Source organism: Vulpes lagopus, chromosome 13, assembly GCF_018345385.1.
Source record: "Vulpes lagopus strain Blue_001 chromosome 13, ASM1834538v1, whole genome shotgun sequence".
Taxonomy (NCBI): Eukaryota; Metazoa; Chordata; class Mammalia; order Carnivora; family Canidae; genus Vulpes; species Vulpes lagopus.
Genome location: NC_054836.1, coordinates 2,648,444 through 2,936,801, shown reverse-complemented (window position 1 = coordinate 2,936,801; position 288,358 = coordinate 2,648,444). Strand labels below are relative to the sequence as shown.

The following is a 288,358-nucleotide window of genomic DNA, read 5'->3' as shown; positions in this document are numbered from 1 at the left end:
GGGATGGAAGAAGAAAACCAAGTTGCACACCTCCTCGTAAACACCCCATCTGCATCCTAACTACCCTAGAGGCTCATTGCCATCACCACTATTGCCAGGGTTCTATAGTCCAAGGTACCCCTATTTCTAAAATTCATCCTTGGTGTCACCTCAGTCAAGGAGCCAACTGGAGTATTGGTGAAGATGCTCTGTGGAGAGAGCTGGTGCTATGTGACACATGCTTTTCTACATGTACCATCATTCTCTCAGAGATTTAGGAGCTAACTTGGCCAGTATTAGATATCAGTCTATATAACCAATTATCTTTTATAGTAATATACACAAGACCCAGGAATTGACTCCCAAACTCTAGCATGTGCATTCTGGCTGGAAAGCTGTCTGTGGTTCTAGATGTCACCCTTGGCTTCTGTGCATTCAAAACATTGAGGATACAGTCTGAAATTCCCCCATCTTCTATATTCCCCAATCCCTTCAGGAGTTCTGGCCCTTGAGTGGGTGCGCTTGAGGGTGGCAGGTAAACACCAGGTGGGCTCTGAGGACTTCCCATGGAAGGACAGAATGGGTCATTGGCTGTGGTTTGCTCTGCCTCAGGGCCAGTGTCAGTCAGCCCCATGCACACCTCCCTCCTCCTCTCTCCTCTGCTCATGGCCTGTGACATCACTGGCTGCTCCCAGAAGGCTGCCCTCTGCTTCTGAGCACGGGCTCTCTGTAGCTCTGGACCCCCTGGCAGGACTGAAGCAGGAGCAGAGTGGAGGCTGTTACTAGGACCAGACCACCATCATCACCCCTGGAGCCTGCAGGGGTCTCAGGAGTCCAGCATAGGAGACTGAGATCATCCTACTGAAGCACCCACCTCCTTACCTCCACACAGGTAGCTCACCTGCAGGCTCATTGTCTGCTCTGCCTCCCATGCTGTCTCCATGTCTTTCTGTGGCCAAAACCAACTTCCCTCCTCTGTCTTTGCAGCCTTGCACTCTCCTGCCCCTCCAACTCCCTACCCTGCTTTCCCATCTTGTGAGAACCAGCTCTTTTATCAGACAAGTTATGAATGTTGGGGAGGAGTGGGGTGGCTGTTGGGAATGGAGTTTCTGTTTGTGAATTTTACATTTGGACCTGACTGAGGTTTGGATGTTGAACCCAAGTCCCCATTCCTCCTCTGAGTTCTGGTCACTTAGAGGGGACATAGTCATAGCAAAGTTTTGGCTGATATCCTGAGCTCACATCCCCTGCCCTGGCAGAGCCCTTTCTATTTCCAGCTTGACTCTCTTCTCTTTTGATGGCAATTACACAAACATGAAGCAGGGGTAGGGGGCAGAGAAATAACCCCAGGAATAGAAGCTGGAAATTTTGGCTTCCAATGAGGGACTGGCTTCTAAACCTCCTTGAGTTTTACTCCCTGGGTGGCCCCCTGATTTGTGGGAACCCCAATCTGTGCCTCAGCTTTCTTTTTGGAAAGATCTCTGCCTTCTATCCTGGCTTTCTGGAAAGGTGAGAGCTTGAAGGGGGAACATGTCTCTACCTCCTTGGAGAGGAGTGAGTAAAAGCGAATTCAGCCACTGAGTTAAAAGCAACTCCAGATTCCATATTCTGTGGGTTCCTTGTTTCACCTGTGCTGGTCTCCTCTTCCTGGCTGCTCTGTAATCTCTTGGGGGGCAAAAACCTTGTTCCTTCTCTTTTCACTCCCTTCATCCTGAACAACCAGCAATATACAAATGGTTAATACTTTATTCAGAAAAGAACTGCAGATTAGTGAGCTGAGCCAAGATGGCATAGTTATTACAGGAAAGGTCTCTTCATGAGCTATTTTCTGGGGTGACCTCCAGCCCTACCAGGTTTGCAGGTGAGAAAGGAGGTGGTTTCTACTCCTGTTACTCCCTGATAAAAGCAAGAAAGGCAAGGTGGCCCATGATCTGCAACCTTTGCTAGTCAGACTCTCTTGTGCTCACAAGGTATTGTGCGGTAGCATGCTGCTCACTCCTGCCCCTCACTCTCTTCCTTCAACATGTCTTTCCTAAGTGTTAGTTCAATGAGTGATCCCAGACAATTGGTCTCTGAGAGTGAAGCTACTTCACTGCAAGATCTAGAACTCTCCAGAGTTAATAGGAACCAACAACCCCAGCAGGTTGGAAGATGTCAAGAGATGTTTCTTCCAAGAGAAACCTGGAATTCATGCTTGTTCATCTTTACTTCCAGTGTGTGGGACCAGAGCCTCAATGACCAGGGGTGGAGCTGAGCCCCCATGTTTCCTCAGAGCTTCCTGGAGAGTATAAAAGAAAAAAATCAGGAGCAAGACCCTTCCATGAAGTGCTCTGAGGAAAGCTCTGTGGTTGGTGGTTTGGAGAAACTAAGCTTGGGAGCTGCCTGATAGTGAAGGCAGTCTTGAACCTAGTCTCTAGCCTCAGACCAGAGCAAATGAGATCTTTAGTCACTGATGCCCCCTTCTGGCTGGGCAGAATATTATAGATTTTTGGGTTTTGACCCAATTGAATCTGAACTTAGGAGGCCCAAGTATATCACCCAGGGCTGAGAAGGCTTTTGAGGGGTCAGAGACAACAGGCGCCGACTTGTAAAAGGGAAAGCCTGAACATTTGTAAGCATAATCCTATTCTATTTCCCTGACCTCTTATGATGGCAAGTATGAGAAATGAGAGCCTTCCTACCCTCTCTCCCACCCTTATAGGATATCCAGAGAGATCTAGTCCTCTGCTGGACTGGTGATATGTTAGTTCATCACTGAAGGGTATAAGTAGAGAGAATTTGAATTTTCTCAGCCAACCTGCTTGCAAATTTGAGAAACCTGACCCTCTATCACAAAACACTACAACCCAAGACCACCATGAGCCAGAGACTTCACCCAAATAATTGCAATCATTGCAGACCCAACCCCAAGACCAAAGAAGGAGCTCCTCGGAGGAATTCCTTTCTCTAGTCTTCCCAGTCCCTGCCCTTCTGTGAAGAGGGTTGGCCGGGAACATGCCGCAGGATGGTAAGACACCTGGGAGAAGTGGGAAAAACAGGTTGGCTTAAGGAGGGAGGAAATACCTCAGGGCCCTGCTTCCCTCCACCACTTTCCGTGCCCTTGGCTGGTGTTCTGGGGGAGCCTCATCCAGTCATTTCCTTCCTGCTCCACCTTGCTTCCCTTAGATCACAGGGGTCAGTGTAAGTGGCCTCAAAGCAAAGGTTCACCCATGAGCCACCTCCCAAAGAAAGTGGGAGCTGGGGAGTTTCAGGGGAGGACTTTCTCTGTGATGGGAAGCCAGACCAGAGCAGCCTGAGTAACCCTCCCCAAGAGAGTCCTCCATGCCACAGGTGGGCTGGGGAGAGGGGAGATGTGTGGATGCCTCCTTCTTATGCCCAGGGATCAGCAGTGTGAATCAGCTGGGGGGCCTTTTTGTGAATGGCCGGCCCCTGCCCCTGGACACCCGGCAGCAGATTGTGCGGCTAGCAGTCAGCGGGATGCGGCCCTGTGACATCTCACGGAGCCTTAAGGTAGTATGGTTTACCCGGTGATGGGGACAAGAAGCAGGGACAAAACACCCTCCTAAGGCAAGTGTGAGGCTGTTGCAGACTCGGAGGGCTTTGGGGTCTTGGGCTACTTCCTAGGAGACCCTCTTGGGGTCCGGGGTAGGGATCTTTAGGCTCTCAAAGGTGTCGCTGAATTCTCAACTCTGCAGCCTGGGGCATTAGGTCTCACTTTGCCTTGTAGCCTCCTTCTGCCCCAGGGACGCTCACCCTCTGCCCATCATGCCATCATCTGTCCCTGCTTCTCACCCGACCCAGGTATCTAATGGCTGTGTGAGCAAGATCCTAGCACGTTACTACCGCACAGGTGTCTTGGAGCCCAAGGGGATTGGGGGAAGCAAGCCACGTCTGGCCACACCCCCTGTGGTGGCTCGAATTGCCCAGCTAAAGGGTGAGTGTCCTGCCCTCTTTGCTTGGGAGATCCAACGCCAGCTCTGTGCTGAAGGACTCTGCACCCAGGACAAGACTCCCAGTGTAAGTGCTCTCTCCTGCCTGCACCAGGGCTGGCAACCTGGCCATCTGGGGAGAAGACCCCTTCTTATTTGGCAATGAGACCATCCCAGGCTGGGGAGGCAAGGCTGATGGGCTTTCTTTTGAAAAGTGGGGTCGTGGGACAAGAGAGTAAAAGCAAGCATGGGAAGAGAGGAGGCTACCCTGGGAATGATGTGTGGGCCTAGAGAGAGGTGAGAAAGGTTATTGGGGAAATATCCTCAGGATGTAACCCTGGGTCTGCGCACCGTCTTCCCACTCAATACACACGCCAACACCCCCAGGTCTCCTCCATCAATCGAGTCCTGCGGGCACTACAGGAGGACCAGAGACTGCCCTGGGCACAGCTCAGATCTCCAGGTGGGTCTTGGCACTGCTCCCAGGGATGATCCGAACAAATGTAAGAATATTACAGTTTGCAAAGCCCTTTCTTGTTCTCTCTTGGATCACCCTCACAAAAAAGACAATAAGGAGGGCCCGGCAGGGAGTATTGTTCTCTCCTGGTAGAAGAAAATTGAAGCTCAGAGAAGGGAAGTGACTTACCCAAGGCTACCAGCTAGTCGTTGGCAGGTCCTGGAACAGGACTCAGGCCCCTTGGCCCTCAGATTCACAGGATCTACTGAGGAAGAGGAAGGACTGGACCTTCCATGCCCTCCCTCTGCCTCGAGAACAGCTTCTCAGAGCACCCTTCAGGTTCTGTGGGATCATGCAACCTGGACCAACCTTGCTGCTATTTCCCCAAACACCAAGCATGCACCCAACCATGGCATTGGGTGTGCCTCCCCCTAAGTGCCCCTGCAGTAACCTCCAAGGAGCTGTGAATGTCCTGCTAGCATGGCTCTGCTCTTATACCCATACTGTCCCCTGTCCACAGCCCCAGGGGCTTGGGAACCCCATGGGATGAGAAGAATGATTATCACAAACAACCATAAGCCATTGTCCGCCTTTACAGCTGTTTTAACTCCAGTTCCTCACACGCCCCATAGTGGCTCTGAGACTCCCCGGGGTCCCCACCCAGGGACTGGCCACCGGAATCGGACTATCTTCTCCCCAGGCCAAGCTGAGGCGCTGGAGAAAGGTGCCAGGGCTGGGGCAGACAGTGGGTGAGAGGGTGCTTGGTGTGACCCATGGAGGCAAAGCCCTGTGGCCTGTGGGCAAGGCTGAGAAGCAGAGGCTGTAGGTGGCCCTGCCCTGGGGAGGAGGGTAGTGTGGGGTTGTGGCCGGTGCAAGGAGCCTGAGGGGAAGACCCAGGCCTTGTTCCTCTCTGCATGCCCTCACTGTGCAAGCCTCGATCTCTGCAGAGTTCCAGCGTGGCCAGTATCCTGATTCGGTGGCCCGTGGGAAGCTGGCTGCTGCGACCTCTCTGCCTGAGGACACGGTGAGGGTGAGTGAGCTCTGCCACACACGGGGCACAAACTACAAGAATCCAGAGTCTGTATGGAGAAGGCTTTGAGTTCTGGTGAGGTGGAGAAGGGGGCCAGAAGGTGGAAACAGATCTGTGTAGCCGAAATCAGACACAAGACCCTCCTTGTTCTCCTTCTGCTAGTTGCTCTCCTCTCCTCCCCACTCCAAGCCTTTGAAGTGAGGAAGAGGACAGAGAACAAAGGCCAGAGCAGGGAGGGAGGATGTCAGGTCTGAGGACAGGGCTGTGCTCTGGGTCTAGACCAGGAACATGTGATGAGAGCAGTAGGGGCCAGGCAGTGGGGAGCACAGCCAGGTCCACTGTCTCTGCCCTCCTTCAGGTCTGGTTTTCCAACCGAAGAGCCAAATGGCGCCGACAAGAGAAGCTCAAGTGGGAGAGGCAGATTTCAGGTGATTTCTCTGCACATCTGTCCTTTCATCCATCCACTCACCTACCCACCAATCCTTGCATGTATCCATGCACTTACCTATGCATCTATCCACCCACTCGTCCATCCATCCATCCATCCATCCATCCATCCATCCATCCACCAAACATTTACTCGGTATCTTCCATGTGCAAGGCCATGTTAGATGCTTGGCATTCAGAGTCTCTGTTCTTCAGACCTACACTGTTCCCAGTTTACCATCTCTGAGATTTAGTCCTTCTTTCCCCGTTTCCCAAGGCTCTGCCTTAGAGAGGAGGCTGTTTAGGGTCATAGCATCCCTCTCCTCTCATCCCTGCCAAAAGTTGCTGGCTTTCTTAGGACCTCCCAGCTACTCCCCACTATTCCCCACTCCCTAGACCCATTACTCCTTCTGAGTGGATCTGCTCTCACCTTGTAGGTGCTTCCCAGGATCTGACTCTCCCGAGTGCCTCCCCAGGGACCACCTTTGCACAGGTATCCAGGAAGAGAGGGGTGTTTGTTAACTGGGGAGACAAGAACTCACTGCTTCTGCCATTCCCAGTGAGCCTGAGCTAGAATTCCTGACTGCTTCAGGTTCCTACACTGCACACTTTAGAAAAGCCCCATCCTCATAGTCTACCCTGTGAATGCTGCCCTCCTGAGTGGTACAGGATACAGCCAGAGGCAGGGGGCTGCCTTAGAACCCCAGGTCTGCTGAACAGGAGCCATCACTGACACCTGGGGGTCTCTTACTTTTTCTAGCAGTCCCCTGGCAGTGTGCCCACAGCAGTCCCACCTGCCCTGGAATCCTTGGGTCCCTCCTGCTATCAGTTGTACTGGGAGACATCACCAGACAGGTGTCTGAGGGACACTCCACCCCAAGCCTCTCTCAAGCCGTGCTGGGGTAAGAATCCACAGGCCAGGCCTCACTCCTGCACAGTGTGGGGAGGGCTTACTCTATGACCTACAAGAAGGCATGGATCTTCAGTCGGGGTCATCGAGAAATCTTGACACAGCTTTCTTCTTTCCTTGCATGACTTACAAGGTTGGACACTAGAACCCCCTGGCCCTGAGTCTCTAGCATCACTGAGAGCCTTAGCAGGAAGAGGGGATGGGATTGGGACTTGAGTATATATGTCCTCAGGGGAGAGAACTGAGGTCTGTCCCTCTTCCCACCAGTGACTTTGAGGGCTGGGGTGACAGCAACAAATGCAAACTCAGCCTCTTTTTGTCCCTGTAGGTTACCTGCCTCCTGCAGCCGAGATCCCTGGATTCAGTACTGCTCTGCCACCCTTGCCCTTCCTTCCATTGCCTCCATTACCAGTCTTGGTGCCCCTTAGACCTCACTCTGGCCCAGCCCCCCACCCCTGCAAAGCCTGGCACGAGGGAGGAGGGCCAGGCTGGGAAGGAGACAGGGTGAGGAGGACCTAATCCTGCCCAAGCAGATTATTGCTGCCTCCTCCTTCCTGTGACTCTTTTTCATCTGTGGACCTGGCTGGGCTCCGCCTCACTGCCTCTCCAATGCAGCACCGGGGCTGGAGAAACTGTGCCCACCCACTACTCACGCTGACCTTAAATGGCTCCTAGTTGGCAAGAATAAAAGCATTTTTTAAATTAGCAGTAGTTCCTGTTAGTGTTTTTCCCATGAACATTCATACTCCCACCCCTATGTTTAAGAAAGTTTGCTCTATCTACCTATCATCTTTATCTTCCTATCTCCCTATCTTCTAATCCATCTAATCTATGTATTTATCTATGATCTATTTATACATGTAATTATGTATGTATGCTTCTAATTATCATCTATTTAATGTATCTATGTCTATGTAACTATCCAATCTGTCTAATCTATATATTTACCTGTGTATATATCTACATATGTATGTATGTAGATATGATCTATAACAGTGTTTGGGTACTCATGCACCCATATGCACATGCACCCACACACCCATACACTGATCATGGCATGTCACCCCTAAGTCCCCAACAGACATTCCCCTAAAATAAGGAACTTTTCTTAGATAACTACAACATCTAAAAAAAATTTACAATAATTCCTTTATCTAAGAAAATACACATTACTTCCTTAATTGCATATGTACTTTTTGCAAAGCAGCACAGCAGAAATGCCATTATTCATACTCTGCTTGTCCACATGCTCCTGGGGCATGTTTGCTTGGTTCTTCTTGGCAGTAAGTTCCAAATCTTCTCAATTCTGTCTCCCTTCAGAGAAATCTCTAGGCTCCTCCTGGGAAGCCTCGGTATGTAGTGAAAGAGAAGAATACAGGGAAAAGAGGGTGAAGAAAGGGATATTTTGAATGGGGGATGGGCTCATCCCTCCCAATTTTTGCCCTTTTGATGGGCTGGGGATAGAATGATGATGATGTGAAGCAGGATAAAAGGAGTGGGGGCAAGTTTGTTTTCTCCCATCTGGGAGGGGTACTCATCCAGAAGTTATCAAAAACTCTAGTGCTGTGCTCTTCAGTAAATAGCCACCAATCACATTGGATATTTAAATGTAATTAAAATTAAGTATAATGAACAATTCAGCTCCTCATTCACACTAGCCACATATGGAATGGCCAATAGTCACAGGTGTCCCATGGCTACTGTATCAAAGAATAAACATTATAGAACATTTCTATCAGCACTGAAGGTTCTATGGGACAGTATAGCTCTAGAATGAAATTCCAAGAGTGGTGGAGTACACCCTACCCCTGCCCTGCTGACAGACTGCCCAGGAAAATGAGTGAAGTTTTGTGGGATGACAATCTGCACAGCACAATCTAAGAACAAGCCATTCACTTAGCAATGGGACTCATGTCAGCCATGGAGGGAGCTGCCAGCTGAGGCTCCAGGGCCAAATACAGTCAAATGGAGGATAAATGGCCACTTGTGGGGAATGGGAGATAAGAGACTATGTGTAGGGTATGTGTGCACATGTGTGTATTTCTGTGCATATGCAAGCTCATGCATCTAAATTTGTACATGCATTTATGGAATGCCGAGGAAGAGAAGAATCTCTTAATCTTTAATCTACATTAAATGACCTCTAAGGTCCTACCTCTCTGAAGGGTGTTGTGTATTCCACTCCATATCTTTGGCCTGTTCTCAACTTTCTCTTGGAAAGAGATGCCCTGGTCTCTAGTGTTCTTTAGCCTCACTTGCTAGATTAAAATTTTTACAGAATTATTTTATATCTCTTGAGGAGAAACATACTTACAAAAACCTGAGGTCATTTTCTCTATGAAAATGGAATCTCTCTCATGTTGTGATATTAGCTTCTTTTCTCAATAGATTTAAAAACCAGGCACTCATTATAGTATGATGCAATTTCCCAAAAGTAGGGGTCAGGCATCACTGTTGGTATTTGAGAACATTTTAGGAGGCATATAGACACTGCCTTAAATAACATTTAGTCAGAAATGAGGAAATTATTCCCCTTTTGACTCCTTTTCAATTCTGATTGTATTGATGAGAAAACTTTCACTTTGATTCTATTTTTTAGTGCCTCTGTAACAGTTGTTAATCTTTCTTGTAACAGAGGGAAAGGGAACCTCAGGTTCTGAGCCTTGGGCAGGGGAGGGAAATCTAACTAGAATTTGATAACATCACTTTGTTTTCATTGTATTTATTTTTAAGTCGCTTTCTATTTATGGCAAGTGATTTCTCATTTTCCATTTTATGATAGTGATTAGAATATTCCTTTCCAATTAAAAGTACTTAAGAGTCTATGTCAATAAAGACATTGATAGAACAGATAGTAGATAGATGAAGGCCAAAGTTATAAAGACAGTACAAGAATGATGGTCATTGTGGAAGCTCTGTTTTGATGGAAAGAGTAATGGACATTATAGTCCATTCTAAACAAAGAATTGAATCAGAACTCCCAGTCATGGGACTTTGGGCAAATCACTTCAGGTCCCTATAAAAAAAGGTGGGCAGTGATAGGGATAGTACTCATCTTGCCCAACTGATGAGATCAAAGGTAAGGATAAAGCAGGATATTTGGTAAACTTCAAAGGGGTGGTGATCAGGAGGGGGGCCTTATAGCCATAAGGTGTGTCATTACAATGACCCTGTGCCCATAGGACTCATAATACTTCATTCTTTCAAAACCAAAAGGACATCTAATTATTTCTGGATTCTGAGTCCTTCAGGGCAAAACTGGCTCCTTATGGGATTACTGGAAAAATTCTGTTGGTCCTGGCAGGGATGGGGAAGATGAATGGAAGAACTGGTTACCATTTGGTCTTGCCTCTTTTGGATAGAACTTGGGAGTGGCCTGAGGCCTCTGTCTACCCACATCAAGACCTCTATTCCGTACTGAAGAGCACAGCACACAGGGGTCTTGGGGGTGGCCTTTTGAGATGTATTGTTGCCCGAAACAGGTGTTTTGCTAAACTGGGTAGGGAAAGTTGTGTAACAGATATTCTCATGGATCTTGACTTTGAGGTTCCTGTTGTGTTTAGTGCAGTAGTTTCTCCTGGAAGATTTGGATTTCCATAGGTGGCATCCCATTGGCCTGAGAAGGTAAGGGGAAATAGAAACTTTCAGTAAATCATTTGCTCATCTTGGGCTTTTAGGAAAAATCTGGTAAGATCATCTGGGAAAAGATAGAATAAAGTGATTTGCTCCATTCTTTTTTTTTTTTTTTTTAAAGTTGGATCCACACCCAGCATGGAGCCCAACACAGGGCTCAAACTTATGACCCTAAAATGAAGACCTGAGCTGAGATCAAGAGTCAGACGCTTAGCCAACTGAGCCACCCAGGTGCCCTGTTTTGCCGTGCTTGATGAAGGATTACACAGATGTATGTGAAGTTAATTTATAGGAAAAGGTAGTACAAATTCTTTTTCTAATCAAATTAATGGTGTAAAAAATACCATCAGAGTTCAAAGGGGTACTATAGTCAAGAGATAAGATTTACTAAGAATTCAATCGGATCAGGAAAGACTTCTGATAGACTACAGTGTATTAAGGCACCAGGCTGTTTACTACACATCTTGTAATCATTATCTCACATTACACAACAATCCTATGAGATAGATACTGTATTCCCATTTCATCAACAAGGAACAGGCTTTTGAGAGGTTCATTTTTCCAAAGTCAAACAACAAGTTTAAGTTTAACTGATAAAAAATCTAATAAGAATCCAGTTCAATATCCAAGAATGAGCTCTAACCACTATGATACATTGTCTACTAGAATGTCAGGCCTGGAAGGAGCCTGAGAAATTTAGTTCAATTGAAACCCTTCATGAAACAGATAAGAAAACAAGCCCAGTGGGATTTCATTTGATTTTTTCCAGTTTGGCCATAGTAAAGGGTTTGTGTAGAATACCAGTAGAAAATGCGGGAAAGGAGTGAACATATATATTGAGGGTCTACATCTTGATTCATAGTTACTTAACCTTCATACCACCCTATGAAGTAGATATTGCTCCCATTTTACAGATAAGGAAATAAAGCCCAGAAATGTTAAAGCAAATTCCCTGAGGTTCCAAGATATCAAAACCAAAGCTCTTCTTCCTATAACATCCTTATGATTTTCCAAGCCAGGGAAGCGAGGTCAACTATGAAGAAATACAGCTAAGAGCAATGAGGTATCCTAAAGTGTTGTGAATAGGGAATGATGAATTAGAGACAGCACTTTAGGAAAGTGAACTTGGTGTGGAGAAGAGATTGGATGGGATGGATCTGGAGTCAGGAAGTGCTGCTGAGGAGTCCTTATATTGCAGTAGAGGCTTTGGGTGAAAAACCTGGATCTACACAGTAGCAAAGGTAGTTAAGAAGGAACAAGCACTAGGGATGCCTGGGTGGCTCAGCTGTTGGACGTTTGCCTTTGGCTCAGGTATGATCCCAGTCAGGGGGTCTAGTCCTGCATCGGGCTCCCCACAGGGAGCCTGCTTCTCCCTCTGCCTGTGTCTCTGCCTCTCTCTCTGAATCTCTTATGAATAAATAAATAAAAATAAAAAAGATTTAAGAAAGAACAAGCACTCAAGAGGCATTAAGGAAGTACCCAAGAATTTCCAGGGTTCAGTGAAGTCATTGGAATGAAAAGGAGGAAAGAGAGATGGTGCTGAAGTCTTTTTTTTTTTTTTTTTTTTTTGGTGCTGAAGAGCATTTGGGAGGACAGCAATGCCCTAGATGGCCTTGGGGAACTTAGGAAGAATCATCTTTGGAGGGGAGGGTGAGGAGGCTGATTTTGAGGGGATGGCAGGACAAAGTCAAGTCAGCTGTGAATCAGGAAGTTGGAAAGAGAAGAGGTTAAAGATCAGGACAAGGGTCAGAGTTGCAGATGAATATTTGGAAGCCATCAGCACTCCAGGGATTCAGGGGTGTAGGAGCAGAAAGTGCATAGGATAGAAAGCATACCCTCAAAGTTATCTGTCTTCCCTAAAAATGGGGCAAAACTCTGCGTCTTAACAAAGAGAGATAAACACATGAGTACCCCTGATTCTGTCCCCTGCAAGCTTGCCTGCACTCACGTGTCAGTGTGGCACAATAGTGAGAGACCTAGATCTGATTTCCCCTCCTTTCTCCAGCAAGTCTGCGTTTAGAAGCCCTGAGAGGAAAGGCACAGATTTGGAATAAATGTCCTGAGTTGATCAAGCTGTGGGACAGAAGTCAGTCCACTGGTGTGTTTTTGTCTCATTCTCCCCCACATCCTTTCTTTTCTTGCCCCTCAGCTCCTGCTCTTCCACCTCCAGGTCCTTACCCACTTAATCTTACCTAAAACTCCCAGATACACTCTTTGGTAATCTCTTCGCTGTCTGCCAACAGGGTGCCACTTCGGTCGGATCGCATGTAGAAGCCATTGGGTGCCAGCACTGTGAGCAAGTTGCTTCCATGAAGCTCTATACAGAAGTTGAGAGCAAACTTTCCCCAAGGGCGAAAGGTACCAAAGGATGTTATTGACCAGAAGGATCCACCCTGTGCTGGGGAGGGAAGGGTGAAGGATGAAGCCCTTCAGTGGGTGTAGCCTGAGGAGGCTCCTGAGAAGCATGCCACCCCTCCCTGACTACCCTTCCCTGCTTGTGTTGGCAGGTGCCTCTATGAAAATGCAGGAGGGCTTGGTTTTGTTCTGCCAACCCATTCTGGGGGACTTGAAGTGTGAAAACAAACAGAAACTCCGTTTCTGATGAGTAGGCTCTGAGCAGCAGGTCCTGAAGTCTGAGTTGGGGGTAAGGCAGGACTAGACTGTGAACCCAGGGATGAAAAAGAGGAGCTCCTCACCCTGGAAGTGGTAGATGCCCTGGCGGCAAGGCAGCAGGTGAATGCAGTCGGGCTGATCCATATTGCACTTCATTAGGTCGTGTTCTGATGAGGTGCCCACATACCCATAACGACCTCGCAATACAAGGAAGCGACGGTTAGCTAATCGAATCCCAAATTCCTCATTTGGGCCTGAAAGAAATAGAATGGAGTTATCTGGATGAGCAACTTCTAGATGCTTTCCCAAATAGAAGCAGGAAAAGGGACACTAATTGCAGAGTGTTGTCAACATTTTAAGAATTAGTGAATGCCTACTATGTGCCAGATCTTAGGCTAGGCGATTATGGAATGTTTATGAAAGCACTTAGTACAGTGTGGAGCCCGAGATTTTAATCGTCTTTCTTCCTGCAAGATGTGTGAATCTGTTTAATTTTCATGATAATCCGGTGAGGCAGGCAGGTTGGATATCACCTCCATTGATAATGGAACCAGTGAAACTGAGGTTCAAAGGAGTGTTTGCTCAAAGGAGTGATGACAAAAATTCAGTGACACAGCAAATATACAGACCTAAATCTTCTGGTCCCAACTTCAGCGCTCTATTATATCCCAGCTCCCCCTTAAAGCATCTCTGACTTGGAATAACCCGGTGAAGGGGCTGTTCTACTCACCTGGAATGGTGGCATTGGCCATCAACAGGCCATTGTCCACAATGCCTAAGAAGCGTCCATTAGGAGACTGCAGGACGATCTTGCCACAATTCCAGTGCACGCGGAAGAAGGTGTCAGACTCCATTGGGTGTCCATTAGCCACCACTGTCCTGTGGCGCCTCTGGAGAAATTATAGGGAGCAGAGAAGAGAACAAGGACAAAATCTCAGCTTTCTTCCCATCATCTTTATTTCTAGACCCTTTCCTACATCTCACCCACTAGCCTTCTTCATTCTCCCAGGGCATGCTTTATGCTTTCACATTGTTTTTGGAAAACATATTATGACCTCAGCTCTCCCACTTCCCCAGTCTTTGCTATATCCCAGAGTCCATTATCAAAAAAGGACTAGGATATCCACATGGAGAGAAATAAACCTTGGCCTACACTCCAAAATCATTTCAAAATTAATCATACACATAAAAATGAAAATGTCTAAAAGAAAACATAGGAGAAATTCTTTGCAATGTTGGAGCAGTCAATGATTTATTAGGACAACAAAACCAGGGGGTCCCTGGGTGGCACTGTGGTTTGGCGCCTACCTTCAGCCCAGGGCATGATCCTGGGATCCAGGATCAAGTCCCAAATCGGGCTCCCTGCATGGAGCCTGCTTCTCCCTCTGCCTGTGTCTCTGCCTCTCTCTCTCTCTCTCTCGTGAATAAATAAATAAAAATCTAAAAAAAAAAAAAAAAAAAAGGACAACACAACCACTACTCTTTCATAAAGTGGAGAGATTGAACTTCATCAAAATTAATAACTTGCTGCTCAAAAGACACTATTAAGCAAATGAAAAGGCAAGCCACCGACTGGGAGGAAACACTTATAATACATACATTTGGCAAAGAACTTGACTTTAGAACATAGAAAGAACTCTTACAACTCAGTAATAAGATAAGCAACCCAATGACAAATGGGCAAAAGATATGAAGAGACACCTCGTGGAGAAGATACACAAATGGCCAATAAGCACATGAAAAGATACTCAACATTATGAATTATAAGGGAGATGCAAATTAAAGCCACAGTAAGATGCCACTACACATCCATTAGGTTGGCTGAAATTAAAAACACAGACAATACCCAGTGTTTATGAGGATGTGGAGCAATTAGAGCTCTCATACATTATTGGCAAGAATGTAAAATAGTATACTCACTTCAGAAAACGATTTAACATTTTCTTAAAAATATAAACATGGGGTGCCTCGGTGGCTCAGTCAGCTGAGTGTCTGCCTTTGGCTCAGGTCATGATCCTAGGATCCTGGGATGGAGCCTTGAGCCTTGTGTGGGTTCTCTCTCCTTCTGTTCCTCCCCCCCAATCATGCTCTCTTTCTCTCTCCCTGTCTCTAGCATGGTCTCTCTCAAATAAATAGAATCTTTAAAAAGAATAAAAATATAGATACACATTTATCACATAACCCAGTATTTCTACCCCTATGTATTTGCCTAAGATAACCAAAAATATAGGCCCACAAAAAAACTTGTACATAAATGTTCCTAGCAACTTTATTCACAGTAGCCCAAACCAGAAATGACTCAAGTGTTCAACAAGCAAATGGAGAAACAAATTATGTTTGTGTTGGTGAGTAGTAGTATGGAACACTACTCAGCAGTAGAAAACAAACCACTGATACGTGGATCATGAATGAATTTCAAAAACATTATGCTGATGAAAGGAAGAGTACATACTGTAATATGATGTGATTCCATTTATACGGAATTCTAGAGCAGGCAACTCTAATCTATAGTGACAGAACATGTAACAGCGGTGGAGAGGAGGGCAAGGAGAAAGGGGAACTGATTACAAAGAGGCAAGAGGAAATTTTGTGGTGATGGAAATATTCTCCAACTTGTGATTGGGGCATGCATAGATGTGAACATTGATCAAAACTTATTGGGCAGCCCCGGTGGCCCAGTGGTTTAGCGCTGCCTTCAGCCCGGGGTGTGATCCTGGAGACCCCGGACGAGTCCCATGTCAGGCTCTCTGCATGGAGCCTGCTTTTCCCTCTGCCTGTGTCTCTGCCTCTCTCTTTCTCTCTGTGTCTGTCATGAATAAATAAATAAAATCTTTAAAAAACTGATTGAATTGTACGCTTAAATGAGTGTACTTTATACAAATTGTGCCTCAATAAAGTTGCATTTTTCTTTTTTTAAAAGAGGCCCCATTGGATGAAACAGGGTCCATTGGTTGAAAATTGACAAGGGCCTCTACAGTTCACCTCAGCATCTGCTCACCTGCCTTAAAGAAGGAGAAAGTATGTCTAGAATGGGAGCGCTCAGGTATTAAGGGTTCTCTTGCTCAGAAGGCAAAGGTCTCACCTGGGCTAGGTAGCAGCCATTGGCTGCACGAAGCTGCAAGGTGGAGCTCTCATCATCACATTCAAACTGGAACAAGGACATTGGGGTTACGTGCTCAGAGGCAGCATATATCTCAACATCTGAAGGGAAAGAACATGTCAGAAGAAGCCAGACTCTGGCCTCACCCTCAGTCTCAGTTCCTCCTCCACACTTCATGGCTGGGTTCCCTGTTTTCCCTCCTCAGCCTTCTCTGCCTTCTGTTGGACCGTAGGAGCCTGGAGAAGACCCAGGCGACTTTTCCCTGAAGCCCATGCCCTGCCTTATCACCCTGCTCCATGGCCTAAGAGATCCTGCTGGGACCCCAGGATCTTCCTTCTTGGGAGGTTCAAAAATCCTTACTGATCTTGAGCACATTTTTCTCTTTTCAGCAGCCAGCTCTCCCTCCCTCCACAGCTGTTTTGAACCCAGCACTTGCCATAAATGATGGAGAGGAACTTCCGAGTCTTTGACCTGAGGCTGACCCACGTCGGACAGCGCTGTAGGATGAACCACTCCTCGCCCCTGTGGGGATTGGAGCCCAGGCCCAGGAGCAGGCGTGCACCCTGTGGGTACAACATGCCTCCTTCTCCATCGCTTAGTGCCACAAGCCCTCCAGGCCGTACCTGCATGTGAAAAGCTGTCTGTGTTGAGGGTTGGGGGACCAGCCGGTCTAAGTGGGACAAAAAGAAGTGTGTTGAGGTCTCCAGGTGGTAGCATCCATCTTGGAAATGCAACAAGAAGCCACATTCCTCTAGGCAGGGAACAGGTGCATCCACCCAGACGCGGCCCACAGTGGGGTCAGCCCGGGCGTAGCAGTGGTTGACAGGGCTGTAAAGGATCACATGGACATGTAGGGCTGGCCGGGGGGTCCACATGTGGTAAGCTGAAAGCACCCTGGAGTTGCAGAACACATCCTCACCATCAGACTCCAGATAACGACCACTAATTATGCATTGGAGAGTCCACTTGCCATTGCGGTGGAAACGCAGTAGGAAGCATCCATGGTGACTGGTCCTTGGCCGGCCATAGCACAGACTGCCATCTGCCTCACACAGGAGGTAGAGGCCTTGCAAGCTCCTCAGTCGTACTACAGCCTGGGTGTCGTGCTCATTGCTCACCAAGATCTCCCAGGTCTGGAGGCATTGGGAGGGAGAAGAAAATGTACTACAGCCAAATGACTAGGCCAGGGAGTCCTACCACCATTACTCCTGGCCTAATCCTAGAACCTTCATGGGGACCAACCACCTTCCCTTCCACATCGGCCTCCATGTTGACTGTCAGCTCTCCCGCTCTCTCATCCAACAGTAATCGAAAGATTTCGGGAGGTCTCTACTACTGGAATCAGAGTACTACTCAAGATCCCAGGAGAAGTTCTAAATGCCTACCTCTTCTAGCTAACCAAAGGTAAACCTTTTTCTCTCTTACTCGGTGGCTTCCTTCAATACCTAATTTTCTAATTAGTGCTCTGGTTTAAGTTTTACTTTTCTCTTCCTCACTGTTGTCCCTGGATAGCACACTAGCTAACACTCCCATCCCCAGAGCCCACCTCCCCAGCGTGGCAGGAGAAAATCAAGATCTCTTACAGGTGGGCCCAGGGTCCAGGGATAAGGATGGGAACACACACAGTTGAGATGCAATTGTCTGGCTCAGCTGTGATCAACCCTGTTGTAAACGAGAGCCTTGCTGCTACCTCACTCTGTAGTGCCATTGTGGGGTTGCTTACATCTCTCCCTAAAATGAAGAGCTTCACTCTCTTAGGGCTTTAGAGTTCCCCATTCCTAAACCACAACCAGAACAGTATCACCAGCCCTACAGTCCCTCCACCCATACATCTTGCTCTGGACTTCCACAATTCTGCCTTCCAGCCTGGGCTCTTGACCTCTACTCATTGTGATGACACAACCACCCAGTGTTGGGGCAGAGGGAAGAAAGCAGCCGGAGAAGACAAGGGCTGAGCCTTTGCCCCTCAGAACAGGTTTAGAGAGGAGGAGACAGAGAGAAGGAGACCTGTGAGCAAAATCCTGGGGTAGGAGGGTCTCAGCCTAGTAGTGACAAAGGCTAGGAAAATGATTAGGTTGAAAGTGTACCCCAGGCACCACACACTCACACACATATGAAAGAAAGAGAGAGAGAATGTGAAAGAGCAAGCTTAGCCACTGGGAAAAACAACTCCAGTACAGGTTTGCTTTGTTACCTGTCTCCGGCCCAAACCCTTTGCAGTAGCAGTGACCGTATTCTTATAAGCCTCAGAAGTGAGGTAGGATCCTGCCCAGCTGATGAGCCCAACCCTCAGCTCCTCAGGGTTGGGTCTTCGTGTCCACTCCACCTCATCCATGGGGCCGGCACCACAGGTGATGACTCTGTCCGGCCCTGCCTTCCCCCCAGTGGTGCGGTTCCACAGGCCATAGGGCCTGGAATCAGGCCTGTAGTACCCACCAGAAGAAGTTCCCGGAGAGAATTTCTCAGGCAGAGGCTGGCCTAGGGCCCAGCACCTCTGTGACCCGGGAGCATTGTGACTGTGAAGGCTGCCTCTTATGCACAGTGAGGAAAGGGCACTGGCCTGGCAATGTCAATTCACAGCCCAGAGGAAGTAGGTCTAGGGCTTCTGGCGTTAACCTCCCCACGCAACTCCAGACACCAAGGTAGGCTGAGCTGAGACTGGGAATCAGAATTTTGGCCTGTGCTGGCGCTCACCTGTGACTATAGGCAAACATCGTCTTCACTTGTTTCCCATTTTAATCACAGGATAAAAACCAGCCTCTTTCCTCCCTAGGAAGTAACTTCTGCTTGGCTCCCTTGGGACTCAAGTGTTTTTTTAAAGTTCAAGATATCCAGGAAAAATCTATTAACTTTTACAGCCCTTGGGAGAATGAGGCCAAAATGTCTCAGAAGGTACTTTTCAGGAAATGTGAGGAAACCCTAGATAGATAACCAGCAAGGATCAAATTACTCATATTCATCAGAAAGGGCTAGCTCAGAGCAGGGGAAGGAAAATGTTCTAGATGGGAAGAGCACTGGGCATCTCCCTCAGAATCCCCAGCTGCACTGCTGCTGGGCACATGGCTAGTGCACCCTTTCCCTCAAAGGGTCCCTGTTGGCCAACAGCCTCTGGGACTCACTTCTTACAAAGCTCATGGAGAAAATCAGTCCAGAACCTAGAGAAATTGACATGAAAGGAGAAAGGCAAGAAGAAATAATGGTGGCGATGGTAGGTTTTAAGCTTTGCTGGGATTCAAAGAATGGATAGTGTGAACCACACTTGGACAATAGCCCACCCTCCTGGTTCCATACATACATTTTCCTAGTCCTCCGTGGTGGGGGGTGTGGTAGTACAGGGCAGGGGTGTCTTCCCAGGTAGGAGGTCCAGTGCACAGTGAGGAGCTTTCACCCCCAAGGATTAAAAGGGTCCTATCAATGTTTTATAAAATAAGGCTAAGAGACTACTAGTGACACAATCACCAGTGTAATTTTAAAGATTCAGATTCTTGGGCTTCAGACCAGTCCTTATGAATCATATTTCTTGAAGTACACCTCAGGACCGTATTTTTAATAAATATTCCCCCCCCCCCCCCCGTATTAATGTTCACAGTAATCATTAAGAACCACTGCTCTAAGTAGCTAGGAGAGAGAGACGAACAGGATGTATGGGATTTACAGATTCACGAAGGTAGAGCCTGTTTACTCTCAATAAAGGTCCCCTGGAATTGGGGAGGGAATGTGGTACCTGAGGTACTTGTACCCTTGAGAATAATGAGGGTGAAGCTGAGCTACATGAAGGCAGCAGTGTGTCCGCAGGCACGCTGGTGGGAGGGTTGGCGCCGCAGCCTTAGCTGCTTTGAGTCTCCCCCATATCATATTGTCTCTTTGTACCCAACAACACCCACCCCCCATTCTAGGCTACAGACAACACTGTGTAGAAACCACAGTAAATTTATTACTCAATATCCATCATAGCACCACCCGGAGCCCTCACCTCCCCTCCTCACCTGGCCCCAAGGGTACACCCAAAATGGAAAAAACAAAAGTAAACCCAGATCCCTGCTCCTCCTCTGGAAGAAAGGGCCTCAGCCCTAGAAGTCCCTTCCACGGTCCGAGCAGGCAGGAGAGCAGACCCCTCCGTGCCCGGAGAGTGAGACTCCAGGCTCAGATGACAGAGACAACATGCAGGCAGGAGCAGGAGCAGAGGCCTGTGTCTGTGGGAGAGGAGTGGGAGGGAAGGGCACCGCCTGAGGAGTCCGGGAATCTGGTTGTCCCGGGGATGCACGCGGGAGCTTCTGGGCAGCAGGGGCCGGCCCCTGGTTGGTTAGCGCTTTGACAGCTCATGGGACAGCCAGTCGAGCCCATCATACAGGCCTGTGCCTTGGGTGGCACAGGTGGCCTGAACGTACCACTGTGGGGGGGGGGGGGAAAGGAAAGAATGATCAGCAGCAAGGAAGAAAAGGGGATGCCCTGACTTCCTGCCCCAGCCTGTGGCTCCCTTGGGAGAGGCAGCACTCTCACCGTGCGGCTGCGCAAATGCTGCAGCCCCAGCTTGTCGGTCAGCTCGCTCACAGGCATGGCGTTGGGCATGTCCTGCTTGTTGGCAAACACCAGCAGCACCGCATCCCGCAGCTCATCCTCCTGCAGCTGAGGGAGGTGAAGGGGATGGAGTCTGGAGTCCTAGCGGAGTCTCCAGGCTTCCTCTTCCCCGCTGTGTAGGGGAGCACCCTTTTCTACCTCCTACCAGATTTGTGGGAAAAAAAAAAGTAATACTGCATAGTCTACTGCTGAACACAAGACAGAGTCATAAATCAGCTTGGAGTCATTTGGACTTATATCCAAAAAGACCCTTTTTCTAATGACTTGCCCTAGTCAAAATGACATTTCCAAATGGGAAAACAAGAATGTAAGATGATATTTCTCTCCACCACACATAATTCCTCCTTTCCCCACCAACTTCTCAGATATGAAGACATGAAAATTCAAGGAAAAAGTCAGTCATATGCCTTTCACCCAACTCAAATTCAAAACAGGGTGAGATACTCCTTGTGTCTGCATCCACAAAGGGAGACACTCAAAGCCTGTAAGCTATTTCCTGACTTTCATGTTAGCACAGAGACCTCAGATATCTGTCTCCAACAAGGGCTCAGCAACCAGGGCTCTGGGTGCTCACCATCTTCTGGAGTTCATCAGCAGATTCCTGGACCCGCTCTCGGTCATTACTGTCCACTACGAAGATGAGGCCCTGGGTGGGAAGGAAGAAAAGACAAGCAATCACTCTCACCTGGGACATAGCCTAGTCTGGCTGGCTCTTTCTCTCTTTTCCCCATCTTTGCTCTAAACCTTCTCATCTAGTAAATTTTCACTAAGGTTCTGCAAACATGCTGGCACAAACTGGTGACACCCTGCGAAGGATACACTCTGCCCTCAGGCAAGCAGTGTAGCTAGAAGAAGTGCAAGGGAACAGGGAAAGATGAGACCAGAGCTAAATGAGGCAGCATGAGTGCACCCAGCTGGCTCAGTCAGTAGAGCATACAACTCTTGATCTCCGAGTTGTGAGTTCAAGGCCCACATTGGGTGAAAGCTTACTTTAAAAATAAATAAATAAACGAGGCCACATGGCCTCAGAACCCTGCTTCTCAGGAGAAGCATAAGGTGGCTAAGTCTCAGAAGACTATGGCCATTTGTGAAGGATGAGTAGAAGCAAGCCTACAAATGAGAACAGAAGGAGGTTAAGGTTTTTTTTTTTTTTTTCCTAGCTTGGGGGCCTAGCCTATGCCAACATCTTGGTTTGGAGCTCTAACACCTTTTCTCCGGGGTTGGGGAGCCCCACCCCACCTGAGTGTTCTGGAAGTAGTGCCGCCACAGAGGCCGAATCTTGTCCTGGCCTCCCACGTCCCAGACTGTGAAACAAATGTTCTTGTATTCTACTGTTTCCACATTGAAGCCTGGAGATAATGGGAAAAAAAATATGAGAACAAAGTCCTGAAAGAAAGGAACTCATTAAATCTGGGTGGATTCATCAGAGACACATAAAACCAGAAGGCAACGACGAAGTCCCATGGGAACAGAACCGCAGAGCACCGGCAGTCCACAGACCAGGCGGGGCTAGGTCACATTCACCCTGCCTCGGCACCATCCAGCAACTAAAGGTAACTGTGACCCACTTCTCAGGTGGCAGTGTCTGGTGTCAGGGTCAGCTCACTGCACGGAGATAAGGGCCTCAGGCAGAATGGGGAGCAGCCCCTGAGGCGGCCTCCCATCAGCCTCCCGCTCCTCCCCGCCTCGCCTCAGAACTCACCTATGGTGGGGATGGTGGTGACAATCTCCCCCAACTTCAGTTTGTACAGAATTGTGGTCTTGCCAGCTGCATCCAAGCCAACTGCAACGGAGAGGGGCATAGGGATGGAGACGGGAGCGAGGGAGCCCTCTAGAGATCAGGGAAGGGGAGAGGCCAGGACAGCTGATGGAGACTGGGGCGGAGAGCCCTAGCGCCTGCAGGTGCGCGCTGTTCTCCACCTTCGAGGCCTTGAGAGCAGTCTGGGTGGTGAGCACCAACTCGTGCCCCGAAGCGGGCGAGAGGCGGGAGAGGGGTGGGGGTAAGGGGTCTAGGAGGAGGGCTGCGCTCCTTTTAAAAGTCGTCTCCAAGGGCGGAATCCTCCCGTCTTACCAGCCTGGCTGGGGCGGAGGGAGCTTCACCCCACCCAGGCCCGCAGCTCCCGGGCTCAGGCCCCGGGGTCGGCGCTGCAGATCGCGACCCGCCCGAGAGCAGTGACCGCAGGGGGGTTAGGCGGCGGGTGACTCGGGTTCAGAGACCCGGCTGAGCTGGGCTCGGAGGGACGCGGGGGCGGGAGGGCTGCGCGGGGGCCGACGCTCCGGTCCGGGCCGCGCGCTTGATCTGCCTCACCCATGAGGATCCGCATCTGCTTCTTCCCGAAGATCCGCGAAAAGAGCGCGGACACGGTGAGGCCCATGGCGGGGCCCGGGGGAGGGGTGCGGGCACGGACGCGGGGTGCGGGCTGGAACCGGCCGGCCGCTGGGGGATGGGGCGCAGCAGCAGGAGGAGGAGGCTCCGCCGCCGCCTCCGCGCGTCCCGGCCCGCCCTACGTCATCGCGGGCCCGCCCCCGGCCGGGCCCCGCCCCCGCCCCGCCCCTTCCCCGCCCCCAGGCTCCCGCTCGGGCTGAATCGGAAGCTCAGCGAGTCTCCGCAAGCTCGCCGCGTCCCGCGCAGGCTTAAAGAGGGGAAGGGTCTAGGTTTCCCCTTTTCTCGAGGGCCGGCAGATCTGTGGCTGCTTCGCCGGCAGCCCGAGCGGGGCCGAGGAAAGTTTACAATGCTCCCCAATCCTCCGCTTAAGTGGCCGGCCTCTTGGGCTTTGGTTTGTCGCGTCCAGCCCACCCTGCTTTCTGGTTTAGCTCTAGCGAACTAGCATCATCCACTGTATGCACCGCCCTCCTAGGGGAGCGGAAGCTCTGTGAACGCGTCGTAGTCTGCTTTGGCCCCTCAGCGCCCAGAGAGGGGCTTTGAGCGTTGCAGGTAGTTCAAGTGACTGTAGAATCTCGAGAGGAGTGAGAAAGAGAGGTGGTGGAAAAAGGGTGTCCAAGCGCTAGCTGGCCTTCTTGGTTTTGCAATCAGCAGAACCTACTCCTGCATGCTGGACAACAACGCCTTTGCCTCGATGGCCCCGGGCACAATGCTTTTCAGTAGATCCAGGCAGCTTTTCTGAAGCTTCTTCACTTTGCCAGAGACCTGGGAACCCGGATTTTTAATGCACACCTATCCAGGAATTTATGAAACTCTTGTGGCTTTAGGCTCAAAGTGCTTCGTAAGTAATTTTCCCACTCAGCAACCAAGGGGGAAATAGCAAAACAGGAATTAATTTAAATTGTGTCTATGGTTGAGACTGGGTCAGTGCCAGGCACCTAATATATGCTTAATAAATACAGTACTTGCTGGTTTGAATGGACTAATAGGCTGCTCAGTGGAGCAAGGACAAGCAATTTGAAACTGGATTGCCAGTAGGCTTCTAGGATCAGTTGCTTAGGGACTGGACATGGTGAGGGGAGCTGAGAGCCAGAGAACCTTTATTCATTCAGTCACTCAACAAATATTGAATGCCTACTATGGACCATTGTTCCAGGTCTCAGTCAAATCTCAGTTCTGTCCCCACCCACCCCCTCTTTTGGAGGGTTTAGCTTCAATCCTCACAACTCATTTATTTTCTACAGAAGGAGACTAATATCTGCCCTATCTAATGAGGTTATGGTGAAGATTAAAATGATAATATATCTGTATGTCTGTATGGTGCAGCTGGATGTTATCTGGGCCACTAAGAAACTAATTAGGTCTGAATAGACCTCCAGGGTCTGCCCCATCCTGACCTGAAAAGTCTGTAAAGAGAACAGACTTTGGGCACTAGGTATGAGTGAGTCCATGACTTTCCTTTACTCTTCAGCCATAGACTTGCATTCCTAAGAAGGCTTTTTACAAGGTTGAAGAGTGCATTTAAAAGAATCTCTCGATATAATAACTAGTGACCGAGTCAGGTCAGTTCTACAGCTTTTTAGCTCTTTTAATTAGCTTCTTCCTTTGCCCTATTGTCATTGCCCTATTTCATTACCATATCCTCTTCCTTAGGACAAAAATGGTGTCCTTACCAGTCGGCTGCCCCTTGGTATCTTCAACCTGTCATGCAAGTCTGGATGATGCCACTCAAGATTAAAATTGTTTAGTGTCTTCTTAACACCCAAGATAAAATCGAAAGGCCTTAATTTGTCTCCACCTATTGTGCCAGCCCCATCTGTTGCCACCTCCTTCACATACCCTAAGTTACTGCCATGAAATGATTCTCAATGCTTCCTGGGTAAACCAGCCTCTCTGATGCTGTAGGAGTCTGTTGCAATCTTTCCCCTCTACCAGGAATGCTTGTTTCCCTCATCTTTAGTTAGATGGACAATTGCTACTCATGCTTCAAATCCCTGAGTATTTTCCCTGAGAACATTCTCTGCCTCCCCTAGACAGGCCGCCCTCCTCTTCACTTCCATGTCACTTTGAAAATCCCCATACATACTGGTATCAGAGCAGGAGTTGTGTTTGTAACACTAGATAGAAGAAGCTCCTTGAGGACAGGACCTTATCTCTTCATAGTGGTCACCTGGAGCAGCACTTGGTGAGAGTTAGACACATATAGGTAGAATTCCTAGTTGTGTGACCTTGGGCATGTTATTTAACCTGTGTCTCATGTTTCCATCCACTGAGCAGAATAACTCCAAGGGCTTAATATCAAAACTCTCGTGAAGGTCCTGGAATACAGTTGGCACATACGATGAGGGTCATGGCCATAGGGTGCTCTCTACAGATATTTGTTGAATCAACTCAGCAGAACTCAGGAAAGGTGCTAATAATTTTTTTAAAAGATTTTTAAAATTTACTTATTCATGAGAGACACACGGGGCGGGGGGGGGGGGGGGGAGAGGCAGAGACACAGGCAGAGGGAGAAGTAGGCTCCATGCAGGGAGCCCGACGTGGGACTCGATTCCCAGACCCCAGCATCACGTCCTGGGCTGAAGGCGGCGCTAAACCGCTGAGCCACCCGGGCTGCCCAATGTGCTGATAATTTTTATACTATATACCTAATAGGTGCCAAAACTGTCCTATCAAGGCTTACAGTTTTCGTGGTCTAAATGGGAGTCTTACTTGTTGATCTTTAGCGACAGAGCTAAATGTGGGGAAGCGTCGCTCATCCGGGTGTTTGAGGCGGACCCAGTGTGACGCTGCGCACTGTTCCTCGCTCATCGGAGCCCGAGGGTAGGCTCAGGCGCCCCCACCATAGCACTGTCACTCCGGAATCCCGGGCTTGGTGGTCCTGCGCTCGCAGCCGCACTGAGTTCGGAACAGGTCGCCTCCCACCCACCACGCGCCCACTGGGGGCGGGCCCAGTTGCGTCACGTGTCGTCACTTCCAGCGGACCCGGAAGCGCCGTTCTCTGGCAACTGCAGTTAGGAAGTGGGGATGGGATTACGCTCGGTTTAAACTCTTGGCCGGCCGTGGGCTGAGGGCCGGCCGGGACTGCTGTGGCCTGGGCGAGCGCGGAGCGTGGAGCGGCTTCTGGGACAGTACAGGCGACCTCCGGCCGTGTGCTCCTGGCGCCCGCGTCGCCCCGCCTCTAAGATAGGACCCGCCCCCGCCCTCGGTGCCTGGGACCCCGCGGGCGCTTCTGCCCGGCTGCCCAGCGCTCTGCATCCGGTCTCCGACAGCGGGGAGGAGCCGGTGTGCGGCTTCGGGGACAGTTCTGTCCCTGTCGTTTACCGCCCCCGCCAAGGTCTCCGCGGGCCTCTTCTGACTGACGTCGAGCAACCCGTTCTGAACATGGAGAAGTTTGGCATGAATTTCGGGGGCGGACCGAGCAAGAAGGACCTGCTGGAGACCATTGAGACGCAGAAGAAGCAGCTCCTGCAGTACCAGGCACGTCTCAAGGATGTGGTCCGCGCCTATAAAAGTCTACTGAAAGAGAAGGAGGCTCTAGAGGCCAGCATTAAGGTGCTGTCGGTATCCCACGAGGCGGATGTGGGCCTCACAGGTGTCCAGCCTCCAGGCCTCTCTTTCCCTGACTCTGCGGATGACCGATGCTCCACTCACAGCGAAGATAGCACTGGGACAGCCACGAGCTTGGATACTGCGGCCAGTCTCACCAGCACCAAGGGTGAGTTTGGGGTAGAGGATGACAGGCTGGCCCGTGGCCTACCACCTCCAAAGTCCGAAGAAGCCAGCGGATCAGAGAGTGGCGTTAGCAGTAGCAGTGGAGATGGAGCATCTGGGGGTGGAGAAGTGGACAAACGGCTGCACCAGCTGAAGACTCAGTTGGCTACTTTGACCAGCTCTTTGGCTACAGTCACCCAGGAGAAGTCTCGCATGGAAGCTTCTTACCTGGCTGACAAGAAGAAGATGAAACAGGACTTAGAGGATACCAGTAAAAAGGCAGAGGAGGAGAGGGGCCGTCTGGAGGGAGAATTGAAGGGGCTGCAGGAGCAGATAGCAGAAACCAAAGCCCGACTTATCACCCAGCAGCATGATCGGGCCCAAGAGCAGAGTGACCATGCTGTGATGCTTCGTGAGCTCCAGAAACTGCTGCAGGAGGAGAGGACTCAGCGCCAGGACTTGGAGCTTCGGCTGGAAGAGACCCGAGAGGTCCTGGCGGGGCGGGCATATGCAGCCGGTCAGATGGAAGGGTTTGAACTGCAGACCAAGCAGCTGACCCGTGAGGTGGAGGACTTGAAAGGTGAGCTACAAGCTCTTCGAGAAGAGAAGAATCGGCCAGACCCTCGGCTGCAGGAGCTTCAGGAAGAGGCCGCTTGCCTTAAGAGCCATTTCCAGGCTCAGTTGCAGCAGGAAATGAGAAAGGTAATTATTGTCATGTCCTTGAAACATTAGTCATTTAGCCTGAAGTGGAAAACATTAGGGTTTTTTCTCCTTTGGTAATTAGAATTAAGTGGCTGCACTGTCGATTTTTGATGCTATTCAGAATGTTGCACTGGGAAATATGGGAAATCCTGGAAAATCTGTTCCGTGGGGTGTTGACAGTATCCACAGAATGCACTTCCAACAGGATGTGGACTCTATTAGTGTAAGGCTGGTTTGGAGCCAGACGCCTCTGAACTTCTGGGCAGTGGCATCTTACCAGCTGTGCTCTGTGGAGCAGTAGAGTGGCAGCTGCGCGGTGAAAGGAGTGTGTATGCCTACGGGTATATGTATTATTTAGGTAGTGGTATATGCCTGGGGGATCAGGAGGTGCAAAAGGAATCTTCTCAGAAGTACCCTCTTATAATTGCTTCTCAACAGTTTGCCTGTTCAGGAAAGATGTGCTATTTTACAGTGCTCCTTTCAGTGTGGAGAGAGATCCAACTGAGTTGTGAACTTCTGAGAATATTGGGAGAGGAAAAGAATGTCATGTGATTTCTTAGTAGGATTTGGGGAAACAAAGATAATACGCTTCGTATGGGAGCCTTGTTTATGGTAGAAGAAAGTGGAAGCACTAAAGCAGAACAACAGCAGATTTACAGAGGTTCTTAATATTGTTTGGTATAACGTATCTCTGGGAGCAGAACCCAAACAGGTTATAGGAACTTTCGTTAGTATCCAGATCAATAGAAAAATCCCCAGTTTCCATTCTTTTTAGGTCATCCCAATCCCATGACCCTTTTGCTCCCCTCTCCTGCTTTCTCAGTTTGCTATAGGCGTTTGTGGCTTTTTGGGGATGCATTTCCATCTGTTCCTTTGTTTTACAGACAGCCCTTGCAGAAGATCAACTGCGGCAGCAATCTGAGGTAGAAGAGCAGAGAGTGGCGGCCCTGGAGAATCAAATATCTGAGGTGTCTGAACTACTGGGCACCTATGAGAAAGCCAAGCAGAAGGACCAGCTGGCCATCCAGAAGCTAAAGGAGCGCATTCTGCAGCTGGATCTGGAGAACAAGACACTGGCTCTGGCAGCCTCCAGCCGGTCCCCTCTAGACAGCCATGGAGAAGAGTCCAGTCTGGATGTCAATGTCCTGAAGGATAAGATGGAGAAGCTGAAGAGGTTGCTGCAGGTGGCAGCCAGGAAAAGCCAGGTGACCCTGGATGTGGAGAAGCTCTGTGACCTGGAGATCATGCCCAGCTCAGAGGCTGCTGATGGGGAGAAGGCTTCCGTGCTCTACTACCAACAGGAGCTGAAGCAGCTAAAGGAGGAGTTTGAGAGGTACAAGATGAGGGCCCAGGTGGTCCTCAAGAGCAAGAACACCAAAGACGGTAATCTGGCCAAGGAGCTGGAGGAGGCCCAGGAACAGCTTGCAGAACTGAAGGAGAAGTATATCTCATTGCGGCTGTCCTGCGAGGAGCTCGAGTGCCAGCACCAGCAGGAGGCTGAGGACTGGAAGCAGGAGCTGGCCCGGCTGCAGCATCTCCACCGGCAGGAGCTAGAGCGGAGCCAGCTGGACTTCAGGGACCGCACGCTGAAACTCGAAGAAGAGCTGCACAAGCAGCGGGATCGGGCCCTGGCTGTGCTGGCTGAGAAGGACTTGGAGCTGGAGCAGCTGCGCTCTGCAGCCTTGTCCTCTGGGCTGCCAGGGCGCAGAAGCCCCGTGGGGGCTGGAGGGCCAGGAGAGCTTGCCGATGTGTCTGCCCCAGATAGCCTGACGCAGGCACTGCAGCTGGCTGCAGCCAATGAGCCCACGTTCTTCCTGTATGCGGAGCAGCTGGCCCGCAAGGAGGTGGAGATCACATCACTGAGGAAGCAGAAACACAGGCTGGAGGTGGAGGTGCATCAGCTGCAGGATCGGCTGCTGGAGGAGGGGGAGCGGCACCGTGAGCGGGTTGGAGCCCTACAGAGCCACATTGAGAAGAATATCAGGGACCAGAGCAGGGAGGGAGCCAACCTGGAGTACCTCAAAAACATCATCTACCGCTTCCTGACCCTGCCTGACACCCTGGGCCGCCGGCAGACGCTCACAGCCATCCTGACCATCTTGCATTTCAGTCCTGAGGAGAAACAAGTGATCATGCGGCTTCCAACCGGTGGTAGCTGGTGGCCTTCTGGCAAGAGATGATACCCTTTTCGCCAACTCCCAACATTACTGTGCCTCCTGTGTGGGAAGGGACAGACTCTGTTTCTACTGCCTCTTCTATTACATTATCAATTTTTTTCTTCACTGTGTTGAACTGGGAGAGTCTTTAATGTGGGGTGGAATTTTCTGCCAAACGCCATTAAAGCCACATTGTCCTTGGGCCCTAGAGATACTGGAAATGTCCCCAAGATTTCCTCGGGTGGTGTGCTTGTGAGGGGGACAGGGTGGCGAGATGAAGACTGGGAGGTGCCAAAGTTGAGGAAGTGGTGGGAATCTTTTAAAATAAGACTTTCTGTTTTAGTATTATGCTCCTAGCCCAGAACCAGGAGTAAATGTGACTCCAAAGGGAGTTCAGTTATTTCTAAACCCCCACAAGGACCAGCTGTTTACTCCCCATCTCATCATAGTCCGAGTCTGGTCCACTGCTGCCCCAATTTTCTGGGGACATAAATCCAGGCTGGAGAGAGGGACCAAGAAGTTTGAAATAGTGACAGATTGTCTGCTGTTGTCCACAGATTCTTCCATTCTGGAACTGGGAAGCTTGGTCTAGTTGGGGCTAGGTATGGCCTGGTCGGTCTGGACAAAACACACCACTGTGTCCATCCTATAGAAGGCCCTGAGCACCACGTCCGTCTTAGGCATTTCCTGAGTAACCTGCTTTTCGCCCTGGATAGGGTTATCGGAGGCCTCTTGCATTTGACCTTGCCTTCACCTATCTGCCTCAGGATGGCCTGAGACTGTGAGTGAATGATTTTGCTAGCTTTCCTCTGTGTTGAACTTCCATTAAGAAAAAAAATCCTGGCTTCTTATAGAGAGGGGACTGATTGGGAAACTGATCCTGTCTGGATACAGAGAATTACCTCAGAGATTTACAGCCTCCTCACCATCCCCCCCGCCCCTCAGCTGTTTCTGCGGCTTTGTAGGGACAGAGAAGAGGAGGAAGATTTGCTGATTGCAGAAGATTGCTGTGACCCTCCCAAGAGAGTGGTGGAAGTTCAGGAGGAGCTGGGGTGCTAGCTGACCCGTGAATAGCATTCTAGCTAAATCTCCAGTCCCTGCAAGCCAGGGTATTCATGGGTTGCTGTCACCAGGGTGTTTTGCCAACTCTTTTAGGGGGTAATAGAGTTTCAGTACACAATCCTCGTCTTCCCCACATGTGTTACTACAAATTTTCCTCCTTTCTGGTTTTTTTTTTTTTAATTTTTTAATTTTTATTTTTTTATGTTTGGTCTTGTGAAAGTAGATTTGATCTGCGCATAAAGAAAGGGGACCTCAGGCAATCTGGAAAGAAGGGACTCAAGTAAGTTGGGTTGAGACAGTATCAGTTCCTCTATTCTATCCTTTCCCTCATCTGCTCTTCCTGGCATAGAGATCTTTGGACCCTAAAGACCAGTGCTTTACCACTGACTGGATTAACATGTATCTTTCTGTTACTTCATCATAGAAGTCTGATTTGTGTAGGTTTGGGATAGCAGAAGACTTTGCTTACATGTTCTAATTGGGAGACTGGGTACCTTGGACTGTCTACAAACAGCAGACTTAATGAAGCAGATGTGATGTGTTCAAATGATAACAGATCATGGAATCATTAAATCTGAACAACCTGACCTCTGTGCTTTCTTAATGAGATGCACACATACATACACACGCATACACACAGAATGTGAATATAAATGGTGAATAAAAAGGATGGAGATAATATATTAATCCATGAGTTTGAGGGGCACCTGGGTGGCTCAGTGGGTTAAACATCTGACTTTAGCTCAAGTTGTGATCTCAGGATCTTGAGGTTGGAGCTCTGCATCCGGCTCTGTGCTCAGTGGGGAGTTTGCTTGTTCCTCTGCTCTGCCCCCTTCCCCTTGCTCATGCTCTCTCCCTGTCTCTCTTAAGTAAATTTTTTTTAAAGCTTTTATTTATTTATTCATGAGAAACACAGAGACACAGGGAGAGGGAGAAGCAGGCTTCTTGCAGGGAGCCCAATGTGGGACTCCATCCTAGGACCCTGGAATCATGCCCTGAGCCACCCAGGTGTCCCAAGTAAATAAAATCTTAAAAAGAAATCCATGAGCTTGAATCTAGAGAGGAATGTCTCAATGCTTTACCTCAATTACAAAACAAATTTTTCAGCCTGGAATTACGTGTGTGTGTTTGTGCTACAAGACTGTAAATAAACAGCTACACTAGAAAAAGCTTTCTCCTAGGTTTGGTGAATGGGCTTGAAACTTCAGTAATTGCTGCTTGAAACTTTAGAAATAATCAGTGTATTGAATGCTTTATTATGCTTCAAATCATGGTTCACAGTATCCTGGAAAAATTTCTGAGTATTTCAAACTAAACTAAAATCATAATCATCATTTAATTGTCTTAATTAACCCGATCCCCTCAAATGTAGCATATATTTTTATTGTTATTTCTAGGTGGTTTTGGACAGCACAGAAAGATCCATAGTCATAGCTGTTTTCCTAGGACTAATCAATCATTCCTATGCTTTTTATTTTTGAGAAGACACCACAGGGGCAAAGAAGCAAGTCAAGTTCTGATAAATAATTGTTAAAGTACTGATATTTATAAGCCCATGACTACTCCCTACTGAAGTGGAAAAGGCATGGTCCCTTCCTACCTTTCAGAAGAACACAAGTTCTTTGTCTCCCCACATTTTCCTCCCAAATATGTTTTCCAGTTGCCTGACTGGTTTTCCAGTGCTACTACATACTCTGAGAAAGGAAAGGGAGAGAGAGGAAAAGAATTGGGATCAGATACAGTCAGAGAAAAATAAGTTTTCCCCTGGCCTTGGTTCCAGAATATTGGACAGTACATGAGGTGTGTCACTAAAGGAATGAGACAACCTTATTTATTACCACACAAATTGGGAGGATTGCTGAGAACAGATGCAGGGAGAAGGGAGCAGGAAGGCAAGTTGATTATTCTAAGGGCTCTCAGCTTTCCTCCTCCTCTCTCCTCTCTTGTTGGGGATCTCCTCTCTGGGGAGCAGATAGCCATATAATTATGCCCCAGATGTAAATCCCCATCTGTTACCCAGAACTCTAGGGCTCTTGGCCTTGTCTTGAGAAGCTGCCACTACAGGGTTGTGTTTGGTAACTTGCCAAGTGTACTAGCACCATGTCAAGCCATTCACACCCATTATATCATTTACTCCACATACATGTTGCTATCCTCCCATTTTTACAGATGAAGAGAGGGTGGTTGAGATGTTAAATTTGCCCAAGGTCACATAACTGGAAATGTCTGAAACAGGTTTGGCTACCCAACACCTGCTCAATCTGGGTGTCCTTTCTTAGGACTTGTGAGGGTCAGGGCCTATCTCCACAGGTGACTTCAGGGATGGAGAGATGGATTGCTAGGTTGAACTGGGTTGGTTCAAATGGGGAGAAGGTCTCCAGCCATAAATTGCAGTCAAGCAATGTTGCTATGCTGTAGAGTTAAACAGGCGACATTGGTTCCTTCTAAAGAGCCCTAAAGCTGTCCTCTCCCCCAGGTTCTGGATGACCGCTAATTTTTAGGACTTGGATCACTAACAAAACAAAAGGAGGGCTGGGTATCAACTATTGCTGTTGTGGTTCAACTATGACCTCTAGTAAGGAGGGAAAACAGCTTGGGGAATTAAAAATAGAACACTAATGAATGGGTCACTAATCTTCAGTTCCTTTTATTTCCTCCCCCTCTGTCTTTCCATGCTTCTCTAGGCAGCCTGGTTACCCCAGGTTGATGGTTTTGGAGCAAGGAACTAGGTTCACACATTCTGGGTTGAAATCTCAATCCAATCTCCTGTCAGTTCTGTGACCTTAACAAATTAATATTACTTAAGTTTCTTATAATGGGGGTAATACCACCTATTTCAGGGTTCTGTCCTCATCTTAAAGAAAAACTAAGTATATAAAGAACCAGCCCAGTACCCAAAACAAAGTCGGTGCCAAACCATGTTTGAGTATACGGCCCCCCCCACCCCCGCCACCCAGAGTGTTTAGGTGGCAGAATGGAGGTTAGACTGAGCTCTCTGGATTTAAGTCCAGTGTTTCTTAGCCACAAATCTTGCTGTAAGCAAAAGTAGAAATAACAATGGCCTTTTGGGGTAGTCCGGGTGGCTCAGTGGTTTAGCCCCACCTTCAGCCTAGGGCCTGATCCTGGAGACCCGGGATTCGAGTCCCACGTCAGGCTCCCTGCATGGAGCCTGCTTCTCCCTCTGCCTGTGTCTCTGCCTCTCTCTCTCTCTCTCTCTCTCTGTTTCTCATGAATAAATAAAATCTTAAAAAAAAAACAAAACCAAAAAATAATGGCCTTTTGTGGAGTGCCTGCTAGGAAGCAGACTGCTCACATTTCCCCTACATTATTTTATTTACTTATCATACCAATCTTGTGAAGTGTATCTGTTTTGCAAAGGAGGACATGGAGGCTTGGCAAAATGAGACGAATTGCCAAAGGCCCAGGGCTGGTAATGGCAGAATCGGAATGTAAATATGTTTATCTGAGGCCGTGCTGTCCCCTGTCAAAATATTTTGGAGGTTAGTATTTACAGTAGGGTCCCTTGTCTTTATCTTAATTCAGCAGCTATCAGGTCTCTGAAAATACAGCTTCAGTCTAGACAGTATCACAGACCCTTCCCGGGGCATCCTATCCTGGCAGCTTGCATACTCCACTGGCCTATCTGCCCAGCATGTGGCTTTAGTCAGCTGAGTTGCGATTGGAAGGCGTCTGGAGGCCAAGCTTGTTCATGTTGGGTTTGCAGGCCTTCTCTGGGTCACCTGGTCAGTTTCCATTTCCCGAAACTGGGATCCTCCACACCATTCTCTCTACCTCAAGGTCCTTCCCCCAATGCCATCCCAACCTGGATGCTCCTGCCCTTTCATGCTTGGCTGGATGTCACTTCCTCCATGCTGATTTCTCTGATACTTAGCCATGTGCAGTGCTTCCTTCTCTGAGGTCCTTTGCAATTTTTTTCATACTGACCTTGGGCAGAGTGATTTCCTATACTTTATTATTATTTTTTTTAGAGAGGGAGTTGTGGCGGGGGTGCAGAGGGTGAGGGAGAGAGGAGGGCTCCCTAGCAGGCCCTGCACTGAGTGCGGAGTCCTAGGCAGGCTCGATCTCATGACCTGAGCAAAAACCAAGAGTTGGACGCTTAACTGACTATGCTGCCGGGTGCCCCTCTTGTACTTTTATTTTTAAACTTACTTCTCTGAGTCTTTGACTAGCCTGTAAATTCCTCAATGTCATGCCCCATGCCTTATTCATCTTTGTACTATTAGGACTTCTCATTCCTGGCACTTACTGAGTGCTTAATACAGAGCTGACTGGATGGAAAAGAGGCTGAAAATACCAGTCTCATAGGATTCTATAACCTCGTCCACCATCTGCATTCCAATTTGTCAATTAACCCAATAATATTCTTCATAGAATTTTTCTTCATCTTGTAAAGGATCTTGTTAAGGATCACATATTGCATTTAATTGCTTTATCTCTTTAGTCTTCTTTAATCTAGGATAGTTCCTCACCTTTTCATTATCTTTTACAACAGAGGCATTTTTAGATAATACAGCTCCCTGCCTCCCCTTAATAGAAATTTCTTTATGATTCGATGGCTGGTTATACATTCCCTGCCAGCATATTATACAAGTGATGTGATCTCAGAATATCACATCTAGAGGCAAATTGTATCCATTTGTCCTTCATTGATGATATTGATTGTGGTGCTCACACAGATATCTGATTTCTTCACTATGTAGTTAATATTTTCTGCCTTGCTACCAACAAGCAATCTATGGGGAGATGCTTTAAGTCCCTGTGGATATCCTGCTCCTCATCAAAGCTTCCCTTCTAAATTTAGTATCAACCAATGATAATCCAATCATTACTCTATTGGCTGTGATGGTTGCAAAATGGTTTTCAACTCTAGCATTTATCTTTTGGTCTTTGATATTTTCTAAGCAAGAGCCTTGCCTTCTCCGTTGCTTATTTAACAGTTTATTTATCTATTTATTATTAGTATGAACTGATGGATTCCTATTTTTCCACAGTTTATAATTCACTATTTTACTTAATTATTTTAACTCAAATTTCCTCAGATTTGGTCAAAGTCCCTTCAAACTGCCATATTCTTGTGTCATTCCCCCATCATTTCTGGCAAAAAATGTGTTTCTGGTTCATCTTCTGAGTTCTATACCCCAGTCATGAAATCAATTATTTCTCTGGGGGTCCTTGGTTCCTACTAGAGAAGACTGGTATTAGAAACCAATATCTGGGAGTGATGGAAGTTCATTGTTACTGGGGTATCTTTGCTTTTAGGTCCTCAAGGTAGGCAGACTTGGGAAATGTATGTATATAATGTATATACATAGATACATGTACACATGTGGCTATACACATATGCAATACACACTTTATACATCATGAGCTCACACTGATATCTCTAATTCCGATCCATTTCCACACAGTGTTTTTGCATTATCCATCCATTCCATATTTGTGTTTCTTCTACAGCAAGAACCCTAAGATGGATCCTGTAATGTTTCATTAATATTATATGTTTCATTGACATTTAGAAAACAGGCAGAGTGAAATAAGCACAAGGAGACAGACAAGAACAACCAGAAAAGGAGGAGAAAGCCAGTGGAGGGATGTCAGAGAATTCAAGGTAGACTGAGTTTCATTATGGAAATATGGAAAACAGTGGCTGAGCTAAACAGCGGAATACATGTGAATGTTAAAAAGCCATTTCAAATCCTGTTGGAAAGTCATTTAAAACCTGACAGGGCTGAGGGCACCTGGATGGTGCAGTCAGTTGAGCATCTGACTCATGCTTTCGGCTCAGGTCATGATCTCTGGGTCATGGGATTGAGCCCTGCAACAGGCTCCATGTTCAGTGCAGAATCTGCCTGAGACCCTTTCCCTCTCCCTCTGCCTTTGTGCTCACCATCTCTCTCTCTCTCTTTCTCTCTGTCTCTCTCCCTCTCTCAAATAAATCTTTGTTAAAAAACATAAAATTAAAAATTTAAAATCAAGGTGTCCACAGGGCTCTATTCCATTCTGGAGGCTGGAGGGAGGAGCCATTTCCTTGCCTCTTCCAGCTTCTAGAGGCTGTCTGCGTTTTTTCCCATGGTCCCCTTCCTCCATTTTCAAAACCAGAGATGTGACATTGCTGTGTACCTTTCTCCCAGAGTCACATCTTCCTCTAACTCTTCAGCCTCCCTTCTTCCACTCTTACAGACCCCATGATTACATTAGGTCATTGGGATAATCCAGGATCATCTCTCTATTTTAATTCCCCTTTACCATGTAACCTAACAGGTTCTAGAAATTAGGACATGAACATCTGTGGTGGACATTATTCTGCCTACCACAGTATATATTTGGTAAATATTTTACCTGGAGAGAATTTTAGCGAGCAGAAATGGAAAATGAAAATTCTCTCTAACTTCTTGGTAATAAAAGCTTCCAGTACTACTGGAATATTCCTAGCGATATACTTTTTCATGGGAAACCAGCAACACCTAGTGTTTCTTCAAATAAATTTCAACAGAAAACATAAAGTGTTCTATAATTAAAAAGATAGAAGGTACAGCTCAGTTCCTGATGGCAGAGGAAGGAAATTCTCACCATTCATAGTGGAAGAAGACTGATGATTCTCTCTTCTATCTGTTCTCTCTCTCTCTCTCTTTTTTTTTTTTTGACATAATGTTTTCAAGGTTCATCCATAGCTCTTCTATCTGTTCTTTAGACCTAGTTGTGGCCCCCATATCCATGCATATATCCAGAGGTATTTAAATTAATTCTGCTTGGGCATGACACAATAATGGGCTCTGTGACAGAAGAAGAAAGATAAGAACATGATTTCCATTTTCAAATTGCCTTCAGTCTTATTGAGCAGACAAGACACACTGTGGGAATTAAAGCATATATATGTACCCATTTATAAAATACTAGAGATTTAATGGCCAAGGATACCAGTTATAATGAAGCTTAGTTGTGCATATATCAAAACCCAAAAGAACACTGGCTTCAATAGCAGAGAAATTCATTTATTGTTCTTGTGAAAGAGTTTGTGTAGTCATTGGAAGCCCTTCAAAAAGTTAAACATAGAGTTATATAGGACTCATAAGTTACACTCCAAAGTTTATATCCAAGAGAATTGAAAACACACTTCCATACAAAAATTTGTATATTAACGTCTCTTAATACAGATAATAGCCACAAAGTGGAAACAACCCAAATGCCTGCCGTCTGATGAATGGATAAGCAAAATGTCATATAATCCACACAATGGAATATTATTCAACCATAAAAAGGAAGGAAGTACTGATACACACTACAGCATGGAAGAACTTGAAAAACATTATGCTAAGTGAAAGAAGTCAGACACAACGGCCACATGTTGCATGATTCCATGTGTATGAAATGTCCAGGACACATACATTTATAGAGACAGAGAGTAGATTAGTCATTGCTAGGGGCTGGGGAGCAGGAAGGGAAGAATGGAAGTGACAGCTAAGCACAAGGTTTATGTTGGAGGTGATGGTCTGGAATTACCAGTAATGGTTGAACAGCTTTGTGCATATGCTAAAAACTCCATCAGCTGTTGAATTGTACACTTTAAGTGGGTAAATTGTTTTATATGTGAATTGTATCTCAATAAAGTTACTAAAAGCAGCTAGGAGGGCTAGGGAGGCAAAATGAGTGATGAATAATTAGAGGACATGGAGAAGAGATTGGAAAAGTTTCTCCCATTAGTTGTTTGCTCCCCACACCCCCAGTTCCTTCTCTAGGCCTCAGGGTGGTTGACCCTTTCTTTCCCATGTGTTAGATCTCCTTCCTACAATATCCTAGGAGGATATTGACTATGAGAGGCTGACCTGGCCCTCGCCAGGGAGAGAGATGGCTTTTCTGGGCCCTATGGAGATAAAATAGAGAATGTGCTGATGGACACAGAATGGAATAGGGTTCACACTCCCTATCCTGATGGTGTCCCCATGTGGGAGGCACTTCTGGTTCAAGGGAATATATGTCCTTGAGAGTCCTTGGCCCTGATGGCACAGGGGAGGAGCTCTGTGAGCCTGATAGATCACTGTTGGCCACTATGTGACTGACTGGAGGAGGATGAATCTTAAGGATACCTGTGTCCCTAATCTCCACGGGGGAATGTGAACTAGCAGTGCCTGTCTGCACACCCTGGCTGACCCTGCTTTGGGCCCTCAGGCCATTTGTCCTCCCTCCAGTCCCCAGTGATAGAGAGTTCCTCATTAACACATATTTTGGAATCCTCTTCACAGCCCTGTGGCTTTATTCTTGATCTGTCTCTTATTTCTCTTCTTGTGCTGTACAAACCAAGTATTCCTCCTGCCAGCTTGCTTGCTTGCTTGCTTTTTCTCTTTTGGAGTTGTCACACACAAAGAAACTTTCATTTGTAGCAAATAAGGAGGTCACAGGGAATAACTGCCAAAGCCATGACTCCTCAAGTACTATTTCTGACATCACTGTAAGAGTTATCTCACTTGTTCTAATAGGCCTTTGTCAACAGTGCAGATTGGATTAGACTTCATGTGTTACCTTGAGTGACTCATGTCTGTCCCTATGACCTTTCTCCCTATATTCATAGATCCCAGGAGTCTAGGTAGTGTGGAGATGGATAGAGATTAGCCTGAGATGGAGGAACTATTGTAAAAGATAGAGTCCCAATGGTCACAGCCAGAAGTGCAAGGAGACATGATGACTAAAAGCAGCATGGTATCCAGGATGGGACCCTAGGAAAGAAAAATGACATTAGGTAAAAACTAGAAAATAGGAATCAAGTATAGACCTTGGTTAATAATCATGTATTGATACTGCTTTATTAATTGGGATGAATATGCCATAATGTAAGATGTTCATCATAGGGAAAACTGAGTTTGAGGTATGTGGAAACTCTCTATATTGTCTTTGAAAATTCTCTGTAAATCTAAAATTATTCTAAAATTAAGACTTCATTAAATCATACCCAAATATAATGTCCCCATTCCCATCAGAGAATTTAGCTCTGCATTGGCCAGACTATTTTAAAGAATGTCATCCTTCTCTATTATTTATTTATTAAAAGATTTATTATTATGTTTAAGTAATCTCAACATCCAATGTGGGGCTCAAACTCACAACCCTGAGTCAAGAGTCATATACTCCACCGACTGAACCAGCCAGGTGCCCCCCATCTGACTTCTTTAAATGCTAGTTATCGATACCACTTGAATCATCAGTGTAGCCTGGAAAAGATCCATTTACCTGTGTATAAAAGACAGGACTTTAAAGTCCTGGGTGAATGGATAGGAAGATGAGAACACTGGAGCAGAAGTGCACATTCTGGTCCTAGAGGGGATGAGGCCTTGAAGGACGAGTGACTGTTGTAATCCTGAGCCATGTCCGAATGGCTGTTAGGAAAGGACTGACCCATGAGAACACATCTCAGGGAGTTCAGGTAAGTTTTGCATCCACAGCAGAGCCAAAGGTCAGGAGCTGAAAGTGTTGCCAGGCTTTGTGCCAAACTTGTGAGTTTAGTGTGAGAATGAGCAAAGGTTGGGGTGTGTAAGCCATGTAACTGGGTCATTCAGAAGTGAGTTCAGGTTCCAAGATCTCTGACTGGGGGCACAATGGGTCAGCATACTTCTTATGACAAGCTGTTAGAGGTAGACAGCCTGGCCAACCAGATGCCTCTGTCCACCTCCCTGGGGGATGCTGCTGAGGAAAAAGAGGGATTGAAGAGGTAGAGGAAGGGGAGAGAAATGACTTGGCAGGCTGTCCTACCCCTCAAGTGGTGACTGGTTTTCTTAGGCAGGTGCTTACCTATTTAGTGTAATGGGCTGAATAGTATCTCTTGAATTCACATCTATTTGGAGCCTTAGTAGGTGACCGTAACTGGAAATAGGGTCTTTGCAGGTATAATTACTTAAGATGAGGTCATACAGGATTCAAGTGGACCCTAATCCAATGAATTTTGTCCTTACAACAAGAAGAGACACGCAGATGGGAGAAGGCCATGTACAGTTGGAGACAGAATATGGAATGATGTACCCATAAGCCAGGGAACACTAAGGATTGCTAGGAGCCATCAGAAGGCAGGAAGAGGGACGATGGCCCTGCTGACACTTGATTTGGGACTTGTGGATTCCAGAATTGAAAGAGAATACCTTTCTGTTTTAGGCGACCTAGCTTGTGGTTCTCTGTTCTGGCGGCCTAAGGAAATCCACACATCTGATGGGGATGGTGCTGGGAGGGTGTATAGCACCAGCTACGCTTGGTGGGCCTCAAACTGGGGTGATTCCTGGTCCCTGGCAGGCCAGAAGCCTGAAGCTGGAGCCTTATAATTGTGAGCCCCAACATGATCCAAAAATTTATGAGTAATTAGTATAGATGATAATATAGGTTACCCCCACCTTCTACTCCCCACAGTGAAGTCTTGCCTACATGGGATTTCCTTGTGAAATCTTTGTCCCATTATCTGAAAGAACCAAAAGGTGTAAATTCCTCCTAAAAACTTTGCCCAGTGGTTCCATGGGATATGCCCACATTTTCTTCTCTAGGGGTTACCCATCCCACACCTTCATGCAGAAATTTTTCAGATCCTTCATGCCTCTCTTTTCAGATCCTAGATCTGCTTGATCATTGTGACCTCTGACCACATGATGGTCATAGTGTGGCCACAGTCTCGGACACTATGAACCATCCGTTTCCCAAACTTCTCTCCTAGAAAGCAACACCTCTTTTTTCTTTCTCCTCTGACTTCCTCTCTTCTTATCTCTGTGACTTAATTACCTCCCCCACTTGCTTGAAAATGTTGTAGTTCATTTGAGTTCTGTATTTGATCTTCTGTCATCACTCTACAACTCTCTTGGGGGACCATCCAATTTCCTAAGTCTGATTGCCCCCACCACATGACCCCTAAACCTGTGCTCCAGTTCAGGACTCTTCCTTGAGCTCCAGCTTCATAGGTCAATGCAAGGTTTCCCTATGGTGGGTACCAGCCACTTGTGAATCAGGGTGTTTCTAAGCACTGGATTGATGTGTGTCTTCCCTCAGCTAGAGCCACAGACCCGCCCTCTATTGAAATAAAGAAGTCATAAAGAGTTTTCGTGAAGATTTAAAAGATAAATATTGAACAAGTTTGAAGGAAGTAAAACTCATGCAAAGTAAAATTCCTACATGTGTTGAGTGTAGGAATGACGCAATCAGTAGATTGTCAAAGCTTGTCCATGCTAACTTTTATTATGATAGAAGGTGGTTTAAGGGCACAAAAATACACATTTAAGGAAATCATAGGCTAAAGTATAATGTGTTTAATAGCTCCTTCCAGCCACCTTAGTGGCTTTCCAGATCTTAGCCCTGACTTAGAGGCTACTCTTCATGGTCACCTGGTGTTGTCCTCAGACCAGGCTGAGCCCTTCAGAATCTCCTAAGTGGAGAGAAAAGCACTCTTCCGCTGTCTTTAATCTCCTTTATGCATGAAGCTCTGCCCTTCTTCTCTATAATGATGTCCTTTTGCCCTTGCTCTTGGCATACCTCAGCAGGGTGATGAGCCTCGAACCTCCTGTGTGAGTCATGGTCCCGAGCTTTGTCTGTACTCCCTCGTGGCTCACTTTAACTGCCTCGGGTCAGAGTCTAGGCCAGCAAATACCTCCATGAAATCACAGGAAAGATCAAAAGTCTGCAATGGTCCAATGGCCATTAAAAAAAAACACACACACACACACAAAAACTTAAAGTGTCTGTGGGTCCAGAAGTACACTGGGGAGATGGGATGAGAATCCACATAATAAAGTTTATTTTTATTTTTATTTTTATTTTTTTTAAGTTTATTTTTAAACATGGTGTGAAGTCATCCAAGTCCATCACTAAGGATGCTAACATGCTGGAATGTGTGGATGAAGATGCTTGGGTGGATAATGCTGGCCGTTTCCCTTGGTGTATTCATGCACAGTTTGTTTTTGAGACATCCAGTAATGATTAGAAGTGTGCCCCTAAGTAGCTCTGGGCTCAGCTCTGGCACTCATGGCTTAATTAGGTGGATTTTGACTCATCATTATTTAGTTGCCCATTTTTTCTTAGCAGAGTGCTTTCCTTGTTTTATGCAATTAGAAGGAGGAAGCTCACAAAAGTCATCACATTACGGAAGAGATATGACAGAAAAGATCATTAATTCTATCTTACTGTACAAATCCCAGCAGTAATTAGGGACTTGCACAAACAGGACCGCTTACATTATTTAGTTGACAATTGCTAATAACAACTCCAGCTGTGTGGTAGTGCACTTTATTCTTCATAAAAGCAAAAGCGATTAGTTCGCCATATAATCTAATCATCGGAAAAATGTAATTCCCATGGCAACATCTGTTATTACTGCCTTGTAAAAGGGCAGGCAGGATTTTGACATATGAAATTGTATCGCAGCCTGAAAACCAAAGTAAGTGTTTCCTCCACTAGAGGACTGGTCCCCATGCTGTTTGGGGGAGTTCTCCCCTGGGCAGCAGGCAGTGTGGACGGAGTGGGGCAGAACCGATTCTCAGCAATTTCTTACTTTTTCATTACCTGGGTGAATTCGAGGAAGAAATGCTGCAGAAGCCAATTCTTTTGGGAGAAGAGTGGTTTCAGAAAGATGATTGAAGTTCACGTGAGAGATTTGGAGGGGATTTTTAAACTACAATCAGTGAACAATTCAACTTAATATGTACTGGGTTCTTTGGTGTGAGGGACTGTGGGCCAGACGCTAATTACAAAGGCAGTGAGACACTGCATCTGGTGTCAAGGAGCCTCTTTCTAACCTCAAGCTTAGTGACTGTTTCCAGCTTTCCCCGGCACTTGGTCACCTGCTAGAATTTGGGCGTGGTCATGTCCCTTGCTTTGACCTACAGGAACTCTTGCATGATTCCACCATTTCCCTGTCTCCCTCCCAAAAAGTGGCTAGTGAGTTTTCTCTTTAACAGTATCAAATCTAGCCCACCCTATTACAGAAGGTCAGACCTCCTGCCACACCTGCTGGTGGATAATCACTGAGAGGACAGATACAAAGACACCTTGGTTGGCATGTAATAGGCCTTGGTGAAAGTATTTTTCCTCCCCCTTTTCCCTTTTAAAATCTCATGAAAAATGAGAATCCTTATTCCTCAAAAGAGAGCTGGATTTACATATATTTTTACTACACCAATGTCTAGAAATGTTTCTATGAGAGATTCCTTCATTTGAGGTTGGAGTAATGGCCCACATGATTTTACAGTCACAATATGTTATAGAGACTGCTAATTGTCTCCCTGTATTTATTATCCTCTTCCAGCTCTTAGAAAGAACATCTCAATAACTAAGTGGGTACATTGTGCCTCAAGCTCAAAGACATTTGCTAAGGTCCCTGCAGCTAGGCAAGCCCACGTGACTATTATACAAGGAGACGCTCCCCACAAAATGGCGTTGGGGGAGGAAGTACCCTGTCCTTTTCTTTGCTTCATTCTGCTGCCTGGGATGGCTATGCAGTGGCTGAAGCTCTAGCCGCCCTCTCAGACAACGAGGAGGAGGGACCTGCGCTAGAGATGGTGGAGAGTGGGCTGGAACGCACCTTGGGTCCTTGGTCACTCAGTGGAGTGTCAAAAAAGTCATGCATTGTCTACTTCTAGATTTCTTCTAGATGAAAGAAAGATAAATTTCGTATTTACTTAAGCCACTGTTTTAAAATTTTTAACTAATATATTCATTTTAAAACTGTGGTAAAAAAGAAAAATAAATTTCCCATCCTAACCATTTTTAAGTATACATTTCAGTAATGTTAACTATATTTGTGCAAACTGCTGTCGTTTTGGGTTTTGTTTCTATGAAGTCAAAGCTAATTCTAACTAAAACACAGTAGAAGCTCTTTGAACTGACCTCCAATTAATGACCTTGTGAAATTAAGGGTCCTGACTAGGGGCACCTGGGTGGCTCAGTTGGTTAAGTATCTGCCTTCCACTCAGGTCATGATCCCAGGGTCTTGGGATCAAGCCCCATACTGGGCTCCCTGCTTGGTGTGGAAGCCTGCTTCTCCATTTCCCGGCTGCTGCTTCTTGCTCTCTCTTCCTCTCAAATAAATAAAATCTTTAAAAAAGGGAGGGGGGGGGTCCACTTCCTCAGTGATGTGTGCTAGTTGCCCATCATATAAATGTTCCTGCCTACTAAACTATATATTCTAGAACGGTCGTTCTCAAACTTGCCTGTGCTAAGAATCACCTGGAGAATTTAAGATTGTGATTATAAGTTTGGGATGGAGCCTAGGAATTTTGCATTTCTAAGGGGCTCCCAGAAGACATTGCTGCTGTCTGGGGATACTCTTTGAGGCTGATCTGAGGACACCGCAGCCTTCTGTCACTGTAGGCTGAGCTGAATGTTATATTTATCTATATCTTGAAACCTGTATATATATACTGTATTTCTGATTGTCTTTACAATTGTAAGAGTGTAAATTTGTTTATACTTAATGTACTTGTGATTGTAATTTAATGAAATATCACATCAACCCACAAAAGAGTAGTTGAAAAAAGGACTCTTACTATGAAATTAAACTGAATGTCTTTGCAAGGACTTCATATAGGTACTCACTAGAATAGTTTATGTGCTGCCAAAACCAGCACTGGTCCTCACTAAAATAATGTTCAGTTTGGTGGGGCAACTGTTAAAGGCCAGAAAAAAAAAATCTATAAAAATTTAAAGGAATTATGCATTCAGGTTGCTTGAACAGAGTTTTTAAATAACTGTTTTACTTTAAATAAATCAAGGCTGGGGGATCCCTGGGTGGCGCAGCGGTTTGGCGCCTGCCTTTGGCCCAGGGCGCGATCCTGGAGACCCGGGATCGAATCCCACGTCGGGCTCCCGCTGCATGGAGCCTGCTTCTCCCTCTGCCTGTGTCTCTGCCTCTCTCTCTATCTCTCTGTGACTATCATAAATAAATAAAAATTAAAAAAAATTAAAAAAAATTAAAAAAAAATAAATCAAGGCTATAAGATGTAAATGATGTGCTTTGGTTGTGATTTAGTCAATAAAGTTAAAATAGAACTTCAATCTGTGGATCCGGGCTTGAAAAAAACCCAAAAGCCTCTGGAGAAGTAGCAAACAAATGCATGCTTAAACATTTTAAATCAAAATAACATTTTAAATTAAAACTAAATGTTTAAATTAAAATAAAATATTTAAAGTACATTCCCTGCTTCCTTCCTTTTTCAGTTAGCTGCTTGTCTTACACTGGGTTACCCGGAATGCGGAATGCAGAGCCGGTGGAAATGGCTCCTGTGCTATTGCTGTAATCAGGAATACAACCCAGGCAGGATGAAGGAAAGGGGAGTGAGGCAAGGAATGAGGGGTGCTTGTATGAAAAGTGCTAGTACGAGCTGGCCTGCACTTGCAAGCAATGAGGGATTTCTTGATCTCATACGACTACTTTCTGAGAAGCTATGTAAGTGGCTGCTTTTCAGGGCAGTATATCTAGGGTAAAGAGGGAGAAGAGTTTACTTGCTGCCTCCCCTCTTCCATTAGTTAAAAGTTTGCTCTGTGCAGTGCTGATTTGTTTACACCCCCTGTGTAGGCACCCATGGGCACTAGGGCTGGTTTCCTGGGCAGGCAACCCATATAGGACCCTGAGCTCAGGAGGGGCTGACTTCTGGGTTTAACGTTCCGTAGCTGCTGTCTTGAAATTCTTAATAATTTTATCTCTGAATGTGTGTTTTGTAAGAGAAGTCTGAGGGATAGTGAAGCACATGTGTGGGGGCTTGGAGTTTCTGTTCATGGTGTGTTCAGTCTCTCCTCTTTTCCCTGCTATCCCGATGGGTTCTCAGCAGCCTGCTTCCCACCCCCACCAATGTCCTCTGCTCCCCCACCTCCACCCACCATTACACTTTCTATTAGCCTGAATGTTTCAGGGTGATGAGGTACATGTGAGATAGTGGAGTCCATGGGCATGTGTCCCTTGTTACACTTTCTCTTCTCCCTAGTGGTTTCCTTGGTCCAAGGCAATGTTCCATGTGATATGTCCAACCCTACCATGGTAGCTTGGATGAGGCTGTGGATAAAGCATGGGTCAATTGTACAATCACTATGGTGGGCAAGAAAGAAAGGTCAACTCATGTCTGTAAAACAAGTCACCCTGTCCATCTGGTTGGTGAGAGCTTTGTCTGAGAGGGTCACTTCCTGTGGACATTTACATGGGACCCAAAGATCTAAACACTTAGTGTCAACTTCCATAGATCATTCACATACTTCTTCCCCAGACCTTCTTATTCCCCAAAGTCCAAGCTTGTTCCTTTCAGGACTTGACCAAATAGGCCATTCTTTGCCACTGTTCAGGAATCTATGTGTATCTGTACTTTAGGCCATCCCAGATTGGAATGGGTGACCATGTGCAATGCTCAGAAGTCTGCCTACAGGGAGAAGTTCCCTTCATCACAGTTCTTTTATGTCTGTTCCTCACTAATTTTTATTAGTCTTTTATTTTATTAAAATCTTTTTTGCCTTTTTTTTTGCTTTATTTTGGTTTTGTACCAATATATTATTATTGACCCATCTATGAACCAGGCTTGAGTTCTTTCTCTCTCTGTTAATTGGTATTAAAGAATCCTCCGTGCGTCTATGGGAGTGAGTTGAGGAAGATATTGATGCCATTGAGACAAGTGAATGGGAATCTGGATGACCTGTGCACGTAATTTACTCAGACCTCATTTTCCATCATTTAGTGGATTGCTGTACTTGCCTGACCTCATGATTCAGTGAGAAGCTGACCTCATGATTCGGTGAATCTAATCATATACAGTGAATGGGCAATTCTCATACTTATCTGCATAGCCAGTTGGTATCCCAAGGTCAATCAATCTCTACTAGGACCCAGTGGCACACCAGGAGCTGGTTTCTTTTTTGGGGATTTATTTATTTATTTATTTATTTATTTATTTATTTATTTATTTATTTATGAGAGACAGAGAGAGAGAGAGAGGCAGAGGCATAGGCAGAGGGAGAAGCAGGCTCCATGCAGGGACTCTGGACTCAATCTTGGGACTGCGTAATCACGCCCTGAGCCAAAGGCAGACTTGAGCTCAACCATTGAGCCACCCAGGTGCCCTAGGAGCTGTTTTTCAAATGGAAATTAGTTCTTGGCCATAGATGATGTGGCTTTGCTCTCTAACCTTAGTATTTTGTGCTATCTCTACCACTGAAGCTTTCTGAGACTCCACACAGTATTCTTATCCATCACCGCTTCCTCTAGCACCGCCAGATCTGCTGAGTGATAAGGTGGCAGAGCAGCTGCACCTCCACCTGGACTCTTCCGTTCTGAATGTAATCCCAGGAGAACAATGAGGGGAAAAGGGTAATGAAGCAAGAGAGGAGAGGAGAGTGAATAAATACAAGCATGCACTAATCAACTGGCCTCCACTTGGATCTGAGAATGACTGATTTCTGGGGGTGCCTGGTTGGTTCAGTCAGTGGAGTGTGCAACTCTTGATCTTGGGGTTGTGAGTTTGAGCCCCACATTGGGTGTAGAGATTCCTTAAAAATAAAATCTTAAAAAGAATGACTGATTTCTCAATCTTTTTTTTTTAAATATTTTTTTAAAGATTTTTTTTTTTTATTCTTTATTTGACAGAGAGAGAGAGAGAGAGAGAGAGAGAGAGAGAGAGAGATTGAAGGTAAGCAGGGGGAGCAGCAGAGGGAGCTACTGGGCAGGGAGCCTGTTGTGGGGTGGGATCCCAGGACTCTGGGATCATGACCCAAGCTGAAGGCAGATGCTTAACCGACTGAGCCACCTGGGCGCCCCTGGTTTCTCAATCTCGTGAGGTCATTCATTGACAGGCTTTTTTTTTTTTTTTAATAAATTAATTTTTTATTGGTGTTCAATTTACCAACATACAGAATAACACCCAGTGCTCATCCCGTCAAGTGTCCCCCTCAGTGCCCGTCACCCATCACCCCAACCCCCCGCCCTCCTCCCCTTCCACCACCCCTAGTTCCTTTCCCAGAGTTAGGAGTCTTTATGTTCTGTCTCCCTTTCTGATATTTCCCACACATTTCTTCTCCCTTCCCTTATATTCCCTTTCACTATTATTTATATTCCCCAAATGAATGAGAACATACACTGCTTGTCCATCTCCGATTGACTTAGTTCACTCAGCATAATACCCTCCAGTTCCATCCACGTTGGAGCAAATGGTGGGTATTTGTCGTTTCTAATGGCTGAGGAATATTCCATTGTATACATAAACCACATCTTCTTTATCCATTCATCTTTCGATGGACACCGAGGCTCCTTCCACAGTTTGGCTATTGTGGACATTGCTGCCAGAAACATCGGGGTGCAGGTGTCCCAGCGTTTCATTGCATTTGAATCTTTGGGGTAAATCCCCAACAGTGCAATTGCTGGGTGGTAAGGCAGGTCTATTTTTAACTCTTTGAGGAACCTCCACACAGTTTTCCAGAGTGGCTGCACCAGTTCACATTCCCACCAACAGTGTAAGAGGGTTCCCTTTTCTCCACATCCTCTCCAACATTTGTGGTTTCCTGCCTTGTTAATTTTCCCCCATTCTCACTGGTGTGAGGTGGTATCTCATTATGGTTTTGATTTGTATTTCCCTGATGGCAAGTGATGCGGAGCATTTTCTCATGTGCATGTTGGCCATGTCTATGTCTTCCTCTGTGAGATTTCTGTTCATGTCTTTTGCCCATTTCATGATCGGATTGTTTGTTTCTTTGATGTTGAGTTTAAGAAGTTCTTTATAGATCTTGGAAACTAGCCCTTTATCTGATACGTCATTTGCAAATATCTTCTCCCATTCTGTAGGTTGTCTTTTAGTTTTGTTGACTGTATCCTTTGCTGTGCAAAAGCTTCTTATCTTGATGAAGTCCCAATAGTTCATTTTTGCTTTTGTTTCTTTTGCCTTCGTGGATGTATCTTGCAAGAAGTTACTGTGGCTGAGTTCAAAAAGGGTGTTGCGTGTGTTCTCCTCTAGGATTTTGATGGAATCTTGTCTCACATTTAGATCTTTCATCCATTTTGAGTTTATCTTTGTGTATGGTGAAAGAGAGTGGTCCAGTTTCATTCTTCTGCATGTGGATGTCCATTTTTCCCAGCACCATTAATTGAAGAGACTGTCTTTTTGCCAGTGGATAGTCTTTCCTGCTTTGTCGAATATTAGTTGACCATAAAGTTGAGGGTCCACTTCTGGGTTCTCTATTCTGTTCCATTGATCTATGTGTCTGTTTTTGTGCCAGTACCACACTGTCTTGATGACCACAGCTTTGTAGTACAACCTGAAATCTGGCATTGTGATGCCCCCAGCTATGGTTTTCTTTTTTAAAATTCCCCTGGCTATTCGGGGTCTTTTCTGATTCCACACAAATCTTAAAATAATTTGTTCTAACTCTCTGAAGAAAGTCCATGGTATTTTGATAGGGATTGCATTAAACGTGTAAATTGCCCTGGGTAACATTGACATTTTCACAATATTAATTCTGCCAATCCATGAGCATGGAATATTTTTCCATCTCTTTGTTTTTCTGACAGGCTTTGATGTATTTTATTTTCAGGTCAGTTCATAAAGTCTAGTGGAAGGAAGAATTTATCTGTCAGCTGCCATTTTGCCTCAGTCAAAGACCTACCCCAGGGGGCATTAGTTTCCTCACACTTCCCAATTGCACATATGTGGGCAATATATACATGTATATGTGGGTGGGCAGGTCTGCCTCACCAATGGGAGGTCCTCCGGAAAAACCTGGAGGTCTATGTGAGAGATGTAGGGTGTGGGCACAAAGGCAGATTGTGGCAGCTGGGTCCAGAACAAGGGATTCTGGATTCAGTTGAAACCAAGAGCCCTGTAGCCCTGTGAAAGGAATGTTAATTAACCAACTACAAATACGAAGTGAATTGGGTTGGAGGGCTTCTGCTACATTTATCTGTGAGATGAAGGGTCTTAATCAGAATTATTGACTATGATTGTCATTGACCCTATCCCAGTGATTTACAGATCTCATCAGATCCCTGAACTTTCCCTGCAGCTCCAATATCATGGGCCCAACTGCCACATACACATTTAATAGGTCATTTCAAACTTAACATTGCCATACCAGAACTCTTAATTCCTCCCACCCCATGAGACTTGCTCAATTCTCCCATCTGGAAGTTATACTCGTTCCTCTCTTTCCCTTGGTGTCCTCTCCTTGACTCATGCCCATTTGCTCCAGTAACAAGTCTTCCAAGACATGTCTTGGAAATGCTTACTTCACCACTACTTTCAGTTGAAGCCACTTTTACCTTTACTTGTATTATTGAAATAACCTCCCTTCTATACTTGCTCCACCTAGAATCCATTCTTCCCAGAGCAGAAGTACTTTCTAAAAATGGAAGGTAGATCATGTCACTACCCTGCTTAAAACTCTCTGATATGTTTCCTCCTATAATTAGCATAAAATCCAATCACGTAAGTTGTCTGGCTTGCACCTATCTCTCTGACTTTATCTCACACCACTCCCTCCACCATTGCATTCTAGCCACACTGGCTTTCTTTCTGTCTCTAGCTCTTCTCTCTGCCCACAGTGCTCTCCTCCCTAGGTCTTCTGAAGAGTCCACTGCTGCAGGGTAGCCTACCCGGTTCCTGTCCCAACACCCTATACTAATCTTATTTTTGATTGTTTGTGGTCTCTTCTTGGCCCCCATTTGAATGTGAGTTCCATGAGAGCAGAGCACTTACTCTTTTTCACTCTTGTATTTATTGAACCTAGAATAGTGCTTGATGCAAATTGCATGGTCAATAAATATTTCTTGAATGAATGCATGGATATGGAAATATTTATAACTAAGCCAAGAGTTCCCCTTTATAAATATAAAAAGTTTAGGAGATATATTTGTCAAATAATTTTAAAAAAATAGCATCCTGTTTTTCATTTGACTGAAGAAAACATAGAAACTGTTTTTAGAAGACTAACAGCTTGGGCCCCATGGACAGATAGGTCAAGTAGGCTTCCCTGTGGAGGATTCAGACTAGAAATCAGTTGTAGCAGCCAATTGCCAGAAACTTTGTGGCTAATTTCAAAGGAACCTGGTTGCAGTTAATTTTTAATTTCTGGGATGACCAGAGCCTCTAGAAGGCTAAGAGGAAAAATGTCAAGCCCAGGGATGCCTGGGTGGCTCAGTGGTTGAGCATCTGCCTTTGGCTCAGGTTGTTATCCCGGAGTCCTGGAATCAAGTCCAGCATCAGGCTCCCTGCAGGGACCCTGCCTCTCCTCTGCCTATGTCTCTGCCTCTCTGTGTCTCTCATGAATGAATGAATGAATGAATGAATGAATAATGAATAAATAAATAAATAAATAAATAAATAAAATATTTTTAAAAGCCCCAAAGTCCAACCTGTGGTAGTGAGGCTATTCTGTTACATAGAAAACGTAGGATATGAGAAACGCATTTGTATTACTGTGGTCTGGATTCTCCAGAGGAATGTTCTCATCACTCTTTGATGTTATTTTTGGGATGGCCCTTGGAAATCATCTAGTTTAGTCTTATTTTATGAATGAGGAAAGGAAGATCTGGAGAGGGAAAATGACTAAGCCAAGGTCATTCTGTTAGTCGGGGCAGAGCCAGAACCAGAATTCAAATCTCCTAACAGAGCCTTGATAGAGATTTTTACAATATACCATGGCACCTGTTCCTTCACTCGCTGGTCCCCCCCCCACCTCAAAATAAAATAAAATGCCTCAAAGAATTTGCCTTAAAAAATGTCTTTGTGAGTCCTGATGGGATCACCTTGGGTGTCTGAATGCTGGCAGTGGTGATAACAAGGAAGGTGCTGATATTCCTTTCTTATTTTGCTTGGAATATTCTTGACTCATCATCAAACAAGGGAGTAATTGTGTTTTCAGATAGGGCTCCAGTGAGACTACAGGGAGTCAGTCACAGGAAACATTTCCCTGCAACTGTTAGCAGTCTGCTGAAATTCACTAGAAAGAAATTACCCTGGGTGTGTTTTCTCCCCGTGACTCAATTGGTCTCATGGTGAATGGACAGATGCAGTTGTCTTTGCTGGCAGGTTTTGGTTTGCAGAATTTCAGGAAGTTTATCCAGGTCTCAAAAAACCAGAACGGTTTTTCTCTGTACTGTGTTGCTGTAGTTAAAAGTTAGGACCATCATGGCAAGATCTGGGGGAATGTTTTCCTTTACCGAAAACAACTGGATTCTATATTCTCTTTCCCGCATAGTGTTCACCATTTACTTCTTCCTCTGTTTTCCTGATGGGAGGCCCAGTAGCATCCAATATGGGGTTTTCCATCCATATCTGTTTCCTTTAGACAATTCTCGGGACGATGAGGATTTGGTTGTTGGGGGTGGCGAGCCCCTACGAGCCAGCTGAATAACTTACCAGCCCTGTGCATTTCTGGCTAAGCATGCGGCCAAGAAGTTCAGGACTGGTGTTTTGGGGCTAAGCGTGCCCTTTCTGACCGTTCTGTGAGATGTGATTACAGCAGCACGGTGTCCTTTTGTTTCCAGGGTGGGTTTGGGGAAGAGCAGACAACTCGGGACTTTTGGGCTCGTCCGTCCCCGGAGGAGAAGCTTGAGCCGCAACAAGCGGCCGGAGTCCTCCGGGTTCCTTCCTCCCTCCTGCCAAGGGCTTGGACGAGCCTGCCTGCAGCTGCCCGCGTTCTCGGCCGTCTCCGGGCTCGGCGCGGCCCCCGGAGCAGCGGCGCGTCCTGCTGCGCACGGCCGTCGCCCTCCCTCGGGGCCGCCGGCTCCCTCCCCAGGAGAATGTTCCCCGCGCACAAAAGCCGCGGCTGAAGGGCACAGCCTGGGCGGGGAGGGACGGAGCCCGCCGGCCGCCGCGCCGCCGCACCTGCTCCGGCCGACGCGGACGCTGCTCGCCCTGCCTAGGAAGCCATGGAGCGGCCTTAGAGACCCCAGCTCCAGCTGGGCTCGCGCAGCTTTCTGCCCCACCTCCAGACCCCCAGGTGAGACTAAAACGAGAAGCGCCAGGCCCTCGACTGCCGCCGGCGCCGTCAGCCCGCCTGCAGGAACGCGCTGGCAGCGGGCGTCCTAGCCCGGAATTCGGCCTGACTGAATCCTTAAGCTGTTTTGTTTAGTGGAAAGAAATGTTGTCATCACCGTTTCCTTTTGTTTTCCAGCCATTTCTTTTCTTGCGGGAACTCAAAAACATTTCCTCTGGGGATGGGGCGAGAACAGTCGGATAGGGACGTTTGCAGGTGCAGAGCCCTCGGGCTTCCTGCGCGTTCGCGCCTTCAGGGACGCCTGCGCCGACCCAGGTCCCCGGCAAGGCGTCCGGCGGCCTCCTGAGAATGGTGGCGGAGGGCCAAGGGTGCAAATGGGATGCTGCCGTTTGTGGGGGTCTGTTTCAGCATTTATATTTAAATATCTTTCCCTCGAAGAATTTTTAATTGGAGATTTCGCCCTGAGGTGCTCCAATAAATCAGAGAAGGAGCCAAACCTAGTTATTTCGCTTCGTAACCAACCTTTATTTCAGGGCTTTCTTTCCCCTGCGGTTCTTGCCCCGAAGCGATCTGTAAAGCGAACCCACTCTGATACAGTTTGAAAAGTGCATTTTGTACTTGGCTCTTTCTTTGATCGAATTAATCTGGGCTTTTTTGTAGTTCTAAATGAGGCCTATGGGCTGACAATGTAGCTGTTTAAAGGGGATTTTAGGGGATAATAGCCAATGCAAATAGTGCCATGAGAATGGCAACTTGCTTTTGCACTTTCAATCACATAATAACAGCAAAGAAAGCTTTTAAAATGAATTGAAATTTTGTGGCATGCCATCTGGGATTATTTGGGGAAACAGTTCTGAATACTGCAGTTGGGCAAAAGAATGGTGGTACGGTCTGCTCTTAAGCTGACATGTTTCAGATGGCAGCCTTATGCTAACTGGTGCAAAGTTGGCTAGCATTTTTTTTTATTTTATTATTTTCTTTCTCTCGGATTATCTGCAAAAATTCTCTTTGATTGCTGGTATTTGGGTCTGAAAAACTTTTCCATTGTTGAAGAATTCAATTCAACCCCTTGCAGCTGCTGATCCCCTCATTGTTCCACTCGTTATGTGTACGCGTCTCAGATGAATGTAGCCAAGCCTTTTAGTGCCTTAATAGGTGTCTACATAAAGGTCATTTATTCTGCCGTACTTGTTTTAACAAAAGTTTATACACAAACAACAACCACAGCTAAAACATTCACATTAATCAATTTCCTCCCGATGCAGAATGCAAAAACTGCCTCAGGCCATGGCCCAGGCATGAAAAATGTTTTCTGCATATGATGTTGTAAAGCAGAAAGTAGTTTAAGTAATTTCATCAAGCGCAAAGCATAATTATTTCAGCACAGTTTCTAGCTGAGAGCACCCATTCTGTGCTTCTCTGCATGTGTAGCTGTGGTCAGGTTACACTGAGGGCAGAGAGGTGTTTTGGATGGAGTGAGTTGAGGCTTTAGCCTTTCCCTTAATGTTCACCCCGCTTTGGAGGCTGTTCTCCGTGAACTTCTGCTCTTGTCTCTGCAGGGAAGGACACGTAGGTGATATTAGAATCTGGAGAAAGTTGCATAAAGGTATCTGGAATTTGCATAATTAATTAATTAACTTCCTTGCAGGTGTAAGTCCTCCTGCTATGCAAAGGAAAAAAACCACAGCCACTTCTTTCCATCTGCTTTTAGAATGAAGGAAATGAAAATAATCGCTTCCCACCACAAGGGCTGGTGAGGATACCCGTGGGCTAACTAATTTCTAGACAGAGCATTTCAGGGGAGGGTTCCTAAGAGATCTTGGTACTTGGGGAGGGGGGGATTGCCCAGCACAGTGGACGTCATGTGGGAAATACAGAACTCTGGCCACGTGGGGGAGGGAGCAAGGAGGCCCACCCACCCTGCTTCCCTGAGCAAACTGAAGCTCCCGAGGAGCTGGCCTCAGCAGGGTAATTCAGAGAGGGGGCCACATTCTTTGATCTATCTCAGGATGATACTTGATAACTGATCAGGGCCCTAAATTCACCCAGATCCTTCAGGAGGCAAATATAAACCCTCTAGAGCATCTACAGTCTGTCCTCCCCTGCTGTGTCAGTTTACCTGCTCCAGGTTTAGACTTGGTGAGTTAAGGATTCAGGTCCTTAGATGCTTTGGGGATTTTGTGAAGGTCAAAAAGCTCTGAGATTTGGCCTCAGGGTGGGTTCCACCCCTTCCTCCACCCTCCTCCTGCGGTCTCTTCCTTTCACACACTCTCCCAGGGGCTGAGCACAGCTAGCTGATTCTTCCCCACTGGGACTTCTCAGTCTTTTGGGTTAGACAGGGCTTCTTGCACTTTAAGGAGCTGCAGAGGACCTGGGGTCTTCTTTAAATGCACGTTGTGATTCTGTTTCTCTGGGATGGGGCCTGAAAATCTGCATTTCTAATGAGCTCCCTGGTGCTGCTGATGCGGGGGGTGGGGGGGTAAGAGGGGTCTGAATTTTTAACTCACATAGAGATGAGGTACAGCTCTCACTGTCCCACAGCCAAATTATCCATCTGTAAAGTGGTGGGGATGAAAATGTCCATCGAGGCAACCTGGGGCTTCTTGGCTTTTCAACTCCAGTAACTTTTCAGGAGATTGGGAAAGACGGGGACAGTCTAGTTTTGGGGAGGCTTATCCTTCCGTTGATCTTGCACTTCATTTTATCTTCCAGTTCCAAGCGGGAGAGACAAAGTAAATGATATTTGGTACTAGTCTTTTATCATTTCTATATTATTCGCTCATTTAACAAACTTATTAAATGTTTTTGGATGCCTATTATATGCAGGCACTGTGGGGGTGCTGTGGGTACAGTGGTGGCAAATAGCTCTCATCCGTGTCCACCAGCAGTTTGTACTCCTGCAGGCTGCAGCAGAGGGACAGTCTCACACTAGCTGCACTTTGGAATCACTTCGGGAGTTTTTAATAGATGCCTGAGCCCCACTCCCACTTGGAGAGAGGCACATTTAACTGATCTGGGATGGGGCTCAGTCATTAGTTTTGAAGTGCTTTTCAGGGGAATCTAGTGCAGCCGAGACTGAGCATCCTTGGCCCAAAGTGTCTCTGCCAGCTTGCCTTTCCAGAACATGAGCCCATTGTAGGAGAGAGGACAGGGCAGAGTTACCATGTGTTCCCTTCAGCTACTCATGTGTCAGTGATATAACATCCTGATTCTAAGTCCTAGGACATCTCTCTGACATGAGCCCCTCCACTGCTCAGCTAACACTGCTTTAGTGCAAAAGAGGGGCAAGACTCCATTGGTTCCAGTTTGGGTGAGCAACTGACCCGGTTTGTCTAAGACTGAGGGGTTTCTCAGGATGTGGACTTTGGGTGCTAAAGCCAGGAAAGTCCTGGACAAACCTGGATGAGTTGGTGGTCATCTTAATGACTACTACTGTGGGGTTCTCAAGCTTGACACAAAAAGCATGATTCATAGAAGGAAAAATTGATAAATTGGACCTCACTAAATGAAAACCTTTTGCTTTGTGAAAGACTATGGAAGATGATGAGATAAGCTACAGACTGGGAGAAAATATTTGCAAACCGCATGTTTGATAAAAGACTAGCATCTAGAATATATAAATAATTTTTAAGACTCAATAAGAAAAACCAAACAGTACAATTAGAAAATGGGCAAAATGCATGGGCAGACATTTCATTGAAGAGGATATACAGATGGCAAATAAGCACATGAAAAGATGTTCAACATCACTATTCATTAGAGATATGCAAATTTAACCACAATGAGATATTACTATATGCCTATGAGAATGGCTATAAGGAAAAATAATGACACCACTGAATGCTGGTGAGGATATGGATAAAATGGATCACTCTTTTTTTTATTTTAAAGATTTTATTTATTTGAGGCAGAGAGAACACGAGTGGGGTTGAGAGAGAGGGGCTGGGGGAGAGGGAGTAGCAGACTCTGTGCTGAACAGGAGCCTGATATGGGGCTTGATCCCAGGACCCTGAGATGATGACCTGAGCCAAAGGCAGATGCTTAACTGATGGAGCCACCCAGGCACCCATAAAATGAATCACCCTTATGTCATGTAAAATGGCACAGTACCCTGGAAGACAGTTTGGAAATTTCTTATAGAGTGAAACATACAACTACCATATATCCAAGCAATTGCACCCTTGAACATTTATCCCAGACAAATGAAAACTTATGTTTACACAACAAACTGTACACAAATGTTAATTAAAGCTTTATTTGCAATTGCTAAATGCTCATAATAATGATTGGATCATGAAGTGCTTTCTTTTTTTAAAAAAATATTTCATTTATTTATTCATGAGAGACCCAATGAGAGAGGCAAAGACACAAGCAGAGGGGGATGCAGGCTCTCCGCAGGGTGCCCGATGTGGGACTCAATCCCTGGACTGTGGGATCATGCCCTGACCTGAAGGCAGATACTCGACCACTGAACCACCCAGGCACCCCCATGAAGTGCCTTCTGACTTGTCAAAACTGCTTTTTAAATATTATTGTTATGGGTAGACTCTACTGTATCACAATTTTCTACAATGTGGTAATGCATGAATATGGCATCTTTTAATTAATGTTTGCTGATCCAGGCCATGTTCTTTCTTTCTTTTTTTTTTTTTTTTAAATTTTTATTTATTTATGATAGTCACAGAGAGAGAGAGAGAGAGGCAGAGACATAGGCAGAGGGAGAAGCAGGCTCCATGCACCGGGAGCCTGATGTGGAATTCGATCCCGGGTCTCCAGGATCGCGCCCTGGGCCAAAGACAAGCGCCAAACCGCTGCGCCACCCAGGGATCCCTGGGCCATGTTCTTTCTAAGAGTTGAAGGTACCTGGACTCTCCGCAGGGAGCCCGATGTGGGACTCAATCCCAGGACTGTGGGATCATGCCCTGACCTGAAGGCAGATACTCGACCACTGAACCACCACCCAGGCATCCCCATGAAGTGCCTTCTGACTTGTCAAAACGGCTTTATAAATATTATTGTTATGGGTAGACTCTACTGTATCACAATTTTCTACAATGTGGTAATGCATGAATATGGCATCTTTTAATTAATGTTTGCTGATCCAGGCCATGTTCTTTCTAAGAGTTGAAGGTACCTGGACAAAAGAGAACTCATGAATACCCCCTTACATTGCTAATGGAAGGGCTCATCTGTTGGTTCAGGAAATCAGGTTGGATTTTTGGGGCCCAAGGATCCAGAAGTGCCAGGCCAAGGGGCTCACTTGAGTCTTTCATGCTAAAATGGTACCCTACTGGAGCCCCCACCTCTACTCTAGTACCATAGATGTAGTAACAATTGACTCCTATGCAGTACTTCCCATGTACCAGACACTGTTTGGAGTATTTTACTCTCGTTAACTCGTTTAATTCACCTTTCAAGCCTATGAGATAGGTGCTATTTCTAGTCCCATTTTACTGATAAGAAAACTGAGGCACAGAAAAGTTAAACTGCCCAAGGTCACGCAGCTTAGCAGAATCAAGGTATAAATTCAGTTCATCTGGCTCTGGAGTTCATTTCCTTTCAAAAAAAGTATGCAAATGCATAGGTTTTGTATAGGTCATCTATTTGAATGCCAAATATTTCTATTTTAATATGCCTCAGATTTTGTAGAATTTATTTTGGTTCCCTTTTCTGAATCAATTTCTCTATTAAGTGCCTATATCACATACGTGCAATATTCCAGTTTGTCAAAATGGTAACCCATGGTAGGTTGCATTAATTGTGGAGTCTCACAAATGGCAACACAAGACTAAAATGGAATAATGTTATTCTAAATGTCATTGTGCATGTCAGCTGTCTTGATGAGACCTGCATAATTTAACAGTTACCGGTACTATGGAATAATTTGTTGGATGGTATCATTTTCATTTATTTAAAATTATGATTCAGGATAACGTGTCATTTGTTTGTGTTCATGGATTGCCATTTTCCCCATGGACACCATTGAAGAAGGACGAGCTTGCTGTAGAAACCCTAGTAAGTTTTAAATGATTATCTGAAGTGTGTGTCTGCTCCCCTCTTCTCCCATGTTGGCTGAGGGGCTGACCTGTAAACACTAGTATGCTCTTTACTATATGTTCACAGACTTGGAGGGATTTGAATGGCTCTAGATTTAATCACAGGCTGCTGTTTCTTAATGTAGCACGTGTTCCTTTAAAAATGAAATGAGACCATGTTGCAGCTAAGTGTAAGGGATTTTTCTTGTAGGAGTTTGTTGTCAGTACTAAGGCTCTCCTTTAGTATTACTTTCTCGATTTTTTGAGAAAACTCAGAGGGTCACTTCTATGATTCCCCCCTTTCCTCACTCTCAACTCAGACTGCTGGGCTAGCTCAGTAGGAGAGATAATGTTTGGTAATTAACTTTTAGATAAATTGCTGCTTGAGGGAAAGGGAAAGTACCTGGAGAGCTGGAAGTCAGTCCATCAAAGCAGTCAGAGGAGACATCCCTATAATTTTGTCATTTTGCAAATGATGTCATTTTGCTTGACAGTCTAAGAAATAGCATTCCAAGCATGCAGGCATCCAAATGAGGAGGAAGAAACCCCATGCCATTGTCAAAGTGTCTTCTCTCTGACTCAGAATGTAAGGGACAGAGAGAACAGTGTCACTACAGCTTAACATAGACTTATACTTGCACATCTATCAGTTGTGTAACCCTCCAGAACAATCTGCAGTATAAGAAAGTCATGGCCCTGGATCTAGCCAGATTATGGAAACTACTTTCTCTGAGTAATCAGGCAACTGGCATAAGACGGAAAAAAGCATCAAGTATACAACATTGTAATGTTAGTGCTTGTACAGAATGACAAGAGGACTTCAGCTGTTTCTTACTATTTAATGCTCTATGTCAAGTTGACTTAAGTCATATTGTATGTTTGTTACTATTTTTCCTCTTTAGTTTTCATTTGATTAGTTCCTTAGAATTACAGTTTATAATTATGCATGCTAAAAATGACAAGTTTTATATTCTTCTGTTGACTAAACAACTCTTGCTATACATTCCATCTTTTTTGGCTCATACTTCACTGAATTATGACAACCTTCTCAACTGTTTGAAGTGGAGTCACTGTTTTTACTACATATACTACATAAGTTGTAATTCCATTGGATATCTAAGAGACTTTGAGAACTGGAAGGAGCCTTTGAGCCAAAAACAGCTGCATTTGCAAAGTGCTTAGTCCTGTCAAGGATCCCAATAAATGTATATTGTTTCATTCTCAATAGTCTGTGAGGTGAGTGTAAATAACCCCCCTTTTTTACAGTGAGGACGAATGAGGCCTGGTAAGGTTAAATACCATGAGCCAAGTCTCCCATCTGGTAGAGCTGGGAGTAAAATAGTAGCTGCCCTGACTCTAGTTAGTGTGTGCTGGGAATGAATGTCCAGGTGCTAACTCGGGGGGGTGAATGCCTTAGAAAAACGGAGGTCAGGAGAAGTTAATTCACCTAAAGTGACATCAACAAATAACTGATTTTCTGAATTGACTAAAGAAAAAAAGGAGGAAGGCCAGTTGAAGACACTGGTGTCCTCGAATGGAATTCTATCCCTTCTAGGTCTTAGACACTTCCCCATCTCCACATCCTGTCCTTCACTGATGACCACACAAAGCACATTCTGTCAGTAAGCACTCTGTCAACAGCTGGTTGAGATATAATTTATATATCATAATATTCATCCTTTTAAAATATATAATTCAGTGGTTTTTTTAGTATGTTCACAGAGTTGTGGGACCATCACCAACCACTGGCAACCACTGATCTACTTTTGTCTCTATGGATTTGCCTATTCACATAAATAAATGGAATAATTCAATATGTGGCCTTTTTTGTCTGGCTTCTTTCACTTAGCATAATGCTTTCAAAGTTCATCCATGTAGTAGTATGAATACATTGCCTTTTAATGGATGAAAAATATTCCATTGCGTGAATATACTACATTTTGTGTATTCATTTATCAATCAGTGGATATTTGTGTCATTCTACTTTTTTTTAAAGTATTTTATTTATTTATTCATGAGAGACACAGAGAGACAGAGACATAGGCAGAGGGAGAAGCAATCTCCCTGCAGGGAGCCCGCCGATGTGGGACTTGATCCTAGGATCCCCGGATCATGCTCTGAGCTGAAGGCAGACACTGAACCACTGAGCCACCCACGCATCCCTATGTTATTCTACTTTTTAGTTATTGTGAATAATGCTGCTATGAACAATCATGTATAAGTTTTTGTGTGGATGTATGTTTTATTTTAAGAAATATTTATTTACTTGAGACCGATTGAGCATTTGTGTGAATGGGGGGAGGGGCAGAAGGAGAGGGAATCTCAAGCACTCTCCTGTGAATGTGAAGCCCCACACAAGGCTTGATCTCATGACCCTGAGATCATGACCTGAGCTGAAATCAAGAGTCCCTTGCTCACCCAACTGAGCTACCCAGGTGCCCTGTTGGATGTATGTTCTCATATTTAGGGGCCATGCTTAAGAGTGGAATTGCTGGGTCATATGGTAACTCTGTGTTTAAATTTTTTTTTTTAAGATTTTATTTATCCATTCATGAGACACAGAGAGAGGCAGAGACACAGGCAAAGGGAGAAGCAGGCTCCATGCAAGGAGGACCCCAGAATCACTCTCTGAGTAGAAGACAGGTGCTCAACCACTGAGCCACCCAGGTGTCCCTCTATGTTTAAATTTTTGGGAAACTGCCAAACTGTTTTCCAAAGTGGCTGCCCTAGTTTACATTCCAACCATTACTGTTTGAGAGCTCCAGTTTTTCCACATCTTGCCCATACTTGGTATTGTCTATCTTTTCCATTATAGCCAACCTAGTGGGTTGTGAAGTGGGTGTGAAGTGATATCTCATGATGGTTTTGGTTTGTATTCCCTTAATGATTAATGGTATTAAACATCTTTTCATGTGCTTATTGACTATTGTATATCATCTTTGGGCAAATAGCTATTCATATCCTTTGCCCATTTTTAATTGGGTTGAGTGTTAAGAGTTCTTTGTATACCCTGGATTGTAGACCCTTATCAGATATATAATTTGCAAATATTTCTCCCATTCTGTTGGTTACCTTTTTGCCTTTTTAAAAAAATTTTTTTTATTCATGAGAGGCACAGAGAGAGAGGCAGAAACATAGGCAGAGGGAGAGGCAGACTTCCCCTGGGGAGCCTGATATGGAACTTGATCCCAGGACTCGAGGACCAGGACCTGAGCCAAAGGCAGATGCTCAACCACTGAGCCACCCAGGTGTCCCTCTTTTTGCTTTCTTGATGGTGTTCTCCAAAGCACAAAGTTTTTAATATTGATGAAGTCTAATTTACCTGTTTCTTATGTCACTTACACTTTTTTGTCATACATAAGAAAGCATTTCCCAATCCAGGGTCACAAAGATTTAATCCTCTTATTTCCTTCTAAGTGAAATACATAGTTTTAATTCTTATTAATTATAGTAAGAACTAAAATCTTAGGTTTATAATCCATTTTGATTTTTTAAATACACAGTATGGGGTAATAAATATTTTTAATGCAAGTTTATGGGAGTTAGTGGTTGGCAGATACTACTTTGATTATTAAATTGGTGTATATTAGAACAGTATAGCCCATTACTTAAAATTATGTTAATCTATTAATGTGATTGTGAAGAAATATTAGAATTTTGGCTTTATTTTATTTTTTAAAGATTCTATTTATTTATTCATGAGAGATACACAGTGAGAGGCAGAGACACAAGCAGAGGGAGAAGCAGGCTCCATGCAGGGAGCCCGACGTGGGACTCGATCCCGGGACCCCAGGATGAGACCCTGGGCTGAAGGCAGTGCTAAACCGCTGAGCCACCCGGGCTGCCCAGAATTTTGGCTTTAAATTTAAACAATTTTAAATTTCTAGCCCTGCCTTTTCTAACTTTAATTTTCTTAAGACTAATAATAGTAAAATGTTCTATGATTTTTTGATATATATCTATTAAGTCACTATACTGGGGATGGGAAATCATTTTCTATTAAGGGACTTCTGCTAACAGAAATAAAAAAGCAATTCGTGAGCCACAGGAGTAAAACATAACTTTAATTATTATTATAAAGAAAGTAATAAGATTTTAAAAAGTCTACGAATCTGGTTCTTGCATTAGGAACAAGCAACTAAAAGTACTATGTAAACACTTAGGAATTAAGTGTTTAAGCACCCTATATAGTTCCATATGTTGGCTAACTGCTGAGAAGAGAAAAAAAATAGATAGGATTGGGAAGGAAGGATCAGGCAAAATGAATTCAGGAGAGAGAATAGTCAGGAAAGCCGCACGCAGATGGCTAGTGTGGCCTGGCAGCTCAGACGGGATGTGGGCAATGTGGCAAAAATTTTTGTGCTGTTAAAAATACAAAGGCAAATAGAATAAAAGAGGAAAGAAAGAGACTGCAGTAAACAGAAATTTATCACAGCACTGAAGAGAAAAGCAGGTTTCTGGAAGTAATAAGCATTTTGGGAGACTGGGATTAAGTCATTTAAAGGGAAAGTTTCTCTTTATTCAATCAAAAGCATAATGACAGATACCTGATTTGGTACTCTCACCTGGGCAGGAGGACATGCAGTTAGGAGCCCATCCAACTTCACAACCATGTCTTTTATCTGGTCAGGGTCTCTTCTGTTTCACAGCTAGACCTAGTGCAGAAAATGGAATTTCTTCTAGTGAGTTCACAGGCGTTGTTGTTGTATATTATTCTGTTTTTTTAAAGATTTATTTATTTATTTATTTATTTATTCATGAGAGAGAGAGAGAGAGAGAGAGAGAGAGGCAGAGACACAGGCAGAGGGAGAAGCAGGCTCCATGCAGGAAGCCCGACGTGGGACTTGATCCCGGGTCTCCAGGATCAGGCCCTGGGCTGAAGGCAGCGCTAAAACACTGAGCCACCCCGGCTGCCTATTATTCTGTTTTTTAAATATATCTCATGCAGCCTTAGCACACCAGGCACCTATTAGGATCATGTATAAAAGACTCTTTTTTTTTTCTTTCAAGGAACTCATAGCTACAATGCAGGTCAGTAGGCAAAAGAATCTCAGTCTTTAAAACATTAAATATGTAATGTTATTATGGCAAACTTTAGCTTAGATTATGAGCTACTAGAATTTAGTTGTACTGGATTGACATAAGCTCCAGGCTCTGTACCTTGATAAAAAGGTCTGAAGTGATTAAAACAAAATGTTGATAAATAGCCAACAATGTAAGACTCAATTAGTGTGTGACAAGTTTTTAATTTAAGAATATTACATGCTTTTGTATCAAGTCCTTCAATAATATTAATTTTCAAGAACATTAAATTCTGTCTAGTGTACTGAAGCTGGTAATTATAATGCATAAAAATAGCTGAATAACCAGGGTAGTGCCAATTACTCTGTCACTCATAAGTAATCAATTATTTTTGTGCAGCATCTTATATATGATGGCTGCACACAAAGTGATAATGTACAGCTCATAAATGAAAAATAATTCTTCAAATGCATGGTAAGGCACACCTGAAAGCCTTAGCAGATTTACTTACAAGCTAGGTTATGTCTCTTGGAAGGGTCTAAATTGCATGGTGTGAAGGGATTTTGGTCCCGGGCTGGCCTGTGTGTCCACATTCTCGGAATGTTGGACACAGAGTTTCCACATGCTTCAGATGACTCAAGTCATCTGCTGAAGGCATGTCAGACATTGATGTATGGACTCTCTGATGAGTGGAGCATATGACGTGGGTGGATTGCAGTGGTGATAATGGTGTCTGTGTGGAGACCAAGTCTTTCTTCTCCAAGATTTGCCCCTAACTTCCCAGCAGCCACCCTGTGAAGATAGGAGCATCTTCTCTGAGGCCGATCACTCCTGGCTCTTCTTGGGCTGTGTTCTGGCTGACTCACCAGACCCCTTGCCTTTTGGAAGGCCTCAGGAGTGAGCCTTTCAGATGTCTCAAGGAGAGCTCCCTTCCTCAGTTATGGACTCTTTTGAGAAAGGAAGCTCAGGAAGATGTTGGTAAAATTCAGAAACAGCAAGAAAACCTCTTGATAGGTTGTTGTTAGAATTAAATGAGATGTTTGACAGAGCATTTACTGTGTGTGTCAGGCACTGGTTTAATAGACACCAAATTATAATTTTACTATGAGTGGTTATTAATGATAACTATACATTGGAACTAATTGCCTGTTCCGTACTCTAACAATCTATTTTCCCTTTATGAAAAACTGTTGTCATGAAGGAGGTAATGGAAAGATACTTTTCTTTGTAAAGGCTGTGTTTCATCTTAGATTTATATGTAATTTATTAAAGTCCCTCTAATTCAAATATATGAAAAAAAAGTTTGGACCCAGAGGCATCTGGAAGATGCTAGGTAAGGTGTTATTTAAAGCAAATTATTGGGGGATCCCTGGGTGCCGCAGCGGTTTGGCGCCTGCCTTTGGCCCAGGGCGCGATCCTGGAGACCCGGGATCGAATCCCACATCGGGCTCCCGGTGCATGGAGCCTGCTTCTCCCTCTGCCTGTGTCTCTCTGCCTCTCTCTCTCTCTGTGACTATCATAAATAAAAAAAAATAAATAAAATAAAAAAAAAATAAAGCAAATTATTGGGTTTAGTGGGTGGCATTTATTGAGCAATTGCTGAGAAGCTCTCTGAAGAGCGAACCTCAATTCTTCCCTCAGGAGTGTGTAATGTGGCACAGGACATGGGGCAGATACATTCCAGACACAAAGGATTAATTGCAAATGCAAGAGGAGGTCTAGGACAAGGAGAGTAATACCGTGGGGTAGCTAAATATTAGAATAATAGACGTACATGAAGTTAGAGAAAAATTCACAGAAGCTGAGCTATAAGCAACTTGAGAGGGAAGGGGAAGGAATGAGAGCAGATGGATCGTGAGGACTGGAAGGAGGGCTCAAGTGGACCCTTGGTGAGTGAGTGAGTGTGTGTGTGTGTGTGTGTGTGTGTGTGTGAGAGAGAGAGAGAGAGAGAGAGAGAGAGAAAGAGGATAAGAGGGAGGGGGCATGAGGTAATAGAAACCAAGAGAGGAGAGTATGAACTGGGGAGAAATTGGGCAGAATGGATCCTAGTGGTTTTTACTGCATACCAGGCGCTGTGCGGCCTGGCGGGATCCACTGAACAGGCAGAGCTGGCCCTGCCTCCATGGCGCTTGTGTGCTAGAGGCACGTGCAGACAGGACTGAAGGCACAGATCCACCGAGTCACCTGTCATAACCTGGGGGAGCAGTGATGGTGCCCTGAACTAGGGAGTGTCGGAGTGTGCTTCGGGAGCTGCAGCAGACAAGCCCAGAACTCTCCATGGCTATGGCTCCACACAACAAGTTTGTTTCACGCTGTGTCACAGCCCAAAATGGGTATTCCTGGTAGACAGCGTTCTAAGTGCTCATTCAGAGACCTAGGTTCCTCTATCACATGGTGCCATCATCCTCTAAGACCCAAGAGTCCACCCTGTTCAGATGGTAAATGAGGAAAGAGCCTTGGAGATGTACATCTGCTTTCTAAGTGCTAAGTGGTACAAGTCACATCAGCTTATATTCCATGGGCAAAACTAACCATATGTTCTCTTCCCCATGCCAGACACTATGGGCTTAGAAAATATACTTTCTGTCTGGACAGCTGTTTCCTTGTGACAATTCCATGCTATAGAAAAGGAGGACAAATCTTAGGTGGTAGACCATGGTCTCTGCTACAGTTGGGTTGGTGAGACATGAATGAAATAAAGAATAGCCCAGGAGCTGGTATCAACAGATGAATTAATCAAGCTTCTGTGGTTGATAGGTATGATATCTGAGGGACAGATAGAGTTGTGGATGCCTCCCAGGCTTTTGGCATGGCAAAGTTAATAATCTCTCTATTTATGGAAATAAGGAACAGAGGAGAGGGAGACAGTTTGTGGAGGAGGGAGGAAAGAATAGGAGTTTGGTTTTAGATATGGAGAGTTTCAGGCACCCCAGGGGGATAGCCAAGTGAAGATGACCAATTGTGGATTATGTGGATTACGCGGGTCTGGAGTTTAGGGAGAGGTCTAGGCTGGAGAAGGGAAGTGGGAGTCATCATACCATAGATGGTCCATGTCATGGAGGGGAAAGAGCATTCTGTTGTCTCTGTCTGGGCGAGAGGCAGTGGATGGGGGTCAGGCCTCCTGCTAAGGGAAGGGATATGGAATGTTGTGGGAGAGAATAAAGGGGAGCCAGCCACAAGACCACATCCAGTTGCAGTTAAGGGGCTGGGAGGATAGTGCTGCACTTGGTAAAAATGGGGAAGTTGGAATGGGGTGTTGATTCAGAAGGCAGGACAACAGCTCAGTTTCTATGGTAAAGTTATAGATATTGATTAATATTGATAAAACACAGCATTAAATAAAGGACTTGGGAGATAATCTCTCTTATTCTAAGTCTTTGAAACCTCAGGGGACACAGAAGAGGAAAGTTCAAGGTGTTCTTATCCTATGGGATATTAAACCATGTGCTTACAGAGTGCCATAGACACTATGCATTAGAAGGCCTCCAGAGGCCTGGAGAGGGAGTCTTTGTGGATCCTCAGAATGAGCAAAGGAAGAAAAAGAGAAGTGAGTGTAGGATCTGGAGAAGAGAAAAACACAAAGGAGAATGGGGTCAAGAAAGGAGAGAATAGCAGGCTGAATAGCAGGAAGCATTTGTATGGGGGACATGCTAATGTGTCAATAAGCATGTTTGTGTAATCTTCCTCATAATGTACATTTCAAAATAGTATCAGTAAAATGACAGTTCTCATTTATGCAGCTTGTATTTGTATGAATGTGGGTATTGCATCCACTAATGTGTGATTTGTTTCAGAAGAGAATTAAAATAGCATTAAAGTCTTATTTCATGAGAGAGTTGAAGGCTGATATGAGAAACTATGAACACAAGTTTGCAATCTATTAAGAATGAAGGACATAACATACCTTAAATAGTCCAGGGCTGTTATGAGATTTAGTTTAAAAGGGAGTTGTCCTGCAGCTGCCGAGCAAGGAGGGACCAGAAGATCCAGTGCACTTGTAGCCAACAGATGTCAGTGTTGTGATGTGATGCAGGGTTTTTGGAGTCTTCTCTCCTGCAGTACTTAAGGCTTTGATTTAGTGTATGAATATTGTCAGCTTCTCCCCCTTAAAAAAATGCAATGAAAGCTTTTCTATCTATGGAGAACTGCTTCTACACCTGTTTATCTGACCATGAGAATGGACAAGGGCTGATGTCATTTCAATGTAACTGCAACAAACTGTAAGATGATAGCACTGGGGTGCTATCTGATAATGAATGTCTTAGAATAGACAGGGAAATAGTCAGTGGTAAGGAATACATTGGCTAAATGTATTTTATTTTGACACAGTGGCTGGCTCTAAAGGGGGCCACATTAATTCTTTCATCAGGCTCCATTGTAGCCTCTGAAACATTATGTTCATTTAAAAGATGCAACAGCTGTATAGTATGCTTAGTACTTCTTATGGCATGTTTAGGTGTCATGGAGGCTAGGGCCTAGTGGTTTTGAGGGGTGTCAGCAACCCTGAGAGGACGGAGTGGGGTAAACAGTCAATTCCTACTTTTTCTTTGGAGAGCCTGCTGTGGTGACCAAAAGCACTTGCTGTTTGAGGCTGAAAAGAGCTATGTGTCTCACCAGCCTGCTGGTTTTTAGACCACTACCCAAAGTGGTAGCTTGGATATCAAACTTTTAGATTGAATGGGATGAGCTTGCAGACTGAATTCTTTGGGGCCTACTCTGACTTCTTTTTTCTCTGTGGATGGGGCTGACAATGTAAGCACCTGTCTGGTGAAAGTGCAGATAACGGAATGACATAGGGGTCAAGGTCAAGGAGAGAGAAGCTGTACTTCCAACACTGCAGCTGGCTGGCCATCCTGTATTCTCAAGTCTATTAGGGAATTTGATCCTCTTTGTTGCCTGGCTTCCCAGATATGACCAACTGGTCTTTTGAACAACATTGTATCTGAAACAAAAGAAACCTTGACTGTTGTACTGGAGAAAATAATCCTGATTTCCAGGACTCAGTTTATCTAGTTACAGTGTAGGGATGATACTGAATTCTCAGCAGTTGGAAAATGTGACATTGTAGTTTCTAATAATAAATATAGTATATTTGGTCTTTTTTAAAATAGGTCTTTTTTTTTTTTTTTTTAAGATTTTATTTATTTATTCATGAGAGACAGAGAGGGGCAGAGACACAGGCAGAGGGAGAAGTAGGCTCCCTGGGTGGGGAGTCGGATGCAGGACTTGGGACTCCATGCGGGACTGGATCCCTAGACCCAAGTTCATGCTTTGAGTTGAAGGCAGACATTCAAATGCTGAGTTACCCAGGCATCCCTTTTGGAAAGCTTCTAAGATTGGGGTTGCCAGGGCAGCTAACTGTGTGATTAGCTGGTTGGAACTTCCTGTCCCTCTTGGCCTCTGGGGAAGGGAAGGTTGCTGGAGATTGAGTTCTATCAGTGAGAATATGTAATGAAGCCTCCATAAAAACCAAAAGGAGAGGTTCAGGGAGCTCCTAGGTTGATGAACTTGGGGAGATTGAGGATGGTGGCATGCTTGGAGAGGGCATGGAAGCTCTGTGCCTTTCCCCCCATACCTTGCCCCAGGCATCTCTTCCATCTGGCTATTCCTGAGTTTTATCCTTTTATAGTAAGTTGGTAGTCTAGTGAGTAAATAGGTTTCCTGAGTTCTGTGAGCCACTCTAGAAAATTAATCAAACTTAAGGCAGGGTCTTGGGAACCTCAGATTTATAGCCAATTGTTCAGAAGTACAGTGACAATCTGAATTTGTGATTTGGATCTGAAATACAAGGAGGGGGTTGTGGGAACCACCAATCTGTAGTGGGTTGGTCAGAAACCAGATGACAACCTGGGCTTGCTACTGGTGTGTGAAGTTGGGAGAGGGGTGTCTTATGTCCAAAATCTGTGGAATCTGGTGCTATCTAGGCATAGATAGTGCTGGAATTGAGTTGAATTCATGGACATCCAGTTGGTGTCCCAAGAATTGCTTGGTGATGTGGAGGACCCCTCCCCTACCGGGCCCCTCACCACATTGCATTTGGGTTCAGGAACATGAAAGAGAAAGATTTGCATATGGGAGTGACTATAAAATTGCTTCAATTAGTAGGAGGATTCAAACTTAAGAGTGTAAGGAAACTGATTCCATTAGCACACAAGATGGATGCGAATGACATCATAGTGCCTTCTGAGATAATTGGATATGGCACCTTTTCACTGTATCATCCTTACTGTTCATAGCTGAAGCTAATTAGAAACCAGAAATATGGCAGCTGGATGCTGAAGATAGATCTTTAATTTATAATTGCACATATTTGGCATGAGGAGGTGTGCTCAGATAATACTAGGAAGGCTAGTGGCTCACCATAAGTTGTGGAAGAAGTGCCCAAATGCTGATTATGACTCAGAAAGCCAAAACCAGGGGACACAAAGTCAAGAGAGCTCAGATTGGATCCCAAGGGTCAAAGGCCAGCTGTAAGTGGCAAAGTTATCAAATTTGCCCTATTCCCTTTTGAGCATAGCTAGCAATTGGGATAGGGTTGTCTTTTGAAGAAGATATGGAGGAATCAAGGTCTGCATATCATGAAAATGGGAGGTAGATTGGGAAAAGAACTAATAACCTTTTTGCTCTTGGGTTTTTAAGTGTCATAGGCAGGTTTGCATCACAGTTGATGGTTGCATGGCTGCCTGAGCACCAGTCAATGAATTGAACTTGTAAATGTTTTGTTGATCTAAACGATGGATTATTGTTTGGGTGAAAAGTGGTGGTGGTGGTGGTGGTGGTGGTGGTGGTGGTGGTGGTGGTGGTGGTGTGTGTGGCAGAGGTGGCCAGGAATTCCAGCTGAAGGGAATAGAGTAAAGGGGGGCTTCTGAAAGTGATCTGTGTGAGAGAAGGCAGAGGGCAGGTTGTCTAGCCTGGCAAGGTACATGAAAGGACATAACAGAAGACAACATTCAAGAGGTACTTTGGGTTCAGATATCAGCCTTAAAATTTATGCTAGGGAATCTAGGCTTGGCCACAGGTGGTGGGAAGTCATTTCCAGCTGGGGAATGATGATAGGTCTTTGGAGAAAGGTAATCTGGGCTGTAGAGGCCTGATTCTAAGGAGAGGGGAGGGTTCGTGTTTGAAAGGAGCAGGTCATGTAAGTGATAATGCAACAGCCAAAACTTGAGCAGTGGCAACTAGATAGCAAAGAACAGTGAGATGACTTTAGGGTAAAATTAGGTTGGATTAAGAAGTTTAAAAACCCTAAGCACTGACAAGCTAATGACATCCCTCCTAGCCCTCATACATTATTTACAATAAAAACAGCACTGAATTGTAAAATACACATAAAATCCAATAAATTTCTGATTTTGCCTATAATAATACTTTGATATTTTTATAAAAAGATCAAATATCCACTCCTTTCAATTTTTTAAAAAATATTTATTTGAGAGAGAGCATAAGCAGGGGTGGGGGGAGAGGCAGAGGCAGAGGGAGAAGCAGACTCTCTGCTGAGCATGGAGCCCCATGTGGGGCTCCTTCCCAGGACTCTGAGATCATGACCTGAGCCAAAGGCAGATGCTTAACTGGCTGAGCCACCCAGGAGTGGCTCAAATTTTGTTTTCATGCTATGGGAGACTTTGCTTCATTGTTATCCTAAGAAGGTACTTAAAATTCCTGTAGGGTTATCTAGTCATGGAGAAAGTGGATAGTATTTGGAAACCGATTGGAAATAGGAGATAATAGAAATAGAGTGGAGTTTCTGGCTTTGTCAATAGGGAGGAGAGAGAAGCCATTCACAAAAGACATAGGGTGGGTCCTGGGTGTATAGCACTGGTAAGGTGCTAGAGGGAGAACATAGCATTAAGACCTTGCCCCCCAATCTTGCTGAACATAAGAGTCATTCAAGTTGCTGACATAGTCAATTATAAAATTTATTGACTCATAATATTACAAAAAATTCACTCCCTTTTATTTTTACCTTCAAAGTTGCATTCTTTAAAGGATTTTACTTATTTATTCATGTGAGACACACGGAGAGAGGCAGAGATATAGACAGAGGGAGAAGCAGGCTCACTGGGGGAGCCCGAGGTGGTACTCAATCCCAGGACCCTGGGATCACGACCTGAACCAAAAGCAGATACACAACCACTGAGCCACCCAGGTGTCCCTAAAGTTGCATTCTTTTAAAATCCAGAATATATAAAGAACTCAATGAAAAATAACCCAATTGAAAAATAGGCAAAATGCTTGAATAAACATTTCTCCAAAGATGACATATAGATGGCCAACATGCATGAAAAGATGCACTAATCAGAAAAGAAATACAAATACCATGATGAGATATCACCTCATACTCATTAATATGGCTACTCTCAAAAATCCAGAAAATAACAAGTTTTGGTGAACATGTGCACTGTTGGCGGAATTGTAAAATGGTGCAACCACTATGGAAAACAGTAACAGTTCCTCAAAAAATTTAGTATGGAACAACCACAAGATCCAGCAATCTCACTTTTGTGTATTTATCCAAAAGAATTTAAAGAAGAAAAAAAAGAATTTAAGGCATAGGATCTCAGAGATATGTGTTTGCATGCCCATGTTTATAGAGGCATTGTACATAATGGCCAAGAGGTAGAAGCAATCCAAGTGTTCATCCGTGGATGAATGGATAAAGAAAATATATATATATATAATGGAATATTATTCAGCCTTAAAAAGGAACAACATGGATGAAACTTGAGGACATTATGCTTTGTGAAATAAACCAGTCACAAAAAAACAAATACTTTGTGATTTCACTTATGATGTATCTAAGGTAGTCAAACTCATAGAAAAAGTAGAATGGTGGTTGCCAGGGACTGCGGAGGAGGGAAATGGGGGTTGTTTTTTTAATGGGTATAGAGTTCTAGTTTTGCAAGATGAAAAGTTCTGGATATCTGTTGCATAAAAGTGTGAATATGGTTAACACCTCTTACCTGTTGCACACTTAAAAATGATTAAAATGGTAAATTTTATGTTACATTTTTTTTCAAAGACTTTGTTTACTTATTCATGAGAGACACACAGAGAGAGGCAGAAACATAAGCAGAGGGAGAAGCAGGCTCCCTGCAAGGAGCCTGATGCGGAACTTGATCCCGGATCCCAGGATCACGCCCTGAGTTGAAGGCAGATGCTGAACCACTGAGCCTCCCAGGCGTCCCATGTTACATATTTTTTTTACCACAGTTTCTTAAAGCTACAACTTTTTGCCTTTTCTGTTATTACATACCTAAACCATCTCTTCTAAAGTTCTAAAAAAATTAAGCTACCAACAAAACATGGAAACACAATCTGTTACTATTTAGAGATACCCTGAATTCAATTTAATCAAAGAGATTAGTTTGTGTTCTAGGACTCTGGGAGCATGGGCATAGAGAGAAAGGGAGAGAGTAAAGTAACTTTTTAGTACAGAGCATGAAGAGATTTCCAGGAATAAGTCATTTAGTGGGCAACAAGAGGTCCCACTCATGTCATCACAAGGATGGGTGTTCCCTTGTCTTGGCATGGCCTTCATTCTACAGTTCCTCCTGTTAGGTTTGTGGGTCCCATCTGTGTGCAGTCATGGTCTATACCCTGATGGTGATAAAATAGTGGGAATAATGATATGTACTAGAATAATAGGTAATATTTATCGAGTGTTTTCTCTGTATAAGATTTTGTGTCCTCTCTTTTTTTTTTTAAGATTTTATTTGAGAGAGAGAGCAGGAGCAGGAGGAGGGGCAGAGACTGAGGAAGAAGAAGGCTCCCTGCTCAGCAGGGAGCCCCATGATGTGGGGCTCAATCCCAGGATTCTGGGACCATGAACTGAGCCAAAGGCGGATGTTAAACGACTGAGCCACCCAGGTGCCCTAAGATTCTGTGTCCAGTCTTTATATGCATTTATGAACTCATTTCATTGTCACGATGACCCTTTCGGTAAGGATTAGTTTTTGGTCCATTTCTCAGTGGAGGAACCTAAGTCATGGAGAACTTAAGCACACATAAATCATAAATAATGAAACTTGGGTTTGAGACCCAGATAACTGAATTTTAGAGCCTGAGGCCTTAACTACCATTCTACTTGTGGCAGCAGATATGAAGGGCTTAGTAGAATTGGGCATGTAGAAATGTATAAATGGCAAAAATAAAAAGCAAATATTTAGAGTATTGAATCATATCTGACTTAAGGATAGTTTTCCTCTATGACTAAAAAATTTATATCAGTATGGAACCATTTGTAATAATTACAAGAATAGTTCTATTAAAATGCTAATCGTATTTGTTTATATGAGGGACATAAAATGCCTGTTAAAGAGGAAGATATTACTTTAGTATGCTGATAGTAATACATGCCTTTTTAAATTGACAATTTATTAATATAATGGTAGATTCACACACAGTTGCAAGAAATAATGCAGAGTGGTACACCTGGGTGGCTCAGCTGGTTAAGGGTCTGCCTTCAGCACAGGTCATGCTTCTCTTTCTGCCCCTCCCCACAATGGGTACACACTCTCCTTTCTCTCAAGTAAATAAATAAAATCTTAAAAAGAAAAAAAAAGGAAGAATGCAGAGAAATCCCATATACCATTTACTCACTTTCTCCCAATGGTAGCATCTTATAAAAATATAGTACAGTATCACAACCTAGATATTGACATTGGTGTAATTCACTCTTCTCATTCAGATTGTTCCCATTTTATTTGTACTTATCTGTGTGTGTGTGTGTGTGTGTGTGTGTGTTTGGTTCTAAACAGTTTTATCACATGTGTAGGTTTGTATATTTACCACTACAATCAAGACCCTGAACACTTCCATCATGAGGATCCTTATGTGTCCCTTTCATAAGCACACCTTTCCTTCTCCCCTCCTGCCATACCTTCTGTCCCTGATCTGTTTCCCATTTCTATAATTTTCTCATTTTATGAATGACAAATGGAATCACATAGTTTGTAGCCTTTTGGGACTGGATCTTTCACCCAGCATAATTCCCTTGAGATTCTTCCAAATAGTTTCATGTATCAATGATTCATCCCTTTGTATTGCTGAGTCGTATTCCGTGGTATGGATGTACTATTGCTTGTTTAACCTACTTGTTGAAGGACATCAGGGCCGTCTTGGTTAGTGACTATTACAAATTCAGGTGCTATGATTATTTCTGTACACGCTTCTGTGTGAATGTAAGTTTTCCATTTCTCTGGCATAAACACCCAAGAGACAATTATGATGTCACTGATAGTGGTGTGTTTTATGAGACTACTTGTATTAATTTTCTATGGTGGCTGCAAACTTAGTGGCCTAAAATTTATTCAGATGTCTGAAATGAGGGGCACCTGGGTGGCTCAGTGGTTGAGCGTCTGCCTTTGGCTCAGGTCATGATCCCGGGGTCCTGGGATTGAGTCCTGCATCAGGTTCCTTGCAGGGAGCCTGCTTCTCCCTCTGCCTATGTCTCTGCTTCTCTCTCTCTCTGTGTCTCTCATGAATAAATAAATAGAATCTTAAAAAAATAAAAAGAAGTGTAAAATGAGTCTTACTCAATTGACAGGGCAGATTCCTCCTGGATTTTCCAGAGGAGAATCTATTCCTCGCCTCCACCAGTTCCTCCATGTTTACAGCCAGCTTTGTAGCACCTTATCTTCTCTCTGACACCTGTCTTCATCTTCTAGGAAGACTGGTGATATTACATTACACCCACAGATAATCCAGGATAGTCTCACCTCAAGATTTTGATCTAATCACATCTGAAAAGTCTCTTTTGCCGTGTAAGGTGATGTTTTCAAGGTTCTGACGATTGGGCCATGGACACCTTTTGGGGGCCATCAGTTAGCCAGCCATGCTGCCAAAATATCTTCCACAATGACTGCTGTTTTGCCTTCCCACCAGTAATGTAGGAGTGATTCATTTTTCTGCATCCTTATCAGCATTTGATGTTGCCAGTGTTTTTCATTTTAGCCATTCTGATAAGTGCATAGTGATATTTCATTGTGGTTGGTTTTCATTTTTCTTTCCTTGATGGCTAATGATGTTGAACACCTATTCATGTACTTATTTGCCACCTGTATAGCCTTTTCATTCAAATATCTGTTCATATCTTTTGCCCATTTTCTAATGGATTGTTCACTTTTTTTTAACTGTTGAAATCAGAGAATTCTTTTTTTTAAAAATTTTTTTTTTAAATTTATTTATGATAGTCACACACAGAGAGAGAGAGAGAGGCAGAGACACAGGCAGAGGGAGAAGCAGGCTCCATGCACCGGGAGCCCGACGTGGGATTCGATCCCGGGTCTCCAGGATCGCGCCCTGGGCCAAAGGCAGGCGCCAAACCGCTGCGCCACCCAGGGATCCCTGAAATCAGAGAATTCTTTATAGCTTTTCGATCTTAGTCTTTTGTCAGACATGTGGTTTGTAAATACTTTTCCTGTTTGTAGCTTGCTTTTCATCCTCTTCACACAGTCTTTTATAAAACAAAAGCCCTCAATCTGATCAGGTCCAATTTATTGAGTTTTCCTTTTATGGATTATGCTTTTTGTGTCAAGTCTAAGAACTTTTTGCCTATCCTAAGACCCAAAGTTTTCCCTTATTTTCTTGTTTCTAAAAGTTTTAAAGCTTTATGTTTAGATTTAAATCCAAGATCCCTTTTGAGTTAATTTGTTTAGAAGGAGTAAATGCTTTCAATGGAAAAAAATTGGATGGTATGAGCTGATTTTAGACTCTTTTGGCTCCTGAAGATTATATTCATGGTGTCACTTGTTTAGTAAGACTGTCAATTGGTGCCAAAATAGACATCTTCTTTGCAGATAAACTGTGTGGGTTTTAATAGCAAAGTAAAATGTTTCTGATTCCCTTGGGCATAGTCCTGGACTCTTTTTCATGTTAACATCAGAAGAAAAAAAAAAAAAAGAAGAAGCTCCTAACTTAAATAAAAAAAAAAAAAAGACATTAACTCAGAATAGAATTAAATTGGGGCTTCAAGAAAAAAAAATACCTGACTTTATGTTCTTTTCTGAAGAAAAATAATGAAAAAAGATTCTATGACATCTTTCTTGCTCAATTTATTTGTTGTGGGCTTGAGTAATTTTAAGTGATGCCGTATTTGAAAAGAGCTCTGTGAACTGGTTTAACGTTCTCAGTACTGGTTGTTTCATTACCTATCCTAGTTTCAGAAGCATGAAGTGACTTTTTTAGTATTAAGCATCTAATTAAGTTCCACATTATATTTTTGGACTATAACTGGAGGGTATTGCTAAGGCAAGTCAGAGTGAATTTTGGAAAGGAATTAAGGGAGAGATTTGTAGAAGGTAAAACTCAACATTTTGAAGGATATGACAAAAACATAAGGATTATGAGTATTATTGCTGACTATTAATAAGAGACCCATGGAGGGTTTTTCCCTCTACCCTCAGTTATATTATAAAGAAGAAAATGTAAACTTGTATCTTCCTCTGAAATATTCAGAAGTGTTCACTCTCATCAGTTTAGATAAATTTTTGTTCTGGTAATTTTATATTACAAATTTCATGATGGACTTCATACTCTGCATACGAAAGGAACAAATTCAATAGAATATAATGTATGTACTTTGAGTTTCCAAAAGTCAGTATGGAAAGTGAAGTGGCTTTTGTAATAAATATAGCAATTGGATTGGTAGATATAATTATGGAGTGTGTCTGTCCCTGCCCCTTGAAGATTGATTCCATTGAAATCGATGAAATTACATGCATGGATCAAAGATAGGATGTTGATTAATTTTCACATGCCAACTTAAATCAGCCCACGAACTAGTTGCTACATGTGCTAGAAGAGTAACTTTAAAATATATAATCAGATCTTTATATGCTTTTGCAAAAATTATTAGTTTTAAAGACTATATCTTATAAATGTTATTTTGTTGTCAAAAATACGATAAAACAATATGAATGTTATTGCTGCACATGTATCTTGGAAATGATGAATGCATAATTTCAAGGACCCTTTGGTGATGTATCTAGTCTCCACAATTGTAGCTTGATTGTAGATCATCAAATGAAGGGAATAAGTCTCCAAAAATAAAGATGGCAGTATTATAATTAGTTTTTCTTCTTTTGAAGCAAAGAAGTGCATATTCTTTTTTTTAGCTAGGGGTGGGGGTGGTGGGAGGGTCATAGAGAATGGGGAATAGAGAATCTTTAAGCAGGCTCCATGCCCAGCAAGAACCTGACTCAGGGCTCATCTCACAACCCTAAGGTCATGACCTGAGCCAAAATCAAGTCAGTTGCCCAACCAGCTGGGGCACCTCGGTGCCCCCAGAAGTGAATATTCTAATGGAAGGTGGAAAACTCAGGTCTTCTTGGGCTAACAGCATAGTTTTCTCCATCTACTTGGACTCAACATGTATGCTTGTTCTTTTTTCTCAGCATCTGAGTGGCCATGGACATGTCACGTGACATGCATGTCCCTCCCTCATGTGACAGCTCCCTAAAGCTGTGTGACCAGATCACAGCTTCTAAAATATCCTATTCAAGACTTAGGTCTAGAATTAAAGAGGCTCAGTGTAAAAATATCATGTGTCAGGCTAATTACTCGACCAGCTCCCTGCTTTTTGTCTTTTTGAATTACTTGATCATGTTTTCTGACCTTGCCTCATTCTCTTTGGCTTATGGACAATTCTCTGATAGCTATACCCTTATTTAATTTTTGTATAGCTTATGCAAACATTGGTATGAGTGAAGTGGGGCTTCATTCCTCCCCAATGACAAATGCTCACTTTTTCCTGCAAGGGCCCCTCCTGTAGCCCGTACACTTTCATGGCTTTATTTGGCCATATGATTGAGGACTGAGTTTGCCTTCCCCAGTCCCTCCATGCAGAAGTAATAGTTCCTTTCTGTGAATTTCCTCAGCACTCTGTCTGATTCTTAGAGAATTTCTAACTCTTTACCTTAAAATAATTACCTGTGCACCAGTCATATCTCTCAATTGACTGGGAGCCTCTGGAGGGTTCAGGTTGTGTCATAGACACTTTCATTTTTGTGGTTTCACATGGTATCTGGTCGGGGCCTGGAGCAGACCCAGCACAGGATAACAGCAGACAGGTAGTGTCAAAGTTTTCCATGTAATCTGAAGTCAGAATGAAGCATATGATGATATTTAGCTAAGTCATATATGTTGAGACATTTAATGACAAAGATTTGTTGATCTGGATTATAGCTTTCAGATTAGTGGGTTTGGTGTCCCTATGACCAAATTTTCCACATTGTATCTTCAAAAGGAGAAAGTGGCTAACTCTTCTCTTTTTGTTCCTTGTTTTTATCTCCTAGGACATGAAGCATGCTTATGCATGCACTTCTTGTTAATCACTACTTTGTGACTAATCATCAGGGGCCTTAAATTTAGGAGAAAATATGTAAAATTCATGACCTGAATTTGTTTTTAGGGAGCTACTGAAGTATTTTCCTGAAAAAAAGAAAATCACAGTCCTAATCTTTTTATTATTAATAGTAGGTTATCCTTAAAATCAGCATTTATACAGTGAGCATGAAGAAACAACATAGATATTTCTATAGAGGTATTATCTTACATAAATGAATGCCTCTAGTTTTCATGCAGGAGTACTGTATATATGCAAAGTACAATTATTATTATGTTTTTAATTATTATTAAAAGTGGGTCTATAAAGCCAGGAAGATATATGTTTTCCAAGAAAACAGGAAACAAATTTGGTTTTACTAGTCATACCTAGTGGAAAGTCATTAATTTTCTTCCGAGAATAAAAGAGAATTGCAAGTGGGTGTTTAAAAAATGCATTAAAATGGCAATGTGCACATAATTTAAATGAGCCAAGAGATGCTAATTATTCTGGCATGTGTTCAGTTACTTTTGTACTATTTCTTCTCTAAAGTAAATAAGAAAAATCCTCTTAATTGTCAAAAATAGCTTTTAGTAGAGGTTGCTTTTTAATTTTTTTTCTGTTCTTTTTGTACAGTTTGCATATTTAAGAGCTAGTCACAAAGTGTGATTATTTAGAATTTTTTTAAAAAAAGAATGTACTATTACTTATATTTTTTCAGCTCTTAAAATCAAATTAAAGAGCTAATTAAGCTATTCATTTACTAGAGCGGAAAATAATTATGCAATGTGTATCTGGAGGAATAAACGGCCTCATGTGCATCCAAATGAGGTAAAAGTGGGTTGAGACATAGTCATGTAACAGTGTACATGGAGCATGTTGCATAATAAAGAAGGCAGGTCCTTTACTGTAGTATACTTGATCATTATTTTCCAGAAATGACATTGATTTGTGGGTGTGTCTACACTATTCTTCACAGCTCAGGACCTTCAGTGTATGACTGAATACTGCAGCCTTATTTTTAAGGTACTTTATCATACATTTACATAATCTAAATGAATTAATTAATATTATTAGAACATGCTTCTGCTTTCTCCAGTTTGGTAAACTAAATGCTCAGCTAATTCCTGAACAAAACATACTTATTGATTAGTAACAGAATGTTGGACCAAAATTCTTCCCCGAGTTTTTTTTTTTTAAGATTTATTTATTTTAGAGAGAGAGAGAGAGAGAGAAAGAGAGAGCACGTGTGTGTGTGTGTGTGTGTGTGTGTGTGTGTGTTGGGGGGGAGGGGACAGAAGGCCAGAGAGAGAAACAGATTCTGCAGAGCTCGGACCCTGAAGCAGGGCTCGATCTCACAATCCTGAGATCACGACTTAAGCTGAAACCAAGAGTCAACCACTCAAATAACTAAGCTACCCAGGGAGATACTTCCTTCTTTATCTCAGGTCCAGTGAGAATTTCCATGGGACCATCTGGAGAGCTTTGATATGTGTGGGCTGGAATCTGATTCTGGTGTCAGAAATCTAGAGGGCAAGAGAAGGGCTGACCAACCACCCTGTGGCAGACTTTGGGAGGGATTGACTTTGAGGATGTTTTTTGTTTTTTGTTTTTTGTTTTTCAAATGCTGTCTCATTATTCAGAGACTAGATGTGGGCACTTGGATGAAAAAGCCAGTGTGGTTTCTCTTAGGGCCTGCCATTTGCAATGAGTGAGAAGATATCAGAAGATGGAGGCTGGTTAAATACTACTGTATACAAAAACAAAGGGGGAATTATGAATGATCATTCAGGTTATAAAGGCATGTGTTTGGGGCTGCACATTATGAGAGAAAGATATCCACTGATAGTAAGCTCTGCAGAGCTCATTAACCCTCAACTGAGGATATTGGTTCAAGTAAGAATGTTTGCCCCATGTCTCTTTGCCATCCTCCTACTTTGACCCTGATGATATCAAACATCAGCTTGGGAGAGAAGAGGAAGAAAGAGAAGAGAAGCACAAGGCAGTGAATTAGGGAAGAAGCCAATCAGCCTCTCTCATTGTAGCTTTTCAGCTTGAAGTAGAAGCGAGCTGGGAGAGGAGGCGATTTATGCTAAATCAAGCCCAGAGTTATAATTATTATACAGAATTGGACATCCTAGTTTCTGAATCATGACTGTCTTTCTTCCAGGCTTAGGGAAACATTACCTCTGCTAAAAAAAGCCTAATGGAACAGTGGGAGGCAAAAATAAAGTGTTTTGATTACATTATGATATACATGTGATTGAGTAACATGATTTCAAATGCAGTGCTGTTTGTAGAAAATGAGGGAAATATCTAACAGTGTAAAAAAAAAAGAATAGTTTGTTGAGATTTGAGTAGCAGATGCAGTGAGCAGTAAGCAAAGGCAATCAGGAGACTAAGCTTTGTGCCCAATGAAAGGTGAATGAATAGAACATGAGACTTCTATTTTATTTTATTTTATTTTATTTTATTTTATTTTTTTTTTTTGAGACTTCTATTTTAGTTCAGACCTGGAAGGGAGATAAGGCAGCTTTAGGTCTAGTGTTCCCTGGCCCCTAACAGAAGCAAAGGAAAACCTGCTCTGGAGGAAGGCAACCTCCATTGGCCCTCAGGATTCCTATAGATTAATATCTACTGAATATAAACTCACAGTCAAAGATCACCAAAATGACAGAAGAAAAAGCCTCTGTCTCACCATGAGAAGAGTCAGGAGAAACAATAAACAAAGGATTTCAGGTTTCAGAATTATCAGATATAAAGTATCCTATGATCATGTATGAAATGTTTGAAGAAATAACCTGGTATCAGGCAGCCTGTGTGGCTCAGCGGTTTAGCGCCGCCTTCAGCCCAGGGCATGATCCTGGAGACCTTGGATCGAGTCCCACGTCAGGCTCCCTGCATGGAGCCTGCTCCTCCCTCTGCCTGTGTCTCTGCCTCTCTCTCTGTGTCTCTCATGAATAAATAAATAAAATCTTAAAAAACAAAACAAAACAAAACAAAAAAAAGAAATAACCTGGTATCTCATAGAAATGAGAAAGCAATAAGGAACTATTCAAAATAACCAGGAAGATTTAAAAGGAAACCCAATATAAATTTCAAAATGGGAAAACATAATTGTTAAAATTTGAGTTGTTAAAATTTGAATTGTTGTGCGGCCCCGGTGGCTCAGTGGTTTAGCGCGGCCTTCAGCCCAGGGCCTGGTCCTGGAGACCCTGGATGGAGTCCCACATCGGGCTCCCTGCATGGAGCCTGCTTCTCCCTCTGCCTGTGCCTGTGTCTCTGCCTCTCTTTTTCTCTGTCTCTCTTGAATAAATAAATAAAATCTTTAAAAATTTTTTTGAATTGTTAAAAGGAGTTGGTTAAATGGCAAATTGAACAATGGAATAGAGAATCATTGATGGATGGATTGAAGGAAAATACCCAGAATGCAACGTAGGCAAGGGGATGGAAATTATGACAATTTATCTCCAACAGATCCCTAATAAATTAACTCCTAAAGCAAACATTTTGGTCTCAAAATTCCTTTGCATTCTGAAAAATTATTGAGGACTCCAAAGAGCTTTTGTATATGTGGGTTTTTACCCTATTAGAAGTTAAACCTGAAATTTAAAAAAATTATTAATTTATTAAAACAAACCCATTTGCCTGGGTGGCTCTGTGGGTTAAACATCTGACTCTTGATTTTAGTTCAGAACATGTTCTCAGGGTTGTGAGATGGAGCCTCACTTTCAGCTCCCTGCTGGGCATGGTGCATGCTTAAGATTCTCTCTCCCTCTCTCTTCCCTTCTGCCCCTCCCCACTCCCTCTCTAAAAACCAAAAAAAGACAAAAACCCCCAAACATTTGATGTTAGCATAAATGACATATTTTAAGAAGAAATAACTTATTTTTACACACAAAAACATCAGTGAGAAATTGTTTTACATTTTTGGCAATCTCTTTATTGTTTGGATAAATAGAAAAGAGCTAGATCCTCATACCTGCTTCTGCATTCATTCTGTTGTTGTATGTTGTTTTGGTTGAAATGTATGAAGAAAATCTGTCCTCATGCAGATGTGTAGCTAGAAAAGGGAGAAGTATTTTAAATATAGCCTTTTCAAATAATGGTGGATAGTATTCTTGGTACTACACAAAAACTCAACAAATGGTAGTTTCCTAATGGTTAGTTGCAATGTGGAATTTGAAAGCCATATCATAAAACTTTTTGCGTTTTGTTTCATTAAAGTTTATTTGCTTATCTTAAACTTTAAATGGATCTTTTACCTATGTATGAGTTTTGTGACATCATAGGCTGGTGATTTGGGAAACGTTGATAATGCAGGTCTTCTAAACATTGATATAAAAATCACATTCATTAACATCATCATTGATCTTGTTAGAAAAGCCCATGAACTGAGAAGCTGTCAAGTCCATGGCAGGAAATATAAATTTTCTAAAATTCTAATTTTCCTTGAAAACTTGAATTCTGTCATTGGCAACAAATTCTGTCAGTTGTTTTCCTTGAAATAACGGGCTCAGTTCATTCAATTTTAAGAAAATGTCTGCCAATTATCCAAGTCTGAATAGCCATAGTTCATCTGTCAGTCATTCTTTTAAGTAAAGATGGTGTTCCATGAAAAAACTGGTTACGTCAGCTTGCAACTCAATCACACAAGTGTTTTCCTTGAGACAACCATCATACTTCAGTATTCAGCAGAAGTGTTTTTTGTTCTTCCCATTTGGTTACAGAGAATATTAAAAAGACATTGTGTAGGGGCCAAGATTTAATAAAATTAATATGTTCTTTTCTGCTTCACCAAGCATACTGTTAAGTGAACTAGCATTTCAGAAAACTTGCTAAGAGCGGGTGACAGAGAACGATTCCTATGCATAGTTTGGTTCACTGCCTTGATTCATGCTAAGGTACCCGCAACTTTTACCCACCATTGCTTTTGCACCGTGAAGGCATGTGTCAACATAGTGAATAAGATAAATAATACCTTAGTTTTATTTTGAAAGTAGTTTGACCTTTTAGACGCCTCCTAAGAGAGTCTCAGAACTCTTTTAAGTCTATAAAGCACATTTTGAGACTACTATTCTAAAGGAATGAGAAAAATGTCTCCAGAAGTAAAGTCTGAAATAGAAGAAGATCTAGTGAACAAACTGGTAATCTAACAAATCTTATGTGTATAAAATAATAATATCTTATTTGTGGGGATTAAAACATTAGAGTTAAATTATACAGGATAGTGGCATGTAAATTGGGAAGGGAATTCAGGAGTCAGGGCTCTAGAATTGAGTAACTTTAGAATTTAACTTAAATATGAAGGAAAGTTTTAGGAATGGAGAATGTCCAATTAAACATTATAAATTGAATGCTTGCATTTATTTTCACTCCCTTCCCCAAATCACAAGTATGATAATAAATGGATATTTAAAAAAAATTTTTTTCTAAGATTTTTATGAGCAGGAGGAGAGGTAGAGGGAGAAACAAACTCCAAGCTGAGTGTGGAGCCTGACACAGGACTCAGTCTCAAGACCCTGAGAACATGACCTGAGCCCAAATCAAGAGTTGAACACTTAACCAACTGAGCCACCCAGATGCCCCTAGGTTTCTGTCTTTTAAAAATATCCATTTAGGGGTGCGTGGGTGGCTCAGTTGGTTAAGTATCCGACTGGATTTTGGCTCAGGTCATGTCCTCAGGGTCATGAGATTGAGTCCTGTGTTGGGCTCCTTGAAGAGCGAGTTTAAGATGTTTCTCTTTCCCTATGCCCCTCCCCCACAAAAACAGAAGCCTATCAGAACAAGTGAGGAGACAATAGCAGCCAAATTGAGGAAGCTCATTTAGAAAAGCAGGTGGATGAATGATAATTGTCTCAGATGGCCTGGGAAAGCTGACTTACAAGCTTATGTGGTATCAGCAGAAACAATGAAAAATTATATAGATTCCTAAGAACTTCAGATTTAGAATTACCAGATGCTGAATATAAATTAATTATATACAAAATTGCTTAAAGAAATAGCATATGTACTCTCATAAAAAGGAAAGCAACAGGACACTCTCTGAAATGCAATGTATACCTGGAAGAAATAAATGGCATCATATGCATCCAGATGGAGAAAGCTGCAGAGCAACTGGTTGAGGACTCCTCTAATGGTTTAGGTGTCATTAAGCAGCTCCTGGAAGTGGAGCGATGATGTGGCTACAAAGGGAGGAGTGGTGGAAAGATTTTCTATGAAGTGGCTAGCCCCCCTACCCTAAAGATTTCCTATGGATGGGATGAGTCATGATTTCTGGGCTGGTGAGGGGCAGGCACAGTTGGGAGCGCAGTATAGTTAAGCTTTAAATACTGAAGTGTAGGTTCTGAATGTGTGTGCGAGGCAGCAGCGCCTATCTAAAACTCAAATAACTATGTTGTGTGCGTTGAGGGATGATGTTTGTGCATATATGCTAGGTTACAAAAGGATATGGAGTATGTGTGAAAGTATGTCAAGCCTTTACTTTCCTGAGTGGGAAGGCAAGATATAATGCCTGAAACAGAAAAATCAAGAAGTAATAATATAAGCATGTTATGTAGAGATAGGGACATAGATAGCACGAGAATCCGTTAAAATATTGAGAGTACTTACCTCTAGGGGTTAGGATATGAGGCTGCATTTGACTCAAAAACTATTTGACTTTGGGGTGCCTGGGTAACTTGGTCGGTTAAGTGTCTGCCTATAGCTCAGGTCATAGATCCCAGGGTCCTGGGATGGAGCCTTGCTGCAGGCTCCGTGCTTGGGGGTGGGGAGAGGTTGGCTTCTCCCTCTCCCTCTGTCCTCCATCCCTGCTCACGTGTGCTCTCTCTCTCTCAACTAAGTGGATACAATCTTAAAAAAAAAAAAAACCAGAAAAACCCTATTTGACTCTAAGCTATGTCCACATGTATCTTTGATTAAAATAAGAACAAAAATTTAAAATTATAAAGGTAACTACTAAAAGAATAGAAATAGATTCTATAATTTCAAACTCATCAGAAGGAAAAAACAGGAAAAGTAATCTAAATAAGTAGTTAAAATCTTCCCACAAAAAATACCAGGCCCAGATATTTTTACCAAACTTTAATGAATAAATTATTTCTGTTTTATACTAATGCTTCTAGGATATAGAAAAAGAGACAATACCTCCCTACTCATTCTGTGAAACTTGCATAAAGTTAACACCCAGATCTGGCAAGGACAGTACAAAAAGGAAAATTATTGGCCAGTCTCATTCCTGAACATTGGTGGAAAAAATTCTAGACTAAATATTAGCAAGCCAAAATCCAGCAGTATATAAAAAAGATAATGCATTGTGATTATATTGGGCTTCCTCTAGGAATGCAAGGGTAGTTTAATATTCAAGTATTTATAAGCACTATTCTGTATATCAAGAGATTAAATGAGAAAAAAATAAATCCAATAGATGCAGAAATTATTTTTAAATATTTTATTTATTTATTTATTCATTAGAGATACAGAGAGATGCAGAGACACAGGCAAAGGGAGGAGAAGCAGGTTCCATGCAGGAATCCAATGTGGGACTTGATCCTGGAACTCCAGGATCATGTCCTGAGCGGAAGGTGGATGCTCAACTGCTGAGCCACCCAGGCGTCCCGATGCAGAAATTATTTTGACAAATTCAAAATCTGTTTATGATTTTTTAAAAAAGATTTTATTTATTTATTCATGAAAGACACAGAGAGAGAGAGAGGCAGAGACATAGACTCCATGCAGGAAGCCTGATGTGAGACTCGATCCTGGGACTCCGGGATCACTCCCTGAGCCAAAGGCAGACACTCAACTGCTGAGCCACCCAGGCATTCCCTGAGCCATGCAGGTGTCCCTATTTATGATTTTTATTTTATTTTATTTTTTTTTTATTTTTTTAAATATAGGAAATAATTTTTCCTTTTTTTAAATTTATTTATTTATGATAGTCACAGAGAGAGAGAGAGAGAGAGAGAGAGGCAGAGACACAGGCAGAGGGAGAAGCAGGCTCCATGCACCGGGAGCCCGACGTGGGATTCGATCCCGGGTCTCCAGGATCGCGCCCTGGGCCAAAGGCAGGCGCCAAACCGCTGCGCCACCCAGGGATCCCCTATTTATGATTTTTAAAAAAATCTTATGAAGCCAAATATTGGAGGATATTCCCTTAATCAGATAAAGGGTATTAAACAAACAGTGCCCTACTGTGAACATTATTCTTTTTTTTGGTGAACATTATTCTTAATGATGAAATCTTGGAAGTGTTCTTTATAAGATCCAGAAAAAGGCAACAGCACCCACTGTTGTGAGTTTCATTAACATTTTATTGGATTTCTAGGAAGGCAAGAAATAATTAAGAAGCAAATTAGTCATTATTTGCAGATAATATGATTCTCTACACAGAAAGTTAAAGAATCTATAGGCTTCTTATAGAATTAAGTTGGTTGGATATAATGTTATATAAACTATTTGCCATCAACAAATAGAAAATGTAACAGGAGGAAGAATATCCCCTTTATAACAGGAACAAAAAGGGGTACTTATGATGAATAAATCTACCAAAAGATGTACATAATCTTTATGAAGGAAATTATAAAACTTTATAGAAAGATATTAAAGAAGATCTAAATACATGGAGAGAGATCCTATGTTGATATAGTAGAAGATTCAATATCTTGGGCCATTGATTCTTTCCAACTTAATTTATAAATTCAGTCCAGTTCCCATCAAAATCTCAATAGGGATTTTTTCTTTTGGTGGGACTTGGAAAAACTGATTGTAAATTTTATATGGAAGAGCCATCAGCCAAAAATAGCCACAACACAGAATACAGTGGGTATGGTGCTTCATTGTATTTGAGATTCCTACACTTGGGAAGCGGTGGCCTGGCGAGCAATGGCTGAGTTCAGGCTGAGATAATGTTTGATTCAAAACCTGGGATAGCTTTTAATGATAATTGAATTCTTAAAGTTATAGGGAGAAACACAAACCATATGGAAATAAGTGGAAAAATTGAATGGGAAGAGCTATAAACATGCAAATGATGCAAACATCAACATCTGAAAGTCGATGAAGTATAATTTCTTCTTATATTTCTTGTGAAGTCCTATGGTGCCCTTTAACCTCTTTCCCACATCACTAATTTGCAAGGTCCCCAAGTACATTACAGTGGTCACATGAAGCACTGTTGGTTTGTCCCCCACTTTTGCTGTCTTGAGGAACTCATCCACTCATTGATTTATGTACCGGCTTATATGGATCAATTGTATTTCTACACCTCTTGCCCTAATACCTTAAATCTCTGCAGATCAAGGATTCTGAATCTCTAAAGTACATTTCTCCGTGTTTAACATTCTGTTAAGTAAAATAAACAGATTACATTGCCTTTTTTTCATCAAAGTAAATGATATCAACAGATTCTCAGTGCTTTAGAATCATCCCATTGTGGTACTTTCAACTGACTGCATGTGTTCCTGATAGTTATTCATCTAGAATTGTACTGCTTACTACTATAGCCACTAGCTATATGTGGCAATTTAAATCTGTATGAATTAAAATGAAGAGAGTTAAAATTTCAGTTTGACAGTCACATTGGCCACATTTCAAGTGTCCGATACCCACATGTGGCTAGTGCCTATCGAACTGGATGGGGCAGATATAAAATATTTCCATCACTGGACAAAATTCTTTGGACAATGCTAATCTAAGACATTTCTTATATTTGTCTTGAGCTTTTAATGTTCTCTACCAGCTAACCTAGGCAACACCCACAGTATGCCCAGACTTCTACAGCAAAAACTTTATGGTCCTCTCTCTCCAGTTTCTCAATCCTTGCAATGTACTTCCATGAATCCTACTGAATCTGAGGCTCACACCTGGGTCTTGTCATCACCCAGAATCACTGCCTCTGACACTTAAATCTAAGAACTGAGAACTAGTTCTGAGTTCCTTTGCTCTCTGATGGCAGAGAGCCTGTTCTTCAGTTGCACTGGGATCTCCAGTTCCCAGACCCCGCTGTTTGTTCTCATTTGACTCCTTTGTCTTTCTTATCCACCCTACTGTCCATCTTTACATGCTCCTCTTGCCATTATCTGAGACTCTACCAATTCTTATCCTTCTAACACATCCTCCTTAACTTCTCTGTTCCCCTATCAGGTAAGTTGAGCAGGAAAACTGATCAAATTATATGAAATTAGTACAGTACTCAACTAGTGTTTTTCAAACTGTGAGTCACCACCCCTTGATGAGTTCAATCTAGTGGGTTTTTTGGTTTCTTTCTTAAAGGATAGAGTAGAAAGCATTCATCTCAAAAGGGAAGTATAAATATTGTTTCATGAATCTTTTGTGTTATACACATCATATATGTACATATGTGTTGGGACATAATATAAAATGCTTTTTTTTTAATTTTTAGAGAAGGAGAGAGAGTGGGGAGGGGAGGTGCAAGAGATTTTTTAAAAAAAGATTTTATTTATTTGAGATAGAGAGTAGGGGGAGGGGCAGAGGGAGAGGGGAAAGAGGAGGAGTAGAGGTAGAAGCAGACTCTTCACTGAGCAGGGAGTCTGATGTGGAGCTCCATACCAGGACCCTGGGATCATGACCTGAACTGAAGTCAAACGCTTAACCAATTGAGCCACCCAGGTGTCCCTAAAATGTATTTCTTAATGTAGAATAAAAATGTTTGAGAGCTTCAGCTCAATTTTGCCTAGTGGTTCTGCAGTGTGTCTAATGTCTTCAGAAGCTATTTTAAAATTTCCTTTCAGGGACACCTGGGTCGTCCAGTCCCAGGTAATGATTACGTCCAGTCCCGTAATCAGGTGAATTACTGATTCTTGACTTCAGCTCAGGTCATGATCTCAGGGTCATGAGATTGAGCCCTAGGTCAGTCTCCGTGCTTAGTGTGGAGTCTGCTTGATGACTCTCTCCCTCTGCCTCTCCCCATGCTTGCTTACTCACTCTCTCTCTAAAATAAATAAATAAATCTTAATATAAATAAATAATAAAATAAAATTTCCCTTCAGTCCTCAGCCCTGTTCTTTGTCCTCTCTTCCTTATGAATTTCTGAGGGCTGCCTCTCTTCCTTATGAATTTCTGAGGGCTGCCTTCACTTTTCGGAGAGGCTGTCAGGCCAAAACACCTCAAACATCCTCCTCTACCAAGAAATATGCATTGCTCTGCCCCTGTTCTTTTTCTTGCTCTTCTGTCTTAATGAGAGAGATGGTACCCTTTTGTTGATGAGGAACTCAGCCTTTTCTGTCCTCGGTGGCCCTGCTCACTTATCTCCCTCTGGTCTCTTGGGTCTTCACTCTTTCTCTTCTACAGTCTGGAAGTATGCGGTTTGCAACCATTTAAAAAACATCTTCCCTAATCCTGGATCTCGTGTCCTTCTCTGTATGTATCTTACATCTACTTCCTGTCACAGTCATTTAAAGTTTTTATTTTAAAACACATTTCTGTTTAAAATATTCTCTTTTGATGATGGTAATGCATGTTTTCTGTAGAACATTAGGAAAAGAGAAAGTCACCATGCTTCTTGTAAAATGAGTTTCCATCTGCTGTCACCCTTCTTCACAGCCCATGCCTCACAGAAGCCTCTGTCACCTGGCATCTGTGTTTCCCTTTCAGTGAATCTGACCTTGTCCCTCACCAGTGACCTCTAATGTTCTGGGTCTTGCTTTTTCTTTTGGTGATAGAAAGCTCTCTTGACCATTTCTTCTTTCTCTGAATTCTGTCCTCGCTTAACTTGTGTCACCCCCTTTCCTTGTTTTACCTCCCATCTGTGGTCCTTCTCAGTCTTCTTTCTGGTTCCCTCTTCCTCTGGTCACCCTTCAGGGTCAGTGTACTCCTGGACTTTCTGCTTGTAGTTCTACTCTTCCCAGCTGTATGCAGTGGCATATGCAGGTCTCCTCTAGACCTGCAGCTCCAGGCACCATGTGGGCACTGATCACTTGTGCCTTTATCTCCAGCATAGTGTCCAGGGGACAGCTCCACTTGAGTCCTCCAGAGAACCCTCAAATATGCCTAACTGAACTCATTATATTTTCTCCAAACCTGCTCCTCTTCCGAGGTTCTCCATCTAAATGACATCCTCCCTCTAACTAAGTTGCCCCATAAACTTGCATATCTTTTAATATTCCTCCCCGTTCTGTCCACATCTGCTCAATCACTGACTGCACATCTCTCTCTTTTGAGTCTCTGTCCTCTTCATCCCGAGTATGGTTTCCTATCCTGGGCTGATCTCCTTCTTGCTTGCATGGGGATGGTGTCTTCCTTACTGATCTTCTCTCTCTCATTTTGCTCTTCATTAATCTTTCCTCCACTCTGCCTCCACTATAATTTTTCAGTTTTTGAAAATTGTAATAGGATTGTGCAAGTAGGCACTAGCACATTTTTTTTATAAACATTTTTAAAAAAGATTTTATTTATTTGAGAGAGAGTGAGAGAGAGCAAGTTGGGTGAGGGGGCAGAGGGAGAGAAGAATATCCAAGCAGACTCCTCCTGAGCTGAGAGGCCCCCATGCAGGGCTTGATCTCACCTCATGAAATCAGGGCCTGAGCCAAAATCAGGAGTTGGACGCTTAACTGACTGAGCCACCCAGACGCCCCTTTGTTAATAAACATCTTAAGGAGAAAGTTTGAGTAAGAAATGAGTCTCATTTCCCCAATCCCCCTCTCCTCTCCAGAGATAATCACCATAAACAATGTGCTGTGTGTCTTTTTGGTCCTTGTCCTGTGCATTTACATGTATAGGTTCATAAACTGTAGGATTTGATTTTTACGTCAATGGGATCATACTGTTCACTCAAGTTGAGTTTTTTTCTTAATGGCTTAGCACACTTTCTATCTCAGTATATACACATCCACATAATTCTTTAAATGGTTCCATAATTCTACATAGTAGAGGCTTAATTTCCCTTTCTTCTACTAATGGGCATTTAGATTGTTTTCAAAGTTCAGCCATTACAGATAATACTGCTGTGAAAAGCTTTCTACATACATTGTATCATAATTGAGAGCATATTTCTATTGGATAGATACTTAAAAGTGGAATTCTTGGTCAAAGAGTACATGCATCTAAAATTTTAACGGATGCTGTCAAATTGTCTTCCAAAAAGCTGTAGCCAATTTATATTTCCATAAAGGCCATTTCCTAACACTCCTACACAAACACTGAATATTTAAGATTTGCAAATCTGATTGTAAAAATTATCCAATTGTTGCTTTTATTTGCATTCTTTTGATCAATAGTAATCCTAATAATTTTTTCACAAGTTTAGTGTGAAACATTTTGGTGAAATACTTGTTTTATCCTTGCCTATTTTTAAATTGTGTTGTCTTTTTCTTACTGATTTGTAGGAGCTCTAATAAATGTTTTCTCCTGATCTATTGCTTTTTCTTATTTTTTTGAATATACCTCTATTATTTAAAATTTTAATGTAATGAAGTAGTCAATATATGGCCTCTGGGTCTGGTAAAAGCTTTTCACTCTAAGATTATATTAAAAAAATCTTGTATTTTCTTAGGACACTTTTATAGTTTTGTTTTTACACTTAGCTCTTTAATCCATGTGGAATTTATTTTTGTGCAACACAGGAAGTAGGGATCTAATTTTGTTTCCAAATGGTTAGCTAGTGGCGCCAATGCCATTTGATGTAAAATGCTGCCTTTATGACAACAGAAACTGGTTGCTTCTAGGTTCCCTTGTGTCCTCTGTTGACTGTACCACATGTTTTAATCATTAAAGCTCTATGTTTTGAAAGCTGGTATGGGAAATGCTCCCTAGTTGTTCTTTTTCAAGTGTATTTCTTACACGTTTTTCTCTTCCAGGTGGACTTTGTAACAAGCTTATAAATCCCATAAAGAACCATACTTGGAGATTTTTTTTTCCCATGCTTGGATCTTGACTGGGATTATATTGAATTTTTGGATTAATTGGGTAGTTTTACAATTTTGAATTTTTTCATTCTGAAATATGATATATTTCATTTACTCAGGTCTTCTTTAGTATATCTTTTAGATAAATTTTAAATTTTTATCTACATAAGTTTTATGCATTTCTCACTAGGAATATTCCTGGATATTTCAGCTTTTGCTATTTCTGGGAATGGATTTTTTAAATTCATTATTTCTTATTTTTATTTTATTATTTTTTTGTGAATAGGTATTTTTTCATTACATTTTCTAATTGGTTATTGGAATATTGGATATTGGAATATTGGAATATTGGAATGCAGGAAATTTATGGATTTGTGTGTGTGTGTTGATTTTGTGCTTAGCAATCATAGTGAACTTCTATTTTTTCTTTACATATTTTAATTTTTTATTTTAGAGGCAGGGAGGGACATAGGGAGAGGGAGAGAGAGAATCTCAAACAGATTCCTTATTGATTGCAGAGCCCCGTGCTGGTTCAATTTCAGGACCCTGAGATCATGACCGGAGCCAAAATCAAGAGTTGAATGCTTATCTGACTGAACCACCCAGGTGCCCCTGAACTTCTATTAATTATATATGTAATATCTTAATATTTTTTCAGCAAATTCTGATGAACTTTCTAAGCTTGACAGTGACATAATCTACAAATAATAAGTGTTTAATTTCTTCCTTTGAAGTCTTTCCCACTTATTTCCATTTTCTTAAAAAAATTTTTTTGTCTCTATTACATTGACTAGTATGTTGTGGTAACATTTTTTTGTTTGTTTTCCAGCATTTCTTTCTCCTAATCACTTTCTGATTGATTGATGAATTATTTGTGTTTGTGGAATAACCTCTCCCCCCATGGTGGGCAGTCATGGAAGAATGGTAAATCCTGGGACCTTCTTTCCCATTATGGTAGTAGAAGGGGCCCTTGGATATTTTTTTCATTAGGACTTTCCCATCAATGCTCATGCATCGTCAATGGGCAAGCCCATGACCCAAGCTTAGCCAATTAGACTTAGAATCCTAGGATTTTGGCTCTTGAAGAAAGTGAACCATATATAAGTAAGCAAGAAAAACTATAATTCATTGATTCTAGAGACCAAAGAAATACTGTTTCTGAGCTAGGTTCTCCAACCTTCTTGGTTGATGCTATGAACAAGCTTTCTGAGAAATCTTCGCTCCCTTTGGATTAAATTTGTCAGAATTGGTTTCTGTTGCTTGCAACTCACTTTTATCTGATATATTTTCCAGGTCTTGTCTTTAATTAGAGTGCCTTTAATAGTTCACTATCAAAAATAATTTGTTTCTGATGGTTAACTTCTGTCTAGAAAAAGGAAGTTTCTTTCTATTCCTACCTTATAAAAGGTTTTCTGAAATCTAAAATGGAATTTTTACTTCAAAAAGACTGCTGTCTTCTATCAAATGCATTTTTTGTATCTATCAAAATGGAGAAAATCCTGACATTTTCTCCTTTGTCAGTGAGATTTCCTAACATTGACTTAGCCTTGCATTCCTACAACAAGCCTTATTTGGTCATTTTATATATAATTATAATATATAAAATTATATATATTATATACCATATACAGTATATATTATATATAATATTAATATACTGCTGTGTTTGATTTACTAATATTTGGTTTATGATTTTTGCACCTATATTTTTGAATAATATTATCAATAACTGTCTTATTTAGTGTGCAATTTAGCATGCAATTTATTGTGCAAAATTATGTCTCATTTGAAAAATAAAGTGGAAAAACTTTCTACCTTTCCTATGATCAATCTGGAATTGTTTGTATAAAATAAAAATAATTTTTTCCTTAATTTTACCTAGAACTCACTTGTAAAACCATCAGATCTTCTTGATGCCTTCTCAGGGATAGATTTTTTAAATTACATTTCTATTTTTTCCAGTGGTTGTTGGTCTCCTTGTGTTTTCTGTCTTCTCTTGACTTAATTATCTTATATATTTAAAAAAATCTAGGTTTTCCAATTTGTTGATAATGACCTTATGTAATATTTTTTAAAGATAAGAATTTTCTATAGCTATGTTCCTTTTTTTACTCCAAAACATGTTTCTCTCTTAATCAGCATGATAAAAGTTTGTCTACCTCATTGGTCTTTTAGAAAATTAAGTCTATCTTATCTTTCTTTTCCATTTTGTTTATATTTGTCTTCATTCGTTGCTTTTTTTCCTTCTTTCTTTGGGCTTATTTTGCTTTTGAGTTGATAAATCTTATGGGAGACAAAGCCTGCCTTCTCTATAAAAGCTGAAAATGTCAGTCTTTCTTGTAGCTTGGACACAGGCACACGATCTAGGCTCCAAATATAGGGATGCTACCCTGGTGTTTGAATTAACAGTCAGCAATGCACAGAAGTCACAGCAGTGGCATTTGCAGCAAGACCAAATTCTTGGGACAGCGGTGACCCAACTACCAGGGCAGTCTCAGCATCCAAGGCTGTCAGGGTCAGTGGTGCCAGATGCAGCTGCTGGCACCTGGTGGTGGCAGTAGCATTGCCCTGTGCAGGCTAGTTTGGTGGCACACTGGTGGACATCATCTTCATTGTGAAGCTCTAAGCTTAGTCCCACTGCTAAGCCAATGCTTCTACGAGCTAACAGGTATCCTTTAATAAATTCATTTTCTGTCAGAGTCAGCCAGAGTTTGTTTCTGTTGTTTCCAAATAAGAATCTTGACTGGATGCATGCTTTCATTACTTTGTAAATAGCTTTTCTTTCTTTCTTTCTTTCTTTCTTTCTTTCTTTCTTTCTTTCTTTCTTTCTTTCTCTCTCTCTCTCTTTCTTTCTTTTAGCATTTCCAAATAAAATAAATAATGTTTCTAAATAACATTTTATTTTTATTTTTAAAAAAGATTTTATTTATTTATTCCTGAGAGAGAGAGAGAGAGAGAGAGAGAGAGAGAGAGAGGCAGAGACACAAGCAGAGGGAGAATCAGGCTCCATGCAGGGAGCCTGACATGGGACTTGATCCCAGGATTCCAGGATCACGCCCTGGGCTGAAGGCAGGCACCAAACTGCTGAGCCACCCAGGGATCCTTCTAAATAACATTTTAATTTCCTCTTTATCACAGGAGTTACAAGGATGTTTAAAATATTTCCTAGTCGATAAACATTTTGTTTTTTGGTGATTATTTTCTTTTTGTTGTGATATGGTCAGTTAACGTGGCTTGTAAGATTTTTTTACTTTTGAAATTTATTGGAATTTTACCTATCTGTGATCTAATATATGTCACATTTGCTTACTATCCAATAGTATATTTTCCATTTCTGAGTAGAAAGTTCCCTTTCTGAATGTAGGCATTGGAGGATTTGTCAGTTTTACCTTTTATTTTTAAGAGTTAGTCTTTGTAATCGATTATATATATATTTTTAATATAAAATATTCTTTTTTTGGTTTCATTTATTATTATCACTTTTAAATCCTGAATCCCATAGTGTTTATTTTTTTTAAAGATTTTATTTATTCATGAGAGACAGAGAGAGGCAGAGACATAGGCAGAGGGAGAAGCAGGCTCTGTGTGGGGAGTCCAGTTCAGAACTCGATTCCAGGACCCCGGGATCATGACCTGAGCCAAAGGCAGACATTCAACCACTGAGCCACCCAGGTGTCCCTCTCTTACTGTTTAGTATTAATATTACTACGTTTGCTATTTTTTTCATACCAACTGTGTATTTTCCATACTTCTATTTTAAATTTTTCTTCAAAATTCCTTTCCTTCTTTGTCTCCTTCCTTCTTTCCCTCCTTTCTCCCTCTCTTCCTTTCTTTCCTTCCTTCTACCCTTCCTTTCTTCCTTCTTTTTTACCCAATGTGTAAATCTATGTCTCTTGAAGGGGGAATTTAACATATTTGTGTTTATTATTATTGGAGATATGGTTAATTATAGTCCTACTAGTTTATCTTATATTTATCATTATTTCTTGATTTTCTTTTCCTTTTAGGTTTTTGCTGGGTTTATTACCTTTTCTGCATTTAATTTTTGTTTCTCTTTTCCTAATCATTTTCCTTTTTTATCCCATATGTTTGAACTTAAAATTTGCCTTCAAATTTTAGGGCAGCACTATCTAATATAAATTAATGTGTTGATGGAAATGATCTATGTTCTGTAGGTAAGAATGCTTTCTTGTAGTACTAGCTGCATGTGGCTGTTGAGTGCTTGAAATGTGGCTAGTGCAATTGAAGGACTGAAGCTTTAATTTTAATTAATGCCATTAATTTTAGTTAATGCAAATCCATGCAAATTTCAATAACCACATGTAGCTAGGGAGTACCATTGAATTAGTTTGCTACAACTGCCACAACAAAACACCACAGACTGGGTGTCTTAAGCGGCAAAAACTTATTTTTTCATAGTTCTGGAGGCTGGAAATCCAAGATCAAGGTGTTGGCAAGCTTGGTTTCCCCTGAGGCCTCCTTCCTTGCTTGCAGAGGGCCATCTTCTTGCTGTGACTTCACATGGTCTTTCCTCTTTGTGCATGCCTCCTTGGTATCTCTTTGTGCATCCACGTGTCCTTTTCTTACCAGGACACCATTAGATTGGATTAGGCCCCACCCTAACAGTCTCATTTTAACTGAATCACCACCTCCGTAAGGGCCCTCTCTCCAAATGTAATCACATTCTTAAATACTGAGGGTTAGGGCTTCAACATACGAATTTTGTAGGGATGCAGTTCAGCCCATAACACCCATATTAGAGGGGACAGGCCCAGAGTTAATCTGTATCTATTTTTTCCTCTACACAGCTACTTACCTTAGGATACTTCCATTTTTCTCCTCCCCATCCTATACCACCATCTGCCATATGGTAATCATCTGGAATTCTACATCCATTTTTTTCTTGATTTCTGCATTAGCAATTACTAGAATTAACTAGAAATTTTACATATTTCTTTATCATTTTTTCTTGTATACCATGCATTTCTCTTTCTTGAGCTCATTTAACTTGTTGCACAATGTTGCTCTCAAGTAATTCTTTCAGAGGACTTTGAGGGCCAGGTATAGGATTCTAAATTCAAAATTAATTTCTCTCACTTTAAAGATATTGTTTACACTGCTGATGTCTCACTTAGATCCCTTTTGGCAGGTTAGGGCTCCCATCCCTCAACTGCTGTGAGCATTGTCTACTAACAATTCACTCCTGTAGACTTGTTTGGAGAATTGCTCTTTATGACCACTAACTCCTTTGGCAAATTACTCACCACTACCCCTTGGGAAGCCTCCAAGGCAATTGCTGCCTAATAGGGGAGTATAAGGCTTTTCCCATTGCCTTAAGGTGGGAACAATTCTGGGGGATTGTTCATGTTCCAGGGCTTTCCAAGGAATCAAGCTGAAGCCAGACTCCTGCTGACACATCTTAGTTTAAGTTTCTTATTCTTATTCCCAGCCTTATTCTTTTCCTCTTATTCTTTCTCTTCCTAGAGCATTCCCTTAATACATCATGTACAGCCAAATCCATGTTTCAGGCTTTGCTTCTAGGGAACCTGATCCAAGATACATTGTCTCAATATTTTCTATTCTCTTCTGTCCTCCTGCTTAGTCTAGGACCCAATGTCAATTAAACTTTCAGAAAGTGTTCACTGAATAAAGAAATCATCTTCCTTGGGCAGCATGTTGATCACATTACTCTTTCTTTCTAAGCATAACTTCTAACCATGAAATTAAAATTCCTGTTTCTGGCTTTAAAGCCTTATTCCAATGGCTTATCTATATTAAGCCCATCTGTGTTTATTTATTAGTCTTTGATTTTTTGTTTTTATTGATTTATGATCTCAAACTTTAAAAAATATCTGAATTATATACAGTACCACATTGCTTGTACACTGTATTACATGTCTTATTTCCTTGGCTGGAACACAATTTTATAGAGTTTATGTTTCTCTGAATTGCTTAGGACCTACACTTTGTTAAAGAGCTCAGTTAATAATTGTATAAAGCTTATGTAATAGTTTAGTTTAAAGGGATGGTTTTTGAACAAATTTTCTCTTAGAAAGTATTTTTTTCTTTATTACTCTTGGATCACTTAATCCCTGTTTGAAAACTCTATTTTCATAGCAACAGATTATCATAAAAGAAAGAGGATAGTGTGATCTTTACTTGGAATGGCTAGAAAGAGAAGGATTATGGGAAGAAAACTTATAACTGCAAAATTATAAATAAAATGAATGAATCAAGCAGAAAGAGATAGTACAAAGAAGGATAAATAATTTCTAACACTGTTAATGGTATTATTGTACTTCAAGATGATTAAACTAGCCAGCAGAATCCAGAAGCTCAAACATTAGTAATGTGATAAACTTTAGAAGCTGAAGGCAAAAAGCATTAGGCCAGTCCCAGGGGTCCTTGCCGGCTTCAAAGCAGTGCCCTCTATTTGATCAGTGAGGGCAGTGGTACAGAACCTAAGCTCTGTAATGATTTACAGTATCATCAAGTTTCCAATAAGCCTGTATTTGCCTTGTCTAAGGTGACTTTCTCTTTAATTTGCAAAAAATGTTCAATATCCAAGTACTAACAAATTGAATCTGGCCCACAAATAGGGAAGAAAAATGATGTGACACAAAACAAGCTTCTTTTTGGAGAACCTAAAGACCTTTCAGGACAACCCTCAATTGGACTGCAATTTCGTGGGTATTTCTTTGGCTTTACATGGCAAGATATTTTACAACATACTAAGTGGATATTGCTATGAACTAGACTCTCTTGCCACTGAGCCTGCTTACTTCTTCTTGAAGTAGAGAATTTTTGATTGGATAAAAGGACTGTCAGAGAGGTGTCAAAAGTTCAGGGGCTCCTGGCTGGCTCAGTAGGTAGGGCATGTGACTTTTTATCTCAGGGTTCTAAGTTAGAGCCCATGTTGGATGTAGAGATAATTTAAAAATAAAATGTTAAAAAAACAAAAAAGTTCACTAATAGCCAAAGTAAAATCAATGGATCACTGAAGTAGTAATTAATAAAACTTTGTTGTGCACACATCAATAAGGCAGTTTGCAAACTGGGAGCACCCAAACCAAAACATGGAATGAGGCTCAGGAGTTTATTGTTATAAAGTAGCTTATGTAGTGAGAAAGCACTGACTGTTTATTCTTACAGTGATTGGTTGTAATATGAGTTCTCTTAAATAATAGGGAACTGGTCAATGGTTACCTAATATCAACTTTGGGGAAACAGTTTAAGTTTTGTGTATGATTTTCAGAGGCATAAGCAATAAATGACTAGGGTCAGATTGGTCTTACAAAATAAGATAAATTAAACTTTGTATGACTAAACTGGTTTTATCTGCTGAAGGAATTTTCATGGCTGCTGTTTTTTATTTTAACAGATGAGATCATACCTAAAGCTCAAAACTGATCCAGTTTGGGAGTGCAGAGATTCAGATAAATCTCTAAGGATGGATTTTTTTTTTTTTTTATTATTAAGCTTGGGATTCATTAGAGCTTCTTCAGCTTGGGGAGAGATAACCCATCATTTGTGAAAAATTCTTAATCATCCAAATATTCTTTTTTCCTATTCTTATTCTCTCTGTCCTTTTAGAGCTCTGGTTTGACATATCTTTTGGTCCTTTTTTTGTAATTTCTATTGTGATGCTTCTGTATTGCATTTTTTAAAAAAATGATTTTACTTATTTATTCCTGAGAGACACACACAGAGAGGTAGGGATAGTCAGAGGGAGAAGCAGGCTCCCTGTGGGGAGCCATTTATGGGACTCTCTCCAGAGACTTGGGATCATGACCTGAGCCAAGGGCAGATGCTTAACCACTGAGCCACCCAGGCATCTCTCTCTGTATCACCTTCTGGATGATATGTATGTATCATGTATTTTTTGTATGTATGTATGTATTTTTTGTTTATGTAAATATCTGCTTCATGATTTCAATGGTATCTTTCTTTTTCTACATACATTAAACCATGCTTAAATTATTTAGATATGAAGCCATTTCGACTTTTTTCAGTCTGTTCTGTTGGCTTTTGCTCATAGTATTGTTTTTTTCCTGTGTGTTTTGTGTATTTTTTTGGGGGGGGGGTAGAGTTTTTTTTTTTTTTTTTGTACACTGTGACCTCATGTTTCTGGGAACTTATTTGCATGAATTCTTTAAAACTGTGATAAATCTAATTCTCCAGAAAGGATTTGAATTTGTTTCTGCCAGGAATCTGGAGGAGGTTCCCCACTGAGCAGGGAGCCCCATGTGGGGCTCCATCCTAAGACCCTAGGATCACGACCTGAGCCAAAGGGAGATGCTTAACTGACCCCAGTGTCCAGCCTTCATGCAGATTTAAAGGCCAAATTCACATTACCCAGGATGTCCAAAAAGTCATAAGCTAAAACATCAGTTGAGAGTTGTCCTAGGACAAGAAAGGTACCATAGAAATTATGAAGCAGATATTTAAATAAACAAAAAATACATAGTGCTCACTTTGGCAATATATATACTAAAATACAACTGCCTCCTTCTCCTTTTCCCTCTGCTGCTCCTCCTGCTTACGCTCTTTGTCTGCCAGATAAATAAGTAAAATCTTTTTAAAAAGACTGTATGAAGACTATGGTTAAGAAATTTTAGGGAAGAGTCCCACCCTCTCTGAGACTACAGTTCTGGGGAATTTTGTTTTCAGTTCTGTGAGTGTCAGAATTATTTTCCAGTTCACTCTTACACTGGAGGTAAGCTTTATGAAAGGGGATCTCCTATTAAATCCTCCATGTTGAGTGAATCCCGGGCTTTGTGGCCTTTATTTTGAGGCTTTATGGGACTGGAAAAAAACAAGGAGCATGTTCATTCGGTTTGGCAAATGCCCCCCAAGCCAAAAGTGGCTTCATTTTCTTACTTTTACTGAGTTCCCTTTACTCAAAAGCCAAATAATTGATGTATTAAAAATATTTTTATTGTATTTTATCTTGTATTTTGTTTTCTGCAGGAAGGTCAAATAGGGTGCTTTGGTAACCATACTGCTGAAAGTAAAGCCCAGATACCAATTTGATATTATATTGGGGGAAACTTCCCTAATCCTGAATAATTGAATAGCAATTGATGACCACAAAATGAAACATGACAATGTTTTTTATAGAAAGCTAATTACAAGGATAGCCAGCAATACTATTATAAATATATACATAAAATAGTAAAGAAAGTATTTGATCAGGATTTCAATGCAAACATGTACGTTTGATCTTATCATTTTATACATTATTTGTGTTAATGATTATGTAGTAGAGATGTGGTTTTATGGTGGTGAAATATTGTATTTTCCTGCCTTCCTCTTTTCAAAGATTCTCTAATATTCTGAATGCTGGCCTGGCAATTAAGGCTTTTCAGAATAAGAAAAGCTCATATGCTTCATCTTTCCACTCTTCCCTTTGTAGAAACTAGTGCCCTCAACACCCAGATTTCACCACTAGTAAACCATTACTGTGCTCTTTGCTTTGCTACCTCAGAGTCTTTGCATTTGTCTTTTCTCCTTTTCCCACCCATGCTTTGATTATTTTGGCAAATAACGTGGTTTTGGGCAAATAACACATCTTTTCTTTTCCATCTCTATTTCTGCTTTGAGGTTTATTTAGAAAGCATACTTCTGAAACCTCATCCTGACAAGACAAGATGTGATCTTTTTCTTTATGACCAAGAGCCTTTTAAACCTTTCTTGAAGCTCTTCTATTCTGGCTTGCATTATGATTTTGATTTTTCTTACCATGTCTCTTAGAATAAGCTCCTTGAATTCAAGGACTTATTCCTAAGTGTGTTCCCTTCTGGATGCCAGAAACAGTGTCAAATACATGTGGTGTAGGTACAAGAAAAGCACCAGATGTAATATAACTAAATAATGTCTATTTAATGAAATGAAATAGACTGGCTTGGACACTCTTCTTTCAGTGTTACTGCGTGTGAAATTATGAATCGAGATAAGATGGTACAGGGAAAATGTGTGGCTTGTATGCAAACAGGATTTGGAGCCCTTGTACCATGTTGGAGAAAGGGAATCATCATTCAGAAAGTAGGTGGAAAAAAAGAAATGATTGATTTCTTATCATTGACCTTGTGCATAAGTCTTTGTAAGTGGATCCAAGTTAAATTTTGCAGGATTATTGTCATGAATGAGAATTAGAGGAATTCTTCTAGGATATAATTAAGCATGTGCTAACTGCAAATTGCATAGCTTGAAGTCACCCAAGGGTAGCTTAATTTAACATGACAATTTTTCAAAATATTATTTTCTTATGTGAGGATCCCAGAATAGGCACCATAATTTTTTTTTTTTGCGAGCAGCATATCTTTATTTCTGCTCCCTCTTAGATCTTTTGTGTTTTCAGATGCCTCTGCTTTCATGTGAGACATCACCAGCAGCCTCGTGGCTGGGTGGTGAGATTGCTGCCTTTTTATACTCTTTACCAGATATAAAGCCCTTTGTATCCACACGGCACTTTGAACTTTTTCAAAGCATGTTTACACTTTCTATGCTTGCAACTCCTGAAGTAGGAAGCATGACTTTTACTACCCACCTTTCGCAGAACAATGAGCCACAGAGAGGTTAAATGATGGGTTAAAGGCAGTGCTGCTTCCTCACTAGCCCATTCTGCTTTCCTTTCTTGAGTGAAATTATGTGGGCACACGAGCTCTCCTGAAACAAAAACAAGTTGGGTTATATAGGCTACTTGACACACCTGTGTGATTGCTCACTCTGTTGTGTGGACCAAGGGCTGCAAGAAAATGAATGCATACTGGGAAAGTTCGTTTATGAGTTCACATGTTTTATTCACACTGTCTTTGAACCCTGTGGGTGAGCCAGTTTTCATAATGACCTCACATCATCACACTCAGAGTTATTCTTCAGATGATTTGGAAATTGTTTCACTTATTTTATGCCAGATGCTTTCTTACTGTTTTATCACTATAGGCAAAAAATAACATGTAGATATGAACATTTTCATTTGAAAATTAAGTTTTGGGCTCCTAAGCCAAAAAACTCAGAAGACTGGCTAGCTTGTCTATTGATAGTAGCAAACTAAGCACATCTCTAGCCAAGAAGTAGGGACTTCTTTCAAATCATTTGCTTCACCTGGAACTAAATCCATGAATTAGCCTAATGGGCATGTGATGTTATTTAGGAATTTGCAAAAGAAATGAATAAACTTGTTTACATCTCCTTTCTCTTTTGGTAATTCCTATACAAACTTCTCAATAGGTGAGTTTTTTTTTCCATAATACATTTGTCATGGCTTTATTTACTGCAAGATTTCCATTTAAAAACTTTATTCAGTTTTGTGGCACATTTTCACTATTTTGCCATTTAAATCCATTTCATTATTTAGTTTTGCATTAAATAATATAACTATTAATTCTCTATGAATAAGAACTTTGATTCTAGAATCTGTTTTTCACTAATGAATTTCTTCTAATCCTTAAATAAGGCTTTTCTCCAGATCAGAGAAGTTTGATTCTCTTTTTCTCCATTATGATTACCTATGTCAGGACTGCAGATCCAGGTTATTCATTTTGCATATAAGATACATCTCACCGGGATCCCTGGGTGGCGCAGCGGTTTGGCGCCTGCCTTTGGCCCAGGGCGCGATCCTGGAGACCCGGGATCGAATCCCACATCGGGCTCCCAGTGCATGGAGCCTGCTTCTCCCTCTGCCTGTGTCTCTGCCTCTCTGTCTCTCTCTGTGTGACTATCATGAATAAATAAATAAAATCTTAAAAAAAAAAAAAAAAGATACATCTCACCTTTTAATGCTTCCACTAGCTGTATTCAAACGATTCCCTTAAAATAATTCATGGCCTTAGTTTTTTGCATGATGAATTTAGCAAGGGGGAGGTTACCAGGAGGCCAAGAGGGAGCTGAATGACTCTTATCCTCAATAAAGGGATGCTGCTGGGGATCCCTGAGTGGCTCAGTGGTTTAGTACCTGCCTTAGGCCCAGGGCGTGATCCCGGAGTCCCGGGATCTAGTCCCACGTCAGGCTCCTTGCAATGGGGCCTGCTTCTCCCTCTGCCTGTGTCTCTGCCTCTCTCTCTCTCTCTCTGTGTGTCTCTCATGAATAAATAAATAAAATCTTAAAAAAATTAAGGGATGCTGGAGGTTGGTGACTAGGTCAGTAAATGGGGTTTGGGGAGGACTGGGGTCACTGAGGACCCTTTACTCCTTGAATGGTGGTTATATAGATGCATCCTAGTGTTGTGGAGAGGTGCTGAACTTGGGGACAGACTAAAGTTCTAGATCCTCTTCTGCTGCTTTCTAGCTCTAAGATCCTGAATAAGTTACCTAATCTCTGTGAAATTGACATTCCAAATTTATAAAACAGGAACAAATGTCCTAGGGTCATTCTGCATATCAGTTAACTGTTGCTATGTAACAAACTGTCTCAAAACTCGATGGCTTAAAACATGATATTTTTGCTCATAGTTTGGTCTGGGTTCAGCTGGGCAGTTCTTCTGTTGGTTTTCTTTTTTTTTTTTTTTTTTTTCTGTTTTTTTTTTTTCTCTTTTTTTTTTCTGTTTTTTTTTTTTTCTTTTTTTTTTTTCTGTTGGTTTTCTGGGGTTACTCATGCATGTACAGTGATCTGGGGGTTTGAACTGTCGCATGGCCTCCTCCCTACATGGAGGTCATCTAGGACTGTCAACAGAGTGCCTCGGTGTGGCTGCTTCTGTGGCAGACCCAGTTTTCTTCCATGCCAATGGCAATAATTCCAAGCAGACAAGTCTCAGTGTGCAAGTGCTTGCCAACTCTCTGCTTCTGTCATATTTGGTAAATGTCTTTCTAGCCAAAGCAAGTCACACGACTAAGCCTGGGCTCAACGAGAGAGGGATCTATACTAGTGTAGAAGCTCTATGTGGGATGATTTATGTAACAATCTACACATTCTGTCAGTCAAATGTGGAAATCATAGAAAAATTTTTTTAGTGTTTTATTGGGGTGCATTCTGTGTGGTGTATATGTGTGTGTATGAGTAGTGGTGGTGGTAGGGAGAAGATATGAAAACTTCAGTAGATATTGAATTCATTGTCCTGAAAATAATTATTTAGTTTTATCTCTGACTTCCATTATAAATTTGAAAATATTTAATTAAGGTGGGCTCAGAAGTGTAGCATACTCATAATCCCAGATTATGGGATTATGTGATCAGTATGTGAAGCTTAGAGAAATAGATTTAGCTACAGAGAACTAGCAGTCCAAGGCTCAGTGTTTCAAAAATATATCACATTTATGAGTGAATTGGTCATTTATCAGAACCTAGAGGTTCATTCTAAGTGAGTTTAAGTTGAAAGTCAGAAGGGTAGTGGTCAGTGTCACCAGAGCTCTGCACACATTCTGACTGTGGATGGAGATGATGGAGATGAGGATCCTTCTGAGACAGACTGGTGGGCACTAGGAGGTACCATCCCTACAACTAGAGGAAATTAGGGAAAGGACGAGGGACTTAATGCAGCAGAAACCAAGGTAAATGCCTGTCCTCTGGACTAGACAAAAATACATGGATAGGGAGGGCAAATAACATGAATTTGGGAGTATTATGATGTAGGGCAGAGTCAGGCAGGAGCTTAGAGTTTCCATATCCTGAGTGCCTGTAATACTGGCCCTTTAGTAATCTTGGGATGAAGAGGGAGGATGTGGAAACTCAACAACCATCCTGAGCCACTGGGTCCCAGGTATAAAGGCAGGGCTGAGAGTAGAGTTGAGGCTTTTAAAATTTTCTAAGTCAGGACAAGCTCAGGAACTGAAGTGAAAGTGGAAGGCAATAGGCAGTAGTGGGCATAGGGGAAAAGTTTCAGAAGGCTGACCCTCTAAGATAGTGAGTCTGAAGTATCAGTGAGCACAGGAATTTCCTGGTTAAAAGTGCACATCCATAGACTCATCCCAGAGATTGTGACCTAGTACATCTGGTGTGGTGCCCAAGAATTTGCATTTTCAGGAAGCAGCTTGGTGCTGATGACCTAATCTGTGCTGTCCAATATAGTACACATGTGACTATTTAAATTTAAATTAGTTAAAATTAAATGAAATAAAAAATTGATTACTCATCTACTAGCCATGTTTCAAGTGCCCAATGGCCACATGTAGTTAATGCCTACTACACTGAATAATGCAGAATTAAAATATTATCACCATTACAGAAAATCCTGTTGGATAGTGCTGGTTAAGCCATCCACTCCATGCATCCTTTCCTTTGGACCCTATGTAGTTCTGCAGACCTTCCTGGGTTTGTGCTCTATGCCACATCCATAACCACATCTCTTCTTCCCAGAGGAACAACCCATAGTTCAGGACCATGGACAAGGGCACCCTTGTCTCTCCCTCCTCTCCAAAAGGTTTTGTTACGCCATACTTAAGTCTAAACAGGTGAGAAGCTAAGAATGGGAAGCTAAAGTAAGTAGTAAGCTAAAGTAAAGCAAGGCAGCAAGTCACGTTGATGCAAGAGACTTTGACTCATACTGAAAACTTAGGTCCATTGTCCCATAGGTCACTAGTAGTGATTTTTGGCTTCTGGCCACATCAGCTTTTCTCAAGGAGAAATTAAGGGGAAGGAACCCTGAGCTGCTATTTAGAATGTATCACTAACAAGCCCCATACATATTGATGTAAGGCAGTGAAGTAAGAGATGAGCATAGAAGATTCTAGCAGGATTAAATTCTGGGCTGCCACTTACTTGTGGTGCAACCATAGGAATGTACTTAATCTCTCCAAACTTCAGTTTTTCAATCTGTAAAATGGCTATAATAATATTAATATTATCAAATGATAAAATGCATTTAATATACCTAGTGTTAAGTCCTAGCTACAGAGTAGGCATTTAACAAATATCAGCTTTATTTCTCCACTTGATAAATTGAACTTTATACTCCCTAATGTGGCAAGCCCAAACTTATGGTACAGAGTTTCTACTCTCTGGCAATGGTGTCAAAATTGAGGGACAGAGGTGATTTGATATACCATCTTTTAAAAATCTGTCCCCAGTTAGGATCTAGTACAACTATGTAATTCAAGTACCCAGGAGAGCTCAGAGGGTTGCAAATATCTGTGAATAGAATTTCAAATAATAATCTGGAGTTAGAATATCATAGCAGCTTCTCCTCCTCTTCTTCTCTACTCTTTTGCCTCTTCTTCTATTACTTCTCTTCCTTTCCTCTTCTTCTTCACCTTTTCCTCTTCTTGGTTTCCCTTCTCCTTCCTTTTATTTTTCCTCCTCTTTCCTTCTTCTTTTTCTTCCTCCTCTTCCTCCTTTTCTATTGTCTGCTGCTATGAGAACTGCAGTATGGACAGAATCACAATCTTGTTATTTATTGGAGCTAGTGAGTTTTGTTAATGCAGTGTTTTTCAAAATGTCAAACTGTAGTGCACTCATCTATTTGAGTACATAAATGGTCATATCATTTTCCAAAGATATCTCCCTTATATAAGGATCTGGTGATTTAAACTCATCAAGTAGAGATCAGTTTGAAATTATGCTTTGACTCTTTATTTTTAGCTTTGTTGAGGTATAATTGACACAATTGTAAGATATTTTAAGTGTACAATGTGATGATTTGATATACATCTAGTTAATTAACACATCCATCTATTTAATTAACACATCCATCACTTCACATATTTACCCCCCCCCACACACACACACACTTTTTGGATGAGAACATTTAAGTTCTCGCTTAGGGAATTTCAATTATACAATACAGTATTATCAACTATAGTCACTATGTTATACAGTAGATCCTCTTATTGATCTTACTTACCTTATAACTGAAAATTTGTATCCTTTTATCAACTTCTCCCTATTTTCCCCATACCCCAACCCCTGGCAACCACTTTTCTACTTCTTGTTTCTGAGTTCAACTTCTTTTTTTCTCTTTAGATTTCACATATAAGTGATGCCATGTGAGATTTGTCTTTCTTTTTTCTTTTCTTTTCTTTTTAAAAACTTTAAATTCAAGGGCACCTGGGTGGCTCAGTGGTTGAGCACCTACTTTTGGCTCCGGTCATGATCCCAGGGTCCTCGGATTGAGTCCTGCATCAGGCTTCCCACAGGGAGCCTGCTTTTCCATCTGCCTATGTCTCTGCCTCTCTCTCTGTGTCTCTAATGAATAAATAAATAAAATCTTCAAAAACATTTAAATTCAATTAAGATTTGTCTTTCTGTCTGATTTATGTCATCAGTACCCTCCAGGTTCATCCATATTGTCACAAATGACAAGATTTCCTACTTTTTTGAGGCTGAATAATATTCCAGTGTGTGTGTTTGTGGGTGTGTGTGTGCACATATACCAGGTTTTCTCCTTCCATTCATCCGCTGATGGACACTTAGGTTGTTTCTATACGTTGGCTATTGTGAATAATATTGCAGTAAACAGAGTATAGATATCTTTTTGAGATAATGGTTTTATTTCATTTGGATATATGCTCAGAGGTGAGATTGCTCTATTATATGGTAGATCTATTTTTAATTTCTTGGGGGCATCTCCATATTGTTTTCCACAGAGGCTGTACCAGTTATATTCCTGCCAACAGTGCATGAGGGTTCCCTTTTCTTCACATCCTCACCAACTTTTGTTATCTCTTTTTTTGATAAGAGCCATCCTAACAAGTGTGAGATGATATCTCATTGTGGTCTTGATTTATATTTCCCTGATGATGTGTGATATTGAGTACCTTTTCAGGTACCTGTTGTCATTTGTATGTCTTCTTTGAAAAAGTGTCTGTTGAGTTTCTTTGTCCATTTTTTTTTTATTATTTATTTATGATAGTCACAGAGAGAGAGAGAGAGAGAGAGGCAGAGACACAGGCAGAGGAAGAAGCAGGCTCCATGCACCGGGAGCCCGACGTGGGATTCGATCCCGGGTCTCCAGGATCGCGCCCTGGGCCAAAGGCAGGCGCCAAACCGCTGCGCCACCCAGGGATCCCCTCTTTGTCCATTTTTAATTTAGGTTATTTTGTTTTGTTTTTTGCTATTGAGCTGTATGAGTTCCTTATATATTTTGGATATTAACATCATTGAATATGTGGTTTACAAATGTTTTCTCCCATTTCATAGGTTGCCTTTTTCATTTTGTTGATGGTTTCTGTTGCTGAACAGAGTTTATTTAGTTTTATGTACTCTCATTTGTTTGTTTTTGCTTTTGGTGTGAAATCCAAAAAATCATTGGCAAGACCAATGTCAAGGAGCATACTCTCTCTGTTTTCTTCTAGGAGTATTACAGCTTCAGATCTTATGTTCAAGTCTTTAATCCATTTTGACTTGATTTTTGCATATGGCATAAGATAGAGGTCTGTTTTTTCATTTGCTTGTGGCTATCCAAGTTTTTCCAGAACTATTTATTAAAGAGATTTATGCTTTCCCCATTGTTTATTTTTCGCTCCTCTCTCATAAATTGATTGACCATATATACATGGGTCTATTTCTGTGCTCTCCTTTCTGTTCCATTGATCTGCTCATCTGTTTTTAATGCCAAAATCATACTTTTTTGATTACTCTAGCTTTGCAGTATAGCTTGAAATCAGAAAGTGTAGTGTTTCTGACTTTGTTCTTCTTTTTCAGAATTTCTTTGGCTTGAAATCATGCTTTGATTCCTAATGGATATAATAATATCTTCTTTTAAAGATTTATTTATTTATTTATTTATTTATGAGAGAGAGAGAGGCAGGCAGAGACACAGGAGGAGGGAATAGCAGGCTCCATGTCGGGAGCCCGACGTGGGACTCGATTCCGGGACTCCAGGATCGCGCCGTGGGCTAAAGGCAGGCGCTAAACCACCGAGCCACCCAGGGATCCCCGATATAATAATATCTTTATTAAATATTTCTTTCCCAGTTAATTGTAAACAATAATATTTAGAAGTGCCTGCTAGTCTGGGAGATGTATCTGTATCAACCTTTGGATAATGTGAAGGTTTAGTATCTATATAATTCAGAATAAATCTAGGTTCTAGTTAAGTTTCAAGTAACAGAAAAACACCTTTAAAGTAGAACCTTTTTTAAAATGATGGTGTTTTGGGGACATGAGAAATTGTCCTTCCATAGGAGGCATTGCTGTGTTAAAGTTGCTGTAGTCAAAGGCCATATTTTGACTGACATGAATATAAATATGTATAATAACATAGAAGCAGTTGAACACCTAGATTCCAATCCCCATCTGACCATACCAGCTATGCAGTGCTCAACAATTTGCTCAACCTTTTCAAACCTCACTGACCTCCTGCTTGACATGGAGCTAATAACAATCTGCAGGGGTGTCATAAGGATTAGGGATAATATACAATACTCAGTGCAAACATGGTAAAGTTGATTCTATATATTACTTATGTTTACTCTTGTCCAGAAGAGATTTAGGGAATGTAGTATTGTATTAATAATGATCATGAGTGTTACTAGGGAATCCTATTAATATTACTAAAAGCAAACATGAACCCTCATTATATAATGTTGATTTTATTCTTTGCCTTGAAGATAGTTATTTTAAGCACATGTAATAGAAGATCATATGATTCTGAAATGCATTACTTATAAAATTAAAAAGAAATGGAATATGTCAAACTATTCCATAGGAGTTATAAAATTTATAAAAATATATTGTTATGAAGTTTCACAACTGGAGAAAAATACTTTGCTTTCAAATTGCCCTGAAAGCGTGGTTTTTCCTACCTGATGCATAACTTACTGTCTCATTTTAATCTGGTAAAAAATGTGCCTTCCAGAGGATGAATTTTAATTTACTTCCTTTGACTTAATACGTTACCTGTTAAAATAGCTGGGAGTAAACCTTGGCTTTGACGTGAGGGGAGAAAAGATTATAATTTGTGGTTCTTTATCTTCAGTTATTTGGACATTAATGTGCTGTTAAAGGAAAGAAAAAAAACTCCAAGAAGTCTTTCTACTTTGCATTTATGCCAATGAGTAGAAATAAAATATATTTCACTTGGATTTTTCTAATTATTGTATTTATTTCCTTTGTAAAAATGGAAAAATTTGATAATTGAAGACATTTTTACTCTCTCTTGCCCTAGCACATCTATATTGCAAAATAGAATGCACTTTTTAAAAGTACTGTTTTCTTCCCTGATGATGTCATCTTTCCACACTGAAGCAGTAAAAATTTTCTCTTTCATTACATCAATCTTTAATATGAAGCTACAAACACATTTTAACCTTCTTTGGTGCATGACAAATTTAGACAAATTTGTTCATAATAGAGACTATGGTTACCCTCTCTCTACATAGATGTGATGAGTCTTCTGTATCTAAGGGAAATATTTCATAATGGCATGTGATGGTGATTTTCCAAACACCACTTCATTGAAATATGACTGACATGCAAAAAGCTGTATATATTTCATGTACATAACTTGATGAGTTTGGAGATACATGCATGCCTATGAAATCATCACCAGAATCTATACCATAAACATATCTATCATCAAAAGTTTCCCCCTACCCTCTTCATTTATATTATTATTTTTTGTTGTAAGAACGCTTAACATAGGGGCAGACTGCGTGGCTCAGTGGTTTAGCATCGCCTTCAGCCCAGGACATAATCCTGGAGACCCCGGATCCAGTCCCGTGTCGGGCTCCCTGCATGGAGCCTGCTTCTCCCTCTGCCTGTGTCTCTGTCTCTGTCTGTCTGTCTGTCTGTCTCTCTCTCTGTGTCTCTCATGAATAGATAAACAATCTTAAAAAAAAAAGAACGCTTAACACAGGCCTATTCTTTTAGCAAATTTTTAATTATACAATACATTATTGTTAATTATAGTGCTGTATTGTTTATCTGTAGTGATCTAAAAAATGAAATGCAAAGGAAAACTGGAGAATCACATATTTTCACCTTAATAAGTTAGAAACAATGTTACAGAGATTTATGAGAAAAGCAGTAACATACCTTTTCATATAACAGATTTTCAAACATTTATTAAAGCCGATTTCCAGGAGAACGTTGGACTTTGGAGTTTTCTGGTCAGTATGGGGGCAGGGACATCAATCAGCTTAGTTCCTCCTGCCTGGGTCATGCTGGGTGGATGATGGCAAACCAATCAATGGAAAGCTGCAGTGTGGCAAACTAATTGCAGGTATTGTAATGTGCTAGGAGAACAATTGGTGTCGTTAGCTGTGTAAAGGATACATTTTTAGTTAAAAGAAAGATAACAATGAACTCTCATCCAGGCCAACAGGTGGAACTTTGCCACATTCCAAATGCTGGTTCTGTGTTCCTGCCAGATCATTTTCCTCTTCCTCCTGGCTGAATTTTTTTTTTTTTTTTTACAATACTGTCTTACTTCATTATAGTTTTACCCCATGTATGCATTTTAATGAGCATATTGTTCAGTGTTTTCTGCTTTCTATAAATGGAATTATACTTAAGTATTCATTTGTAACTTGCTCTTTTGCCTCAGTTTTGGATGAGCTTTATCCTCATTGATACATGTTATTCTAAGGTCATTCATTTTCAGTAGTGAATGTTACTTCAATATATGAATGCACCACCACTTAGCTCTCTGTTCTACTATTGATTGACATTAGTGTTGTTTCTTATTTCTGTGTTATTACTAACAATGAGGCTATAAATATGTTTGTATATGTCTCTTCATACATGGGCATGAATTTCTCTAGGAAATTTAGTAGTAGGAATACCAGATCACAGGATAAATACTTTCAAGTAAACATTTTCCAGATTGGTTGTAATAACTGTAACAACTAACAATCCCACCAGCTGTGTGTGAGAGTTTTGTTGCTTCACCTGCTTGTCAACACTTGTTATTTCTCTACCACATTTGTAATGTGACTGTAGGCATTAGAGCTATAGTCAGCCTGGGTTCAAATCCAGATTATGGCATGTGACTTGGGGCTAATAGTATTAGCTTGCAGAATTCTTGTAATGATTAAATGATATAGTGTAGAAAAAGATGCCTATGTATCTTTACACTGGCAATCATTATTATTGCTAATATTGTATATTCCTTGTGATAAGCTTTAAGCTTCTCTAAGAAAATTAAGTTGAAAAGACTAATTCTCTATCATATGTGATTTAGGACAGTCTCAATTTCTTTTTTAGTAAAAGCACTTGATGAATGCATATACAATATGAAAATATGCACACATATTTTATATACATTCACTCACATATAGGCAAACAGAAAAAAAACCCACTTCTACATGTGACTGAGAATATTCTGGTGGTCTGGCTAAGAACAGGAATACTGAGATATGTAGAACTATTTATCTTTCTTATTGAATAAACATTTAGTCCAGGAAAAATTCCTTTCTGGTCTTCCTTAAAGGCAGACAGGGATTTTTTTCTCCTGATGGTTTTCTGAGGACATCTGTGATAGATTAAAAATTGTTTCAAATTCTTTGACATTCCTTCCATTGAGAGATCCATTCCTCTCCACTTGAATCAAGGCTGGCCTGGATTGCTTTGATCAATAGAGCACAACAGAAGTGACACATGCCAGTTCTGGGCCTAGATTTTAAGAGGTCTGACAGCTTTCTCCTTTGTCCCTTGGAACCCTGATCATAAATCAGCCAACAGATAAGAAGTCTAGCTGTTAAAGAAAACACATGGAGAGGTGCTGAGCTTATATAGTGAGGGAGAAGAACTCGACTCAACCCTGCCATCAGCAACACTGCCAACACTTTGGACTTGTGAGAGGAGTAACCTGGGACCTTCTAGCCTAGGCCAGCCAGCAGCTGAATAGCGTGAGTGACCTCAATGATGCCTATGGAACAGAAGAATCACCTAGCCTAGCTCTTCCCAAATTTCTGACCCACCAAATCAAAAAGTATAATAAAATGGATGTTCCTTTAAGCTCCTGAGTTTTGAGGTAGTTTGTTAACACAGTAGTAAATAACTGGAAGAGCAGATTTTCAAGGGTAGTGGCTGGGATGGTAGCATGCTGCATTTTTCTGCTTATAGTTAGTATTTTTACATGTCTGACTGTAGAGATGGAGAGTCTTTCTTTTTGTCAAGGACAAAGAGCCATTGTGACAGTGACTCATGGGTTTTAATAAAATCTTAAAAAACTAAGAACTGCAGTATTTGGCAACATGGATGATTTGGCCAATTCTATCTGTGAAGTAATACCAATGGATTTATGGTAAAAGCTTAGATGCCTTTCATGATGCCTCAAATGGCTAGTCTATAAATGTTTAGGATTTGTCTCTCAGATATTCTACTTGACTTTAATTATATCTTATTATTTTCTAGTTAAATCCTGCATAAGCATCTTCATGTTCTTGGCTAAAACATTCTTATAAAATATATTTCCTTTTATTTGAGCTTAATCTGTATCTTTTAAGTTTCAAGTGGCATTCTTTGGTTCTAGTGTGCTAGGATTGAGTGAAAGGTCCTGATGACACTATTTCTACCTCTATGAAATTACAACCTTCAAGTCCCCAATATTGTCTTTTGGTCTCTTGTTTTCATAGATTTTCCTTGAGTTTTTATTTATTTTATTTTATTTTTTTAAAGATTTTATTTATTTATTCATGAGAGACACACAGAGCGAGAAAGGCAGAGACACAGGCAGAGGGAGAAGCAGGCTCCATGCAGGAAGCTGGACGTGGGACTCGATCCCAAGACTCCAGGATCAGGCCCTAGGCTGAAGGCGGTGGCGTTAAACCGCTGAGCCACCCGGGCTGCCCATCTTTGAGTTTTTAATAAAATAATTAGTTACCCTTCTCTGGATTTTTTGAATTTCCAATAGTATTTTTTTGGCAATTAATATGTAGGGTGGAATACTTTTGTCTTTTACCCTCTGTCTGATCCTAGCATTCTACCGGCTTTGTAGTTCAACTTAACTGTTGGGATGATGTGGTGAAACTCTGCCTTCCCACTGATTATAGATATTCCTCAAATGATTTCTCATTGGTAGAAATCCTGGAAGCTCACCTAGCCTTTTCCTTTCCTTTCCTTTTCCTTTCCCTTTTCTTTTCCCTTTTCCCAGGGGATTGAACATTGTCTTAGCCCTCAGTTCCTAAACACACCCACCCAATCAGATCAAATCTTCTAGAGAGGCTCTTGGAATAGAACGGATGAGCATCTTTGGTGATTCTGCTACACACCCTTGCCTCAACTTGAAAATAAAACTTTAAGAATGTATTTTCAATTTCTTATGGATGCCCTTATGGGCTATGTGGCATAGTCCAGGATGACTCCAGACCAAGTTCACCTATGTTATGATAGATTTTTTTTTTTTTAACTTAGGAAACTTAAAAACCCCACTTCTCTATTATGGAAATGTTCAAAAATACACAAAATAAAGGGAATAGAAAAGTAAATCCCCTGTACTCTTCACTCAGCTTCAATAGTTATCAATACATGTCCAGTCATGTTCTCGCTAGATTCCTAAGCACTCTCATCTCTTAACTTTCCTCCATCCTACTGGATTATTTTAAAGCAAATCCCAGATAGCATATCACTTCATTGTAAGTACTTTAGTATTTACTTCTAAAAGATAAAAAAAAAATTTTAACTGTAATACCATTATCATGTCTTTAATAGGTATCAGGATTTCAGGAAACAAAATATTCCAGGAAAATAACTTTAGCCCATATAATATTATTAATATAGGTTTGAATTGCTTTTCTTATAATGCATGATCTATCCTATTTACACAGTATGAAATCATCCAGCAATTCATCTTCATTCACTTAGCATGCACTATTGGAAGAAATTTAAGGGTCATGTATAAACTTTGCTTCCTATGCAATCACCTTCTTTATATTAGTATTTAATAAGATTGATTTGAGTACTAATCTCTGGGAGAAGAAGCTGTGTTGTTGACACATCTCCATCCAGGGAAAGGTGTATTCAATATTCACACTTTTATCTACCATCTTTATGAGACGGATCCCATCCACATCAAAACATTACTTTCATCCCAACTTTTAAAAATGAAACTATTATTAAACAGTATTTTAAGAGGTTTTAATCAGGTTTATTGAGCTGTAATTCACATACAATAAAACTCACTCACTTCAGTGAGTTTTGAAAAATATATATGCAGTCCTACAACAGACAAGATATAATCAAGATATAGAACAATTACATCATCCCCCAAAAGTTCCCATATGTTTCCACCAATACTCTGCCATTTGGCCCATGACAATGACCAACCTGTTTTCTGTTACTACAGTTTTCTCCTTTTTAGAATTTGTATAAATGGAACCTTTTGTATCTGGCTTCTTTTACTTAGAATAATGCTTTGGCAATTCGTTGTCTGTATCAGTACTTTGTCCTTGTTGTTATTGTACATTACTCTATCATACAAAAATACCCAAATGTGTTTATCCCTTCACCACTTGATGGATATTTGGATTGTTTCCAGGTTTGACTATATGAATAGAGGATCATGTTTATGTAGATCTATGTTTTCATTTCTCTTTGGTAAATACCTACAAGTGGAAGTGCTGGGTCATGTGGTAAGTGCATGTTGAACCTTCTAAAAGACTACCAAGGGCAGTCCCGGTGGCTCAGTGGTTTAGCGCCGCCTTCAGCCCAGGGAGGGATCCTGGAGACCCCGGATGGAGTCCCATGTCAGACTCCCTGCATGGAGCTTGCTTCTCCCTCTGCCTGCTTCTTCCTCTGCCTGGGTCTCTGCCTCTCTCTCTCTATGTCTCTCATGAATTAAATAAATAAATAAATAAATAAATAAATAAATAAATAAATAAAAATAAAATCTTAAAAAAAAAAAACCTACTGAACTGTTTTCCATAGTGGCTGAACCAATTTGCATTTCCACCAGAAAAGTATGAAAGTTCCATTTTCTCTACATCTTCTATAACTATCATTATTTAATTATAGCCATTGTAGGGATTGTGTAGTAGTATTTTGTGATTTCCCTGATGACTAATGACATTGAACATCTTTCTGTGCTATTCATGCATCTTCTTTTATGGACTTTCTGTTTGTTTCTTTTGCTCATTGTAAAAATTGGTTATTTGTCATGTTGATTATGAGAGTTCTTTGTATTCTGGACACAAGTCTCTTATCAGGTATAAGTATTAATATTTTCTCCAGGCCTGTGGCTTACCTTTTCATTTTCCTACCACTGATTTCTGAAGCATGAAAGCTTTACATTTTGATGAAGTCTAATTTGTCATATTTTTCTTTTGGAATTCATGTTTTTATATCCTATAAAAAATTATTTGCCCAACCTAAGGTCATGAAGACTTTATTTTTGCTTTCTTCTAGAAGTCTTATAGTTTAGCTTTTACGTTTAGATCTGTGATCTGTTGGGAATTAATTTTTATGTAGGATGTAAGATCCATTTTTATTTTTGTATACAGATATCCAATTTTTATAGCACTCTTTTTGAAAAGGTTATTTTCTTATTTAATCGTCTTGGTACCCTTGGTGAAAATTGATTTACCATATATATGTGAGTTTATTTCTGGACTTTTCTGTTTCATTGTCAATCATTATGTTTATCTGTATTGTCTATATTGCCATTCTGTATGTCTATCTTTAATCTATACCATTCTACCATATTTACTATAGCTTTACAGTAAAATGAGTAAATATCTACAAAAAATCTTGCTGGGATTTTTATTGGAATTACATTAAATCTGTTAATCAATTTGGGAGCAATGAGACCAGATCAAAGCAACCGTGGTGAGGGCTGTCGTCACCAACTTGTTGCTGCAATTCTACTGTCTCTTTTAAAGCACAAGACAGAATAACTAGGTAGGTCTGTTCAAGTTTCATATTTGTTCTTGGAATGTCTTGACCAAGTGCTGATGAACCTCAAGGCTTCCTTTTTATTTTTTTTTTAAAGATTATTTATTTATTTGAAAGAAAGAGAGAGAAGTCATGAGTGGGGGGGGGCAGAGGGAAGGAGAGGGAGAAGCAGACTCCTCACTGAGGAGGGACCCCAACTTGGCCTGATCCCAGGACCCCAGGATCATGACCTGAGCAGAAGGCAGATGCTTAACTGACTGAGCAACCCAGGTGCCCTCCTCTGGGCTTCCTTAATAAGACAGGGTGGGATGTCTTCTTAGAAGTTTGTAGGGACAATTGCCAAAATTTGGATGTATGCAAGTTATCCAATAATTAATTCTACAAATATTTATTAAGGGCATATGATGTGTCAGGTATTGTTGTAGGTGCTGGAGTTACAGCATTTAAGAAAGCTAATATCACTGCCCTACAAGAGCCTCTGATCTAGCCTTGTAGACAATCACCAGTATATAGGATTGATTAAAATTAAAACTTTAAAAGTTCTTCTACCTCTTGATCTAGTAATATTTCTTCTAAGAATTTATCTGAAAAAAATTAGAAGATGTCAAAATTATATAAAAATATATATTGCATTATTTATAGCATGCAAACTGGAAAAAACTACATATTTAGTGATAAGTGAATGATTAAATAACTGATGATATATACATTTGATGAAATATTGGATAATCATTAAAAACATAAATTTTAGAGACTGTAAGACCACAAGATAGGTAATTTATTTATGTATTTTAAAGATTTTATTTATTTATCCATGAGAGACACAGAGAGAGGCATAGACACAAGCAGAGGGAGAAGCAGGCTCCATGCAGGGAACCTGATGTGGGACTCAATCCTGGGTCTCCAGGATCACACCCTGGGCTGAAGGCAGCGCTAAACCACTGAGCCACCCGGGCTGCCCTAAGATAGGTAATTTAAAATGCTAAATCACTTTTTTTTCAGACATTTTATTTATTTATTTATTCATGAGAGACACAAAGAGAGTGGCAGAGGCCTAGGCAGAGAGAGAAGCAGGGTCCTTGTGCGGAGCCCAACGTGGGACTCAATCCCAGGACCTTGACCTCAAGTCGAAGGTAGCCGCTCAACCACTGAGCCACCCAGGTGTCCCTCTAAATCACTTTCTAATATTATTGAACCGATTTACATCTACCAGCTATATTTGAGAGTATCCATCTAACTTTACCCTTGCTGCAGTTTCCTTTCTCTTTGAAGGAAATTTGGGTAAAATCTATCAGTTTGATTTGTTGAGAAGGCACCTGGTTAGTGAAAACAAAAGTTCTTTTATTAAGAAGTCTATTTATTGTGCTACAATGTGATCTATGAAGGATACTTTAAAAATATAAAAAGCTTATTCTTGGCTCAGTCGGTTGGGTATTTGCCTTAGCTCAGGTCATTGTCAGGGTCAGGGTCCTGGGATTCAGCCCTGCAATGGGCTCCCTGCTCAGCGGGGAGTCTGCTTCTTCCTCAGCTTCTTTCTTTACCCTTCCCCTCACTTGTGCTCATTTTCTCTCTCTCTTTCTCAAAAATAAATAAATAAAATCTTTTTAAAAATTAAAAGAATAAAAATTTTATTATTAGATAGGCATAACTTGTTATGTTGTTAATTTTGCTTATTGCTTTAGATATTTTAAAAGATGTACTTTTTTCACATATTTAACTGCTCTGCTCTTCTTGTGTTTGGAAGCATCTGCTTCTAGAACTTTTGATATTAAAGTTTTGATTTGAGAAATAAAAATAAAACTAATAAGCTAGGGCCAAAAACATTGTTAAGTATACAGCTAAGAAATGGAAAGTATTCACCATCTGTCACTAGATTGCTTTTCTAAAATATAATGACAAGATGTAGAAACATATGAAATCATTGTGTTCAAGCAAATGCAAAGAGTATGGGAGTCAGTATGACACTTTTGGAAGACAGGAGAGGTGGCTCACAGGTATTGAAGAAAGGTGGGGCAAAGCTAGGGGGACAAGGTAGGACCAGATAATAGGAACCTTTGATGCCATGCCAAGGAGTTTGAAAATCTTTCTGTAGATAATTTGGAACAATAAAGGATACATGTTTAGAAAAGCAACATAATGAAAATAAGATAAAAAATATTTTGTCTAATGTATAACATGACAACTATAGTTGATAGCTGTACACTTAACATTGTATTGTATAATTGAAATTTGCTAGAAGAATAGAACTTAAGTGTTTACACTGAAAATGAAAGGTAAATGTATCAGGTAATGGATGTGCTAATTAGGGGGAAATCTTTTCATAATGTACATATAATACCAAATCATCACATTATATAATTTAAATATCTTATAGTTTTATTTGTAAACTATACCTTAATAAAAAGAAGAAAAAAATTTAATGGCAGTCTTGAATCTATTCATGGCCAGACTGTGAAGGGTCCTTACCTTAATATTTGAGATGCTCCTTTTCCCTCCAGACCACTTACTTATATTTGCTCCAATGAGTTTGAACAAGGTTAAACATAAATATTCCAATCAGCATTCATTTAAGTGAAAGGAGACTTAATACTTTTAATAACAAGGGTATCTGTTACAGCCAAAAATATTACAGAGGGCAGCAAAGATGGGTTCTCATTTGTGGTGCTTCAGTGGACTGTCAGTGTCTGGGCTTTCACCACTCTGTGCTCGCCACAGTGGCAGAACTCTTGATGGACTGTCATCTGTTCTCAGTGTTCATCCAAAGAAGACCTGGAAGTGCCCTTCTGCTGATGTGGTGACGAGGGCTCTATAGACCTTACCCTGGTGACTCTGTTTCTTTGGATCATTAAAAATTAGCTTCTACAGAACTAGATGACTCTCACTTAAAATAATAAAGAATTCAAATATGTGTATAATTGTCCCTTGAAAGGCAAGCAAGGAAGGACCACTGAAGTCCATTCCTGGTTGTAGTTTAGGCAGCAGGAAAGGTCTAGGGTGGCTATTCCATTGCTACCCTGATTAGCAACCCCTCCATGAATAGGACGGAGTTAATCAAGATGAAAGACTAGAAGGGATATAGGTGATCTTGCCGTTTGTGCTTAGCTGAATGATCCTCTAATATTTCACTGGGCTGAGAGCTAGGGTCATTTCTTTGGTTTCAAAAAGCCATAGTTAAATAAGATGGGATATACTCCCAGAAACATTAACATTTGAGTGTATGTGAATGTTGTTCAGTCATTCATTCAACAAATATTTATTAAGGGTATCAACAATATTAATTAATTAACTACTAATTAATTAATTATTAATTAATTAATATCAACAATATTAAATATTCAACAAATATTTATTAAGGGTATGTACTAGGTCTGTGTTAGGTGCTGGAATTGCAGCATTTAACAGATGAAAATTATTGCTTTACTAAAAGCCTATATTCTAGCCTTCTGTAGAACCACCTGTATATAGGATTGGTTAAAAGGAAAAAAAGAGAGAGATAAAAGAAACCATTGGATAAAAACTTTTGTGCTTTTAATGAACACCAACAGGAAGTGAAAAGATAACCTACAGAATGGAAGAAAATATTTGCAAATCATATGTCTGATATAATTTATCTCGAGTAAAGAATATATAAGAAACTCAATAAGATAGATATCCCAATAAAAATGGGCAAATGATTTTAAAAAAATCTTTTTCTTTTTAAAAAAGTTCTTTCTCTCTCTCTCTCTCTTTTTACGAATCCTTCTGTCGAGGGTTCTGTCGAAAGGCCTTTCTTTTCTTTCTCTCTCTCTCTCTTTCTTTCTTTCCTTTTCTTCTTTCTTTAACAGACTTTTGTGTCGAGTGCTTTCAATAGATTGCAGAGAGGGACCTGCTCTGCAATGTAGGAAACTCCAGCCCAGAAGCAGGTTGCCTGCTAATTGTTTAGCACCAGGTTCCCCTTGAACTTGCTTTGTATAGTGAGAGAGGAGCCAGCCCCTTTTCCAGCCACAGCCTGTTTCCAGGGAGGAGGGGCTCTCTGCAGGGACTAATACCACGTGGGGCAGAGAATGCCCTGCGGGGTCGGTGAACCCACTGTCCAAAGATCAAAGGATTCAAATAGATATTTTCTCAAAGAAGATATATAAATGGCCAACTAACACATGGAAACATGCTCAATGGGGAAATGCAAATCAAAAGTAGATAATTGCTTTACACCTGTTAGGATGACTATAATTCAAAGAGAGGCAATAACAAGTATTGATGAGGATGTGAAGAAACCGGAACCCTCATATATTGATGGTGGGAATGTAAAATGGTACAGTTGCTAATGGGAAAGTGTCTGTCAGTTTCTCAACACATTAAATATAGAGTTACATACGACCCAGCAATTCCACTGATAGTTATATCCCCAAGAGAAATGAAAATATATGTCCAACCAGAAACTTGTACACAAATGTTTATAGCAGCATTATTCCTAACATCCACAAGTAGAAGTAACCAAATGCCTATCAACTGATGAACAGATGAAAAAAATGTAATAAATCCATATAATGGAATTTTTTCAGCAAGAAAAATGAATGAAGTGCTGATATATAGGTGAACCTTGAAACTGTTAAGCTAAGTAAAAGAAGTCAGACACAAAAGGCCATGTATTGTATTACTGTATTCATGTGAAATTTCTAGAATAGGCAAATCCTACAGATGAAAAGTGTATTAGTTGTTGCCTGAGGTTAGAGGGGCCAAGGGGCCCTGCCATTGGGGAGAAATGGGAAATGACTTCAGGGTTTCTTTCTTAGGTGATGAAAATTGTGATGGTTGTACTACTCTCATGGATATACTAAAAACTATTGAACTGTACAATTACATGGCTAAATTGTGTTGTATGTGAATTATATGTCAATAAAGAGGAGGCTCAGAAAAGGTAGGGGGTGAAAAATGTGTTGGCCTCAGCCCTGGGTTACTGGCAGCTACAAAAGCAAAACAGCTCTGGAAAGGAAGTTCCCATCCTGTTTGATTAGTGGATGTGGCAGCTCCACAGCAGACCTGCTGGGGTTACCAGCAGCCCTAAAATCTGAGGTCTGTCCTACACTTTCCTAAGATGGCTCAGGCGTGGTAGGGAAACGCTGATCTTACTTCTACCCCAAATTAGATGGCTGAGTTCCTGCCTGTAGCCTGGGAAACCCTCATGGAGGGCCAGGGGCCATGAGAGGGCCAGGGTAAAGAGGAGTTAGGGACAGGCTGGTGGGCTACGGATGGCAGCAGAGAAGAGTGCATCTGGTTTTCTTTAGATGGAGGATACTATTTGAAAGAGAGGAGATAATCTTTGGTCTCTTGTACAGAGTATATAAGCACAATTATAAGTTTGATTTTGGTTTGATAAGTATGGGATGACACCGGATCATTGGGATTTCAAAAATTTTCCAAATGGCCCTCATATACAGCAAAATTTGGGCACCACTGTGTTATACTATTATGTACAAAGTCAGTGTAAGCCTCTACCAGACCAAGGGAAGAGCATTAATGCCGGCAAGTCACTGTACATGAAAAATAAGACTAATAAATTATGCAGTAGTATGTAAAGGCAAGTAGTAAGAGATGTTCCAGTGACACCATTTAAATACTTTTCACTATGGAGCACTTGGGTGGGTCTGTGGTTGAGTGTCTGCCTCTTTGGCTCAGGTCCTGTCCCGGGGTCCTAGGATCGAGTCCCCCATCGGGCTCCCTGCATGGAGCCTGCTTCTCCCACTGCCTGTGTCTCTGCCTCTCTTTGTGTCTCTCATGAATAAATAAATAAAATCTTAAAAAGAATAAATATTTTTTACTACAATTTTTTGTCTTAATTTTATTTAATGTCATTATTCTTCGCTCCAGGCTAAATGCTTTCTCCTGCTTCTTGGCATTAATATATTTTACATATTTTTGTAACCTTATCTCTTCACTCTGTCATCTTGTGGCAGTTTCTGCATATTTAATTTTTTGGTCTTTTTGATGAATGGATCCCTGAAGGCTCCAATTTATATGCTTTGCTAGCCCTGCTGTTCACAGGTTTCTTGTGTGCCCAACTTGAACATGACGGCGCTGAGATGGTCTCAGGGAACGGTGAGGAAAGGCAGTCTCCTGCCTTGATACCCAGTCCCAACCAGCACTGACCCAGTTTTCACTTACATCATTGGAAACTAAAGCTCTAATTCATTTCCCGTTATCGTTCCAAGAGCTCTCCCCATTTCTCCACTGTGGTTCCTCCTTGCCATTTGTTGCTTTCCAGGCTTCTCTATTATCTAATAACTATGCAGAAAAGAATTTCCCCAGAGGTATTAGATTGAATTTTTTCTCAAGATTAAAAAAAATGTCCTCTTTATTAATGAACTCTGTGGGCAGTTTATGTCTGGGTTGGCCTGTTTGTGCACCCCTCCCTCTTGCTTTGCCAAGATACTATTTGAAATATGACTTAATATGCCTTGAACTTCCTTTTGGAAACTATTAGTATATTAAATAACGTCAGAACCAAAGCAACAATAGCCCAACATCACTGTTGCCTTAAATGGATAGGCTTAAGGCTTTTTTTTTTTTTTTTACACACATTTCTACCTGAGGCCTACATTGCTTTTACTCACTTTTTCTGATGATAAAAATATTGTGTAATCCATTAAGAATAAATTTGAAATTAGAGAATAATATTTTTAAAGTTGAGACTGAAATCGCCTATAGTTATATTGACAAAATTACTGCCAATATTTTGGCATAGTCCTTCTTAGGCTTTTTGGAAAAAAAAGCCTTTGATGGAAATATCAGGATAAGGAACATGCACATATATATGTAGATATATAGTATATATAAGTTTACCTACCACTTAGATTTGACAGTTCTTAGGATTTTGCAATAAATGATTCACATCCCTCCATTTTTTCCCCATGTGTGATTGGCAGATAATTATGGCATGAAATTTTGGCTCTTTTGAATTTCATCTTTTCTTCTTCTTCTTCTTCTTCTTCTTTTTTTTTTTTTTTGAATATCATCTTTTCATCTAATGGTTTGAGTATCCACTGAGATTCTTGCCTGAATCTACGTTCATTAGCTGGAATTATTTTGTAAATAAGAGATTTCCACTACAAGCTTTTGTTCCTCCTAAGAAGGCAGGGCAAATGCTTAATAATTTCCTTTTATTTACTAATTTTCAGGGTAAAAAAATTAGTGTAACATCTCATAATTTAAGTGACACGAGTTCAGATCCTAATGCGTCTATGGTTTTTATCCTTCTTTTTGGGTAGTATGCTAGTTTTACTCAGGTAGCATTTTCTCTTAGGTCAAGTGTTGTGTTTTATTTCTCTGTGTATCCCTAGCATTATGCCTTATGTTTTACTCACCATAGATACTGAAGAAATTTTGGTTAATGATGGTGATTTTTGATTTTTTGCCATATTATGGCAAATTTAGTAATCTTAAAGTGACTAGAGTTGTCTGTGATTTTGGAGGCTTCCATCCAATGGAAGGCTCACTTAGGTCTGTTCCTCCTATTGAAAGGCTCCATAATTGTGTGTGTGAAGTATAAGATTTGCAAAGGTGACAATAATGTGTTTCCTTAATTACTCCTGTGTCCTGGATAATATATTGTAACCTTGATGCTGATGATTGTTTATTTTAATACAAAATCTACTGCATCTTCTATGGTATGCTGCTGAGAGGTCGTAGGTGTGGACCAATTAGTGAGTAATGTGGCTGGATGTCCCTCTCTGTGGTGTGACAGTATCTTCTCCAGGGAAAATTGCATTGACAGATGTATCTGCATAAAAGGGGACAGCCAAGTTAAAGGAGATAAAACCTTTATTACCTACCTCGTTATTTATTTGGTAACTAGACATCAATGATGCCCCCAAAGAACTACTTTTTAGTGACTGATTTTTATGAAATGACAGCTTATTGGTGGCAAAACTTGCTCTTGCAGGATGCTTTAGGTTTAATTCAATCGAAGTTGATATTTGGCTCAACATTATTACTTATAACCTATTAAATAATATTTCTTGGTTGTACTTCACATATATTCTCTTTTTTAAAAGTTCACAGTTAAATTTTTTTTTTAGTTTGAAACATTTAATATTTAGGAATGTTTAGACCTGGAAGTATGATATGTCTTTTAAAGTAACATTGGCAGATGGACAGAATTATTCTTCTGTGTGAGCAAACTGTATCTCTGTTGCATAGATAGACCACAAAGTTTTGAAATGGATGATTATATTTCCTTTTTCATTGTTTTGAAATGAGAGAGAATTTCTTAAATAGACTTTGTCTATAGTGAGGAGAGGAATCGTGTCTTATTAATAAAATTGAATTTCTAGAGCCCAGGATAGTGCATAGTAGATGCTCAATAAATGTTGAGTCAAAGAATGAATTTGTCTCTGTTGCTGTCAGTAGGGTGTAATCAAAGAACAAATAAAGTAGCTCCTCTAGTCTCTGAACAACATAAAATCCTTTATGGTTCTTAGAATAAATGATGGGTGATATGTGACGGGGATTGAGGAGGGTACTTGTGTTGTATGTAGATGTTGGGTTACTGAATTGTACATCTGAAACTAATATTTACACTGTATGTTAACTAACTGAAATTTAAGTAAAAACTAAAAAAAATAAAGTTGTAAGTAGAGGCATAAAAAATATAATAGATGATAGTAATGCTTTCTTTTAACTTAAAATGAAAAAGTCCTTTAATCTCTGTGTTTTGGGCCAACAAAGTAGATATTGCCATTTTTCTTCTTAAGGTGTTTTTTCATACCACATACACACATTATGGAAAAATACATAAAAATTAATTAGACTGTAGTATTTCCAATGCTTTATAAACATTAGTCCCATTCATTATCATAACATCCTTGTAAAATAAATAATATCATCTGCTGCAAATATGTGGGCAAATTGGAGGGCCGTGTCTGCAGTGAATACATTGAGTCATTTAGTGTCCTAAGAGTTTTCTTGTTCTTATATTAGGTAGACAGAATCCATCCATCTATAGTTTTGATGAAATGCTATTTTCCATTATTATAAACTATGGTAAGTCCAAACAGTTTCTTACTTCTGAAAATTATCAGGCTTTTTAAAAGAGGAGAATAGAAGGTAAATGAAGTATCCTCCACTGGACAAAGATTATAATAAACAGAGCAAACAATGCAGTGAAATGAGAGAGACTAACCACTAAATTACAATCCTCAGTGTATCTTACTTACCACCAACCACTTTGTTAGTGTCACATTTCAAATATTAGTGACCTAGAACTATTACTTCTGTTCCCCTTCTTTAGTTACTCTAGGACTCAGCTCTCCCTACATACGTGTTCCAGTCTGACAAGTCAGAGAGGAATTGGAACTGTGCCTTTCATCCATGTCACAAAACCCATCTTCCTTCCCTTCCAAAGTCTGTTTATCCCCATGAAGCTCAGTGACTCTCTGTATACCGAAATGCACACCTGCATAGCCATCCAGCTGTTTTTAATTCCTATCGTAGGTCCCTATCTATCCCCAAGCTGGCTTGAGGTAAGAATGTACCAGTGATCTCTGGAGGGAAACTATATAGGTTGAACAGATGACTGAAGTGCTAGATTAGATTTTGTTTCCTTCTAGGATTTTTTTTCCCCACCAGCCTCCAACTCCATCCTAGAAACTCTTTCAGTATAGAAATGTCTCATAGACTTGGTTAAAAACCTCCCCAGCCAAACCATCTGAAAAAGATAGCTGAAAAAAGACAAGGAGGATGTAGGGGAGGGGTGTGTATGTGGCAGAGAGACTGTGACAAGGAGAAGTTTTAGGCTCAATTCTGAAGACAAACTTTAATTCTTTTGAATTACACTTTTTCCACCCCCTTCTTTAGCTACTTCATGCTACCTGGGGCACTCACGTCAGGAGAGAAAACAATAAAAGTAATTACTCTAAGATTTTATGGTCTCACTATGATATTATTTCTTTTTATATAATATTATTTCTTTTTTTATAGCCTCTGTGATGTAGTTAATATTACTTCCATTTTATAGCTGAAAAAAGTGGAGTTCAAAGACGTTAAGTGATTCATAGAATCAGTAAATGGCGGAAATTGGATTTAATCCAGGGCTTTTGACGCTAACTAAACCACAGTGCAAAGACAATAAATAGCACAGTAAATGGGAAATGACAAAAATGAACATAAGGAAAGAGGACATATTTAAGAGTTCAAAAAGTTAGCCTAACAACATCACAGAGTCATTATTTGGGTAGGAAATTGTAGAGAAATAAAATGCCAAGCTTTCGTCTAGCTCACTAGATTGGTACAAGTCAACCTTATGAAAGGCTGTGCTTCATTGATTTCAAAAAGTGGCAACTACAGCAATAATACGAATGGAGGCCCATAAAATTCACAGGAAGTACCTAAGGAAATCTAAATGAAAAATGTTTAAAAATGGAAACAATAGATCTATGTTAAGGAAAACACATCTTGAAGAATCAAAGTGAGGAAAATAAAAATCTTCAATCTTGGTTACTGCAATAAAGAGTGAGTAGCTAAAATATGAATCCCTTCTCATTACAATGTAACTACCAATCAACCAAACTGCCATCAACAGCCCATGGAACTGAGAACCATGAAGCATGACACAAAGGGTTATGTATGTATTATAAAAAGAACTTCTCTATAGATTCCAAAACATATTCTTTTATTTAATGTAGAAAACATTATGCCATTTAAAAACACTTTGTTACAATTAAAATAAATCAATTTGGACTTTTTCCCTAGAATATTTCCTGCCTAAATCTCATGTAATATAGTCAGTCCATCTGTGATACATTACAAGGACAAGAAGAAAAACAATGGGAAAAAAAAGTCTCTGTTCAATCTTGTTCATTGAAAATGCTTTCTATGTCAATTCATATATATAAAAAAATCTTTCTTGGGATGCCAGGGTGGGGCTCAGTCAGTTGAGCTTCCCACTCTTGACTTCAGCTCAGATCATGACTTTAGGGTTGTGAGATTGAGCCTGTCTTGGGCTCATGTGCTGGGTGTATAGCCTGCTTTAGATTCTCTCTTCCTCTCCCTCTGTATCCTCCCATATCTAAAAAAATATCTTTTGGGGTGCCTGGGTGGCTCAGTTGGTTAAGCATTTAACTTCTGCTCAGGTCATGATCTCAGGATCCTGGGACGAGCCCTGTGTTGGGCTCCCCACTGAGTGGGAAGTCTGCTTGTCTCTCTCCCTCTCCTCCGCCTCTTCCCCCATTCATGCATGCACTCTCTCTCTCAAATAAATAAATTTTTTAAAAAAATCCTTCTTTACCTATGAATGGCGGATCTGACTATGGTCATTACGAATAATCAATTTCACTTGGTTTAATAGAACGTCATGGCTTACCTATTTTACCTTAATATTTTATTTTATTTTTTTACCTTAATATTTTAAAGAAAAAAATATTAATACAAAGACAAGGATAAAATACATGTATAATTTTTCTGCCCAGAACTAACTACTACTAACATTTTGATATATTCCTCATTTCAATATCAAAATGCTAAATGGAATAGGTTATGCTTCAAAATAATATTTTCATAGAAATGGCACTTTTTTTAAAAAACAGATTGGAAAATCAAAACTTTGTAAAGAATTAAAGTGCCAATTATTTGTAATTACACAATTGCTCAGTCAGGACATTGTTTCATTGTTTTCAAGGCTTACAGAGTGTTATTGAAAAGTACTCAAAAGACCAAAATACAGGAATAGGTGATGTTGAATCTTTGACAGAAGAGGATTTGATAATTGGCCTGGGTAATTCTGACAACTTCTCCTTTAAATTATTTTACTTATTAAAGATTTTAGACTCAATATTTCAAGTCTTAAAAAATTTAAAAAATATCTGTGATAGGGATCCCTGGGTGGCGCAGCGGTTTGGCGCCTGCCTTTGGCCCAGGGCGCGATCCTGGAGACCCGGGATCGAATCCCACGTCAGGCTCCCGGTGCATGGAGCCTGCTTCTCCCTCCGCCTGTGTCTCTGCCTCTCTCTCTCTCTGTGACTATCATAAATAAAAAAAAAAAAAAAAAAAATATCTGTGATAGAGCACAGGTACACATCAGAATCACCTGGAGGGCTTACTAAAACACAGATTGCAGAGTTTCTCATTCAGTATGTCTGGGTGGGGCTTCAGATGTTGCATTTCTAGTAAGTTCCCATCCCAGGGGATGCTAGTGCTGCTGGCCTGGGGACCACAGTTTGAGATCCACTGATATAGGGCATTCTTACATAAATACAGCTTAGAAGAAGCAACTTCCCCTAACACTGCAAAAAAATAGTTTCATGCTTACAATTAACATCTTGCATTTCACACCACAGAAATGAGCTGTAGGTTTTATTTAGGAGTTTTAAAATGAAGTTTTCAGTCTGGTTTTAATGAGGATGTCAGAACAAACTTGAACATAAAGTAAAAGAGTTCAAGTTAATGCCATATAGGTATGAGAGGAGAAAAGCAATTCCTTCAAAAGAAAAACCTTCCAAGTCCCAGAATTTCCCACTCAAATGCAGCTTGTGTATAAAAACACGTAGGGTGTGTGACAGCTTATGAATCTGTCTGTAAGGTGAAAACTTTGTTTCTCATGTTCTAAGTCCTTGCTCTTTGAGTCTTCCATTTCAAACCCTAAACCTTATCAGTGTGAACTTGTTCCCTTCTTTTCCCTGGCATTATTATCCAGCCACTCTCACAGATTCCCCTAGTCCAGAAGGCTCATACATTTCCTGAAGTGTTCAAATCCTCTCATGCTTTACAAAATATCTGCAGAGGACAAGGCAGGAATGAGTTCCAGTTGATCTCAGACCTTTGGAGACAACCACACACCAGTGCACTAATCTATAAGACTGCATTTCAAGATGTTACAGTCGTTGAGGCAGGATACTGGTTTGGGGGTCAAGTGACCTCCATTCCAGCTCTAATCCTCCTGTGACTCAGTTATTAACTTTAGACAAATTGCTTAACTCCTTTGATGGGGTTTAGGATTTTGGTGCCAAGCAGACGTGGGTTTGAGTCCAAGTTTCTGGTACTTTCTGGCTCTGGGAATAAAAAAATGGGAATAATAACAAATTGCAAATACAAAGAGCAGGATTGGTGTACATTAGAATATATATATGCCTCACAGTGCCTGCCACACAGTAGGCACTCAAGACTGCTAGTTCTTATTGCCATACATGAGATGACAGGCTTGGATTAGATGCTGGGGCATTTTTCAGCTCTATAGTGCTATGATTTTAAACGAAATATGTAGTTGAAATATAATGGTGGCTGTATTCATTTTGCTATGGCTGCCATAACAAAGTACTGGAATGGGTGGCTTCCATGCCAGAAATGTATTTTCTTACACTTGTGGAAGCTGCAAGTCCAAGATCAAGATGTCAGCAGGGTTGGTTTCTTCTGAGGCCTCTCTTTTTGGCATGTAGAGGACTACCTTCTTCCTGAGAAGGTCATTGTATGATTTTTTTCTTTCTGAGTGTACTTGTGTCCAGATTTTCTCTTCTCATATGAAAACCAGTCATGCTGAATTAGAGGCCACCCTTATTACCTCAGTTTAACTTAATTACCTCTTAGAAGATCTGTCTCCAAATACAGTTGGATTCTGAGCTATGGGGGGTGAGGGCTTGAACATATGAATTTTAAGGGGACACAATTCAGCCCATAAAAATGACTAAGCATGCAATGTGAATCTCTTTTTTTAATGTGTTTGATGAATAATTGTGAGTTTTCTGTTTTTGCTTTAGAGAGTAATTTTATGGTGAGCCTTAGGCTAGCTAAAACTAAAAAACAAAACAAACCCAAACACCATCACCATCACCACCACAATGCAGAGGAAAGCAGTGGCATCAATAATGTATTCTGTATTATGTTTTATAGTTTACAAAAAACATCTACTACATGTATTAAGGCACTCTAAACTGTGGTGACAAATAGACTCAAGCCTGGACTCAATGCAGGAGAACTTTATTCCTCTCACATATAACATATGGTCAGGTCAGTGGTTGACTCCCCTCCATGTTACTAGAGAGACTTCTTTCATCTGTGACTCAGATATCCCCTAGCAAGGTTTTTGTTTTCTTAGAAGGTTTACTTATTTGAGAGAGAGAATGTATGAGAGAGAGAGAGAGAGCATGAAAGGGGAGAGGGTCAGAGAGAGAAGCAGACTCCCCACTGAGCTGGGAACCCAGCTCGGGGCTCGATCCTGGGACTCTGGGACCATGACCTGAGCCAAAGGCAGATACTTAACCGAGTCAGTCACCCAGGTGCCTCTGTTTTTTTTTTTTTTTTTGAGGTTTATTTATGTGTAATTTAACATATAGTGAAATTCTCCCTTTTTTAAGTGCACAGTTCAAATAGTTTGTTAAACATATATGGTTGTGTAGCCATCATCATGTCTGAGATCTGGAACATTGTCATCCCTCCAAAAAGTACCCATTTGTGGTCAATCTTCTTTCCTCCCTCACTGATTTCTGTCCCTATAAATTAACCTTCTCTAGAAAGACATGTCAATGGAATCACATAACAAATAGGCTTTTGTGTCTAGATTTCTTTTTTCTGCTTGGCATAATCCTACCAGGGGTCTTAAGCTTTTTGTGCCATGGGCCACTTCAGCAGTCTGGTTGAGCCTCTAAACTTCCTCTTTGGAATAATGTTTACAAATGCATGAAATAAAATATTTACAATTACATAATGAAAATTATGTTGAAATATAGTCATTCAAGTTTTTAAAGTTTAGTTTATTAGTTTAATTTAGTAAATTAAAGTTTTTAATTTGTGATATAGTATTATCTATACTTTTTATTAATGCATTAAATCATAAGATCTAGGCATGCGTCTGATGACTACTATAATATCAAAGTAGTGATGAGCATACATCGTATTTTGAGATGTCTGCAACAATTGTAATGAACTATGACAATATTGGTGGTTTTTATTAGTGAAAGAGTCAGATGCTGCTCTGAGTGCTGTGCTTTGTTGACTACATGAATAATGAAAGGAAACACAACATTTTAAATAGAGGTTTAAGGAAATAAAGATTTAAAGATTTTTCTCATTTATAGCACGGACTCTCTGAATTCTATCCAGAGATCCTTTGTAGTTCCATGGACCCGGGGCTATGGATTCCTGTTTCTGGGGTCTCATCAGCACTTACAACCAGCCTACAGAATAGGAAAGAAATAGAGAAGTAGTTGTGGGAGATGTTTCTGGTCCTGGGCTGGCAGCAGCATATCATATCTGCTCACATTTTGTTGTAGAAAACTTAGTCATATGGCTCCATCTATCTGTAAGAAAAACAAGGAAACACAGTCTAGCTGTGTGCCCAAAGATGAAGTGAATGGATTTCAGTGGTTACCTTGTAGTCTCTGTCATGCTAGCCTTATTTAATTTAAGCCTTACAGGATACCACCTTACATGATAACATCATAAATGATAAAGCATGATTTTAAAAAGTTTAATGATAACAAGATTTAGTTACTAAGTTAGAAACTCAGGACACAAATTTGGATCTTCTTGTTCCCAATTGTAAACTGTTTGTACTATGTCGTGGTGTACTCATGATGCCATGGGGTTGAGGGGCCACTCCAAAGATCTATGTGCATGACAATATCACCCCCTTTTCTATGATGCCACGGTGTTTGGGGTTTAATGCTCTGTGGCTAGTGGATTGAAGCTCAGTAATTTTATCTTTGGATTTGTATTTTGTAAGTGAAGTCTAATGGGACACTGGAGCATTCACTGGGGACTTGGAGCCTTGGTTCACATCAGTGCCACCTGCCACCCCCTCCCCTAGGTCCTTGGCTGCCTGCTCTCTACCTCCGGGTACCCTGGGCCTCCTTGCCTCCTCCTCCCCACTCTTGCCCCAAGACCACTGTTACCCTCTCTGGACCAGCAACCATTTTGTCTCAGCAGAGGGAGAAGCCCACATTCTGTTTTCCCACTCTGTCCCTTCCAGTGGCCTTAGTACAGATGTAAGTGGGGCAGAGTCAGGTGTGTGTCCTATGGATTCAAGAGTGGCAGCACCCCAGCACCTTTGGCAGATGACTCAGAGGGACCCTCTTGAATACTCTCAATCCAGGTACTGAGTGTGAACTGGCATGGGAGTTACAATCCTTTGGGGGTTGACTGTCCTCTTTGGTTTGGGGCACTGGTCCTAGGCCCTGTCATTTTTATTTTGCACTGGACCCTCCAAATTATGTAGTTATCCCTGTGTGAGGATCCCAGTGAAAGCCACTCTGCTGAATTATACAACAGAGGCATCCGTCATTGTTTCAGAAGTGTTTTTTTTTTTTCCCAACACAGATTTACCTAGAAGGGATGGAAGGATCCTTTATCAGTCTCCCACAACCACATTATCATGGATCAAGCTCATTAGTTTTGCAAGTATGATCAAAGATCACATCTTTCCTGAGGAAATCCAGAACTGGCAGATTTCTGGAGGTAGATTCCACATTATTAAACCCGGAGAGGTAGTGGCAGGATGGGCCAAACGGCAAGGTAGGCAGAATGTCTACAGGATCCGAGAGGATCCAGGCCAGGAAAGGCAAACAGGACACAGGGAAATGAAAGAGGCTGGCTGTGCAAGGGGAGGAAGCAAAGGAAGGAAGAGAAGGAAAGTGTCAAAAGGCAATTTTCCTTTATTTCGTAATTTTGCTCGGTCTGGATTTTGCTCTGAAGACTATTAATCTTGAGGAAAATGACAGCAGGAGGCCAAGGTGTATGTCAGCAGTGTTTATATGCTCAAGTCTAAAAGTAGAAATTTCTTGACACTTTGAAGTTTGACTGGTAATTTTGCACACTTTTCTAAGATGAGTGGTGGTATCTCTATTGCTATTATATTGTCTGTCATGAAAAACACTCAGAATGACTTAGGGACACTTAAAATTGTCCGAGACTTCTGTTATTTTATTTTTAAGCAGGAGGACTAGAAATTGAAACTAGAAGTCGTGGTTGCCTACCACTATTCAAAACCACTGTTTTACTTCCTTTCCCACAGCCATAATTTCACAGACAAAGCATTACTGTGTTAAGCAAAACGGTAGATGTTACAGGTTGAATTGTATCCCCCCTCCCCTGCAAATTTATATGGTGTAGTCTTAACTCCTAGCACTTCAGAATGTGGCCTTATTTGGAAATATGGTTATTGCAGATTTGATGGGTTAAGATGAAGCTATAACTGGAGTAGGGGGAACCCTTTTCCAAAATAACCAGTGTCCTTATAAAAACAAGGATATTGGGACACAGAAACACGCACATGGGGAGAGCATCATGTGAAGATTATTAGGCTTTTACAAGACAAAGAACTACCAGAAGTTAGGAGAGAGGCCTGGAACAAATCCTTCTTTGTGCCTCCAGAGGCAGTGTGGTTTTGCTGACACCTTGATCTTGTATATGTAGCCTCCAGAACGATGAGACAATAAATGCCTGTTTTTTAATGCCATGCTGTTAATGGTACCTTGTATGGCAGGCAGCCTTAGAAAATTAATATGGTAAGCAAAAGGATTGCTGAATCTGTGTGATAAAAGGTCTTACTTCATAAAGATGCTCCATTTTATTTAGAAATTCCTGGTGCAACATGGAGAAAGAAACAGAAAGCATGTATAACCTAGGTACCCAGAGTAAACTAGCATTTCAATCAAGTATTTCTGCCCGCAAAGGACCCCAAAAATCTCAAATCATTTTATCTTAGTTAGAATCCTTAAGGAATTACAGAATCCTCTGTCTGAAAGAGATGGGGATTAACAGCATATATAATTTACAAAGACAAGAGACATACAATTGGGGAGTGGCTTAATGATCTTAAGAATCTAGCTCCCAGGGATCCCTGGGTGGTTCAGAGGTTTAGCGTCTGCCTTGGGCCTAGGGCGTGATCCTAGAGTCCCGGGATCAGGGATCAAGTCTCATGTGGGGCTCCCTGGGTGGAACCTGCTTCTCCCTCTGCCTGTGTTTCTGCCTCTGTGTGTGTGTGTGTGTGTGTGTGTGTGTGTGTGTGTGTCTCATGAATAAATGAATAAAATATTTTTTAAAAAAAGAATCTAGTTCCCTTGTATTCTAATTTTATGTATTGATCATCACCAAGCAGCATAGTTGCTCAGCTGTGGACTGGGTCTTTACGGTTTCTAACTAATAAAGACAGACAGATCTTAGAATGGGAATCCAGTTGCTACTGCATGAGCTGGAAAATATGGAGACTTTGTCTATTCTTGCTTTCTCAATCTGAATCATCCCATTTTATGTTAGTTTTAAAATATGATTTAATGAAGTTGAATTAGATCCAATATCAAAACATTGCCTATACTTAACACATGGTATTACAGTAACAAGAGTCACATTGATCCATGTGAACTGTTTAATGAACATTGTATTATTGATCCAGCCACCAATATGCTTATGACATTCTGGATCAGAAAAGAGGAAAGAGTCATCGACTGCCTCACATTATTTTGAGGAGGAGGCAGGTATAAACTGCATGGAATGGAATACCTAAGCCATGATGGCCATGAAAGAGACTCCCGAGAAGGATCGTAGAATCTTTTCATGGGAAATATTCACCAAGGAAAAAAATACATCTATTCCTATTGGTAATAAACAGAGGGAAGAACTGAGGATGGATTTCTTCATCTCTTTCAGACAGAGGATTCTGTAATTCCTTAAGGATTCTAACTAAGATAAAATGATTTGAGATTTTTGGGGTCCTTTGCGGGCAGAAATACTTGATTGAAATGCTAGTTTACTCTGGGTACCTAGGTTATACATGCTTTCTGTTTCTTTCTCCATGTTGCACCAGGAATTTCTAAATAAAATGGAGCATCTTTATGAAGTAAGACCTTATTATGTTACCTTCTACTCTACTTAAAACATTCATAGTTAGCAATCATTAAAATACCACATTTTAATTTGGCCTTTAAATCATGAGTTTATCATCTTCCACAGTTGAAGCTGAGCTTTGGGTCTTATTGCCTTGGGGCTGAGAAGGAAGTTACCTGACTTCTTTAATCTTGAAACCAGGCTTGGACTAGAGATTATCTAAATTTCTGTAGCGTATAATGAACCAGACTTGAGATCACAGAGCCAGCCATAGTGTAGAGAAGACACCTCTATGATATGACAGCCAGGCCCTGAAGCTTGCTGTCCTATGGTGGATGAGGATATAGTATAGAGCAGTGGTTCTCAACCCTCTCAGATCCAATGTACCATTTTTATAACTAATGTTTTATAATGCTTTCTTTATTATCCTGAAATGAAAGGCATAGATAATATAAATTATCTCCACATAGAATTCAAAAAAAATCAATATAATAACCTAAGGCTAATATAAAGAAGAAATAAAGGGAAAGTAATTTGTTATAAAATAATAAGTCTTTCTAGCCTAGACATGCCTAGACTAGAAGACATAATGAGGGGGTCAGATGCTTGAGTCTTGTTATAATGAAAAAGTTTGAATTTAAGAGAAGTAAAAAACTCTTCTGTGTAAGAAATAAAAGAAAATGAGAGGGCAGAAGTACAAGTGGAAGTAAAAACCAGAATTAGGATACATAATATCAGATGAGACTTACTCGTATATAAGAGAAAGAGGGAAATAGCCATAATTGAAGTATGGATAACAGACAAGACAAATTGCAGATAGTTGAAATGGAGAAAATTAGGAAATACGATATTTGTATAAATGAGTTTGGTTCTATTTGGTATACAATGTAGAATAATTCCCTTTATTTTGACATCCAATAGGCAGTGATGAAGTATGACACAAACAAAACATGTATCTGGTCTTAAAATCCCACTGCATCCAATCTTTGGTGCATAAAATGACCTTGGATACTGTATTGTCAGACAAAGGAAGAAGGCAGATTGGAAAACAATACCATATCAGAAGAAGGTTGTTTGACAGGCTTCTGGAAACAGAATCAAAGTAAGATTAAAAAACAATAGATTGTTACAAATTACATTATTTTATTATGCAGTTTTCACAGCATAGATAACAGTGTGTCCTACAACATTAAAAAAGTTAGAAATGATGTAAAATATTTTTTTTAAAAACCCATATCATTAACATTCAGTGAGATCCCTGTATTTTTAAGTTTGTTAAAAGGAGTCTCAGACTCCCTTGGATACATATCTGCATGTCACAGCAACAAATGGGAGCTGATCTGGAAAAGCATGTTGTACCAGCAATTCAAACACCGTGAGGGCACTGCTACTGTTGGTATATTCTGAAATAATGAACAAAACTTGCTAAACTTCCAAACAAAACAAGGTATAGGCAACACTCAACTTACATGGTAGATGCATGTTTTGCATTTCACTGTATATTAAAATCATGCAAAAATATCCCATGATTACAGCTGACCGTTTGTGGGTTTGAACTGTGCAGGTCTTCTTAGATGCAGATTCTTTTTTTTATAAAAATACAGTCCAGTACTGTAAATGTATTTTCTCAATACTATTTTTCATTCTCTAGCTTACTTTATAGTAAGAATACGTATATAATACATATAACATATAAAATATGTGTTAAAGGACTGCTTTATGTTATATGAAAGCTTATATGTGGATTTTCAACTGCACTGAGTGTCAGTGCCTAACCCTAACCCTTGTGTTGTTCAAGGGTCAACTGTATATGTAAACTAGAATTAGATTCTAGGCTCAGATAATTATAAGCATTTTTTTTTTACCTTTATGAAAGCCTAGTGGGAAATTAAAACATGAGGCATAGTTCTCCAGAGAAGATATACAAATGGCCAATAAACACATGAAAAGATGTTCAGTATCATTAGCTATTTGAGAAATGCAAATGAAAACCACAACAAGATAGCACTTCATACTAACTAAAATGATTATAATAAAAAGACAGACAATAACAAGTATTAGCAAGGAGATGGAGAAATTGGAACCTTCATCCGCTGCTGTCAAGAACATAAAATAGTGCAGCTGCCATGACAAATAGTCTGCATTTCTGCAAAAAGTTAAACATAGAGTTACCATATGACCTAGCAACTACCCTTGTAGGCATATACCCAAGAGAAATGAAAACATGGCTACACAAAAGCTTGTACACAAGCTTCTATGATACACAAAAGCTTCTATGATCCCATGAATTTTCTAGTAGCACTATTTATAAAAGTTAAAAGTAGAAACAACCTAAGTGTTCATCAGCTGATGAATGGATAAATAAAATGTGGTATATTCATACAAGGAATATTATTTGGCAATCAAAAAATTGAAGTACTGCTACATACTAGAACATGGGTGAACCTTGAAAGCATCACAAAGTGAGAGAAGTCAGACACAAAGGATCAAATATATACAGCCAGTTATACAAAATATTCAGAATATTCAGAATCCATACAGGCAGAAAGTAGATTTATGGTTGCCTTGGGATAAGAGGTTGAGGTAAAATGGGGAGTCATTGCTAATGGGTACAAGGTTTCTTTTGGGGGTAATAAAATGTTCTAAGGTTGATTGTGGTGATAGTCGTGCAACTCTGTATATGTACTAACAAAAACTGAGAGTAATACTTTAAATATGTGAATTTCATAGTATGTGAGTTTTATCTCAGGAAAGCTATTATTAAAAAACGTCAGGGATCCCTGGGTGGCGCAGCGGTTTGGCGCCTGCCTTTGGCCCAGGGCGCGATCCTGGAGACCCGGGATCGAATCCCACATCAGGCTCCCGGTGCATGGAGCCTGCTTCTCCCTCTGCCTGTGTCTCTGCCTCTCTCTCTCTCTCTGTGACTATCATAAATAAATTAAAAAAAAAAAAAAAAAAAAAAAAAAAAACGTCAGGAGGAATGTTTCACGAGACGGTCCTTAGCACCTTGAGACATCTGGTATCTTCTGTCCTGCTCAACTAAATGCTAGTTGCAGCTGCCAATCATTGTGACAACTAGTAATACCTCCACAGAATTCCACACACCCTCTAGAGAGAATCACTGAAGTGTGGAAAATGTAAAAATAAAGGCTACCCTTGTTGGTAGACTAAAGGGTAAAGCAGAAACGAGGGTGTGAAGATATTTGGACAAATTCTCATCTCTTTATTCTGGGTTCCTGAAACTCTGGAGAGGAGAGGGGTCATGCTGGCCTTCTCTTGGCCTGACTCATTTGGGGCAAGTATGCTCAATAATCTGGGGGGACCAACAGGTGTGGATAGATTATTCCTCCACTCACTCTTTGGGATTCCCTGCAGGGCAGGTCAGTCCTGCCCACTTGGGGGAATGCCTACCATACTTAAAAGGGCTGTGGTGTATTCAGTCAGAGAGATTTCATTTGCATTCCTGATTCTCCCTCAGTTCCCATGTGTTGGATGCTGAGTTTAGAGCTGGCAAGCCTGTTATGGATAGTGTGCCAGGAGCTAGATGAAACGTGTGGCAAACATACAGCCTGATCCCAGGAGAGGCTGGGCAGGGGCTGAGGGGCAGTCCTGGGCTCCAACTACACAAAGTAGAAGAACAGGTCAAGAAATTCATCTACTACAGATGTTAATAGTGAACACTAATAGGACATCCATATGACCCAGCAATTCTACTCCATAGTATAACCCAAGAGATATGAAAATAATATGCCAACACAAAAACTTGCATGCAGATGTTCATGGCAACATTAATCATAATAGCCCAAAATGGAAATAACCCAAATGTTCATAAATTGATGAGTAGATAAATAAAATGTGGTATATCCATACAACAGAATATTACTTAGCAACCAAAAGAAATGAGGTGCTGATACATGCTACGTGAGTAAATCTTGAAAACATAATGCCATGAAAGAAGCCAAACATAAAGGGCCACATATTCTATGATCCCATTTATATAAATGCCCAGAATAGGCATATCCATAGAGATAGAAAGTAGATTAATGGTTGCCCCAGACTATGGGGAGCGGGGAGAGGGAATTAGATTTACTAATGGCTATAGGATTTCTTTTTGGGTAGTGTAATATTCTGAAATTAGATAGTGTTGAGTGTACATCTCTACAAATATCCTGAAACCCACTGGCTTGTTCACTTTAAAAGGGCAAGTTTTATTATATCAATTATAAATGTCAATGATATCTCAATTTCCAAATAGCTGTATATGTGTACATGCACACACACCACAACATAATGACACCACATTTTGTGTGTATGTTTGAGTTTGTAATGATTAGATCTCTAACTTTGCTACACATGTAATGCCTTTTCTTTGCTCCTAAGATAAAGGACCTCTACAGATGGCTACAAATGTCTTTCCAGCCTCATTTCATACCACATTCCCTGTGCAAAGTCCTACTAGCCGTCATTCTTCCACAAGGATTTTGCAGTTGCCAGACCGTCTTTCTCCTCACTTCATCTGGATAGTTTCTTGTCACTTCCTTTGGCAAGCCTTCCCTGACCTCCCTAACAAGGTCAAATCTCACTATTAAATCTCTCATGGCCCTATATGTCTTACTATATCACTTATATTATGCACACTATATTTACATCATAGTAAGTAGTTTTTGGGTTAATATCTCTCTTTTCAATTAGACTGGAAACTCCTTGAGGGCTAGTACAATCATGTCTGGTTTGTTTCCCCCCATATACCCTGAAACAGTATCTGACACGCAGTGCCTGATCTATTTATAGAGATCAATAAATATTTATTGAATGAGTTAATAGTTACCTTTCTTTCTAGTCCCTTTTATCCCACTCCTGAGTCTACTTTTACTTCTGCCCATGTGTTCATTAAATCAAAAATGTCCATTGAGTGCCTACTATGTGGCAGACTGTATATAGTTGCCTGTGACTAATGAAATAATGATTGGCTTAATCAACTATGATTATAAAGGTAGGAGTCCATTTACCTATAAAAGATCCTGAATAGGCCTCAAAGATACAGGAATTCATCTTCTCATAACATGGTTGTGTATATGGTACCAACTGAAGGCTTTGTAGATTTTTCCTTAGGAGTTTTCAATATATTATTCTTGGTAATGTGAGTCACCTAAATCACATAGCTTAGTCTTGAATGCTTTTTCTTTTTTTGCAAGATTTGTTTATTTGAGAGAGAGAGTGTGTGAGAGAGAGCACGAGTTGGGGGAGGGGCAGAGGGAGAAGTAGGCTCCCCGCTGAGCAGGGAGCCCAATGCGTGGTGATCCCAGGACTCCAGGATCATGACCTGAGTCCAAGGCAGACGCTTAACCAACTGAGCGACCAGGTGCCCCTTGAATGATTTTTCCTTGCTCCTTACTTAATCCTACTACCAATATCCAGCTCATCTGCAGATTTAATTTTGTAGCAAATCAAACTACTAGTATGTAAGAACTAAGCCTACTATCCACAAAGATCCTATCTGAAAACTTCAAAAAGTCAGCTAATTGATTTTCATAAATGATTTTTGATTATTTAAGTAATTGTATTTTCTTAGTCGTATCTTATTCTTATGCAAATTTATTTGTGTATATAAATAAATCATTGCAAAAGACATATGTATATTTGTACTAACTCCATAAATATAAGCAGTAGTGTATTTTTGGTAGAGATATGGTTTTCAAATTATGTAAATTGAATATTTCTGTTGATAATCATGATTTTTCTGCTGAATGTTTAACAGAAGGAAACTTTTAAAAAGTTATTTTGGCATTTTTAATCAGTAAGTAAATTAATGAAAGCATATGCATGAATAGATTTCATATAATCTGTGGGGAGACAGCAGTCGTACATCTGTAAATTCCATGAAGAATCATGGAATTTGTTTTTGTTTTTGCTCATTGATAAATCTCCCAATCCCTGGTACTGTTTCTGGAATAAAGCAGGTGCTCACTAAATATCTGTTACATGAATGAATCAAAATACTCTAATTGGATAATTAATATTTTTAGAGGATAAACTAATGAAATTTTGCCTCGTCAGCAAAGATTTTAAATACACCTTTAGATGGAAGAGGAATCACATATGTTCTATATACTCATCCTTGCTGGGTGTGAGAAGCTTAGGGAGGCCAATTTCAATGCAACAGAATAAAGTGGAATGGATTGTCACAAGAGGTGGTAAATTCCCTATTACTTGGAAATGTTCAAGCTTTAGCTTGGCCCTTGGCAGGAATATCGTAAAGGAGATGCAAGCTTTAGTTGGAAGGTTGGAATTTAAAAGATGACTTTGAAGTTATTTCCAACCCTGACATTGTCCAAAAATGATTGGTAAATTGAGCCAATTCTTCATGCCCCTAAACTCATACAGCTCAAAATATGGTAAATTTGAAGAAACTTTCTCATGTGAACCATGCAATAAGAAATCAGACTTGCCCCTCCTAATTCAAATTAGAATATATATTTTACTCACTGGTTTCTTTCATAAACCAAAACATAAGCCAACAGCTTGACCTATTAATGCCAATTAACTTTTTCTTTCTCTTCACAACCTCTTTATATTTTTTCTTGGATTTTTCTCCCTCTTTTAAACACAAGGTTAATGTAGGAATGAACAAGTAGACTACGAAATATCTTCTGTAGATTCGTTTTTTAATTCTTAGAACACATGAGGTCATTGTTTTAAGTGAAATCCTAAGGGACAGTTAGATGAGATACAAATGTCTCAAATGTTTTCCAAATAAAATATAGTTGACTTATTGAGCAGTCTTTGGATATTCATTTTATTAATTTAGTTGACTTGTGCATTATTTGGCATCTTTATTCATCTGACTGGGTTCCATGTTTAAAATGACCATCCTGTGACCTGAAAGACCACAATTTAAAAAAGGAGTTATTTCAATGATATCTTTCACTTTACTGTATAACTGTTCTCAGTTTCATAAGTAATTAAGAAAAGAGAACTAACATTAAAACGGGGGGATCTTTGAATATTCTATAGCAATTGTTCCTTTTTGAAAACAAATTTCTGAGAAATGTAGAGCAGGTTTATTCCCATAAATGAAACTGCCATTCCTGACTGTTTTGGCACACTGTCTCTTCTAGCAATTAGATGTTTAGAAAGATACTGAACTTTGACTCACTTTTTTTCGAAGGCATTTATTTGAGAAAAGAGAATGACAGATTTAGATATTTCCCCACAAAGTACCAAGAAGAAAGTGTCATTCTATGGCATTGAAAGAATATTAACTCCAGCATGTAGGTGTCATTGGATGATTTAGTACTGCCTAGCAACACAGGTCTTACCAAGAATCTTGACACTTTGGATCCTATGGTGCTTTCTCCTAAATGGAAACTACTCTGCCTGAGTTGAGGGAGTAATTTCCTGATGCTCTTTTTCAAAATTCTTACCAATCTAGCTTTTTCTTACTCCATTTATGACAATTACAACACTGAAATTGCTTTATAAATAGTCTGTTGTCACTATCTGATGACTTGAAAGTAGAAGAAACACCTAGCAAGCTTCCTGACTATATAAAATACCGTCTACTTACATATACTGTAATTTTAGATATTCAAGATATACAATTTTCATTTGAAAAAATTAGAAAGTTTGAATGGAAAAATAAATGTTGATTTAAGATAAAAAGTGATCATTTTGTACAAATTATTTTAGAAATTATTTAAACTCTTGGACAAATATAAGTTCAGAAACCAGTCATTTACTTAAAATGTTTCATTAAAGTAATATTTTTTGTAGGTTATGGTTTGATATATATCAGTCCATGTGTTCAATTGGAATTAAGACCTGAAGGCACATGTATGGATTTTTAACTTTTGACTCAGTTTCCATAAGCTAAAAGTGTACATTTTTCTGATACTTTGTTATAAGAGAAGATTTTGATTTAGTAGTTCAGATCAATACACTGATGAAGTTAGAGTTACATAAACAAGTTAACTTCATTCTGTTCTGCAGTCGAACTGCAGCCTTATCAACTCAAGTCTTGCAAATAAACCCCTTTGGCCATAAGGAGGAGCAGTTGAGAGAATGAATGAAAAATTCAAGTCTTTTTTTTTTTTTTTTTTTTTTTTTGAGAGAGAGAGAGAGAAAGAGCCAGCGAGTGTTGAGCAGGGAGGGGTAGTGGAAGAGAGAATCTTAAGCAGGCTCCATGATCAGCACTGAGCCCAATGCGGGGCTCCATCTTAGGACCTTGAGATCATGACCTGAGCCAAAATCAAGAGTTGGAGGCTTAACTGAGCCACTCAAGCAGCCCCTGAATGCCTTTTTAATGATATAATTTCAAATGCAAAACTCTTCAATGACTACTTGTTTAAATAGAATTGCAAAACATTTATGACTTAGAGTTTAGAAGGCATTACCCTGTTAATACCTTACAATAGATAATCTGTTAGCTGGCTATCCTTAAGGAACAGGTCTTGGAAACATTATAATATTTACTTGGAAGAAAACCAACATTATTCATCTTTTATAATGTTCTCTTATCTAATTCAAGAGAGTTGAAAAACTCTTCGCGGCAAATACTCCCTTTTGCTGTCCCCAGCTGCTGTTGCGTATGGGACCTTATGATTCCATGTTTTCAATCATCTCTTCTCTGCCTGTCTTATGTGATTATTATGAAATAATATACTTCTTTTACATGTCATCATTATTAGGTTGGGAGTGCCTCAATAATTAGACTAGAGACTTCAAGAGGATAAGAACTTCTAAATTATTCATGGTTGTCTTCCTAGGACCTGGTGTATACAGCACTAAGTAAATTTTTGTTGACTAAAGGTCAGAAAACTTGTCTTACTGTATGTTCTCAGTTTGGCAGGATGTTTGGAATATAAATAGGTACTCAGTAAATGTTGGTTGAATGGATTTTCCAGTAATAAATTAGCACCCAGGATAATTATAAACTTTTCTTTCAACTTCCTATCATGTAAGAGTAAACCAGAAAACAGTTTCCAGTTACATAATTGATCATTAGTTTCTAATGATCAGATTAGAAATAAAGATGTAATTCAATTAACTTTTATCCTTTTACTTTTGCTTTGATAATTTGTAAAACCTAAATATAATTACCAAGATCAATAGTTAAAAGGAGTGTCTATAATAAAATCATTGTTATCTCTTCACAAATTACTTATTCCTAGCAGAAATAAAACTACACAGTGGAGAAACTAAACAACCACTTAAACCAGTGATGAAGATTAACATCAAACAGACATCACATGCCTCTGGTTTTGATACCCTGAAGAAAGACACCACATTCCTTATGTTGTAGAACATTCAGAAAAATGTAAAACCTCAATCTAATCACAACAAACCTCTGTTGACTCTTTCTCTAAAACAACTGGCCTATATTCATCAAAACATTATTGTCATGAAAGACAAAGAAAGACTGAAAAACTGTTCCAGGTTGAAGGGAAGTAAAGAGATATAACTAAATGCAATATGTGGTTCTGGATAGGGTTTTATATATAGACAATAAAAAATGTCCATACAAGGCATTTTCAGGATAACTGACACAGTTATAATAACATAATATGTATATTATATATATATAATAATAAACTGTAGATGAAATAAAAGTACAGGGCAGCCCCGGTGGCCCAGCAGTTTGGCGCCACCTCCCGCCTGGGGTGTGATCCTGGAGACCCCGGATTGAGTCCTGCGTTGGGCTCCCTGCATGGAGCCTGCTTCTCCCTCTGCCTGGGTCTCTGCCTCTCTCTCTCTCTGTGTCTGTCACGAATAAATAAAATCTTAAAAAAAAAAAGTACAGTTGGCCCTTGAGCAATGCAGGAGTTAGGGCTGCTGATGGCCCTTCCACCCCACAGTTAAAAATCTACATACAATCTTGACTCCCCCAAACTTTACTAATAGCATGTTGACTGGAAGCCTTAATAATAACATAAACTGTCAATTAAAAATTTTGTGTTTCATATGTATCACATACTGTATTCTTAAAATAAGCTAGGGAAAAGAAAATGTTAAGAAAATCATAAGGAAGGGAAAATATATTTATAGTACTGTATTGTATTTATTGAAAAAATTCATGTATAAGTGGACCCATGTAGTTTAAACCTGTGTTGTTTCAAGGGTCAAGTGTATTTTATCAAATCATGTTTTTTTGTTTGTTTTGCTTAAGTAGGCTTTATGCCCAATGTAGAGCTCTAACTCAGGACCCCAAGATCGAAGTGCATGTTCCACCTATTGAACCAGCCAGGTGCCCCAAATCATATTTAATCAAATCAAATCAAATTTATCATGTCATATTTCCTAAATTCGGTAACTGCACTGCGGTTATATAATAATATATCCTTGCTTCTAGAGAATACACACTGAAGTAATAAGGGATGGAGGACCATGATGTATGCAATCTACTCTAAAATGGTTCAAAAATAAAAAATGTATATGGAGAGAGAAAACAAATACGACAAAATACTAAAAATCGGTGAATCTGGTTAAAGGGGGTATGGAAATTACTTGCAATGTGTGTTGAAATTTGAGATTTTTTTCAAAATTAAAAAAAAAATCCAAACAAAAAACCACCCCTCACAAAGTCATGAATGGTTTTACATGATGGATGTTTAGTAGTTGCAAGTATCCAGCTGTGGTATACATTCTACAACATTGCCGACTCTATACACTAGTTCTTTTCATTGTGCTTGTATGTATGATTGTTCTTTACATTGGAAATGGGTGTCCCATTAGGCCAAGGGCCTAAATAAACCAAACTCCTAAAACTTATTTTCCCCACTAAATTTTTATTATGTTTACTGCTAATTCAGTCACTCAGGCCCATCCAGTAACTTTTAATGGTTGCCCATTATGTGACAGTAGTGTGCTAGATGACGGCAAAACAGAGGAATAAGTGATGGTCTGTGTTCTTGATGAATTCTGATTGAAGAGTCAGAGATTTGATCAGAATGATGTACTATAGGAAAAGGAAGTTGGAGCAATTATTTGTTCATGGGAACTGGTTTCATAAAAAATGACATTCGAAGTGGGTCTTCAAGGATGAGTACAAGTTTTCTAGATGGAGGGGAAAGATATTTCCAGGCATGAGGAGTAGCATGTGCAAAGGCATAAAATCTTGAAAAGTTCAGTAATTATTTCTAATTTCTGTTTCTAAGATGTAGTTCAGAGGCATTAAGACCTAGGTCAGCTACCTTAAAAACATTTTTATTGTGAAATATTATACACATTCATAAAGTGCATAAAACAGAACTATCAGCTTACTGAATTATTATAAAGCAATATACATGTAATGATTGCTGAGGTCAAAATCTATAAAATAGCCAGTAATTCCCAAGTTGGTATTCCTTTATTCAGTTCCACTTGTCTTCTCCTTCTTGGAAGGGTAACCACTCTTCCATTATTCTAATAGTTGCTTTAACAAATGGATATACCCACATAACTGATAACTTTCTCTAGAATTTCCTTGTGTTCCACACTCCCTCTCCACCCAGTTTTACTTTTGCTTTGGTAATTTTTGAAAAGGGTGAGAAATCCTTAGAGCATAAAGTTGTGACATTGTGAGAAGGCCAGATGTAATGAGTATTTATTATATACCTGTATTGTGTTCCAGATCTTGTTGAGTGCTTTATTCATTAACCAATTTCTCACTATGCTGAAAATAGCATACAGCTGAGAAAACTGAGGCTCAGAAGAGGTTCTTACTTCCCTAGAGACACAAAACCCGTAAGTGATGGGGACAGGACTAACATTCAGATTTTTCCGACTCCCAAATGTATGCTGGTTTTATGCTTTTTGTTAAGATTTGATTTCTTCATGTAAAAAATTGGCAGTCAATAGGGATTTTCAATTGGGGAGTAATATTAGTTTTGGACTGTAATTCTGTTGATAGTGTGGAATAATTAAGGGAGAGATGAGTGGTAGGGAGACCATAGAGGTAGTTATGGCAATAATTCAAAGATGAGGTTTTAGACTAGAGGATTGATGGTGCATATGCGGAGTGGAAACTATCTCAAACTTTCTGAGGTATAACCAATTGTTTATGGTGCTAGGGTAGACGTTGGGGAGAAGTGAGATGAGAAGCCTGCATATACGGGTAACTTCCATTACTTTGCATCTGTGCGAATGCTCTTCTCCATGACTCCGCGGCTTCTGTGTTGAGAGCTAAATGGATAGGAACACTGTTGATTAAAATTTGAAGAACAGTTTGGTAAGAAGTTCAGTTTTGGTCCTGCTAATTTTGAGATGCTTGGGGAAATGCTTGGTTTGTCTCATGAGTAGTTAAGAGTTTAGAGGCTCTAGGGACAGGTCTGACCTGGATATAACATTTTAGTAATAATTAGAATATATGTAACTTGAGGCACAGGACCTGGACTCAGACAGACCTATATTTAAATCTTGGCTCAGACACTGTTTCTCTTTATGTAAAATGGGATATCTAACCCAGGATCTTTGTAAAAAAAAAAGGTTTCAGTGAAAAACTAGAAGGCACTTAGCACACTGAGTTAAAAAAAAAGACAAAATTATCATTAGCTGTTATTAGATTATAATACTTATAAACAAACTCCATTATAGCAAAAAGCATTTTTTAAAAAGTGAAATTCACTTACATGCTAGCTGAAATACATTTAAATGAAAGACTTGTCAAGGATGGTTTGGTGCCCTCATGGCAGCATGGTGTATGCATTGTGTCATCTGGCCAGCCAGACCTATGTGTGCCTTAGCACCAGGAATGAAAGATACAAGCCCATGTCAGGGGTTTCCTCGTAGGCAACTTATCTCCAGGGCAGCAACCCAGGTACAACCTACTCCTTTCTCTCCTTAAAATAAACACCTTAGGGTAAGCATTATCTTCTTTTTTTCATATTATGTTACTTCCACAAACCTTAAGTGTTAAATTCTATATAGTTGATAATACATCAACAGTTTAATATTTGTCCCTCTAAATAAATTTTTCCATGACTCTTTCTAAACTCTCAGTCGCTATTTTGGCCCATAATTTGATTTTGTACATAATTATGAATTTAATTATGAATTAAAAATGTCACATCATTATCAAAGTTAGCAAAATTTGGACCAGAGTAAAGGTTCTATAGGAACCATAATTACTTCTACTTCGTGTTAGGTTTTTATACTGTGATTTAGTGGGAGATGTGTTTAGAAAAGCAACAAAATGATGAGAAAAAGAAATCCACTTAGAAAAGTTAAGGAATCCTCAAAGTTTATCCACACAAAGCCACCAATTTGGCCCAATTAGTCAAAGAATAGGTTTGATTAGTGGCTTGTTTTGCTGTTCTTAAAGGAATCATACAGCATTAAAAAAAATTTCAGCAGCTTTAGTATTTTTGAAATATCTATTGTGAAAGATCATCAAAATAATTCCCATTCCTATTATGCATGTCCCTTTGAAACAGGACTTTGTTCTTCTCATCTGGGAGGGGAATCTGTTTTCCTAATTCCTGAATCTGTGCTGGCCTTTTGACCCACTTTGACTAACAATGTATGTGGTAGAAGTGATGTCATGTAACTTGTGCTTCAAGAGGTCTTACAGCTTCCTGTTTGTACCTGTCTGGCATGCTGCCTAGGTATGAAGCCCAGGTTAATCTTGAGGAAGAAAGGCTATGAGATAGAACTAGCCAATAGTCAACACTAACAACCAGTCATGAAGGCGCCCAGTTAAGATGCCAAATAACTATATGCATGATTCCAGACAAGGCCAGTCTAAATCACTGATCTATAGAATTGAGAGTACATAAAATGGTTTTAAAGCATCAGGTGGTCTCTTATGCAGTAATAATGTGTACGGGTGTGTGTATATATATGGTCAAATTTTCCTGCCTTGAAGATGAGAGAATAATTTTAAACCATTGGTTTTAGGTCAGTCATTAGGACATAATTCCAGACTTAAGGATCAAAAAGTTCCTTAAAGCTGTAATAATGTGTCACCCAGGTTGCAGCAGTGAACAATGAAGAGAAGACATCATTTTTCTGGGGTGATTTGTGCATGGTGTTTTTAGGAGTAGGACGGTAATTCCAGATGATGTCCAAAGTCTAAGCTCTGGTGTCCTGTCAAATTTCAATTAAACTCTTAAGATTTAGCAACTCCATTTCCACTTCATAAACTTGTACATAGCTTTTTAATACCTTTCTCAAGTGACAGGATCTTTCTTTTACATATAGTGTGATCCAAAATTGCTATGGTATAATGTAGGTGACATAGTTTAGGCAGTATAGAATAATGTCCTGAGTTTCAGAGCTATACTGCTTGGTTTCAAATGCTGGCTCAGTTGCCTATCAGGTAATCTTGAGTTATCTAACCTATTTTTGCCTTCTGTTTCTCTACCTGTAGAATGAAAGGATTGAATTGCTGATAGGATTAAATGAGTTATTCTTGAGCTTAACACATACTACTCAATCCATGTAACAATACTAGTATTGTTATAGAAAGGATTGATCTAGGTATCTGACCCAGTTGTTACTTCGTGACCTTCAGCAAATCAACTAACCTCCCTGGGTTTCAGTTTTTTTTTTTTTTTTCGTTTATAAAGTAACATTAGATAATTTCCATGTTTTTTTTTTATCTTTAAAATTTTATGATTTAGTATTCAGTATGTTTTACCCACAAAGACATTCCAATCTTGTCTATAATTCTACTTTCTTAAAAATTGTTTAAAATATTTTCCATTAGCAAGCAACTGATACCTCTAGTATCAGCCACTCTGAAATATAAAGACTGCTGCATTTACTCAGGAAGCGAACTATTTATTACTCCTATGTGGCCAGCAAACAATTATAATTCACATATCTGAAGCAATGCCTTTTCAGGTCTATGGAAACTTAGAATTGCACATTCATTTTTAAACCCGTGCTAAATGTGCTTATAAAAGTAGGAAAGGGTCCTCTGAAAATGGAAGAAAATATTTCACCTCAAATTTTTTACCAAACATCTCCAATGTTAAATAAAAATTACCTGTTCCACTGTTAAGGTGACACATTCAAATTCTTTCGATATGCTTTAGCATACTGCATACAATATTACACAATTTTTATTGGCTGCATGATAAACACCATAATGTGCACGTATCATAGTTCTTTTACCTTAATATAAGTTGTGGCATTTAATTAAATTAATTTATTGTGGCACTGCAACTTAGTTTGATGTTGTGTGATGCCTCTTGACAATGGGACAGAAAAATAAGGATCCAACATACCAGTACATGACTGGTGTGTAGAACGTTCAGTACCTGGAATTCCCTTTAAAAAGTGGGTCACTTGGATCACTCTTCCTTTTCCTGTTATCCCTATAATCAAGCTGCTACAACCCATATGCAGATGCTCCGTTCAGTATTTTTTTTTTTGATCAATTATCAGTTTAATTACAGGACCTACCACAAACTTCCCTATGAATTTTTAAAACAGATTTCAGTCACTCGTTTGCTCCTCCAAAATACACACCAAGCTACTACTAAACTGCTCTTTCAGGACCCGGCAAACTTGACAGTTCAAGCTACACAACTGAGGAGGTTTCCAGTGGATCTTACAGCCCGAGAAGAGAAAACTGAGCGGATAGGCTTTTTCTCCCCTAACATTTCCTGACAGTGGACACGTCTTTGCTTGTAGAACAAGAATTCCGTTCTGGGAGTTGCGGCGGCTCTCCTGCCCTAAGAGGCGGCCCCACGGGTTTGCGGAATTTGACAGACGACCGCGATCTTCGGGGGATTTTCCAAGCGGGACGCGGGCGCCGAAGAGGAGGGAAAGTCCGGCCCACGTGACCCACCTCCTCCGCCTCCGCCTCCAGTTCCAGAAGGCGAGCTCCGCAGCAATCAATCCCAATCCTCCACCACCAGATAGTTTTCTCCCAAGAACTTGATGAAAACCCCAAAGTGCTGAGAGGCACACTTGGAAAATTGTTGGGTCAAAACAACCACAAAACCTCCCCAATCGACTTTTACCCTAAGTGTGCCGACCACCTATTCGGAATCACTACTTACGGCTCACCCGTTGGTCAAGCCTCTTCCTACACTTCGTTCCCGTGCTTTTCCAACCCTCCCAGTTTCGGTTCCAACGGAAGGAGAAAGCAACAGTTTGGTTGCCGATGAGCCCGTCTCCCGGGCACGAACAGTCGAGGGCTTCGGCGCCCCGTCGGCCCGCGGGAGGACGCGCGAACGACGCGCGAACGAGCGGCCGGCCCGAGAGACCCCGGCCGAGGCTCCCTCCCCCTGCCCGGCCGCCGCGCGTCGCCTCGCCCTCCACAGGCCCGGGTGCCCGGGCGGGCGCATGCGCGCGGCGCTCCCGGGCGTGCCGGCCACACTCCCCCCACCCACTCCGAGAGCTTGTCACTTCCTGCCCTCGCCCCATCTCCGTCCGGGGTCAGTCAGTCGCTCCCTGTCGCTGCGGGAGAGTCTCTGCTTCCCCTTCCTACCCGCTCCGCGGCGGTAGCTCAGGCTCTTCGGGGAGGGGGAGACAGAGAAAGAGAGAGACCGACTTAATAAAGTTTCCTGAAACGACAACTGCTACCAAAAAAGGCCCAAGGTGGGGGGGAAGCCCCATTCTTCCCCGCCCCTCTCCAAAAGCCTGAGGGACCGTTGCAGGTGGAGCGGCGCTGGGGGGAGCCGGGCTCCGGCGGCAGCCGTTGCCCCGGCGAGGGGCGCCCAGGTCTTGCCGGCTCCGGTTCCAGCTCCTTCGGTGGCGGCGGCGGCTTCTGCGGGGCGGTTCCTCCTGTCAACTGCCTGCGCCCGCGCGCCGCCCGCCCGCCCAGCTCCACAGCGCGGAGGGACGCCGTGAGCCGCCGCCGCCGCCGTCGCCGTCGCCTCGGGCCGCGGAGGGACGTGGTGAGCTGTGGCGCTTCCGCGTCAGCGCCGGCGGGGACTCTTTGGGAGCGCGTCGGGCCCGAACCCCGCTCCCCTTCGCGTGGTCCGCCGAGGCTGCGCCAGGTGGGGCCCGAAGCCGCCTCCCACGCCAGGCTGTGCCCGCGGCTGCCCGGCCGGCCTTCCTTCCTTCCGCCTACCCGCCGGCCCGCCCTAGGAGTTAAGTAAGTTGGGCGCACTTGGTTATGGGGACGGGGGTCCGCCGGGGAGACCCCAACGCACGTGCGTGGCGGGAGGGCACGGCGTGGGTCGGCCGCCGGCGGGAGCCGCACCTCTACCGCCCCTGTCGCCACGCCCGCCGCCCCGCGGGCCCCGGCGCCGGCCGTGCCCGCCGCGCTCCGCGCCTCCGTCTCCGCGCGCGCCCGCCGGGGCCGGCGAGGCCGCTGCCGCCCGCGCAGCCGGCCAGGCCCTCGCCTTGCGCTGCGCGCCGCAGGCTGCGTTTCCGGGTAGGGCGGTGAACCTGTGCGGGAGTTTGGGCTGGGGAAGCCTTCGTGCGTTTTCCTGTTTTCAGTTCTAGAGGAAGGTACGGGTCCGTGGAGGGAAAACGGCGGGCGGGTGGAGAGAACGTATCTGGAAAACCTAGCCAGAACCCCCCCAGGAAGTTCAGGGTGAGTGACGGATTTGCACTTCTTTCAACAGCCAAGCCGCAATGAAGAGCTTCTTACAGTGAAAGGAAAGTAGGTCTCGCCCACTGAAAATGCCTTTAAGGGATAAATACTGTCAGACTGACCACCATCATCACGGATGCTGTGAACCAGGTATGTGTATGTACTCCTTTCTTCTCGACACTTACTTTGCCCTCCCGTCAAAGCCACTCTGCTTTGTGTTTCCTTCCAGTTTTATTTTTCTCCTGCCCAAGAAGTCGTTTCTAAGTAAGCAGGCTATAATTTTCCCCAGCATAAAACTAGTTATGAAGCTGAAAGCTTGTACAAACAAGAGGTCTCCCCTACTTGATCCCTTAAAAGAAGTACTGCAAGTGTCACCTTAAATCTTTTCCACAAGACCAATCACTCAGTCCCTTTTCCTTCTTTCCGGGCAGCCTGCAGTTAGCAGTATACCCTCATGTCCTTTGAATATTTAAAACTGAAGACAGAAGAGGAAATAGGTGGTAGAAAACATGAAAGAAAGCATGTCTTCGTGAAAGTGGATTCATTTAAACTTTTAAGAGTTAAAAGTTTCTTACGCATTTTTATCAGGGAATAGCGGTTAAAGCCTAAAAAAGAGTTTAGTTTGGGCTAAAAAAAAGTTTGTGAAACTCAGCTTGTCAGAAGAATGGGTCTTGCTAACCGAAGCCTTTAAAAATGTTCTTGGACGGTACATACTGTATTGCAAAATAAAAAATCTGGTTATTTACGCAGAATACATAAGTATTTTTAGGAGAGTTTATTCAGTGGAACTGTTTTTAGTTGGATTTATGAATGAAAAAGTTTTCTCGAGTATCAAGAATATTAGGAAACTTTAATTTGGTAAATGCGATAAACTAGAATAAATTAGATATTTATTCTAGATAAATTAGATAAACTAATGAGTTTTTCTAGTTATCAGAAGTTTGATGTGTTTAGTCACAAGCATTTAGAGGTAAAACTTAAAAGGAAATCATCGAATTCATATGTAGCCATGCAAAGGCTATTCCATTTTAGTTTAAAGGCAGGTGTTTATTATTATTTTTGACCTAAAAGTTGTTAGGACTCTTTATGATTTTGCTTGGTTTTTTTTTGTTGTTGTTGTTGGAGTATTTTAACTGCTTTAATGTACTTAGTTCTGTCACAGTAGAGTTCAACTAGAGAACTTTTCTGACTAATGGGAAAAAATGGCAGTGGTAAAGAGGAAGAACTCCCATTTTCAGAAAACTTTGGTACTCATGAGAATAAAATTTGTACTATGGCCTTATCCCCCCACTGATTTATTGGAAGTCAGTAATAACTTATCTCTGCTAATAAAATAGTCCTGGGATGGGATCCAGTTTCTGTTCGACTGCTCCTGACCTATCTAATTTCAGCACCCCTCATACTGCATATTTTTGTGTATTTTGTATTTGCATTTATATATTACAAAATATTGAATGGAGTTTGCTACTTTTGAAGTAGAAAGCCAATGCCTTTTATACTTGTGTTCCACTGACCTGCTATTCCAGTTTTTTTTTTTTTTTAGAACATGCAACTTTTTTAAGTTGCATTACTTAATGAAATCATTTTACTAAAACTTCTTATTTAGGAAGAAGTTTAAGTGTTCATGTATTTATTTCTTTTACAAATTGTTATTGAACACCTGTTAGGTGCTAGGCACTGTCGAAGGTAGTGGATATGTAAGTGGTGAGCAAAACAGATAAAGTTATTCCCTCATAGAACTTTTGACTGGGAAGAAATAGATATAGACAAGAAAATAAATAAGATCATTTATGATTAGGCCTTGTTTAGTGTATTCTCATGAAGTTTCCTGGAGACTTTAATGTCTTTTTAAAGATGTTTTTCAGAGTTGAATGTTTTAATATTAGAACTTCTTTGCTTTTTTCTCCCTCATTAACAGTAAGTCATAGAAGTTGCATTAATTTTAAAAATGAAACTTTTTTTTTTTTTACCAGAAACTTTTTCAATATAGTTTATTTTTCAGGCTACCAGGTCAAAAGTAGTTTGTTTCTCTTTCCTTTCTTAGCAAGAATTAAACACTTTCTGAAGATTAGTTTGGTGGAAAGCTAGAAGTTTGTTAACTTCTAGGATAGTTAATTGTCACTATTTCAGAGGAAGGTAAGTGCTGTGTGGGAGGATATTTCCAGTACTAGGAGGAAGATGTTATGATAGTTTTTAAAAGAGGATGCCTTCAGATGGAGGGAAGAAGATGACATGATGTTTGAGAATTTCTTTTAATGGGCAATCATCAGAGGTCTATCCTCTTTTGAATTATGAATAGTGGGCAGATCCCTGGGTGAGAGTATTGTGTTCCTGAGGAGGTCTTCATAGGATAGGTCAATTTGTAGTGAAGGGTGGTGGTATAAGCCTGTGAGTGTATGTACAGTATTTTCTGAGTTGTGTTTTAAGAATGTTGTTTACAGAAATTTTGAAACATTCAAAAGTAGATAGAATTGTGTAGGGAACCTGTTGTAAGCATCACACAACTCAACACATCAATACATCGACAATATCTTTTCATCTCTGTTCTCCCTTCTCCACTGTTCCCTTCTCCAGCCTCCAACTTCTTCCCTATTATTTCCCTATCCCTATTATTTGTAAGTAAATCCCAGACATCATAAGCAGAAAGTTACTGTAAGGGGCTTGTTTTAAGGTAGAGAGACTGTTACAAAAGTAGGTATTTGATTCTGGGAAGTATGTTCTTGGAAGGTTGTAAGACAGATGTTAACTTCTGAGGGTTTGGGTGTTTTGATTGGAGAGAGATGATGGCTTTTTTTCTAATGGTCATGTAAGCTGATCTTGGAAGGGATGACAGGGTATATGACAGGAAACTTTGATAAAATAATATATAAAGTTTTTTTAGTGTTGAATGTTTTCAAATGAAGGATGGTATTTTTTTTTTTTTTTTTTGCAATGAAAGCTACACAGATCTGTATACTGAATGGACGTGTCCACGGATGACTAATCTAGCCCTTGGATTATTTTGAATGGTGTCTTAGGATGTTGATGTGTCTCACAGTAGCAGTTTTCTGAAGGTGATTAGGTAACAAAATTTTGCTCTAGCTTTGAATCATGTGGAAATGGAAGCTGGTGTGTTATAGAAAGTTTTTCTGGAGCGTTTTTAAACGAGGAAAGGAGACTCTAGGGACAAGTTTCCATTTTCTCTCCATATCCCTCCCTTATTCATTACTGTGTTGTTGTTTTTTTAATTTTCCCTATCTAGAATTCTTGCCACGTATACAGCCAAACGTTGCTGCTTTTTATTCTTTACAATTGTTCCGTTTCTGCCCTCTTTTTTTTATTATTTTTTGTAAACCGTTGTCAGTTTCATACAAATAGTGAAAAGAGATCCATCTAACCCAAATAAATGTTGTCATCAATCAGTCTGTTTACAAACTTCTGCTATTGCATCTTTAAAGGATTGAATTCTACTTCTCTTACTTAGATTTTGGAAACCGTTTTTCAGTTTTGGGTGTCAGAAGGCAATTGATTTGTACCTGATAATGATGGTGGTGGTAGTGGTGGTGATAGAACATTTATTGAACACTTACTATATCCCAGGCTCTGTTTTAACTAGTTTCTTGGATTAGCTCATTTAATCCTCATACAACCCTGTGATTTAGGTACTTTTATTATCCCCATTTTAGAGATGAGAAAAAGTTCAGAGAGTTTAATTTGCCTTAGTTGTATCTAATAAATGTCAGAAAAAGATTTCAGTGTAGTAAGTCCAGGTCTGGAGTTTTCATACTTTTAATCACTGTACAGGAAGTGCCAATGTCAGATGTTCTCAAAATGAGTTGTGGGTGTGTGCATGTTCTTAATTCATTTAAAATACCCCTAAAGTATCTCTTAAAATTATGGAAAAGTTGTGCTTAATAAAATGATTTGGTTCTTCTTTTTTTTTTTTTTTTTAAGATTTTATTTATTTATTCATGAGAGAGAGAGAGAGAGAGAGAGAGAGAGGGGCAGAGGGAGAAGCAGGCTCCATGCAGGGAGCCTGATGCAGGACTTGATCCCGGGACTCCCAGATCACACCCTGGGCTGAAGGCAGGTGCTAAACCGCCTAGCCACCCAGGGATCCCAAATGATTTGGTTCTGAGACATTGTTCCTCCCATTTGTGTGCACTGAGCACAAGACTTAAAGCCTTAACCGGGAATCTAAGGCTGTGTCTATATACATAGCAGCAGGCATTAGCCTTCTTAGCAGAAAGCTAAATGCTATCCAAGATCAGGCCCTGAATCAGTAGCAGCATGCATTATTGAAATCATCCTTTTTATTTTCCCACAGAGTGGATGATCCTGGATTAAGATGGTAATAGTTGAGCATAGAACACTATATTAAAAAAAAGTTAATTAAAGTGGTTGGTTTTTCTCTGCTATAATCATTTCTTTATTTGGTATCTGATGGAAAAACTCAGTTTTCCTTTTCAGTTACCTTGTTTCATAGCATCATTATCTAATTTATTATATAATTATACTGTGAATCTAAGAACTTTGGAAAGCAGAGCTCATATATGAAAATGAAAATTTTTATTTTTAAAGTGGAAATATTATTTTTACTTACTATAATTTTTTTTTAACATGCACACTTGTAAAAGCCCAGGTTCTGAAGTACTAGTGAAGTGCGAGGGAGAAAGTGAAAATCATTCCTGTAAAGTCCACCCTGACGGAACCCTTGTTTTGTTGGTATCTACCAGACTACTTCTGTATATATTAATGTCTGTACATACGTTACATTTCTTTCTGTGTATATTGAAATACATATTAATGTGAGATCATATTCTATAACCTTTTTTTGTTGCTTAATCCATTAGTGACATCCTCTGTTGTTGATACATGTAGATCTAGCTCATGCTTTCTAACAGCCATGAAGGATTCTGTTGTAGGGATATTTCGTAGTTTATTTAGTCTGGTTCCTATTGAGAGATTTTAAAGTTTTTTGAAAATTTTTCTCAATTATTTACAGTGCTGCAGAGTGGTGCAATGAACATTCTTGAATATCTGTCATCATGCACTTCATTAGTTCTTTCCTTAGACAGTGGTTTTTGAGTTTTGCTCTCATTATTGCCTCGAGAGCTGTAATAGATTGTCTACAGGGTTCTGGAATGGTTTATGAGATGTGACTAGGCCATCATTGTCCTCATTGTCCTAGAATTTTGATTAAATACAGTGGTTCCTCTTCAAGGGGAATAAAAAGGCAAACATGATGAATATGTAGTAAATAATACCAAAATAGTAAATCTTTGCGTTTGAAGCCTTAAGTAGCTTTCATTTAGCCTTGAATTGAGAATAGTTTTAGTTATTTTTTTTTCTATTATTTCATTTTGCCTTACAAAGATGATGGTGAAGTATATACAAACAAGTGTGATTATCATTAACATGATTGTAGCAAACCGTTGTTTTACTTCAATAGTAAATGATTTAAATAACCCTTTTTTTGTGGGGATTGGGGTGGGTGTTTGTCTTCCATGTAGTTTATATCCTGGAACCTGGAGATGCTCCTTTGTTACAGCAACCACTACAGACATCCAAATCTGGTATTCAACAAATAATTGAGTGCTTTCGATCAGGTATGAATGTTTTAGGATATTTTTCAATCTTCACATAGTAGTTAGAAACTACCTAGCAATCCTTAGAATTAATTTTTTGAAAATTTAAAAATGTATACTTTGGTTTTATAGAATACTTTTAATTGTCATATTTTAAGAAAGTGGATGAATAAATATTGACTTGATCTAGATTCTTTTTCCGTACTATATTTTATATATTAATACAGAGATAAGCTTAGTATGGTTTAAAGAAATATATATGGTATTTTTATTGGTAATGTGCCTCTTCTTAACAATTTATTGTTATTTTTTGGCATATTCTTTGTAAATCCTCAAAGGGCAGTCGTAAATTATACTGGGTCTTTATAAGTATTGGCAGGGTAGATTATTTATTCAGAAAGTCTGAGATTGTTCTAGATTAATTACTTTATCAATTCTGTTTATGTGACTCACCTTCTTTCTCCTGCCTAACCCTGGAGTTTCAACATCTTTGATAGAGCACAAGACAGGAAAAATACTCCAGCTCTGGTCTCTTTGGATACATTTGTTTAGCTTTTCTTTCTATATTAGATTATTATAATAATTACATATATAATAAATGGATTTGTGCAGTTGCAATCCAGTGCTTTAAAGTAGGTGTTGCTTACTGCATATACATGACTGAGAACTGTTAGAACTCCTGTGTTATCAGTGAGATCTTAGGTTTTTGTGATTCTTATGATCCACTTCACCTTTTGTTGATTTGGCTTCACTGACATTACAAACTATTGGTTAGGTATAAATAAGCAAATACACATAATTGATGGGACATCTAAGTGACGGAAATTTAAAGGATTGGAGTATCTTTTATTCTAACACTCACTATTTTAATGAAAAATTTCTGAGATTTAGAGGGAAAGATAATTTATATATAACCATTTGTTTTGTATTGATAAATGCTTTGAGGTGCTTGTTTTTAAGTCATTGTAAAGAGAAATAGTATATATTTGCTTTATTTTAGGATCTAAGAAATAGATTACTCCTTAATCAAAAATAAAAATTTTTAAATTTCTGATTCAAATCTATTTCTTCTATTTTTAAATCTATAGTTCTCCTGGCATTGCTTTTATATATATATGTTTAAGTAGGTATCGAGTGTATATCCAAGCCTTGCTCATGTTGAATGGAGGTGCAGCCCATTTGGGTGTTTCTTGTTCTTTTTACTTTTTTGTTGTTGTTCTTTTTACTTTTGTAGTTGCCCTTCATTAACAGAAGTAACTGATTAGTCAGATTTTCCTATGGTAAATATAACTAAAATTTTACTTATTAGGGGAAGTATTTATAATATATTTCTGGCATAACAAAAGAATGGTTAGTTTCTGGTCATAGTGAGAGTTTGTTTTAGCTACTTTTAGTAGAAATATAATTCTTTTTCTTTCTCATGGAAATGAAGGTAATAGCTTTTCACATTTAGTTGTGTTCTTTGCTGTAGGTTTCTTTTCTTCTTTCTTTCTTTCTCTTTTTTTTAGTGAGGGAGAGGGGGGCCAGTGGGGCAGACGGAGGGGAAGAGAGAATCTTAAACAGGCTCCACACCCAGCATGAAGGCGGATGTGGGGCTCGATCTCACAACCGTGAGAGTCAGACACTTAACTGATTAAGCCACCCAGGTACCCATATAGGTTTCTTTTTTAAAATCCAAAATTTAGAATTAATAAGATTATTTTATGCTACTATAATTTATTGTGTTTTTTGATTAAGAAGTTAGAATTGGTTCATTCATAAATGCTTTGTGTTAGAAAATATATCTTTTGAGAAGATCCTGTTCTCAAAATTTGTGTTTAGAAGATGAATATTTAGAAATGAAATTAATTATTTTCCTTTTGCACTGTGGTCATGTCTGTTTTCTGTATTTGCTATTTCTTTACAATTTAAACTAAAGAAAAGGGTCTGTGAAATGAGTGAAATGTTCTCTTTTAAATGTCCCAGCAAATTGGCCTTCTGAGTTCTGTTTTATTTGGGCAAATTCTGAAAATACTATAAATTTGATTATAAGTACCCAGTAATTTAAATTAGAAGTGATGTAGAAATATGCTTAACAGTATAAAGAAACTAATTTTGGACTTAGAAAAAAGAATTCATTTACTTTGTTAATGCGTCTCAGAAGTAAGCAATTTTAATTTCCTCATGATCATAATCTCCTGTGTATCTGTATAATCTAAAGTTTGCTAAGGTGTAGCTCTTTAGCACTGAAGTAGCCAAGCCCTGGCTGACTTGAAACTGGGAGAATAGCATGGAAGTTTGGGCCACTTGGGAATGAAGATCCATTCACAATCCCTGAGTTCCTCCTGGTCCCATTCTACTCCCAACCACGTCTTCAGCCACTCATTTCTCTCTAGGCTCTATCCATTATAGCTGGGTCACACACGTTGCTTTTAAAGAACTATCTGAAGTCGAAGTCCATGCTTTTGCTTGTGTTAATGTATAGAGCTGGTCAGGTGGGGCATTAGTAATGTGTTAGGATATCTGGCTGAATCTTTAAGCTCAGTTGTCTTCAGCTACTGTATCATCTCTTAAGTGACTCACCTTCTCCTGTGTACACTAAGCTGTATAGAACCTGGTATTCATTCCTGCCCAAGCTGGAAATTCATAAAAGGCTAAGGAAGGGTATTCAAAACTCATTTTTTAGGTCTATCGGCTCCACGTGTGCTGTACTGACTACATGATCAGTTTTGACTTGTTCTCTTTGCCTCACACTTCAGTTTTTGCTTTAGACTATTTTTCTGGTTTTAAATTACAAATCTTCTTGACCTCTGATATCTTTTTATTTCTGGCTGCTTCACTTGTAAATTAATTTGAATAGATTTTTCTTTTTGGAATTAAGTAATATTCCTGTGTTGGAATAAATAATATTATTGGATTAAGTCATAAGTGCCTGTGGTTTAAAAAAAAATAAGAATAAAAGGACAGATAAAAATACAAAAATAAGTCTCTTTGCTCAGGCAACCACTGCTACATTGTTTGTGTGTCTTCTTCCGGAGACCCTCTATACATATACAAACATGTCTCCCTTGCTTTTTCTCCCAGTATATATGGTAGCTGACTCTACACACTGTTACGTATTTTTGCTTTACTAACAGTACATTTCTCTGTTGTTTGACCTCTGTCCATAGATACGTCATTTTTTTTTAGAAGGCTGCCTATTTTGCTCCAACCTACAGATTTTATACTCTGAAATCCCTGATGGTTGGATGACTTTGAGACATGCTGTTTGTTCTGAATCCCTGGCTTCTAGTGCTATCTTGACTGGGCTCTGCCTTTTGCTAGAGTGCTGCCTTAGTCCTTCTAGGATCACCTCTGACTTGGTGTCTTCAAATTTCCCTCCTTTCTATCAATACTTTTTTTTTTAGCTTCTTTTCTCCTGACTTCTCTCCCCAAACTGAAACAGAAATTTAAGTAACAATAACAAAAAAGATGTACTTCCATGAGACATTTATTAAAATTGATTTAATTGAGCTTAATTTTTCTTTCTTAGTCTCTTAGTCTTCTAGTAGAGGCAAAGGAGCTATTGAATTCCCTAAGGTTAGAAACAGAAAAATAGGGAGTAAAGGATAATTATTTAGTCTGGTATTCAAAACTAGTCTTTCATATGAAGTTGACCATTTTTTTTGAATCCTTTAAGTATATAATATTGTAAAAAATGTATACCATAGAAAAAAGGTTCTGTCTGTGGAATATATTACTACTGTGTACAAGGAAGGGCATCTTTTCTGAATCATAGGGAGGAGTAAATTGTAGTGAAAAATGAGAATTAGCTTTGTGTGGTATTTGCTGTTGTCATTATCATCTTAGGTTTGGTCATTTAACCTAAAAGTTTTTGTTTCATTTTGGTTTTGTACTGTGTAAAGCAACATTACCTGCATTTAGTTTATAAGCTGTGACTGGATGGCAATGCCTCAGTCCTGAGTCTGCAAACAGAAACTTGGGATGGAAGTGTGATTTGTTAGAGATACATAAAAGAGTGCCATATGATATGAGTTTTGTTTTTGGTTGTTATATAACAATTGCAGGAAATTTAAGATCATATTAGATATGTTTTGGATGAATAAGACAGGTGTAGATTTATTTGTTTGATTTGTTCTTACATTCTTCAAAGCATGCAATTTGAGGCTGTGTTCCTAGAAGAGCAGACATTTATATATATAATATATATATATAATGTTAATATTTAAAATATATATATATTAAAGATTTTATTTATTTGTTCATGAGAGACAACAGAGAGAGAGAGAGGGAGAGGCAGGCTCCATGAAGGAAGCCCGAAGTGGGTCTCAATCCCGGGTCTCCAGGGTCACGCCCTGGGCTGAAAGTGACGTTAAACAACTGAGCCACCTGGACTGCCCACAGACATTTATATTAGTCTGAGAGTTTCTTAAGGGCACAGATCAGATCCTTCACTTTCATGTTTCCAGTGATTAGCGTTGTAGCCTCATACTTAAGAGGTGTTCAGTAAATGTAAGACTAAAAGATTAACCAAGTAGGCACTATAATAATTTTATTCTGCTTAATAACCTTATTGTAGTATGTGGCAATGTTCCATACTTAACCTAGTACTTTTTTTTTGTTAAACCAACTCTTGCAGGTGGTGGTTTTAAGATGATAATTTAAATTTTCTTAAGTTTTCCCTACTTTATACCTTTAGGAACTTTTGATAAGGAATGATCAATTAAAAATTTTTTTCATATACTGACCTTGGAAATTAGTTTTGACAGGAATTACAGATTTGCTTGCAATGTTGAGATGATGCTATGCTTAAATAGTTAAACTAAAAAAGATTGAGCTTCACATGTGAATCATCATAAAGCAAGCAGTTATACTGTTTAAAGATCATTACTGCTACAACTTAGAATGGTCATTGACCAACATATCTATATATTAAGGGGAAAAAAAGAAAGCTTATCTTTGGCACAGAAGAGTTAGAATTAATATCACATTAGATAAAGTGACTGCTATCCACCATAATGTAAAACTGAATATTCATTCCTTTTGGAAAAAATCTTGTAAACATTTTTCTCAGTATATACAGTGTATTTGATATTAAGGAATAGCACATGACGAAACTCTTGATGAGGTTTAAGTAATTTTCACTGTGCACCTATTAGGAGAATCTGAAATATTCACTAATTTAGTTGATTTTTAGGCATCAGAAGCCTTATTACCCTTTGGAGGGCTGGGTTTTTCATTTGGAAAGATACTGATTAATGATCTATATAATCGGTAAATAGTGGCTCTTAAGATAGTTTTAAGACCTAGGGCAAGAAAAAGTTATTAATATAGGAAAAGGAATAATTAGGAGTAAGATAGTATCTTTCAGGATCAAGAGTAGTGGAAGAACTTTATGTTGCTGTCTAGATTGACTATGTCTGTTGTCTCAGGTGACAAAGTTTTAGCTGTTGACAAGCAATTGATTGGCCATATCTAGTTGTTACTGAGCAAAGCAGTCACAAAATGGTAGCTGATGAGACCATTATGACCAAAGCGATTATGACTACATGTGAAAAACAACAAAACCTTAAAATGCAACTAAGACTGACTTAAGGAAAAACTTCTGTATTTATGGAATGGGCAACATCTTTTTTTTTTCTCATTCATAAAATGTGTAAGTTGAATTAGAAAATCTTTGAGGTCTCTTTTTTGACTTTCCAGTCAACTTTATTTAGACTAAAAAAAAAAAATCTGCTTTATAGAGAGGGTTTCTTTAAACATAGAGCTCTTCAATATGTCATTTAACAAACGTCAATCAGGCGTCATCTTGAGGGCATCATCTTCTAATGCTTGGGTGAGCATTAAAGGTGTCTATGTCCTTTTAGAGCTTCCAGTTTAATGAGAATACAGAAAATTAATTCCAAGACAGTGGGATATTAGTACCGATGTATAGGGTGCTGTGAGAGTTGGGGAGAAAAATTCGTAACAAAAACCAGGAATCAGTAAGGCTTCCTGGAAGAAGTGACATCTAACCTGGAGTTTGAATCATTACTAGAAGTGAGCCAGACGAGGGAAGTAGGAGATTGTTATAGGTAGGGAGAAAAAAAAACATAGTTTAGTAAAGGCCTGAAAAGTGAGAGAGAGAGACAATTTGGTGAACCCATGGCTTTGATAGAAATTTGATGTACCAGCATCAACACAATTGTGCCTTGTATGTGTGAGTAGGTGGGGTCCAGTGGGGGAGGGATTTGTGAATGATAATTAAGATTGATTAGTTAAGGTTAGAGTTAGTTTTTTTTTTTTTTTAGGGGGATGCTTTTGGAAACAAATATACACTCTACTGAATATAACTAGCTGTATAGCTGGGACTAAACAAGATTACCTCTTTCTATATAGATTTTTTAAATTTTTAAATTAATTAGTTTTTATGGTTGAGAGAACTTGGTAGACAAAGTGAGATCTCTGATTTAGGGATGCAGTCTTAGATATTTTTACCAGTAACTATTTTTTATGCATAACTTCATACTCTCTATTTAAATCTTCAATTGGGTTCTTAAGTTAAACCTAGTTCAGCTTGTTCCTCTTCAATCTTTTTTACTGTCTTTACAGGCAGAATTGAATCTTTAGTATTAGTCTAGCAGGTATTTCAATTTAGAATAGAGTGTGCAAAATTTCCTGTTTTCTTCTTACTAATACTACACTTAACGATACTTTTTAGGATATGTTAGAGAGGTTTATCTAAAATATTTTTATCATCAGTCTACCTTCTTTCATGGTTTGCCCACTTTGGAGGTTAATTATGAAGTAAATATGTTAGCAGTCTGTTGGCAGTATATTTTGCAATGTGAAATGGACTAAAATTGAATTTACTTTTATATAAAGAAGAGTACTCAAGCTGTCCTCTGAATCTTTTTAAATTTATGTTTTCTGATTTTGTGGTAATACGGTTTAGTGCAGTAAACATTGATTTGTATTTGAGAAATGGGGGAAATGATTTCATTATATTTATTTTTTTCCCAGTGGAAACCCAGATGTGTAATTTAATTTTTTCTGGGATTTAGGTTCATATCTTCTTTCATGATTCTCTAAGATAGATTTGCTCTGGTTTGTTCATTTTACAAGATGGATAGTATAGTGAGTTTACTCTTTAGTAGTCCCAGAGGTTAACAGAGTGTCAAGTACTTGTGGAATGATGGAACACTGCACCTAGATAGTTTTTTTTTCAGGACACTTTTGTTTTTCCTCTTTAAGTCAATATTATTACCATCTTTTTTGAGGAAATTAAAGGCTAATTAATTAGTAAAGCATGGCAGATCAATTTTACCAACTTACCTGTGGCAAAAACCTATAGGAAATAATGACAAAAGATCTTCTCTTTGTGTTTTATTCCTGATAGATGTTTTTATTTTAAAGATTGGATGCTCATTACTGTTTATTTTTTTCCTGCCTTTTGATCTTCTGTCATAATGCTTAGATTGCCTCTATCAGTGGCGTTTCTTCAACTAGTCTTTATTGAGTATCGCTAGAACTGAATACTTTGTAGTTGTAAGTAAGACAGGTTTGGTCTTGGCTGTTTTGGAGTTTATAATTTAGTGGGAAAGACAGGCTTTAAATTAAACTAAACCATCAATATTTAATTAATTGCACTTGGAGTGTGTTTTTGAGGGAGAAAGGCTTTGAATAAATTTACAGCGGTATCAAGAGGCCTAAGCAAAATTCAGATCATGGATAAAGATTACTCTCAGACTCAATGGCCATAATCCCATTTTGGCCCCAAACCTAAAGTAGTTTGAGCTGAGTTTAAAAAGCAAAGTCACAGACAATCTTTCTTTAAGGAATCAGGGGAAAATGTATCATAGAACTCCAGAAGGGAGCTAAAGGAACCAGCCAGAAACTTTGGCAAGGAGTTGGGGGAGGGGCATGTTTAATTCTTCTTTCTCATTCCAGATCTGTTGAATCAGAATCTCTAGGGGTGGGTCATGTACATCTTTATTGCCTGGTTGTTGTGATGATTAGCCAGATGTTGGAACCACTATTGGGATATCCTAAGAATTGATTGGCTGCTGAATTAGAAAAAGAATATCAATTTTAGCTGTCACAATATCCAGATGATGATAGAATCTTACTTAGAATTTGTTTATAACTTAGTTCTGAATACACTGTGGTGGAAATTGGCAATGCCTGTATTTTGTTTTCAAAGAGTAATTGCACTTTGGATCATCAACAGTGGTTGCCCAGTTTAAAAATGCATATTAAAGTTACCTTTTGTGTTAAGTTTTATTTTCTTTTTTCCTTCAGGAACTAAACAGCTTAAGCACATTTTATTAAAAGACGTGGACACTATTTTTGAATGTAAATTATGCCGCAGTCTCTTCAGAGGATTACCAAATTTGATTACCCATAAAAAATTCTACTGCCCACCAAGTCTCCAGATGGATGACAGTAAGTTTTATTCATATACTCAGTTATGCATTTTAAATAAAGTATTCTTATACTCTAGCTGTATGTTTGTGTTAAAATGGTATCAATAATTTAATAATGGTAATAAAATTATAATACTCGACTTAATATTATATATTCATTTTCTTAGGTACTTTTATGATAGTACTTTTTACTTGGGTTTTTCTAAAGATACATGAGGTTAGGTTTAGAAATATATTTATGTTAAAATGTTGGATATTGCTTTTGAATGTTTATATGGACATAAAACATTAGGTTTCCGGATAGTTTATATTCAGGATTTTTCTAAGTTAAAATCTCAGTGCTTAAAGGGGGTATTGGTATTTTTCATTTTTGCTTCTTTAACAGCTTGATACATATGACTGATAATTTACTAAGATTACCCTTAAGTAAATTAGAAGGTTGAAACTAGAGAAAGAATGAATAAATGAGTTGATTTCTTACGGATGGTGAAGAGCATTAAAAAATATTAATCTACTTTTTTCCGGGTCTGGATTTGAAGATCTGTTTTATTCTCTGTGAAATTTATTTATAGATCAATCATTTTTATCAGAAATTAGATGGTATTATAGACCAACTTGAGATCTGAAGTAGCTAATTTGATGAAGGCAGGTTGTAGGCTAATTCGGTCTTTGTGGAACTGAATGTTTGTTTGATTAAGTGTATTGCCCCTGTATGATTAAGTTAGTAGTATATATAATGGTATTACTTTCTTGCTTTAAGGAAATGAAATAAATTCCTTAAAATATTTTAATAAGTAATAGGTTACTTTCATTATTTCTTGTTCAGGGGTTTAACTCTTTGTGGACTTACAGCTTATAGAATTTATTTCGTCAGTTTGATACTGTAGTTGCATGGTGGAGTTTGTGCACTTTTCAATTTAACTTTTTTGGGATGGGAATGAAATGAAAACTCCAAATATCAAAAGTACAACTTAATTACTAGCATGCAGCTGATTTAAAGTATATTATAGGATATATATATATATATATATATAGTTAAAATAAAAATTTCATATTTGGGAATTTTTCCTGCTACTGTTAGATCTTGGTATACTTGTTTTTATCATTGAGATATAAATGAAAAGGCTGTCTGTAGGGATTAGTTTCAAATTTGACCTTTTAATAATTAAAGTACCTGTAGAAAATTAGTTATATTCCTGATAGTTATTCTTTTTTTCAGTGTAGAATTGATTTTTAGAAATATAAATAAATGGATTTGTTGACTTATTGTGCACTTTTCTGGCAAGACTCATTCTAGAAATGCTCCTGTGAAAGTGTTATCCCTCTTACAGACACTACTTTATCCCTTTTAAGTGGAAAGATTACTAGAAGAGCAATAATGAATCATTTCTTGTATTCTAAATAGATAACAGGTTTGATGCTGTATTTGTAGCTAGATTTTACAATTGAATGTGGAAACATAACTAGCGTTTGATAACTCTGTTAAAGTAAGAATACTTGGTTGCCTTAACAGGATGTAATTATTGCACAATTAAATAAAACTAGCTCTGTTTTTGGCATAAATCTATAGGTTAGGTTTTAATCACTTACTTGAATGGGATTGTGTCATGTTAAGAAGAACTGTAATAGGACTGCATTTAGCAAATACGTCTCTACATGTCATTCATATTTATATCCTACAAATCTTTCTTTTTCATTTCTGTAAAATCTTTAAGTGTCCCTCTATACAGGTAGACTGCATTATTATGGATTATGTTAATAGGAATGCTGTTATGTTTTCTAAAAAAAGAAGCATTTTTATATATAATAGTACATTCTTTGTTGTTTTATCTGTATTGGGTTATGAGAACTTTGATTTGCCTTTGCTAGCTTGAAAAGTTTAGACTAAAGATTTGAAGTACTGTTGTAATTATTTAGTACTCTCATGTGCTTATCTATTTTGTATTAAGGACACTTAGAAGTAGCTCTTCAGATTGCATTTTATTTGTGTACCATGATGAGATTTTAAATCAATTTTAGTTCAATTCTAGTTTTAAAATATGGAAAAGTAGATAATGTTCTTATAAAAAGAAATACAAACCAGTAATATAATAAATTTTAAGATAGAGGTTTATAATAGATTTTTAAATATTACAGAGCTAGAGCAGGCTAATTATTTCAGATTAAAATGTTGTTTTTTCCTTAACAGACCTTCCTGATGTAAATGATAAACAAAGCCAAGCCATAAACGATCTCCTAGAAGCCATATATCCAAGTGTGGACAAACGAGAATATATTATTAAGCTAGAACCCATAGAAACTAATCAGAATGCAGTGTTTCAGTATATTTCAAGGACTGATAATCCTACTGAAGTCACAGAGTCAAGCAGTACTCCTGAACAAACCGAAGTTCAAATACAGGAAACTAGCACTGAACAGTCTAAAACAGTACCAGTTACAGATACAGAGGTGGAAACTGTAGAGCCCCCTCCTGTTGAGATTGTTGCAGATGAAGTTGCACCTCCATCTGATGAGCAACCTCAGGAATCACAGGCTGACTTGGAAACTTCTGACAATTCTGATTTTGGTCACCAGTTGATATGTTGTCTTTGTAGAAAAGAATTCAATTCCCGACGAGGTGTTCGTCGTCATATTCGAAAAGTACATAAGAAAAAGATGGAAGAACTAAAAAAGTACATTGAAACGCGAAAGAATCCAAACCAGTCCTCCAAAGGACGCAGTAAGAATGTTCTAGTTCCAATAAGTAGGAGTTGTCCAGTATGTTGTAAATCATTTGCTACAAAAGCGAATGTAAGGAGGCATTTTGATGAAGTTCATAGAGGACTAAGGAGGGATTCAATTACTCCTGATATAGCAACAAAGCCTGGGCAACCTTTGTTCCTGGATTCTGTTTCTCCTAAAAAATCTTTTAAGACTCGAAAACAAAAGTCGTCTTCAAAGGCTGAATACAATTTAACTGCATGCAAATGCCTCCTTTGCAAGAGGAAATATAGTTCACAAATAATGCTCAAAAGACATATGCAAATTGTCCACAAGATAACTCTTTCTGGAACAAACTCTAAAAGAGAGAAAGGCCCTAATAATACTGCCAGCAGTTCAGAAATAAAAGTTAAAGTTGAACCAGCAGATTCTGTAGAATCTTCACCCCCTTCCATTACCCATTCTCCACAGAATGAATTAAAGGGAACAAATCATTCAAATGAAAAAAAGAACACACCGGCAGCACAGAAAAATAAAGTTAAACAAGACTCGGAAAGCCCTAAATCAACTAGTCCGTCTGCTGCAGGTGGCCAGCAAAAAACCAGGAAACCAAAACTTTCAGCTGGCTTTGACTTTAAGCAACTTTACTGTAAACTTTGTAAACGACAGTTTACTTCCAAACAGAACTTGACTAAACACATTGAGTTGCACACAGATGGGAATAACATTTATGTTAAATTCTACAAGTGTCCTCTTTGCACTTATGAAACTCGTCGGAAGCGCGATGTGATACGACATATAACTGTGGTTCATAAAAAGTCATCCCGCTATCTTGGGAAAATAACAGCCAGTTTAGAGATCAGAGCTATAAAGAAGCCCATTGATTTTGTTCTAAATAAAGTGGCAAAAAGAGGCCCTTCGAGGGATGAGGCAAAACATAGTGATTCAAAACATGATGGCACTTCTAACTCTCCTAGTAAAAAATATGAAGTGGCTGACGTTGGTATTGAAGTAAAAGTCACAAAAAACTTTTCTCTTCACAGATGCAATAAATGTGGAAAGGCATTTGCCAAAAAGACTTATCTTGAACATCATAAGAAAACTCATAAGGCAAATGCTTCCAATTCACCTGAAGGAAACAAAACCAAAGGCCGAAGTACAAGATCTAAGGCTCTTGTCTGGTGAGGAACAGTTACAGAGTTTTGCTTTTTTCCCCCCATCGAACTAAAAAAATCATTTGACCATAATTTATAGCCAGTTCCATTTTAACACGTTTGCTTCCATATATCTTATGGCAATGGGAACTGCAAGAGTAATGTGCATATTGCCTTTACCTCTTCAGTGACCTTTATTCCAGTGGCTTGGGAACAAAAGTTAACTTCAGAACTTATCTTCCACAGGACAATGCAATATAGTTATAGGTAGATGGCACAGGGTCAGTGCTTTCCTCAATGTTGTAAAATACATACATTTATATTGGCTTATGTTTACAATAGAAGTCTTCTGTTTAACTAACTTTGCACAGGCTTAATTTGATTTAGTGACTTAATCTACTAATTAATACATTGTAGGAAAAGTTAAATATATTAGAATGAATTTGTGAAGGCGATAATTATAGGAAAAAAGTCTTTTGAGGCACTGTAATTATTGTAAAAATTAATCTGTGACGGCTAAATAAAGTGCTGCACTCAGAAAAAAAATCCCCAAATTGAATTTAGAACAATTAGCATTTGTTATTTACATTTAACATAGTGCTTCCAGTCAAAGGAGGAAACTTGATAGAAGTTTGGATTTTTTTTTTTCCTTCTCCTTGGGAGTATGTATTAGTTACTGCTTTTAGTTTTGATATGTGGAAAAAGTGATTATTTAGATTCCAAATCTTATTTTTCCCTTTTTGTTTTAAATAGACTTTTTGTGATCATTTCAACATAGTTAATATTAACTAAGTAGGATTTTTTTTTTCTTTGTGTGGTTGTGCGTTATAAGAAAAGGAAAATCCCTATTGGGAAGAAAGAAAAAAATTTACTTTTTAGAAGGTTTTGGGATAAATGTAGATTTTTAAAATGCAATATAAAAATGAGTAGACTCCCTATACTTGTTTTTGCAAGTCTCTCTATATTTTTAAAAGTTTACCTTCAGTATCTGTTTCCCTATATTAAGGCATTTAATATATTTAATTAGCATTGAATTAGTTTTGGAATCAGGTTCTAAAACAGTATACTGAGTTTGAATGTGGAGTAGGTTAAATGTTGTGGTTTGAGTATCACACATTTTTTTATTTGTGGAAACTTGAGATGAAACCATCCTTTAGAAGTCATTTACTGTTGTATAATTTTAAAAACAAGGTTTTATTGGTAAACTCAAAAGTGTTCATTTATTCCCATTTCTCCTCAGATAACTTCAAGTGATGTACGAAAAGGTTTGGAGTTCATTTTTGTGGAAAGACTTTAAATTGGTGTTAGAACCACTAAACGTCTTCAAATGGTACTATGAGAAAAAAAAAAGGAAAAACATTTTCATAAATATTCGACTGTAACTACTGTTTTCTGACTAAAATAATAACCATCTAACCACTTGTTTCTAAGGCACTGCCTCTCCCAGCACTTTCAAGTAGCTGTGACATTACGTATTGTCATCACAGTCTATCAGCTAACCACCCTTGACCTTGTGCATTTGGTCTGCAGTTTTTACAAAAACATTGCAAATTTTGTTTTCCAAACAATTTGTTGATTAAAGTGATCAACATAATAAGATGCTTCTATAGCTAGAACAACCTGAAGAATATATATCACCACTGGTGATTTTTATTGATGAAAAGACTATATCTTAGTGATTTTAGTTTTGTTTCACTTTATTTGGCAAAATTTTCATCTGGGTTGTACAGATATATTTCCTAGTGAGTATATGTTAGGACCAAAAGAAATTAGCATCAACATATTATAAATATTTAGCCTACTAAATATTTGTAATTATTTTTACATTCATTTTTTTTCTAACTTGTTCTCCAGCACTTAAATGTTTGAGTTTCATTTTAAAATAATATACTACAGGAAAGTTCCAGTTCATTTTCATCCATGGATCATTACATTTTTTATTTGTAAACATCTGAAGTTTTTATGAAAATTAAACATTCCCCCTTTTTTTCTTTAAATTTTATACAAAGCACTTTAATAATAGATGCAACTTAATTTTCAGTTTCTTTCTTTCTTTTTTTTTTTTTTTTAAGACCACACATTTACTAATGTTAGTATGAAGGTAGTAAATAGGTTACTGATATTTTATGGATGCAGACAATCCATGCACAACCACTTCTTATGATATTAGTTTATATCTTTAAATATTGCTAAAAAAGGAAGATGGGAGTGTAAACCCTGAATTTTTTTTCTCCCAGGTAAAATCTTAAAAGACTACTTTAGATGATATTTGATTCCTACTGTAAAATTTGGAAAATAATGAATTCTTATCCATTTTTTTGTAATCAAGATTTTAGGAAAAACAGAAGTACATCTATCTTTATGAAATATTGGGCAGGTTTTTGTGTATCAATATTTTGTACTTTTTAGGGAATATTTTATTTTTTAGTAATTTTTGTCAAATTATAATTTTAAAAGGTACAGCAGAGAATTTACCATGTTTTTATAGAGGTTCACACCTGTACTTAGGAGGGACCCTGTCCATCTATATACTTTTGTATAAAATTTTAAAATGTTGAAGATCCACAAGGTCATAATAAAATGCTTCTATAGCTAGAAAAACATTTACCCTTCCCAGTGCTTTGCACTAAAATATACTGTGAAAGGAAACTAGAAAGACTGTAACTGTTGCTGGAAATGTTCTATATTGAATGTACATGCTCTTGTTGGAAAAATGTACTATATGTGATGGAAATAAACCAGACTCAAAGTTATTTCAGCTAAATGTGCTTCAACAAAGGTGCATTGGTTGAAACTTAAATGTTTTATCAAATTTAAGTTTATTCAGTGACTATGAGCAGCTACACTTGAATTATATACCCTGATAGTTTTATTTTTAAGAATTAGAGTGATAATTTCTCTTTAATTTAAAAACATTTACTCTTCCACATGTGGAAAACTTGTACTTATAGATCTAACTTTAATGATTAATAGCATAATATATTTAGGGAACTAAATGTGTAGGTGGTATTTCATTTATAAACCATCGTCATTAGTTGCACATTATTAAATCTGTATGTTTGACTTTTGCAAGGTGTTCTCTTTTATGCATTCTTACACACAAGACATATTCCAAAGATGCTTTCCAGACTTAAGTATCTACAACCAGTGAAAAGATACGAGTATTCCTAAAAAGCTGGGGGTGGCTCTTTGCTACAGCCTCTCATCTGTATGTCAGCCTCTTGCTCTCTACTTTACTTTTTAAGTACTATAGGGAAGAAAGAAAAATAGCCTGATGTTGGTGGAGGGGAGCCCAATTGTTGGAATTCCTTTACTGCAGCTCACCTATTTCTACAGGACTATTCCCAGTTGGTTTCCTCCATTAGCTCTAGGGCCACAGAGCAGAAATTTAGAAGGAGGAATTAAGGATTCCAAGGACTGCCAAAATAATACACATCTGGATCATAGAGGAAAAAATAGCACTATGTCAGGATATGTCTGTCTAAATTAGAATTGCCTAGAGAGAGTTGGAATGTTTTATCATAGTAGACAAATTAATAGTTTATGGCAGATAGGAGTTGGAGGCTAAATTGGGACAAGTTTAGAAAGGTAGAATGAACAAGTAAGTTATTTGAAATTCTTTGTTCTTTGTATTTCTTTCTGGTCTTCATCTTTACTTTTTGGTTTTATCTTGACTCATGTGCTGTATCTTCTCAGAGGGCTCAGGCTTGAGGCTCTTATGAGAAGAGTCCTAGGAAATTTGTGCCAGAAGCTTTTCTGCATGCAGGCTGTATAAGCAAATATTTATAGCACTTTTTGTTGTGGGGATAAGTAATTAAGTAGGTTAAGAGCCATCAGAAACTGCTTATTTGATACTAAAACTTATCTCTGGCTACAGATTTTATCTATGTTGCTGTTGTTTCATCAATTAAGAGTTTTCCTGTAGAATTCATCTCTTGTTTCCTGAGGTACCTTCCACAGCTAAGTGCAGTGGAAGAGGAGAAACAGTAAAAAGTATGGCTTGCATTTCAATTTCATAAGTTTGGATAGTGCAAGTGAGAGCTGAATGTGAGGTATGGCTGACACTGGGCAGGTGTTCATTAGAACATACAGATAGACCTTGTATGCATAATACCCATTTTTGCTGTTGTTTGTTCATGTTTCTGTTTTACCCACTCTTTCCTCGTGACCTTAGTAGGAAGAAAAGCTTCTTTTTGAAATACACACGCACACACACACACACACACATATTCTTGCAGAATATGTAAATTACTACCCATCCTTGATTTTTGGCCTACTTTTATGGATATGAGCTAAGTTTTTGGTTGACACAGATTGCTTGTATTATTGAAAAGTACCTTTTTTTAAAGGAATGTGTATTTGTAGTATTGCTTTATGATCTATAGGCTCTTCTACTCGGTTTGCTTTAAAGAGCCCATGGATGCAGTAGAAGGAATTTTGTGGTATTGCTATGGTTTTAGACTGTGGGTATGGACAGAGGAGTTTCTCCATAGGTGTTCTATCAAGAAGGTATGGAGATAGAGGGAGGCAAGAGTGGTATCATTTCCTGTTGTGAAGTTGCGAAGGATCTTTCAAATAGCATGACCACTAGAAAAGAAGTGCTTTTTAAACTTTAGAATTAGGTTTCCAGGTCTCCTGGAAATATTCTAGATCCTTACTTAGGAGTTTTAGAAGTTACCTTTATAATGGAATCCAAGGATTCCCAGGATTATGATTTAGCTCTTATTAGTTGATCAGAAGCTGAGCTCTAAGATATGTGCAGCATGATGTTGGCTGTTTTCTTCTGTACCCTGTGCTTTTCTTTCCTCCTCCTTTGACTTTTAAAAGCTAACAACAGAAACCTCAGGCTTGGAAAGGAGTAAGGATCAGCAATCTTAAGATTGGCTATTACTTGTTTGGTTTCTAAGACATTAGGTGCATGATAGAATGCTGAATAAAACATTTTTCACTTAAACTCACCTGCATTTATTTTGGCTTTTCTAACTTTCAAATTCATTCCTCCTCTCTTTTAGAATTGGTTTCTCTTCTGGTTAATTAACAGATCATTAGTATCAAGATAGCCAAAATGTTTTTTGAGAAGGTAAGAGGGTAGAAAGTCAGCTCATTTGTTCCTAAATCTTTATCACTCTAAATTCTGTTTACTGAGTTTATTATTTCTTTTTGAACACTTTTTCTGCATGTATATTCACCACTACCACACCATAAGCAGAGGGGAACTTAATGAAGACCATAGTTGTGTCTGGTTGGGAAGATGCCCAAAGTAGGAAGTTCTGCTGTTTGTGCCCACTCCGCAGAGTTTAATTTGCTTGATTGTGTATTTTTGAAGTCAGGGACTATGTCTTAATAATTTTGCTTAGTGCCTAGCACATTTTCATGTATATCCAGGCACTTTAAATAAAAACTTAATAATGATATTAAAGTAAGTGGTAGCCTTTTCCATCTCAGAATTGTGCTGTCATATACTTTGAGACTTTGGGTCTTAATTTCATGAACTTTTATACCTCCATATTGATTTACTTACTTTAGAAAATGCTCAGTACTAAAATGAGAGTTTATGTTAATAAACAGAACTCTTAGTATTAGATAGTAATAATGAACATTCATGGAGTTATTATGCCAAGCACTCTCCTAATCCTTTACATGCATAATGCCCCTCATCTACTAAGAAGATGGACTAGTAAAATCCGCCAATAAGAACTGTTACTTTATTATCTCTATTTTATAGAGTAGGAGGTTGAAGCTTAGAGAAGTTCAGTGATTTACTTAAGTTCACATGGGTAGTAAATTATAGAATTGAGACTTGACACTAGGTATGACTACAAAGCATGTGCTCTTAATTCATGTTGTATTTGCACATTTTACCATTTGCAAAGCACATTCACTACATTACCTTATTGGCAGCTTTATGTAATAATCTGGAGTTAAGTTAATTGGTGAAAATTTTGGATCCATAATTACTTCCTATGTGACTTTGTACAACTTAACTTAAACATTCTGTTCCCCAGTTACCTTACCTGTGAAATGGGGATAATATTTACCTCATAGGGTTCTGAGGATAAAATGAAAAGTACATGTGAAATATTTAGAATAGTGCTTGGCATGTTACATTAAGTGTTAGATATGGTTACTTAAGTGATTTTCATACCATTTTAAAATGTGTAATGTTTTTTATTGCCACTTGAAGTTTAGATTGAAAGAGATACATTAGAAGAGAGAACTTCATTGCTACACATCAGATTTTAAGTGCTGCTTTGTATTTAATTGGGACAATGAAGACATCTAATTATTTTTATTATTTTCTTCTGATCAGATAGTACCAGTTTACTATTCTTAGATTTTTTTATCTTGAAAAAGGTATTAGGTAGTTTTAAGCACATTCATCTTAAGTTCGGCTTTATTTTTATGGTTACTCCTCAGAATAACTCCTCTGTCTTAAAATTCTCACTAGTATCTGCCCCATCACACAAATATTTTATTTTTGGTCATGTGCAGAATATTGACATGGAACAAATATTAACATAGCTGAAATGTTTCTATAAAGATTTTTTATTTATTCATCCGAGACCCACAGAGAGAGAGGCAAAGACACAGGCAGAGAGAGAAGCAGGCTTCTCACAGAGAGCCTGATGGGATACTCGATCCTCGGACCTGGGATCATGCCCTGAGCCGAAGGCTCAACCACTGAGCCACCCAGGTGTCCCTGAAATGTTTCTATACAACAAAAGTATGTGTGCAGTACTATTTGAAAGAAAGCTTCAATTATGGAACGAGCGGATTCTTCAGGAAAGCATAATTTGGGCCAGGTCAGGAATTTCGTTGGTAAATGTGTCATGAAGAGATAAGAGGAAATGGTACTTTTTCAAGAGTCTTGCCACTGGTAGTAATTAGTGGCAGTACTCCAAATTTCACTTGAGGCCCAAGTACTGTTAGATTATCTGCTAAAAGGGTTTACCCACGCACCTGACTGTTTTTGATTTTGCTTTTTTAACAATAAGATAATAAAATTTTAATATTTAGGGACTTGTATAATTTGCAACATCAGAGAACCTTTGTCCCTAGGTTTGGATGAACCTTCATATTCTCAACTTCAGATCAAATGCTGGGCTTCCAACACCTGTGTTGTGTGGCTGCTTAGTGATTCTGATATTCAAATACTTGCGTCAGGTATCTGGAGCATATTCCTGTCACACAAAACACTGTAATGTTTAAGAAATAGAATGATATGCTTGAAAAAATAGCCAAGCCAAATAAACCAAGCAAACCTCACTCTGAATGCTTGAACAATAATAACTTGCAACCTATCTGGGTGTCCTCGCTTTATATAATCTATCTGGTGTCCCTGCTTTATATAATCTCATAACACTTTGAGTACAAGAGTGTGTGATGATGCTATGTTGAAAGGAAAAGTTATTACACCAAAATGAACCCCAAGTGCATGGAACTGTTATTACAACTCAGGTTTTGAATATTGGTTTTTAATCTCTTCTATCTGTGGGATTATCTTGAAAATAAAGTAGCTCTGAGAAATGGAACTTTAGTCAGACTTCCTAAAAGCTGTGCAAAAGTATTTTTTAAGAAACTGAGACTCTTCCATAGACTAGTGCTTTGGTAGACCTGAACCCCAAAATACTCGTTGTGACTGGTAGCTTTTATTTTGGATGGAAAGGTAAAGCAAGGAATACTTTCTAAGAAAAAAAATAGCGAAGCACTAAGAATCATTGTGTGCACAAATGATTGAATTATGTGAAAAAAATTTATACTTTCAGGGAAAGGAGTTTTATATAGTTTTCTTTAATTTTTGACATATAAATTGTTAGAGGCATTTTGTATAAGCTTCTGTAGGAGAATGCCTACCTAGGTCATTTTCAAGCCTTTTGATCATTAGATATTTTTGGAATTCCTTGGAATTTAGTGTGCTAGGCATTTGTAGATGGTTGAGACTTTCTGACCTTCATTCTCCTTTCCTTTGAATGGGCAGGCTTTGAGGTGATAAGATAGGGTAATGGGACTGTAATAAAGATAGGTAAGAACATACTTAGTGAAATTTATGAGTAATTTTCAGTATATCCTCAAGTTAAACTTTTTTCAAAACATTTTCATATATTTCTAATTTGTCCTTTGCTTGGCCATCTTAACTAGTCAATTGTTTCTTGTGATACGAGAGAATAAAATCACTCACTTGCCATAAAATTGGACACAAACTGATTTTTGTGCACACGAGAGGAAGAGATGATGGTTTTGTTTCCTGTAGCTTGCTTGGATCTCTTTTTAATCTCTAATGATAGGAATTACTAAATTTTAGGGTTTAAGATGCATCTTTGAAGGCCCTTTTTTCTAAAACAGTTAACTAGAGCTAAGTAACAGTGTCTTCAAATCGCAAATGCTACAAGATGAAAGTTAAGACCCACAATGTTTGAATTGCTACACACCACCTAACTCCTTGTCATCTAATTGTAGGTGTGTGAGTGCACATGCACTCATATAAAAATACTGTACTACACATTTTTTTTTGGTTGCAAGCATGACAGAATTTAGTTGGTCTGTAGCTAGTTATGAGAAGTTTATTAGATAGCTTACATGGAGAAATAAGGGAGAGCGAAGTGGCTAGACCTTATGTAAAAACTGGCTTTACCATCACCATATAGATTTCACCTAGGTGTTAATAGAAACTGGAAAAAAAAAAAACAATGCAACTTTAGTAACTGGGTGTGGCCATCTTAGCAGCATTATTACTTCTCTGCTGCTTTTAGCCCTTCTCAGATTCTGCTTTTACTTTTTATTTTTAAACTACCTCATTCTATATCTTCTCAATATGGTTATAACTGCCTCACTACTTCTGCTTGCCTTCTCTGCTTTTCAGCTATTTTTCCTCTGTATAGCTTGAGTTCAGACTCCTGTAAGAGAAAATCTGATTAGGTGAGTTAGAAGCATTTCTTGGGGGGCAAGTCTCCCATGCCAGGCCTCTTCAGAGATTATTGGCCATAAATTGCTATAGATTGGCTGCTCTTGGTGTAGATGCTCTCTGTTGCTCCTGTTATTGGTGGTCTTGGTGGCAGAGTTAGTGACCACAAAACATGTTCCTGTACCCAATAAAAGGCATCTTGGTGGGAATTTTTTAGAAGAGGGGTCTGGATAGTACTACAAGATAATCATTGTTCCAGTACACATGATTTTCTTTCATTTTAATGGTGATAGAATTAGATAAAGAGGAGTAAGAGTACACTTACTGTGATGGGTGCTGTGTAATGTATAGAATTGTTCAATGATATTGTACACCTTAAACTAATAGAACATAGTATGTTCGTCTTCAGTTAAGAAAAAAAAGTCAAAGTTGGTAGATACCAGATTCATAGTGTGAATCTATTTTGCTCTGAAAAAGAAAAAACCCACCCCAAAGCCCAAAAAGGTGATAGAATTAAAGGTAACCTGGGGGCTTGACTCTTATGTCATATAGCACCAGTCCTTTGCATACTGAGAAAATGTGGGAGTTTTCTGGTCAGCATCTGCAGTTCCTTTTCTGAACCGCCTGGTGGTGGTTCCATCTTTGGCTTTGCAGATTAATAGCCTGAAGTTTTCACTCAGAAAGAACATCACAACTCCTGTGAGTTATTTTAGGCCATTCTGCCAATTGTGGCAGGTTTTCAGACACCTCCAGTTGTACTGTACAGTTTGAGTTGATGATTTAGTGAATCCTTAAAGCATCACTTATGCTTTTCTAATTGTGTTTTCCATATTTGGGTTCACTTTGCAATTGCTGCTTTATGTCCTTTTGTTCATTCCTTCAATGACACTATTCAAGATGAAAGTATCATCATGTGCCTGGCACTATTCCATTCTTTTGAGGAAACAGTGATACAGTGGTTAAGGCAAGGATTTTTAAGAACCATGCAGACCTGAGTTCAAGTCCGGCTCCTCAAGTTACTAGTTACTTAATCTTTCTTAGCTTCAGTTTTCTTGTCTATAAAATGATATTAGAGGCTACCTCATAGATAGGTTTTTTTGTGAGAACTTATACAAACTTAATTATATATATAATATACTTAGCAGAATGCCTAGCTCAAGTAAGAACTCAATAAATATGCATTATTACTGTTATCACTAAAATTATTATTAATTTACTGCTGAAATACTTTCTAGCACTTAGTTTCTGGTTATCTTTGCCGTTTGCAGTTCATTGCCTTTTTGTTGGCATTAATCCAACCATTTAATGAAAAGTCAGATGTAACATCTGTGATAAAGCCAAGATACATAGCAGTTTATTAAGTTAGAACGTATTATTTTATGAGTCTTTAATCTGCCATTTTTGATAGCACCTTTTGCTGATTGCTGAAAATTATATGAACTTTTCATATAATTTTGCTCCTTTGTTGTTAATGTCTTATAGAAGCATGTATAGTTTGAGTAGCAAAACTCCAAGTGGCTTTTGATTTTATTCTTTTGTTGTAAACATTGGCTGTGGGTTCATGAACATACTCTAGGTTTATAAGCAAGAATTATGTCTTGTCTTTGTATCAGCAGTGCCTCACAGTATACCTGGCATATGACAGGTGCTAAGAGAATGTTGAAGGAAGGAAAAGGGGGAGGCAGGAACATTACATCAGTTATCTTCAGGCTTATCATTAGTCTATAAAAGCAATATATCTCTGCTTTTAAGCTTGTCTTCCCATTACCTCATCTTCTAATCTGCATAGTTTCTCTACCTGTGAGTTCCTCTTTATTTCTGTTACTGATGGCTTCTGTTGTCTGCCTTCTTTGTGTGAGCTTCTAAGCTTGTGCCATTGCTACTCAGTAATGCACCCTGTATTTGTATACATTTAGTGATTTATTTTGATAATTCCTTTAAAGTTTACTTTTGTTTAATTCATGCCTATTGAATTCTTTGAAGTGCAGCTCACATTACGCTTCCTATTCTACTCCCAGATCTAAACAAAAAGCAAGCAACTAATTGTTGATTGCTCCTTCTGTCATTTGTGTAATCTTAGGGATTGGGATTGATGAGCTATTTCATTTATCTAATTCTCACATTGCCTACTTCAAAACTTTTCCACTGTACTTAAAGCCTCCAACTATATTTTTGCTTCCTTGTAAGAAGCAAGTATCATGGCAAAAGGTAGAGGACATTTCTTTATGCTCCTCTTCTGCATTTCCATTATTTTTTTATCCCCTCTTCCTGCTTTGGTTTTTTGAAGAAAGAAGTGTTCTTATTTTCCAAGTCCAATACTTATACCTTGCCAATCTTTTTCCCCAAGACCTTCCTCCAACAACCATCTTCTGTGCTCCTTTTTCCACAGGTTTATCCCCCTCAACCCACCAACATGCTTAAATTTCTTTCAGCTAGAAAGTCAATTTTGCCTCCATACTATCTTTAATCTAGTTGCTGTCATCTCTTTCTCCTTTTCACTATCAGGGTTCCATGTACTTTCATACTGCTCTGTTTTAGCACTGATTTCATTGTAACTGTCTATTTCCTTGTTTTTCTTCTCCTTTGACTATAAAGCTCTTAGATTTGTGTCTTGATCACCATTGATTCCTCAGGGCCTAGGATGGTTCCTGGTACATAGTAGGCATTCAATATTTGTTGAATGAATGAATGATATAGTGTCATGCCTATACCATTCCCTTGCAAATTAATGGCAATTTTTTTCACCCCTACATTTCTATTAAAAGTTCACTTGAAGGTCATCAGTGGCCACATAAGTGCTAAATCCAGGGGCTTCTTGCATTTCATCATGCTTGACCTCTTCATGGCCATTAATACAAATTTACTTTTCCCAGACTTTCTATGGTCAATTATATGAGTCACCTTGGGCTAGTCTCAGCATGGTATTGTATCCTAAAAAAACCAGACAAGCCCAAGAATCTTTGGAAAACTATTTTACAGAAATTTTCTGAGATAGAAAGGTACAATTATATAAAGCTTAGTAAACTTCATACACATTCTTTTACCCATATCTCTTCCTAAATCCTCATATAACCTGTCAGCCTCCTCCAGTCTCTCTTCTGTAACATTTCCCCCAATTTTTTTGTAAACTTTCTACAAAAGAAAACCCTTGCCCACTTTTCCCATCTTATTTTCTTCCAAGAATAACTCTTTCCAGTTTATTTTTTTTTAAATTTTTTTATGATAGTCACAGAGAGAGAGAGAGGCAGAGACGTAGGCAGAGGGAGAAGCAGGCTCCATGCACCGGGAGCCTGACGTGGGATTCGATCCCTGGTCTCCAGGATCGCGCCCTGGGCCAAAGGCAGGCGCTAAACCACTGCGCCACCCAGGGATCCCAACTCTTTCCAGTTTAAATCACTTTCACCTCTCAACTTCTTCCAGTTCTTTTCACTATCCATTATCCTGCTTAGCGTTCCAAAAGTTTAGAATATTCTCTTGATTTCATCTAGTTTTCCCTTACCAACTTTCTTTGCATGATTTTACTTAGTCTTGAAGCTTTATATCAGACACTATGTCCTTCAGTGAGTATTTCCTGACTTCCTAGGTTTGGCTAGATTCCCCCCTGTGTGTTTTATAGTGCCCCATCAGTACCTATATTGAAATGATCTATTTGTACCTTTTCCTTAGGCTATAAGCGTTATAAGGGCAGGGCTTCCATCTTTATACCTCTGACATCTATCATAGCACCTGGAACATGGTGAATGTTGATAAATATTTGTTGAACTGATGTTCCTGTGAACTCTGATCCTTTCTAGCTTGCCACTGGCATTTGTTACTAGGCCTTTTAATATGGATCACAATTTCCTTAGACCTTTTTCTTTTTTTATACTGTCTCAACAATTCTTTCACTTTCAGAGTATCAGTTATCACTTCAGTGAAGATGACCCCAGACCTGTTTTCTAGCCTGGCTATTCTCTTGATTAGAAGACCATTTGCTTTCAAAGTTGCATGTCAGACACCTCTCTTATGGATGTTTCTCCAGTACCTTAAATGCAACAAAAACTCAGTAAACTAATTATCTTCACTTTAAACTTGTTCCTTCTATATGTGTTCCCTGTTTGAGTTTTTAATACTCCTACCTTTCCTAGTTCCCTAGAATAATTAGAATCCTAGGAAATACCTTGACTTTTTTTTCTCTCTTAAAACTCTTCACCTGATCAGTGATCAATGCCTATCCACCTGCCTTTGAATGTTTTTTACATTGGCTCCTCCTTGCCATCTCCATATTTGGTAGCTTAATTTGGACTCTTATCTCTTGCCTACACTATTGCATTAGTCTTGTAACTGACCTCCTTTCTAATCTCCCTTCCATGCTGCTGTCAGAACTATCTTCCTAAAACACAGATCTGCTGTTACTGTATGTTTGTCACTTGACTTAGTCTCAGGTCTTGGCTTAATTGTCACATCTGAGTAAAAGACAGCCTGAAGTATGTCTTCCTTGTGGTTCTGTTTCATATTCCTTTCCTTCTTATCATATAATACAGTTTATAATTATGCTTATATTTGTGCATTGATTTAATGTCTGTCTTCCCAGTGGAGAGATTTATGTAAGAGACTGAGAACAGTTCAGTTGGCCCTGTGCCTAGCACAATGCTTGGGACATAGGGATGCTTTGAAAATATTTGTTGAAGGAGTGGATGGGTGATAGCTTACAGTATAGGCAAACAGGAGATAGCAGAGGCAGAGAAGTTACAGGGTCCTAGACTCTTCTATATTCTCACAGACCTTGGTCTGTAGTTCTAGATTTCCTGTAATAGTAATGGGCTTCTCTCTTCTGTCTTTTGCATTTATTTCTGTAAGGATGGGAGTCAATAATTACATTGACACACTCACACAGATGTGAGGTGACTGCATTTGATTTGGGGGCCATTGGGTGGTGGCAGCTAGATTTGTTTACCTGTTATTGATGATAGGTGGTACTCTAGACATTCAGGCAAACAGGTATTTGCTAGGTCAAGTCAACCCAGATTCCTTTTTAGCTTCTTGAGTGATGCAGGCCTTTATACCACATGTTAATTAAAGTGTTTATTACTTGTAGGACTAGTTGTGTTTGAAATGAGGTCTTTATTTGCCTTTTGAAGATTGAAGATTTCAATTTAACAAACTTACTAGAAACTGAAATAGTTTAAAAATATCTAGGGATAGATCTGTAATAATAAGCAAATTGCCCTTGTGAAGCTTGCTCAGGTATCAGAAATCAAAGAATTTGATGCATTTTCTTCAGATTTCACTGTTTTGTAGTTTAGTGTCATTCATTCAGTTAGGCATTTTGAGCTCATGCCTTGTGTGAGGCACTGCGTTAGGTACTAGGGTTACAGAGATAAACAGTTCCTTCTCATGGAAGAAGAACACATTATAAGGGTATACACAAGTGGAATATTAAAGCACTCTGGAGGGTTGGGGAAGACTTTTCAGAATTCCCTAAATTCATTCTTGAATTTTTTTTAAGAGTTTATTTATTCATGATAGAGAGAGAGAAAGGCAGAGACACAGGCAGAGGGAGAAGCAGGCTCCATGCAGGGAGCCCGACGGGGGACTCGGTCCTGGGACTCCAGGATCACACCCTGGGCCAAAGGCAGGCGCTGAACTGCTGAGCCCCCCAGGGATCCCCCTGAATTGAATTTTGATAGAGATAGGTTCCAGGTGGGTGCAGAGACATGAGATCATATGTAGACCAAGAGAAGGAATATGAGACAAAGTGATGGCCAAATCAAGAAAGATCTTATGTACCAACCAAGTAGTTTTAATCATTTTGAAGATTAGCTGTTGAAGGATCTGAAGCAGGGGTATCTGATAGAATTGAGGAGATTGAATTGGGGTGGAAAGTAAGATTTGTGATGGGAAAATCAAATAGAAACAAGCTCCAGAAATCTAAGTAGGAAGTGATAAGGGCTTACATTTAGGTAAGGCAATGAAACCTGTGTAGACAGACGTGGATACTATATTTCAGAAGTGGAATTTTCCAGGCAGTGGAGATGAATAAGGAATTGAATATGATTGGCAGGTTTGGGAATTTTGGTTGGGTAAGTGGGTTAGACCATTCTTCAAGGTAGGGAACACAGGTAGGGAGGAACATTTTTCCGGGGGAGAATGTTGAATTAAAGTTTAGATGTGTTGAGTTTGATGTGCTTTTGGAACATCTCATTGGAGATACTTAGTAGGACCAGGAGATACAGACTATATAGGTCAAGAGAGAGATTGTCCAGGGGCTTGAGGTTTATGAGTCAATAGCGTATGTGCATTTTAAGCCCTAGGTTTTGAAGAGGTTACAAAGAATAATAAATAGCATATTATACTATTCACATTCTTTGGTTTATTGCATAATTTAGGTCAGTGCCTTTCTATTTCAGTTTTTCATTTGGGAAATGATGATTGACTAGCACTGATTCTCCATCTGCCCCAACTACTACTGCTTCTTGCTGCCATGTGTACAGTCTATAATGTAACATATATTTGGTATTACTCTAGGAGGTGCTGGATAATTAAATTGTAATACTTTTAGGCAGTGTGAACTAACCTGTGTTATATTTAGAGGGCTTTACAAAAAATCTGTGAGACCTATTTTTAAAAGACTATCTTTAGAAAGGAAATAACTTATTTTAAAAAATAAAAGTGTTTTTAGACTGAACAAGATCTGTTTGTTGAGTCCTATACCTTTGATACGTGCAGAATTTGTGACTTAGTCCCTTTCCTTCATTCCTTCCTTCCAAAGAGGGGGAGAGAGAGAAAAGGGGCATGGGGAGGAGCAGGAGAGAGAGAGAGAGAGAGAGAATGAATCTTAAGCAGGCTCCACGTCCAGTGCAAAGTCTAATGCAGGGCTCGATGTCACAACCCTGAGATCATGACCTGAGCCAAAATCAAGAGTCAGAACCTTAACTGACTGAGCCATTCAGGTGTCTCTAGTCTCTATGCTTCTGATCAAGGCAGAAACTATTTCTGAAAACTAGGAGGAAGCCATCTCACTAAACCAATAGAATCTGACGTAACCCATATGATAAACTTAATTTAGTATCCACAGCCAGATTCTAAGGGGAAAAATGTGCTAGTAAACATTGAACAGGTGATTGAAGTATGTTAATTTTACTTTGCCAAGTTGCAATTTTTGGATATGTGAATATTTAAGATAACAGTTAAAAGCTAGGTCCTGCATTGTCATATATATATTCCTGTAGCCCTCACTGCTTTCTCCAGATTTCTTTTCATCTCCTTTCTGAAGGGAGAACCTAACAATGAAGCTTTAAATCTTGCCATCTTAATAGCCACTGGAGCTCTCCAGGTGGAAATTGATGTGCCCTCAGAGCTGACATGAAGCAGCCTGTTTATTCTGCCCAGGCCAATGAATACTGAGGAGGGTATGTGATGAGTTTTAAGAAGTCAGCCCTGCTTGGGATTGAAATCAGTGACTTAGTACTGAAAGCTCAGGTCTGTATACCATGTGAGCTACCCAGCTTTTGATTAACTTTTAAGATCTGCCTTTAAAGGGAAGAATTCCTGAGAGACTTTCTGTGTCTAGTTTTAATAGAGTGAATTTTATAGATGAGCTATGACCCTTAAAAACTGAAGTCAAATGCTGACAGACTTGAACTAGATGAGGACAGCTAAATTATAGTCTTATAATCTATAGCAAAATGAGAAAAAAAACTTTTAAGTTTTCTGTTCTAATGCTTTGAAAAGAATTTCTTTTTCTTGTTATTTGAACTTTAATAATAGGCATTGGCATAAACCTAATATTCATGTCAGGAGAACACAAAGTGCATTGCTGTAGCACAGAATTATTTTAAATCATAAACTTTGGGCAGCCCAGGTGGCTCAGTGGTTTGGTGCTGACTTCCGCCCAGGGCGTGATCCTGGAGACGCAGGATCGAGTTCCATGTCGGGCTCCATGCATGGAGCCTGCTTCTCCCTCTGCCTCTCTCTGTCTCTCATGAATAAATAAATAAAATATTAAAAAAATAAATAATAAACTTTTAACTAATACTTGTTTCAAATCTTCTTTTCTAAATAAATTTGTTTTTAAACATTGATTTTTTTTTTCCTGGCAAGCCTTTATATACCCATTCTCACTTCATTAAGTCACTAAGAGATTATTGAATAAAGGTAATTTGTGTATTTAGGCACTTGAAGGATTGTAAAAAAAATGAAGAGTAGAATTTTAGAATATATATTTTCTGCATTGAGGACTTAACAACCTTCTTTATATTTGTTGGTATTCTTTCTTATCCTGTGCCACCATTTCAGAAATTTTGCTTAGAAATTTCTTAAAAGATTTACCATGTTACCAATAACACACACAGATTCTTTACCCATAAGATAGTGAGTATCTTGAATTTATATTATGTATTATGCCAACATTTATTAAGTGCTTATTATTCTTTTAGCTTTAGCAAATCACTGAGAGATAGAGGGTGGTTTTTTGATTTATTTTGTTTTGACATTCTTTCTTATGTAGTAAAATCCACAGCACTTTATTACATCACCTAGACCCGGTTCACAGAACTTAATCAATGGAAAAGTAAAACTGGCACCTCTTGATTTCCTGGTTTTGTGTATCTTGGGTGGAGCTGACTCCTGAGTATGAAGGTTGTGATAGGAAATGATGCTAGGTACTTGCAAGAACATACTGGAAGAGGTTTGCCAAACATCCTGTGGAAGTGTGATTTTCTCATATCCAAAACCTGCTCTATTAAAACTTACATCTAGATGCATATTGATCTTGTATTTGAGCCTGTTTAGTCACTTTTGATAGCATACTAGCCTGTCATCACTCCTGCGTAGTAGTCTGTGAAGGAAATTTGGCAACCAAGTATTTGAAAATAATTTCTAACAGGTTTTGTAAAGTTATTATTTAAAATCAAACTATGACTAAAACTAAATTCATCATCCTGCTACCAGCACTGACTTTCCTTGCTGACTTTATTTAGCCCATGCTACCACCATCATTTTGCTTATCACTCAGATTTCAAAATCCTATTTCTTTTATGAATCTGTTCTTGAGAGCCCCAACCCGTGTTTGAAGCTCTTCCTCTGATGAACTCACATTTACCTAACCTCTTATTTTTCACGCTCATCCTTTGTGTTATTGTTTCATTATTATTTAACTAGACTGTCCCCGTGACTAGACTCTAAGCCCTTTGAAGTGCAGTATCATCATGAATAAATGGATCACCAGGTCTTTTCCTGTTCTCTGTTCTCCAGATGTCAGTTTGGGTTTCTTTCTTTTCAGGGTCCTCTTCATGTCTTCCTTTGGCCTAACCTTTCTGTTGCTCTCTCTCCTCTTGCCTACTCTAGTTCTGTTAGTATCTAGTGTTCATGAAGATCATGAATGATTTTAGGAGATTCTTGGGCTAATTTTATGAGACTAGAGGGTGATTTTTCAGCTTTTTTTCACATCTCAGGATTCATTTTTAAACTGTACCACAAAAATTCTACTATTTTTTTTTAAAGATTTTATTTATTCATGAGAGGCACACACACACACACACACACACACACACACACAGAGAGGCAGAGACACAGGCAGAGGGAGAAGCAGACTGCATGTGGGGAGCCCGACGTGGGACTCAATCCTGGGTCTCCAGGATCAGGCCCTGGGCTGAAGGCAGCGCTAAACCGCTGACCCACCCGGGCTTCCCAAAATTCTACCTTTTTACAATTATTTTTAATATTTATTCATTTATCAAAATATATTCTGGGAGTCGGTATCTTGTAAGCACTAGTTTAAATGTGTAAAGAAGGAAGATTAACCAGAAACAAAGAGAAACACTGTTGAGTTGCCAAGCACCAATTTTATTCCCAGACTCATTTGCTTGCTATGGTGCTTTTTTTTTCTTAGAGCAGGTAGAAATGTAAATAATTATAATATCATGTATATAAGTCCCTGCAAAGCAAGTCCAATAGTAATTTTTTTTAGCCACCTGGCATTTTGTATATGCCATCCTTTGAGCCATAATTCTGTTGAATTGCAGATGGGAACTCTAGAGAGTTAATAGAGCCTCATTTTAAAGCGGAGAAAGTTAAGTGATTGCACCAGGGCTCACATGTAGTTAAGAAGTCAGGAATAGAGACCAGCTATCTCTTAAAGATTATTTTAGTAGGTAATAACATCTACACGTAAAAAAAAAAAAACAGTACGATGAAGTGTTCTGTGAAAGGTAAGTTTTCTTCCTATCCCATCTGTCTGTTCCCTCATTCTCTATCTCAGAGCCAAGTTACCAGTTTCTTGGGCTTTCAAGAGCTGTTCTATGTCTATATAAACATATAAATGTATACATTCCCCTTTATGCAAATAGTAGCATATTTTTACACCATTCTGTGCCTTGTGGAGTTTTTTTCCCCAATTTTTCCCCCTACATAGCAGTATGTATGAACTTTGTAGAACCCAGATATTTTAATTCTTTGGCCTGTGAACTTTCATTTTACTATACTGTTATTTAAACCATCAGTTTTTGTTCAGGACCGAGTGTTAAATTATTCTTTGTTTCTAGTATATACTGAGTTCTTCATGTGACCATAATGTAGTATTTCACATTGCTTTCAGAAAGAGATCATGGTCACTCATTTATTTTATGATAAATATTGAAGTTTAATAAAAAGTGAAATATATATAATAATTATTACTGCTAGTAACCAAAAATAGCTGATTGGGTTATTTTCTTTTCCATTTGAGAAAGAAATGCCAGGTAAAATTTTCAGGGAAATGATTTACCTTTAGATTTGTGTAAAAATCTTTGGTATGTACAAAACAGTTTTAATTTCTCAGTGCCAGTAAAAAGCAATGATGTTTTAATATCAAACCACAAGTATTTCTAAATTTTTAAATACCGTTTTTTAAAAAGATTTTATTTTTAAGTAATCTACAACCAGTGTGGGGCTCAAACTCACAACCTCAAGATCAAGAGTCACACTTGATCTGACTGAGCCAACCAGGCACCCATTTTCTAAATTTTCAAATCTCCAACCTCATATATGCAAATAACAAATAGTTTTTCATTTGTTTCTCAAAACAGATTGTGTTTTAATCTTCTTGATATGACTCATCATCATCTGTATAAAAATGTATCCTTAATCGATTATTTTGGGTTTATTTTGGCTAACCTGTATCTGTTATCAATGCAATTATTGCTTTATCTTTCAGAGATTAATGGATCTAAAGAATTTTAGATCTTTCTAAAGATCTTTTATTTTAGATAATTTTAGATCTTTTGGACCAAACTATATCACAAAAGGCAAATCCATTAAAAATATGTGTCCCATGCCAAATGTCCATGATAGGATTTATAGAGGTTAAGTATTTATATTTGAATTTTACTTTAGATAGACAGTAATACTACATTCTCCCAAAGATGGCAGTACTTCTCAATGTATTACTTACTGAGTAGTTCTGTTTGAAAATGGGATTAATTATAACTCCATTACCGATTGGGAAAAAGTTAATCGCACTAAAAGTATATTTTCATAATACTTTCCCAATAGTTAAAATTCAGTAGTAGAACAAGTAAGATCATATCTTTCAGGCTTATAGTATTAGTGTAGCTTTATATGTATGTTAACCTCAACCCTGGATATAGGGTTCTACTGTTCTATTGGATTCTGACTTTGGAATTCTTGCTGTAAAATTGAGAACTAAAGTCTTGTCAGAAATTGTGATAAGTCATGTTAGAACCTTGCTATAATTTGTAGGTGTCTCTCCTATGCAGATGTTATAAGAAAACAAAAACTGACAATGCACCCTGCACCCCAAACAAAAACGAAACCCTTAAGTAACCACATATTATGTGAGACACAGGAAATGTTTTGTTTTGATATTTACTCTTTGATGTAAGTTTATATGTCCCAATTCTACTTCTACTTGAATTTGTGTGTGTGTGTGTGTGTGTGTGTGTGTGTGTGTGTGTGTAGGTGACTAATTTCCTTTAATAAGTGAAACAAACACTGGTGCCATTAAAAATCTCCAGCCTTCTCTGCTGTAAAAACTAAGCTCTAAATTCACAAGGTGGTGCCCTGGAGCCTTGAGAAACACTATATTTTCTTCCCCCCTTTTCCATCATTTTCATTCCTAATTGGTTCGTGTGTGTGTGTGTGAACATGCTCTGCATGGATGTGTATATGTTTACGTGTGTGTTTGAAATCATGGTATTGTAATTTGAAGGTGGTGAACAAGATAGGGTAGGCTAGTCTCTCTGCCAGGTCTCATAGGTAACTTTGACATGGCCATTACTTTCTAAGGCTGGCCTTGATGATTGGTTGATCTGGCAAGGTGACTGGGTACTAGAGAACTGTGTTATTCTAACCAGCCTTCTAGATACTGGTGTGTAAATTCCACAATGCTAGTTTTAAAATTTGCAATGAGAGATACCAGGCATACTGGCTTCTCATGTTTATGGCTCAGGGTATTTTCTTCAAATAGGCAAATCTACAATCTACTAAATTATAATTAGAAGATTGCTTGATGAGCATCAAATCAGTTCTCAGTGACCAAAATCAGCAAGTTCTGGTAGTATAATGCATTCATCTTTCCCAGGGAATATATTTGCCACTCAGACCAGATGTTCTTCAATTCTCAGAACATCCTTTTTACTAGATCAGGCTGCAGACAGATGGCCAGCTTTTGAGTTCTTGATTTTTTCGTAACATAGTTACTATAGATGATCTCCTTTAGCAATTTCTTCCCATTACAGTTTAATAAAATTGCATTCACATCTGTAAAATACTTAGTCCAAAATTAAAATAAAATTACTGTGTGCCTGGCATACAGTAATTAAATGATTAAAATATTGATAAAAATAAGTGGTGGTGAGTTCAGGTCACCTTAATACTTGTAGCGTCAAAGACAGTCTTTGGGTCATTTCTTTAGATGACTGATCTGTTTCATCTTTCACATTTTGAGTTATTTTCATTCTTTATTATTTAATTCTTTTTAACTCCTTAATTTCACTTATCCTTAATGATGAATCCATGAACTAATTAGGACAAACCTTTCTGGCTCTGAATGATTTTGTTACCATTTTGTTTTTGAGACTTTGATTCCTTTCAAATTTTGGTTTTTTGCTCCAAAATACCTCATTCTCCACAGTTTTCCATCTGCAATGTGACTCTATTGAAAAAGATCATCTTCAAGTTACTGCTCAGCTCTAGAATATATATAATTTTATATCTTATTTGAACAGATGATGTCAGTTACAGCCCTTTCCATATAATCATGCTTACCTTCATTTCAAGATCTGCTTAAATTCTTTCTTCTAGAATGTAAAGTTATTTTGAAAATGGTAGCAGCATTGCTATGGAATTGAGAGGCAGAATTGCCTCTCAATACCAGGATGGCCATGGAATTGAGAGGCAATGATTGAAAACCCCAGAAGTAGATGTATGATGATAGTGTATTCAACAGTCAACGATGGTATTACAGATATGACAAATACACAGTTGGCACATAAACTTTTTGTATGAAAATAAGCATGGAAAGGAATAATTCAGATGAATCAGTTGGTCACTCTAGTGACAAGCATTGTCAGCCTCCCTCTTCATCCACCTAGTTATTCTTTTAAGGGTGGCAAAAGAGATTTAGGAAAATGGTAGAAACGTGGCCATAGCTCTTTCTGGTATTTGTGAAAATATAGGTAATGGTGCATTTTTGAAGCTGGTGGTCTCAACTGTTGTGGGAGTTCAGAAAATGGAAAGATCATTTCAGACGGAGACAATCAGGGAAACCTTGTCAGGAGTGGCTTTGGTCTGGGTCTTGAGGGATGGGTAGTGTTTGAATAGATGAAAGGAGGGAGAAGACATTTTTTGATGGGTGAAATGCCAAGCACAAAGGCATGGAGGTGAGAAATAATAGTGTATGTTAGGGAAGTGGAGAGTCCAGTAGTTTGGTGCAAAGTTCCTTAAAATACAGTCCATGAAAGAGAATTGAGGCAGTCAATTATGTCAGATATCTTCAGAATTAGAAAGACGTGGGTGTTCAGCATGTAACTGGATGAAACTATTGATGCCTCTCAGTGCATCAAGCTTCACATCAAAGAAGAATTCCACTTTAGGACACTTTTTGGAAATTTGGAAAGACTGTCAACATTTTCAAAATAATTCTCTATCTATCTAATATTCAAATGGAAGAAAAAAAATGATAGTCCTCTGAGGGCAGATGTGAGCCAGTCATGTCAGGTATACATCATGGCTTTCCTGCTTTGATGAGGGAAGGATAGCCACGTGTCATTGTGTCTCATTACTTTCTATATCAGCTGCTGTCATCACCTTTCCAAGAGGTATTACCAAGAAAGAGGAACAGAATATGATGTTTTTTTCTCTACTAGACAAAGGTTTGCTGCCTTTCTAGAGGTCTTAATTGAATGTGAAAGCAGAGGAAATAATGTTACTTGACTCTAGCTTGAAAGTCTTGTAGGAATTTAGTGTTCCAGTACAGAGACTACCTCAACCTGACAAAGCATTCTGTGGAATTCTGCTTTGGTTCTGTGTATCTTTGTGAGTCAAAGATTTCAGTACTGTTACCGTGGAGAAAAAAAGTTGCAGTTGATTATCGAAGAAGATGTACATGTTACTGTGTCAAAGACCGTATCACAATTTCATATCAATAAGCCAGATCTCATTGAGATTTACTCTACTTGAGCAGTTAGAATTTTTTAAATGAATTTTCTTCAGGAAGGCACCATTTTTCTTTTATGAAAAATAACAATGTGAGGGAGGCATAATCCTTTATAAATATTTTTTTTTTAATATATTGCATATGTTCAGGAAATCTGTTTCCAGTGCAGTGAAATAAAGGATATGGTATATGCATTTGTGTGCATGTTTCTGGAGGACAAAGTCTGTATCTTTAATCAGAATCTCAGACTGGTCTTTGACTCCCCTGAAAGATTAAGAATTAATAATTTAGCTAGTGTGGAGATAGTGGGATGCTATAGATGAATCTGAGCAAAGGAATGACAGGAAATTAGAAAGCTCATGTAAAGAATGTGAGAAGGAAAGCTTTGGCAGGACTGAGGGGTGATTTAGGGATTTAGATTAGCTCCAGGGTCTGAGTTAGCCTAATAATCTGAAGGTAATTTTCTAGATAGAGCTTCTCAAAGGTAGGAACCCCCTGTTACCCTTTTTTTTTTTTTTTGGTTTTAGTAGTGTAAGCACAATGCCTGAGACAATAGGTACTCAAAAATGTCAAATTAAATTGAATCACTCACTGAATGGATATTGAAAGTTGGACTACAGCACGAAAAATAAATGCTCCTCTGTTTTATCTGTATTTAATCCTGTTTATGTTATAACTTATTTGGTGGAAAAATAAGGTTTTTGGAGAGAGAATGCTTTATAAACACCTCAGACAACCAACCTTCTTTTTGTGCAGGAGTGATGAGTTAATACAAACTTTTGGCCTCTTAGGATTTGTTCCCTGTAAATTTAATTTCTGATGAATATTTACTAGAGGTGTGCCTCTAGATATGATGATTTTATCTAGTCCCTTCAGAAACAGGGAAACTTGCAGGACGGTGTGGATGATTAGGTCATCATATATTTAAGCAATATTCTTTTTTTTTTTTTTTTTTTAAGATTTTATTTATTTGAGAGAGAACGTGAACATAAGCAGGCAGAGGAGCAGAGGGAGAGGGAGAAACAGATTCCCCGCTGAGCCGGGAGCCCCATGTGGGGCTTGATCCCAGGACCGAAGGATCATGACCTGAGCAGAAGGCAGCCGCTCAATTGACTGAGCCACCCAGGCGCCCCTATTTAAGCAATATTCTGATGAACAGCTAACCTTGGGTTTGTTCCATCATTAAGTAAAATCAACCCGACAACTCTGAGGTCACTTTGGCTTAAAATATCATTGGAACTTACAGACTTTCTATCAATTTAACAATAGTGCCCGGCGTCCTACCCCTACATTATATCAGTATAATTTTATGGTCTTTATGCATTTTCCTGGGACAAGGTTTGGCAAAACAGACTTACTAAGGATTAATTAACTGCTAAAAATGTTAACGTGTTCTCTTGAAAGACCAGGATGTTTGACTCTAGTTCATTGTAACATTTTAATTTTGCTCCCACTAGGTTCTTTTAAGTTAAAGAGAAAATTGTTGAATACATTGTTAAAACATTGGTATTGTATAAAACATTTCCAAAAACATATATATTTTTTGTTTTTAGTAAACTTTGTGTCCCCAAGTCTGTGGCGATCATAAATCAAATTAAGTTTGTTAAAAGCCCAGAAAACTTCCTTGCCCCGAACTTTTGTCTGAAGTAGAAATGATTACTACTGTAAAATAAGGTATAACTTCACAAAAGACCAGAATATTTAAGGGATAAACTGCTTTGTAATACTCTGATTTACTCAGAACCTTTCAAGAAAAAATACTTCTGGGCATCATCCATCATTCTTAAAATCTGATGCCCACCAGTTTGCTAAACAATAGGATTATTTTCATAAATTTGAATTGCGAGACAGAATGGATCCATAAGAATGGAGTAAAATTTTATTAAATTAACTTGTTTTTATCATAAAAATAAAATGTGCTTATTGTATACAATTTGGGAAATAGTTCAAGATTACCTGCGGCCTCATCACCTGGAGATGACTAACATTTTGGGGTGTTTCTCTCCCATTATTTTACACATCTGTGTAAAATACATCTGTGGTGTGTTGTGTATGTCCACGTATAAGGAAGTACACATCCCTCCACACACACTACAAATGGGGATGAAAACTGATGATTTTCCATATGATTAGGTATTATTCCCCAGCGTTATTTTAATAGCAGGCTAATATCCACTATAAGAAAAAGACTGTAACCCACACCTTACTGTTGGATATAGGCTATTTCCAGTTTTTTTTCCTCTATTTTTTTTTTCCTTTTGTTTTTGTTGTTTTCTGTTATAGATACTGAACTGAACACTATGGACATTTTGTATGTATTCATAATTATTCCTTACGGGAAAATTTTAAAGCTAGAATCGCAGGGCCGGAGTGTGAAGAAAACGTCAGGTTTTGTGTGTGTTTTTGTTTGTTTGTTTGTTTGTTTGTTTTTTTACATCAGGGTTTTGATACCTTTCCTCTTTCCTTACATTGCCCGAACCTGGGAGAGGCTTCAGCCGGACGCTGGTTCCCCCGGGGCCGGGGCCGTGGGACAACCTGTTGGGCGGAGGCGGCAGCGCGCTGACGGGGGGGTTGCGTGTCCCGGCTTGGCCGGGAGCAGCCGGCGCGTGGGTCCCGTTTCTAACCGGCGTGTCTTTGTCTTTCTCCATGGGGACCGCTGCCGCCCGTGCGGGCCGAAGCCTCGGGAAGCCGTCGCCCCGCAGCGCCGCCGCCCTGCGCCCGGCCGCCCCGGGGAGCCGCTGCCCGCCCGCGGGCGCCGTCACCACGCGCCAGGCCGCCGCCAGCTGCCGCGCCAAGCTCCGCGGGGGCGCCGCCCGGGAGCGCCAGCACGCCGCCCGCGGCCTCGGCAGGCCCGCGCCGCCCTGACCCGCCTCAGGCCCCTGAGCGCCGCCGCCCGGCCGCCGGCGGGACTACGCCAGCGCCCCGCCGCAGCCCGAGTGCCTCCGGCGCCCCGCCGCGGCCCGCCTTCCTCCCCGCCCGCGGCGAGCCCCGCGGGGGCGGCCGCGCGCACCGCCCTCAGCCCGTCGCTGCGGCGAAGCGGGTGCAGCCGGAGCGCCTGCCCGCGCGGCCCCTCGGGAGGCCCGTGTGCCTTAGGGCCGGCGAGTCGGCTCTCAGAGCTCACCTCCTCATCCTGCCTGCCCCAGCCCGGCTTCCTGGAGAATCTTGTCACAGGCCGGTGGCCGCCTCTTCCCTCCTCGTAACTTCCCAGCTTCCTAGGCAGTCTCTTTCATCATGAGTTCTTCGTAGACTAGCCACCGCCCGGGTCGTCTGGGCCTCAGTCCTGTGTCAGCAAGCTGCCCCCCCCCCCCCCCCCCGGCTGCCAGAAGACCGTTTTAATCGGTGTACAGATCCCCAGTGGCTACGGGGTCGTCGACGCAGTCTGGAGTGTGTGATGCATAACTGTGGCTGAACTTGAACTCCCAACATCCAGCCCCCTCCTGGTAGCTCGCTTCGCCTCCAAGGACCGTTTCTGTCCTTCGGAATCCGCCCTCGCCCCCATGGTTCTAAGTTGCCTTCCCAGGAGGTGCGCTCAGTCCGCGGCGAGGCCGAGGCCGAGGCCGCGCTGCTCCCGGGCTACCCCCAGCCCCTCGCGGAGCGCCGAGCGCGCCGCCCCGCGGTGGCACGTGCCGGACTCGGAGCGAGGAGCGGAGCGGTGTGCGTGGGCCGCCCCGGCAGCCTGGCCCAAACTTTCTTAGAACTGCTGCATGTAGTCTGAGGCTCTCCTTGCTCAACCCGCGCCCCCTTCCTTTCCTTGGTGTCAGACTTGCATTATGGTGTGACGGCCTCCGCCTCCCTCTCCCCGTTTCTTTGTTTTTCCTTCACAGATGTTCCCTTAATAAAACTCTTGCAAGCTGAACCCTGCCTTGGTGTCTGCTTCTAGAAGGACCCGAACTAACACATTATCAGACATTCCACTCCAATCACCATCTTCCTGTCCTTCCGGATCCCTTGTTGACTGACAGATAATCCATTATCCTCCTTCCCCCATCTCCCCCCCGCCCCATCAGCCTCTGTTTTAGATTCACTTCTTCCTTGACTAGTCTAGACATGTAGGTCCATCATGGTAATCATCCTTGAAATACAGTGCTCTCAGCGGTCTTGAGCCTCAATTTCTTTCAATTGACTTTCCTGGTAAAATCCCAACTCTGGATAAAACTTTACTATCTGTGGGGACGATTGAACATTCTCTTCAAGAAATTCACACAGCGCAGTCAATTAGTTTCGCTTTCAACTTGTTATTTCCAACCTCAGATTGCTGCTATTGTTCCTGTTAGAGTCTCAGTTTCCCACTAAAACTGATAAACCCTTTCATCTCTCCCCATATTTTTCTGATCCCCTCCTACCTGTTTACTTCAAAATTCCCTTGGAAAATAGGAGCTATTACATAAAAACTTCTTCATCCTTCCACCACCAGACCTCTCCTCCCCACCCCAACCCAACTAACCTGGTAATCATCTCCTTCCTTTTGCTGACTATGGAGGATGTTTCAAAGGCCAGCCCCTCCTCTTATGCTCTGGATCCCATCCCCTGTCGCCTTTCTGAGGAGTTCCTCCTTAGGTTTCCCCCTTTCACTCTTCTGCATCACCAGTCTCTGTTTTGAATGGATCATTCTCATCAACCTGTGGACATATTCCGGTGTCCCTGCATCTAAACCACTTTCCCATCTATTGGCCATTTCTCAGCTCTCCTTCATAACTAAACTTCTCTGTGGAGTTATATACTGTCTTCATTTTCCCATCTTGCAATTACTTTTCAGTTCACACTCTGACTCCCCTGCCACCACCAGCACTGAAAATGTCCTTAAGGTCACCAGTCACCTCCATATTACCCTATCCAAGAGGATACTTTTCTGTCCTCACCTTCACCACTCTCTCCTCTTGAAAGCTCTCTCTTCATACCCAAGACACTGTTCTTTCCTGGTCTTCCTCCTCCTTCACTGATCAGTGTTATATTCCTTCTGCCTACCTTTGAGGAGTCAGGTCCCTCTTTTTTTCCTATGTTCTTCCCCCATGACAGTCTTCAATTTCCATGGATTTAAGTACCATCTTTATGCTAAAGGGTTTCAAATTTGTTTCCTACCTTGACCTTTAAGTTCTAGACTCACATATCTAATGTGCTTGCTTAATATCTTCCCTTGGATGAGTCAGATCTTTCAAACATAACATGTCCCAAATCTAATTCCTCATTCTTATCCCAAACCTATTTCCTCCATCTTCTCTATTATAGTAAATAGCACCACCATCTTAACCAATTGCCTAAGCTAGAAACCTAAGAATCATCCTTGATCCTTTTGATGACCTCTTTTTCTTATATCAAATAGACCAGCATAATCTATCAGTTTTATCTCCAAAGTATACCTTTAATCTGTATGCTGCTTTGCATTTTCAATTAAGCTATCACTTAATCCTGATGAATATTTTTCTCCCTTGATTACCATCACAACCCCCGAATCTACTCTTGACTCATGACCCACTTCAGTACATTCTTGATACGGTGGCAACAATGATCATAAATAGAATTGAGTAAATTGTTGCTCATAGGATAAAAATCTAACCCCTCTACCATGGCTTGCACAGTCCTATACAAATTGACACTTATTGTTCTCTCCATTCCCATCCATGCTCACCTCCCTATTGCTCACTATGATGCAGCCACACTGGTTCCTCCAACATGCCGAGATCTTTTCTGCACCTCGGGGGCTTGGTAAATGTTATCTCTGCTTAAGCTGCTCTCTTGGGTATCCTTTATGTAATGCTTAAATACATCTTAAGAAAGGCCTGCCCAGAGCATTGTTTGAAAACAGTCCTCACCACTCTTTTCCCATTTGCTGTCTTGGTTCTTGGTTTCCTTCATTACTCAATCCCTTATCTCAATTTGTAGCTTTATTTATTTGTTTATTTACGTTTTATGTGTGTGCCTGTTTCTCATACTGGGATGAATGAGGGAAGAGACTGTGTCTGGATATCTAGATTCTTTAACATTGTATTTCTACCCCCTAGCACAATACTTGGCACATATTAGATGCACAATGAATACCTGTTGAAGGAATGAATAAACACATTTGCTAATTTTCTGTTGGGAGTTCGCTTTTATTGATTTATAAGAACTCTTTATATGTTAAAACCATATATGCTGCAGACATTTTGCCCCATGTCATATATGTACCAATTTAATTCATGATGTCTTTGATATATAAAAATATTACATTTTCCATTTAGATAAACCTATTTTCTTTCATGATTTCTGCTTTTGGTGATATGTTTTAAAAAGTCTTCTCCATCTCAATGTTATATAAATATTTGTTTATGTTTTTCTTTTAATTTTTAAGATTTAAATCTTTACTCCAAATGGAATTTATTTTTGATATAGATGTGATTAAGGCTCTAAATATTTATTTAGTTGTTGCATCGTCATTTATTGAAAATTCCCTCTTCTGCTGTTTTAAACCACATTTGCCAAATATTAAATTCTTACATATACTTGGAGTGCTTTCTGGATTTATTGTTTGTTGGTTGATTGGTATCATTCTCTATTCCTGAACCATGCTATTTTAATTACTGTCATTTTATAATTTGCCTTATAATAATGCCACATAATAATGTGATTAACTTTTTAATAGGGCAAACATTATTCTGGGGCAAGCATTACTCTTCTTTTTCAAAATATTTTCAGCTACATTTGTCCATTTATTCTTTCAGATAAACTTTAGTTATATTTCAGTCAAGTTCCAAAAGAAGTCCTATTGGCATTTTATTTAGAATTGCTTCAATGTTATAAATTAACTGGAGGAGAGTTGCCATCTTTGTAATATTAATTTTCCCATCCAGGAATTTGTCATATGTCAAGGTTGTTGAAGGCTTCCTGTATCTTCCTCAGTAATTTTGTGGTCCTGCATATTTTTTGTTAATTATATTATTAGTTATTGCCATATCTTCGTTGGGATCACTTTCTTTTTTTTGGGGGGGGGGATCACTTTCTCATTATGTTTTATAACTGGTTGCTCCTTGTAGGCTCAAGCTATGGATTTTTTGGTAACTTTTCTGAACTCCTCCATTAGTCCCCCTAGTTGATTCTCTTCTAAGTAGACAATCATTTGAAGTGTAATTAATGATAATTTTCCCTCTTCCTTTACAATATTTATACCTCATATATTAAATAAGCAATAGCATTAATTTTGCTCTTATTCCTGACTTTTGAGGAAGGTCACCAGCTTTTTAATATTAGCTATTGTCCCAAAATAGACGTCTCCATCTGGTTAAGGAAGTGGTTTCCAATTTCACATACACTAAACATTTTATTGGAAATTGTTGAATTAAACATATTCTGGGAAACTAGATATGATTATATGCTTTTACTTCCTTGACCTATTATTACAATAAATCATATTAATAGATTTCTCATTGTTGGATTATTTCTGCATGAGGTACATCCTATTTCATCATGGTGGGTCTTTTCCTCTTTCAATATAATATAACAATGTTGAATTCAGTTCCTTCCATTTTATGTAGGATAATTGCATTTATATTCATGAATAAGATTAAATGGTAGTTTTACTCTCTTTTTTTACATTTTTAAATTCTATTTCTATAAGATTCAAAAAATCATATTCTATGCTCTAGATTAGTATAGATTATAGGAATAGCTTATTTTTTGAGGATTTGGAGGAACTCATTCATCGCACTGTTTAGGCTCCAAGCTTTTTTTCAGGGCAGGTGAATGGGAGATTAATCTCTGAAAACATTAAAGTTTTCTTCTATGACTTTGGTCTAGACAGGTTAACTACTATTTCTTGGGTATTATTTTAAAAGATAATATTTTAAAAGAAAATCATGCAGTTTCATAGAATTTTAAAATGTATTAGCAGACTTTTACATATAATTATCTTATTCTTTTTTTTTCATATAATTATCTTATAATTAAAAGTATTTTTCTCTATATTTATAGTTACAGCTCCTTTCTCATTTCTAATTTTTTGGTTACATTTTTCTTTCTTTTATTAGACTTGCCAGTCTTTTAAAGGAACAGCACTTATTTCATAAATCCTATTTTGTCTATTTTTATATTACTAATGTAACTTCTACTTTTCCCTAATTCCTTCTTTGCTCTTTTCTTAAGTTTATTTTGTTTCCTGAATGTTTCTTTGTAATTGATGATGTAATTCATTTATTTTTTTCTTATTTAATAATAGGACACATAGGCTATAAATTTAACTGTGAAAACAGCTTTGACTGCATCTCAGAGTTTTGGTATGTAGTCTCCTAATTGTTGCTATTTTAAAATAATGGATTATAATTTCTGTTTTTATTTCATTTTTGCCTGGTGTTATTTAGGATAGTGTTGTGAGGTTTTGTTTTGTGAATCCTGATTTCCTTTTAATGAAGAATAAATTTATTAATATTTATGTTGCTATATTAATAAAGAGCTAACTTTGTTTTGAAAGAGTGAAATTATCTGTGAAGTGGTCTTATCTGAAGTTATGTGCAAGCATTACCTAGAGTTCCTTCTTACAAGATCCTCCCCAAACCATCAACTAGTGGTGTCTATACTAATTACTGACAGCATGGATTTTGCATACTAATACCAATAATTTACTGAAATTGTGATTTCTATATAATGGCCTACTTGCTCATGTAAAAGGCAAGAAAGAGCTTTAAAATTTTTTATTGCATCCAAACTCCTCGGATAATATGGAACTTAAAATGATCATCTAATAATTAGGAAAACTCATTATCAAAATTTATGAACTCAGGAGGAATTTGAAAACTGAATGTGGACTTTGTCACAGAATTTTTGGCATTGGCAATCATTTTCCTTTAGACTTGAAAAAGTAATTTTAAAAACCTTTATTTTTATAATTGCAAATGTGATTTATGTACATAAATAAAATAAAAATTATCTGTAACTATCACTCAGAAAAAAACACTGTTAACATTTTGTTCTATTTTCTTTTGAGACTGTTTCTGTACATTGCTCTTTCTTTTTAATAGAATTAGGATCATATTCTTTTACATCTTGGTTTTGTGTCTTCACTATTACTTGTGAGAATATCCCTATGAAATAGGAAGTGGAAACGATTGGGAATTAATATATTTCCCTGTTAGCAGTATAAAGATTGGGTCTTCCTCCTGTGGTTTCTACTTCTCAGACTGCTTGGTTTTCCAGCCTGGCCCTTGAAGACTCTCTTGGTAATCTTCCACGTAATTTCTTTATTTTTTAAACTAGATCTATCACTTGCATTCAAGAACTCTGACTGATACGTGTGCTTTGTTTTATTTGGTTGATAGTATTATCAGAATTCTTGTGCTAAAAGCAATATCATGCATGTGTGTACAGGCATAGGTGTGTGTACGTGCCACACACACACACACATACATCCATATACGTTTGGGGAATATTGTCTACTTTATTAGCCTCTCTGGGGGTTCACAGACCACATTCTTATACTAAAGCCTCTGAGAAGTTCTACATTAAAGAAAAAGGTTGGGGACGCCTGGTGGCTCAGTGGTTGAGTGTCTGCCTTGGGCTCACCGTGTGATCCTGGATCCTTGGATCAAATCCCACATCAGGCTCTCTGTAGGGAGCCTGCTTCTCCTCTGCCTGTGTCTTTGACTCTCTCTGTTTCTCATAAATAAATAAATCTTTAAAAAAATAAAGAAAAAGGTTTGCTTAAAACTATTTCTAACATTTCATTCTAGAATACATTTTTTTCATAGGACTCTTAATATTTTTTAATATTAATATATTATTAATATATTTTTTTGGCATTTTAAAAAAGGTTATTTATTTGAGAGAGAGAGAAGGGGAGAGAGAGTGAGAGAGAGAGAGAGAGAGAGAGAGAGAGAGCATGAGCTGGGGGAGGGGTAGAGGGAGAAGAAGACTCCCAGTTGAGCGGCGAGCCTGACGTGGGGCTCGATCCCAGGACCCCAGGATCATGACCCAAGCTGAAGGCAGACACTTAACTGACTGAGACACCCACGTGCCTCAGGCCATTAATATATTTTTATAAGATCTCAGGTTTTTATTTATTAGTGTAGCAATATTTTGATAGACCTTTCACTTGGCTTCCACATAGCAGTAATAATTGAATTATTAGTATGGATAGTAGAACTCTTAGTTGAGTTAGCATATAGAACAAGTTTATTTTCTGGTGCTGCCTTTTATTGTTGTGTACCTATGAGGTAGTCCCAGCCAGGCCTGAGTATCTGATCTCAAGATTACCCTCAGATCCAGGTAAGAGAGGCCTTTGCTTTGGGCTCCATGCTTTACAGGGCTCTGCTCTGGCCTTTGTTCAGATACTCTTATCTTGCCAGGACAAAGAGTCTGGGGGAACTAAGGGAATATGCCCACCTGGACCCTGAGTCCTCTTCTGTAGACTGCATTCTGGGTGCTTGTAATCCAAAAGTCTCAATCCACACAGCCTCACCCTCTGAAGCCTCTTCAGGTCCATCCATTATGCCATCAGTTAAACACCTGTGGGCCCAAAAAGTAACCAAACGGTGGCACTTGCAAGGATGTCGACACAGCTTGGTTCTGCAGGCTAGAGAGTCCACAGGGGTGCATATGAGGCCCCTCACAGTGTGGAATGCAGCTGAGGGTGTGGGACAGGGACCAGTTATGGCTAGGCCACCATGCTCCAGCATGGGACTCTGAGGAATCCAAAAATTCTTAACTTAAATATGATCTTCTAGGTGATTATGAAGATATATGTGTCAGCATAGAGCAATAGGATTCATTCAATAATTTGTTGATTTGTTTTTTGACTTTGAAAATATTTGGATGTCTGAGACAGAAGTCTCCATTTTACTCTTGCCTGGCTCCTGCAAATATTAGGGGTCAGATTGGTGCTTGGAGGGCTAGGAGCAAAAGTTGAAATCCTGGGGGCAGTAGCACATTGGGACCTCAGAGAGAAGTGGCCATAGAGTGCCACTAGGGTGACAGAACCCTGAGTGCCATGATATTCAGCTTGATGTGGCCCTAAAACTTGGCATGAAGCACTGGAGCCTTCTGTCTTTGAATAAACCACAGACTGGGCAGTGAGTATCTCAGTAGTGAGCATAGGACACAATGGGGTAAGGTCTAGATGCTCTTACTCTGAGTCTTAAGCACTCCAGAAGCCTCCAACAGCCTTGACTAAACATGATTCCCCCCCCCCCCCCGCCTTCCTGGTGAGTGGGAAGTTCAGAATCAGATTGAATTTTACTTAGAAATTAAGGTAATAGCACATTTCTTATACCTGAGTGTGGTGGTGGGAGAGACACACTAACACAATTGTAATAAGTGAAAAATGGTGCAAAAAGAAGCACAAAATTCCTTGGAAAAAGAAACAGAGGGGCCTCTCTTGGTCTGGCAGTTAATGTTAAGTTCTTGGAAGAGGGACGCCGGAGTGGCTCAGCAGTTGAGTGTCTGCCTTTGGCTCAGGTCGTGATCCCAGGGTCCTGGGATCCACTCCACATCGGGCTCCCTTCGGAGAGCCTGCTTCTCCCTCTGTCTATGTCTCTGCCTCTCATGAATAAGTAAATAAATAAAATCTTTTTAAAAAGGTTCTTGGAAGAAGTAACATTTAGCTGAGAAGTGGACAATGAGAGTTTTCATAGAGGGACAGGATGCAAGGGAGGAAAAGAGAAAGGACACTGCAAACAGGAAAGGCCATATGGGGAGGTTGGATGTGGGAGAAAACATGATGGATTAGAACTGAATGGAGGTCTGTGTGGTGGAAGCATTGGAAGCAAGATGAACAGTGTGGCCAGATAAGACTAGGGAGGAATGCAGAGGCCTTATACATACACGGGGCCTGTAAACCAAGCCATAAGCTTCTTCACAAAAACAACCAGATGACTGTTTTTACCTTCAATGAGCTCATGGTCTCGTGGAGAAAAAAAAGAAATCCATTAAGAAAATTATTAAACACAAAGAAGTAACTGCTACACTAAAGATATGCTTACTATTTTTTTTTAAAAAAAGATTTTATTCATGAGAGACACACACAGAGAAAGAGAGAGGCAGAGACACAGGCAGAGGGAGAAGCAGGCTCCATGCAGGTGGCCTGATGTGGGACTCCATCCGGGTCTCCAGGATCACGCCCTGGGCTGAAGGCAGCGCTAAACCGCTGAGCCACCGGGGCTGCCCAGATATGCTTACTAATATCTGGGATTAAGGAAAAGGAGCACTTAAATATTGCTGAGGGAATCAGAAAAGGGCTTGTTTTCAAGGACCTAAGTGCTAGAATTGAGCCAGAAGGGTTCGATGGGAGTTTCCCGATGAACAAAGGGATGGGGAAAGAAAAAGAGAAGGGGAATGGCAAGGGCAAAGACTTGGGGGGACAGAAATTATGTGCTGTGGATGGAATTAGGGTTATGTCTTTTTACATTGCTTGGATGTTCTCCTCTGGTGATGGCAGGTATTTACAGACTTACCAGTAGGGACATGACATGATTAGAAAGGGCAATGTGAAGGATAGGTTTGAGGGACATGTAACTGGTGCTGGAGGACATAGTAAAAATTCATTGCCAAAATATAGGTGAGAGGTGGAACTCCTGAAAGAGAGAATTGGTAGTAGGGGAGGGGAGAAGATGAGGAGAAGAGATGATTTGGGGATGTAAGGAACCAACAGATTTTCCCAGATCTTTGTGCCTTACTCATCTCATTTTGACTTCAGACAACCAGGAAATTAAACATAGGCCATTCTGTGAAAGAGAGAAATCTGATGACCCCATTCGCAGTCATGTATCAATGACTGATAACATTTAGATGTCCATTCTCAGAGGACTTTGGATTTAAAAGAATATGCCTGCAATGGGCAATAAGTATGTTGAATGATGGGATTTCAGATGCTTTGGATCTTGCTAGAGAGGTAATTATTGGATGGGGGAAGAAAAAAATCTTACTGCTTATCTTATATCAGTGGCTCTCAACTGGGCCAATTTTGCCCACCCAGCAGACATTTAGTAGTACCTGGAGATATCCATGGTTGTCACAACTTGGGGTGAGAGTGCTGGGGGTTAAAGATGAGGGATGCTGCTAAACATCCCTTAATGCACAGGACATCCCTCCCACCTCCCAACAAAAAATTATCAAGCCCAATAGGCAATATTGCTGAAGTTGAGAAACCCTGCCATAACTCATTACAGTGCTGGCTCTATATTAAGACTTGTCCTATATCTAAGAATAACATAATTATTAGGTTGAACAATTATGACTTGAGGGACAAAACCACAAAACGACTTCTATTATTGTCAGCTCTCCCTTTACAAAGGTTCTGCGGGGCTTGTTCTTGTTCTGGCCTTTGGATAAGAACTTGGGACAGCCGTCATGAATTTTCTGTTCACTGTTATACAATCAACACGGTCCTCTTTTCATTTTAAACCACAAAGTACATTCTCAATTCAGTAACTAAAGCGTTTAGTCCCTTGTAATAATCAGTGATCCAAGCGTGATTTAAAGTTGAGCCCCCCCCAACCCCTTCTCCTAGCTAGCCCAGCCTCTGGGGCTGGAGCAGGAGGCAGGAAGGGTGAGGGAGCCAGGAAAGCTCATAATGAATAGAGAGTGTCTGGAGCTGGTGTGGAATTTCCTGGGCCTCGCAGGTGTTTACAGTTGATTCTTTGGATATTTGTAGGGGCCTCTCACCTAGAATTCCCTTCTGTGAGTCATGCACTCTCCCCTCACACAGAGCTTCTTGAAAAGCCATCCTTGATGAAGAACCAGAGTTTTTGGGTGTGTGAAAGAAAGAGAAAGGGAACAATAGCTTCCAATTATTTCCAATCTGCTGAGGGCTGACAGTTTTGAAAATATACAATAAAAATGAATTGCTAGTAAAATAAAATGAAAGAAAAAAGACATATAAAATGAAAATAAAAAGACATAGAAAAATATAAACGCACATTTTAAATGACCACATTCTGCAGACGTTGAGTTACTCTGTCAAACTGCTATCCAATTTTCTAAAAGCTGACTTTCGATTTCTGTACTTTTGCAACATTGGAGGCCAGTAGCAAGCAGTCTGAGGATCAGCACCAGTTCTCCGGCGGCAGAGCACTGATGGAGCTCACTGCTCGCTTTTTCCCCAGTTGCCTGAGAGATGGCGTCATTTGGCTTCTCTGCTCTGACGCATGGCTGCTCCTCACACCACCTGCGTATCATTCCTCTCTCACTCACATCGCCCATGTCACTTGGTCAGCGGGCACATTAAGGCATCCTTTGCTCCGGCATGTCCCGGAGTACAGATCGCCGTGCTCCGAGCTCCGGGGCGGCCTCTTCTGGCTCCCCCTCCCAGCTGCTAGCCAGCAAGTGCTCTTCGGGTGTGGCCAGCAGAATGCCCCCCTGCCCCCCTGCCCCCCTGGCTGAGACGTCCACGCCGGTCCTCAGAATTCATGAATGTGACTTTACATGGCAAAAAGGTTTGGGCAAAAGGGACCTTGAGGTCACCATCTGAGCCGAAACCAAGAGTCAGACGCCTAACGGACTGTGCCACCCAGGCACCCCTAAATTCAGCTTTTGAAATGGAGAGATTATTTTGGATTCTCAAGGTGGGCCCAGTGTAATTATAGGGGTCCTCAAAAGTGAAAGAGGAGGCGGAAAAGCAAGATGTGATGACAGAAGCAGCAGTTGGAGTAACGCCACAGTGTGTGAGCAGCCTCTGGAAGCTGGAAAAAGAAGGAAATTGATTCTCTTCTAGAGCCTCCAGAAGGCCGAGCCCCATTGACATCTTGATTTTAGTCTACCGAGACTTCTTACCTCCAGAAAAGTAAGATAATATATTTGCGCCATTTTAATTCACTAAATTTGTAATAATTTATTACAGTAGCAGTGGAAACTAATACAAGCAAGAGTCAGGCCCCAGCTCACTGTAGCCCAAACTTGGGTGCTATGTTCAATGTTCAAAGTACCTCCACTTTGACTTGCCTTAGTTCAGATTTCAGTTTCAGTTTTAAACAGCACGGGGCTTGGCTGCTTGGTGGAACTCCCCCTTGAAGCAGTTTCATTGCTTATTTGTGAAAGAAAGAAAGAAACAAAACCCAAAATTATAGTCTCAACTTTGATGGCAGGGCTTAGTGACCAGTTTATCATTTTTGTGCTGAATGAAAAATATTCCCCAAATTATTATTATTTTTTTAATAATTTTTTTATTTATGATAGTCATCACAGAGAGAGAGAGAAAAAGAGGCAGAGACACAGGCAGAGGGAGAAGCAGGCTCCATGCACCGGGAGCCTGACGTGGGATTCGATCCCGGGTCTCCAGGATCGCGCCCTGGGTCAAAGGCAGGCGCCAAACCGCTGCGCCACCCAGGGATCCCTATTCCCCAAATTATAAACCTTAAATTTGCAATTTTACTTCCATGGCACTCTTTAACTGCATTAATTGTTTCTAACTAAGAGGGTATGAAATTAGCAATTTATTTGATTGCTTCGATAATTTTCTCTTATACATTCAGTCAGAGTATAAAGTGCTTTGTAGAAATCAGATTTCTTGCAAATAATATAATTAACTCTCCTTTGTAGGCTTTTGACCATAGTATTGCAGAAATCTGAAAATGATGTTTCTTAGGATAAAACAGCACAAAATAGCGCTTGCTACTGTTTTACTTACCCAACTTTTCACTATTCTATATGGTTATTTATCATTGTGCATAATAAATCAAACCCAAGGGCATAATTCTGATCTTCTAAAAGCACTTTGGCTATTACATGATTCTGTTTTTTAAGTCAGTAGGAATTCTGTATTTAATAACGGTGGCCTGAGTTTCAGAACAGTGAAGCTAAGACTTCAAGTTCTCAGCCCTCAGAAAAGTTCCTATTCATGCTTTGTAATTTAGATATTTGCTGACTATTTAGGATGTAAGATGGTGCATTAAATTCAATAGAATGTCAGAAATTATTTCTCTTGATTAATTGCCCAGGAAATATCTCTGGGTAATTGGGCAATTATCCTCTTAAATATCACTATTTCTTGGAGCTGCCCATATCAGCACTATATAAGATATATAAAATCAAGAAACCAAAGGAAGAAATAGATGTGTAACTTGAGAAAATCCATTATGAAAGACCTGATCTTCTGGCTGATGCAAAAGCTTTAGAATAATCAAACAGTTGAAAAATGTCATGCTTTCTTTAAAATTTTTTCTTTTAGTGCTATGGGTTTTCATGTAAGTTGAAAAGATGATAAAGGAACTAGGGATCCCTGGGTGGCGCAGTGGTTTGGCGCCTGCCTTTGGCCCAGGGCGCGATCCTGGAGACCTGGGATCGAATCCCACATTGGGCTCCCGGCGCATGGAGCCTGCTTCTCCCTCTGCCTGTGTCTCTGCCTCTCTCTCTCTGTGACTATCATAAAAAAAGAAACTTCCCCTTGTGGGTTTAAAAAAAAAAAAAAAGATGATAAAGGAACTAAAAAGAGGAGAAATAGTTTGCTTTTGAGCTGTCAATGTTCTGGGGCCCCCATCAAAGAAACTCACTTCGTTTTGATTGAACACGTTAATAGAAATGAATGAAGAAAATTGAAATGAAAATGGAAAGAGAGTGTGGTTTGATAGGATAAGCAAAAGATTGGGATGTGGATCTGATATCTAATAGTTTTGGTCACGGACACTAATTTTATCTTTTGATACTGACTTCTTGGTTATGAATAAAATGAGATCTGTGGGACTCGTTTAACTCTGTGTTCTTGGAAAATGTAAGTTAATAAAAGCAAAATGCTTACAATATATTCAGGCATTGAAAGTCTGGCTACATTATATATTATGGCTAAAAATGGAAAGAAGGCTAATGTTGACAGTTGGAAAAGACAAACTGAATCCTAGAATTTATAATTCGGGGTACTATTTGTACTTCTATTTTCAAGACTAATCTTTTACTTGTTTTAGATAAGAGTTTTTCCTTTAATGATTTAGAAGCTTGTAGTTGACAGTATATTTAAATATCTACTCATAAATTAGAATTTTGCATCCTTTTATTGCAGAATTGCAAACCATCAATACTTCTCTAGTCTGTGACCAGAAATCACATTTTAAGTCATCCTTTAAATTAAAAAAAAAAGCTCTCTTTCTTATTAGATAAATTAACATAACTAATTAAGGCCCATTCTTATTTTCAGCAATGTGCATTGGTATTACTCTTTAAATTTCAGTCTATATTGAACTTATTCCCATTTTAGCTGTATGACAGAAAAGAGAGGATTTTATTTATTTTATTTTGTATTTTATATTTAATTTAATTAGCATATGGTGTCTCATTAGTTTCAGAGGTAATTTAATGATTCATCAGTTGCATATAACACCCAGGGCTCATGACATCACATGCCCTCCTTTTTTTTTTAATTTTTATTTATTTATTTATGATAGTCACAGAGAGAGAGAGAGGCGCAGAGACACAGGCAGAGGGAGAAGCAGGCTCCATGCACTGGGAGCCCGACGTGGGATTCGATCCCGGGTCTCCAGGATCGCGCCCTGGGCCAAAGGCAAGCGCCAAACTGCTGCGCCACTCAGGGATCCCACATGCCCTCCTTAATGCTCATCGCCCAGTTACCCCATTCCCTACTGCCTCCCCTCCAGCAATTCTCAGTTTGTTGCCTATACCTAAGAGTCTCTTATGCTTTGTCTCCCTCTCTGTTTTCATCTTATTTTTCCTTTCTTTCCCCTATGTTTATCTGTTTCTTAAATTCCACATATGAATGAAATCATCTGGTATTTGACTTTCTCTGACTTATTTCTCTTAGCATAGTATTCTCTAATTCCATCCATTCATTGCAAATGGCAAGATTTCATTCTTTTTGATGTTTGAGTAATATTCTATTGTGTATATATACCACATTTTCTTTATCCATCTTTATCCATCTCTATCCTATCTTTCGATGGATATCTGGGCTCTTTCCATAGTTTGGTGGTTGTGGACATTGCTGCTATAAACATTGGGGTGCAGGTGCTGCTTCGAATCACTATCATTGTATCCTTTGGATAAATACATAGTAGTGCAATTGCTGGGTCATAGGGTAGCTCTATTTTTAACCTTTTGAGGAACCTCTATACTGTTTGCCAAAGTGGCTGCACCAGTTTGCATCCCCACTGACAGTGTAAGAGGGTTCACCTTTCTCCTCATCCTCACCAACATCTGTTGTTTCCTGAGTTGTTTATTTCAGCCATTCTGACCTGTGTGAGGTGGTATCTCATTGTGGTTTTGATTCGTATTCCTCTGATGCTGAGTGACGTTGGACATTTTTAGAAAAGAGAATTTTAAAGATAATTGTCCCTTATGTGTAAAAGTGATTCCTGAAATGACAGCCGAATCCACCCTTTTCAGAGATTACGTAAGGTCAGAGGGGTTAAACTGTGGTACTTCCTGAAGTCAGGATTGTTCCTTACCATAGTTCATCCATTTCTGGATGAGTTTTTGTCTGTTTTACATTTGACAACCTGACTCTGGTGGCACTGGTGATGTAGTGTCATTGGCTTTGAGCACATATAAGCTCACTGTTTTTTATACAGTCCTCTTGTTAATCCAGTGATGTACATTGTTGAGTTTAATTTTAACAAAAGACATTTAAAACTGTCTTCAAAAACCCTTTCCTTTGTAGTATTGCAAAGCCCATAGGTCTGTTTGAAGTCGAGGATATGCAAGGATAGGGTTTGCTACAGTTGTCGAGGGACACGATGTGAAATTTAGAAGGAGGAGGAGAGGTAAAGTATGATTCTCATGCTTAGAGAACTTGGTAATCCAGGATAAGAACAAGTATACCTCACCCAAATGCAGGGCCGCAGTTTGTGTTTCCAGTGGAGGCTGACTCTACCAGATTGCTTGTGCTTGAATAAGAGAATGTGGTAGTCTGTACAACCTCTGCTTGCAAACTTTTAAGGTTTTGTGAAAGTTGGCTTCTAAGCCATGCTGCAGCAGGACGCACGGTGCAGACAGGTTCTGTGAAGTCCTAGAGAGGTGCGCGTGACTGGGGAGGAATGGAATGTGATCCGCCTGTTGCCTCACATACTGGTCAGATGTGGACCTTGCAAGACTCCTTTGGGAACAGCTTTTGGGACTCTGAGGGGGCTGAGGATGAGGGGTTGTTCTATCCCTCCCAGGCACCAAATAATTCCCTCGTTACAATTCGGAAGGCAATACATTTCATGCCAAAGTACATGATCCACGTGTTAATGGGTTGGATACTTATAAGAAATAATTATTTCTAATACTTAAAGAAAAATGTAAGTCCAGGCTTGATGGAAGAACTATATTGGAAAGCTCATGCTGTTACATGAGACAATTTAGTCTATAATAAGAAACTTAACAGAGTTTAAAAGAAAAGATAGAATTGTCTTAAAATATGTCTTGTCTGGAAGAAAGATCAGGTTGCTCAGAAGGTGACCAGCTTCCTCAGGGCTCAGGAATAGGCCTAACCAGTACACTCTCAATTCTTCAAGAGATTTTTTTTGGTTAAGACAATAATTTTGCTGGTCAAGAAAAATTCTTCAAAGACATTACTCTATGATTCAGCATTGCAAAGCTACATACAAAGAAAGGCACAGAAACAGAGCAATAGGTCATGCATTTGATATTAGGGAATTGGGTATTTATTGCTAGAGAGACAACTGGAATTCTTATTTTTATACAAAGTAAAATCAAATGCTCTCAAGTACCTAAGAAAGAAAGATACATAAGAAAGCAAGCAGATGAAGCTGTGGTATGTTTCTTCTTTTGAAACGTGCAAAAGGACTACCTGTTGTAAGCCAAGAAAAACCCCTGAAGGCAGAAGAATTTGTTACATCCCCTGGGCTAGGTGACAGAATTTTAAGGCAATAGGAGAAGCTACTGGGATTAATCAAGCCTGGTGCAGGTCTGTCATTAAGGCACCAAACATGAATTTATTAGCTATTTTATGTTACCTTTCAGTAGAAATTCATTAAGTTCCAGTATCTTGTGGCTTTACTGAAGGAGAAAATTAAAGTATGAGTTAAGTCAAAGTGGTTAGTAAATGCTAGTAAAACCCAGGTGTTTCTTAACCTGTCTCAAAATTATTCTCATGGCAAAGGTGCTAGAAAAAGATTAAGATCAGGTGAGCACAGGTTTATACCACAGGGTCACTGTCCCTAGGTATAAAAATAATTCCTTCAATGAGTTTAAATTAAAATTCTAAATAGTAAGAAAGCAATGTTATTTATTTTTTTTAGTAGCATATAAAATAGTGGCATTTTAGGTTCCATGAAACACGTTACTTTTTCTGGAATCCTGTGTCTAGCATAGCATTAGGCACCCTACGAGTGCCCAGTAGGAGGTACCTGGCTGGCCAGAAGGATGAATGGTGCAGTGGACCCTGGAACTGATCATATTTCATGGTGCTCAGGTGGGTTAGCTGTGGCTCTACGGACTCTCATTAAGTTTCGAATATGCTCCAGTTATTCCACATACTCACCAAAAGGTTTGTATGCCTCATGGGAGGAGACTTAGTTATGCAGAAGGAAGGAGAGACAATAGCTCTGAATGTGAAATGTTTTTCTGTTCTAGCACTGGCCTTGGGATGTGGTATCGTGGAGGACGTTACAACCAGTGGCTTTAGAGTCAGGCAAGTACAGCTGGTACCACTGACTTGATGTATGGCTGTGACAGAGTTACTAAGTAGTTTCATGAAGAAAATGCTAATCATCAAGGCAAGTCGCATACAATGGGGTCATGTGCTTAGCACAGCATCCGGCACATAGAGAGTGCCCAGTGAATGCTATTATGAGTGATGAAGACAGAAGGAATTATTGTTTCCCTCCTCTGAATTATGGGAGGGGAAAATGGATGGGAAATAATGTGAATACTTGTGATGAGCACCAGGTGTTGTATGGACGTGTTGAATCACTAAATTGTACAGCTGAAACTAATATTATGCTGTATGTTAGCTAACCAGGATTTAAATAAAAACAACAACAAAACCCAAAAATGAACAAACAAAAGAAGAAAATTATGTGAAAAAATTTTAGCCACCAGAACAGCTAAAACTATAAAAACCGGTAACACCAAAGGTTGGTGAGTACATGGAACAAGCAGAACTGTCTTACATTCATTTTTGCTAGAGGTATAAAGTGGTAGAATTACTTTGGAAAAAAGTCTGGCAGTTTCTCATAAAATTAAACATTGCATCTATCCAGTGACCCACCTAGAAATTTTACTTTTAGTTATCTAGCTAAGAGAAATTAACATGTCTAGCCCAAAACTTGGATAAGTATATTCATACCAGCTTTATTCATGATAGTTAAATATTGGAAATATCTGAGATGTTCTCAAGAGAAGAATGGACAAACTGTGATATGTAACATACAACATACAATGGATACTACTTGGCAGTAAGAAGGAATAGACTTCTAGTACTCATGAAGACATGCATGAATCTCAAAAAGACTATACTGAGTAAAGAAGAACACATAAAGCATGGAAGAACACATAAAGCATGATTCCATTTTGGAGAAGTTTTAGAATAGGCAAAACTGATCTGAAAAAAATCAGTACAGTGGTTGCCTTTGGTATGGGGGCTAGGTACTGACTACAGGGAAGCCTAAGGGTGCTTTCTGGGCTGATGAGAGTGTCCTAGACCATGATAGGGGTTTGGGCTAGACAGGGGTGTGGATTTGTTAATATACTATAAGTGAATTAAAATTTGTGTATTTCACTGTATGAAGGCTTTATACCAAAAAGTGAAAAGAACTATAAACAAATATGAGCTCTAGCTGATGGTATGCAGGCTGATGTGTTTAAGAGTGAAGTATAGTAATGTGTGCAATTTTGACATGCATCAGACATAAGACATTGATGGATGGGTAGAGGGATGGAGAGATGGATCAGAATGCTATAATGCAAATGTAGTTAAAACACCCATTGTCAGATTTAGGTGGGAGTATACAGTATATGGTGTACAATTATTTCAGCTGTTCTGTCTGTTTGAAAAGTTTCATAACAAAATGACAGGAAAACATGGCATATATACACTTGCATAGTGGTCATGTTCCCTCTTTCTGGAGTAGGGAGGTCAGGCATTCATCTTCCAGTTAGAACTGGTACAACTTTAGCTTTCTTTCTCACAAAGTGCTATTCTACTTGCAGTTCTTTGTTTTCAGGTTGTTGGTTTTTTAAAAAAATATTTTATTTATTTATTTGTGGGAGGGGAAGAGCGTGAGCAGGGAGAGGAGCAAAGGGAGAGGGAGAAACAGACTCCCCGCTGAACAGGGAGCCCAATGTGGCACACCATCCCAGGACCCTGGGATCATGCCCTGAGCAGACACTTAACCAAATGTGCCACCCAGGTGCCCGTTTTCAGAGTTTGATTTCTGGATATTTCCTGTGCACTCTGTAGCATTTGAATGCTCTGGATGTGTTGGCCTCTTAACTTCTCAGCTGTTACTGATGGCAGCTCCTTGGGCCACTCAAATTCCTGTTCTCAGTTGATCTCACCTGTCTCCTGAATTCTCTCAGCACTGCCCTGCATGCTGGTTCTGCTTCCACAGCCCCCAGACATCACCTAAGAGGGCAGATGGAGAGAAGAACCCACTACTCCCTGGCTGCTTGGTCTACCCAATGCTACTTCATAATCAATATGTGTAGTGTGTGCTTGATGGTGTTATACACAGTAGCATCTCTTCTTTTACTCTAGGAATTGGAGTCCCACAAGGAAGGGGCTGTTATATTGGTGTTGTGTTGTGTTGTGTTGTGTAAGGGACACCCATATTCTTCCACTAACTCGCCTTGCAGCTCTGGATCATTTATACTCTAGGTGTCGGCTCTACATCTGTAAGATGAGGGATTGGATAGAGACCATGCAGAGACTGCTTCAACACTAAAATTCTGAGTCCGAGTGGTCAGACCAATGCCTAGGTTTAAACCTTGCCCTACTGCTTATTAATTATGTGACCTTAGGCAAGTTACTTATATTTTGTGAAGTCTTAGTTTTCTTATCTGCAAAGTAGGAATAATAGTAGCAATAATTATTTATCTCTCAGAAATTTCCTTAAGGATTGAATTAAATAAAGCATGGAAAGACCTTGCACAGGTCCAGGCACACAGTAAGTACTCTAATGTCAGCACCTACTGCTGCCACCACTCTGCTACTGCTCCTATTCTTCCTCCCCCTCCTCCTCCCACTCAGGAAGACAGGAAAGCTACCACCGAAACAGCTGCAAAAGTCACCCAGAGCCTTCATGTTTCTTTTTCTGTCTCAGAGAGAACTTTACTGTTATATTTTTTTCTGTTTGAATAAAGTTAACTTAAATATTTTCTCTCTGATTTATGTTTGGTAGATATATGTTTGCAGAAACTTTACGGGGTGTGCTCCCTTATTGTTCAGCCATATTGATTTTTCATAAAGGATATCATATTAAAAAAATATCCATTTTAATTCCACATTCTCTTCATAATCTTTCATCCTCTAAAGGCAAAAATCTTCATATTCTTTCTTCTGCAAATCATAAGGGCTAAACTGAAAAGTCAATTCTTCCTAAGAAAGGAGAAAAAGAAGTGTTATTAAGAAGTAAAGAATGGTCTGAGGATGGCACGAGGAGATCAGTGGAACCATTGGAGATATTCTTAGTTTCTAACTAAAAACAAAACCAACACCTCAGGCTGCTGCTGCTGAACATCTACCCCCATTGGAATCAGTCAGCAGAAATATAGGCAAGAACCCATCAGCCTCAGCTCTTGGGATCTCTGCCTTTTACTTTTCACTCTTAAAACAACAACAGCCACTGAGAATATCAATCCAGTTGGATGAATGCAATTAAAAAATAATTCTAGCATAAGACATGAGCTACTTTTAGCTATCCAATGTTCTATACTATTTAGAAGCATTTGACTAGAACTTTTAGAAGTCAGAGAGTACAACTTTTAACCCAAAAGGTGACTTATATTTATAACATAAATAATAAATTTTCCAGAATGGTGGGAATGTAGACTCCTGAGTGAAAAATCAGGTAGTAGTATTTGATCAGAAGTCCCTGATATACATAACCCTTGTCTTGAGGCAATGTGCCACCTCCTCAAGGAGCTTGTGGGAAATGTGGGCCAGAGTACAGAAGACTACAGATGTCCACATGTAACTTTGGTGCCAAACCCTGATGTAAAACCTTCAAGTGCAAGATCCCCTTGGCTGCCACCAGAGGCAGCTGTGTATCTAGTACACGGCAGGCTGAAAATCTACTCTTTATCTTGCGCTCATTTCTAAGTCTCAGCCTCACCATCAATAAATAGCAAGGAAAGAGCCATTTCGAGCATGCAAGCCACTAGGCCCCTCTCCAGGCCCTGTCAGGCTGGACAGAATTTCTCTGGCTGGGAGGGAGAGAACTGTGTTTCAACTTGGAGATACCCAGACCCCAAGTTCCCCTAGCACACTAGATCCATTTGGGAGTAAAGAAACCATGGGTGCCGGTTGGTACCCATCTGTAGCTGCGGTGCTGGATCTCACGTGAGACTCAATCCCATGCTCTAGTGAGGGGAAGTGTTGTAGCTAGTGCCGTTATTAACACAGTTCTGGACACTTTCAGAGCTTACAGGTGAATGCTCTCGGTAAGTCAGCTGGGGGAAAGGGAGCAGAGGAAGTAAAGCAGAGGTGGATCTGCTCCAGGGGTGAATCTTTCTCTTGACAGAGATCCCAAGAGCTGAGGCTGATGGGAATCTTTCTCTGCTCCAGGGGTGAATCATTTTCATGACTTCCCCAGGAACTTGAGAATGGTGATGGCTGTGTTCTGAAAGGGACGCCGAGAAGAGCCTCATAGAAGAAACTGCAGGACTTCTCTGACCATCAGTCTGAGGAGGTATTCTTCTCTTAGCCGAAGATCTTACTGACTTTATAAGGCTAAAAAAAGGCCACCTAGTTACATTACTACTAATGCTAGGGTGACAGACTGGGAACATTAACATCTTTTCTGAGGAGACTGACATAGGTATAACGTATAGGTTTGCAAAAGTAACAAATATGAGATTTTTTTCTTTTATAAAAGATTTAGTATAGAATATCTGTGAGAAACAAGCTTCCCAAGTGCAGTTGAAATTTGAGTCAGTTTATCATCCAGCTTCTTAGGAATGAATGTATATCATATATGCAGGAATTATTTCTATGAGATACTTGTTTTGAAAGCAGAGTTTGGGTCTTGTTAGAGAAAAAAAACAACCAATAAATCAAAATGTAGCATGAATATGTTTCAGAGAGGTCAAATCAAAGCTTTGGTTTGAACCACGGATATAATAACTAGACCAATTTTCCTAGAGATATAGTCCACCAGTAATCAGAATGAGGAGATCCATAGTGAGATTATTTTGTCAAACCTGTTTTAAAATGAGGGGGTTTGTATTAAATCTACAGAGAGGAAAGGTGACAGAGGAACTCCCATATTATTCCTGTAGTATTTCTTAAAGCTAAGTCCATTAATCTTGAGAGATGGGCTCTAAATTCACTTACTGGCTGTGTTACCTTATTTAACTTGTCTATGCCTTGATTGTCCCGTCTATAAAATAAAACTGATAATGGTAGTTATCCCATCTGGTTGCAAGAATTAAATGTGCTAACTTATGGAATATCATTAGATTACTTCCCAACATAAGTAAATGCTCGATAAATATTAGCATTTGTTATTATGAAACAATTACACAGAATATTATACTGTTAGTGCTAGATTATGAATAAAGAAAGGTGATACAAAAGGTCCTGGATTGTGTTAAAACCACTGCCTGGGTAGAGCAGGGAGTTAGACTACTCATGTTCAGAAAGAATCTAAAACCTGCAGTTGTTAAAATTAAATATAAGCCTGTAAAATGAGGCATTTACTATTTTATTTCTCAAGTTAAAGAGTACATGCTAGAGACCATGTGCTTTACCCAACCACTCTCACTGTGTGAGTGAGGAAGGAGAAAGGAAGAAGAACTTGGTTTTTCCACCATAAATATCTCAGGGTCAAGCCCTCCAGACTGTCATGATGAGGAAGCCCTCCCTTGCATGCCGGCTGCTCCCTTACAGTCCTGTTGGCTACCTGTGGCGGAGGACAGGTCCCCTGTTGACTGCGGCGGATTGGCAACACAACTTGGTTACTGATCCTTTTGTTCCAGTTTTCTCAACAACTATGTGTGATTAAGTTTTTTAAAAAAACTGTACCACTAGTTACTCTATGAGAACAGACAGGGTAAAAGAAATGGGGGAAAGTCCACAGAAGTCTGAAGTTTTACAAGGTTAAATGTTCCTCTTGGTTTCTATGAAATGTGAATTCCTAGCTTGCAGCTGAAAGAAGGATGAGAAACGGGGAGAAGGAGACACCTGAGAAATACATAATGAGTGTGTTGTCTGTGGCAGCCACAACCTTCATATAGTTAGAAAATTCAGGCAGTCAAGAAAATGTATATAGCAGTCTTTAGAACAAAATGAATAGGGAGGGGAAAGGGTAATCTTACCAATTGGAGGTAACTCTATCACTGTCAGAGTCCTCCTTCCTCTATTCCTCTTCTCCCTGACTCTTTACCTCAAGGGGCTTATCCACCATCCTGACATCTGGGGGAAGGCTTCTGGACCATCTTTTTTTTTTTTTGGACTGTCTTGTTTGTCTGTGGGCATCTACATTTTCGTGGCTCATCATCTGTTCTCTTAGGCACAAGCCATACATGGCAAGTTCCCCAGAAATTCATTCTCTCCCTCTCCAGATCTGGTCCCAACCACGGCTGTTTTGGGGACTTGCTATTCTGAGAATCAGCAGCCTCCTCCAGGTCCCTGTTGCTTCATCTGTGGGCTCAGCTAGGAGTCGGCTCTCCTGGAACAGTTACCCCTTGTAACTTTGCTGACTCTCAGTTCTCAGTTGCCTTCGGTGCCCCTTTGGGTTTCCTAGAGGCCCCAAGAACTGAGGTGGGAAGGGGTGCTTATCACAGACCCAGCTGTGGTTCAGGGGACCAGCTGCTACTTCTACTCTGCTGCAGCTGCAGGCTACTGAGGGTATGCAGAGCCTGCCTCCTTCCGAAGATGACAGCAAGCAGGGCACAGCTCTGACTGCTCTCAGATTCCCAACCTACTGAAGAATTTCTACAGCTCGGCCCTTCAGTGTTTACTGAGGGAGAAGGCAGGGACTATGTGTGCCCCCTAGGCCTTAATGAAATGGTTATGCATTGCACAATGGTGTCCCATCTAAGAGCCCTATTCACATCACAGACATCATTGATTTGTACATTGATTATGACAGTTTTCTGGAAAATAAAAGTCATAAGTCTTGAGGAATGAGCACTTTTTTTTTTTTCTAATGCACACAAAGACACCACCTGGGACAAATGGTTGTACAAGTACCCGGGCCAATATGGAAACCCTCCTCCTCTTTCCAAGCTCCTTTTCCCAGCCCCTAATCTCCCCTTTGTGTGGTGGCAAATTGGCTCTTAAATCAACACACATCCTTTCCCATTCTCTGGCTCAATGTTACACCTAGAGTCTCTCAGCCTAGCTGTTAGTATTCAAGCTAAGATCTTGAAATCCAACTCCCATCAACCCCTTTCCTCTAAACATTCTTTCTCAGAAACTCCTGGCTTTTAAAATGAAAAGTCAAAGCTTTCAAAGCTCTTATTTGGAATTCAAAGCTGGAAATTTGAATCTGTTCATGCTGAATTTCTTGCTGGGTAAAGGAGAACAATTTCTTGGTGATGAAAGCTAGAGGACCACTTGGTTGAGGGGAGATAAAAAAAACATCATGGTTCTCTGTACTCGCTGAGCTAACAAAGCCAGGAGGAAAGGACTGAGAGAGACACAGGATGGCAGGAGGGGGTCCTCTGTGCTGTGTCTCACAAGAGTTCATTCAGAGAGAGAGAGACTGAGAGAGATTAGGACCAAGGATGGAGAGCCACCACAATGATCCCATCTCTGTTCAAGTTCTGTTTACATCTGTCAGGCTTGAGACACGATCCCTGGCTTCTGGGAGACAGCCCTGTGTGGGAGACACGGCCACGAGAAGCAGGCGCTTTCTGAGCACAGGTGTGAGCATGTGAGACGCGTGGAGGAACAGCCACGAACAGAAACAGACGGAGCTTGTTATAGCTTCTGAGGCTCGCTAAGGAGCACATCAGATGTACACACAGGGGAGAACAGGCAGCAGGCAACTTGTGACCCTGGATTCCTTCCTGCTTCTCAGAAACCACATTGCCAGAAGTGTCTTTCTCGAGGTGAGGATGATGTGGTATAATCACCTCTCTACGGCACCTCTGCTGGAGTGCCCAGCGCCAGCGCTGCTCGGCTTGCAGCCTTGGTCTGTGACAAGTGTGATCCTGCTTCCTCAGTTTCTGTTTTCTCTACTTTGTTCCTGCCCAAGCAACCACCGACCACACAGCTGAGCCACATTCCCTGGCTTTACAGCCCTCACACCAGCCTGGGAGGGGAAAGTGAAGTCTGTGAGCCTCATTATTACCTGTAATTCCAGAGAACTACAAAAACCCTGCTGTGTTGCCACTAGGTTTGCTGTATAGTTATAACAGTCTTTTTAAGAACATAAGATTCTTTTTAAGTGTGAAACAGCAGATAACCTATAATTTATTTTAACTATTGTTTCTGTAATTTTTATTCTATAATCTGTGGAACCAAGCTGTTAATCATACGACTTTATTTATTTATTTTTTAAAAGATCTTATTTATTTATTCATGAGAGAGAGAGAGAGAGAAAGAGAGGCAGAGGGAGAAGCAGGCTCCATGCAGGGAGCCTGATATGGGACTCGATCCTGGGTCTCCAGGATCACACCCTGGGCGGAAGGGAGGCACTAAACTGTTGAACTACCCAGGGATCCCCTCACATGACTTTAAAGGTATGTTTTATTAGGGACGCCTGGGTGGCTCACCAGTTGAGTGTCTGCCTTCTGCTCAGGGCCTAATCCCAGGGTTCGGAAATCAAGTCCCACATCAGGCTCCCCCCGAGGAGCCTGCTTCTCCCTCTGCCTATATCTCTGGCTTTCTCTTTGTGTCTCTCACAGATAAATAGAATCTTAAAAAAAGAAAAATAAAGGTATGTTTTTTAAAGAAGACTAGAAGGTCAAGGTTAACCTTTTCTTCTACCTTCTTTAAGAATGCCAAGTGTATAATGAACCATTGCAAGTACAACTTCCATATATTGCTGTCATCTGAGTTCATGTCGGTAGAGTCCCTTATTGGTGAGTGTCCTGACGTGTGCTTGATTTTATTATCCTGGTAACTGTTGGCTGCTTGCATGGAGAGGATTAATATGTATGGAGTGTGAGCTCCTAATATGTGTGAGCAGCTGTGCTAGGTGCTTAACATTTGTTATCTCCTCTATTCTCCCTAATGGTATTGTAAAGTGTGTATAACTATGCCCATTTTATAGGTGAGGAAAAGTTCTCTGAGAACATATGTGACTGGATCAAAGTGACATAGCTAGTACGTAGGATTTGAATCCAGGACTATCTGACTCCAAAGCTAGGGATCATTCCCACATTCATTATGTGGCCCTGGGTGGTCCAAAGGGGCCAACCTTACTCCAGATTCTAGTATGTAGTGATATTTTAGTACAATTTTATTTATTTTTAAAAAGATTTTGTTATTTGTTGAGAGAGAGCAAGAGAAAGCACTAGCAGGGGTGGGGGGAGGGGCAGAAGGAGAAACAAACTCCCCACTGAGCAGGAAGCCTAATATGGGACTCTCAATCCCAGGACCCTGGGTTCATGACCTGAACCGAAGGCAGATGCTTAACCAACTTTGTCATCCAGACTCCCCTTAGCACCACTTTAGAAAAACATTAATCCCCTCAGTTCTATTTGGTTCCCAAAGTTCATGCCTGTGAGGACCCTCCTTCTCTCTCTGCCTGTGTCTCTCCACAGTGTCACATCAAATAGCTTTATGGGATTATCTAAAACATCATTAAAGAAAGCCACTACTTCTTTTTCAGTTTGTTTTTTAATGAAATCACTTATGTTTCTATGTTAACAGGTGGACTTACTTCACTAATATTTCCTACACAGTAGACACATATTAAATTTCTTCAGGGTAACATTTGTAATGATTCTCCCACAACTCACCTCTCAATCCTGTCAATTTGTATCACCAGCAAATGGTCAGCTTTGAAGCATGACATCATAAAGGACACACATACTTATATTGCTCAGGGGGCAAATGTTATCCACCCAAATGAACTTTAATAATATCTTTTTAAGTATATTATTAATGATTTATTATTTGGTATAAAATGATCAAAAAAACGAATGAACTTTGATAGCATTTATGTGTGATCCATGTAAATGAACTTCCATAGTATCTTTTATTTTAATGTGGATAATGACACTTGTAAGTGGGTATACCTTCAGAGAGATTTGTTAAGGCAAATGGAGAATTGTGAGTTATTTCTGTGCATGATCTGTAAATTTTACTTATTTCTTCATTCATCCTTTCATTCATCCAGTTATTTTATTTTCAAGGGTAATCATGATGCAGAGTACTGTCCAGAAGTATAGTATAAACTTCAGTTAAATGAGCAAGGGAAATATTAGATCTTTTTTTATCAAGTGGTTACTATTCAATAACCTGTTCATGTGATGGGATTAGAATACCACTATTAAGACCCTGGATTAAAACTCCAAAGAGAGGGGGATCACTGGGTGGCTCAGCGGTTTAATGCCTGCCTTTGGCCCAGGGCGTGATCCTTGAGTCCCAGGATGGAGTCCCACGTCGGGTTCCCTGCATGGAGCCTGCTTCTCCCTCTGCCTGTGTCTCTGCCTCTCTCTCTCTCTCTCTCTCTGTCTTGCATGAATAAGTAAGTAAAATCTTAAAAAAAACCAAAACTCTAAAGAGCAAGCCTGCAAGGCAACAGTGGTGTATGGAGTCTGCTTATAGCACTGCTTTCTAGAATCCTGGCTTCAGAGAGCCATATTCTGATTGTCACTTTTTTAGGTTGGAATGATAAGGGTCCAACCAGCAAGAGGGGCCTGTGTGTGTGACTCACTTTCTCCCAGAAATCAGTGGGTTTTTCTTGGAGGAGCTGACTCATGGTCTAAGTCAGTAAGTTTCCAGCTTTGATGTATACAAGAACCACCTGGGATGCTTGTTGAAAACACAGATTCCTAGAGGTATCCACAGAATTTGGATTTGATAGTGTTGGGGTGGACCCAGGAACCAGCTTTATAACCAATACTCATGATCCCAAAGCAAATACCCTGGACCATCCTTAAAAAAACAAACAAACAAACAAAAACACCATTTTAAGCATTTTTGTCTCCAAAGCCAGAGACATCTAGAGGTTGGATTACTGAGGTCTAGATCCTGATTCTTCCACTTCCTGGATGATTTTGAGTGAATTATGTAACCATTTTGCGGCTCAGTTTCCCAGATGAAAAGGGTGAATCCAATTCATGGGGGTGTAAATGAAGTGTGTTAATCTGTTTAAAGCCTGGAGAATAATGCTGGTGACCAGTTGATGCTCAATTGATGTTAGTTGTTAAGAACTGGAGAAAGAATTCATTACACTGGGCAGCCCCGGTGGCGCAGCGGTTTAGCACCGCCTGAAGCCCGGGGTGTGATCCTGGAGTCCCGGGATCGAGTCCCACGTCAGGCTTCCTGCATGGAGCCTGCTTCTCCCTCTGCCTGTGTCTCTGCCTCTCTCTCTCTGAATAAATAAATCTTAAAAAAAAAAAAAAAAGAATTCATTACTCTGGGATTTTTTGGAAATTTCTTTGAATTTATATTCTGAGATTTCTCAGCCCAGAATAGAACAGAGATCTGGTCACGTGGTGATGCTCATACGCACCATAATTGGACCACCTCTTGGGTGCTTTTTGAAGTGTATGTTTCCTTAGTTAGATTATCAGGATTATCAGGGAGAGTAGCAACAAGTGGTCTGTGGGGAAACACATACCCCTGGGCTCTCTGACGATGAGACACTTTCCAAATGCATGATGTAGACAAAGCAAAACCGTGTTGACTATGTACAGAGCAAAATACTGCCAGGTGAATCTTTAAAGAGGGTGTCTCTTTATTCTCTTTACCTTTCAACATCTTTTTGTGTTGATTTTATATATAATAACTAGGTCTCTTGTAGGACTCATTGGAGGATTGGAGAAAAGTATGTGTTCCATATTCCCAGGGGCAGAAATCTAAAAATGATTTTTAACAAAGGAAATTATTGAATGTTTAATGCACTGAGCGACTAACCTGTTTCTTAAGGCACCTACCAGGGAGTGAAAAGTTCAATTTTCTGACAAGAAGGGCAATAGTTATACAGCTTTCCACAGAACAGTAGGATACCCACAATAAACCATTTCATTAAAAAATGCTAAATACTTACATTGCCTGTTGCTTAGATTAAATAAGAACATATGGCTATAGTCCATTTTGAACATGCTGCTAGCAACTACTTTTAACATTATTATTCATTTTTTTTTCTTGTAACAGAAGGAGAAGTTTCTGCTCTTTAGGCTTCATAAATGTGAAGACCTAGAGCAGGCTTCTCTGCACCTTCTGCACCCATATTCTGCCTTGAATAGCAAAACCCCATAACATGCAGGATTCCTTCTTTAGCTACCTGCACAACAAGAAATAAGAATTAAAACAAAACAAAACAAAACAAAAAAACGAAGCCCATGGTTCTTGGCCTTTCTGTCCATCTGTATGGCAGTGGTTCTGCATTAATGGGTCCTAAGTTTGCAGTGTTCTGGACAGAAACCTTCCCACTTGACATTCCTTATAAAAATAAGAGTTAGGGGGTGTTGTGAAATTTTTCCAAAGACCTCTCAAAATACAGGATAGAGCCCATAACTTGTAAGGGATCTGTTTTTTTTTTTTTTAATGTTTAATTTGAAATGTAATATTGATGTATATCCTGTTCTTTCTTTCATATTAGCAAGTAAATTATTTGCCATCTTGGTTTATCAGTGATTATACCTCAAATTGTATGTGTATTATATGTAGGGAGCTCATCCAATCATGTAGTCTTCTAAGATTGTAAACTAGACAAGTCTTATGGTTTAGTTTAATGTAGTAAGCATTTAGGGGCACCTAGATGGCTCAGTGGTTGGGCGTCTGCCTTTGGCTCAGGTCATGATCCGGGGGTCCTGGGATCAAGTCCTGCATCAGACTCCTTGCAGGGAGTCTACTTCTCCCTCTGCCTATGTCTCTGCCTCTTTCTTTGTCTCTCATGAATAAATAAGCAAAATCTTTAAAAAGTATATAGTAAGCACTTATCCACTATCTATAATGTGTTAGAGTGTATCCTCACCTTCTGGGGGTTCATAGTGTGGTAGGCAAGAGAAATGTGAAACTTCTAAAATAATTCTGACACGTGGCAAATTTTGATAAATGCCATAACAGAGGTAAAAATTTATAATGGAAAAACAGTTATATGGATTACTGTAAAAACAAATGTTTCCAATTAATTTAAGATGTTATAGTCTCAAAATTATAAAGCCAGAAGAATGTTTAGAAATCATCTAGTTAAAATCCCTCAATGTTTATAGCAGCAATGTCCACAATAGCCACACTGTGGAAGGAGCCTCGGTGTCCATTGAAAGATGAATGGATAAAGAAGATGTGGTCTATGTATACAATGGAATATTACTCAGCCATTAGAAACGACAAATACCCATCATTTGCTTTGACGTGGATGGACCTGGAGGGTATTATGCTGAGTGAAATAAGTCAATAGGAAAAGGACAAACATTATATGGTCTCATTCATTTGGGGAATATAAAAATTAGTGAAAGGGAATAAAGGGAAAGGAGAGAAAATGAGTGAAAATATCAGTGAGGGTGACAAAACATGAGAGACACCTAACTCTAGGAAGTGAACAAGGGGTAGTGGAAGGGGAGGTGGGCAGGGGGTTGGGGTGACTGGGTGATGGGCACTGAGGGGGCCACTGGCAGGATGAGTACTGGGTATTATGCTATATGTTGGCAAATTGAACTCTAATAAAAAAATTAAAAAAAATCCCTCTTGTACATGGTGAATCTAGAATATCTTGTTATACCAAACAGTAAGATGGCTTTCAAAGACTATTCTGGTAGTGTAAAAAGGACTCAGAAGTCAACTTGAGGAGGACTCTATTGGCCAAAGATGGGACAATTTGAGGTTTATTAAGGATAAGAAACTCAGTGAATTGAAACTCATATAATATGTTTAAATTAATGAGCTCATAGTGATATAAAGTTATTGATAATATTTGGAAGATGACAGGGAATTAATTATCTTAGAACTTTTTTAAATGGAAAGAATCAAGTATTTCTTATACAAATATCAGTGGGTACACTGGGTAACTAAATAGATGAATTATGCATCAGTTTATAGAAATATTCTAGCTAATAAATGAAGATAAAATGTAGAAGTAGAATATCGCCACTTGACTGCTCCCAATGAATTAATGGATCTTGGCAAAGAGTGTCAATGGCTACTAACATCACAAAAAAAGAAACATTATGAGACTTAACAAAGGGATTGAGTCTAAGTCTGATCAAGTGTTTGGATCCGGCTACCATTTGCAGAACATATAGAGGACAGAAGAACATGTTGAACTGTACCATGAATGTGCAGCCAGCAACACCCAGATTGTGGGAAACCAGGCCAATGGCATGACTTTTCCACTGGATAAAATGTGAGGGGGGGGGGCAGGAACCAGAGGGGAAAATCTGTAGATAAAGAGATTTAAGTGACATTTAAAAACTATTGAGTCTAAAAAAAACCCAAAAAGAAATATAAGGTAGTGATAACTATATAAGGAAAGATAGAGGTTACTTTTGGAGGGAATGAGATGGCTGTAATTGCAGTAGGGCCTATGGATGAGCTATTGTGGTGGTTGGTAAAAAAATTTCTTGACATAGATGACAGTTACTTGAGTGTTTATAGTATTCATTAAGCAATGCACTTCTGTGTTTTTCTGTATCTGTGTTTTATTTTACAATAAAAAAGGTATCTTTTACCTTTTACCTAGGCCAGCTCAGCATTCTCAGAGTGTTACTTTTCACCCTAAATTTAATTTTGTCTAATTTTCAATGTCTCAGCTTATGTATAAACTGGGCTAATAAATAGGGTGATCATGCATCCAGTTTGCCAGGGACAAGTCCCACATTTGCCTGCAGTCCTGGAGTAATTATTAATAGTGTTGCCTTCCTTCCTCAGAAGTGTCTCAGTTTGGACAGTAAAGCATATGATCACTCTACTAATAAATAACACTATCTCTTTTCTGTCTTGGTTCAGACCTATTGAGAACAGTCCAGGAATCAGCCTGATAGAGAGCAAAATGTCAGCTTAATAACTGATAAAGCGGTTGGAGAATATAGCTCTAGGTCTTGCTAATGTTTTTGTCTAGGACTAAGCAGATTTACCACCTAGCCACAGGCAGCACAGAGCAACCTGGCTGCCACTGTTCTTCCCTCCCACCCTCAGGGGAACAGCAGAGGAATTAAGAAAGGCCAATAGTGTTGCTCTGGTGATGTTTCCTCTAGTTCTTTGGTCTTTTTCTTTTTGCCTTTTATTGACTTGAACACTTTTGAAGGGTATTGACTTGTTATTTTGTAGAATGTAACTCAATTATCATTTTTCTGATTTTTCCTCATGATTAAATTGAGACATTTTTGGCAAGAATACCGTATGGATACATGATATCATATCCTTTTCAGTGCATCATATTGCAAGGCACAGAGTATTCACTTGCCTCATTACTGATGATGTTAATTTAATCACTTGTTGAAGGAGAGGTCTGTCAGGTTTCTCCAAAAAGTTACTCTTATTCTCATTGTAAATCATACAAATCATATGGAAATATAAATACTTTGAGATTCTGTAATTACCTTATCTCTCATAAAATTTTCACTCACAAATTTTAGCATTTGTCAATGATTCTTGTCTGAAACAATTATTACTGTGGTATTTGCCAACTAGATTTTCTATTTTCATGATTCCTTCATCCCATATTTGTTAGTTGAAAAGCTATTATATGGAAGAGATTGCTCTTCATTTTATGTATGTATGTATGTGTTTAATTTATTTATATCACTATGAACTCTGGACTTTTATTTCAGTCCATGGGTTATAACATAATATTCTCTTTTTTTGTCATTGTTACTCAAATTGTCTCAGATCTGGCTATTGGAAGCCCCTTTAAGTTGGCTACTGTGTTCTTTTAACATATTGGAAGTTGTTCCTATTTGAGACTAAAATGCTAAAAATATTTGCTCAAATCCTGAAAATATACAATTCCGGAGACTTCTAGGAGGTTCATTTCTGCCCCACAGATGTAAGCTCTGGGGTCCAGGACAGCCCCTCAGAAGAGTGGGCTTTGCCAGAGATGGAACTCAAGTGAGACTCTCTTTCTTTCTTTAAAAAAGATTTCATCTGGGACGCCTGGGTGGCTCAGCGGTTTAGCACCGCCTTCCGCTCAGGGCATTATCCTGGAGTCCCGGGATGGAGTACCACATCAGGCTTCCTGCATGGAGCCTGCTTCTCCCTCTGCCTGTGTCTCTGCCTCTCTATCTCTGTGTCTCTCATGAATAAATAAATAAAATATTAAAAAAAGATTATCTATCTATCTATCTATCTATCTATCTATCTATCTATCTATCTATAGAGCGCGAGCAGGGGGAGGGGCAGTGGGAGAAGGAGAGAAAGAATCTCAAGGAGACTGCTGAGCATGGAGCATGATGCAGAACCTGGGGTGGAACCAAATGTGGAGCCCCACCAGTGGCTTCTCCCAGGGCTTGGTGCTAGCTGGATCTCCACAACCCTGGGATCCTGAACTGAGCTGAAATCAAAGTCAGTCTCTTAACAGACTGAGCCACACAGGCACCCCAGGTGAGTTCCTCTTTCTAACAGGCCATCTCATTTGTCATTGAGTTACCATCATTTTGTAGATATGTAGATCTTTACTGACCCCTTTCAATGCCTCTGTAATTATGCAAAGTGGCACAGGTACAGTGTCCTTCCTTTGGTGTACTTTCCATGGCCGGCTGGGCTGTGCATGACCCAAGATAGCCTCCAAGATAGCAAGAGGATGAAGCTTATAACCTCTACTACTTTTTTGCCTGTAAGTTTTTCCTAAAAACTTTATTTTGCACTTATATCATGTAATGTCTATGCCCTGTCCATGCCAATTTATCCCTCAGTGCAACCCTATCATTTAGATCTATTCATGTAATAAAAGTTGCCCCATGATGAGATTAATTATTATAAGTATCTCTCTAAATGTAAGCTGTGGAGGGTTTTACAACATTATATGTGACTTTTTTTTAAAGATTTTATTTATTTATTCATGAGAGACAGAGAGAGAGAGAGAGAGGCAGAGACACAGGCAGAGGGGGAAGCAGGCTCCATGCAGAGAGCCTGACGCGGGACTCAATCCAGGGTCTCCAGGATCACGCCCTGGGCTGCAGGCGGCGCTAAACCGCTGCACCACCGGGGCTGGCCCTATATGTGACCTTTTATATGGATGTACAGTGTTTCTGCATTTTAATGGCATAAAAATGAACTACCACTCAAATGTGATATTATCAAAGAGTGAAAAATGGATGAAAGTAACAGTAAGTCAACAGTTAATCCAAGTACCGTGTATAATAAAAAATTACCCAGTTCAAATTAAGTTTGGGAAACTAAAACTGATTATTTTAAGCATGGGCTATTAAGAAGCAGATATTAGTACAAAATTAACTGTTTTTATGACAAAATGTCTTGTTCAATTTGTTTTTAAGTTTTTATTGTTTATATAATGGGACTTCACCTTTTAAAATGAGGGGTTTTTTTGTAAGAATTGAGAAGGGTTACTTATAATATTTTTACAGTCTTATAAGAATATTCATATTTTGGGACCCCAGGGTGGCTCAGCGGTTAAGCATCTGCCTTTCAGCTGGGGGCGTGATCCTGGAGTCCTGGGACTGAGTCCCACGTTGGGCTCCCTGCATGGAGCCTGCTTCTCCCTCTGCCTGTGACTCTGCCTCTCTATCTCTCTGTCTCTCAGGAATAAATAAATAAAATCTTAAAAGAAAAGAATTTTGTAAAGACTTGCTTTAATTTTTTAAATATATTTTTTATTGGAGTTCAATTTGCCAGCATATAGCATAACACCCAGGGCTCGTCCCATCAAGTTCCTCCCTCAGTGCCCATCACCCAGTCACCCCATCCCCTGCCCACCTCCCTTTCCACCACCCCTTGTTCGTTTCCCAGAGTTAGGAGTCTCTCATGTTCTGTCTCCCTCACTGATATTTTCACTCATTTTCTCTCCTTTCCCTTTATTCCCTTTCACTATTTTTTATATTCCCCAAATGAATGAGACCATATAATGTTTGTCCTTCTCCGATTGACTTATTTCACACAAGGCTTGCTTTAATTTTTAACACGATCATGAGTTGTGTGACCTTAGACAAGTTTCCAAACTTTCAAGAGGCTTATGTAAAATGGCAATGTTTATAGGACCAAATTGGATAATATTCATAAACAGCTTAGTACGGTGAGTAGACCATAATGAGCCCTCTGTAAGTGTGAGCTATTACCATTATCTGAAACCAAACAATTGGGCAGTCATTTAATTATACATTTAATATCAGTCGGAGACTGCTGGAATGAAAGTGATGCCAATGAAAATGATCAATAGTTTAGTGGTTTTACAGAAACATGGGACAGACTCCATTTACATACATAAATGAATCTGTGATTTTAAAAGCTCCCTGCCTGAGGCATTCTCAAGGATCTTGACTCTCATCTATCATACTTAACTCAGTTGTAACCACTGAGCTGAGGCTGTGGATTCATTAGTACCTGAAAAGCTGATATTGAAAGCATGTTATGGAGGTGTTCAGAAGGTGGAAGAACATTGTATTGAGGTAGAGTAGAACTCTACTCTTAGAGTAGAGTTTTTTTTTTTTTTTAAGATTTATTTATTTATGATAGACATAGAGAGAGAGAGAGGCAGAGACACAGAAGGAGGGAGAAGCAGGCTCCATGCCGGGAGCCCGACGTGGGACTCGATCCCGAGACTCCAGGATCGCACCCTGGGCCAAAGGCAGGCGCTAAACCGCTGAGCCACCCAGGGATCCCCCTAGAGTAGAACTGTTAAGAAAAAGGTGTTATCTTTTTTTCACACACAGTTTGACCACTTGAAGCTCAAATGTATGTGGGTTGATTTAAAATGCCTGGTGGTGTCATTTAGGTGTTTCTTAAAAAGGCTTTTGAAGACTTTACTTTAAGCTGCAACTTTAGAGCCTGTGGAGCCAAACAGATGTTTTCATGGACTCAGGGTGAGTAATGTCCTCCTGTAACCTGGGTCATAACTCATCAAATATTGCTCTAGTGGCCTGGAAGAGGCCATATATCTCTGAGTATGCGCTGGGAATGTACTTTAATGCCAGAGGATCTGGTTCAGTAACCAAAAACATATTTAGAGCTTAAAATGAAAATCCCAATGGGAAATCCATGCTTTAAACACATTTCTAGAGGATCTTCTTAAATCAGATAACCATTAGTTCTCAAGGCATTGATGCCATTTATGCTCAGAACAAAGCTCTTGTGGGAACACATTATTACTAATTTTAATTTTTCAGTAAATCCATTAGCATCTTTGTCCTAATAGTAGTGATAGCAGTGGAGTCATGGTGGTATGGGTTGTTTTTTTGTTGTTGCATATGGCTACAGAACACCTGATTTAATGTAGTTGTTGTTTTTCCATGAATTTTTCCATGAATTGTCTCAAGTAATTAGTGAAATATTGCTTTGGCTAGTTTAACTGCTCTCATGATTCTCAGAAATATTTGAAGCATGGAATAGACATGGCCAGTCTAGTCTCCTTGTTATTTTTCACCCCACAAATTGATCAGACTAGCAGTTCAAATAAGGGAAATGCTAACTTTTCAGCTTAGAGTTTTTCCATCATATACATTTGATCACAGGGCACAGGGTTATTATCTTAGGGGAAAGAAAAGTGTAGAAGACAAATTCTTGAGTTTGAACCTCCAGTAGTGCAATAGTTTTTTGATATCTACAGTAGAGTGAAAGATTAAATTGCAGAAGTCCAGGCTTTTGAAAGATAAAAGGTATTTTGAGAGCCAGAAGGCTAAGAGACTGAAGGATTCAGAGCACAAATTTCATGCAATAGACAATAGATTTGGATAGATAGCATGAAGGTGATAGCTAGTTCTTCTCTTGAAAGGATGGGTGGGGTGTGCTGATATGTTTCCAGGAGCAGGGATGCCCTATCCTAGCCTCCACCATGGACTAACAGCAATAACATTACCCAACACATCTGGTACTTCCTCTGTACCAAGCATTATTCTAAGGGAATGTCTTTTAAATTCACTTGCTCTTCTCATCAACCTTATAAGATAGATCCCACTTTACAAATGAAAAAACTGAGGCACAGAGTGGTTAAGTGATATGCCCAAAGTGACAGTGTAGAGCCAGTGTTTTTGTATTTAGCAGTCTGGCTCTGGAGTCATTGTTTAGCAGTCATCAATCCTTGGGTGAGCATATTAGAAGGCTCAGCTTGATTTGGAGGGCTCCTCAGGAAGGGATGACCTGTGCCTCCCTTCCTGGGGGAAGCCTGAGTATGCAGCAAGCCTCATTAATGCATTGAAGCAGTAGCAAAGCAGAGACAGCAGCTTGGCCAGTCTATGTGAGAAAGTTTCTGATAGTTTTGATTCTCCCAAAGCCCAGAGAAGAGTCCACAGCAATTTTCAGTGTCCCTGAGAGGGTTGTGGGCATGGGTGAGAGGGTTGTGGGCATTGAACAAGGGTTCAATGTAAGCAGGAGCGTGGTGGCAAAGCTGGAAGCTGCAATGTGCACTTGCACAAGGGCAGGATATACCTTGGAAATAGAGGCCTATCACCAAAGACCAGCAGGTGGAGGGATTCTCACTCCCCAATGCCTGCCACACACAAACCCACAGAACCACCCTGCCATTTCAAGGGAATGGAAGGGAAAGGGTGAAACCCTGAATTTGTCTGATTTTATCCATGAAATGGCTGAAGAATTAATAATTTGAATTAAATTAGGAAGATTAAGTTTCCTGCTACAGAAGAAGCCTGGGAGCTTGAGATAGAAGTTCAGCTCAGTGACAGGAAAAGCAAAGGCTATATTTTTGCACTCCTGATTACTGGCTTGTAAAAACTGTTCAGTATGATTCAACGGAAATCATATAAATTCAACACAGGAAGCCACCATATGAACTTTGTCACATTTTCAAATAGAAAGTGCTCAGTGTTGGGCCTGGTTTGATGAGATGGACTCTCAATCCCTAGCTTCACATTTCTTGTGCAGACACAACTCCTTGAAAAGCAATTTCCACTCAATTGCATTTGCTTTTCTATGGGCTGGAAGCAGTTAAGGGAAATGAAGAACATTTCAGTGCCAATGCTATATTGGTTACTGATACCAAATTATTAGGAACACTGTGGTCCATATTGTGTCAGTATAAGTACTTCATACCCGGCTACGGATGAGGCTAATGTGTCAGTTTATAGACCTTGTATTCCCTAGGGTGCCTTGTAAATCTGGGAGTTGTTCCCAAGTGCTCTATTTTACATTTGGATCCCTGGGAGAGCTGGAAAGTCAAATGAATAAGCACACACACATGAAGAGGTACCTGGTTAATTATGCATCGCGGGAACTAGACATGCTCCATTTCTTTTTTCTGTGTCTTTTATAAAGTGTTTTTTTTTTTTTTTGGTTGAATTTTGTCAGAGAAACAAAAGGGGCTTCTATTTTCTGAATAGAGGTGAACAAAATACTTCAGTAAGAATTTATTGGCTTTGGAAAGAAATTTAAATGACTGAAGTGGTTCTGGGATGGGCTCCTAAGCAAAGAATAAAGAGATTCTTATGTTACTGCAGTCAATTAATGTTTATCGATAATCAGCAATGCAATGGACTCTGCTCCGGGTTTAACATCTACTTATGTCTTAGTTTTGTCGCAAGTAGTAATCCCATTTGATGTCTTTTCTGTCAACAGGCTCCTCTTTGAATTTACATGTAAGGTCCTGTGCTAAATCAACCTGCTGCCCGGGAACCCGGAGAGGCTCTAAGTTGTTTTTGATTCTCTGCTTTTTTCCTCATTGCTAAAATGGAGATAATATCTGCCATAGACATGTATCATAAAGATGTTCAAGTAATTTGTGAGTCATTACCTGAAAAGTACTTTAAATATCTTTGGAGAAAAGAATCATAACATGTAGACCAGCATTACGTTCACATGGCCCAGTGGAAGAGATGTCATCAGCTAACAGGTCTCCCCAGGAACAAGTCATGGTTCTCAGGTCTCTGAACATACATACCCTGCTCATCATCATTTCCCCCATCTCATCCTAATGCATGGGGCTGCAGGACACAGGAGTGCAGGCCATTTGCCCTATGACATAATCTGTTTCAGTTCTCTTGTCTGTCAATTTAGAAAATGTAATTCACAGGATCACCATATGGAGTAAGTAACCAGGGTGCTTGCAAAGCCTTTTGCAAATAAAAAGTGCTACATGTAAGTGAAGAATAATACTCAAGCACTTGCATTTTGAATGCAGAGATATGGGTATTTGTCTGTTCCACCCTTTATTTGCAGGAAATGAGTATGTTGGTGGAACTAAAGCCGACACAGCTTTTAAGATGACAGCTGTGAGATACTTAAAAACATATGTTGCTTCACATTGTGTCTGCTTGACACTGCCAGATTGAAGATTTAAAATGAGTTTCAAAGAATTTCCAAGGTATTACATATTTTGAAGCCTTTTTCATAAAGGACATACTTTTTTGGAAGTATAATTGACATACAACATTATATTAGTTTCAGGTGTACAACATAATGATTTGACATTTGTATACACTGTGAAATGATCACCACAATAATTCTAGTTACCATCTGTCACTACACAAAGTTACAGACTTTTCTTAAAGGACACAATTATTAATAGTCTATTTTGCCAAGCTATCTCTGTGATGTGCCTGCTGTGGAAAATCCTACCAAGAACAATGTGTCTGCTGGGTGACCAGAATTTCCCTGGACATATAAGGGAGTCTTCAGTCTACAGGAGGGACCAGTATAATCCCAGAGCAGCAACAGGCCCCCCAAATTAGTACAAATCTGAATGTTGTTAGTTTGGTAGGTTCGTTTTTAATCCCTTTATGGTGTTGTAAGCATAATATTTTTTTTTCATTATTTTTCTTAAGAGTTGGGGGCATTTACTGTCTGCATTCTGGAGAGCTAGTCAATGCCTGGGTGTTATGGTTGCCTAGGAAATCCCGAAGAGCAGACCATCATTGATAAAGAGCAGATATAGCCTGATGTTTCTTTCCAAATTCCCCTCAAGGAAAGCTCAGTGTCATTGATGACATTTTTTTGATGAATATTTTTATTCCCTAGCTCTGAATTAGGACTATGTTACCCTTTGCTCCTTCCTCTTCTTAATCTTTCTCCCCTCTAACTACCGCTGCCACAATCTCTCCCAGGTAGAAAACATTAATTCGGGGATCCCTGGGTGGCGCAGCGGTTTGGCGCCTGCCTTTGGCCCAGGGCGCGATCCTGGAGACCTGGGATCGAATCCCATGTCGGGCTCCCGGTGCATGGAGCCTGCTTCTCCCTCTGCCTATGTCTCTGCCTTTCTCTCTCTGTGTGTGACTATCATAAATAAATAAAAATTAAAAAAAAAAGAAAACATTAATTCTATAAATAATGCATATGAGCACATGAAAACAGGTATTGGCATGAGGAGACAGTTTAAGAGAAGGGGGAACAGAGATTTGACTGCACTCAATATTGGAGGATCTACTAGGCCAGGTAGGAATTTTGTTGAAATTAATTGGCATATGGATGGACAATTGCTGGATTCCACCATGCTTCTCTCTCTCTGCTTCTCCTTATTTTGCATCCTGTGACCTCTGTGTTAAGATGGGCCTGTAGGTGCTCCTTGCTTTAGCCCCCTTAAAATTTTAAGGCTGAGGGAAACCAGGCTGGTAGATTGAGTTATCTCATCAGATGCAAGAAAAGAAGTTCTGTATCTCTTCTGCTCAGGGCCAGGCCTTGAGTGCAGAGAGAATCTCTGACATTCTCACACAACCCAGGGCAGCCCAACAGGCAGCCTCTGAATTTGGGCTTTTGAGAAAATAGAGTGGACATCTGGCTTTTAGGTCTTTGGCAGCACCTTACCCAGAGGCTGGTGGCTGCCATAGAGTCCAAGATGCTTTGATGAGATCTGGTTGGCACAACAAATGTTTTGGAGTATGCTGAAACTACTTAAATAAGCCTCCAGCATTGAAGAAATGCTCATTCACAGAAAGTCAATGGGATTATTATTCTTAGCCATTTATAGAAAGGGCAGATATATACTTGACAACATTTTGTCAGATAATGCATTTATTTAATGGTAAAAAAACCCCGAAATTTCTCTTAAAAATATGTTACAATTTTAATGGTCTTTCCCCAAGTAAGAGAAAAACTGTATAGCTAGGATTAACAGCCACATCTTCTGTAGAAATTTATAGTTGGCAAAGCATTTTTCCAATATGCCATCTTGTATAGTCTTTACAATGGCCCTGCTTGATGATAAGGAACAGGGCTGCTAAGGCCTTTGTCCAGGGTCACACAGCCAGCAGGGAGCAGAACAGGATCATCAGCTTTCAAATCTTATTTTGTGGTTCTTTGGAGCATCTTAAACTTAGAATGAACTTGAACAAGGTGAATGTCAAGTCCTCAGCTCTTCCTGGGCTCCTTAAGCTGTTTTGTGCACAAATTATGGCAGTTTGAGCTTTTTTTCATTTCCTTTGGGAAACTCCCCAACATTTTTCTCTCTCATTCTTTCTCTCTGTCTCTTTTTTTGTAAGAATGTTGAGAGATTTTTATAGTTTTGTTTTTGAGTTATTTGGCAATGAATAGCTTGTTTAAAAATTGGCTGTGATGTCTTAGCAAGCATAGTGAATATACTCAGGAATCCCTGTAAGTGAGAAAAATCTATCCTACAAGTTGTTTTCAGATGTAATAAAGATTTGAAATTTATTGGATTCAATAATTAACAGAACTTATGTATGCTATATATGGTAGCATTTATATGTTTGTTTATATAGATATATATTAAGTATTCTGCAGTTTCTTTATAGTTTCATATCTTTATAGGGATTGCATATTTTCATAAGTCTTCAAAAAGCACATTTTTAGTTTTCTTATCTACAAATTGGATATAATAATAGCACCTTACCCACTGAGTTGTGATGAAGGTTAAATCAATTTCAGTTAATAAGCTTAAAGCTCTCAGAACAATAACACATGATAATAGTGATTAGCTATTATTATTATTATTCCTAGTAGACAAAAGAGCTTTCATTATATACCTCATCACAGAACATATTTGTAGGGAGCCATTAATTCGACAATTTGATTCCTAACATAATCCATGACTACTAGTTTATGCTGAAAATCCAAATAATTTTGAAACATAGCTCTTAAGAAATGATATGGTTTAAGAGAAGAGACTGTATAAGGTAGTTGCAGTCAAATATAGCAAGGATATCAATGGGAATGTTTTAATGAGAGGCAAAAATCAGTTCTTTCCAGTAGAGTAAGGTGATTAAGAGCATGGATATCCTGTTTCAAATATTGGCTTTGAGTTCACTCTCTATATGATCTTAGATAAGTTATTTGAGGCCTGGAAGCGTCCACTGCTTCCATCCAAAAAATGGAGATATTAATAGTGTGTACATGTAGGGTCAGGGAGGAATAAATGAGATGATGCCATAATGCTTAGCCCCAGTACTTGGCACAGAGTGATGGTCAAAATGTTGGCTATTAGAATTATGATTGTGAGCTCAGGGCAGGAGCCCAAAAAGCCATGATATTCATTTATTGTCTTTATATCTCTCATCTGCCAGTGTTTTGTAACCCTTAAAATCCTTGCCCATGGTTGATTAAAAAAAAAATCACATTCTTTGTCTCCCCCTCCCTTTTTTACATTCTAATACCACCTCAGGTGAACTTCCATTAGAGAATGAGTGTATATTCTGCATATTTCTTCCAGCCAAGCAAATGTTGTCAAGTATTGGTTTGCTTTCTGTAGTTTCTACTATGGAAAAAATATACACACATATATATTTATATATATGATATACATATATACAGTTTTCATAATATAAAAAATAATATTTAATAAATTATAAAAACTCTATAGTCACATTTTCTGATTTCTCTAACCAGTTTGAAACCTAGCCTATCTGCAATAGAAGACAAAGTACAAAAGTTACTGTTTGTGATATTGTGATTGATAATGAGAAATATATATTTGTTCTTCATCCCTATTCCAGCACAGAGCTTCTAAAAGGCTTGGAATTTTCTAAGTAATGACAGACAGCCTTAAAGGTGTCTTTTGTTATGTTAACGAGGTGACTTTGGGACCCCACCCAAGGATGAAGGCTGGTTGCCTGTGGAGTCAACTTTTTATATTTATTTATTTATTTATTTATTTATTTATTTATTTATTTAGTAAGTAAGTATATATATTTTTTTTATTGGAGTTCGATTAGTTTTTTTTTTTTTTATGGGAGTTCGATGAGTTTATTGCTCATTTCGTCAAGTGTCCCCCTCAGTGCCCATCACCCAGTCACCCTTTTATTAGAGGATTGGAACTTTTAGTTCCATCCCCAGACCTCCTGGGAGGGGAGGAGGGCTGGAGATTTACTGGATGATGATGTAATCAATCATGCCTATGTAATGAAGCTTCCCTAAAACCCCAAAAGGATGGGCAGTCTCCACCCCCCCCCCCGCCACCGTTTCACCAGCTTCTGGGCTGGTGAAAGCTTGGAAATTAAAGGGGATTGGCACACTTCAAGAGGATGTGGATGTTTTGTGCCCTTGTCCCATACCTTCTTCCATCTGGCGGTTCCTAATTATATCCTTTTATAATAAACCAGTGATCTATTAAGTAAAATATTTCTCTGAGTTTTGTGAGGCAGGGGTTGAACCCAGGTTTAATTCAGTTTGCCACAGGTTGGGAAAAAGTCCAAGTTTTCTATGGCAATTTGCTAGTTGTTTGTGCAAAAAAAATAAAAATCATATTTAATGCATAACTAATACTGTCATAAATCTCTCATTTGAACACTTTTGTCAGAAGTTATCTATTTTCCTCTTAAGAGAAATATACCTGCCCTTGATAATTAATTTAATTTCTATTAAGTATTTTTCTTTTTTCATCATGTAATAGTTTTCTATTTCAGCTCTAACTTCTTTTGTTTAAATGTGAAATTTGTGAGTCAAATATGGCAAATGGTATAAAAAGCAAAATTATCTTTAATTCATTACTCTTCAGTTTCATTCATTTCCATAATAGGCTTCGTGGTGGGAAAGTATTGATTTCAAGTCAGTTAATTTAGAAACTTTTGTAAGAACTGAAAATCTGAAAATGGGGATAAAAGAAACAGGTAGAGAGATCTGTACTGGGTAAAGATTGGTCTACTACTCCTGCGAGGAGGATAGGAGGATAGGACAGGTAAAGGTGCTTTGGACATGAGGAAAGAATAAGTTATGGCTCCATGCAGTTGAGTGGGTAGAAATACAGAAATGTTGGCATTAGAGGCTTATAAAGCATAATTAGATTTTAATCACATAGACACGGAGATTTTTAACCCATGTCAGTAATTCTAGAAAAAAATCAAAAGTTAAAAGTGGCTAATTGGTTTCAAGAAGACCTCTGTTTAAAAAATCACTTTTGTACTGATGTTAAATATAAAAATACCCCATAGCTCTCCATAGCTGTGTTTTTGAACCTCTTCTTAATATATTCTAGACCACAGAAAGATGATCTGCTCATGAACTTATCTACAGATTTTACATTTATTTGCTTTTGCAACAAAGAGTTTTCTGAAAAATGAGTTGCAAAATAAATTTGTATAAACAAAATATATTTTTATTTTATTTTATTTTTTTTAATTTTTTTTATTATTATTTATTTATGATAGTTATAGAGAGAGAGAGAGAGAGGCAGGGACACAGGCAGAGGGAGAAGCAGGCTCCATGCACCGGGAGCCCGATGTGGGATTTGATCCCGGGTCTCCAGGATCGCGCCCTGGGCCAAAGGCAGGCGCCGAACCGCTGCACCACCCAGGGATCCCAACAAAATATATTTTTAATACTAGAAAACTTCTCAATTTAAAGGAACTCAAATAATTTTTCTTTGATTTGATAATTCTGTAAGTTCAACTAAATTAGTTTTTAAAAATAGGCAAAACACAAAGCAAAGTTACAAGAGTTCTGGGAAGAGAGGGTTAGAACAGAAGATTGTCTAAAATGGTCACAAATGGAGGGCTGCAAGGGCGTACTATGTATATATTGGTTGGCAAATGCACAGTATCTCTGAAGGATTCACAAGAAGATGGAAACATCAATTACTTCTGGGAGGAGAACAAGATGGATGAGGAATAAGGATAAAGAAGATTTTTTTCGTTGTAAATCCTTTTGTATTACTTGAATTTTGAAACTCGTGGGTATGTTACCTATTTCCTCAAAAAAGATGATAAGTTTTGTCATTTGGCTTTGTGAAAAGATCAGTCATTCATTTATGTGTAACTACTTTTTAGGTGTCTGTCTTATACTAGCCATTGTTCTAGGCACTAGCTTGATCACAGAAGACTTTTCTGAGTAGGTAATGTGTGAGCTGGATCAGACTGTGCCAGGCAGAGGGAGTAAGTACAGAACTCTCAGAGAGGGAGAGGGGTATAAGGGCTAACCACTTTTGAGTTCATGGTCACTATATGTGTATTTATAGGCATTTATTATAGATATATTCTTGGCTCTGATATTGCTCCACATCAACCCCAGTGAGGTTGGCAGGATCAACATTTTACCAGGGTGGCAGAGGGTTGTGAACTATAAAACCACTTTTAGATTCTATTTTTCATACCCTCAGGGTTTGTCCCTTTACACAGCTTCCATAAATACCACAGATAACACTTGGTGGACCATATTAAGTCTCCTCTCACGAAGGCAAACCTGAGGTCTCTTCCCCAGTAATCAGAGAACATTCAAGAAAGAAAGAAGAAATGAAAGTTTTGGCTTCATGCTTAGAATCACCTGTATGGATGCTATGTTTGGGGGGGGGGGGAGGCATGGTCCCCATGAACAAGAGGACTTTGGAGAGATTTAATGAGAACAGGTGGGCTATGAGGGTAGCTTGTAAAATAATGCTTGAGGAAGTGATTTTAGTCTCCCCCTAACCACCAATTTTACTTCTTTAGAGTAGGTTATAAAGAGAGCCATTTGATTTTTGATATTTTTCCTGTTTATTTTAATTTAATTTTATTTTTAAAAAAAGATTTTATTTATTTATTTGAGAGAGTGAGAGAGAGAAAACATAAGTGGGGCAAAGGGAAAAGGGTTAGCAGGCTACCCCTGAGCAGGGAGCCTAAAGTGGGGCTCGATTCCAGAACCCTGGGATCATGACCTGGGCTTAAGGCAGGGGCTTAACCAATTGAGCCACCCAGGCGCTCCTTTATTCCTATTTATTTAGCAGCTTATCACAGGTCAGGCACTGCTCTAAGTGCTTTATATATTAATTCATTTTATTGTCTCAACATCCTATTGCTAGTCCCATTTCCCTGACAATGAAACTGAGTCTTACAGAGGTTAAACAACTTGCCCTTGATCACACAGCTGGAGGGCACAGAACACAGAGTTGGGTATCAAAACCAGGCAGGTTGACTCCAGAGTCCGTGCTCTTATTAACTATATTGGCAAAGGAATACATTAAACTTCCATATTTTCCATCTCAAATGATTTCCATTCAATTTTTTAAATCTTTTTTTAAAATAAATTTATTTTTTATTGGTGTTCAATTTACCAACATACAGAATAACACCCAGTGCTCATCTTATCAAGTGCCCCCCGCAGTGCCCATCACCCATTCAACCCCACGCCCCGCCCTCCTCCCCTTCCACCACCCCTAGTTTGTTTCCCAGAGTTAGGAGTCTTTATGTTCTGTCTCCCTTTCTGATATTTTCCACACATTTCTTCTCCCTTCCCTTTTATTCCCTTTCACTATTATTTATATTCCCCAAATGAATGAGAACATACAATTTTTGTCCTTCTCCGATTGATTTACTTCACTCAGCATAATACCCTCCAGTTCCATCCACGTCGAAGCAAATGGTGGGTATTTGTCATTTCTAATGGCTGAGTAATACTCCATTGTATACATAAACCACATCTTCTTTATCCATCATCTTTCGATGGACACCGAGGCTCCTTCCACAGTTTGGCTATTGTGGACATTGCTGCCAGAAACATCGGGGTGCAGGTGTCCCGGCGTTTCATTGTATCTGTATCTTTGGGGTAAATCCCCAACAGTGCAATTGCTGGGTCATTGGGCAGGTCTATTTTTAACTCTTTGAGGAACCTCCACACAGTTTTCTAGAGTGGCTGCACCAGTTCACATTCCCACTAACAGTGTAAGAGGGTTCCCTTTTCTCCACATCCTCTCCAACATTTGTGGTTTCCTGCCTTGTTAATTTTCCCCATTCTCACTGGTGTGAGGTGGTATCTCATTGTGGTTTTGATTTGTATTTCCCTGATGGTAGGTGATGCAGAGCATTTTCTCATGTGCATGTTGGCCATGTCCATGTCTTCCTCTGTGAGATTTCTCTTCATGTCTTTTGCCCATTTCATGATCGGATTGTTTGTTTCTTTGGTGTTGAGTTTAATAAGTTCTTTATAGATCTTGGAAACCAGCCCTTTATCTGATATGTCATTTACAAATATCTTCTCCCATTCTGTAGGTTGTCCTTTAGTTTTGTTGACTGTATCCTTTGCTGTGCAAAAGCTTCTTATCTTGATGAAGTCCCAATAGTTCATTTTTGTTTTTGTTTCTTTTGCCTTCGTGGATGTATCTTGCATGAAGTTACTGTGGCTGAGTTCAAAAAGGGTGTTGCCTGTGTTCTCCTCTAGGATTTTGATGGAATCTTGTCTCACATTTAGATCTTTCATCCATTTTGAGTTTATCTTTGTGTATGGTGAAAGAGAGTGGTCTAGTTTCATTCTTCTGCATGTGGATGTCCAATTTTCCCAGCACCATTTATTGAAGAGACTGTCTTTCTTCCAATGGATAGTCTTTCCTCCTTTATCGAATATTAGTTAACCATAAAGTTGAGGGTCCACTTCTGGGTTCTCTATTCTGTTCCATTGATCTGTGTCTGTTTTTGTGCCAGGACCACACTGTCTTGATGACCACAGCTTTGTAGTACAACCTGAAATCTGGCATTGGGATGCCCCCAGCTATGGTTTTCTTTTTTAAAATTCCCCTGGCTATTTGGGGTCTTTTCTGATTCCACACAAATCTTAAAATAATTTGTTCTAACTCTCTGAAGAAAGTCCACGGTATTTTGATAGGGATTGCATTAAACGTGTAAATTGCCCTGGGTAGCATTGACATTTTCACAATATTAATTCTGCCAATCCATGAGCATGGAATATTTTTCCATCTCTTTGTGTCTTCCTCAATTTCTTTCAGAAGTGTTCTATCATTTTTAGGGTATAGATCCTTTACCTCTTTGGTTAAATTTATTCCTAGGTATCTTATGCTTTTGGGGCAATTGTAAATGGGATTGACTCCTTAATTTCTCTTTCTTCAGTCTCATTGTTAGTGTATAGAAATGCCATTGATTTCTGGGCATTGATTTTGTATCCTGCCACGCTACCAAATTGCTGTATGAGTTCTAGCAATCTTGGGGTGGAGGCTTTTGGGTTTTCTATGTAGAGTATCATGTCATCGGCGAAAAGGGAAAGTTTGACTTCTTCTTTGCCAATTTGAATGCCTTTAATGTCTTTTTGTTGTCTGATTGCTGAGGCGAGGACTTCCAGTACTATATTGAATAGCAGTGGTGAGAGTGGACATCCCTGTCTTGTTCCTGATCTTAGGGGAAAGGCTCCCAGTGCTTCCCCATTGAGAATGATATTTGCTGTGGGCTTTTCGTAGATGGCTTTTAAGATGTTGAGGAATGTTCCCTCTATCCCTACACTCTGAAGAGTTTTGATCAGGAATGGATGCTGTATTTTGTCAAATGCTTTCTCTGCATCTAATGAGAGGATCATATGGTTCTTGGTTTTTCTCTTGCTGATATGATGAATCACATTGATTGTTTTACGAGTGTTGAACCAGCCTTGTGTCCCAGGGATAAATCCTACTTGGTCATTGTGAATAATTTTCTTAATGTACTCTTGGATCCTATTGGCTAGTATCTTGTTGAGAATTTTTGCATCCATGTTCATCAGGGATATTGGTCTGTAATTCTCCTTTTTGGTGGGGTTTTTGTCTGGTTTTGGAATTAAGGTGATGCTGGCCTCATAGAACGAATTTGGAAGTACTCCATCTCTTTCTATATTTCCAAACAGCTTTAGTAGAATAGGTATGATTTCTTCTTTAAACGTTTGATAGAATTCCCCTGGGAAGCCATCTGGCCCTGGACTTTTGTGTCTTGGGAGGTTTTTGATGACTGCTTCAATTTCCTCCCTGGTTATTGGCCTGTTCAGGTTTTCTATTTCTTCCTGTTTCAGTTTTGGTAGTTTGTGGCTTTCCAGGAATGCGTCCATTTCTTCTAGATTGCCTAATTTATTGGCGTATAGCTGTTCATAATATGTTTTTTAAAATCGTTTGTATTTCCTTGGTGTTGGTAGTGATCTCTCCTTTCTCATTAATGCTTTTATTAATTTGAGTCTTCTCTCTCTTCTTTTTAATAAGGCTGGCTAATGGTTTATCTATCTTATTAATTCTTTCAAAGAACCAACTCCTGGTTCTGTTGATCTGTTCCACAGTTTTTCTGGTCTCGATTTCGTTGAGTTCTGCTCGAATCTTTATTAACTCTCTTCTTCTGCTGGGTTTAGGATCTATTTGCTGTTTTTTCTCTAGTTCCTTTATGTGTAACGTTAGCTTTTGTATTTGAGCTCTTTCCAGTTTTTGAATGGATGCTTGTATTGCGATGTATTTCCCCCTCAGGACTGCTTTTGCTGCATCCCAAAGATTTTGAACGGTTGTATCTTCATTCTCATTAGTTTCCATGAATCTTTTTAATTCTTCCTTAATTTCCTGGTTGACCCTTTCATCTTTTAGCAGGATGGTACTTAACCTCCGCGTGTTTGAGATCCTTCCAAACTTCTTGTTGTTGTGATTTAGTTCTAATTTCAAGGCATTATGGTCTGAGAATATGCAAGGGACGATCCCAATCTTTTGGTATCGGTTCAGACCCGATTTGTGACCTGGTATGTGGTCTATTATGGAGAAAGTTCCATGTGCACTTGAGAAGAATGTGTATTCAGTTGAGTTTGGATGTAAAGTTCTGTAGATATCTGTGAAGTCCATCTGGTCCAGTGTATCATTTAAAGCTCTTGTTTCTTTGGAGATGTTGTGCTTAGAAGACCTATCGAGTATAGAAAGAGCTAGATTGAAGTCACCAAGTATAAGTGTATTCTTATCTAAGTATTTCTTCACTTTGGTTATTAATTGGTTTAAATATTTGGCAGCTCCCACATTTGGGGCATATATATTGAGGATTGTTAAGTCCTCTTGTTGGATAGATCCTTTAAGTATGATATAGTGTCCCTCTTCATCTCTCACTACAGTCTTCGGGGTAAATTTTAGTTTATCTGATATAAGGATGGCTACCCCTGCTTTCTTTTGAGGACCATTCGAATGGTAAATGGTTCTCCAACCTTTTATTTTCAGGCTGTAGGTGTCCTTCTGTCTAAAATGAGTCTCTTGTAGACAGCAAATAGATCGGTCCTGCTTTTTTATCCAATCTGAAACCCTGTGCCTTTTGATGGGGTCATTAAGCCCGTTCACGTTCAGAGTTACTATTGACAGATATGAGTTTAGTGTCACCATGATATCTATTCAGTCCGTGTTTTTGTGGATTGTTCCACTGAACTTCTTAAAGCGGCATTTTAAGAGTCCCCCTTTAAAATACTTGCGAGCTGGTTTGGAGGTCACATATTCTTTGAGTTCCTGCCTGTCTTGGAAGCCCTTTATCTCTCCTTCCATTTTGAATGAGAGCCTTTCTGGATAATCCATTCAATTTTAATTGTGATGTAAACATTTTTAGAAAAATAGTTTAATAATAGCAAGTGCTAGCATTTAGGTTAAATAGCAATTAGAAGGGAGTTGAAGAAGGAAGTTTATCAGCTTGTATGTTCAATCAGGAGATTTGACCTGGCTTAGTTCAATTTTCCAGATGAATAAAAAAATGGAGATTAACACAGGGTGACATTTTAATGCACTTATCTCTTAATAGATAAATATGTTAATATAGTAAAGTTTTGTCCTTTTTGGGTAAGAAAGTTTAATGGTTAAAGGACCCATGAAGTTCGTTGTACAAGTATGATGGAACAGCAAACAAAGTGTTCCCATTCAATAATCTGGCATTTGTCTATTCCATGGACAATTTTAACCTTATTGCACCATTACACTTTATTCAGGCAATATTAGCAAGTACAATGGCCTGTAAAGAAAAATTACCTTTCAATAAAAATATCATGAATGAAATGAAATATGGGAAATTAATACCCTTGCTACTAGGATCCCTAAAATGTACCACAGAGTTCTAGTAGTAAAATTTCTTTGAAATACATGGTCCGCCTTGAAAGGGATTATGTGGAGAAAAAAAATGGAAAGGATACCCTTTTGCCCTTGCCAGCTATTTCTGAACCCCCTGAAGATTATGTGGTTCCTCCTAAATGCCTTCCCATTTCCTCCAAGCACAGATCCAACATCATATCATTTCTCACTTACCTATGCAGAATTGAGAAAATGAATAATTTATAAAATCTTTCACTAGAATGTCAAGTGGTCTGAGTTGTGTGTTTCTAGAGCTAAATTTTCATTTCTTGCATGGGTATAATGGCCCATGACTAAAGGTCTAGAGCTGCTGCTTTTTCTTCAGACCCTGCTCCACGTCTAGGAACACAGTTTTGCACCTAAAATGTCAGTAGGGCTGGCAGTAGCATTCAGGTATTAACTTGAGTGTGTGTGTGCACACACTCATTCACACACACATACAAACACACACACTGAACTCCAGAAATCATATTTAGAGATGGTTATGCCAATGTAGTAGAGCCTTTTAGCAAATTTCCTCTGGTTTTAAAGCTCTATTATAAGGAATAATCATTGAAGCCCAAGCAGAATCTATTACTCTTGAAAATAATCCATCTATTAAAATTTTTTTGGACTTAAGGCAATATCTTAGATTATATAATTGAAGTACATTATTTCTAATGATAGGTAAGGAATCATGATGCTCATGTCACTCCTCTGTTCAAAATCCTGCAACCATTCTCCATTTCACCTGGAATAGAAGCCAAAGTCCTCAAGGTGGCTTACAAGGCATCCCCTCCTCATTACCCCATCTTACAGCCTTTGCTCCAATTGTTCCCTGCCTAGAATGTTCTTCCACTTGGTCACTCCCTCCTTCCATCAAATCAGTTCAAATCCTCTTTCTCAAAGAAGCCTACCTTGACCCATTTCCCTACCCCTACTATCCTGATCCCATTTATCCTGCCCTCTTTTTTTTTCCTGTTATATTTAACACTATTACCCTATGGTATAATTTACTAAATTATTTTATTTATTGTTTACTATTTAGTTCTTTTTTCTAAAACTGCAAGCTCCACGAGGACAGGGATCTTTTGGGTTTTTTTTTCACTGATGAATCTCAAGGGCCTAGGAGTGCCAGGTGCATAGCTGTTGCTCAGTAAATATTTGTTGAATGCATGATTGAATTAATTGAACATCCTATATCACAGAAACAATCCCAAGCACTATGATTCCCATTTTCTAGATGAGTAAACTAGAGCTCAGACTGATTAAGTAACTTGTCCAAAATAAGAGGAGTTACCAAAAGACAGTGAGACAGGATCACAAGAGGTCTGCCTATCATCAGAACCAGTGCGCTTTTTTCAGTACCAGCATCATAGCCTTTGTAACAGATTTATAGTTGATAAAAACAGATCAATTATGGTTTGTCATGATATGACAGAGGCAAGTCCACAGAAACTGGGAGAAACCAGTGGTTTTTGTGATTCTAGGTTTGAAATGACCTTTTATGGGACACCTGGGTGGCTCAGTGGTTGAGCATCTGCCTTTGGGCTCAGGTCATGATCCTGGAGTCCCGGGATTGAGTCCCTCGTTGGGCTCCCTGCAGGAAGCCTGCTTGTCTCTCTGCCTATGTCTCTGCCTCTCTGTGTCTCACATGAATAAATAAAATTTTAATAAATGAAATGATCTTTTATGTAATTTTGAGGTCTTAGGAAGCTGTGGTTGAGGATCAGAGAGAAGGAATGATTCCAGAAAGTTGCATTACAACATTCTGGAATTTGCATATGAAATAAACTAAGCTAAAGAAGAGAGAGAGATTAAGTAGATATAGTCAAAAAGGATCTGAAGTTAGCAATATGGTGTTCAGGTTGGTTTTTATTTTTAGGGTCCTTTTCACCCAACATGTGTTAGAAATTTCCTGGGGAGTATATTAAAAATACAGATTCCTAGGCTCCACTCCAGAAGCACTGGTTTAGTAAATCTGTAGACCCAGAAATCTGCATTCTCATCAAATTCCTCTGTGGTTGGGGATCCCTGGGTGGCTCAGCGGTTTAGCGCCTGCCTTCGGCCCAGGGCGCGATTCTGGAGTCCCAGGATCGAGTCCCATGTTGGGCTCCCGGTATGGCGCCTGCTTCTCCCTCTGTCTGTGTCTCTGCCTCTCTCTCTCTCTCTCTCTCTAAGTCTATCATAAATAAATAAAATCTTTAAAAAAGAAATTAAGAAACACTTGCAAAGAACTGAAATACCAAAAAAATTTAAAAAAAAAAAAGTTCCTCTGTGGTTTTGAAGCAGGTGACCCAGAGACCACAGCCAGAAATCTGTCCCTGAGACTTGTAAGTGAAAAAAAAAAAAGACTTTATATAGACTTCTCAAGTCCCTAAAATATTCAGTATTTCAATTTTAATCTCTTTCTTTAAAAAAATGGAGGAGCCTGTAATATTAAGACATTCAAATGGGCTTAACTGCTCCCTTAAGGAGCCTTTGCCATTTGGCTGTTAGTGATTGGAACCTACTGACAGAGGTGGTGTTTGTTTTTTTTTTTTTTTTTAATTTTATTTATTTATGATAGTCATACAGAGAGAAAGAGAGAGGCAGAGACACAGGCAGAGGGAGAAGCAGGCTCCATGCGCCGGGAGCCCGATGTGGGATTCGATCCCGGGTCTCCAGGATCGCGCCCTGGGCCAAAGGCAGGCGCCAAACCGCTGCGCCACCCAGGGATCCCGCAGAGGTGGTGTTTGAAATGCATAGTTCTTGGGTGCAACATGCCTTCTGAAAATATTTGTTGACTTGAAATGCACATGCTATGTAACGTCTCTTTAAGAGCTCTCTAGAAATGAAATATAACAATTATTCTCAGTACTATAGTTAAGTTGAAATGTTATTGTCTTAAGCATCTATATTCCTAGGCTGCTCTCCCAAGTTCTACAACTTATGAAGACCCTAGAGTGGTAGGGTATTGAATCAGTGCCTTTCACTGTATAGAAAATTCTTCCTTTTTTTTGAAATCTCTTTGTTGTCACCATGTAGTTGGGAGATGTGCTTCAATGAAGATATTAAAATGAAGCCTAATCAATAGGTTTGCTAATGGTGTTCTCCTATTTACAGTTAAATTCTGGTCAAAGTCCCACATATGCAATCTCATTGCAGGTAAGGGTATGGCTGGCTACCTGTTTCAGGTAGTACCTCATGGGTTTCAGTTTTGGAATTATATTACTCTTGCCCAGAGTGAGATCTTCATTTTAAAATAATGAAATTGAATTTGTCACTTCATGAAGCTTAAGTGGTCTTGGGGTTGATTAAATCAAACGAGATTCATAGGATGTTTTATTAGCAAATAGAAAACTCAGTTTACCAAATTGTAGTGGAAGGGCCACAGACCCTAGCTGTTGAATGAGTAGTCCATTCATGGATAGTATGTCATCTTGATGAGCACAGAGTTGGAGGTAGTAGGGTGCTGCTAAAATGACACTTGATTTAGGTTAATATTAATTGTTGTGTTAGCTTTCTCCAGGTTAGGAATTTTTGGTCTAAATAAGTCCTGATTATATTTAGGGCACTCTCTTATCTCTCCTGAACTGGTCACATGTATTTATTCTGATGACTCCCTTTATCAGTTATTACACATTTTTATTACAACACCACTTCTTAACATTTAATGACTTATCTTACTGCTGTTTTAGTGAGTTACTTTCTGATCTCTAATAATATCAGCAAACTCTAAATCGTTCATAGTAATAATGATAACACATGACTTCATAAGGGACATCATCTTGAGGATGATCCTGAGGCTCAGAGTGGACACCTAAGGATATCTAGCCATTAGTGGTAGAATCTAGACTAACACCCAGTTCTCTGATTCCTAGTTATGAACTCTTTAATTCACACTGCTCTATATTCCTATGGCTAACTGAATATATGGGACCAGTTTTCAGCTGTGGAATTGAGTGCAACTAGGTAGCTCACCTAGGAAGAGAACCTACCATCATGATCTCTTTAACACAGTAGTTTAACCAACCTAACCAAGTCCACATGGGTTATCTCAGATTGCCAATTAACTGTAATTATTAGAGGGATGAGGGAGCAGTATGTGCTTTGTGTAGACCTCAATCTAATTACTACAGCTGCAGAAATTTGTATAAGAATTGTCAAAAGTTTTTGTTGCCCATTTTTTTGAAATTTTCTAATATTAGTAACTGGCTTGGGTTTTAGAATTATTTACTTCTTCAGTCTTAGAAAAATATTGGCCTTTTTGAAGGCATATTTTTGGTATTGGTATAGAATTTCCAAGTTTAGTCTCCTTCAAACAGAAAGAGAACCATTATATTTATTTTTTTTAAATTGGTAAAAAATTTCACAATGGCTTTTCATGTTCCTAGAATTTGAAAACAACTGAATTTTATATAAAAAAGTATATTTCCTCATATTTCCTAGTATAGAGAACATATAATATAGGTACTTAATAAGTATTATTGAATGAATGAACAAATATTTACTCTTTTCAATATTTACTCTGGCCATTGAAAAGAAGTATATGAATTATATTACTTCTCACTCCTTTGGTATCACTGGATGAAAATAAGACTCTCACAGGTAGCAAAGTAGCTGGTTGTATTGCAGTCTGAGAACCAGGCGGAACCCTAGGTGTTCTAGTTCATAAATCACTAATGTTTCCCTAATGATGTGTCATGAACATCTTTGATACTTTTGGTAAAGAAATAATCATGACTCTTATGTAAATATAAAATGAACATTTACCAAAGATTTTGTTTAACTCATTAATGAGGGAATCAGTAAGATGTTAAACCTGGTCCAAAGAACATTTGAGTAGCAAGGCATTTATAGGCAATACTAAGATAAGATTAAGGGGTTATATACAAAACTGGTTAATATCCAACAGAGCCATAAACCATAACCTTTCTGGTTACCTATTCTACCAAACAAACATCTACAAGTTAACCTGTTCCTCTGCAGAGTTGTAAACCAGCCTAGACAATAAAAAGCCCAGCCCAGCCCTTTACTGAAAGGGTTCCCAGTAATCTCTTTTTGCCTATTTCCAAGTCTCAGATAATTTTCTTCCTTTTTTTCTTTTTTAGATAATTTTCTGACACCCTGGAGTGCCAAGGTTTTCTTATCATCACCGCTATCTTACCTCTCATATTGTTTCTTTCACTGATCTTTTTGTTTTCCTTTTCTTTTCCCTTTTCTGTCTCCGATACATACCTATTTTTCTAATTTATCCTCTACATCTTGTCTTGGGTGAAAGTAAATTGTGGCATTTGTCTGTGACTCACCATCTAGTCTATCAATACTCTTCTCTTTCATTTATTTCTCCATCTATCCATTGCCCCATCCTTCTATTCATCTCATTTTTATTCATCAGTGCTCACACTTATTCAGCAAGCATCTGCTGAACTTCAGTTATAGGTAAGGCATGCATCAGGAGCTGGGGAGAATAAGTCCTTCAGATATCATATCCATGACTTCTCTAATTCAATTTTATTAACTAGTTGGTAAGACAAGCCATCCATTAAAATTATTTCACGAGTCATTTTGTTTGCCAATACTAAAACAACAATATTTTATTATTTTATTTTATTTTTTTAAAGACTTCATGTATTCATGAGAGACATAGAGAAAGAGGGGCAGAGGGGGAAGCAGGCTCCACACAGGGAGCCTGCTGTGGGACTTGATCCCAGGATCACGCCCTGAGCCAAAGGCAGATGCTCAACCGCTGAGCCATCCAGGCATCCCTGAAGGAGACTTTTAATAAGGAATTGTATGCATGATCAGGATGGAGTGAGATTGGGAGAAGTGAGTTTTACAAGTACACTGGTATCACATTGAGAGTTGGCTCCTCTCTGTTAAAATGACAAGGTTTTCTTGCATTGGTAGTCTACTCTTGATAAGAGATTGTGAACAGAGAAGAAAAGACAATGTTTTGTTTTTTTTTCTTTACCTGCCCAGAACAGCAAGGTTTTTATATTCATTTTTATCCGGTCTTTACCTAGTAAGAGAATGAAAACTTCTCATTATTAAAGGTGCTTCATTTCGGTGACAACTCTATAAACTCCTGTAGAATCTCCTAGGGCCACTTTGGCAAAACAGATACTGAAGTTTTCAGTTTAACAACAATATTTTAATCAAACATTTTTTCAAATGGCTACCTGGTCATCCACAACTCTGGCACTCTCCTATATGAACTTTTATCAATAGTAAATTATCACTCTGAAAGCAGTGCTCTCATGAAGACGGGGATTTATTTGAAAGTATTACATTTTGCACACTGAGCTATATATCAATTCAATTAAACAAAAAGAGAGTCTATTATGCCTTGGAAACTGGGTGGGCATTGGGCATATATCTTCACAGAACTCTGCTAAAATGCAAATCCTCTCTTGAGAGACATACTTTTTAAGTGCTGGTAGTCATTTCAATTTTAGTGTAAAGTTTTTCAATCTTTTCTTGAGTGTAGATTGAAATAGAGAATGTAAGGGTATTTGAGCACCCAAGAGATAAAAAGATGGACTCCACTTGAAACAGTATAATGAACAAAATGGATGATGGAAGTTAAGTCATTAAAAATTAATTAAAATAAATAATAAATTTATTTATTTTAATTTCAGTATAGTTAACATGTAGTGTTATATGAGTTTCAGGTGTACAATATAATGATTCAGCAATTCGGCATATTACACAGTGCTCATTATGATAAATGTACCCTTAATCCCCTTCACCTGTTTCACCCATCCCCCCCATCCTCTGGTAACCATGAGTTTGTTCTCTATAGTTAAGAGTCTGTTTCTTGGTTTGCCTTTTTTTCTTTCTCTGCTTGTTTGCTTTGTTTCTTAAACTCCACATATGAGTAAAATCATATGGTATTTATATTTTTCTGACTGACTTATTTCACTTAACATTATACTCCCTAGATTCATCCATGTTCTTTAAGACTGAAACAAATATGTAAAACCAGCTGTCTTCTATTGAGTCAGACATTGAAACTTGGAAAAATCTAAAAACTCTACCCTCCTCACTAAGAAAGAGACATTTGAGTAAAAACCAAAGAGGTGAGAGAAACTAAAGAGAGAGGAAAACCAGATTTAAGAATTGCTACATACTGCATATTCCTATGTGCTAAAATTCAATTAAAGGTAATTCTTTAAAACAAACAAAAAAATAGATTCATCCATGTTGTTGCAAATGACAAGATTTCATTCTTTGTTTATAGCTGAGTAATATTCCATTATATATATATGTATACCGCATCCATATATATATATACATATATATGTATGTATATATACCACATCCATTATATATATAAAATTTTATATATATATATATATATATACCACATCTTCTTTATCCATTCATCTATTGATGGACATTTGGGCTGCTTCCCTATCTTGGCTATTTTAAATAATGCTGCATTAAATGTAGGGGTGCACATGTCTTTTCAAATTAGTATTTTTTATTCTTTGGGTAAATACTCAGAAGTGAAATTACTGGATCATATGTTAATTCTATTTTCAATTTTTTGAGGAAACTCCAAACTATTTTCCACAGTAGTTCCACTGGTTTGCATTCTCATCAATAGTGCAGAGGATTCCTTTTTCTCCACATTCTTGCCAATACTTGCCAATACTTGCTGTTTCTTATTTTTGATTTTAGCCATTCTGACAGATGTGAGGTGATAGTTTATTGTGGTTTTGATTTGCATTTCCCTGACGATAAGTGACTTTGAGCGTCTTTCTATATTATATGTCTGTTGCCCATTTGTATATATGTCCTTGGAGAAATGTCTGTTCATGTCTTCTGCCTGTTTTTTAATTGGATTTTTTATATTGTTTTTGTGTTTGTGTGTGCTGGGTTTTATGAGTTCCTTATGTAATTTTGTTTTTTTTGTTTTTTTTAAAATTTTATTTATTATTTATGATAGGCACACAGTGAGAGAGAGAGAAGCAGAGACATAGGCAGAGAGAGAAGCAGGCTCCATGCACCGGGAGCCCGACGTGGGATTCGATCCCGGGTCTCCAGGATCGCGCCCCGGGCCAAAGGCAGGCGCCAAACCGCTGCGCCACCCAGGGATCCCCCTTATGTAATTTTGGATACTAACTCTTTATTGAATATGTCATTTACAAATATCTTCTCTCATTCAATAGGTGATCTTAGTTTTGTTGATTGTTTCCTTTGCTGTGCAGATTTGTATTTTGTTAGAGTCCCAGTAGTTTAATTTTGTTTTTGTTTCCCTTACCTTGGGAAACATATCTAGAAAAATGTTGGTACAGTCGATGTCAGAGATATTACTAGGTTTTTGATGGTTTCAGGTCTCACATTTATGTCTTTAATCTGTTTTGAGTTTATTTTTGTGTATAGTGTAAGAAAGTCGTCTAGTTTCATTCTTTTGCATATTGTTGTCCATCTTTCCCAATACCATTTGTTGAAGAGACTTTTTCCTATTGGATATTCTTTCCTGCTTTGTCAAAGATTAATTGATCATATAATCATGGTTTTATTTTTTGGATCTCTATTCTGTTCTATTGATCTGTGTACCTGTTTTTGTGCTGGAACCATACTATTTTGGTTACTAGAGCTTTGTGCAGTATATCGTGAAATCTGGGATTGTGGTACCTCCAATTTTGTTCTTTTACAAGATTACTTTGGCTATTTGGGATCTTTTGGATTATTCTAATTCTGCGAAAAATGCTTTTGGTATTTTAATTGGTATTGCATTAAATCTGTAGATTGCTTTGTGTAGTATGGACATTTTAACAAATATTGTTATGGACATTTTAACAAATATTCACGAGCATGGAATATCTTTCTTTTGTGTTGTTTTCAATTTCTTTTATCAGTGTTTTATAGTTTTCAGAGTATAAGTCTTTCACCTCCTTATTAAGTTTATTCCTAAGCTTTTTATTGTTTTTGGTGCAAATGTAAATGGGATTGTTTTCTTAATTTCTCTTTCTGCTACTTCATCATTAGTGTATAGAAATGCAATGGATTTCTGTATATCGATTTTGTATTCTGCGACCTATTGAATTCATTTATCAGTTCTAGTAATTTTTTGGTAGAGTCTTCAGGATTTTCTTTTTTTAAGATTTTATTTATTTATTCATGAGAGACACAGAGAGAGATGCAAAGACACAGGCAGAGGGAGAAGCAGGCTCCATGCAGGGAGCCTGATTCAGGATTCCATCTTGGGATTCCTGGATCACCTCCGGGCTGAAGGCAGGCGCTAAACCACTGAGCCACCCAGGGATCCCCCTTTAGGATTTTCTATATGTAGTATTATGCAATCTGCAAATAGTGAGTTTTGCTTTTTCCTTACCAGTTTGGATGTCTTTTATTTCCCTTTGTTATCTGATTGCTATGGCTATCCCACTTGATCGTGGTGAATGATTTTTTAAATGTATTGTTTGGATTTGGTTTGGTTTTGTTGAGGAGAAATTTCAGTCATTCTTAAGAATGTGTGGGAAGGTTGAGGGGGTTAACGTGGAGAGGAGAGGATTAGTTAGTTATTTGTAGGTATGTAGGTTGGTTGGTTGATTAAGGAGAGAGATAGAGAAAGGAATAGAAGTGAGAGCAGGACATTGCAGAAATTCCATCATACCTTGCCATAGCCCTCTGGGTCCTGGTTGGAAAAGGGAGGAGGGCATGTGGAGGAAACAAGTTCTAGAAATGCAGAGGGTCTCATTGTCTTAATATAAGTTGGCACTAATCTAAATATGTCTAAGCAGTTGCAAAAAAATCACTTAGGAGCCATCCTTGAGAAGCCAGGTAGCTTAATCCTAGTTGAGGACAGAATGTAGGAAATTATAGTTTTTGTCTACCTAATTAACATCTGACTGCTTTCAGCCCTGGTTTATTTCATTTGATGCAGCTTAGTGATTTGAGTAGTTCTCATTAATGAAGAAGTAGACTGCATGTATTAAGCTTTAAGAGTTTCCATTATTGTCCCTTTGTTAAAATTATTCCTAATTTTGCTTTCAGGGGAGAGTACGTCAGGGGACTGGAAGGAGGAAGGCTGGGAACTAAGGTCAGGTTACCCTGGGAAGATGAGCTTTAGCAATCTTTGCCAGTTTTTTGGCACTGCCAAGAATTATCCTATTCTCAGGGAGGAGTACAGGTCATTATAGGCTCTCTGCCTTTTATTCACGGTCAATCTTGAAAATAAGATTGACTATAGGAAGCTGAAGCTGTAGCTAGAATAATGTTATGTTCAAGAGTAATGCTTAGTAAATGCTTTTGGAAAATGTAAATAAACTGCAATATTCACTTTATCTGTCTTCTTCATTTGAATATACTTGTGGTTAAGACTTTGGGTCAGGTAAATTTAAATATCCAGTAAATAATAGGGTGTGATTTAATAGAAAACCTATTACCTTAATTTGAAAAGAACATTGTATAGAATAATTTACAAATGCAGAGAAAGAAATCTATAATGCATATACATTTATATGTAAATATATATATAAACACATATATCATATACATATATCTAAAAATGTAAACCTAAACATTCCTTATATGAGTTCTTGGGTGATGTGCAAAGGACTAGGCCAGGGTCAGCAGGCCAGTCTTCTACTCGTATCTTTTCCTCTAACTCACCAGGGGACTGTGGGCAAGTCCTTGCCCTGCCCTGGGCATTGGTTTCCTCACTGTGGTTTGAAGGGTTTGGACAAGATAAAGTCAACAGCTTTTTCTACCCTGGTGGTTCTTGGTTTGGCTGAAATTTGAGTACTTTAGAAACAGTGCTTCTGTGCTTTGGGTGACTTTAATTCTGTTCCTTCATACTGAAGCATCCTTCTAGATTCCCTTCCTGCCTTCTCTCACTCTCACTGTCTTTCCTCTTTTTGTTTCCTTACCTCTTAGTCTCTTTCCAAAGCCCAGGTGAGGTGATTGTGAGAGACAAAAGAAAATCTTAGACCTTATATGCCTAATTTTAGCTTCAGAAGTGAATGTGTAAGAGTGCATTTTTCTGAAAACAGTTCCTCAGAAGAAGCCACACTGGCAAAACAGCTGGTCTTGTTGGATGGTAAAATGGCCACCTATATCCACTGCTGTTTGGGCACAGCACCATCCTCAAGACATGCTAGTATATTTCCTGGGGAGTTTACAAAATCTTCATCTGATTTATTTGGACTTCAGCACAGTGAACTGTCTAAAATGTCTTTGTGGTGGGACACTGAGTGTGCCTGAAATGTTTCCTGACTAGGGGGATGTTTTGACCTTGCATGAGGTGGGGAAGAGTGAGGCCCTTCTTCACTTGTGGCAGCCATAGGACCATTCAGTGACATTCAAGTATCTCTGGGAGTTTTCCTAGTCAAGGCACTGCTGTGACATAGTCCTCCTTAAGCCATGACTGTGACAGGATCACACTTCAGAGTTTAGCAGCTGGAGTCCTATACATGCTGCTAAAATAGTATCAGAATTGAGGTGAAAAGCTTGATTTTAGGCTTTTGAGAGCTAAGCTTTCTTTTTTTTTTTCAGAGCCTGAGATCAAATTGTTGCTTATCATATTTTTTTTTCATTGTTCCCAATAAACTCTTAGTGTCATTCATTAGGATGTCATAATATATTTGCAATATAGACTACTGAAACCAGTTTAACATAAGTCTCTCTTTGTACTGATTTTATATTGTAAGATTTTTCAATCTATTTGTTACATGCAGCAATTTTATTATATTATATATTTTTAAAAGATTTATTATTTATTCATGAAAGGCACAGAGAGAGAGAGAGAGAGAGAGAGAGAGAGAGGCAGAGGGAGAAGCAGGCTTCATGCAGGTAGCCTGACGTGGGACTTGATCTGAGTCTCCAGGATCAGTCCCTGAGCTGAAGGCAGCGCTAAACCCGCTAAACCACTGAGCCACCCAGGCTGCCTGCAATTTTAAATTTAATTTACATTTGATGGCCATGCTAATGTTTAATTGGGAACCTTAGAATGACCCTTTTATCAAGGAAGAATTTACTGATAAGTGTGCTGTGTCATAGCCAAGCACAACATATAGAAATTCAATCCAATCATAATAATTGTTATGATTCGATGTAGGGACATGAAAACTTTTTTTCTATCAATGGTCAGAGAAGGGGAAAAAAGTCTGTTCAAGGTTACACAGATTAAAAAATAGTGAAGTTAAAACAGGGATTTTATTTTATTTTTTAAAAAAGATTTTATTTATTTATTCATGAAAGACACAGAGAGAAAGAGAGACAGAGACAGAGACACAGGCAAAGGGAGAAGTAGGCTCCCTGCAAGAAGCCTGACGTGGGACTTGATCCTGGATCCCAGGATCACGCCCTGAGCCAAAGGCAGACGCTCAGCTGCTGTGCCACCCAGGCATCCCAAGACATAGATTTTAAACAAATAGCCATCTGTTAAGGTTCTTAACTTAGAGCAGGGAACAGGAAATTCTATTTTGGAAGTATAATACATAATAGATATCCTTTTGTTTTGTAATAAGGTCACATAAGAAGTAAGGACTGAAAGAGAGAGAAAAAGAAAGATGAGAAGAAAGGAAAATGAACAGAGAAAGGGTAGAATTAGGAGGTGAAGGTAGAGAAGGCTGGAGAAGGAAAGAAGAGAAAAATGAACAGGGATGGAGACTTTCCATGGGCCCATCTGAATACTCCTCACTGTTCTCAGCAACCATTTATGACCTTGGGGGAGAGATTATCCTTCTCCACTTCTTGTTTAGGTTCTTACTTTTCATATCCCCTTATGGTGACCTGGCCCTGCTCACCAGCTATTATTTTGGGCACAGTTCCCTCTCCTGCCCTTCCTAGCCCCACTACCCTGGTCTCATTGCTCTCCTTTGCTGTTAGGCAGCCATCCCCGCCTACAGCCCCTAGGGTTCCCACCAGCTTACATACCTGCCTCTGCCAACCACTTGCTTTCCCGCTCAAAAAACTGCATCCAGAATTTGCCCCTGGAAACGCTCCTGGATTCCGCTATTCTATCTCAGAAGAGTGAACTGGGAATCTCCCTCACTTCTAATTCAAGGCAATAAAACCCTAGGTGGCTAGAGTCTTTCCCAGAGCCTCACATTCCCTCCTCTCTCTCCTTCCCTCCTTGATTCCCTTTCTGCTTGCTTTCCTGCCTCCCTCTTCTCAATTTGAAATGGGAAAAAAAAAAAAAGGATTAAGAAGTGCAATAATTCTTCCAAAAGATGATCATGTGTTTGTTTCACTCTTCTTTCCTCCAATGAAGTTACCACTGAGTATCCAAAAATGGAAGAAATGTGAAGGAAGGAATAAAAGGAGAAAAAAGAAAATAAGACTGCTTAGGTACAGGCAGGACCTGTGTTAGAGTGCTTTGTGACCATCCAGAAGTAAAATAATAAAATCAAAGCTATTAAAAAGCAATGGAATCCCAGCCAACTGTTTGTCTACCTCACAGACTCCCCCCCCCATAAATGCAACAATATATTAACATTGTCAGTTGCAGAATTTATGAACTTATAAATGGTAGATGCTCTTCCTTGCTTAACAACTGCTCTGAGTGCCCGATGGAGCCATAGGCAGACATATTCAAGGCTCTGCAAGCCTTATTGTGATGAGATCCTCAAATCAACAACATCAATGGTGTGCAGACTTCTAAGATGGCTCCAGAAGATTCCTGCTTCCTGGAGTTTGTGCCTTTGTGTAATCACCCCCTTTCCTTTGAGTGAGGGTTGAGTCACCTAGTGACTCATTTCTAATGAATAGAAGAATAATGGCAAATGTGATGGGATGTCATTTCTAAGATTAGATTACAGAAGACTGTTAACTTCCATCTTGCTGGCACTCTCCTGATTTCTTTCTCACTTGCTTACTCTGATGAACTAGTTGCCATGTTGTCAGCTGCTTTATAGAGAAGTTCATGTGGCAAGTAATTAGGGGTACCCTCTGGCCAATAGCTAGCAAGCAACCAAAGATCTCAGTCCAATGTCCCACAAGGAACTAATCCTGCTAACAACCACTGAGTAAGCTTGGAAGCAGATCCTGTCCTAGTCAAATCTTGACTGTAGCTTTGTGAAGGAGCCTGAGCTGGAGACCTATGTAAGTCAGGCTTGGATTCTTGACCAATAGAAAATGTGAGATAATAAATGTGTGCTGTTTAAAGCTGCTAAATTTTAGGGTAATTTTTTAGACAATTGTAGGTACCACCACCTATGCTGCCTTATAAATTAACTTTTTTTTAGCAGGGTTCTTTTGGTATCTCAGTACATCTGTGTGAGTTTCATGATTTGCTTACCATAAGTCACATTTTTGTACCTAGGAAGTAATATATTAGTAAGATTCTTTTGGACTATAGGAAGGGGAAAGTTGTGTTTCCTGTAAGCTCTCCCTATCCTTCCTAGACCACCTTGGTCCTCTCTTATCAAAACCTTCTCAAATTCCTACAGCAGCCTATTCTGACCTATATAATTTAGCTATTGGTTGTTGTATATTTTCTCTGTATTATTACATATCTGTCAGGCTAGACTGTGTTATTTTATGATGTAGTGGTTATGACCTCATTTAGTTTCCTGGGCCAAGCAGGTAATCATGAGTTGCTTGATGATTAGCCTTGGAAAGAATCAAATAGCTTATCTAGACTATTATTGAGTTCATGCTCACCTGTATACTTTTGTTTTGTTATTACTTCCTGATAAGTAGCAAAACAAGCCAAAACACCCTGTCACTGCAAGTCTCCTGAAACTAATGCTCATTTCAGATATCAAATTATCACAAGAAATCTTTGTTACAAATTTAAAGCCATATGAAATGTAATACAAGTTGTTTCTTGGACAATAGCAACTAGTAGCTAACATTTCTGTTCTTTCTGTCTAACAAACATTGTTTTAAGTGGTTTCCTTATAAGAACACAGGTTTATGAGATGCAGGTTAAAATTTTAATGAATTATTAAAGAGTAAGGTTTAAATAGTTTTTAAACCTAAAGAACCAAAACATAAGACTCAAAGTCACTTAGGGATTGAGTTAAATCCAGCAATTTTTACAAAGTGATTTAAAAATATGATCTATATTAAGTTTTCTCTAGTGTTACCTTTTAGCCTTGGAGGGAGGTAAGGTGGATGTGTGATGGGTGGCAGAAGAGGACTGGTAAAGGTGGTGGTAGTGATGCAGATGGCGGTGGTGGAGACGGTAGCAGCAGTGGTGCAGGATGAGGAGGAGGCAATGGCAGTGTCGGTGGTGGTGTAGGTAGTGGTAGTGATGGAGGAGGAGGCAGTCTTGGTGTAGCATATGGTGGAGACATCCACAGTGGTGGTGGTATTGCTCTTGATTCCTTCCAAGGTTAACAGCCCAGTAACTCATTATTACATACTATAGGTGCAAGGACCCAGATGAAGTCACTACTATACCATAAGAGAAAACAATCCAGCTTGATAGAGGTGCAATAAGAGAAAAAAAATGCATTAATATAAACAACCCACAGCTAAGTTGTGCAGGTCATATTAGGGTGTTCTAAAAGTCTGGGAAAGTTTTTGAGGAAATGACAGGATGGAGCTGGTCTGAGAAGGGTAGGTGGAGAAGAAATAATGAGGGTATTTCAGTGCCGGGAAAAAGAGTTTCTTTTTCCCAGCTAGTTCAAAAGAATATATATATATATTCTTCATCAATAGCAGTCCCCTTGGCTTGAAGATGTGTCTGGTCCCATTGAATGGCTATACAGGGAGGAGGCAAACACTGCAATGCTGCTATCTTTTCCTTCTGTCAGGCCAGACTATGTTGGAGGTAGGAGGTAGGGAGGATTGGGCTTGGGAAGGACATGGACATGGCCCTATGCCTCTGAGTGCACAAGTGTTGCTGAGGAAGGGCATACAACCATACAACCATGCTGAAGTGGTTCTTAGAGAAGCAGAGATGTTTCTCCCTTGTGTCTCTTAGGTTAGCGGGTACATACTTTACCATGTCCACTTGTTGGCTCACTATCTTGGCAGTTCCCTGGGTGAAATGTGAAGCTGGTCCCCAAATCAGAGGGCAAGGAGAACTAGAAAGTGGCAGACCACTCCAGACTGGTAGGTGGCATGTGTAACAAGCAGGGAACTTACTTATGAGGCTTGTCTTGGGTGGCTACAAGACAAGTAGATCGCTATGCCCACCTGTCAGAATCTTAAAAGTTTATATAGCACCCTTAATGGGATTCAGTCACATATCCAGTCCATATGGTCTCAACAACACATTACTCTCTCAAGGCTACATCCTCGAAACAGCTGCTAGCATGGGAATAGTAGGCAAAATGTACATTCCAAGGATAGGGGATAGGGTTAGGAACCAATGATTGCCTGGGTACAGCTTACAGGTCAACAGCAGTTATGCCCTCTCAAGGACTTCGTCCAATACCACTTTATTAGTTAGAATAACAACAAAGTGCTATGACAAATGAAGCCTTAAATTTCAGTGACTCAACACAGTGAAAGTTTCTCACACCTAACAATTCAGTGTGGATGTTGCTGATAGGCAGCATTCCTCAACTTGGCAATTTGAGGACCCAGGATCCTTCCATCTTGAGTTGCCAATTCTGGGGCCATGAAAGTCTCTGTGTCCACCTGGAAGAAGGGGAAAGAGAGGAAGCATTTGCTTCTTAATTTCCTCTATCTAGAAGTGGTGCACATCACTTCTATTCATTCTACAGCAACTAGATATGTGACCCCACCTAGATGCAAGAGAGGTGGGAAAATGCAGTTAGGTGTGTGTGTGTGTGTGTGTGTGTGTGTGTGTGTGTGTGTGTGTTGTGTTAGCCCCTTTCAAGTGACAACTCTATGCTATTGATAGGGAAGTTGAACAGATGGCTGTCTTTTCCATACCCACATACAGGTAAAAAATTGAGGGACAGAAATGTTAAAAGGTTAAGAGAATATGCTTTATCAATGACAGAATTAGGAATGAAACTCAGCCTCTTTTCTTTCTCAGAAAGCACTGGATGGAACCTCCTCAGTGTAAAAAGAGTAGTAAAAAAGAAAACAAGGATCTGGATAGCATGGGCATTCGCTTCCCAGGCTCCTGATTTTTAAGGTTTGTTTCCTTAGGCTTTGCAAGTAACTTTTTATATATTTAAACACAAACTAAACACTGATTGCCTATGTGGAGAATTATTTCCCGAAAGTAGTGGATTTCAAATTTTAGTGAACACCATCAGAATCACCTGGGATGTTTGCAAAACATACAGATCCCCGGGCCTCATCTCAGTGAGTCTGATTCAAACAGCTCTGGATTGGGCCTAGGAATCTGTACTTATACCTGGCTCACTGGTGATTCTGAGGCAGGTGGTTCCAGGACCACATGTGGAGAGACACTGCCTTGATCCATGTAAGTTTTGTATGGTTTTCCTAATAGCAGATGTTGCAGATGCTGTCACCTGATATATTTTCCTCAGACTTCTTGATTACACATTGCCTGCCTACTAACTGCCAGCACCCGCATTTCTTTGCCAACAGGGCTTTACCTGGCCTCTGGAGGCTGGCTGCCACCCAGGTAGTAGACTGAAATTGCTGGAAATTAACACCATCTGTAAGCAGTTCTTACCAACAACTGCTAGGAGTGGGTTGGGACAACTCTGGTGTGTGTGCTACCCTGGCTTCCAGAGTTCTCCACTGATATTAAGTTCCATGGGCCTGTAGTGGCAGCTGGCTTGATAATGCACCCTTTATTGGCTCACTTCCCCACCTGATTCCTGGGGCTTTCTTCACTTCTTGCTCTTGAATCCTAGTCTCAGGTTGTGCTTCTGAGGGAACACAAATGAAGCCAGTTAGGGATTACTGTACACTCTGCCATATATATCCTTTCAGGAAATCCCTCCCATGATGCCTACACACAGGTGTGAGCTATGAAGGTGAGGGGCAGATCACTGTCATGAACCTCATTGGCCCAGTCAGTCCCACATGTCTGATCTTGCTTCCCGTAGCCAGTGTTTTAATAAACTGAGCAAAACCAACATGATACACTTACCACCACTTGCAGATGGTTTAACAAGAAAAATATTGTCTTAGTTTCCAAAAGAAACAAATCCCATTCCCACTTTTCCCTGTCAGTTTTGCTCCATGTGGGAGCTTCATGCTGTCAATATTCCTCCTGGGTGAGTAGCCTGCAAAGGTTCCGAGTCTTAATGATTACCCCAAAGCAGGAATTGTGGCATAAATCTCCATGTGTGGAATACATATCACAGCTTGAGTTAAATGGACCTCAAACATATGGCATTGTTTTTTTGCATTTTCTAACACATGGGCAGTTTTTCACATTTTAAATCAACTGAAAATGAGAAGATTACAGGCAAATCTTCTTGGAGGATTAACCACCAGGAAATATATTTGGTTTGCATAAATATTTGGGGTGGGATGGATGATGAGGTCAGACACCTTCCAAAGATATATTTCATATGGCAGTGTGATAGCCCAAGAAGGAACCAGGTGGATGACTCTGGAGTTACCTGCTGTCTGGACTGCCTGGGCTTTAGACACTCCTGAGACACAGGCTGCAGCAGAGGGTAAGCAGAGGCATGGGGTTTCAGCTTGATGAATATGGGTTGGGCCGTCACTAGACGGCCTTTTTTATGTGCCTTTTATAACTGACAGGGACCAATGACTCGTGGAGATGATCTCTCTTCCTCTGCCCTGATGTTGCTATCAGTCTCGGTGGATTATAACCTGTGTATGAGTTTATATCACTTGCCCTGGGGCCACCACATAAACTCACTGAAATCACCCCAGAATATGCATAGTGGATTTATTCCATATTGACCAGATTTCATGTAGGGCTGGGATGATGGTCCCATTCTGAGTTTCAAGAACTAAAGATGATGCAAAACCAAACATGAGACTTAAGCTTTCCTCATCTCTCAGAGGGCTGCACCAAAAGAGGCAGCGATGTGCCTGTAGGACCCCAGCTCTCTGCAGGTGAAGATCCATAAGGAAAGGGGAAAAGCAGGCTCGCTAGGCCCTTCTCCCCTGAGCAGCTCACTTAGCCTTGTCAGGCCTCCAAAGCCACAACCAACTGTGCTGTCCTCATATCTGAAATGGGCCCACCAGAGTGCCAGGGTGCTGGCCTCCCTGCTTTCCCTGGAGGAACAATCTATTTACTGGGCTCACAGCTAGCCTCTAGCAGACCCTGAAGACAACGGTGCGGTCAGCAGCTCTGTGGGCTGAGTATTTTCAGGGTTGCTATGCCTGCCCTCTCCTTCATATCTTCAGTGTTCAAGTGTATTAATGAATACGTAATAAAGGGTTTAGAGAGACACTCATGTACCCCTATGACCTGTGATAACTGCCAGACATACATCACCAGCCTGCAGTTTGGGGTGGGGTGGTGGGCTGTCTACTTCAGAAATCAAGCTGTTGAGAAATCATACTTCTGGGTGAAAAGAAGGGAGTCCTGCCAGGTGGTAAGACAGTCTCCCAAACTTCGTGCAGACATAGGACTGATGAGCCTACCCAACCCCTAATCTGACCTCTGTATCAGGGGTTCTCCTAGCACCTTCTCTGCTCCAGGCTGTACTGCCTGCTGGTCAGTCCCTTTAAGGCTGTGCTATATATATAGAGTGAAATGAGGATCCCTATATAGGAGCTTGAGGACAGGGGACCCAGACTATTTTATTTCTCCAAAGCCGCCTTCTTCCCTCCAGGTGGTTGTGATAATAAAATAATGGTTCTAGGGATGCCTGGGTGGCTCAGTGGCTGAGCTCAGTGGTTGAGATGGTTACCCGGGTCCTGGAATCCAGTCCCACATCGGGCTCCCTGCATGGAGCCTGCTTCTCCCTCTGCCTGTGTCTCTGCCTCTCTCTCTGTGTCTCTCATGAATAAATAAAATCTTTAAAAAGTAATGATTCTACAATCAAGTAGCCTTCCTGTAAAGCTGGGAGAGAGAAAAGAAGGGAATACGAGAAGGGGGTGAAAGGGGAGGAGTTCTCCTGGGCTGGAAACCAGTAGATTCTTCTAGGGGGCAAAGAGGGTAGCTTCGTGTAACAGCTGTCTCTTCAGCGGAGACTTCACACACCGATGCCAGTTTTGGGAAAAGCAACAGCCCCCTGGAGGAAGTGTGTGTGGGGTTTGGAAGCCAGGCAGCTCTGGTTTCTGGCGCTAGTACTTTGCAGCTGCGTCTCTCAGCCTCGGCTTCCTTCTTCGTCTGTAGGGTAGACGTAACTTATGATTTCCATCACCTCACAGAGTGGGTGTGAGGGTGGGTGTGACTTAGAGAAGCCTGAACAGGAGAAGTCATATACGGGACAACGCAAGATACCTGTCCTGATGCTCACGACGTTCGTTCTGCTTAGAAAGTTGAAATTCCTGGCGGAGCTGCCGAGTGCGGGAGGAGGAGCTACCTTGCAGGGGTCTGCCCCCTTCTCCCTGGGGCGGGCGGCTGTCCCCCGGTCCCGCCGCGTCCCACGCCGCCGGCCGCGGGCTCCCCGGCTCACCTGGCGGCCTGGGGTGTGGGCTGCAGTGGCGCGCGGCCGCCTCTAGATGGAACTTTCTCACCAACACAAGGCGGCGCGGGCCGCCGCTCCCCCGGCGCCGGGCGGCCAGGGGCTCCCTCTGGCGCGCGCCCCGGCAGGTGCGCGGCGCCCGGGCGGGAACTCAGGAGGGGGCCGCTGGACTGCGCACGTCGAGCCCGCGGGTTTCCCTCGGCTGGAGGCGCAGCAATCCCGAGCTTCCCCCTCAGAAACCCGGGAGCCGCGCGGCGCCGGTCCTCTGGAGTTTCCCGCCCCGCTTCCGCGGCTGCTGGACTCGGCTCAATACCACGACGGGCCCCGTGGCCGCCCGCGCCCCGTCCTGCGCGGCGCCCGCGGTGCGGCCGGCCTGTGTCCATGCTCGAGCTCCGGGGGCTCGGTAGAAGGCGCCCCCCGAGACCTTCGGGCGCGAGGGTGGGGGAGACCATCGCCGGAGCTGCGGGCTGGACAAATGGCCGAACAGCCGCGGCGCGTGAGGTAAACTTTGCAGGGGGACCGCGCGCTGGCGGGCTTTACTTTGAGCGTCCCCGGAGAGGAAGCGTGTGGCGGGACCACGTATTCCTCACGGTGGCCCTCTTCGGAGCTGGCTCCCGAAGGCGGACCCCCGGCTCGCGGTCCTGACTCCCGGGTCCGCGTGGCCGTCGTGCGGCGCCTTCCCGCGCGGGTCCGGGCTCGCCCGGCAGTCGGAGCTGCTCGGCCCCCACAGCCTCAGCCACAGCCGCGTTCTTCCTTCCACCCGCCCGCACTTCTTCCCCCCTTCCCCCCACCCCATCCCCCGTCTTTCAGGCCTCCTTTTTCTGTTGGGGGCGGGGCGGGCGGGGCTGCCTTTTTTTTCCCCCCTAAGTCACAACTATTGACATTTCTGGTCCCGGCGTCGCCGCGGGCTGAGGTGATGTAGCGCGGAGGGGAGTCCGTCGGCCGAGCGGCCGCCTCTCTGCCCGCGCCAGGCTGGCTCAGCCGCACCGAGATCCAGGGGCTCCCGCCCCTCGGGGTTCCTCCTCCTGCTTCCCGAGGTGACTGGTTGGCGCGAAGCGATTGGCGATCCCGGGCGTGATCCCGGCCTCGGCTCCCCGCGCCGCGCCGGGTGAATGGCCGCGGGCGGAGGATCGCGAGGCGCCGGGCGCAGACCAATCGCGGCCGCCGGTGTGAGTATTTGTTATTCACATGGAAGACACTTGGCGCCGGCCGGGCCCGCTCAGCCCGCTCAGCCCGGAGACCAGCCACAAGTGCGGCCGCGGTGCTCGCCTGGCGCGGCGGCGGCGGCGCCCCTGACATGGAGCTGCGGGCCCCCCGCGGGCTTCCTCACCGCGCCCTCCGCGGGGAGCAGGGTAAGACGCGCCGAGCAGCAGAAAGAGGAAAAGCGGAGCGAGCGCCGAACCACAGGAAGGAGCGCCCCCACCCCGAGCTGCCCCCAGAGGTCGTGCTTGCGGAAGAAAGGATTCCCCCCGATTTCACTCCCCTTTCCCTTTTCTTCCTTAAAACCGCTCAGTGGACGGCCAGGTGCACCGTTTCTTCTCCCATCACTTTAGTGATGTGTTTTTCCTGGGCACAAGTAAATGGCCTTGGACACCGGAGTCTGGGAGAGCCCGGGCGGGGGGAGGGGCCGGGGACGGGGGGGGCGAGGGAGAGTGGGCACCAGGGGGCGAGGGGCTGGCCGGGCATTGGCGCTTGATTGGGTATCTGTTGATTTTACGTTGCAAAGAACAAGGCAGCCACCCCTCTTGTCTTCCCATGATTACATTCCAGTGAAGAGGTTCAGAAAAGAGGAAGGCTTAGCTTGGAACTCCCAGGGCTTGGAGATGTGATCCCCCAAAAGTTTAGTCGGCGAACGACGCGACGGGGGCAGGAGTGCCCAGGGTGCTCTGATGGGGCGCGCGGCGGCAGGATTTTAAAGCGCCCTTCCTTGGATTGCCTGCCCGGGGTGACCTCCCGGACCTGCCCTGGCGGAATCCGGACTTGCCTCGCCGAGATGACGAGGTACCTCCGTTGTGCAAATCTAACGGGAAGGATTTCCGAAGTTAGAGGCTTCTGGGATGAGTCGGGGGTAACCCCCGCCTTCTTGAGCGTGTGGCTGGATGAATGTCTAACCAAGACCTAGGGAAGACGGGAGTCGCGGGAGAAGCCGGGTGATTTGGGGGTTCTCGAGAACCCCTCCACCCCTGCACCTCTGCCTTGAGTTAGCCCGGAGAGGTTGGGATTTCCGCGCCCTCCCTTTTGTGGCTTTTGGGAAAACACTGGGGTTCCCCGTCCTGTTGGGGGTGGGGGACAGGAGGAATGGTCACAGGGATTTTGAGTTGAAAGAGCAAAGACAGATGCGCCCGACAGGTCCCCCGAAGCACCTGCGGCCAGCGTGGCCCCAGTTTCGCGCGGACCCGCGCGGGCGTGGGCGCTCGGGGCACCAGGTGGGGCGCGGGCGGAGGCGCTCCCGGGCGGGCAGCGCGGCGGCCGGAGCCCCGGGCGTGCGGGGGGGCAGGGGTTGGCGCTGGGATACCCCAGCGGCGCGCGAGAGGCAAGAGAAACCAGGTACCTCTAAGGCCCTGGGCTCTGCCCGGAGCCCAGGTTCAACCGCCGAAGGAACTGAGAAGAAAAAGGAAGATGCAGCAGAGAAGAGGGGGCGGGGGCGGGGTGAGTGGCCTCCGGCTGAGAGAGAGGTAGAGCTAGAGACCGAGGTAGAGAACCCTCTGAGCCGCGCCGATAGCGACCCATCTGCTCTGCCAAGCAGCACAGAGATCCCTTGAGGTTCGTACAGTTGGTGAAAATATAACCGAATCACCAGAAACAAAACCCAAAGCCAACAACAACAACAAAAAACCCCGTCTGTCTGACACGCTCCCTTGGTGCAAATGAAATGCAGAGGGGTGTGCGAGTCGCCCAACTGCGCAAGAAGGCACCCCCACACTTCCCTGAAGAATTGTTTCCCTCACGGTCCAGATTGCAGGGCCTGGGGTCAGAGTGCCTGAGCTCCCAGGATGCTGGGGGGGGGGGGGGGAGGGGGTGAAGATAGACCCTCCGCCCAGCTGTAGGAGTCCAAGCCCCTCAGTCCCCGAAGCTAGAAGCTAGTCCTGCTGGGGAAGGGAATGCCCTATTTGCCATTTGAGGGTGATCCTTTCCCACGGCCCTGACGGCAAGGGAATCTCTCGGAACACCCAGGAATACACAGTACTGGCTTGGCTACTACCGCGATTGAGTACAAATCCTGCCAACTGACAACTGGAAAATAGGGTTGTCGGTGGAGATATTGACAAGAAATATCATAAGCAGTGGAAATGCATTCTGATAATAGCTTGTATTTTGCTTGAAAGAAAGAATAAAAAGGGAAAAGAGCCACCAGCAGGTAGATCTTGGATAAACAGCTTATTGCACTTGACTGTAATTTCCATTTTCCGTTATGAAATTGTTTGTCAATAATTGCAAATGGCTACAGAAACCACTTTAGTTTACCTTGGTCACTTGCTTGTGAATAATGTCTTGAAAAATCTCTGTAGGAGACAGAGTCAGCTGTATGAGATTCATTGCCTGGTTCTTGAAAATATGTGGTTTGATCATTTGGAGGAGAAAAGCCTTATCCGTCAGGGAAAATGAAGTAAGATTTTTAAATGCAATTTTCCTATTTCAGAGTCAACTACAGGTTGCATCATACCTGAGATAAAAACAGCATTTTTGCTTTTAAATCAGGGATATGGGGAGCAGCAGCTCAGGAGAGGCTCTCCAGAAGAGGATTTACCCCCAGAATAAAGAAAAAGATGCTGAGAACACAGCTCTATACTGTTATTTAGTCTCTATTTCTTCTATTTGGTTTGTGCTGGCTAGTTCTGCCCTACCATCCTTCTTTTGCAAATTATGACTATTTGAATAATTCTAAAAACATCTAACTACAAAAGGAATCGATAAAAGGAAGAGTTGAGCTCTTATAAGTGTGAGGGAAAGTTAGAGGTCTGGAGTGATGTGCTCTTTTCAGAGTTAGCTGAGCCCGTTGGAGCTATGGGCTGGTTTAATTGGTATGTATGCAGCAAACAACAGGCTGACATTCATGTGGGCAACACTGTGTGCCAATCTTTGTGTAAGAATGTTCCATTGTCTTCAGGCTTGAGGCACAGTATACCGCACACACAGGTGCTCACTCATGGTAGCAGTGATGTTTTTCCTTTTACATTTCTTTCCTTACTGTCTTCTTCCTGTAGTTAGAATGCCCAACACAAAGAAGACCTTACCTTTAGCTGGGGAAGTGGAGATGCTCTGTCTCAGTGTCTTAAAAGGAAGGTGCTGCATGGATTTATCTTTTAACTGGATCCATAGCAAAGACTCAGCCCCATCTCCATGCCTGTAGAATTGGCTGGCTTTTGAAGTCTTGGGAAGCTGTTGCTGTTTTCTTCATAGAACCTGATTGGACATCACCAGACTCACACTTGTAGTTTTCTCGGGGTGAGGGTGGGGGCAGGTAGGGGGTGGCAGTCGTTCCACATGTTGTTCCGGGAGAGGATATGAACAGAGTCAGCAGGATCACATTGTTTCTATCACAAGAATGGGTTTTCTAAGAATTTAGATTTCCTTTTCCTTTCCTTTCCTCTTTCCTCCCTCCCTCCCTTCCTCTTTCCCTTCCTCCTTTCTTCCATGGCTCAGAGAGATGTTTTCTTTGATTTTCATTTCTCCTTGGTGCTTTGACAAGTTGTGATGAACTCACTCACTGACTAAGGACCTTGAGCATGATGTATTCTTATCCCAGACCTTCTGAGTGGTAGGCATTGCTGTTGGAGTGATTTGAGGGATACTGCTGAGAGGTTACCCATTCATGATAACTCCTGGCTTTGACTTGTTACATTACTAGGTTAAGACTAGTATTAGATACATTATTAGATACATTTCTTTGGTAAAGAAATTGTGGATCTCTTGAAAATTGTCTTATAAATGCAGATGTTCCAGTTAAGGGATGACAGTAGTGTATCTTTAGGTTTTGATGCCTGTTAATGAATCACTTCAGTCCCTGAGGAGGGCCAAGGTAATGGGAGAACCAGGTCTTAAGAGTGTGACTTGTGGAACATACCAGCACTGAGGGAGGGAGGAGATACAGGTTTGGGCAGGGATGGCTGGAGGTGGGGTGGGGGGATGGAAGGGGGAGGGCAGGTGAGCACAAGTGGGAAGATAGATATAGGAGAGTCCAAGAAGAGTATGTGGAGATTATTAAGCACGTGTGTTGCCAATTTCATACTTTTCCAGGCAAGATTATGTCTAAAGATAGAAATCTACCAGCTATTTTTTAGCTAACTTTTCCAACAGTAATGACCCTTTCTGGTAGAAGCTCTGTATTATAGCCTGTATACAACTTAGGAAGATTTCCTATTGTCCTCTTTTCAGTGCAGAAGGTATCTTGTCACCACTTCCTTCAGAATAGCCCTTTGGATGCTTCAAGTGTCCATAACCTTCAGTTCTCCAGGTCAGATGTTGCACTTCCGTTGACTTCCTCTGGCGTCCTTCTTTCCAATTTTCCTTCAATCTCCTTTGATTCCTTAGACACAGGACTTGTTAGGGTCCGGCCAGCTCTGAGTATGATGGGGAATTTTTTTTTTTCAGGTCCTCTAAGCACAAAACACTAGTAAAATACTTGAGTTCCAGGACTGGTTGTTAAACTAAGAGTATCCCTGTACATTCTTATGGCACTTGGCAATTTATAGAGTACTTTTATGTATGTTATTTTTAAAAAAGATTTTGTTTATTTATTCATGAGAGACAGAGAAGCAGAGACATAGGCAGAGGGAGAAGCAGGCTCCCTGCAAGGAGCCCGATGCGATATTCGTTGCTGGACCCTGGGATCATGCCCTGAGCCAAAGGGAGTTGCTCAACCGCTGAGCCACCCAGGTATCCCGTATATGTATGTTATTATATCATTTGACTTCACAGTCTTGGGAGGTCACCAGAAATCATTCCTCAGTTTAAAAACAAAGAAACTAGTCCCAGGTTAGTGACTTGCCCAATGCCATATAGCAAGTATTGAGGGGAGTGAGATTGGAATCAGGGACTTCTTGCACCCCAGGATACACACTTATGTACATATCATCTATTGTGGTCTCCTGAACCCAAGGGGCACAGAGTAAGGGAAAGAACATAGCAGTAGTCATGTGTTTGAATTCTGGCCCAAGAGTTTGGACAAATTCGCATAATCTTTCTGTTTTTAGGTTTCTCGTATCCCAAATGGTGGCTGTGACACCAATCTTAACAGGTATATTTTGTGAAGGAAATGAGATCATGTGTGTGAAGCTCCAGGTGCACTGCGGGCATTCAGTAAATGTTGGTTTCACTCTCTTTCCCTCTTATATGATACATACTAAAAAGTAGCTTTTCATTACTTTAACTCTGGTCTTTTTATGCAATAGCTATGTTATTGGGAAAAAACTGCACAAATTGAATTCTACTAAATCAGATTGCATTTTAAATGCATGGGGGATTTAGCTATTTAAAGGAAACCTGTGGTGAATTCTTTTGTAATGCAAATAATCACTGTCTAATTTATCTGTTTAGTAAGTTGAGCTTCTCATGTATCAGATTTTCTTAATATAGGGCTTGCTTATACAGAAGAGCTTTCACAGCCCTCTCTCACTGATGGGAAAAAGTCACTCAGCTTGCAAACAAAATCAGTTATTGTGTTCAGCTGGCAAAGCCTTGCTCTGGTGTTTGAGCATAATCTCATTCCCTTATTATTAAATAATAGAATCTCAGAAAGGGGAGCTGGAAGATACCTTAGAGATCATATGGTCTATCTCACTCATTTCACAGATGAGGAAATGGAAACACACAGAGGTGAAATGACATGTTCAGTGTCGCCAGCCAGTGACCGTCAAACAAGGATCCAATTCCAGGCCTCCATTGCCAGGGGAGGGCTCTGTGTGGGGCCCATCCTCATTCTGGGGACCCCCAAGATTTCAGGGTCATGCACATATGCTGCAGTATAGGAGATAGTAGACAAATGTGATGCATTTTCTAAAACAACAAAAAGAGCTGCAAGTGTGAGCAGTTTCGGGTGAAACTGCTAGATTTGCAATTTTAAGTTGATGACAATATTCAGCTTAACCTTTTTGTTAAAGAGCTGAATGGAATCCAGCATAGGGATGCCGTTTGGCCTTTTTATGAGAAAAAAGTCACGATTCTTGGCTAATGATATTCCTCAGTGAGGATTTTACCGTATCATGTCTTAAAAGCACTTGCCAAATCCTGGAGGAAGACATACTAACAGACCTGATGGGTCCCATGTGGGATGGTGGGTTTGTTCTCATTGGCATCAGGCTGGCCGGGAAACCTGGTTTGAAGCAGAGGTTTGGACAAACTGTATTTGATATTCTCAACCCTTTGAGAAATTTGGAAATTACTCTGCCCTAGAAATGCCTCCAGATTGTCTCTTCCTAATTAGTATATTATTTTTCTTAAAGACCTAACTGTTGAAGATATATACATTTCTAAAAGATTTCAATGGAGGGGAAGGGCCTTCATATTCATGTGTGCTTTCACAGCCAGTGTCTGCAGCACTGAGGGCTTTCTGAAGGACAGGATCCACTTTGGAGGCCAGAGGATTTTGACTGGTGCCATTTACTAGCTCAGGGCTTTGGGCCATACTCAACGTTTCTGGGCCTCATTTTGTCATTTCTAAAAGATAGGCATATGAAAATTCATGAGCTACTGTGTTACACACTTGGGTCTTTGGTACAGAGGAGGTATGTAGAAAATAAAGAGAAGCAGAATACAGGGCCCTGGCCCTTGAGGAGCTGTCCTTACTTGTGGCCTTTCAGGAAACAGAGCACTCTTAGGAGTGCCAGAGTCCTCTCTAGGCCAGCAGGGACTTTCAGTGAAGTGCTAATGATGTATGATGTTCCTTGTACTTAAGATGTGACCAGAAGGAGTGAACAGTAAGGGCTTCGGGGGTTAATGGTTAAGCCTCCTCAAAGGTCCTGAAGCCCTTTCTGTGGACTCAGAAATAGTGTAAAGCATCTGCTCCCCTCGGAGGTTGATTTCAGGATTGCAGACCTCACACGTCCTTGAAGAAATCCATCAGCACAGGCAAGATTTGTACCCATTCCCAGAGGAAGGTCCACTTGAGAGAAAACCTGTTTTATTCTAAACCAAGCACAGAACACCAAGTAGAACTATTTAGTTCTGTAGTACGAAAAAGTCATCATTTCTTTAAAACTCATCAACTCCAAATGGGATAAGTTTAGATTAAAGCTCACAAAAAATTGCATGGGAGTAAGATTATACAAGGTTATACAATGAAACTGAATTTATGTGGTTTAACACAAACTTTGAAATATATTTTTCCTTAAACTTTAAAAGGGAAACTAAACCTTTCAGTTGTTGTCGAGAGTCTGATTTTTATGACAACGTATCCGATTTTGAAATAGCTGCAGTATTTCAGTATTTTATAAGTAGTTCTGATTTGAATTTTGAAGTGGCAAACAAAATTCAGTAAGAACCCTACCAATGGGGCAAAGGCAGAAAAATTTGCACTGCTTTAGTGGAAAGTGAGTTAACAGACTAGAGTAGCAATGTCAGGTCTTGTTAACTGAGCACGTACCCTGTGCCAGGTACTGAGCTTTCTGTTTGTGCAGCATGGCAATTTCCAGGTTCTCTCAGACCTTTACAAACAAGAAAACCAAGCTTGAAAGAGGTTATGCACCATTCACTCTATGTTGCAGAGGAGGGAACTTAAGCAAAAATTTAAGTGAGCTGTCCAATAAACAATAACCAAAATGGAACCTCTCATTTTCCATTTAAGTGCATTCATCCACTAAATAAAACGAATTCCTGCCTCACTGCTAATCATCCCCAACCTTTCCTTAACTTAAAGCTCTACATAGACCTATGAGATTCTAAAGAGACTAACCATTATTACAAATACAAATACTTTTATAAGAAATTCAATTTTATTAATTCCAGGACTGTACAGCAAGTGGAACTAGGTTAATGCCACATGAACAGGGAAGGATGATTTGTAATTAACAGATGGACTGTTTTTATGTTTGTATAATTGAAAATGATTTATTCTTGTAAGTACTTAGGAGGCTTGGTAATGAAGTATAATGAAGAAAGGCTAATCTTTGGAGAACAACAGGTGTCCTTCCCCTTCCTTTTCCCTTAAACATTTCTCCTTCCCATATCCATTTATTCTGTGCTATGTCAGAAAGGATATGCGAAGGGTCAGCCTAGCCATGTGGACTTGGTCTTAAGCTCTGAATTAGTGGTCAGAGTTAATGAGATTTTACTGTCTTATAACTGGTCTTCCTTGTGAAACTGTAAAACATAATCCTACATCTCCTAATGGGTGGTTGATGTAATTTATGGTCCATCACTTCAGTGGTTTTACCCAGAAAGTCAAGTTGACTTTCTGAGTGTTTCCTTTTGTGGAATGCCTGAGGTCAGGCTATTGTCAAATCAGATTTTCTGAGGGAGAAGCAGCTGCTAGAAGAATTGAACATGAGGGAATATCAGTCAGGTGGTGAGGAAAATCAGAAAAGGACTAAGTATTTGGTGGTAGAATGGAGGGAGTCTAGGGCTTAGCCTGTGCCAGGAGGCAGGGAATGCTTGTCAAAGCCAGAATAGAGCCATCCTGGAAGGTGGGCCATTGGCTGTATTTCTGAGTGTACTCCAGGTGTGTGCTCAGAAATCCAGGGTGGTGGGCTATGATGAGCCAGCCCCCTTTTCTAATCTGAAAGCGAGAAAAGTGCAGCTTTCTCTGAAGGCTTTTGGACATATGTTCAGTTATCCTCTTAGGAGGCAGTATCCTTTCCTTTGGGACAGGGAGGATGGAATGAAAATTTTATGAACTGGAAATTAAACACGTGAATGGAAAACACAACCAGATGTTGGTTGTCTAGGTTAGAGGAGGATTGTTTAAATTTCAGGTTTCAGACCCATATATATAAAAATAGGTTCGAAACAAGGCTTAGGTGAACCATCCTGCCAAAATAAGTTGGTGCTATTTATTCACTTAATTATAAGTGTGTTTCTAATATAAGATTCCCTTGTGTTAAGTCAGTTCTTGCTTTCAGTTAAGCCTTCTCGGAAGTCCTTTGAAAGAATCTCATGGAATTCTTTGAGATTGAAGGTCCTAAAATTTTTCTCTAGATTTGTTGGTAGACGTTTTCACTTCAGCTTGTTTCTAGCCTTGATGAAATAACCAGTTTCCCCCTGAGTCAGACAAAATTAAGAAGCTCTTCAATTGATCTCCAGCTCTGATTTGCTCCTAGTGATTCTAGGATCAAAGAGTGTTTACTTTCAGCGCTGTGAGAATACCCATTGCTTCCACCCCAACAAATTCATAGGAATATCTTCACACATAACCCTCCTCACGTGTCTCATTTTCAAGTCTTTGTTTTGTTATCAGAGAATAAGACAATTTGTACAAAAAGCTGACATTTTGTGTTAAATCTTTTCATGAGCTATAAAATGTATACATTTTGGGGTCCTTGGATTTACTGACTTCCTTCCTTCCTTCCTACCTTCCTTCCTTCCTTCCCTCCTTCCCTCCCTCCTTCCTTCCTTCCTTCCTTCCTTCCTTCCTTCCTTCCTTCCTTCCTTCCTTCGACTGAATAATCATTTTTTCCCCACTGGAAAATCTGAGGTAACAAAAAAATGTCATTAACAGATGACTGGCTTGTTGAATACATCATAGAAAATAGACTTTCATTATGATTTTGTGGACAAAATTTAAATGCTAAATTCCAGACAGCTGTAAAAAGTAAAAACAGATTTGAAAAGAAATAATGCCATCAATCACAGGATTTTTACCTGCATGGAAATTGGATTTATTGAAATAAAATGGTAAATAAAAATACTTTGTGGCTTGGGAGAATCAACCTAGTTTCTGATACTTTTTTGTTTCCCTTGCTCCAAAAGTGTCATCAATCTCTCTGTTTAGATGCAGTGCAGCCAGGTGTTCAGAATCATAGGGGGAACAAAAAAAATTAGTTTCTTACTGAATAGGGGAAATGAAACAAAAAAAAGCGGGACTGAAAAATGTGGAAAATGTAGACCCGTTGAACTGAACCGTTTTTTTTTCCCTTCCCTTGCCCCCCCCAGGAATAATTCTGCTACAGGGCTGACTTCAAGGACGTGAATTGTTGACCTCATCCCACCTTCAGAACCTCAGCTGTTATTCTGATTTTTGCACCATTCCAGGCAAGTTGACTTTATATGGAAATAAAATTGAACCTTAGGGGGTCTGATGGAAATTCACTGTGACATTCAAATGAAGAAAACTTGCTGAAACTCACAGAGCCTTTTCCCCCATGGGCCCTGATGGTAGCCTCCAGAAGGTGCAGCCTCTGGTGGTCCCCCTTCTTCTGTGGCAAGAATAAACTTTGGGTCTTGGGTTGCAACACAACCTGTGGAGAAAATGGTATGCGAGGGAAAGCGGTCAGCCTCTTGCCCTTGTTTCTTCCTCTTGACCGCCAAGTTCTACTGGATCCTCACAATGATGCAAAGAACTCACAGCCAGGAGTATGCTCATTCCATACGAGTGGATGGCGACATCATTTTGGGGGGTCTCTTCCCTGTCCATGCAAAGGGAGAGAGAGGAGTACCTTGTGGGGAGCTGAAGAAGGAGAAGGGGATCCACAGACTGGAAGCCATGCTTTATGCAATCGACCAGATTAATAAGGACCCTGATCTCCTCTCCAATATCACTCTGGGTGTCCGGATCCTTGACACTTGCTCCAGGGACACCTATGCTTTGGAGCAGTCGTTAACGTTCGTGCAGGCATTGATAGAGAAAGACGCTTCTGATGTGAAGTGTGCTAATGGAGATCCACCCATTTTCACCAAGCCTGACAAGATTTCTGGTGTCATAGGTGCTGCAGCAAGCTCCGTGTCCATCATGGTTGCTAACATTTTAAGACTTTTTAAGGTAGGTAAAGACATTATCTTTCTGACCATTGTTCTAACTCCAACCACAGGTTCAAGAAGAAAGTGAACAGGGTGAAGATGTTCACTGACCTTCTCAGGGTTACCAGGTTCCTCAAATAGAGGATTCTCTGACTGGGTTTATACATGTGTTGATTTAGTTAGTTTGGATTAATTGTGACTTTCTTTTTTTCCTGAACAAACAAGTGATAATTTTTGTGACATGTTGAAGCCTTAACATCTTGGGATACCTTCCTTATTGATGCTGATTGTAAGTCAAAGCAAGTGTTTTTAGAGAGTGTAATGAAATCTTAGCACATTTTTCATATAAAACATTTCTATAGTGTTTGAGGTATAAGATAATTTACTTGATGAAGCTTCTTTAAAATGGGATGCTCTGTTATGACAAAAGTTCCTGTGTGAAGAAACAGTATTTATTACTAACGTGAAGATGGGAGTGACACTCTAGGATATAACATGGCCATAAAATTGTCAGGTTTATAATAGCTACAATAGAGCAGAACCTCATTAATTCAGACCGCTCTGATGCAGACTTGGAATAATTATATATAATTCTTATTGAGTTAAAGGTTCAAGTTTAGCAGGATAATTCAAGCCTTTCTGATATAGATTTGATTAACTACTACCTATAAATTACATTTACATATTGAATAAAATTGATGAAACCAAATAATGCCTGTAATAATAATTTGAAAAGTATAAAGTACCATAAAAATAAAGTTGTAATCACCATCTTTCATTAACGTTCTCATTTTATTAATATCTATAATGTAGTATCCTATAATAGATAATTTTTTAAATTGAAAATAGTTTTCACTGATTTCTTAGTGGGACATGACTTTTCCAACTTAATCTGAATTAATGAGACTTTGTTTTATTTTGTGAGAAACTGTTCCTGTGCATATTAGATTTAAAAATACTAAAGGAATATGGAGAAGTTGGACAGGTGACAGCTATAGTAACAAAAAAAGGACAACTTGGTGGTGGAAAACTTCACAAAAAAGATGAAAGGAATTGAATCAAGGGCACTTGGTTTGGAAGATATCTTGGGGGACCATGTAGTCTGGCTCACTTTGTATGCTGGAATCCTCTTTGTAACTTCTCCCTAGGTGGCTGTCCAGCTTCTGTATGAATCTCTTTAGTTCAGAGGACAGAATGCTAAGAAGCAGCTTAATGACTATTTTCAGATTGATGAGATTTTCTGAAATGAGGATGCTGCTGGGGAGAAGCTCTCTGTGTCTAAGGGATATTGAAGAGGCACAGAATGCTGGAGACATTTGGAAGGACATTAAGAAGAGCCTTTTGGCAATGAGAAGGACACAAGATTAAAATAGGTAGCCAGAGGTGATCTAATTCGTCATTTCTAGAATAATTTCCCTTGAGCTAGCTTACCCCTTGCCTGGAGACAAGATGAAGACCAGGATTTTCCAGATTTCTTACCACATCCTAGGATCTAGAATTTCTTCAAGTCTCAATTCTGAACTACATGCCATTTTGTGCTCTGTGATGGGATCTAGTTTCAGTGACTTTCCCATCTTTTCCTCTCTGACTTGATTTCTCTTCTCACTTGCTCCAAATCATCTTTTTTCTGTCCTTAATTCAGTGGCTATTGCTCAACAAAATCTTCTTTTCTTTTCTTAAAGTTTAAAATTTTAATTCTGTTAACATACAGTGTTCTACAGTGTTCTAGTAGTTTCAGGGGTACAATATAGTGATATAGTGATTCAGAAATTCTGTATATTACTCAATGCTCAACATGATAAGTGTATTCTTTTAATCCCCATCGCCTATTTCACCCTTCCCTTTCGGTACCCAACAATTTGCTCTTTGTAGTTAAGAGTCTGTTTCTTGGTTTCTCTCTCTCTTTTCCCATTTATAACACCTACTTTTAGAGAAGAGGGAAACCTTCTCCCTTCCCTCTGTTCCCTTCCCTTTATACACTAATCCTGGTTCCTGTCAGTTCCATTATAATTCCTATGAATCCTATCTCCTTCTTGTAGTCTGTCTGATGGTCAGCCAAAGACAAGGATAGTCAGACAAGGATTTGGGGAGTGGAATATTGGTGACAATTGCTTATTGAGCTGCCAAAGGGACCTTCAGGCCACCTGAAGGGTGGGTTTTGTTTTTATGTAGTCTAGACCTGGCTTCACTGTGTTTTGTTCTCTCGTTGACTGGCCAAATCTCTCTTTACCCTCTTGGGTAATTCTGGAAGGACCTTATTTGACCAGGTGGGAGAATTACCATTGACTCTTTGGGCAGAGTCCAATGCTCCAGGTCAACTCTTAAGACGATGGTCAGCACATGAGAGAGTTGCTCTTGCTACTCTTGACCAGATCACAGACAGTGGGTGACTTTTAGTCAAGAGGGGGTGTTGGCTACGGTAAATATCATAACTAAAATCAGTATACTGGCACAGAGTGAACATTTATTATGTGGAGGCAAATCTATTTATTAGCCAAATTACTGGGGCTTGAAAAATGTATGTCTTTTAAAAGTAAGTGAGAGACTATAGGTGCTCAGCCCATCTTCCAGCTGGACTTAGAACCACATGAATGTGAATTTGATAATTATAAATTTTATTGTTTTGCTACTTTAATTTACTTTGATGATTTATGTGAGACTCCAGCCAGCACTCTACACTGATTTTTTTTTAAGATTTAATTTATTTTTTTAAGATTTAATTTATTTATTCATGAGACACATAGAGAGAATCAGAGTCACAGGAAGAGGAAGAAGCAGGCTTCCTGCAAGGAGCCCAATGTGGGACTCGATCCCAGATCCCGGGATCACGCTCTGAGCCAAAGGCAGATACTCAACCGCTGAGCCACCCAGGCATCCCACTCTAGGCTGATATTAATCCTGAGATGATGGTAATCATTCTTGGGATAGAAAATGTTTCACTTTATGTGTGAATGTATTCCGTTTAAATATGTATGTTAGGATTGCCATGAAATAGTTGAATAGTTAATAAAGGAATGATTAGCAAATTAGTGCATTGGAGATTGGCTTACAATTTCTTTTTGAAAAATAATACTGTGATTTAGCCAAATGCTATGACTTGAATAAAGGTGAACATTTAGGACAGTTTTTTGGAATTTGGGCCCCTTCAGGATGGCATAAGACCCACAGCATCTAAAAAGATGCACAGATATCAATATATTGCCACTTATTCCTAAATTAATGGAGTTAAAAGAAGGTACTGCATCTTGGTTTAAAAGCACACAATTAAAAGTGATAAGGGATGCAAACCAGGTCTTAATGAATTTACTTGCTCTCCTGTTCAACAATAAACATTAGTTGAGGTCTTTAGAGCGTAGCTGGAACTTTTTAAAAAAATCTATAGGAAATACTTGTGCTAAAATTGGACATAATATCCAAATGTCTTAGTTCTCTTTTTTTGGACAACCCTGGAATAGCCTTGTCTTCACCTGCTATATCTGCCTGGGCTAAGTTGTGTAGGAGACAAAGGCCTCCAGGCATCTTTCTCTTTCTTCAGCCTTGTTCTTCCTGTGGCAGTTTCTCTTGTCCCCTTATCCTTCCATGTTCTAATTGAAGACTGGCTTCAGGAAAGGAGCTCTGTATTATCAGTCATCTGCATATAGTATGTCTGTGTTTAAGTCAGGAAGATTCTATTTTCTGCAGAATCACCGACAGTGGGATGAAATGATTTGTCTTTGTGAAGGGGATTCAGGCATCAGTTGGAGAGGTTAATTTAGCTCCCCTACCAGAGACTACACCTCGTGGGTGGCCACCTCCTTTGCCCAGGAGTACAGCTGGCTCTGTTCTTCTGTAGCGGGAAGAGATGTTCTATTTTTGCTTCTCTTCCTATCAAAACCCAGAGACAAATGAAAAAAAAAAATCATCTTCTTTAACTTCAGAGGACAGTCAACAGGGGGCTAGAGCTGGAAGTTGTCCTGTGGCCCCTGTGCATAAGACCATGAATGCACTACTAAACCAGTGATTTTCATCCCCGTGAGGTAGAGTTCATACCCTTCTCTCTCTTTATTGCCCTAGCAGAGTGTTTTGGTTTATCAAAATGACCTTAGAGGCTTTTCAAATGACAGGACCCGGTGTTCTTATGGCCTGAAGTGTTTCACATTTCCAAGGTGTGTTGAGAGTGAAAACAAGTTTGAGAGCCAGATGAGGACTTTAAGGATTTGAACTTTTTAGAAGCGCTGCTGTGCCTTAAAACACACACATCATAAATGGGTTAGTATGGGGGCAGAATGGTCCACTTAGGTGACTATTTAATCTTTAATGGTTCTAGATAATAGTGGTATCAATTAGGGTAATGTGACATGTAACTGCAGAATAGCAAACCCAGAACTGCTTCATCCTATGTATCTAGAGGTGAAAATGCCACCCCAGTGGCTCTTATATTGCAGAAAGACCAGTGAAAAGAGGGACTGAGCTTTCAGA

At 40.2% G+C, this 288,358-nt stretch overlaps 6 protein-coding genes across 9 annotated transcripts in view; 4 read left to right on the top strand and 2 right to left on the bottom strand.

The window, feature by feature from the left end:
* The first annotated feature begins 2,973 nt into the window (after positions 1 to 2,973).
* On the top strand, positions 2,974 to 7,367 carry PAX4 (paired box 4). The gene is given in 11 exon segments (XM_041728108.1): positions 2,974 to 2,986; positions 3,359 to 3,489; positions 3,781 to 3,996; positions 4,296 to 4,371; positions 4,964 to 5,089; positions 5,313 to 5,395; positions 5,754 to 5,823; positions 6,259 to 6,314; positions 6,582 to 6,723; positions 7,060 to 7,073; positions 7,075 to 7,367. Coding segments are annotated over 11 exon segments (1,092 nt in total). The 3' UTR covers positions 7,240 to 7,367.
* A 2,669-nt stretch (positions 7,368 to 10,036) lies between these two features.
* FSCN3 (fascin actin-bundling protein 3) lies at positions 10,037 to 18,412 on the bottom strand. Its single transcript, XM_041728220.1, has 7 exons — positions 18,272 to 18,412; positions 16,514 to 17,210; positions 16,060 to 16,178; positions 13,708 to 13,867; positions 13,061 to 13,231; positions 12,557 to 12,762; positions 10,037 to 10,347 (listed from the first exon to the last, which is right to left on the bottom strand). Exons 1-6 carry the CDS (start codon positions 18,410 to 18,412, stop codon positions 12,557 to 12,559), a joined length of 1,494 nt encoding a protein of 497 aa, XP_041584154.1. The 3' UTR covers positions 10,037 to 10,347.
* Positions 18,413 to 19,991: 1,579 nt separating this feature from the next.
* ARF5 (ADP ribosylation factor 5) lies at positions 19,992 to 23,155 on the bottom strand. Its single transcript, XM_041727349.1, has 6 exons — positions 22,964 to 23,155; positions 22,358 to 22,438; positions 21,895 to 22,004; positions 21,230 to 21,301; positions 20,578 to 20,703; positions 19,992 to 20,467 (listed from the first exon to the last, which is right to left on the bottom strand). Exons 1-6 carry the CDS (start codon positions 23,028 to 23,030, stop codon positions 20,381 to 20,383), a joined length of 543 nt encoding a protein of 180 aa, XP_041583283.1. The 5' UTR covers positions 23,031 to 23,155; the 3' UTR covers positions 19,992 to 20,380.
* Positions 23,156 to 26,018: 2,863 nt separating this feature from the next.
* GCC1 (GRIP and coiled-coil domain containing 1) lies at positions 26,019 to 31,259 on the top strand. Its single transcript, XM_041728239.1, has 2 exons — positions 26,019 to 27,454; positions 28,339 to 31,259. The coding sequence occupies exons 1-2, from the start codon at positions 26,423 to 26,425 to the stop codon at positions 29,632 to 29,634; spliced, it is 2,328 nt and encodes a 775-aa protein (XP_041584173.1). The 5' UTR covers positions 26,019 to 26,422; the 3' UTR covers positions 29,635 to 31,259.
* Positions 31,260 to 53,348: 22,089 nt separating this feature from the next.
* On the top strand, positions 53,349 to 201,007 carry ZNF800 (zinc finger protein 800). 4 transcript variants are annotated; one of them, XM_041727454.1, is made up of 6 exons: positions 53,349 to 53,613; positions 155,841 to 155,959; positions 161,302 to 161,397; positions 169,636 to 169,779; positions 171,949 to 173,641; positions 199,830 to 201,007. In XM_041727454.1, the coding sequence occupies exons 2-6, from the start codon at positions 155,899 to 155,901 to the stop codon at positions 200,014 to 200,016; spliced, it is 2,181 nt and encodes a 726-aa protein (XP_041583388.1). In that variant the 5' UTR covers positions 53,349 to 53,613; positions 155,841 to 155,898; the 3' UTR covers positions 200,017 to 201,007. The 4 variants fall into 4 exon arrangements, with proteins under 4 accessions (XP_041583388.1, XP_041583387.1, XP_041583390.1 ...); XM_041727453.1 differs by lacking the exon at positions 53,349 to 53,613 and adding an exon at positions 154,718 to 155,365; XM_041727456.1 differs by lacking the exons at positions 53,349 to 53,613; positions 199,830 to 201,007 and adding exons at positions 154,718 to 155,365; positions 174,855 to 190,444.
* A 71,435-nt stretch (positions 201,008 to 272,442) lies between these two features.
* The window catches only part of GRM8 (glutamate metabotropic receptor 8), a 748,335-nt gene continuing 732,419 nt past the window's right edge, over positions 272,443 to 288,358 (top strand). The window contains exons 1-2 of the mRNA XM_041728295.1: positions 272,443 to 272,512; positions 283,097 to 283,922. Of these exons, the coding sequence (XP_041584229.1) occupies positions 283,413 to 283,922 (510 nt within the window). The 5' untranslated portion in view covers positions 272,443 to 272,512; positions 283,097 to 283,412. The remainder of the gene's footprint in view (positions 272,513 to 283,096; positions 283,923 to 288,358) is intronic.

What these genes read in the sequence shown, in the direction of transcription:
- FSCN3 (XM_041728220.1), bottom strand. Translation starts at nt 18,412, where the DNA reads ATGGATGAGGTGGAGTGGACACGAAGACCCAACCCTGAGGAGCTGAGG. An exon ending in AGGGTTTGGGCCGGAGACAG is followed by an intron (nt 17,211 to 18,271) that starts GTAACAAAGCAA and finishes CAATGCCTCCAG; the next exon opens with ACCTGGGAGATCTTGGTGAG. An exon ending in GGCCAATGCCACCATTCCAG is followed by an intron (nt 13,232 to 13,707) that starts GTGAGTAGAACA and finishes TATTTCTTTCAG; the next exon opens with GCCCAAATGAGGAATTTGGG.
- ARF5 (XM_041727349.1), bottom strand. Translation starts at nt 23,030, where the DNA reads ATGGGCCTCACCGTGTCCGCGCTCTTTTCGCGGATCTTCGGGAAGAAG. An exon ending in GCAGATGCGGATCCTCATGG is followed by an intron (nt 22,439 to 22,963) that starts GTGAGGCAGATC and finishes TCTCCGTTGCAG; the next exon opens with TTGGCTTGGATGCAGCTGGC. An exon ending in ACTACTTCCAGAACACTCAG is followed by an intron (nt 21,302 to 21,894) that starts GTGGGGTGGGGC and finishes CTTCCCACCCAG; the next exon opens with GGCCTCATCTTCGTAGTGGA.
- GCC1 (XM_041728239.1), top strand. Translation starts at nt 26,423, where the DNA reads ATGGAGAAGTTTGGCATGAATTTCGGGGGCGGACCGAGCAAGAAGGAC. An exon ending in TGCAGCAGGAAATGAGAAAG is followed by an intron (nt 27,455 to 28,338) that starts GTAATTATTGTC and finishes TTTGTTTTACAG; the next exon opens with ACAGCCCTTGCAGAAGATCA.
- ZNF800 (XM_041727454.1), top strand. Translation starts at nt 155,899, where the DNA reads ATGCCTTTAAGGGATAAATACTGTCAGACTGACCACCATCATCACGGA. An exon ending in TCACGGATGCTGTGAACCAG is followed by an intron (nt 155,960 to 161,301) that starts GTATGTGTATGT and finishes TCTTCCATGTAG; the next exon opens with TTTATATCCTGGAACCTGGA. An exon ending in AATTGAGTGCTTTCGATCAG is followed by an intron (nt 161,398 to 169,635) that starts GTATGAATGTTT and finishes TTTTTCCTTCAG; the next exon opens with GAACTAAACAGCTTAAGCAC.